Source organism: Girardinichthys multiradiatus, chromosome 1 (genome assembly GCF_021462225.1).
Source record: "Girardinichthys multiradiatus isolate DD_20200921_A chromosome 1, DD_fGirMul_XY1, whole genome shotgun sequence".
In the NCBI taxonomy this organism is placed as follows: Eukaryota; Metazoa; Chordata; class Actinopteri; order Cyprinodontiformes; family Goodeidae; genus Girardinichthys; species Girardinichthys multiradiatus.
The window spans coordinates 46,684,957-46,973,314 of NC_061794.1; the positions used below are offsets into that span (position 1 = coordinate 46,684,957).

A 288,358-nucleotide genomic window follows, 5' to 3' on the forward strand; every position below is an offset into this window, starting at 1 on the left:
ATATGCATATCAGTTGAAGCTTCCAGTTGGTCCTGTACCTCAACATTTTGTCACATTGGCAGTAAATGCTGTGATACCTGATAGTGAGATAATGAGTGCAGATGATCTGCATTGTACTTCACATGTATCTGAAGGACCTGATTTTGATTATGAGGACAGTTGGTACAAAATTACAAATGAGAGAGTGCACCTCTCTGACATGTACTGGAATGATCACACAGCAGCTTTATCTGTGACTTTAACCTCTGAACAGCTGCATTTTTTTCAAGTTTCTGGTTCGGTGCCGCATGTATCATTGGCCAAGTCTGAAAATATGGAATGGATGGATGTGAGGTTTTTTGTTAGACGTTGTCTCCTTGCCACAGATTGGAGGGAGACAGATGTCTCATATGTGTTTGTGTCTCCTTCTCAAAATGCTTTTAAAAGACATTGTCCCACTGTTGTTTCCTGTAATCGTACAGTGCAACTGATTTCACATTCACATCTGTTTTTAGCTACTGCTTCTTCTGCGGATGCAGATCTTGAAGAGCTGCCTGATTCATTGTGGGCTGCTCACAAATATGATGTTGGTCTTATTACAGATTGTGAGCCAGTTGTTGTTACTCCTAAATCAAACTACAGGCCATGTCAGAAACAATACTTATTGAAAAAGGAAGCTTTGGAGGGAATTCGTCCTGTTTTTGATTCCCTCCTTAAAGCTGGGGTAATTGTACCCTGTCCAAATTCACCTGTGAGAACACCGTTGTTCCCTGTGAAAGACATTAGGCCCCCTGGAGAGCCTGACGAATGGAGATTTGTCATGGACCTTCAGGCTGTCAACCAGTCTGTTGTGGCCCGTTCACCATCAGTTCCGAACCCTTCTACGATTCTGTCACAAATTCCCCCAGAAGCTAAATATTTTTCAGTGATAGACCTGGCAAATGCATTTTTTTCTGTCCCTGTACACAAGGACAGTCAGTATTGGTTTGCTTTTGAGTTTGATGGAGAGCCATATTGTTTTATTCGTCTTTGTCAGGGCTACACAGAGAGTCCAACTATTTTTAACACAGCTCTGAAGGACTCTTTGGCTGATTTGACTCTGTCTCCTGGAACTGTCCTTACACAGTATGTTGATGATTTATTATTATTAGCAGGATCAGCGGATCAGTGTAGGAAAGACACCTTAAAACTGCTTCAACATCTTCATAAAAAGGGTCACAAAGTTTCAAAATCTAAAATGCAGTTTGTACAGGAAGAAGTGACATTTCTTGGTCATGTTCTCTCACATAAAAGCAGAAAACTGTCCCCTCAGCACATTGAAGCAGTTCTGAAAATCCCAAAACCTGTCACCAAGAAACAAATGATGTCATTTTTGGGTATGACAGGTTATTGCAGAGCTCACATTCTGAATTACTCTGAGCTGGAAGCGCCTTTGGCCAGTTTAATATATGGGCGGAGCTTGGCAGCTGCAGACAAAATTAAATGGACAGATGAGGCAGAACTGGCTTTCAATGATTTAAAAACAGCCCTGTCTTCTGCGCCTGCATTGATTTTACCAAACTCTGACAAGCCATTGATTCAAATGGTAGATGAAAAGTCTGGTTTCATGTCATCTGTGTTGTTGCAATCCCATGGTGATAAATTGCGACCTGTGGCTTATTATTCCAGTAAGCTTGATCCAGTTGCAGCTGGGCTGCCTGGTTGTTTGCGAGCTATTGCTGCAGCTGAGAAAGCAGTGTTAGCATCACGTGACATTTTTGGATATAATCCACTGACAGTTTTTGTTCCACATTCTGTTTCTATCATCCTCCTGGAACAAAAGACGTCTCATCTATCAGCAGCAAGGTGGTTGAGGTATTCTTCAATATTATTGGACATGCCCAACATTACAATTAAACGTTGTAACACTTTAAACCCAGCCACACTACTGCCTACTGAGGAGGATGGTGAAAGTCATGACTGCACAGCTGTCTTAAATGTTGTTTGTACCCCTCGTCCTGACTTGCAAGACACCCCTTTGACTAACCCTGATCTTATCTTGTATATAGATGGGTCTTCCTCCCGTTCTGCAGTAGGTCTGAACCAAGTAGGGTTTGCAGTGTGCTCTGACTCAGCTGTTTTGAGCTTAGGTCCTTTGTCAGCGCATTACTAAGCTCAAACAGCTGAATTAATTGCTTTGACTGAAGCTTGCAAGTTGGCAAAAGGAAAGACTGTGACTATTTACAGACTCAAGATATTGTTTCGGAGTGGTGCATGATTTCGGGGCCTTGTGGAAACATCGCTCCTTTTTGAAATCAGATGGAAAACCTATCTTGAATGCTAAACAAGTGTCTGATCTTTTGGATGCTATTTTGTTACCCGCACGTTTGGCTGTGGTTAAGTGTGCTGCGCACACAGGACAGTCTGATTATGTTTCTAGGAGTAATGCAGCCGCGGACTCGGCAACAAAAACCGCAGCTTTGAGGCCTTTCTCCTCAGATGAATCTTTTCTTTCTCTGACTGATCCGCAAGCTGTCACTGTTCCTGAAATGCAATCTTTTGCTACTTCACAGGAAAAAGAAAAATGGCGAAGAGCTGGTTGTATCTTTAACAGCAGTTCTGGCTGGCATGTTTCTGATGGTAGACCATGCCTGCCTAAAATTGTTTTTCCCCTGGTTTGCTAAATGGACGCATGGATTGGATCATGTGTCCAAAGGGGGAATGCTGGATATGGTTAAAAAATATTGGTATACAAATGGGTTTTCAGTGGTAGCTGAAAATGATTGTAAAAGATGTTTGATCTGTGCTTCTCACAACCCCTCCAGGGTTCCTGCACAATCACAGGCGGCACATCCACCTCCACGGTTCCCATTTCAGCATTTGATGATGGATTTCATTGAGTTGACACCTGCTGAAGGGAAGAAATATTGTTTGGTGGTCGTGGACATGTTTTCTAAATATGTTGAAGCGTTTCCAACGAAACATGCAGACAGCAGTGCTGTAGCAAAGTCTTTGTTGACAGAGATTCTTCCCCGTTGGGGGATCCAGGAGGTGATTTCCAGTGATAACGGGACACATTTTGTTAACAAAGCTTTGCAAGAAATTAGTAAGCTTCTTGGTTTCCAGTTGAAGACACATTGTGCTTACCACCCACAATCAGGTGGAGCAGTAGAACGAGAAAATGGAACAATAAAAAGTAAGTTAACTAAATGCTGTGAAGAAACAGGTTTGTCCTGGCCAAAAGTTCTCCCTCTGGTTCTTATGTATATGCGAATGAGGAATAGATCCAGAGCTAATTTGAGTCCTTTTGAAATCCTTTTTGGGAGACCTGCAAATACAGGGGGAAGATCGAGTACTAACCTAAGTACACTAACAACTGCTCATTTTGAACATTCCATGTTGGAATATTGTAAGGTTCTGTCACGTTCTCTCTCTCTCTCCCATCAGACGGTGAAAGCTGCCATACCCCCAGTAGCTGACAGACCCCTGCACCAGTTCCAGCCAGGACAGTGGGTGCTGATTAGAGATACCAGGAGACGTCACTGGAGAGACAAGCGGTGGAGAGGTCCGTTTCAAATTCTGCTGGTGACTCACACTGCCGTAAAGGTCCAGGAACGTGACACCTGGGTCCATTTTATGCACTGCAAGGTGTTTATTGGGACACCACCCGAGCAGCATCCTGGTTCTGAACCTCCTACCTAGAGGAGCTTCCAACGACCGCCCACCTGTACCAGACTGGTAACAGGGCAGCTTGAAGCGCAGAAGCCACTCAGGAGAGGCAGCAGGAATTTTTTTTTTTTTTTTTAAGTTGTTTATAATTTGTTTTATTTGAGAAAAAACTGTTTGCTTTCAGTACCAGAAGAAAGGACATTCCACTTCAAGGTCACGATGCAGTTAAATGGAAGATGGTCTGTTCTGATGCTAATGATTGGTATTTCAAGTATTTTTATAACTCTTGTGTTAATTTGGGAAAAGGTACAGCAAAGACATTGTGCGGCTAAACTGAGGAATTGTGCTAATAATACTCATCAGCGGATTCGAAGAGAGATTCATCACTTTTCTGACTACTATGATCATGCTGATAATGTCTGGTGGCAACTGATGCATCAAACCATTAGGAAGATGAGAAATGATAGTTGCTATGTTTGTTGTTTGATTCCACGTGCTATTAATGATCAATCATTTTTGGTACCAGTTCCTATTGATACTGCTTATACTCTAGCTACTTTCTTTCCAGATAACCGGTTGGTGGAGGTCATTTTTCCTTGGGTGAGGAATTATACTGTACGGGAAAGCAGAAATGTTAGTAAATTTTCTAGTGAGACTAATTTAACGTGTGCGTCTACAGGAACTCTTTATAGAATTTGGGGTAATAGAAATCCGATTAAAGATCCAGATATTTGTATTGCTCAGGAGGAAAGCACACCTTATTTCCTTGGAAAGACGGAGGGTTGTAAAACTATTATACCAGTTTCATGTGCCTTGACCCACAGTAATACATCTGGACCATGTCCTATCAGAACTGAACCTTATACTATTTCAGAATCTTTGGCTCCAGATCCTTTTGTGTTAACTCTTAATCTTACAGCCTTACCGAATGGAAGTCAATTGTATGACCAGGCAGGTAAATTAACCAGGGTTCTTGTTACTTTTCCTAGTAGAGATGGGTTCTCGTGTCCTAAGAACATGGTTTGGATGTGTGGAAACAGATCATATCTGTATCTGCCTGCTAATTGGTCTGGAGTATGTTATCTAGCTCACTTACTACCTACAGTCACTACTTATGATTCAATCAGCCCATTATTAGAGAGGAAGACAATGCTCAAACGGCAAAAGAGAGCTAGGATCCCACATTGGAAAGGGATTTTGGGTACAACTTTTCCTAGTTATGGTGCTGCTAACGCCGCCCATAGGATTAATGAGTTGTCAGTTGAGTTAGAAAATCTTACTGCTTTATCTGAGGAAGGTTTCACTGTTCTAACTACGGAGCAGCAGGCTATAAGAACTATTAGTTTGCAAAATAGAATGGCTTTGGATTATCTGTTAGCTGAGAGGGGTGGTGTTTGTCATTTAATTGGGGAACAAAGTTGCACTTTTATTCCTGATGTGTCTAAGAACATGACAAGTATCCATGATAAGTTTGAGGACTTGCTGACGACCCAACGGAAGGAGAATATGAGTTCCTCTTGGAATCCTTGGTCTTGGTTCTTTACTGGTGGATGGACATCTTGGTTAGTAAAGATTGGAGTGATTCTTTTATTTTTGATTTTGATGTTTCTTTCATGTTGTATTATTCCAATGGTTAGGGGAATGGTAATGAGACTGATACATGTTTCCATGTTACATGTTGATAAGGATGTGAACTTAATTTCTGTTTGTCATGATTGTGATGATTCTGCATCTGAGGTGACAGAATGTATGGATACCGATGGATTTTATGTTGCTTAAGATGCTTTAATGATGTGCTAACTCTAAAGTGTTTGGGGAGTTATTACTGATGTTCAGCATTTTAGTGGTATACATAGAGTTTTGATGTTTTTTTGCGTTGTTATTCTTGTTCTTTCAGTTTTGTTTTCCTGGTGATTTGCGAACCTTAGCTCTTCGTGAGGGCCATGACTATACGGCGTTTGATATATATATCTTTTTCTTTTTTGTTTTTTTTCTTTTATTTTGATTCTTTTTCTGGGTGTTGGTTTGCCAGAATTTTTTGTATGATTGTCTTATGATCATAAAGGGGGGAGTGTGATGGAAATTCTTGCAGTAAGCATTCCACAGTGTATGACCTTTGGTTTACCTCACTCCAGTGAACATCTGTGTTAGAGGAGGAAGCTGTAAAAGCCATTATCAGAAGTTTAATGGTTGTTCCTAGGTAACCTTGTCACCTCTGAACCCGAGAAGGGTCTAGGGTCGTAAAACACAGACTCTTTGAAGTTGAGATAACACTGTCATGTTCTGGTATAAATACTGTGTGTAAATGGCGTTCGGAGCTCTGCTCAACTGACTCGCTCGGTGACAGAGTCATTCAAACGCTGAATGCCTTTAAATAAAACTTATAAAGACAAAGTCCGGATTTTTTCTTCTTGTGAGTCAACTTCTCTCCACTTTGATAAGAAAATTCCACAACAATAGAGCTATTTCCAACTAAATATCCAGATGCCTTGACTGTAGCAAAAGCACTGTGTAAAGATATCATTCCCAAATATGGGATTCCAGAGAAAATATATAGTGATAATGGAGCCCATTTTGTAAATCAAATAATAAAGAAAATAGGAATTATGTTTCACATAAATCTGAGAAACCATTGCGCTTACCACCCTCAAAGTGCTGGATTATTGGAAAGGATTAATGGGACTATAAAGAACCGCCTGAAAAAGTGTATTGAAGAGACAGGAAGACCATGGACACAGTGTCTGGATCTAGTAAAACTATATATAAACATTACAAGCACCTCAGGGTTAACACCCTATGAAACATTATGTGGAAGACCATACAGATTACCACAGTTTAAAAATCAGTGGGAGTTAGATGAAGAAGCTAACCTAGTTGATTATATGAGGAGTATGTTAGAAAACCAACAGAAACAAAATCAAACTAATGAGGAATGTTCTATTTCCCAGCAGGAAAACTAACTAGTGGAACCAGGAGACTGGGTGTTAATAAGGAGTGTAGAAAAGAAACATTGGTATTTCACCTAAGTGAGAGGATCCATATCAGGTATTATTAATCACTGCCACGGCAGTAAAAATAGCTGAGAGATCAACCTGGATTCACCTTATACATTGTAAAAAGATCATTTTGGTTGAAAGACCGTCAGGGGAAGTGATTTACAGACTGATAATAGGGTGGACCCAGACATTTAGAGGCTGGAGAGACCCGAAAGTCAGTGAAGAAAATTAACACACTGGAACCACTTAGAGGAGTCAAAATGTCAGCCAAAATGACTTTTAGATGGATGAACAATGCTTTCTGTTGCTGGGTATTTATATTTTTTCTCATATTGATTTTTTTATGTTTCTGGTACTTCTGGGAACCAGTCAAGATAAATAAGAATGTAATAACACCTGCTATGAGTTATACGAAACAAGTAGCGCTAAATCAAGGAAGGCAAGATAACCTATCTATGTGTACTAAACAAACTTCTTATACTTATGGCATTCAAGTGTGCGTGAAATCTAAAACCATAGCTGTGGTGCTGATCCCACTCATTAGCTTGACCAAACGAGGAAGGAAAGGGCAGGATTATAGAAGTTATAAATGGTACTTAACTAATGACAGAAGAGACACCTCATGGTCCATGATGGTAGCTGATGAAGGAGACAATTGGACACCAGAGTGGGGCACCACTGATTATGCTAGTTATTAAAAGAAGTTGTTTAAGCTTCATAAAGCTGATAATGCAATCCAGGTAACAAAGCGAAGAGAGTAAAAATTATGTTAGGAAACTTGCATACAAAGTATCTGTTGGTGGTGTACGATAAACAAAAACGTAGACAGGATCAACTATATTCACTACAATGTTCAAAAACTAGGAAATTGGACACAAAGCAGGTTTGAAGCTGTCCATGACCAATTGGCTTCAACTTCCCTGATAGCATTCCAGAATAGAATTGCTTTGGACATGTTGTTAGCTGAAAAAGGAGAAGTTTGTGCCATTTTTGGAGAGAAATGTTGCACATTTATACCTAATAACACTGCAGATGATGGCAGCCTCACTAAAGCCATAGAAGGTTTGAGATCTCTAAATGGCAAAATGAAGGAGCATTCTGGAGTAGACGCCTCGATGTGGGACTCCTGGCTGGATATGTTTGGGAAGTATAAAATTTTAGTATCATCAGTAATAATTTCCTTTGCAGTGTTTGCTGCAATTTTTGACATTGTGTGGATGTTGTTGTATTCCCTGCTTTTGTTCTCTGTTTAACCGTCTTATCACCACAGCTATTTCTCCTATGGGAGACAGAGTTACCCAACTCTATCTGTTACTTAAACATCAGGATGATGAAGATGATGAGGATGCGACTAACCACTTTTCTGACCTGTACCCAGATCCATCTCCTATATGAATCTGTGATTTAAATGTCAGTAAGTGCCTCTGAGTGTAATTATATTTGTGCTAATGAAAAATGATCTTGCAGTTAAAAATCCAAAAGAAGTGGCTGTTTAAGTGATATGAGAATATCAGCAAATATTAGATAAACAGGGAGGAAATGTTGGAATAATTGTATATAAATGTATCTTATATTTTTTCCTTTTCTTTAACTTGACTATTTGATCTCTATAACCTTTCATGATGTTTGTGTGAGTTAGGATGTGATGAGTTTGTCTGCAGGCAAAGATCAGAGGTGGAGCTGAGAAGGAAGCAGTCACAGTTGAGGAGGTCATAAAGATGAAGGCTGATTGTGTTGAACAGCTGTGGAAGTGTGTTGTTACAAGATAATGGTGTTTATGACCTGTTTACGATGCAGCTGTTTTTCCCATCCTTAGAAAGTAACGTTCTTTGTAACTAGGGGCCCCCGAAAGATAATAAAAAGAGAGGTGCGGACTGATGTTTTTCAGAGCGGTAGGAGATTTGTAACTGGAAGCACATCTCTGTCCGTTCTCCTCGCTGCAAGTAAAATAACTAATTCTTTGTCTTTCTCTTCTTTTTGTGATGTTATAAGTATTTTAGGTTGTTTAAACCTGACACAAAGTCATTGACATCAGTCTAGAAAGGGCTACAAGGCCGTTTGCAAAGCTGTCTGCTTAAGGAGTTTTGGTTTCCTTGTTCTCCTGTCGATGTTCTCTTTTTGCTGTTGTTTCTTGTAACTGTGTACATTCATGCTTTCTTTACCTCTCTGATGGTTATGTCCTTCAGTTGCTGCTGTTTTAGTTTTTTTCATTGTAATTTAGGTTCATTATTGTGCTTAGATGTTCTGTTCTTCCCATGGACTCCCTGCTCATCTGTGTTAATTAGCCTGTACAGTATGTTGATAAATTCTGTCATTTTTGTGTGCTCATTGGACTTTAACAAATCAATATAACCTAATTAACATTTTGCTCAAACAATTCAGAAATCCTCTTATTACGCTGATCTATACAGGATCCAGGAGTTTGATAAATACAAGTTATCAGTATATTTTTTGTAGTTTTCATTGTTAGCCTGATTTAACAAACTGAGCTACCACACCGCCTCTTTTGCACAGTATGTTCTATGAAAACATCTCATAGCCATCAAATTTGTACAATAATACTTTTCCTTCTCTTAAATAAGTCTCTGATACTGCAACAACAGAAGAATTGTCTTCAAACTTTTGCACATAGTCTTTAATCTTAGAAAAGTTGCTATACAGACTGGCTGTTGAAATGTATGAGTGAGAATCCATGCATTCTAATTTTGAGGTCCTCCTCTGAATAATACTCCAGTCCAGTTCAGAGCTGCAGCAGAAATAAGTCTCTGGATCAAAATCATTTCCTATCTCATTGGATTTGTATTCTTTGTTGTGAGAACCTTTGAAGCAAAGTTGTTCGATGCTTTAATGATCTATATTTTTATCCATGAATATAGAAAATAATAGAAAAAAACAAATCAAAGCAGATAAAGTAAAAAACAAACAAAGTTACTTACTCAGAAGAAAAAATACATTCCCCATTGCTACAACAAGTCTCAGTTTCATTTGTATTTCTGCAGTTCTGAGACATGTCTGATTTTAACAACTTTGGCGTGTTCTGGTGGCCCCTTAAGCTTATTTATTATTTTACAGTTTCTCGTCCATGTGTCCTGTATTTTTCTCTCCTTCTTCAGAATTCTTGCTTGCCGAGCAATTCTTCTTAGTCAGATGTTCGTTCACAAATACGTCGGTGCCCTTGAGCTTTCTTGCAGTCTTTAGCAGCTCCACTTTATGTTTTCTATTTGTAAAGTGGATGATTATATTTGTTGTTTTTGACTGTGCGGCACTGTGTGGCATGCTGCTATTGTTGTACAGGGGTTGGACAATGAAACTGAAACACTTGGTTTCAGACCACAATAATTTATTAGTATGGTGTAGGGCCTCCTTTTGCGGCCAATACAGCATCAATTCGTCTTGGGAATGACGTATACAAGTCCTGCACAGTGGTCAGAGGGATTTTAAGCCATTCTTCTTGCAGGATAGTGGCCAGGTCACTACGTGATACTGGTGGAGGAAAACGTTTCCTGACTCGCTCCTCCAAAACACCCCAAAGTGGCTCAATAATATTTAGATCTGGTGACTGTGCAGGCCATGGGAGATGTTCAACTTCATTTTCATATTCATCAAACCAATCTTTCACCAGTCTTGCTGTGTGTATTGGTGCATTGTCATCCTGATACACGGCAACGCCTTCAGGATACAATGTTTGAACCATTGGATGCACATGGTCCTCAAAAATGGTTCGGTAGTCCTTGGCAGTGACGTGTCCATCTAGCACAAGTATTGGGCCAAAGGAATGCCATGATATGGCAGCTCAAACCATCACTGATCCACCCCCATGCTTCACTCTGGGCATGCAGCAGTCTGGGTGGTACGCTTCTTTGGGGCTTCTCCACACCGTAACTCTCCTGGATGTGGGGAAAACAGTAAAGGTGGACTCATCAGAGAACAATACATGTTTCACATTGTCCACAGCCCAAGATTTGCGCTCCTTGCTCCATTGAAACCAACGTTTGGCATTGGCATGAGTGACCAAAGGTTTGGCTATAGCAACCCGGCCGTGTATATTGACCCTGTGGAGCTCCCGACGGACAGTTCTGGTGGAAACAGGAGAGTTGAGGTGCACATTTAATTCTGCCGTGGTTTGGGCAGCCGTGGTTTTATGTTTTTTGGATACAATCCAGGTTAGCACCCGAACATCCCTTTCAGACAGCTTCCTCTTGCGTCCACAGTTAATCCTGTTGGATGTGGTTCGTCCTTCTTGGTGGTATGCTGACATTACCCTGGATACCGTGGCTCTTGATACATCACAAAGACTTGCTGTCTTGGTCACAGATGCACCAGCAAGACGTGCACCAACAATTTGTCCTCTTTTGAACTCTGGTATGTCACCCATTATGTTGTGTGCATTTCAATATTTTGAGCAAAACTGTGCTCTTACCCTGCTAATTGAACCTTCACACTCTGCTCTTACTGGTGCAATGTGCAATCAATGAAGACTGGCTACCAGGCTGGTCCAATTTAGCCATGAAACCTCCCACACTAAAATGACAGGTGTTTCAGTTTCATTGTCCAACCCCTGTACTTTCAATAGGGATTCCTTTCCTTCCAAAGAACTGAATAAATTGTTGCTCAAGCGTCTGCAGTTCACCTGGTGGTACCGGTGTCTAGTCTCCAGGCCGGTTATCACCACATCCTCCATTCTTGTGAATTGTCCTAGCTGCTCCACCCTGTCTTCAAGCTCTGCAATCTTCTTATCTTTCTCTTTTATCACAGCTTTCAGATTATGAACTTCCTCAATCAGTTTCATTAAGTACTTCTGTTGTGTTGTGACTTTAGTCAGCTTACCTGACACAAAATTCAGTGACTTCTTAATTTCTTCCAATTCTTTTGGCATAGATGTTTTTGCCATTGAAGTGGTGGTATAGGCCTCCTGTTGATCAGGCAGGCCTTTGTCAAACACGGACAAAAAGAAATCTTGCTCAAGATGTACAAAATATCAAAAATGATCTTGTGTTTTCAGTAATTACTTCATAGCACATCAAAAAACTATAGGCAAATAATTTGGTGGTGATTTTCTTTATATGATATTTGTTAGTTTGAGATAAGCTGTTTAGTATTAACATCAACCAGCATCAACCAGCATTTTGGTTGTATATAAATGTCCATCTATATTCTCTATGCTTCCACGCTTATTAAAGCAAAATTGTTTCCAGTGACCAGTCTCACTTCAGGCTGACAGATCACCTCCAGATGTCACTCATTAAGTGTCACCAACATCTGATGTGGAATTTCAAAATGAAAGCCCTTAATAATAAGTAATGTTACATTTATTTACCCTAAGTTTCTGTGTTTATTGTAACAAAACAGTTTGTTTCCAGTGATTACTCTCACTTCAGGATGACGAGGACACTTCCAGATTCCACTCATCTAAATTCATCAAGATCTGATGTGGAATTTCAAAATGAAAGCCCGTCAATTTTAGACATTTCCATCTATCTTTTACAAAGTTGCCGAATATATTCATGATATCATGTTTTATTATCCGATCATTTGTGATCTCTTAGCACTTGAAATATGTTTTAAGGATAAGTATATGCAACAGTCACACCTATTACCGTTCAGTATCTAAACAAGAGAAGGAGTAGTTCCAAAAACGGGGCAAACGCCACTCGATTGCTGTCCATCTTGGGTCACCATGAGCGCTCCCGTTATCACTTCCGCGTCAGCGTGGGAGTTGGTACATTTCCTTTCCGTCAGATTTTGTCATTTGTAAAAGTGTTTCATGTGTTGTTAAAGTGTTTTGTGAAATGTAAATTTGTTTTCTGAAATTTAAATATGTTTTCTCAAATGTAAATATATTTCGCTTCTTGTTAAATTGTTTGCTGAAGTGTGAATGTGTCTCAGGCTTTGTTTCAGAGTTTGTAATGTTGGTTTGCACTTCCCAGCCTCCATAGTACTGTAACCCCTGTTGAGCAGCGACGTGTGTTGCTGCGACGCATGCCGAGCTGCGTTGCAACAGTCATTTGCCTGATGAAAATGGCGGGTGGTCCTACACAATCTGGCCTTTGATCCTGAGAGGTAAATTGTAGATGATAGAGGTGGATCTTGTCTGGATCTATGACTACCCAACAGAGCGACGCAGTATGTCAGATTAGGGGGTACTGTGTCTGGGACGTTGGTGACCAACACTGGTGCCCCTCAGGGGACAGTATTATCTCTTTTCCTCTTCGCCCCATACACTGCTGACTTTATATATAGGTCAGCATCTTGTCACATTCAGAAATGCTCGGAGGATAGAGCTGTTGTGGCATGTGTAAAAAGAGAGGATGAAATGGAGTACAGGAATCTAGATGCTTTTACAGTTTGTAGTAGGAGTAATGGTCTCATTCTGAACATCTCTAAGACCAAGGAGATGATTGTGACTTTGAAAGAAACCTCACCATCAGCCTGATATAACTGATGGATGGCCTGCCTAAGCCTCAAGTTCCTGCAGAGGGTCAAAGATGGCTCATCTCTACCCTCTGAGGGGACGATGGAGGAACCAACTCAGCTTCTTCATGTTTCTGATAAGGAGGCCAAAGGGTTCTGGCTTCTGCCTTCATGTCTTATATATACCGATAAGTGGCCCAGATATGTGCTTAAAACTCTGCAACCTTTTAAATATCCCTCTTTTGATTGACTATGTAAAACTAAAACTTTTTTTTTAAGCAATCTGTTTTTAAAATAAAATATCATACAAAAATAAGAAGTTAATTTAAGTTTACTGTTAGGAAACTTAATAATCAGTGACCAACCGCAGCATTTGACCTGCAGAAAGTTGCTAACGTTCCCTGTGATGCTGGTTGATTTGACTGAATATTCAGCCGTTTTGTTTTCTTAGCAAACAGAAACTGGGCTACAAAATGTCAATAACTTCATCAGGATCAGTTCCTGAAACATTTCCTCAAAAACATGTTCTCCTTAATCAATGTTTGCTATCTTTGAATCAACAGTAATGTGTGACTGTTACATTGCAAAGTGTTTGTCTACTGTGCACACCTGTGTATCCTAAGGGATCAGGTTATCAAAGATACACAGAGTAACATCAAGAGATCGTTGTTTCATATTACAGTTCATACTTTCACTATTTCAACAGTTGCACATTTCTTTTTGTTTTGTTTTTCAGCTTCTGCTTTACACTATAGTGCTGTGAATGATGTGTGCCCCTTTACAAGTTCTTTTCTTTTTGCTTTTTTGTCCAATTTAATGTCTCTTGACATCAAACTAATTTAATATCAAAGATAAACTGAGTAACGATGAGTTTGTTTATTATTGTAAAACAGTTATCTAGATTAATATGGTCCGATGTGAAAAATGGATCATAAATCAGTTACGTTCTTAATGTGTTTGGGTTTTGGTTTGCTTTTGTGTCTCTGTTTTCATCATCATGTTCTTAAAAGTTTTTCCATGTTCATTAATTGTTTTAGGTTTAGTTTCTCACTTATTTCTGTGATTCTGTTCCCAAGGTATTCTAGTTTATTCCATTGGTCAGTATTGGTCTTTTCCCCTTGGTTAGAAGGCTCTTTGTGTCTTAACTCAGCTCCCTCTGTGTTAAATAGTCTCTCTCACTCAGTCTTCCTGCTTTCCCTCTGCCTCAGCTGCTTCACATTATCCTCTGATTAACTGACCTTCATTCAATGTCTTCAATTCTCTACTCAGTATGTAATCTTACTGTGTCAGAGCGGGTGAGGTTTTTGCAGGACCAAATCACAGACAAGAGCGAGGAAGCATGGTAAGTTGATGAAGGAAAGATTCTCATCTGCACCCATTTTAACTCACCCAGACCCCAAGACCCAATTCGTTCTAGAAATGGACGCATCTGATACTGAAGTAGGAGCTCTACTGTCCCAAAAGTCGACCAATGATGATAAACTCCATCCCTGTGAATTTTTCTCTAGATGTTTCTCTCTTCTGGAGAAGAATTACGACATTGGTGACCGTGAACTCCTTGCTATAAAGATGGCTCTGGAAGAATGGCTGGAGGGCATCATCTCACCCATCATCATGTTGACTAACAACAAGAACCTTGCCTATCTTAAGTCAGCAAAACACCTCAACCTTCATCAATTCCACTGGTCACTATTCTTTTCCCGTTTCAACTTACGTATTTCCACCCACAGGGTGTGACAGGCAGATGCAGCCACAGCTGTGGATCATCAGGACTAATCAAGAGGAGCCGTCTTAAGCAGCAGGAATCCTGAAGGAGGCTTCAGATTGTTAACTCCAATGAGTGGTAATCAGACCTGCAGACCTGTTCTTTGTGCTTACTTTCCATGACCTTGCATTGTACTCACCTTGCTCTCTTCTCCACAGAGTGGAAGGGAACTCCGAGAACCCGGACCTGGTTCCCTTGCTGCCCATGTTCCTAGCTTGAGTTCTCCTGGGGCCGAAAGCATCTCACTGTGCTTCACTCATCCCAAGTCTCCTTCAGTTTTCCAGAACCCACTCATGTACAGAGGTTACTCACCTCTCCCCCTTGGATCCTCAACCCGTAAAGACTCCTCCCTATCCACCCTCCAACCTCACACCAACCGTATGGAAGGATAACCAGAGAAACCATCACCACCTCACGGCATCCTCACCTCTCAAATCTCTGTTCTGTGGCGTCACTTACCACCTCCCGGCAACTCCACGTCCTCCTCTCAAGTAAGAGTTATCATCAGACATTCCAAGTTACAAACTATAACCAGCCATCTGTACTCACCTACCTCTCTCCCACAGTGTTCCGACCACCTGGACCCAGATTCACTGACAACTTCAGTCTTTTTCCTTGTTCATCAATAAACCTGTTTAACTCTGACCTTGCCTCTGTGATTGTTACTCGCTAGAGTCACCTGGTTCTCCATTACTATGACAATCACAGCTTTTAGAAGACAGCATCACACCTAGCAACGGGGTCAACCACACCTCCTCACTAAGATAGGAATTTCTGTTGTCTTCTCACTCAGAGTCCCTCGCTGCAGCGAACTGAATAACTCCTAAGCTAGGACTCGATCGCAGGAACTTTCCGGCTAAGATAGGAGCTCTCTGAGAGGACTCTGAGGATCTTTGAGAATACAGGCCCAGGTGATCAGCAGATTTATTACAAACATTGACTAAAGTAGAGGTAAATCAAAATAATTGTTTCATTTTTACTGTGTACATGTTTTGTTCAAAATCAGCTTCAGCCTTTTTTGGCCCATTTAAACTAATATTAGAGGTTTTTATGTTAAAAAACCTGATAGATATAAAAGGCCTGAAAACAATTAATCTGCATACTTATTTGAGCATTTCAAAATTATTTATCTAAATAACAATATTAACTCTTTGATTTCTGGTTTTAAAGATTATAACGAAACCTTGTATTGATTCCCTGTCTCAATACTAAGAACAAAAACAAAACTCATGGATGATATTTAGAGATGACTCAGACTTTAAATATTAGCTCAAGAAGTTGAAGATAGATTTTATCATGTTTTCTGGACTTGTGTCAATACTGAACCTCTGTTTTGTGTTTGTAAATGACACACACACCAACACTACATAAAGACTGCATTCCCATCTCTAAGTCATCCTGGTTCCAGACACCCTTGCTGGAACAGACTCTCCAACTGAAAATCCCAACAAGGTAAAGTGGAAATTCTTGTTCTTCTTCATGATGCTTCATCTAGTCTTGGTTGTGTTTATATAATCAGTTTTCCAGATGTAAGAGACGTTATTAGATTTTAGTTCAGGATGTTTAAAGCTCCACATATTATAGTTAACTTTCTATGAACAGTACGAAATATAAACATTTGAAATTTTTATTTCCATAGATGGCTTCTGGTCTTTACTTGACTTTGCTGTTTTGCCTGAGCTGTGGGCTCTGGATTGGATCCAATGTAAGTTTATAATTGTTTGTACCAATCAGGTCTGTATGAAGGAGAGAGGAATCAGTCAGTCATTGGTTCAGATTGTTAGAGTTTTCTTAAAGTTACCTACAGGAACACAGGTAGGAAAATATGTGACCTGCTTATTAAATGTCTTATTAGACGTTTTACTGCTTCACGCACACAAGATTAGGTTTATTTACACCCACTGACCACACTGCCCTATTCAGTTAATGCTGCTCAAAGCTAACACATAAATTTACTGATAACACTGACAAAGGGATGTGCTCTGCCTTCTGACACAAAGCTTAGTATATAAGGAGAAGTGTCGTTTGTTTGGGGTGTTCCACCTTCTTCATCTGCTGAGGAGTAGGATTGGGCCCCAATACCATGTTGTACTATTTTTCTGCTTTAACCACATAGAATATTCCAAGCTTATATACGCAGTTGTAGTATCTCATTTAAAGTTTAAAGGATAAAAGGAATCTCTATGCCTGGAATAAAAGGACTGGAGTCACTGCAGCAGTACGGTTACAAGATGCACGTCTGTGGAGGAGACAGTTAAGGTTTAAAGACAGGCTGAAGCACTTTAGACAGTAATTTCTGTATTTCTTTCTTCTTTTTCAAACTTGTGTAAATAAAATCAAAACAGTTAGTAACTAATTGCTTAAAGTTCATTTAGATGTGTCAGTGTTTACTTTTATGTGATCAAACTTCACACAATTCAGCTTGTTGTACATAAATATCAAGCTACCTGTGCTACCATCTTGCACCCAGTTCTAATACGTTGCCTTTTTTCCATCCTCAGGCAGAATCAGGTGGGTATGTCTTATATTTATGGTGGTGGTCAATGTAAAATAACTGTAAGCATGGTGGAAACTTGAAGTGACTATCTTCTGAGCAGGCAGCATGGCTATCTGAAGAGTTTGAGTATAAATGTTAGTGAGCCAAGGACATTCATTGCAGAGTTTACCTGTTCTCCCTGTGGTTGTGTGGGTTTTCTCCAGTTATGCCTAGTTTCTTCCCACAGTCCAAAAACCTGCATGTGAAGGGTTGTGTGACTGTTTGAATGCTTGTTGTGTCATTTGTTTCTGTGTTGGACCTGTCTGTTAATGCCAATAAAGGCCTTTCCATTGCATATTGAGGAGGATGTAAGTCATTTTTTATTTGATAAAATGTTGAACAACAAAACCCCCAAAAATATTTAGTTTTCATAAATGACTGCATTTTATTGTCTTTTTGGAGAGGCCAGTATCATTTCTTACCAAGAGCAAACCTTATGGTTGATTGAAAATAACTTTCAATCTAAAACACACAAATATGAGCTGTACAGGCTGTGCTGTGTCAAGATGCCCTCTGGTTATCTTGACGGTCAGTTAATTTATGTTTATGAAGGAAAAATGTTGCTTTTTTATCTTGAATCATAATCAGAACTGACCATCACTGCAACTAACCATCAGGTCTGCAGACAGGATCATCCGGGCTGACCTTCTCTCCATCTTGTACAGGTCTAGGGTCAGGAAAGGGCTGCTAGCATCTCTGCAGACCCCACACATCCTGGACACAAATGTTTAGACTTTTACCTTCAGGTCAGCTGTTTGCAAAAACCAGCCGCCACAGAAACAATTTCTTCCCCCAGATCAATATTTGCACTTCGACCTTTGTAAAAACAATGCAGACATAAGTACGTACATATTTACAGAGAAAAAAACATTTTAATTTCACACTAATTGTTTTTATTTATTTATTTATAAAGTGTTTGTACATTGAGAGCAAAGTAGAACTGATATCAAATTCCTTGTTTGTCTGCACAAACTTGGCCGATAAAGCTGATTCTGAATCTTATTTTAAGCTTTTACCTTTTGAGCAAATACACACTAATTTTAGAGGGACACACGTTTTATTTGTTGATGAAAGTATGTTGTTTATCTCTACATCAGCATGATCTCAACTTCCAACATTTATTTTTTTGTTTGGAATGTATGGTTTCAAAAGAGCTAGTCAAGCTAATCTGGATCTATTCTACAGTGCCTTGCGAAAGTATTCAGCCCCCTTGAACTTTTCAACCTCTTGCCACATTTCAGGCTTCAAACATAAAGATATAAAATTCTAATTTTTTGTGAAGAATCAACAACAAGTGGGACACAATCATGAAGTGGAATGAAATTTATTGGATGTGTCAAACTTTTTTAACAAATACAAAACTGAAAAGTGGGGCGTCCAATATTATTCGGCCCCCTTGCATTAATACTTTGTAGCTCCACCCTTTGCTGCAATTACAGCTGCAAGTCTCTTGGAGTTTGTCTCTATCAGTTTTGCACATCGAGAGACTGAAATTCTTGCTCATTCTTCCTTGCGAAACAGCTGGAGCTCAGTGAGGTTGGATGGAGAGTGTTCATGAACATCAGTCTTCAGCTCTTTCCATAGATTCTCGATTGGATTCAGGTCTGGACTTTGACTAGGCCATTCCAACACCTGGATACGTTTATTTATGAACCATTCCATTGTAGATTTGGCTTTATGTTTTGGATCATTGTCTTGTTGGAAGATAAATCTCTGTCCCAGTCTCAGGTCTCTTGCAGACTCCAACAGGTTTTCTTCCAGAATGGTCCTGTATTTGGCACCATCCATCTTCCCATCAATTTTGACCATCTTCTCTGTCCCTGCTGATGAAAAGCAGGCCCAAACCATGATGCTGCCACCACCATGTTTGACAGTGGGGATGGTGTGTTCAGGGTGATGAGCTGTGTTGCTTTTACTCCAAACATATCGTTTTGCATTGTGGCCAAACAGTTTGATTTTGGTTTCATCTGACCAGAGCACCTTCTTCCACATGTTTGGTGTGTCTCCCAGGTGGCTTGTGGCAAACTTTAAACGAGACTTTTTATGGATATCTTTGAGAAATGGTTTTCTTCTTGCCACTCTTCCATAAAGGCCAGATTTGTGCAGTGTACGACTGATTGTTGTCCTATGGACAGATTCTCCCACCTCAGCTGTAGATCTCTGCAGTTCATCCAGAGTGATCATGGGCCTCTTGGCTGCATCTCTGATCAGTCTTCTCCTAGTTCAAGATGAAAGTTTAGAGGGACGGGCGGGTCTTGGTAGATTTGCAGTGGTCTGATACTCCTTCCATTTCAATATGATTGCTTGCACAGTTCTCCTTGGGATGTTTAAAGCTTGGGAAATCTTTTTGTATCCAAATCCGACTTTAAACTTCTCCACAACAGTATCTCAGACCTGCCTGGTGTGTTCCTTGGTCTTCATGATGCTCTCTGCGCTTTGAACAGAACCCTGAGACTATCACAGAGCAGGTGCATTTATACGGAGACTTGATTACACACAGGTGGATTCTATTTATCATCATCAGTCATTTGGGACAACATTGGATCATTCAGAGATCCTCACTGAACTTCTGGAGTCAGTTTGCTGCACTGAAAGTAAAGAGGCAGAATAAAATTGCACGCCCCAATTTTCAGTTTTTTATTTGTTAAAACAATTTGACACATCCAATAAATTTCATTCCACTTCACTATTGTGTCCCACTTGTTGTTGATTCTTCACAAAAAATTAGAATTTTATATCTTTATGTTAGAAGCCTGAAATGTGGCAGGAGGTTGAAAGGTTGAAGGGGGCCGAGTACTTTTGCAAGGCATCTAATCTCAAAAAATCAGAATTAACATGAACAAATAATTGCAGATTTTTTATTTGCAGTCTTTTCAGCTTCTGAAATAGTAAACATTCTCATTTATAGTAAAATTGTTTACATATTTATGCTTTTTCACAGCCCAACAAAAAACAACTCGGAGCACCATCTCCACACAGAGATTGATCACCTGTGATGACGCTGATAGTGTCCTACACCTGCACTGTGGTAAATTAAAAACATCTGAGAAATTGTTTAACAAGTTTGTTTCTACTATCCAGTAAAGGGTGGAAAGTAATGTTTTCTGTTTCCGACCTGTGGAGGTTTTGCCAGGTTATGCTGAACACTGCCACCTAGTGGTTGAAGGTGTTCTGCAGTCTACAATAATCCAAGAGAAACAGCAGTTATCAGTTTTCTGGCTCCTCTCCTGTTATCAAAATACGTTTTATCTAAGAGTTTTATGATATCACATACATTTACATGAAACCATTTACTCTGTAATTACATTAAATTCTGACTGAAGAACAATATAGGTTTGTTAATCTTGTAAGTATTCTTTGCCACATAAAATTCAAATCATTGAGAAGTACCATCACCATAATTAGATAAAATGTCAGTCAGTCCGTCATTTTCTATACCGCTTCTTCCATAGTGGGTTATGGGAAGCTGGTGCCCATCTCCAACAGTCTATGGGCGAGAGGCAGAGTACACCCTGGACAGGTCCCCAGTCCATCGCAGGGCAACACACAAACAACCATGTACTCATTCACACAGCTAAGGGCAATTTAGAGTGACCAATTAACCTAACAGGCATGTCTTTGGACTGTGGGAGGAAGCCGGAGTACCTGGTGAGAACCCACGCATGCATGGGGAGAACATGCAAACTCCATGCAGAAGACCCCCGGCCGGAAGTCAAACCCAGGACCTTCTTGCTTCAAGGCAACAGTGCTACCAACTGCGCCACTGTGTAACCCCTAGATAAAATGTAATAAATGAATTAGTTAATTAATAAATTACTCCATTTACTAATTCATTATTATATCTTGGTTAATTAATAAATTAATTACCCAAGAAACAGGAAGGCCCTTGCTTGAACCGATAACCCTGAATCGGATGGCGGGGTCCACCTTTATCCAGCTGATTCACACTTTGGCACAAACCGGTCCAGTGCACTTTGAAGTTTAATGGCTTGAAGATGGCAACAGAATTACATTATCAGACAATTATTAAAAGACAAGATGATGTGTCCTTGAATACTACAATCAGGACCGGGGACAAGGATCATGCCTGGTTGAACCCGTAACAGCAACAAGACAGACGTTTTGCAGAGAATATAGGTACAGCTCCTGCTTGGGTAACACAAGGACCACATAGTCCTTCGACATGTCCCAGGCACCCCATACTGCCACTGCAGTCCCATGTTCTGAATTGCCTAACACCACCAGAACTTTCACCATCGTGTTACATCCAAAGTGAGATAACATTCACTGGCTAAGCAGCCAAAAAAATATTTAAATGGTTTATATGCAAGTAAAGAATTTGTTAACAACTTTGGGTTCAAAGTTTTGACTGAATTAGTCCCCATTAATTATTTAAAGGGATTTTTCAGCTTTCTGCTCTGAATCAGTTGAATTTCTCTTTGAAATTGCATTGTGTGTAACAGAAAGAGGAGTGATCTCTGTGCAGTCAGTTCTGTATGGACGGGAAGACAGTGAGATCTGCAGTGAGGGCAGACCGGGCAACCAGCTTGTCAACACTAAATGCTCCCAGAATGGCTCGCTGGAAACCCTCAAGACAAGGTACAAGACCTCAGCAGTTTATTTACAAAACACTGCCAAGTCAAAGTCATTTAAAGTTCAAAAATCACACATTTACTGACAACCAAGCTGTTACACTTATTACATATTTGATCATTTTAATCTAATTATTTACTCTACTGTATTTTAAGTCATGTTACCTCACTGACATGTTGTCTATAACCCTGTCCCTACAACATTGTGGTTTTTGTTCTGCTGTGATACTCTAAACTGTTTATTTCTATGCTTTTCGGGGTTGTCTCATTTAAATGAAATACTGTGTTTTTTTTAAATAATAATGCAAATTTATGCCAATAAGGCTCCAGTTTGGCTTGAGGAAAATAATGATTATGTTTTGATTAGAGAAGAGTTGTCCACATTGAGGCCCATGCGACATTTCTGGCCCTTGGCATGATTGTGTGTGGCCCCCAACCTGAATTCAAGAATGGTACAAATTTGGCCCTTCAGCACAGGCATTTAAAACATCCAAACTTTCATCAAAATATCATATTAGTGAATATTATATTGAAAAAAAAATATATATAAATATGGCTGAAAAGGGAAATGTTTAATGTATCTTTCATGGCTGGATAAAAACAAGGGCTGCCGAACCCTACTTAGCCATAAAAATATGTTTTCTATATGGAGATATAGTGTTAGAGGCATAATCTCACTCAAAAGTGAAAAAAGTATACAAAAATAGCTGAAAGTGACTTAAGTCCAGAATTATTTCAACTCACCCGGCGTATGCAAAACTCGCTGTCCAAATCTGATTCTGCTGTTGATCCCCAAAACAAAACTCTGCATTCAGCTTATTATTACTTTCAAACTGGAAAAGTTTGGAAAGACTTTTGAAAAATCAGTGCAAAAAGTAGCCTTTAAAGCTTTTATATTGGAACGTTTTATGGAGAAATGCTGATGTTACTCAGACTGCTGCCCCGTCATCTTTCCCTTGCCACACCCCCCCCCCCCCCCCCCCCCCCCCCGACGTTTGCTATTCACGTATTCAGTTATATCTTTGTAAATACCTGTGTTAATCTGTTCATTTAAACTAATGTTTATACTGTTTTTCTTTGTTTTTATTCTTTATGTTTAATAGCCTCTTTCCCTGCTCTCCCTTATGAGGCCCAGCCTTTTATCAAGCCACAGAAACTGTCCTGTCTGCTTTAATAATGGTTAAATATAGTAAAGCCACGATCTTTGTTAAACTTTGTTAATAATGCTCATGTCAGTGAATCTGTACCAACCCAGTCCCTCCTTAACAAAAAACTATACATAAGCTCTTGTTCTTTTCAGATGTAATGGGAAGAAAGTCTGTGAAATAAATGCCCTCGTGTTTCGTACTTCTGATCCTTGTTATGGCATCTACAAATATGTGGACACCACATATTCGTGTTTCCCTGCAGGTTGGTAGGATTTGTCACAGTAGTCTTATAAAAGCTGCAGATAATTACATTTATTTTTAATGTGATTTCTGTTTGCTCAACAGTTCACACTGTGGCCTGTGAATCCTCGCTGGCAAACCTTCAATGTGGTGAGATCACAGATTCCTCATGTTCCTGTTTATTTCCATGACAAATGCTAAATTGTTCTCTGCATCTTATCAACATGGTTTGACTTTCAGATGACGGGCAGGTCATATCTGTGATTGGGGCTTATTATGGACGAACTGACCCAACCACGTGCTCTTTTCAGCGTCCTTCCTCTCAGGTCCAAAAAACGGACTGCTTGAGGCCCTCAAGCGAAGTTGCTGCCAGGTACTGATTGTATTTCTGCTCTCACCTACGATCTAATGTCTCTCAGATTCCTGCAGCTGTTGTAATTGGTGTTGCATAAATGTGGATCCACAGCTGTAACGGAAAAACCACCTGCTCTGTCAAAGCCAGCAATTCCGTGTTTGGAGATCCTTGTGTTGGAACGTACAAGTACCTGGAGGTGGCCCACATCTGTGAAAGTAAGTATAGGACCTTTTGGAGACATCTCTGGCCATTACATATGACAAAAACTAAAAAGCTTTGGTTAACTGTGACAGATATGAAATTATGCTATTACACTATCTAAACACTGTTGACCACAATGAAAAAAACCAAATCTATATTGATTTATGGATCATTTCTACCACTCAACAAAAACTCACTATTATATCTAGCATCATTTGGCAGAAAATTAAAGGCCACAAAGATTTTTTCCCTGATTTCAGGCTGTTTTATGTCTTAGGTTTTCAACCTACAGTAATATTTAAAAGGAAGTCAAAGTTGTTTTCTATAAAGTAAAAGTTAAGAAATGAAATGTTGCTATATTTGCTCCTAACATTGCATTTCTGTTTATTTCCTAAGCTACACAACTAAACATGCTAAGATTTACAGTTAATGTAAATGTTAACATTTACAGTTAACATGAGGATGATGTGTTAAGAGAGGAATCATTTATATTTATAATAAATGGTACTAACTTTTAACCAGTTTATCTTGTTTTCCTTTCAGAATGTGTTTTATAACTGTGTTTTACCTGTTTATTTTTACTGCTTTTTCTGAGTATCCCTGACATTCTTCATATGAATGAAACTTTTTGTTGCTCTTTTGCAGATCCTGCAATTGGATCAGATGCTTAAAAATCAAGATGACATTCCAGACATGCTAAACAAACGTTTTACATTTAATCCGAATCAAATGTCGATACATTTTCCCTCTGTAAAGTGAGGACCACTTGAAGTTTCCCTCTTACTGTATGTTTTTGGTTTATACTCACCCAGTTCACAGTGTACTGCTCTGTGTTCATATATTTGACCACAGTTTGAAAAGATCATTTACTGCTAATTTTATATGATGAGGGTTTTTTTTTTTTTCATTTCTTTTCTCTATTAATTGTGCTGCAGTTTTCCTTGAGCTACATAAATAAACATGCTATAGCATCTTGCTCAGCCTCATGTGATGTTGTTAAAATACTACAAAGTTTAATCGGACAAACAGAAAATGACATGTTGCCTCCAACGTATTTAAAAAAAATGCTAGCTACTTTTTGTGTCAGATAAAAAAAAAAAAATCTGGTTTAAAGCAGCAGCAGAAACTTTAAATGATGTGAACATATCAATGTAGTTCAACATGTTAAGCCCTGAAATTACAGGTCCTTCTCAAAATATTAGCATATTGCGATAAAGTTCATTATTTTCCATAATGTCATGATGAAAATTTAACATTCATATATTTTAGATTCATTGCACACTTACTGAAATATTTCAGGTCTTTTATTGTCTTAATACAGATGATTTTGGCATACAGCTCATGAAAACCCAAAATTCATATCTCACAAAATTAGCATATTTCATCCGACCAATAAAAGAAAAGTGTTTTTAATACAAAAAACGTCAACCTTCAAATAATCATGTACAGTTATGCACTCAATACTTGGTCGGGAATCCTTTGGCAGAAATGACTGCTTCAATGCAGCGTGGCATGGAGGCAATCAGCCTGTGGCACTGCTGAGGTCTTATGGAGGCCCAGGATGCTTCGATAGCAGCCTTTAGCTCATCCAGAGTGTTGGGTCTTGAGTCTCTCAACGTTCTCTTCACAATATCCCACAGATTCTCTATGGGGTTCAGGTCAGGAGAGTTGGCAGGCCAATTGAGCACAGTGATACCATGGTCAGTAAACCATCTACCAGTGGTTTTGGCACTGTGAGCAGGTGCCAGGTCGTGCTGAAAAATGAAATCTTCATCTCCATAAAGCTTTTCAGCAGATGGAAGCATGAAGTGCTCCAAAATCTCCTGATAGCTAGCTGCATTGACCCTGCCCTTGATAAAACACAGTGGACCAACACCAGCAGCTGACACGGCACCCCAGACCATCACTGACTGTGGATACTTGACACTGGACTTCTGGCATTTTGGCATTTCCTTCTCCCCAGTCTTCCTCCAGACTCTGGCACCTTGATTTCCGAATGACATGCAGAATTTGCTTTCATCCGAAAAAAGTACTTTGGACCACTGAGCAACAGTCCAGTGCTGCTTCTCTGTAGCCCAGGTCTGGGGAATGCGGCACCTGTAGCCCATTTCCTGCACACGCCTGTGCACGGTGGCTCTGGATGTTTCTACTCCAGACTCAGTCCACTGCTTCCGCAGGTCCCCCAAGGTCTGGAATCGGCCCTTCTCCACAATCTTCCTCAGGGTCCGGTCACCTCTTCTCGTTGTGCAGCGTTTTCTGCCACACTTTTTCCTTCCCACAGACTTCCCACTGAGGTGCCTTGATACAGCACTCTGGGAACAGCCTATTTGTTCAGAAATGTCTTTCTGTGTCTTACCCTCTTGCTTGAGGGTGTCAATAGTGGCCTTCTGGACAGCAGTCAGGTCGGCAGTCTTACCCATGATTGGGGTTTTGAGTGATGAACCAGGCTGGGAGTTTTAAAGGCCTCAGGAATCTTTTGCAGGTGTTTAGAGTTAACTCGTTGATTCAGATGATTAGGTTCATAGCTCGTTTAGAGACTCTTTTAATGATATGCTAATTTTGTGAGATAGGAATTTTGGGTTTTCATGAGCTGTATGCCAAAATCATCCATATTAAGACAATAAAAGACCTGAAATATTTCAGTTAGTGTGCAATGAATCTAAAATATATGAATGTTAAATTTTCATCATGACATTATGGAAAATAATGAACTTTATCACAATATGCTAATATTTTGAGAAGGACCTGTACATAACTGAAATAAACCAAGTAGAGCTCCACGGTTATAAAGTCCGCACATTTTTGGTACCTGTATAAAAGTAAAACATGAAAGAACATTTTTCCATTGGAATGACTATTGCAACTGTTACCATGTCAAATTTATTTGGAATTAAGGAAAAAATCTATTTTTTGAGCCTTGCCAAAATCTTTGAAAAAAATAAAATCCGTGACAAACTATGTAAACCAATGTGCAAAAAGAATATTATGACAAACTGTTTTCTGATTAATACAATGAACACCTGACAGCCAGGGAAGTCAGCTGGAAACAAATACAACCCCTCCTTCCACACATCTGTGCATACTGTTCATTGTCCTTATTCTTATCCCTCTAAATGTATTTACATATTGTGGATGTGGAGACCTAAATCAGATTCCTTGTTTGTGGCACAAATTTTGCCAATAAAGTTGATTGTAACTCTTGTTGGAGTCATCCATTTTGGTCGCGCATTTTGGCATGGGCAGGTCAACAGACGTTGCTGCTCTGAAGTCACCCAGGACTGTAAAACCTGCAGGAGATGAAGATTCGTGGCCATTTCCCACATGTCTCACAGGACAACGCATATCTGGAGAGACAAAAACTCGCAGGCGAATTTTTTCTCCACAAGGCCATTCCGGGAAGAGCTTGAAAGCTGGAAATCTGTCTGATACGAGAAGGTCAGAGGATTCAAATACCAATCGAAGATCACACCGACACCCAGTGCAGTTGAAAACCCACAGAGGTTCCATGTCCAAGGAGATGGTTTTCCTCCTTGTTGATTTAGTTGACTAACGGTTCTTCATCTTTTCCCCTCCTGGACGGATGAGAATTTTACAGTTTTTTTTCTTGAGTTGATCACGGACGTGTGATCCCCCCTCCCCTCGTTTTTCTTCAGACCTGATCCTCAACCAGAGAAGAGAAGAAATCAACGTCAAAGTAATTTGGTTATTTTCATATTAAACCAGATAGGTGCATTTAGAGGTCTGGGCAGGATGAGGCAGTTAAGGTGATGTAGGATCACCAGTAGTTAATCTAAGGTATTAACTTGTTTCATTCAACACTGATTGAAGTATTTTATGCTGAGCTGTGTTTTTATTTGCTGCTGAATCGTTAATGTTTGTCTGGCTGATCTGAAATCAGTCAGGAGTTAGAAGTTGGACTTTTAAAAGTTTTTCATTCAAAGCAGCTGCGGTCTGGGCCTCGCCCGACCACTCTTTGTTCCAGTTTTATTACTGGAGATTTTCCACTGAGTTCCCGCCTCAGAGTTTATGACCCTTTGTCAAGATTTGGGGCGATCAGCTGATAGAGGCTAAAGGGGCGTGGCTTCACCGTTTTATCAGCTGATCGCTGCGATGGAGACATCAACACCAGGAGGATTTCTTCCCATTTAACCCAAATTACACATTTTGTTCATAAAATTACTGGTTTGATCTTCATAGACACTAAATGCATATACGTATTTTCCGCACTATAAGGCGCACCGGATTATAAGGCGCATAGAATAGAAGCTACTGCAGTCAAACGTTTGACTGGGGTTGCGTTATGCATCCACTAGATGGAGCTGTGCTAAAGAGAATGTCAACAAAACAGTCAGATAAGTCAGTCAGTCAAACTTTATTAATACACTACAAACCAGCGTTCTGATAACTCCATTCACTCTCATGGTAAGGTCTCCTCTACATAGAATTATATTGAATAGAGCCAACCGCACGTTAGGAATGCATTGGAGTCTATGAAGTTGAAGTTGAAATCAAACGTTAGTTAAAACGTGAAAGGGAACTTTTTCCTGATCCAGTAAACACGTAAAAGAAACAGTTTGATGCACTAAATCAAACGTTAGTACTGATAACCTTTCCTGTTTCTGTCCCCTGACCGTAGTCTGATGACACAGGGGCCGAAGTTACTAGTTTCCTCGGGGTTAACTCCCTCACTCATACGTTGCTGAGTTGAACATGAAGAAACAGCATCAAAACACTGAGTTGTTGACAAGATTCGGGGTTCTTTTTAATGACTTTGCAGCACGTAAAAACACAGGGCTTACAGACTCATACACCGCTGCTCCGGTCGCCGTCTCTACCCACCCCACACACACAATAATACCGACGTCACTCCTTCACTCTTGATTCTCAGCTACGGCAGCACACAGCGCCACCTCTGTCCGGAGGAGTAATGTCAACATCTTCCACACACACACGAAACATACACCCCACACACTGAGCTTCTAATCACATATAGTTCAGGCAATTCCTGCAACAGTACATTCAAACATTATACACACACAAGTGGTGTTGGACTAGGAGTAAGCACAGTACAGGAGTTTACCGCTATTACTTCGGCGACGCACCTGACTACGGTAGCCGTAATGCCGCAAGCGGTGCGGCTTTGTAGTTTACCAGTTGTACTGAAACATTTTGACAGAGCGCCGTGTACAACCAGTATGGATCAACCAATTAACCAATTGATCCATTTACAAGGCGCTCCAGATTACAAGGCGCACTGTCATTTTTTGAAAAAATTTATGGTTTTTAAGTGCGCCTTATAGTGCGGAAAATACGGTATATATTTTTATTTTATTATTATTGTTAGGTAGTCATTGTTATTCCCTTTGTGTAGAACGGTGCTTGTTAGTTAGGTGAAGGTTTTTTTGGACCAGAATAATGGTATATCAGGATTATTTGGCTTCAATAAATCTTCATATATATAATTAAGAGAAGCGTTTGTGTTTATTTCGTGCAAGAGTGATTTATCTGTCAAAACAAGGTCAAAGTTCCCCCACCTTCGGTGAAGCAGTTGAATAAACAGTGACAGTTTGTGGTTTGGTTAATAATTTGTAATTATTAAAGAACTTTGAGCCCATAATCACAACACCAGAGGACATCTCTGATTTCTATTCGTAAGTCATGATTTTTGGTTAAGAAATAAAAAAAATTCAAATTATGATTTAAAATTATAATTCTTGATAAATATTAATTAATCAATAATCATAATCCTTACACTCTGATTCTGAATCAAACTGAAAACAAACAAGTCTTGAATCAGTCTCACACAAACAGCCATGCAGCCTCTTAGCTCTGGAGAATGCGTGGCTGATTACAGATGTCCTACAAAAGAGTAATGTTGCAGTTATTTATGCAAAAACAGCACCTGTCTAACTACTGGGTGCATGTACTGGACAGCACATCAACACACCAGGTCGGCATATGTCAATAGCAATAAGCCATAATCATTAAGGTTGTGAACCAAGATTGTAGCCTTGGTGCTTCGCTATCTAGTACATTATTCAGTCTGTCCTGTGCACACCCATCACTGTGTGGTTTGGCTCAACCACAAAACAGGACAGGTCCAAACTGCAAAGAACAATCAGGTCTGCAAAGGAATATCAGGGTCGAACTTCCCTCTATTCAGGACTTATACAGGTCTCGGGTCAGGAAATAGGAAGCAAACATCTCTGCAGACCCCACACATCCTGGACACAAAGACATTGACCATCAGGTCTACAGAGCGCTATTTGCAAAACCAGCCTCCACAGACACAGTTTCTTCACCCAGGCTATCTCTCTGATGAACCCTTAACAGTCAGATTGTCCAGGACCAGTTTTCACAAAGAATCCTAAGACTAAAAGTAGCCCCTAGTGACATCATTCTAAGAAAAATCCTAGAATTTCTTGAATTTTACGATTTTTCTTAGAATTTCCCCTCAGTAAGATAAAAGTTATTCACAAAGCATCTTAGGCCTTCAGAGACTTCCTAACGTGAGGAGATGTTGGAGTAGTGGAGGACTTTTAGTGAGCTTTAGAGTGTCTAAAGCAGAGAAGATAGAAGAAAGACGGAGAGAAAGGAGAGATATTCTCCTACAATAAACAGTGAATTAATAAAACGCTACTGGCTCCACGGTGTAGGGATCCACCCCCTAAACAGTCGAGTAAATAAGTACATAAACTTCTAGAACAATCATACAATTATTAATATAGAGATAAGATTCAGTTATGGTGTGCAGAAGGACAGGTTAAAGGTCAACCTCTAGTTAGGTAATATTAGAAAGGATAAATAAATAATAGAAACAATAACAAATAATCATGATTAAAAAAGTGAACACAATTACAAACAATATAGTACAGAATTATTTAAATATTTACAGACTGTGAAATGCTTTATCATTCATTTACACAGCACGATAAATGTCATCTTTAAAACAGATCCATACACAGTATATACTGAAATATATATATATATATATATACAGAAATGTAGCCAATCAAATCTCAGCTCCATACATTCCGGTTTAATGTTTTCCTGATTGTTCTGTTCTTGTTAACAGACAGTTGTTTAATAAAGCTTGCAAACAAAAAAGCTGCTGTCACGTGAGTGTTCTGTTGCATTTACTTGTTGCGGGTAATGAGCGTTTCTAAAATAAATCGATACATGTAATAACTTGTCATTGATGAGAGAAAAACACATTATGAAGCATTTGAAGCAAGTTAGGTCATATTTATCTAATTTGTAATATGTATTTTGATCTTCTTGAGTTTTTCATAGCTTTCAGCTCGGCGACAGTTTTTACCACAGTTCCTGAACGCAGCATGACACAACAACGAAGATGGCGTGTTGCAGAGGCTGTTTTTGTTGCCAGTGTTGCTGCAGGGAAGGAGAGACGCGGACGCCGGAGGAACTGGTGAGGAAAGCGGGACTAACAGTGTTGAAGGCGGGGTTCGTGGGTTTATTTTAGGATCTGATCCGGTTCCTCGAAGATCCTCCAGGAATCTTCTCACTGCCCCTTTCTGTTGTGCTCCGCCCTGCTGCTGCTCCGTTTGCATCTTCTGCCAACCTCAGTGGACCAGCTGGTTACTTTTAATGTTACAGTGTAACTTCTCCTCAGAGGGAGTGGTTGCTGTTTCTCTTCCTGTTTATTGGGTTCCAGCCGTAAATAACAGTTTCTTTCTGTTTACCAGCAACTCTTGTTCTTACAGCTGCTGTAAACCCATTTTAATATTTCTGTAAACCTGATGTCTCCCCAAAGTCCAGGTTTCCATTGCTGTTCATCCACTGAAGACATTTAAAACCCCAAGGATCAGCAGGAGGTCATTCTTCTCCATCATTCATGTTTGACAGAATGCTGATTGGAGCCACTCAGGCTCTTGGGCTGAAGGCTGTGTTGTAAATTAGTTCAGTTTTGATCTGGACTTGTTATTTCCAGACTGATTGAACTGGTCTACTTCTTTCTGTGTATTTTCTTTTCCCATTTTTCAGACAATTCTCGGGGAAATCCGAGATGAGGAAGATGAGATTCTGCCCAGGAAAGACTATGAGGTGAGAAACCTTTGGAAAGTTTTGAAAGGACTCTAAAAACCTCTGTGCTAAAGTCAGACCCGAATTCTTTAGATTTTCTTCCAGGTAAAGAAGACATTTGTAGTCATTTGGTTTTGATCAGAAATTCTCCAGAACTTCTAAAAGTCTTCCATAGCATGTGTGTCTCTGCTCTGTTCTCTCAAACCTCCAGTCGGTCGTGGCAGATGGCCGCTCACACTGAGCCTGGTTCTGGTTCTGCTGGAGGTTTCTTCCTGTTAAAAGGGAGTTTTTCCTCTCCACTGTCGCTACATGCATGCTCAGTATGAGGGATTGCTGCAAAGTCAACACCAGTGACTGTCCACTGTCTCTACATGCTCATCCAGGAGGAGTGAATGCTGCAAGTCACTGACTGGATGCAATCTGCTGGGTTTCCTTAGATAGAAAAACTTTTTATCCAATTTGAATAAATAACTGAATCTGACTGAACTGTTCAATGGTTAGGATTAACTGGAACGGATGAACCTGACTTTGTGAAGTGTCTTGAGACAACATGTGTTGTGAATTGGCGCTCTATAAATAAATAAACTGAATAGCTTTTCTATGAAAGTTTGATGGTTTTTCTGATTTACTGTGTAAATATGGGACCCCTTTAACCCAGAGTGGCACAGCTCTACCATCACCTGATTAAAACAGCATTAGATTGCATTTAGAAAGTTTCCCTCCGCATGAAGATTTTAGCGCTGCTGCATTCTTTGTTCTCATCCGCTTTTGTTTTTGCCTGCTTGTCTGAGATGTTTCCTTGCACCCCCCAAAGCCCAGTTATGTGGTAGAGATCACGTCATGCTGCCACAAGATTAATACCACGGGCACCATTTTTGTACTAGGATGATGTCTAAGGTTTCTGTGCCCCCACCATCAGTTTCAGCCTCGCTGTTACGGTATCAGTTAAATGAGAGAATGCAGGTGAAAGACGTTTCGCCTTCAAACAAACCTTTCGGCCTGGTTTTGGAGGGCACGCTCAGAATGAATCATGCTGACAAAACCTGTAGCGATCAAGTAATCACTCTGAGCTGAGGTTCTGTAGCGCAAACTTGTTTCTTTTATTTGCATTGTGACTTGTAAATGCTTTTTCCAACTCTTCCTTCTTTTTCATCAAATAAGATGGTTCTGGGAATGTATCTTTGACAGCTCCCACAGGTGGAGTCTGCTTTCAAACTGCACCTTAAAAACCTCTAATCTTCCTTCAGTCTTTCAGCAAGCAGAACAGTTGAGACTTGGCACGATTTGGAGTTGTGCGCTCTTCTTCACAGGTGGGAGCCTTACTTCCAAAAGAAGTGCAGTGCATGCCAATTTCATTGGGGAAAGACCAAAAACATTGCATAGTATCAGAGTGTGGGTTGGTTTTGCTGCTGGTTGAGGAAATCGGTTTGAATGAAGCCTTAGCAGCAGCCGAGTGCAATGCTCATAACAAACTCTATGTCAATAGCTTCACAGTAGCATACTTGGATCGCTGTTGGCTGGTGTGGGCATGGTGAGCTTTGAGGCTTCGGTGTTTCCTGATGGCCCATCCACACAGGTGCTTGTGGGTCATGTGGAAGAGATTCTATCACTGGTACCACACTAGGACATCATGATGGTAATGAACCAACATGACCTCCCTGTAGAAACGTTGCGCATACTCAGTTGGGGAATTTGCAACATACTCAGTCTGTCAGTTGGTTTCATTGGAAGCAAAATATGCAGAAAGAAGGACAGGGTCGGTCTTTATCACAGAGCTTTAATGAATTAATAACAGATGAATGAGTGAATTTGTGACTTTTCGCTTTACCAGAGTTTGGATTATGACCGCTGCATCAATGAGCCCTATGTGGAGGTTCTGGAGGGTATGGACAATAAGGTGAGGAAACATGAAAAACGTTAGTGTCAGGACAGAGCGTAGATCTGAATACATTTTGGAAAAAAGTTCTATTTTCAATAATATGCTGTTAATTTTCTGAAACCTGTTTTATATAAAATCTTGTTTGATGTGAAAAGTTTTTACATGCATCTTTAATTTGCCCACAGAAAGCCAGAAAGTACGAAGCAGTGCGGTGGGTGATGGTGTTTGTGATCGGGGTCACAGTTGGTCTGGTAGGAAAAGTCACAAATCCTGGATTTCTTTGCTCATCATGTTGCAGCGAGACAGAAAATCTTCCCCCTGTCTCTTTCAGGTTGGACTGTTTGTGGAATTCTTTGTGCATCTCTTTACTAAAATCAAATTCTCCGTGGTTGGTGATTGTATCCTTTAGCATTGCACAACACAGTATTATATAAAGTAGGACACTTCATCAAATGAAACTGGTGGTGTACCTTATCTGAAGACCTCCAGCAATAGAGAAGTGCACAGACAAAGGTTGTCTGTCTTTGTCTCTGCTGGAACTCCTCACTTTCAACATGCTGTTTGTCTTCATTGCCAGCGTGCTTGTCCTTATTGAGGTATGTTTGTCCTCACACTGCAACACTTGGCTCTTTTTAAACACGAGATGTTCCACATTAACAGCATCATCAGGCTGTTAAAGCTGCAACGGCTTTATGGGTCATATCAGCAACATGATGCTGACCATCACTGCTTCACTTGACTTTGGCTTGATGTGTTTTAAGTTGAAATACACTGCTTGAAAAAATAAAGGGAAGACTTAAACAACACAATATAACTCCAAGTAAATCAAACTTCTGTGAAATCAAACTGTCCACTTAGGAAGCAACACTGATTGACAATCAATTTCACATCTTGTTGTTCAAATGAAATAGACAACAGGGGGAAATCTTTGGTGATTATCAAGACTCACTCAATAAAGGAGTGGTTCTGCAGGTGGGGACCACAGACAACTTCTCAGTACCGATGCTTTCTGGCTGATGTTTTGGTCATTTTGAATGTTGGTGGTGCTTTCACACTCGTGGTAGCATGAGACGGACTCTACAACCCACACAAGTGGCTCAGGTAGTGCAGCTCATCCAAGATGGCACATCAATGCCAGCTGTGGCAAGAAGGTTTGCTGTGTCTGTCAGCGTAGTGTCCAGAGCCTGGAGGCGCTACCAGGAGACAGGCCAGTACACCAGGAGACGTGGAGGAGGCTGTAGGAGGACAATAACCCAGCAGCAGAACCGCTACCTCCACCTTTGTGCAAGGAGGAACAGGAGGAGCACTGCCAGAGCCCTGCAAAATGACTTCCATCAGGCCACAAATGTGCATGTGTCTGCACAAACGGTTAGAAACCGACTGGACGCTTGGCATTTGCCAGAGAACACCAGGATTGGCAAATTCGCCACTGGCGCCCTGTGATCTTCACAGATGAAAGCAGGTTCACACTGAGCACATGTGACAGACGTGACAGAGTCTGGAGACACCGTGGAGAACGATCTGCTGCCTCCAACATCATTCAGCATGACCGGTTTGGCAGTGGGTCAGTAATGGTGTGGGGTGACATTTCTTTGGAGGGCCGCGTGGTCCATCCACCAACGTCATGTTGCACCACAGACTGTCCAGGAGTTGGCGGATGCTTTAGTCCAGGTCTGGGAGGAGATCCCTCAGGAGACCATCCGCCGTCTCATCAGGAGGATGTCCAGGCGTTGTAGGGAGGTCATACAGGAACGTGGAGGTCACACACAATACTGAGCCTCATTTTGACTTGTTTTAAGGACATTACATCAAAGTTGGATCAGCCTGTAGTGTGTTTTTCCACTTTAATTTTGTGTGTGACTCCAAATCCAGGCCTCCATTGGTTAATAAATTTTATTTCCATTGATGATTTTTGTGTGATTTATGTTGTCAGCACATTCAACTTTGTACAGAACAAAGTATTCAATGAGAATATTTCATTCATTCAGATCTTGGATGTGTTATTTGAGTGTTCCCTTTATTTTTTTAAGCAGTGTATTTTGGCACGCTGATGTAAAACTGAACGATACACTAACCTTTGCTTTTACGTTGACATGCAGACATGTTGTTGATGCTCCTCTATTTTCCAGCCGGTGGCTGCTGGTTCCGGTATTCCAGAAATCAAAAGTTACCTGAACGGAGTGAAGATCCCAGGAATCGTGCGGCTGCGGACGTTTCTCTGCAAAGCCGCTGGAGTCCTGTTCAGTGTGGCTGGAGGTAAAAAAGGTTTTGGATCAAAACAGCTGATGTGACATTGAAAAGGCTTTCTCAGATTTTCTCATTATGTTTTATTTTATTGAACTTATCCGTTATTGCCCAATTTTGTAATCATATTATGGTTTTGGGTGGAAGTACCATTAGTTTGCATTGATCAGATGATGGTCATTTGTTGCATGCTCTGCTCTGTGGTAGAATGCAGCTGTGAACAGAGCATGGCAAAGCTGGAGGACTTTGATTAAAACTGGTTGTTTTCCTTTTGTGATGATTCACATTTCAGGGATAGAGCCTGTGACATGCTTTTCCCACAAATGCACACATTGAAAGAAAAAATCTTAATATTGAAAGAAATTGGGCAGTAATTAGCAATATAATAGGATTAAAGGCGTGATAAAAGACAATTGTGACACAAAATAAACATATTTCGATGTTAAATTTTGCAAGTCCAAAGTCACCTGGAAATGACATCTAAGAGGAAGTCTCCGGTCATTTATTGTGTGAACATTAATGATAAACGTAGAAGCCAAGTTGCATTAAAAACAGTGTTAATACGGTGAAACGGTGCATTGCTGGTGGTGGCAGCAACACTATGACAGCAGCCGTTAGTCTGCAATACTTTCCTGAAGCAAAGAGGATCAGAGCTTCCTGGATCAGAGCTGGAAAACTGAGGAGGGACAGATGGGCTGGTCCCACCAAGCACAGCCAGTTGTGATTGGAGGACTTCTCAGCAAACTGCTTCTAACAAGAAATATCTGAATTCACCAGAGAAATGATGTCAGAGGTCAGAATATCTGAACGTTGAAGCAGATGCTGTAGCCACGCTGTTCAGAGCATCTGATGGGAAAAGATCTCCAAATAAAAGGTTGTTGCTGCTGCTAAATGGATCAAGGCTCAGCAGTTAAGAACACTTCCTTGTTGCCAAAGTACATTTAGATGTCGGCAGTTATGTTAATAATTAAAAATCCAAAGTCGTTATTATTAAAATAAGATAAATTACACGTGCATATATTTAAATAAATGTTTCTCTAAAGATCCTGATATAAAGTTAAAAATGACACCAGGTGGTGTCTTCAGATCTTGAATCATCTCGTGTCGCTGCTGCTGCTCCATGCTGCTCAGCTTCACCTCTGGTTGTTTCAATCAGTGCTGTATTTACTGTAACCCTGGATTTACACTGTATCTGCTCTGGTCTGTTCTGGTCCGGTCCGCTGCGAAGCCCGTTGGAGCACCTAGAACCAGAGGCAGATCGTTCAATAAAAGCCAGTGATAAATACCGTAGCAGGTCCAAAACAAGTCATTCTGTGAAAGTTAAACCAGTGTTATTTTTAACACCTCACTGGAGACATGTCATGTGCCAGCCTGCTTCAAGTCCTCCACCATCGTCCCTGTTCCCAAGAAGCCAAGGACCACAGGGCTTAATGACTTCAGACCCGTCGCCCTGACCTCTGTGGTGATGAAGTCCTTTGAGCGCCTTGTGCTCTCACACCTAAAAGACATCACCGACCCCCTCCTGGACCCCCTGCAGTTTGCCTACAGAGCCAACAGGTCTGTAGATGATGCAGTCAACCTAGCCCTTCACTTCATCCTCCGGCACCTGGACTCCACAGGAACCTACGCCAGGATCCTGTTTGTGGATTTCAGCTCTGCCTTCAACACCATCGTCCCAGTTCTGCTACAGGAGAAGCTCTTCCAGCTGAGTGTGCCCGACTCCACCTGCAGGTGGATCACTGACTTCCTGTCTGACAGGAAGCAGCGCGTGAGGCTGGGGAAGCACGTCTCTGACTCCCTGACCATCAGCACCGGTTCCCCCCAAGGCTGTGTTCTCTCTCCTCTGCTCTTCTCCCTGTACACCAACAGCTGCACCTCCAGTCACCAGTCTGTCAAGCTTCTGAAGTTTGCGGACGACACCACCCTGATCGGACTCATCTCTGATGGTGACGAGTCCGCGTACAGATGGGAGGTGGACCATCTGTTGGACTGGTGCAGCCAGAACAACCTTGAGCTCAACGCTCTAAAGACAGTGGAGATGGTTGTGGACTTCAGGCAGAACCCAGCCCCACCTGCCCCCATCACCCTCTGTGACTCCACAATTGACACTGTGGAATCTTTCCGCTTCCTGGGAACCATCATCTCCCAGGATCTCAAGTGGGAGCCAAACATCAGCTCCCTCATCAAGAGAGCCCAGCAGAGGATGTTCTTCCTGCGGCAGCTGAAGAAATTCAACCTGCCAAAGACTATGATGGTGCACTTCTACACAGCCATCATTGAGTCCATCCTCACCTCCTCCATCACCATCTGGTACGCCGCTGCTACAGCCAAGGATAAGGGCAGGCTGCAGCGTGTCATTCGGTCTGCTGAGAAGGTGATTGGCTGCAGTCTACAGTCGCTCCAGGAACTGTACACCTCCAGGACCCTGAAGCAGGCAGGGAAGATTCTGGCTGATCCCTCCCACCCTGGTCACAGACTCTTTGAGACTCTCCCCTCTGGCAGGAGGCTGCGGTCCATCCGGACCAAAACCTCACGCCACAAGAACAGTTTTTTCCCATCTGCCACCAGCCTACATTAACGCTCAGCTTGGACTCCTGCTTTACTTGCACAATGATCACCTGCACTGTTGTATTGCTCTTGCATCTTATACTGCTCTAAATTTACTCTCACTCACTTAAAACTGTGCACATATATTTATAGTATATTGTAGATATGTTTATACTGTTTAATTTGTATTGTATTGCACCGACTACGCCAAAACAAATTCCTTGAATGTCCAAAAACGTACTTGGCAATAAAGCTTTTCTGATTCTGATTCTGATTAAACTGCTTTATTTTTTGTTTTATGCATCCAGATATTTTCATGTGTTTTGTTCTACAATGGATGAGTTCACTGAGGGTAGAGAAGCTGTATTTGTTGCTTCATTTGGTGCATTTAATGCTTAATTGCTCGCTTTATAATACCTTAGTTAACCCAGTAACTGATCTAATTGATCTTATGTTAACAACTGCTAATATATACACGTCTACAGTACAGACCAAAAGTTTGGACACACCTTCTCATTCAAAGAGTTTTCTTTATTTTCATGACTATGAATATTGTAGCTTCACACTGAAGGCATCAAAACTATGAATTAACACATGTGGAATTATATACTGAACAAAAAAGTGTGAAACAACTGAAGATATGTCTTATATTCTAGGTTCTTCAAAGTAGCCACCTTTTGCTTTTATTACTGCTCCACACACTCTTGGTATTCTGTTGATGAGCTTCAAGAGGTCGTCACCTGAAATGGTTTTCCAACAGTTTTGAAGGAGTTCCCAGAGATGCTTAGCACTTGTTGGCCCTTTTGCCTTCACTCTGCAGTCCAGCTCACCCCAAACCATCTTGATTGGGTTCAGGTCCGGTGACTGTGGAGGCCAGGTCATCTGGCGCAGCACCCCATCACTCTCCTTCTTGGTCAAATAGCCCTTACACAGCCTGGAGGTGTGTTTGGGGTCATTGTCCTGTTGAAAAATAAATGATGGTCCAACTAAACGTAAACCAGATGGAATAGCATGCCGCTGCAAGATGCTGTGGTAGCCATGCTGGTTCAGTAAGCCTTCAATTATGAATAAATCCCCAACAGTGTCACCAGCAAAGCACCCCCACACCATCACACCTCCTCCTCCATGCTTCACGGTGGGAACCAGGCATGTAGAGTCCATCCGTTCACCTCTTCTGTGCCGCACAAAGACACGGTGGTTGGAACCAAAGATCTCAAACTTGGACTCATCAGACCAAAGCACAGATTTCCACTGGTCTAATGTCCATTCCTTGTGTTCTTTAGCCCAAACAAGTCTCTTCTTCTTGTTGTCTGTCCTCAGCAGTGGTTTCCTAGCAGCTATTTTACCATGAAGGCCTGATTCACATAGTCTCCTCTTAACAGTTGTTCTAGAGATGTATCTGCTGCTAGAACTCTGTGTGGCATTGACCTGTTCTCTAATCTGAACTGCTGTTAACCTGCGATTTCTGAGGCTGGTGACTCGGATTAATTTATCGTCCGCAGCAGAGGTGACTCTTGGTCTTCCTTTCCAGGGGCGGTCCTCATGTGAGCCAGTTTCTTTGTAGCGCTTAATGGTTTTTGCGACTGCACTTGGGGACACTTTCAAAGTTTTCCCAATTGTTCGGACTGACTGACCTTCATTTCTTAAAGTAATGATGGCCACTCGTTTTTCTTTACTTAGCTGCTTTTTTCTTGCCATAATACAAATTCTAACAGTCTATTCAGTAGGACTATCAGCTGTGTACTGTATCCACCTCCTGCACAACACAACTGATGGTCCCAACCTCATTTATAAGGCTTGAAATCCCACTTATTAAACCTGACAGGGCACACCTGTGAAGTGAAAACCATTTCAGGTGACTACCTCTTGAAGCTCATCAACAGAATACCAAGAGTGTGCGGAGCAGTAATCAAAGCAAAAGGTGGCTACTTTGAAGAACCTAGAATATAAGACATATTTTCAGTTGTTTCACACTTTTTTGTTCAGTATATAATTCCACATGTGTTAATTCATAGTTTTGATGCCTTCAGTGGGAAGCTACAATATTCATAGTCATGAAAATAAAGAAAACTCTTCGAATGAGAAGGTGTCCAAACATTTGGTCTGTACTGTATATGTTTTAGGCTGATCTGCAGAAATGCAGATTGCTCTACAGATGAAATCTAGCTCAGTTAATTAATCTACACACTTAATTTAAAGTGATTAAAGGCTGGATTACTTAACATTTTGCTATTGAACTTGTGACATAGAAGGGTCTCTGAATGCCATTACTTTGTCTTTAACTTGCAAAGAACAAGTGCAGAGATTTTGATGTAGAAACACCTCACATTAAAGTCAGTCAGTCATTTTCTACTGCTTATTCCATAGTGGGTCGCGGGGGAGCTGGTGCCTATCTCCAGCAGTCTATGGGCGAGAGGCGGGGTTCACCCTGGACAGGTCCCCAGTCCATCACAGGGCAACACACAAACAACCATGCACACACTCATTCATACACCTAAGGGCAATTTAGAGAGACCAATTCATAGTCATGAAAATAAAGAAAACTCTTTGAATGAGAAGGTGTGTCCAAACTTTTGGTCTGTACTGTATATATAAATATATGTGTGTATTTATTAATACAGCAGGATATAGTCTGTCTTTAGTGAATTATTTTGAAAATCCGGATGTTGTGCTGGTTCTGTTTCCTGGTGGTCCGGTATGATTTATGCAGATTGACTGCGACCGTGCTCCGGCATCCAGCAACAACAGACTCTGGTGGAATTAGATGGTCGTCCTCACGCCGCAGCGTCTGTTGCTCCATCTGATGAAAGCTGACTTTCTTCTCCTGACTCTGCTGTGTCTCTCTGATAGTGACTGAAATATATCTACAGAAACATCAGATTCTCTGCTGCTGTCTGTGTTGCTGCCATTGCAGCAGTCAGTTTACGTGCCGGGGTTCCCCTTCTACGTCACAAAAGAGCCAAAGAGTCACCTGGAAATGCCTTTTTAGTGAAATTTATGAACAACTGTTCATTTTAGTGTCATGAATTTAAAATATTTTATCCATGTTTCCTTTCCATAAATGTAATTAGATTTATCATAAAAAATGTTGTCGCAGGCACTTTAATCTTTAGGAATAAATATTAAACATGATGGACATAAAAAAAGATATCTGTCTTGAAAGTTGCTGTAAATAAGCTCCAGAGATTTTAGTGTTTTCCTCGTATTTTTAGCTACACTAACACCTGAAGAACTTGTGCTCATTGGTGGCTAAGCAGAATAACCATGCTGACTGAGATTAAAATACATTATTGTTGTAGATCAGAAGGTTTCAGAATCAGCGGATAATCCTGTGTTGTTGGTAGTGATGGACTATACATCTGATCAGACTGAATATTAATAAAACCTAACCTTGTAATACTGCAGGATTTCTAAATTTCTCTGATGATTCTACTTGTTTTTGACTGATTTTGTAAGTAACAAATTTTACTGAGGTACAAAGTATGAAGGATGTACTGTGCTGGTCATTGGTCAGGTCCAGTGAGTCGTCGGGAAGCCCGTCTCACTCAGTGTTTGTCCTCTCAGGTCTGTTTGTGGGAAAAGAGGGTCCGATGATACACAGTGGAGCCATAGTGGGAGCTGGCCTTCCTCAGGTACTTTGCTGATACACAATCGACACATTTTCCTCTAAATGTTATTAAAAACATGAGGATCCTTACTACATGGAGTTTGCATGTTCTCCCTCTCTGATATCCTCCCACGGTCCAAACACATACATGTTGCATTAACTGGCAAACCCAGATTACCTGTCAGGGTGTGTGTGGGTATGGTTGTGTCTCTGTGTTGACCTGTGATGAACTGGTGACCTGTATAGGGAGTAGCCCCCTGGACAGTGTCTACTGGAGAGAGGCACCTGGTCCATCTCCAGTTAATTAAATCCTATCTTAGTTTTTAACTGTACTAATTTCCTGTATCTGTCCTCCATCAGTTTCAGAGCATCTCTTTCAAGAGGATAAAATTTGATTTCCCTTATTTCAGGAGTGACAGGTATGACTTGGTCACGATTGTTATTATTATTAGTATTAAACACAGCCGTCTGTTTCCTCTTTCTTGTCAAACACTGTAAAATGTGACTAACTTTGTTGTTAAATCTGCCATCCAGGGACAAGCGAGACTTTGTGTCAGCTGGTGCTGCAGCTGGAGTTGCTGCTGCCTTCGGTGCTCCAATAGGGGGCACTCTTTTCAGTCTGGAGGAGGGCTCTTCGTTCTGGAACCAGGCCCTCACTTGGAAAGTGGTACGTTATCTTTTGCTAAAACTGCAACAAAAGGGGCAAAAATACTTTAACATTTTAATAATATTGAGGCACTCTTCCAACAAACAGTGGGTGAATCAGGTGTGCTCAGCTGAAGGACATCAGCCCTGCAAACCCAGAAGAGGCTGGAGCTTACTGATCAGTTTTCAGATTTATTGTGCAAACTTCATGGAGACCAGTGTTGGTCAACACTTCGATCTCCATGAAGCTTGTAAAGTGAAGCTGAATCGGTGGTCTCCAGCTTCTTCCTTGTTCCTGTGCAGCTTCCTCAGATGTGGAGAGAACCATGGTTTATTGTTGTTGTATGTATGGAAGGTCTTAGCGAGCTCATTCAGGTTGGTGGCGGAGGCTTCAAAAACACACCAATCCATGTAGTCAAAGCAGGCCTGTAACAGACTGCTTCATCTACCTCCTAACAGTCTGAACCACAGGCTGAGTCGTTTTAATGTCCTCCTATAGGTTGGAATGATATGAAGCAGAAAGTCTCACAGCAGCAGATGCTCGCACCAAGCACAGACAACATTGTCCAAAATGCTGAAGGTCACAGAGTGGTGAAAGAAGAGAATAGGGATATATCGCACCTGATATCATCATGGCATTATTTGTCAATATTATTGTCATTGCAGGATATTCTGATATCCTGCAGCCCGTTCTGTTAACATCTAATTCTGGTGAGAATTTCGTGTAAAATCTCTCTTTTTTAATCATCAAAATAGCTGTCAGCCATTATCATGTCAGATCTTTGACTTGTTTTTGCTGTAGTTTCTACATGCGCTGTGCCTGGTTACATGTACAGCAGTAACCGTAGTATTCATCCTGATTTACTGAGGATTGAAGCTGTTCCTCACTCTCAATGTCTAAATTCCTGAATGAATGAGTGTGAAAATCCTTTGGTGGGTTTTACCACTGATGACGAGGCCGAATCTGCAGCTTATTCTGCACGTATGAGCAATCTGCAGAGGTACTAACGGTGCTTTCACAGACTCAGGTGCTTGTGGACGGTAGTGGTGCTGCATCTTTGCCACACAGTGACGAAATAGGCCAGGATGGACATTAGGGACGCAGCTATAAAAGTTTTTTATTCACGTCAAACATCTTCCGTCTCTTTGGAAAGTTTGGACGCTGCCGAGCCCAATTGGTTGCAACAGGATCCAAAGGCTCACGGCTGTTAGTGTGCAAATAAAGAAATGAATCTCAATAATTGCATCGGTGTTTTAAAGTCAGCTACCAAGGTTTGACAAGATTCTGTAAATAGACCTGTTTTTATTAAATATTAATGTAAATCCTGACCTTTCTGGGGTGTTTTTCAAAGCAGGGTATACAGAGAACAAATACAATGGACTGATGAGTTGTAACTCCACCGTGTCAGTTTTGTCAGATAATCGGATCTTCTGCTTTCAGCTCTTCTGCTCGATGTCTGCCACCTTCACGCTCAACTTCTTCCGCTCTGGGATCAACTTCAACAAATGGGGTTCCTTCCAGCTGCCTGGACTCCTCAACTTTGGAGAGTTTAAGGTAATGGGTCCACCACGAGTTTTTTGTTTTCAAAAATCCGTGTCAGGGTTTAATATTTCCTAGTCTACATGTGACTTATTACGCCAAATCTGATTCTGAAACCATCAGATATTTTACTTCTTAGAAATGATCCTAACTGTTAAATAGGCTCTACCAGACCAGTCTAAACTGTTCTATTATCTTTTTAATTGTATCTAATTATACCATTTCTGTGTATTTATACATTAATCTCTCATGCCTGTGTAAAAAGATGTATAAGCTGCAGGTTCTCCACATTAATTCATTAAAAAGCACTAAATATTGTATTTGTCTGCATCTTAAATTAGTAATCCTTTAAGTTTAAATAAATGGTACCATCAGTTTAGACTTGAAAGCTAATCTGTTTTGCAAAGTTTGATTAGTTAAAATGACTTAAATGATTAAGTCCAGCTTTTTTAGTTTTTGTTTTCAGTTTCCTGTTGGTCTTTTCCAGCTGTAAACTGACACGCATAGAAATCATGGCCTTCATTTATTGTTTTCATAAATCTTTAAGTCACAACCTGCTCAGACAGCGGTCCTGACCTGAAGACCTTTTACAAATGACTCTAAATCTTCTCGGTTTACAGGTGCTACATATCATTAAAAGGGTCTCTAAACGAGCTATGAACCTAATCATCTGAATCAACGAGTTAACTCTAAACACCTGCAAAAGATTCCTGAGGCCTTTAAAACTCCCAGCCTGGTTCATCACTCAAAACCCCAATCATGGGTAAGACTGCCGACCTGACTGCTGTCCAGAAGGCCACTATTGACACCCTCAAGCAAGAGGGTAAGACACAGAAAGACATTTCTGTACGAATAGGCTGTTCCCAGAGTGCTGTATCAAGGCACCTCAGTGGGAAGTCTGTGGGAAGGAAAAAGTGTGGCAGAAAACGCTGCACAACGAGAAGAGGTGACCGGACCCTGAGGAAGATTGTGGAGAAGGGCCGATTCCAGACCTTGGGGGACCTGCGGAAGCAGTGGACTGAGTCTGGAGTAGAAACATCCAGAGCCACCGTGCACAGGCGTGTGCAGGAAATGGGCTACAGGTGCCGCATTCCCCAGGTCAAGCCACTTTTGAACCAGAAACAGCGGCAGAAGCGCCTGACCTGGGCTACAGAGAAGCAGCACTGGACTGTTGCTCAGTGGTCCAAAGTACTTTTTTCGGATGAAAGCAAATTCTGCATGTCATTCAGAAATCAAGGTGCCAGAGTCTGGAGGAAGACTGGGGAGAAGGAAATGCCAAAATGCCAGAAGTCCAGTGTCAAGTACCACAGTCAGTGATGGTCTGGGGTGCCGTGTCAGCTGCTGGTGTTGGTCCACTGTGTTTTATCAAGGGCAGGGTCAATGCAGCTAGCTATCAGGAGATTTTGGAGCACTTAATGCTTCCATCTGCTGAAAAGCTTTATGGAGATGAAGATTTCATTTTTCAGCACGACCTGGCACCTGCTCACAGTGCCAAAACCACTGGTAAATGGTTTACTGACCATGGTATCACTGTGCTCAATTGGCCTGCCAACTCTCCTGACCTGAACCCCATAGAGAATCTGTGGGATATTGTGAAGAGAACGTTGAGAGACTCAAGACCCAACACTCTGGATGAGCTAAAGGCCGCTATCGAAGCATCCTGGGCCTCCATAAGACCTCAGCAGTGCCACAGGCTGATTGCCTCCATGCCACGCCGCATTGAAGCAGTCATTTCTGCAAAAGGATTCCCGACCAAGTATTGAGTGCATAACTGTACATGATTATTTGAAGGTTGACGTTTTTTGTATTAAAAACACTTTTCTTTTATTGGTCGGATGAAATATGCTAATTTTGTGAGATAGGAATTTTGGGTTTTCATGAGCTGTATGCCACAATCATCCGTATTAAGACAATAAAAGACCTGAAATATTTCAGTTAGTGTGCAATGAATCTAAAATATATGAATGTTAAATTTTCATCATGACATTATGGAAAATAATGAACTTTATCACAATATGCTAATATTTTGAGAAGGACCTGTATGTGGGACTCTACCAGCGCTTTAATAATGCCAATCATCTTTTCTGGTCAGTGTTCTGATGGGGAAAAGAAATGCCATCTGTGGACAGCGGTGGACCTGGGCTTCTTCGTCCTGATGGGTTTGGTGGGCGGCCTGCTGGGGGCGCTCTTCAACTGTATGAACAAGTGCCTGGCCAAGTATCGAATGAGGCACATTCACCCGAAGGCCAGGTTCATCAGGTGACTGCAGTCTGTCTCAACGTCCATCATACCCAGCAGCTCAATGGTTGCAGTCTAGGTTTGATGACCTTTTGACCTTTTATTTCCAGAGTGCTGGAAAGTCTGCTGGTGTCCATGGTGACAACAGTGGTAATATTTGTAGCCTCCGTTCTGTTGGGTGAATGTCGGGACCTGTCCTCGCCAACAACAAAGAACTCTACAGTAAGTATGACCTGTTTCCATCCTCTGATAACGTGGAGCAGCAGTCCTGTTGGAAGGGATGGACGTTCATGTTCAACTATAGCAGTGGCCAAAGCGCATGAACTTTAGGATTTTATATGAAAATGATTTTCAAAGGTGGATACTTACAGGGGTTGGACAATGAAACTGAAACACCTGTCATTTTAGTTTGGGAAGTTTCATGGCTAAATTGGACCAGTCTGGTAGCCAGTCTTCATTGATTGCACATTGCACCAGTAAGAGCAGAGTGTGAAGGTTCAATTAGCAGGGTAAGAGCAGTTTTGCTCAAAATATTGAAATGCACACAACATTATGGGTGACATACCAGAGTTCAAAAGAGGACAAATTGTTGGTACACATCTTGCTGGCGCATCTGTGACCAAGACAGCAAGTCTTTGTGATGTATCAAGAGCCACGGTATCCAGGGTAATGTCAGCATACCACCAAGAAGGACGAACCACATCCAACAGGATTAACTGTGGACGCAAGAGGAAGCTGTCTGAAAGGGATGTTCGGGTGTTAACCCGGATTGTATCCAAAAAACACAAAACCACGGCTGCCCAAATCACAGCAGAATTAAATGTGCACCTCAACTCTCCTGTTTCCACCAGAACTGTCCGTCGGGAGCTCCACAGGGTCAATATACACGACCGGGCTGCTATAACCAAACCTTTGGTCACTCATGCCAATGCCAAACGTTGGTTTCAATGGTGCAAGGAGCGCAAATCTTGGGCTGTGGACAATGTGAAACATGTATTGTTCTCTGATGAGTCCACCTTTACTGTTTTCCCCACATCCAGGAGATTTACGGTGTGGAGAAGCCCCAAAGAAGCGTACCACCCAGACTGTTGCATGCCCAGAGTGAAGCATGGGGGTGGATCAGTGATGGTTTGGGCTGCCATATCATGGCATTCCCTTGGCCCAATACTTGTGCTAGATGGACGCGTCACTGCCAAGGACTACTGAACCATTCTTGAGGACCATGTGCATCCAATGGTTCAAACATTGTATCCTGAAGGTGGTGCCATGTATCAGGATGACAATGCACCAATACACACAGCAAGACTGGTGAAAGATTGGTTTGATGAACATGAAAGTGAAGTTGAACATCTCCCATGGCCTGCACAGTCACCAGATCTAAATATTATTGAGCCACTTTGGGGTGTTTTGGAGGAGAGAGTCAGGAAACGTTTTCCTCCACCAGTATCACGTAGTGACCTGGCCACTATCCTGCAAGAAGAATGGCTTAAAATCCCTCTGACCACTGTGCAGGACTTGTATATGTCATTCCCAAGACGAATTGACGCTGTATTGGCCGCAAAAGGAGGCCCTACACCATACTAATAAATTATTGTGGTCTAAAACCAGGTGTTTTAGTTTCATTGTCCAACCTCTTGTATTTTCCACCAGCATCTGAACATTGGATACTGCTAACACTGACCGTACCACTAGGTGGCGGTATTGTTCCAATGTGCTTGACAACCATCTCAAAACAGATCCTGGATCAGTTTCTGCAGTTTTCTATCTGTGTACAAATAAATCCACATGATTGACTTTCAGCATAATATTATTTCTGTTAACTTGTTTGCAATGAATTTGGATTAGATCTCAAATCATGGCCTCATTCCACACTTTATATTATAATAATCAAGAATCCTGCTCTGCCTTGCAAGGATATTTCATCTTTTCCTCGCTTTGTAAGCTTTAAACCACAGATTTTACTGTATTATATTAGTATTTAGTGTAAGAGATGAACAGAAACGTACAAGTAATTATGAGGTGGACAGAAAATGGATTTTCTTGCAAATTAAAATTTGAAAAGTGTAAATTTGTATTCAGCTCCCTTTACTCTGATACCCCTAAATAAAATCCAGTGCCACCAGTTGTCTTCAGAAGTCATGTGATCAGTAATCAGAGTCCAGCTGTGTGTAATTTAATCTAGCTGTTCTGTTTCTGGCCTCAGAGGTTTGTTATAGAGAACATTAGAGAACGGCTAGCTTCATGAAGACCAAGGAACACAGCAGACAGGTCAGGGAGAAGGTTGTGGAGACGTTTAAAGCAGAGTTAGGTTCTACAACAATATCCCAAGCTTTGAACATCTCCCAGAAGTCTGATCACTCCATCATCTGAACGTGGAGAAAGGATGGACCAACTGTAGACCTACCAAGACATGGATGTCTCGGAGACTTGGCCAGGAGGGCATTAATCAGAGAAATAGCCAGGAGGCCCATGGTAACTCTGGAGGAACTGCAGAGATCTACAGCTCAGGTGGGAGAATGTTTTGACAGGAGATCTATTAGTTGTGTTCTCCACAAATCTGACTTTTATAGAAGAGTAGCAAGAAGCCATACAAGGTCCCCTCCACAGTTTGCCAGGAGCCATGTAGGCAATAAGATTTAAAACTGGGACTGAGGTTCTCCTTCCTGCAGGACGACCATGAAAATACAGCCAGAGCTACAACAGAATGCTTTAGATCAAAACATATTCATGTTTTAGAATGGCCTAGTTAAAGTTCAGACCTAAATCTAATTAGAAATCAGTGGAAAGACTTGAAAATCAGAGGTAACAGATCTATCAGTGGTCTGATGTGTGAAGCTGATAAAGAGAAACCTCAAAAGACCTCCAGCTGTGATCCAGTGAAAGGTGGTTCTACCACTGAGGATTCTGGGGGGCTGAATACATTCACACACCGTGCTGTTTAGACTTTTGGATGTAAAACTAAATTAGAGAAACATCTTCTTTCTTTCACCTCACACTTATGTTCTACTTTGTGTTTATTATGTTGTAATTACAAAGTGACAATCTGACATCTTTGAGATGCCTGCAGAACACCTGTAGAACCTACAGAATTCCTCTGTGCATGTTTAGCTTCATGTTCTCACAGATGGTTTTTGTTTGCAGCTTTCAGGCAGCGAAGACATAAACTCAACCATCCGCCAGTTTTTCTGCTCCAATAAAACCTACAACGACATGGCGACGTTGTTCTTCAACCCACAGGAGGCTGCCATCCACCAGCTCTTCCACCAGGATGGTGAGCAGTGGCCCTCAGAACCAGCAGGACATTCGTTTTTAAACTTCCTGTCTACAAAACACCAAAGCTGTTGGGATCCGTTTCTTCTGGGACCAATGACTGATAAATGTGATACAGAGGCACAGGAATGATAAAGCCAAACATAGTTCAGTTTACATCAATTTTAATCAGTTTGCATAAATCTGGCTGCACTCACTAATATTTTCATTCACTAAATCATGCTTTACATTTTCTATGTTTTTATTATTTACTGTTTGCATGACTTCACCTTTTTAAAAAAGAAAAACAAATCCATACACCCACTAAAAATACTTTAAAAAAATAGATAGAAATGATTAATTAAATTAAAACTAAACGTAGAATCCCATTTTATTTTTACCGTACATTTGAAATCTGCCTTCGTTAAGCAAAGTGTTGCATGAGTTGTGAAACATAATCAATAGATTCCCTGTAGAGTTGATCTTGCTTAGATAAATCAATTAAGATAAATAGACGATCCATCCCTGCTTCATCCTCACAGGGACCTTCAGCCCGGTGACTCTGTCCATCTTCTTCCTGCTGTACTTCCTGTTGGCCTGTTGGACGTATGGTGTCTCTGTCCCCAGTGGTCTGTTTGTCCCGTCTCTCCTGTGCGGGGCAGCGTTCGGACGTCTGGTCGCAAACATCCTCAAAGTGTGAGAAAAAACGTCTTTTTTACTTTATTATATTATCTCTTTAACACCTAAATATTTTTAGGCTACATTTAAATATATGATGGTGTTATTTTTAGGTTATTTTCCTGAATACTGTAAAACGTGCCGGATAACGACAGTGACATATATTTGTTGAAACTGCTCAGTCATCCTGTAGAAGTCTGCAAAAGCTGATTAAACTGTAAAAGTGTTTGGGAAACAGTTTTATTTTCTCTCTGGGCAGCTTGCACAGCAGGTAGCTGCAAACAGGAGAACCAAACATAGAACAGTAAAAAACAACTAAACATGAACATCAAAAATAATACAATTTATTTAATTGTAAATGTATCACATTATGTCTTAGCTGCTGAATTGACTGCATACCAAAGTGATGATTTACCACATCCCTGAAAATGGCTACAAGTAGAGCAGGCCTCTGAGATAAAAATGGTACGACATACAACAAGAAATGAAAAATAAAATAAAATGTTGCACTTACCTTTACTGTATGACTGGTTGCAAACACTGTAATTTGCCTTGAATTTATCAAAAACTTTAGGCTTAACCTTCTATCAGCTGATCAGTTAAATTATGTCAAGACACTTGATCTACTGGGAAAAATGTTAATGCTGCACAATATATAGTAAATATGTCATCATCACATTATGCAATATTCTTATCATAAAGGTCTGTTTGGAGTGCAGTAATTGTTGGCTAATATACTCCAAGTGTTAACAACTTGTGTTTTTGATGTGAATGTAATATTTAGCCAGTTGGACGGAGTCTCCCGGCAGCAGATGCTCACACCAAACACATAATATTACCCAGAAGGGTAAAGGTCACAGAGTGATGCAAGCACGGATGAGAAGGAGAGGAAAGAAGAAAATAGGCAGATATCACACCTCATAGTCCTGAATATTCACTAATTATTGCTATCGAAATGTTTTTTAATATCATGCAGCCCTAGAAAGTGTCAACATGTGTCTCAAATGAATGAGAAGTGAGCACATCATTGCAATGAGTTATCTTCTCAACAGACTGGTGGCCATTTGATCGTCATTTAGAACGGGAACTACCGCTGGAAGTCTAACTGTATCTGGAAAATAACTTTTAAATAGAAAATGTGACCTCAGCTTTGGGTTTTATAAGATTTAATTTGTGTTTTGCTTGTTGGCAGCAGGTTAAAGTCCAGTATTGTCTCTGTTCCTCAGTAACTTTGCTGGTTCTAACTGGGATTTGTCCTCCTTCAGGAAACTGGGACTGGCCATCTACTCTGGGACCTTTGCTCTCATCGGAGCTGCTGCCTTCCTCGGGGGCGTGGTCAGAATGACCATCAGTCTCACCGTCATCCTCATCGAATCCACCAATGAGATCACATACGGGCTGCCCATCATGATCACTCTAATGGTGCTAATGCTGCTTTGTGTTCTGTCCTTTACTTCCTGCTATCAGCTTATGCGATTGATTCAGTCAGTAGTGAAATTATTTCATTAGACTGTAAAGCACCCATTGATCAACAGATGAAGGTTGTAGATGTGTTGTGAAGGATCAGTTTGGTGTCGATTAGTGATGGAGTCAGAAATCCAGAAGCCGTGCGAGTCCATTGTTGCAGCTTCCATAGGAGGAGGTTTATCAGTTTGCTGGAGCTTAACACAATGCCAAGGTGGAAAGACACCAGCAATGACCTTAGAGGAGCAATGTTGCTGCCCATCATTCTGGGTGTTTGAAATTCATCTCCAAACTCTGTGAAGTCCATTATTCTACAGAGAAAAACATTATTCACAAGTGGAAGACATTTAAAACAGCTGCTAATCTCCCAGGTGTCCCAGCAAGTTCACCCCAAAGTCAGAGCCTGCAATGCTTAAAGAATTGACCGACAAACTCAAGAGGTCCATCTGAGCCTCAGTTAGCGTGTTAAATGTTAAACTGTCATGAAAGGGCAACTAGAAAGCACTAAATAAGCGTGGCTGTCTGGACAGGTCAAAGGAAAAAGCTTTTACTCTCTGAAACAATATGGCTGCAGGACATAGGTTAGCAAAACTGCATCTGATTGAAGGACACGACTTCTGGAATAATGACCTTTGGACAGATTAGACCAAACTGGAGAGGTTTAGCTTTAATGCACAGCACCATGGTTGGAGAAAACCTATCACAGTGTAGCAGCAGAAACACCTCGTACCAGCTGTCAACCACGGTGGCGGAGAACCGATGAGACCCTGGGCTTCTTGCAGTCATCGAGTGGACCATGATCTGAGATAAATGTGAGCCCTGACAGCATAAGCTTGGCCCAAACTGGGTGATCAGCAGCATAGCTACAATAGAATGGGGCAAAGGAAAATTAGTTGTAAAATGGATGCGCGACATAAACAAAGATTTCAGTGGGGTGATAGTTGCTCATGATGAAGTTAAATTGATGTTTGAACTTTAGGTTGCTAAATGGACCGGAGACCTCTTCAACAAGGGCATCTATGACATCCACATCCAGCTGAAAGGAGTCCCTCTGCTGGAGTGGGAGACGGAGGTGGAGATGGACAAGTAAGATCAGATCTTAAGGAATAACATCTCCATGATCTGAGATGTTGGGTGGTCTTTGCATGTGTACAGTTTGGGTTGTTGGGATCAAGTGTAGCAGGTCACAGCTAGAAATGTGTCCCATTTTACTTTCATTCTTAATTAGAGAAGCAGCTAGTTTTAATGTCGCTCGCCTTGTTGTGGCTTAAGATTTTTGGTTTATTATTTGGGGAATATTAACAGGAGCCACAGAAACGGAGCCTCCTTGTATCAACGTCATGTCAGATAGGTTAACTTCCTTATTGGAAATCTTGTTTAAAACCATTTTTACTTAACTAATAAATCACAGAACACAACAAACTGGGCAATCTTTCCGTTTTTCATCATGAATTCTTCTTAGTTGGTATCTCCTCCCTTCATCTCTCCAGACTGACAGCCAGCGACATCATGGAGCCCAACCTGACCTACGTTTATCCCCACACTCGAGTCCAGTCTCTCGTCAGCATCCTCCGGACCACGGTCTATCACGCCTTTCCCGTGGTGACGGAAAACCGGCAGAATGAGCGGGATTTCATGAAGGGCAACATCCTGATCAGCAACAACATTTGCTTCAAGGTACACAGGTTGGGACCTAAAACGGGTCTTAGTTCAGATTTCCCTCATCCTGACAAATAAAACCCAGCAGACTCATCAACTCCAGATGCAGATTATTATTTCCTTATTGTTGTGACCACCTCAGTTACAGTTCAGAGATTTAGGTTTTTATTTGTGCACGTTTGACCAGATGTATTTCATTAATAATGTCTCATTTGCAAATGTATAAATGTACAGTGAAGTGAAAAGTGTTTGCCTCTTACAGATTTTGTCATTTTTTGTCACACTTAAATGTTTCAGATCATCGAACACTTAAATTTTGGATAAAAATAACCTGAGTAAGAAGAAAGAGCAGTTTTAATCTAAGCCGTGGATCTATGGGAAAGTTCAGCACGTTGTTTCTGATGTGGCTGGTGTTAAAGCGCTTTAACATCCCCACTGAGGGATTTTGACTCGTTCTTCTTTGTAGAAATGTTTAATTCAAACACATTAGGGTTTTTTTCCCCGTCTGACCAGCATGGTCTGTTTCTGAAATGCTGTTAGTTTCAGGTCCGATGTAACGGGACACACACCTTCCAAAACGCTCTTTTGTCTCGTTAGTTCACAGAATATTTTCCCCAAAGTCTTGGAGATCATCAAGATATATTTTTGTAAATTTGAGACGGGCCTTCATGTTCTTTTAGGTCAGCAATAGTTTTGGCCATGAAACTTTGGCCCGGGTCCTCTTTTTCCAGAGGAAAATAGGTATCTAAACCGGTTGGTTTGGATACCTTTTTTCCCTTGATGAACAAAATTATTATTTGAAAACGTCTTTTTGTATTTACTCAGGTTAAGATTTATTTGATTGAAACATTTATTTGTGACAAATAAGCAGAAACAAAAAACATCAGACTAGTGCATACCTATGAATATGTATATAAGTTTCATCAATGTTCTGTTGTTTAACACGTACAATAACAGCACTAGTAATCATTGTAAGGAGTTATGATTATTGATTAATTAATATTCATCAAGAATTATCATTTAAAATAATAATTTGAAAAATATTAATTTCTTAACCAAAAATCATGACTTACGAATAGAAATCAGAGATATCCTCTGGTGTTGTGATTATGGGCTCAAAGCTCCTTAATAATTACAAATTATTAACCAAAACCACAAACTGTCACTGTTTATTCAACCGCTTCACTGAAGGTGGAGGAACTTCGACCTTATTTTGACAGATAAATCATTCCTGCACGAAATAAACACAAACGCTTCTCTTAATTATATATATGAAGATTTATTGAAGCCAAATAATCTTGATATATAATTATTCTGGTCCAAAACCTTCACCTAACTAACAAGCACCATTCTACACAAAGGGAATAACAATGACTACCTAACAATGATAATAAAAGAAATAAATATATATATATGCGCATTTAGTGTCTATGAAGATCAAACCAGCAGTTTATGGACTAAATGTGTAATTTGGGTTAAATGGAAAGAAATCCTCCTGGTGCTGATGTCTCCATCGCAGCGATCAGCTGATAAAATGGTGGGGCCACGCCCCTTTAGCCACAACCCGCTGAACGCCCCAAATCTTGACAAAGGGTCATAAACTCTTCAGTGACATCTCTCCCAGTGACATCAGAGCTGCGACGTCTGTTGAGCTGCACATGTCAAAATATGCGACCAAAATGGATGGCCCCAACATCCCCCCTAGGTTCGAAGGGTGTGATTAATTGCAGTCTTTGAAGCTACTGGGTCCATCCATCATAGGAGCTGAGACTCAATGATCCATGATCCGTGAAGAAGCAAAAGAAATAAATAAATAAAAAAACACAAATACTGTCCTTGTGTTCCTCTTGGCAGGAACGGGAGTTCACCATTCAGTTTGTTTCTCAAAGGCCTATGACCAGGCAGGACAAGGTTAGCCTGGGCAGGACTAAACTCTGACTAACTCATACCTGTCTATGTCATTCAATGAGAAAAACACAAAAACAATACATTCACATCATCATCATCACATTCTTTTGGTCATCAGCTCTGGTAACCCTGAGACAAAGTGAAACAATAATAAACAGAAAGAAGGAAAAACAAGATAACCAAATAATAGGGTCGTCCAATTCCAGTCAGGCACGGGAATCAGTCTGTGTCATTGGCAAAGGTAGCGCTATAAACCATGGGTCAATAAATGTGAAGGAGTCAATCCTGGTTTGTAACCAACTATGCAGTGTGTTATCTTAACAAAACCAATGTTTAACATGAGTTTAGGTTTAAACAAAGTAGCTCTTTCAAATGATGATGGGATTTAACATAACTCCTGTCTCTAAACTTTTCAGATTGTAAAAGGGAAAGGAAAAAAATTAATAATAATAATAATGGAACTGTACTACTTAGGCTATCAGCCAGGTGTGTTTGTGGAGGTTGCAAGGTGTCTGCTGTGGTGGACTTTAGAATTTTCTCTACTAAATCCAGCAGAACTCGGCAAGTAGGTATCTGTGCCTCGGTGGGACTGTCTACTGATGAATCAACCTCTCTTAATAAGACTTTGCATGAAATCTCTGGCAGCATGTGTGTCCATTAAATCATTCTTAATCACTTCTGTGAGGGTCTGGAGTGCATGCAGAGGTTAATGGAAAAATAGCGTGCAACCTGCAGTTTAACACTGTGTCCTGGAAGGTAGTTATATTTTTAACAGTTCCTGTTGAAGAAAGTTGTCAGTGGTTAGTGCATGTTAGTGGGAGTTTTGAAACATGCACCTCTTTAAACTGGTCCTACGCACTGGTCTCTCCTTTACTGGACATGGAGACATGCTCTGTTCTTGGGGAGGAGAGTTCAATGTAGAACTTCGTCTGGTTCAGCAAAAGAACAGCAGCTGGGATAACGTTGTCATTTGGTGCTGACTTAATGAAGCTGCATGCCACATTCAGGAGGAATATGTTACCTCCTGCTAATTTTGGAGCTGGTTCGACCCAGTTGGTCTGAAGGTGGAACCAAAGTAATGTAACCCCCCTTCGCTGAAGCGGAGGTTGACCGATTGGCTGGGATGGTTGAAACTGGCAGCAGGTTAACCATCCTTGGATGTAGACCTGAGTGTCGTGAGACGTTGGAGGCCAGTACGCCATCTGTTGGAGGGTGTGGAGTGTGGCTTTGCAGCTCCTCTGGCACCCTACAGGAGAGTAATGGGCGTAAGCTAATTCGACTCCCCTTTGGTCTGTTGGAACAATGCTGAACTCATGGGAGAGCTGTTTGATGCCAATCTGGACACTGGAGGTGCACACTCTGGCTCTCTTAAGGAGAGGGCGGAGCCTGTCTGCTAAGAGGAGTGTGTGGCTGTGTTGTGCCTCAGTTAAAAGGGGATCTTCTTGGCACATGTGGTCATACCGCTCTCTACCAGTTGATAATTTCTCTAGCCAGAAAGCTAGAAGCACTTCTGGTACGAACATGGTTTCCAGGTGTACATCTTCCACCACTTTGGGGTTGTGAGGTTTCACACCTGGGTTCTTTAAAGAGTGAGGAAATGATGCATGAGTGCATCTGGGAGGAGTTTTCTGGGTTGCTGGGTGCAGATGTGTCTCAGAGGTGCCCATGACCGGCTTTGACGAGGGCCTGAGAGGCTCTTTGGGCTCTTCTAAGCTGGTGACCTGATTGGTCACAACAGATCGTTCGCTGCTTGCACCCAGTGGGTTTGGCACCTCCGCCTGGACCCAGAGTTGGTCCTGGTGGCGGTCAATGAGAGGGGCCATCCTGCCCAGCAGGTCCTGACCACCAAGAAAAAGCTCTGTGTTCAATGTGCACATATAGATGGGGTGCACCAGAGTCATGTCTTTGAGTGTGATGTCCATCTGCACCCAGCTGGTGATGCTTACATCACAAGCTTCAGCCTGAAATGGTTTACTGAGGGAGAGCATGGCTCTACTCACCTCCTCAAACAAGACTGAGCCCATCAGGCTGATCTCTGATCCTGTTTTAAAATGGAAACTCAGTTTGACACGTCCTCCTATACTGGTGAGATAGTATAGGTAACCTGTATGTTCATTTTGGTTCAGTTTACCTAAGAACCTTGGAGAAATGGTTTGTGGTGTTTCTCCTGGAGAGGTCCCAAGGGGTTCTTGGAGTTTCCCAGGTTTGTCTCTCCATCTGATCAGGTAGCCTCTGATGGCTGTGGAGACTGGGTCCACGCCTAGTCGTGCTGGCGGGGGTTTTGGATCCGGTTTCACCGTATGGTCAGCTGCCTCTAATGATGGTGGAGGTTGGGCGCATGCCTGGCGCACTGCTTCTGTCAGAATCTTGTGGTCGGCCACCTCCATCTCTCTCCTCGGGTTCCATCCTACATGTTGACTCCAACCTTTACCGTCAGGCTTACCTTTGGGCCTCACATGATGGTCAGGTCATCTGTTCGACCGGAAGTGGTCCAGCAACTTTGACTGTGGTTGATACAAGTACCACCACCCCGGTCCAGCTGACCGAACATAAGTTGTTCCTTTAACCTGTTCTTAACATGGGTTCTGTTTGAAGGCATTTCTCTGCCTTCTAACGCACCACTGTCTTCTCCTGTGTGGACCTGTAAAACTCTAACCTCACCCTGTGATCCATTAGTAGGGCTGGCACGTGTTTCCCACGCCATCTGAGCGTATTTACAGATCTCTTGCATGGTGAGGGTTTTTGTTCTACAGTACATAGTAACATCGTAACGTGCGCTTTCATGAAGATTGTGGAGGAACAGAGATTTAAAAGCATGTTCCACCTCTATGCCAGGAGCATTACCACCTTGGAAGTAAGCGGCTCTCAGGCGCTGGTGATACTCTCTGGGTGCTTCACTTTTATTTTGCTGGATAGCCAAAGCAACAAGTGCTGTGGAGGCCCGGTCCGTGTACACAGAATATTCTTCCCTTAAAGCTTCGCAGAGGGTTGAATAATGGTCTCGGACTGCAAGGGGCAGGCTCTCCATGAAAACATGGACGCTCCTGGATGTTGTCTTCCGGATGAGCTTCAATTTTTCTTGTGCTGATGGGCAGCACAGGTCTAAAAGGCAGCGTTCGACTTCTCTAAGATAATCATCAATGTTTGATTCCTTATTATTAGGGTCAAAATGCTCAATGTCTTGGGCAAGAGACTCAAGTTGGCGTGTGCACTATCCACTCTCACGGATTGGTGCTGGCCCATCTGAGTCATCAACTGAAGGTTCACTCCTGCTGCATCCCCCGTGTGTCAGGGCATCACGCTTCACCCTTGGGGGAGGCACTGGAGGCTGCTCATGGTACAATGGTGGGCCCTGTGCTCCCGGGAATCGAGTCCTGGGCAGCGGTTGAGTGCGGTATGAGAAACCTAAGTCCCCGAGACGGCTCTCATGTCACCTTGGCGGAGATGAGGGATTGCAGAGCTGGGTTCTGCAAGTCAAGTTTGAAGGTTGCTCGCCCCTAAAACCTGAACCATTTACCTCTAGTGAGTCCACCGCCAGGTATTGTTCATGGCTGTCTACTACAGTGGGGTGGGACACCGCACCACTGAATGTAATCTGCCTACTCATACCTGTTCTGGACTCTGTGGATGTGTGGCAAAACCACAAGCTTGGGAAGGTTGTCTCTGGAGAGCAGCTTCTATGTTTTATAGCTCTGAGTGGAAGGTTCTCTCAGGGTGTTGCATGTGTGGCTCACCTTCAGAGGTTTCAACCTGTGAGACAGGATTTATCTCCACACCCCAGTCCTCTGGGGATGGGGGTGTATCCTGGCTACGCTCAGCTACCTCCAACCTTCTGGCTGCTTCCAACCTCTCTTCCACTTCTAACAGTTCACACCTACAGGGGTTGGACAATGAAACTGAAACACCTGGTATTAGACCACAATAATTTATTAGTATGGTGTAGGGCCTCCTTTTGCGGCCAATACAGTGTCAATTCATCTTGAGAATGACATATACAAGTCCTGCACAGTGGTCAGAGGGATTTTAAGCCATTCTTCTTGCATGATAGTGGCCAGGTCACTACGTGATAATGGTGGAGGAAAACATTTCCTGACTCGCTCCTCCAAAACACCCCAAAGTGGCTCAAAAATATTTAGATCTGGTGACTGTGCAGGCCATGGGAGATGTTCACCTTCACTTTCATGTTCATCAAACCAATCTTTCACCAGTCTTGCTGTGTGTATTGGTGCACCGCCTTCAGGATACAATGTTTGAACCATTGGATGCACATGGTCCTCAAGAATGGTTCGGTAGTCCTTGGCAGTGACGCGCCCATCTAGCACAAGTATTGGGCCAAGGGAATGCCATGATATGACAGCCCAAACCATCACTAATCCACTCCCATGCTACACTCTGGGCATGCAACAGTCTGGGTGGTACGCTTCTTTGGGGCTTCTCCACACCGTAACTCTCCCGGATGTGGGGAAAACATTAAAGGTGGACTCATCAGAGAACAATACATGTTTCACATTGTCCACAGCCCAAGATTTGTGCTCCTTGCACCGTTGAAACCGACGTTTGGCATTGGCATGAGTGACCAAAGGTTTGGCTATAGCAGCCCGGCTGTGTATATTGACCCTGTGAAGCTCCCGACGGACAGTTCTGGTGGAAACAGGAGAGTTGAGGTGCACATTTAATTCTGCCGTGATTTGGGCAGCCGTGGTTTTATGTTTTTTGGATACATCCCTTTCAGACAGCTTCCTCTTGCGTCCACAGTAAATCCTGCTGGATGTGGTTCGTCCTTCTTGGTGGTATGCAGACATTACCCTGGATACCGTGGCTCTTGATACATCACAAAGACTTGCTGTCTTGGTCACAGACGTGCACCAACAATTTGTCCTTTTTTGAACTCTGGTATGTCACCCATAATGTTGTGTGCATTTCAATATTTTGAGCAAAACTGTGCTCTTACCCTGCTAATTGAACCTTCACACTCTGCTCTTACTGATGCAATGTGCAATCAATGAAGACTGGCTACCAGGCTGGTCCAATTTAGCCTTGAAACCTCCCACACTAAAATGACAGGTGTTTCAGTTTCATTGTCCAACCCCTGTAGTTGCCTCTGCTGTCTGCAAAGTATTATTCAGCATAAACTGTAGTTTAAAACACTGTTCAACTTCCAACCTGACCCTTCGCTGATATAAAAGAGTGAGCTGTCCTAACACGTCGGCCACCTCTGTATCTTTTGGTGGGTTCTTAATGACTTGGAGCAATTCCTGTATCTTTGCTTCACAATCCTCAATGCTATAATCATTAAGAGCTTTAAGCTCCTCTGATGACAATAAAATCAAAGCTCCTATTGCTTCCTGTGCCTGCATTTCTGTGGGGCCCTCCTGACTCACATCTCCAGCTGCAGTCTGGGATGTTTTCTCCATCTTTGGCCAAAATGCACAACAACAAACAAGGTGTTCAGCTATGAATGACCACTAAAATTACCAGTAGTGACAATTAGCAGTAACACAAACAGACTAAGCTGTCTAGTTTTGAATGATCACTAAAATCAATTAGCAGCAACACAAACAGACTAAGCACTCAGCTAGCTGTGTGATTCATATATATATATCTTACAGGTGTATAGGTTTGCTTAAAATGGGCACAGGTTTGACCGTTCAAACTGTGGCTTACCTAAGTCTATGTATGCTTTAATGGAATTTATCAAGCAAAACACACACAAAAACATTTTTGAAGCAAAACCCACATTTTTAAATAAAATTTTAAAGGTGGGATAAATAAAACTAAAACATTCAATGCTATTCTTAGCTTCAAATGAATATTAGTGATGCATACTATGGGTTATTTACTTTCTTGCAGGACCTACCAAGTTAGACAACTAAAGTTAGTTATGCGAGTCTGGTTAAAACACGCTTCACACACACAAGAAAACCCAGCAAAAATGCATAAATTTCAGAGCAGAAGTGGCAATAAATGATCAATAACTTGATTTTAGCTCAAGCTATGTCCTTTGATCATCGGTGATGGGATCATCTGCCTGTGTTAATAAAACTAATCAAATTAGTTAAATTCTGTGGCAGCAACAGTAATTTTCATTAGAGACCACAAGGTAGCTCTAAACACCTGTCTGCAGCGGAGAAAATCCTGTTGCAACTGCAATTCACTCAATGGCCACCAGACGGAGGTGTTTCTTTCTCCCTGACTGGGAGTGTTAGTTACAGCTGTAGTTACACCAACAGACACTAACAGCATATAGTAGGATGCCTCCTACTGTGCCAGGAATTTTGGTTGCTCTGGCAACAAGCTGACAGCTCTAAGCCAACAGGGGTTGCTTTGACAAGCTGGCAATTTACATTGAATTTCACCATAAACTACACAAAACGTCCACCTTGTGTCTACAAAAGCACCTTAGAAAAACTATTATTACTATTAGGAGTATATTATTACTTCTCTGCAGTAGAATTGAGCCAATATTAGTCAAGAAACATTCTCCAGCTTACAACTGCAAAATTTTACCAAATCTCACAACAGAGTTTCCAGGATATCACAATTGTGTTACTTCGTGCAATAGTGGTATCTGTCATTTCAAGGCCCACCCAGGGACGCCATAATGTAAGGATTATGATTATTGATTAATTAATATTCATCAAGAATTATAATTTTAAATAATAACTTGATGAATATTAATTAATCAATAATCATAATCCTTACATCATATTATTATGGAAAATAAGATTAAAAAAATTATATTTTAGTGAAACTGACCTAAAAACACACATGCATAGTTATATTGTTTTGCTTTTGAATGCCAGGATGTTACCTTAATAAACCTTAGTGATCTGACCTGTCTGCATGTCCAGAAATATAACAGTAACTTAATCTTCTCTGGTAGAAATCCAACATTGTTTCGCGTGCGGCAGAGCAGCGGCGCCGCTGCCATTCGATGAAATCGTACCCGTCCAGCGAGCTGAGGAACGTTTGTGACGAGCAGAACGCCGCAGTGGAACCCGCCGAGGAGGGAGAGGACCTGCTTCAGCAGATGCTGGAGAGAAGGTGGGTAGAAGTTTCAGTGGGAAACAGAAGGGTGTTGCACCAATGCAGCAACATTTCGGTTTTAAACAGGCCTCAAAATCTCAAGTTTAGGCTTTAAATAAACGTATTCAGAAACTGTTGATATTTTTACTTCATTTAAAAAAAATCTTAATTCACATAAGAAACAAAAACTATAATATAAACAGAAATAATTTGAACATAAACTGCACATCAGAACAAAGGAAGAACTTAGTTAAAAATGTCTGTGTGTCACTAAAAATATTGTTTCTGAGAGTTTCTAATCCTACAGAAACGGGTCGTTCCGCCTGACGGACTTCGTTCTGTTGTTACTTTAACTACGATTCAAAATACCACAGTTTTACTTTATCTCAGTAATTACACAAAAACTAATAGCAAAACCTGATTTAATCTTAAATGTAACCCTGCTCCTGTAGTTTCCAGTCCATGACTTCCCAAGTTTTTTGTAACCAGAGATATTCCCAAACTGTTGAATTTGACTTTCTCCTGAGGAGAAAATGCAGCAGCTTTCTTCCAGCCAGCTAACCGGCACTAAGCAGCAACAGGCAGGGGAAGGGCAACACTGAGTCTCTTTAAAATGACTTTAAACTGTAGAAACCATGGGATACCTTGGCATCAGTAACTGCTCATTGCATGAAAAATGAACTTCTAATGAAAGTATTTCAGAACCATGAATACCAAAATGAATTATTTTCCACAACAGAGTGATGTTTGTTTTTCTGAGGTCAATTAAGGAATTTGGAGACTTCTCTGATACATTTTCAATTTTTTTTGGTTGGGAGACCTAAAAATTAGAAAAGATAACCAATTTTTTCCACTATAAAATTTGAATAAGGTCTGTGGTTTAGTTTGACATTTCCGCTGCACTTTTATGACAAATGGTGCAGAAATGGTTGATGGACAAAAACACAGAAGAATAAAAATAACATTTAAACTGTTTGCATCATATAAAATGGGTTTATTCTTCCTATCAATCCAACAGAATCAGTAAAATGCAGGATATTCTTTCTGCTGACGGGGAACCAGCTCTCCTCTGAGTCTGTTTCTGTCTGTGTTCAGGTACGCTCCCTACCCAAACCTTTACCCAGACCAGTCCCCCAGTGAGGAGTGGACCATGGAAGAGCGATTCAGACCGCTCACCTTCCACGGCCTGATTCTACGATCCCAACTGGTCAACCTGCTCATCCGAGGCGTCTGCTACTCCGAGACCCAGTCGGTGAGTCGGATGTTCAGGTGCTTTTGTTTAAAAATATAACTTTAATCACTTTTAATGATAGAAGTCTCCATCTGATGTAGAGTGCCACTCAGCCCAGGCTGTCGTTCGCAGAAATGACTGAAGATTACCCACGTTACCCGGACATCCATGAAGTGGACCTCGCCCTGCTCAATCCCCGGATGATAGTGGTACGATCTGTTCTGCTAGTGAATAACAGCGATGAAAAAAGTTTAATGCAATCTGATTTAGAGCTGAATGATAATCCCTGTGTTGCTAGGATGTTACGCCCTACATGAACACAAGCCCGTACACAGTTTCACCGAACACCCGGATCTCCCAGGTGTTCAACCTGTTCAGAACCATGGGCCTTCGCCACCTTCCAGTGGTCAATGCTGTTGGAGAAGTAAGTTCTCCCCAAACAGTTGGTGCTTTGTTTAGCTGCCGCTGTAGAGGCTTCGTAGACACTATGTTGATGTAGAAACTTGTCTGTTTTGTGTCTGAACAAACTCTTTGTTTATTTCAGATTGTTGGAATAATCACAAGACATAATTTAACCCACGAGTTCCTGGTGGCCAAACTACGACAGCACTACATCACCATTTGACCCGACGTTCTGACACCACTCTTAACCCTTTGTTTTGGTTTGTCTCTTAACTTCATTAAAGCATTCCAGAAACCAACAAGGCACACCCCACAACCACAGAGAAGATGCTTTCAGATTGCAGGAGCCTTTTCTAATAATCATCAGAGGGAGTTCCTCCACTTAGTTTAGGTCCGCACAGTAAGAGCTTTCACAGACTGCAGCCAGAAAATTAGCTTTTTTTAGCTTCGACCACAGAAAACAAACTTTCTTTGCCTAATAGAAACCATCAGCTGTCAGAGCTGTGTCTCTGCAGGTTCTAGTGATCTGCTAAACGTATTAGTGGAAGCATGGAGACAAACATGCATAATACACTTAAAAAAACATCGACAACATTCCTTAACATCTGCATCTAAAAACATAAACCAAACCAATCAGAATGGAGCGAGGCTTCACTCGGTGCAGACATAGCAGCATGGTTGTCATCTGTCACCCACTGAAAGATCTGGGGAAGACCTCGGCACTTCTCTCCAACCAGGGATGAGCATGATGTTCCATTTTCTCCTTTCAGAAGCACTTTATGACCACAAAAGTTGGAATAACCCTGTTTGGATGTAGTTTGGGCATCATGCAGACTATCTAAATGGATTTTAAGAGTTTGATTTGCAAAGAGCTGGCATGTCAGCAAGAGGCAGCAGAGGGATGAAGCGGTTAATCCAAAGTCTCATATCAACTCATTGCAAATTTCAGCTCTTCCATAAATGTGGATGGTCTGCATGTGGACCAACATTGTGTTTAAATCAGACCAGTCTTTTTTGCCTCCTAATGGTTTATTAGTTTCTTATTTTCATTTTGTTTTGTTTTAATGAGTAAGGTTAACTGCTTATCTTTAAGTTATTTACTGACCTACCTTTAACACATCTGCCAGTCAGCTATGATTCATAAGTAAAACAGCTCTGTAGGGGGAAGACTAGTCTGGTAACCATCCATCTAACTGTCTTTCTAAAGTGTCAGCCTCCATTCACGCCTGACACTAAGATTTCTCCAAAGCTAGCTGATCACATACAGACAGCCCTAAATACATCTGTAAACCTTCAGAGGTGACATTTACAGGGGTTGGACAATGAAACTGAAACACCTGGTTTTAGACCACAATAATTTATTAGTATGGTGTAGGGCCTCCTTTTGCGGCCAATACAGCGTCAATTCGTCTTGGGAATGACATATACAAGTCCTGCACAGTGGTCAGAGGGATTTTAAGCCATTCTTCTTGCAAGATAGTGGCCAGGTCACTACGTGATACTAGTGGAGGAAAACGTTTCCTGACTCGCTCCTCCAAAACACCCCAAAGTGGCTCAATAATATTTAGATCTGGTGACTGTGCAGGCCATGGGAGATGTTCAACTTCACTTTCATGTTCATCAAACCAATCTTTCACCAGTCTTGCTGTGTATATTGGTGCATTGTCATCCTGATACACGGCACCGCCTTCAGGATACAATGTTTGAACCATTGGATGCACATGGTCCTCAAGAATGGTTCGGTAGTCCTTGGCAGTGACGCGCCCATCTAGCACAAGTATTGGGCCAAGGGAATGCCATGATATGCCAGCCCAAACCATCACTGATCCACCCCTATGCTTCACTCTGGGCATGCAACAGTCTGGGTGGTACGTTTCTTTGGGGCTTCTGCACACCGTAACTCTCCTGGATGTGGGGAAAACAGTAAAGGTGGACTCATCAGAGAACAATACATGTTTCACATTGTCCACAGCCCAAGATTTGCGCTCCTTGCACCATTGAAACCAATGTTTGGCATTGGCATGAGTGACCAAAGGTTTGGCTATAGCAGCCCGACGGACAGTTCTGGTGAAAACAGGAGAGTTGAGGTGCACATTTAATTCTGCCGTGATTTGGGCAGCTGTGGTTTTATGTTTTTTGGATACAATCCGGGTTAGCACCCGAACATCCCTTTCAGAAAGCTTCCTCTTGCGTCCACAGTTAACCTTGTTGGATGTGGTTCGTCCTTCTTGGTGGTATGCTGACATTACCCTGGATACCGTAGCTCTTGATACATCACAAAGACTTGCTGTCTTGGCCACGGATACACCAGCAATACGTGCACCAACAATTTGTCCTCTTTTGAACTCTGGTATGTCACCCATTATGTTGTGTGCATTTCAATATTTTGAGCAAAACTGTGCTCTTACCCTGCTAATTGAACCTTCACACTCTGCTCTTACTGGTGCAATGTGCAATCAATGAAGACTGGCTACCAGACTGGTCCAATTTAGCCATGAAACCTCCCACACTAAAATGACAGGTGTTTCAGTTTCATTGTCCAACCCCTGTACATCTGCATTGGTTTAGCCGTCTGAATGCAGTCAAACCTGAAACACCAAAGAATCCCCTCTAACGTGACGAGACTCCCTTCTAGCAGCAGATCTGTGACCTGGAGGTTTCACTGCGGCTGGACAATGTGAAATACAGTCATCTGAGGGATTATTTAACAAATAAGATTAGTTTCTGGTAGAAATGCATCATAATTTGGGATAATAGGATCTGCTGTGGGTGAGTTTCCTCTCTGGTGTTTGTTTTGACAAGGGTAAGCTTTTATCAGAATTTATTATCAGCAATTCATCATAAGAACGTTAATTAAATGAACGAACCACAAAAACAAAGATTTTTAATATATTTGACATGACCAAAATATTTTGTCCTGTTTAGTTCGGTTGAATGACTTAATGCGCTGGTGTATTAAAGTAACCTTTTTGATAATAGATGAGCATTATTTCTATGGTAGTGTTTAAGCTTGAAGCTCTTGCTGTAGGCGGTGATGTTTTGCCAAAGAGACTGAAATGTTTCAAACACTTTAGATCATCACGGTTATTGCAATAAAGATCACAAAAGATCTAAGGTCCATATGACCCGCCCTAGTTCTGTTTTTAGGTTGAACCCGATGTGTTAACTGGTTTAAAATGTCCGCTGTTTGTTGCAAAGCAACAGTATGAACTCTGAAGCACCGTGTCACATGTTTGCTCGCATATTAAGGCAGGGCTCTGCGTGCGAGAAAGGTGAGGCTGCCAATGGGCTGTCAGATTTCCATCTCTTACCGTCAAAATCTTTATTGTCTGTGCGCTGACACGTGGCTCTGTTAATTTATTCTGCTTCTGTCACATGACTTCTCTTAAGCTACACACCGTAGCTCATCAATATATTGTAACTGAAAAAACCTTAAATTGTACAATCCAGACCAGCCTCAAACATGTTGATGTAATGTCATCTGCTGATGTCATTAGACACATGAAGTTACAGAGACATCTGCAGACATGTTGATGTCCTGTTTGTTGCTCTGCTTACAGTCCCCACCGTGACGTGGAGATGTGTTTATTTGCATGAAATGTGATCAATCAGGACAGATTTTAATGCTCATGTGATCGATTGGGATTTTATCTGAATCAGCCAGATTAATGCCAGGTCTCTGATTAAAAGAAAGAGGTGTTATTCTATCTTAGGGATATATTTACAAGTTTATTAAAATTAGTGTGAAACAATACCAACAAATAAAAAGTAGGATCTTCTTTGTTTTGAATAGAAAAATAGCAAATCCTTATATTGGTTATGAAAGTCTTGGATCAGATCAGACCAGCGAGAGGTCTGCAAATACAATTTCAGAAAATCTGGAAATATATGTCCAGATATATATCTACAGGTCCTTCTCAAAATATTAGCATATTGTGATAAAGTTAATTATTTTCCATAATGTCGTGATGAAAATTTAACATTCATATATTTTAGATTCATTGCACACTAACTGAAATATTTCAGGTCTTTTATTGTCTTAATACGGATGATTTTGGCATACAGCTCATGAAAACCCAAAATTCCTATCTCACAAAATTAGCATATCATTAAAAGGGTCTCTAAACGAGCTATGAACCTAATCATCTGAATCAACGAGTTAACTCTAAACACCTGCGAAAGATTCCTGAGGCCTTTAAAACTCCCAGCCTGGTTCATCACTCAAAACCCCAATCATGGGTAAGACTGCCGACCTGACTGCTGTCCAGAAGGCCACTATTGACACCCTCAAGCAAGAGGGTAAGACACAGAAAGAAATTTCTGAACGAATAGGCTGTTCCCAGAGTGCTGTATCAAGGCACCTCAGTGGGAAGTCTGTGGGAAGGAAAAAGTGTGGCAGAAAACGCTGCACAACGAGAAGAGGTGACCGGACCCTGAGGAAGATTGTGGAGAAGGGCCAATTCCAGACCTTGGGGGACCTGCAGAAGCAGTGTACTGAGTCTGGAGTAGAAACATCCAGAGCCACCGTGCACAGGCGTGTGCAGGAAATGGGCTACAGGTGCCGCATTCCTCAGGTCAAGCCACTTTTGAACCAGAAAAAGCGGCAGAAGCGCCTGACCTGGGCTACAGAGAAGCAGCACTGGACTGTCGCTCAGTGGTCCAAAGTACTTTTTTCGGATGAAAGCAAATTCTCCATGTCATTCGGAAATCACGGTGCCAGAGTCTGGAGGAAGACTGGGGAGAAGGAAATGCCAAAATGCCAGAAGTCCAGTGTCAAGTACCCACAGTCAGTGATGGTCTGGGGTGCCGTATCAGCTGCTGGTGTTAGTCCACTGTGTTTTATCAAGGGCAAGGTCAATGCAGCTAGCTATCAGGAGATTTTGGAGCACTTCATGCTTCCATCTGCTGAAAAGCTTTATGGAGATGAAGATTTCATTTTTCAGCACGACCTGGCACCTGCTCACAGTGCCAAAACCACTGGTAAATGATTTACTGACCATGGTATCACTGTGCTCAATTGGCCTGCCAACTCTCCTGACCTGAACCCCATAGAGAATCTGTGGGATATTGTGAAGAGAACGTTGAGAGACTCAAGACCCAACACTCTGGATGAGCTAAAGGCCGCTATCGAAGCATCCTGGGCCTCCATAAGACCTCAGCAATGCCACAGGCTGATTGCCTCCATGCCACGCCGCATTGAAGCAGTCATTTCTGCAAAAAGATTCCCGACCAAGATTGAGTGCATAACTGTACATGATTATTTGAAGGTTGACGTTTTTTGTATTAAAAACACTTTTCTTTTATTGGTCGGATGAAATATGCTAATTTTCTGAGATAGGAATTTTGGGTTTTCATGAGCTGTATGCCAAAATCATCCGTATTAAGACAATAAAAGACCTGAAATATTTCAGTTAGTGTGCAATGAATCTAAAATATATTAATGTTAAATTTTCATCAATACATTATGGAAAATAATTAACTTAATCACAATATGCTAATATTTTGAGAAGGACCTGTATACGTCTCTCCTTTCTGGTTCCACCATGATTCGGGTAAAGTGAAAGCATGAGCCTGAAATGTAGGTAGAAATCTGAGCTGCAGAAAGCACGGTGCAATAGTCTTCATCAGTAGTTCTCCTGCAAGCTGAAGGTTCTTCAAAGATTCTCTTTGGACTTTCGCTGCTTTTTCCATCAATCCTTGTCCTGACTATTTCCAGAGGGAATCTCTTTGTTGATGGTAGTTACGTTGCTGAATTCGTTACTTGAAAGATTGTTGGATCCTTCAGGCTTAAGATTGCTTCATAATTTAAGGGATGGCATTATGATGACTGTTTTGTAAAGAAACAATTTCAATCGGTTCAAATTGATTCTCTTTTATTTTGCATTGTGGTTGTGTCACTGTTGCACTTTTCTTTGTCTTTATGTTTTAATTTACTGGGAGGTTGACTGGAAAACATGCACTAAAAGCAAACTGGACGGGTTTGTCAGGTTCTGCAGCGTAACCGGACCTCAGTACACGTTAATTCATTCTGAGCTGCAAATGCTGTGACGTTGCTAACCCCTTCAGCAGCCAGTCAGTCAGTCGGCGTGTTTGCACTAATTTATTGTATAATTCTTTTTATTCTCACTAAAGTCAGTGTTACAGGAGCGAAGAGGATCCTGTCTTTAAGTCTCAGGTGGTGAAAACCACGATTAGATTATGTTTTATGGATTTAAAGCATTGAATATTTAAAAGTTCTAGACTTCACGTTGGATTTTCTGATCTCGCGTTCTGGTACCTTTCACTCTCATTCCAGAACAAAACCAATAAGAACAAACCCAACTGAAATGAAGTGAACATTTCTCTTTTTAATAAGGTCCATTTACGACAGAGTGATGGAATAATTTGTGATTTAAAGGCACCTATCTGTATATGTACCTCGGATATTGTTTTTTTTAAATTTTATTAAAGAATTTTTTTTTATATAAGTTTATTTTGGTTTTTTGTTGCCTAAACTTGTAAAAAAATGTAGTCATGCAGTTTTGTTAATAAATATTCCAGTTATTTCAAAGCCTGTTTATGATCTGGGACCTGCAAAGGCAATTAGTTCACAATTTTTCACTTTAATATATTCCAGCTGGTTTCCTGAAGATTTGTTTGTACAAATGTACACACTCGCACAAAAACTGAAGAAACAAACTGTTTTGTGCCTTCATTATTGCTGAAATAAAGTTTCTTTTTTTGTCCACCATATAAAGTGTTCTTTTTGCTTTTTGTTTTCACAAGACATGGAGGGATTACTAACAACCGATAACCCTCCTGAAGGTAACCAACAGCATCCCCTTGCAGATTTCTTTTGTTTTTTTGGTCCCAGTTAAATGTTTCAGAGCATAAAAACAAATGTTACGTTCAAACAAAGATAACCTGAGTGAGTACAAAAACAGTTTTTAATTCATTAAGGGAAAAATGGATGGTTTCGACATAGGACCAGGTTTCAAACAGCCTGGTCCTATTTAAGAAAAGTGCTCTTCTTGTTAAATCATGAATTAGCTTTTATTTACCACATTTTTTTTAAGAATAACTCAATTCAACTAGCCAAGTCTAGCCTGCCAGACATGTATAATCGAGACATATAGGAACCTAACAACACGAAGTAGGCTTGAAGGTATCAAAATGCAACAGATCATCTAAAGAAATTCAAGATCAGATGAGAAACAATGTGACTGATATGTCAGTCTAGAAAGAGTTGCAAGACATTTCTACAGTTAAGGTCAGAGTTCATTATTCAACAATAAAAGACTGGGCAAATATGGCCTCCACGGGAGACTTCTAGGGCAAAACCACTGCTGACCCTAAAGAACATGAAGGTCCGTCTCTCATTTACCAAACATATCTTGATGATCCCCAAGACTTGTGGGGAAATATTCTGTGGACTGAAGAGATGAAGTCTTCAGTTGAACTTTTAGTGGAAATGTGATGTTCTGGAGTCTGAGTGAACCCTGAGTTCTGTTTTTTACCAGAAAGGAGAATACCCCGCCGTCAGTGCATGAATGCAAGTGTATTTTGGTGATACAGCAAAACAATGATCCAAAGCACATCAGCGAGTCTATCTCTGAATGGCAAAAAAAAACCTAAACTCTTGTACTGGCCTAGTCAAAGTCTGGACTTAAATCTGATTGAGATGTAGTGGCATGATCTTAAATGGGCTGTTCATGCTCCACATGTGGCTGAATTAAAAGTTCCTCCACAGTGATGTAAACTGACTTACTGCCAGGTATCACAAATGTTTCATAGCAGTCGTGGTTACATGACTGTGTTTTGTTTTTACTCAGGTTATCTATGTCTAATGTCAAAATATTTAAGGGGTCAAATACTTTTTACAACACTAAGGCCCTGACCTTCAAAGATCTCAAACAGGGGGCGCTAAATTGCTTTTACCAAAAAAAATGCACGTGTAATAAGTTGGTGTGTTAGGCACGAATGTCAAAGATTGCACGTACAATGGATAACAGGTGCGAAAGAGATACAAACCGCCCTATTTAAATGAGGAATCTGTGTGTGCTACTGGCTGGCTGCTACTGCCCCCAACCGAACTAGAGGAAAAGTAAACAGATCCTCTGCTGTGTTGCTTGAGCGATGCAGGGGTTGTTGCTGCATCATTATAAATGATCCAGATGTAGATTTTGTCCTGTTCCATTCTGCTCCTGATTTACTGGACTGTTACAGTTTGTTAACTTTTGTCATCGCCATTCACAGCAGCAGGTTTGTCATCTCAGCCTCTGCCCTGATGAGATCATGTCCCCTTGTGCAGGGCAAGTTTGAAGTTGTTCTGTGGGCAGGTGCTTTATGTTTGGGGTCCGGATGGACCCATTGAGGCAAAGACTACGTCCTGCTTCACGTTTGATCAGAATGGCTGAGGTGGAAGATAAAACATTGGAGGTGTTACTGGACAGCTGTGGGTCAAAGGAGGATGGGATGTCTGTTTGTCTGTGAGCAGGAGAGGAGGATGCTGAGCTTGTTTCTGAACTGAACCTATTGAAGAATGTGTTCAGTTCATTGGCTCTGTCCAGACCTCCATTGGTCTGATCATCCTTCTGCTTGAAGTCTGTGATCTTCTTCCTCCCTGACCACACATCTCTGATATTGTTTTGCTGGAGCTTGCTCTCCAGCTTCTTCTTGTACACCTCCTTGCCATCTCTTATCTTGACTTTAAGTTGCTTCTATATACTCTTCAATAATTCTCTGTCTCCCTCTCTGAAGGCTATTTTTGTCTTGTTAAGCAGGTCCTTCAGGTCACTGGTGATCCAGGGTTTGTTATTGGGGAAGCATCTCACGGTTCTGGTGGGGATGATGTTATCCATACAGAAGTTTATATAGTCGGTTACACACTCAGTCATGGCATTGATGTCCTCTCCATGTGGCTGGCACAGTGCGTCCCAGTCTGTAGCCTCAAAGCAACCTTGCATGGCTTCTTCAGCTTCCTGTGACCATTTTCTCACAGTCCTCTTTATTACAGGTTGTCTATGAACAAGGGGCTTATATTTCGAGCAGAGAAAAACAAGATTGTGATCTGATTTGGCTAGAGGAGGTCTTGCTGTAGAGATGTATGAGTCCTTGACATTTTCAAAAAACAAATCCAATGTTTTGTTTTCTCTCGTAGAGCAGCTGACAAACTGTAGAAATGTTGGAAGTGTAACAGAGAGTGAAGCATGGATAAAATCACCAGATATTGCCACAAACGCATTGGGGTGTTGTGGCTGTAGCTTAGCAACAACTGAGCTGATGGCATCACATGCAGTGTCGGCAACAGCTAAAGGTGGAACGTAAACTGTTGACAAAATAACACTGATGAACTCTCTGGGTAAATAATATGGAAGAAAACTTGCTGCTAACAGTTTAATATCTGGACTGCAGAGACGACACTTCACAGTAACATGTCCTGGATGACACCATCTGTTGTTCACAAGCACTGCCAGTCTACCTCCTTTACATTTGCCGCTCCTCTTTAAATCTCTGTCTGCTCGTATGGTCAGAAAGCCTGGCAGAGAGACGCTGGAGTTGGGGATATGATCCTGCAGCCATGTCTCAGTGAAACACATAATACTGCATGCCTGGTACTCTGGCTGGGTCCTTTGTAGGGCTTGGAGTTCATCCAACTTGTTTCCCAACGATCTCACATTGCTCATCATAATCGATGGAAGAGATGGTTTGAAATTCCTCCTTCTCTCTCTTCTCTTTGCTCCTGCTCTGCATCCATGGTGCCTCCTTTTCAACTCAATAGGGATTGAGGGTTGTAGTTGAAGTATTATTTGAGCTTTTGAGATATTAATCAGCTGCTCTCAACAACCCAGTTGTCATGGCAATGCATCATGACAAATGTCCAAAAGTATAAAAGTATTAGGAAAAATCCTCCAAGCTGTAGAGCATCCGACACCAGAGAGCACAGTCGTCCAAAAAAAAAAAAAAAAAAATCAACTGTATCCACCACAAGAGGAAGAGTTCCCAAAAAAGAATCAATCAGAATGAAAAGTAACAGAGCTACTCCAACCTGCTGCCACCTTGAGCAGAGCAATTCTAGAACAATTGAATTGATCTTTTAATATTGTTCAAAAACTCACCATGTTTTTTTTTTTTGAGAGTGTGTTCGACGAGTTTGGAGTTTATCATGAACAGCCACAATATTTAGGCCTAAATGTAATATTAGCAGCATAAATATACTTTTAGTTTATGGTAAGAGTTGGCTATTTGTATGTTAATTTTAAAAACATAACATCACATCACTGTCCTGCAAATAATGTAAATTAAACATTTATGTACATACAAATAAATGATCGTTCAATGATCTTAATACATTTTTTTTGCCAAAATTGTAATGATAATCAACGTGTTTGATTGTTTAAATAGTTTTTTGGTGAGACAAAATCATTTTTCACTGTATTAACCCTCCCCTGGCATATGTTCACATTTAAACAACGTAATCAAACTGATCCAGCTCCAGTTCAGTTATGTTCACTTCACCATGATCAGGTTTGTGCTCCAGCAGCAGATGATCTCACTGACAGTGATGGTGGGTTGGAATTATCCAGACACAAGAAAAAAGATAATCCTACATTCTCAGTCACTCAGTAATTTTCTACCGCTTCTTCCATAGTGGGTCGCAGGGGAGCTGGTGCCTCCAGCAGTCTACGGGCGAGAGGCGGGGCACACCCTGGACAGGTTGCCAGTACATCACAGGGCAACACACACACAACCATGCACACACCCATTCATACACCTAAGGGCAATTTAGAGTGACCAATTAACCTAACAGGCATGTCTTTGGACTGTGGGAGGAAGCCAGACTACCCAGTGAGAACCCACACATGCACAGGGAGAACATGCAAACTCCATGCAGAAAGACCCCTGGCCAGGAATTGAACCCAGGACCTTCTTGTTGCAAAGCAACAGTGCTACCAACTGCACCACCGTGCAGCCCTCCTCTATTTTCATCTATTATTTTATATTTTTAGGGGGGGGGGGGGGCAGACTCCTTACAGGTTCTTCCAGGCCAGAATGGATATTTATTCCCTCCAGCGATCCAGAATTTTCTCCAGTTGGGACACAACCTGGAACCCTAAAAAGGAAGGGCCCCAGGTCAGACATCAGAACCTCCTCAATTGACTTCCTTTAGATGTGTTTTTGCATTTTGCTTTCCAAACCACTAAAGCAATTGCTGAGTTTGGGACTTAAACCTCAGTTTCTTTGTTTTTTTTCTGGAGCAACAATTTCCTTCACAATGAAGTAGGATTCATATAGCATGCAGTAGGTTTTTTTGTTGTTTGGTGCTTTTGTGAATTTTTTGTAAAATGTGACAGCGTACATCTCTGATGATCATCCTCCATTCTTACCAGCCTGATATAAACCAGTTTATAGTTTTTCCCTGGTAGTCACATTTAGTCAAACCTATCCACAGTAGCGTGGTGTTCTTAATGCTTAACTACCAGACCCCGGTGCTGTGAAAGTGTTTTTCCACAACTAAGCTTTTCAAGCGGGTGTTTCTAATTCTTTGCATGCTTCAGCCACGTATTAAATCAGAACTGGGGTTGGGTAATACTTGACCTTGACAATGTAAATCCAACTGGTTTGAATTCATTTGACTTGCTAGGATGTCATACAGACAGAAATGCAAATAATTTGCAATGAAACATATATCTTCACAAACTGACAGATCAGGACTGGAAAATTACCAGGAAGTAGAAAGTTGTACTGTCCATCATCATCATTACTTCATCAGGTTTAATTCACTGAATAGATTCCTTTCATGTTCATTAACTGTTACTCGTTATGTTTCTCATAAATGCTTAAAACAATTCATGAATTAATTTTAGTCTTTGATGCCATTATTTTTTATTGAACCAATGGGTAATAATTATGATTATTGTTCTCATTCCCACAGAGCTGCATGTCATCTCAGCACATCCGTTTCATTTTATTTATTAAGTGTAAAAACTGGACAACTGTAAACGACATGGATGAGCAAAATGGTCTACGGGTCAAGCGATCGTGTAAATTTATTTTTCTTTACTGATTTAAAAGAATGATGACTAGCTTCATAGGTGCTGTGCTCATCAACTAATACCATCAGGGTTTATGGCTCGCTCAGTGTCAACGTTTTACATTTATAAACAACTAACAGATTCAATTAGATCAGCTTTTTGCTTAGCAGGAAGTTAAAAGAGACATTCCAACTAAGAATCCTCCTAAAAGCAAACTATGTGGATAACGCCTTGAACAAAACAAGATTTGAAACTAAATGATGCTTGTAAACTAAAAGACCTTGACATATAAGGAAACAACAAGTGGCTCGAACAGAAAGCATAGGGGGAATTACAGAGAATGAATGAAGGGGTTGGAGTGTCGATATGATACTGAGGAGTATGTTGTTCAGGGCTTCAGCTGCTGGTAGAGTCTACAAGCAAATTAAAGATGTTACAGAATGGTAGGCCACAGTGTTTGACTAACCTTGCTGAGGCTTGGACATTCAGGACACCATCTTGGAGCAAGGTCTGGCCTTTGAGAATGGAGTAGAGACTTTTTTTGTCCCAATTTGGAAATATTTCTCTGTGCATGAACACATGGCGCTGACCATATACTGTACATCGCCTTCTGAACAAGAACGAAACACAATCTCCATTCAAATATACAACAGATTTTAGTCTTTGATGCCATTAAAGATACACGTTGTCTTGTAAAAGTATTCATACCCCTTGAACATTTCCACATATTGTCACTATAAAACCACAAACATAAATATACTGAATTTTAATGTAGTTTCATGTGAAAGACCAACACAAAGTGGTATACAATTGTGAAGTAGAAAGAAAATTATGCATGATTTAAAACATTTTTTTAAAATAAAAAACTGAAAAGTGTAGTGTGCAAAAGTATTCAGCTCCCTTTACTCTGAGTGCAACCAATTGCCTTCTGAAGTTGCCTGAGGTTTGCGAATGACTAAATAGAGTCCACCTGTATGTAATCTAATCTCAGTACAAATACAGCTGCTCTGTGACAGCCTCAGAGGTTGCTTAAGAGAATATCGGGGAGCAAACAGCATCATGAAGTCCAAGGAACACACCAGACAGGTCAGGAATAAAGTTGTGGAGAAGTTTAAAGCAGGATTAGGCTATAAAAAGATTTCCCAAGCTTTGAACATCTCACGAAGCTCTGTTCAATCCATCATCTGGAAATAAAGAGTTTGGCACAACTGTAAACCTACCAAGACGAGGCCATCCACCTAAACTTACAGGCCCAACAAGGAGAGCACTGATCAGAAATGCAGCCAAGAGGCCCATGGTGACTCTGGATGAACTGCAGAAATCTACAGCTCAGGTGGGGGAATCTGTCCACAGGACAACTATTAGTCGTTCACTGCACAAATGTGGTCTTTATGGAAGAGTGGCAAGAAGAAAGACATTGTTAAAAGAAAACCATAAGAAGTCTCATTTGCAGTTTGGCAGAAGCCATGTTTGGAACACAGCAAACGTGGAAGAAGGTACTTTGGTCAGACGAGACCACAATTGAACGTTTTGGCCAAAATGCAAAACGCTATGTGTGGCGGAGAACTAACACTGCACATCACTCTGAACACACCATCCTCACTGTAAAATATGGTGGTGGCAGCATCATGTTCTGGGAGTGCTTCTCTTCAGCAGGGACAGGTAAGGTGGTCAGAGTTGATGGTTAATGGGAAGATGGATGGAGCCAAATACAGGGCAATCTTGGAAGAAAACCTGTTGGAGTCTGCAAAAGACTTGAGACTAGGACGGAGGTTCACCTTCCAGCAGGACAACCACCCTAAACATAAAGCCAGGGCTACAATGGAATGGTTTAAAACAAAACATATTAATATGTTAGAATGGCCCAGTTAAACTCCAGACCTAAACCCAATCGAGAATCTGTGGCAAGATCTGAAAACTGCTGTTTACAAACACTCTCCATCTAATCTGACTGAGCTTGATCTGTTTTGTAAAGAAGAATGGGCAAAAATGTTCAGTCACTAGACGTGCAAAGCTGGTAGAGACATACCCTAAATGACTTGCAGCTGTAATTGCAGCAAAAGGTGGTTCCACAAAATTTTGACTCAGGGGGGTGAATACTTTTGCCCAATGACCTTTGCTTAGTTTTTATTTGTAAAAAAAAAAAAATTATGAATAATTTTTGTTCCACTTCACAACTGTTTACCACTTTGTGTTGGTCTTTCACATAAAATTCCAATAGATTATATTTATGGTTGTAATGTGACAATATGTGGAAAAGTTCAAGGGGTATGAATACTTTTACAAGCCACTGTATGTTTAGGGACTGAACAGCGGTTCTGATTACTTGAACTGCTTGGTAAGTCTGTAGCGTGTATTGTAAGGGTTGCTATCTGGGGATTTTGTGGTGCTACTGAGGGGCTCTAATGCTAATGTGGGCGATGATGGTGTTACTTGAAGGGGTGTGGTCCAGAGGAATCATTAAGTTCGAGCAAGTGATTCATAAGTGTACTTGGTACTAGGCCTCCTTGGGTAAAAGGCTAATGATCATGAGGCTAATAATTGTGGGCATCCAATTAGTAGACTTGAAATGTTGTGTCTTAGACACCTTGTAAACCCAGACAAGTGGTGAAAGTGAACTGGGAACATCTGGCAAAGGACCTTATCTGGTAGATGTGCAATTCAGACCTCCTGGAGAGTTTATCTTTCAGAGCATGGAATCTTAGTAGGCTGTTTTCAGGATCTCCATTGCTGACATAGCTTCCAAACGATGTGGCCTGAAGGTCATTGGTGCTAGCTGTGGGTGCAAATGCAGCAACAAAGCTATTTCTGTACGTTCTTGGGCGACGTGGCTGACATGCATCCTCAAAACTGAATGGAGAACTATGGCAACACATGTGGAGTGGGAGACCAGGGTGGTGGTTCCAAGAAAGGTGCCCAAAAGTATATTGCAACTACAGAGGAATCACACTCCCTCTTCCAATGCCTTGGACAGTCTAGGGCATTGGAAGGGAGGCTTTGATACATTTAGGGGGAGCAGTGGGGCTTTCATCCTGGCCATGGAATAGTGTACCAAGTCTTTCCTGTTAGGGAACTAATGAGGTGGTCATCTGGGTTTTCTAGCCAACATGTGTTTTGTGGATCTGGTGAAGATTTAAGACTAGGGGTATAAAGCTACAAAAAAATGACAGCTCGTAATGTACCTCACTTTTAAAGTTATGGTTTGATAACTTTTTGGTGCTTTTATACGTATTTATTTTACTGTACTGAGTACTGAACAAAGAAGGCTATAATACTCTTACAAAAATTTGATTTAATCAGCATGTTCTAGAATCAAAAAGTAGCCTGTGTAGAACCAACTGAAGATTTGGTTACTAGTTGGACCTGACGCCACTATAGAACGGCAACTGTTGCTAAGCACAGCCGTTGGAAAGACGACTGGTCTGCTTGTCTTCCATTAGACAGACTCATCTGGGGCTGGTTGAATGCAACAAGCAGCTGGATTTGGACTTTAGCCAAATTTTCTCAGAACCAGTAATGTTTAAATTCTACTTCTCATCTTTGGAAGATTAGTTGTAGCTATTGATTAGTCCCACACCAATCAATAGCTACAACTCTTTTGAATATTTAATCCTTAGTTTTCCTCATCCAAATGGCAAAGCACTAAAACCACTTCTGTTTGTTGTTTTGTACCGTCCACCAGGCCCTTACTCTCAATTTTTAGATCAGATTTCAGACCTTTTATCAGATTTAGTGTTAAATACAGATAAAGTTATTATAGTGGGGGATTTTAACATTTATGTTGACACTGAAAGTGATAGCCTAAATATAGTGTTTAATGCTATCTTAGACTCAATTGGCTTTGCTCAAAACATTAACAAACCTACCCACCTTTGTCTTCATTCTCTGGACCTTGTGCTGACATATGGCATTGAGTGTAAAGACATAACAATATTTTCTCATAACCCTGTCCTGTCTGACCATTTCTTAATAACCTTTGAGTTTAATTTAACGGAGTACTCCACACCTGAAAGAAAATTTCATTATAGTAGATCATTATCAGGCGATGCTGTAACAGCCTTTAAAGAATCTGTTCCACTTTTAGTTTCCTCATTATCAATGAAAAGCACAGTGGAGGGCAATAATTCTGTTTCTGCCCCTTCACAAATTGATTCTTTTATTCATAGTGTTTCTTCATCATTGCGTGATGCATTAGACAATGCAGCGCCCTTGAAAAAGAAGGTAATCATTCATAGGCGGCAGGCTCCTTGGTTTAATTCAGAGCTGCATACTTTAAAGCACAATGTTAGAAAATTGGAGAGAAGATTACGCTCTACACACCTAGAGGATTCCTATTTAATCTGGAAAAATAGCCTACTGTTGTATAAAAAGACACTTCGCCAAGCCAGAACAGTTTATTTCCCATCATTAATAGAAGAGAACAAGAATAATCCTAGGTTTGTCTTTAGTACAGTTGCTAAACTTACAGAGACATCCATTCCCTTAGCTCTTAGCAGTCATGAATTTATGGGATTCCTCTTAAATAAAATTGATTCTATTAAAAAGAAAATCTTTGACATACTCCCACAGATGATTACTTCATCTTCAGCAAGTGAGACAACTTTGGAAATAACTGCAGAACCTGATTTGTGTTAAGAAACCTTCGCTTGATCGAGATGACTTGAAAAATTACAGACCTATATCCAATCTTCCATTCTTATCTAAAATTCTTGAGAAAATTGTTGCTAATCAAATGTGTGAGCATTTACACAGCAATGACTTGTTTGAAGAGTTTCAGTCAGGCTTCAGAGCTCATCATAGCACTGAAACAGCTCTGCAGAATGTCACTAATGATATTCTTATGGCCTCAGATAATGGACTTGTCTGTTCTGGTTCTGTTAGATCTCAGTGCTGCATTTGATCCAGTCGACCATAATATTCTCTTAAAAAGGCTGAAATATGCTGTAGGGGAACAGCTCTACGCTGGTCTAAATCTTATCTGTCTGACAGATTCCAGTTTGTTCATGTAAATGATAAATCATCTTTAAACTACAGGGTTAATTGTGGAGTACCACAGGGTTCAGTACTTGGGCCAATTCTCTTTACTATATATATGCTTCCAATAGGTAAAATTATCAGGCAGCGTAGGATACATTTTCACTGTTACGCTGATGATACTCAGCTTTACTTATCCATAAATCCTGATGAACCCAACCAGTTAGATAGACTACAAGCATGTCTGGAAGATATAAAAACTTGGATGACTTTTAATTTTTTGCTTCTAAATTCAGACAAGACAGAAGTTGTCATCTTTGGACCGGAGTTTTTAAAAAAGAAACTGCTTAGTCAATCACTTAACCTGGATGGCATTAAATTGACCTCCGGTAATAAAGTAAAAAACCTTGGTGTTACTTTTGACCAGGACATGTCATTTAAATCCCATATTAAACAGGTTTCTAGGATTTCCTTCTTTCACCTCTGGAACATTGCCAAAATTAGAAATATCCTGTCCAGGAGAGATGCTGAAAAACTAGTCTATGCATTTGTTACTTCAAGGCTGGACTATTGTAATTCATTACTATCAGCTGATTCAAAATGCTGCAACAAGAGTTCTGTTGAAAATTAAAAAGAGAGATCATATTTCTCCTATTTTAGCTTCCCTTCATTGGCTCCCTGTTAAATCCAGAATAGAACTTAAAATTCTCCTCCTCACATTTAAAGCCCTTAATGATCTAGCTCCATCATACATCAGAGATCTGATTGGTCCATATGTTCCTAACAGAGCACTTCGTTCTCAGACTGCAGGTTTACTGGTGGTTCCTAGAGTCTCTAGAAGTAGAATGGGAGGCAGATCCTTTAGTTATCAGGCTCCTCTCCTGTGGAACCAGCTCCTGGTTTTGGTCCGTGAGGCAGACACCCTGTCTACTTTTAAGGCTAGGCTTAAAACTTTCCTTTTTGATAAAGCTTATAGTTAGAGTGGCTTAGTTTATCAGGGAGAGAGCCTTCCTCCCTCCCTGTTGGATGGAGTAAGTGGGAGTCAGGTTTAGCCTAATCCGGCTCAGTTATGGTTGAGGTGCAAACCCACCCTCCATTTCTGCTACCTGTATGACCCCTTCTCTTTTCCAGTGGTTATAATCAGTCTGACAGAGAGAGGTATCCCAATCATTGTGGTTTTTAGTATAACATCAGTGGGACCCTTTGTGGGGTTCCTTGAGACGACATTGTTGTAAATAAGCGCCGTTTAACTAAATAATCTGAACAGAAACTATCTGTGTAGTTATGCTGCTATAGGCTTAGGCTGCTGGAGGACATAATGACCACTTTCACCCTCTTCGCTACATTCTCACACTACTCTCCAATTTTGCAATATTTGCTGTTATTTCAGCTTTTAACTTTTGTCGAAGCCGTCTTTACTTCCCCAGGTCCGTTGATTTGGGCACAGGTTTCAAAAGAGTGAAATAAACACAAAGTACAATCAGCTTATGTTCGCCTCTGCGGAGAGTGAGAGATAGGCCCCAGCCAAACACCTGCAAGCCCAACTCTGCTCTCTCTCTGCTTCCAGCTCGTTTTATTCAGTCTCAAGGGTGTGTTCAACATATACATATATCATGTCACTCATGTATAACATAACAGTTCCTTAGGTCCAAATAAGGAGTGCTTCTGGTTATTTTCTTCTAGCAAGCTTGTCCTCCCCTATCTTCTTCACCCCCATCCGGTAATCCCTTGTCCTTCACCAATTTATGACCTCCATCTTCACTCCCTATGCTTCACTCCCCTCTCCTCTATCTACACATTCCAGTTACACACATAGATAGTTTATATTCTACACCACTCACACTGAGCCTGGTTCTGCTGGAGGTTTCTTCCTGTTAAAAGGGAGTTTTTCCTCTCCGCTGTCGCTACATGCATGCTCAGTATGAGGGATTGCTGCAAAGTCAACGCCAGTGACTGTCCACTGTCTCTACATGCTCATCCAGGAGGAGTGAATGCTGCAAGTCACTGACTGGATGCAATCTGCTGGGTTTCCTTAGATAGAAAAACTTTTTATCCAATTTGAATAAAAAGCTAACTCTGACTGAACTGTTCAATGATTAGGATTAATTGGAATGTATGAACCTGACTGTTGTGAAGAGCCTTGAGACGACATGTATTGTGAAATGGCGCTATATAAATAAAACTGAATTGAATTGAATTGAACTGAATTGGAAGTGAGTAATTAAGTGGTTAGGAGCTACCTATCTCATCGTTGTTGAAATGTGCTGGCATCAAGCTTTGGTTCAGAAATGGTGAGGTTAGTTGACTCCTGTTGCACCTTAACTAAATCTATAGTTGTTAATTGAGGTATCATTCTAGTGATTGGTCATTTTCCATCACCATGTCTCTGATTTTTTTTTTATCTTTGTGTTTTCTTCTGCATCTAAAGTCAGATATAGGCATGTGTGACTTGTTAATTAGATTATGTAAATAAAACTGGTTTGAATCCTTTTGACTTGCCAATTTATCAGGGAAACACTTATCGTCAAGAATGCAAATAGCTTTTCCTGTAGCTGCTTGTCTGCAGTCCCAAACTGACAGATCAGAGTAGTGAACTGAGAAGAATGGAGAAGGTTGCACCATGCATCATCATTGCTGCTTCAGGCAAGTTTGATTATAAAAGTATTTTTTTATTTGTAGTTTATTGATAAAGTACAATTTATATATACCTGCAACAGTTTGTTTTAAATAGCGTCTGGATACAATACAGAAGTCAGTGATCGTTTCCAATTATGTCTTCTGTTCTGTTGTTCTGATGACTGTTTTTGTGTTACTGCAGCGCTCCACATCATCACTGCGCGTCAGTTCCATTTTATTTATGACCATAAAAACTGGACAGATGCTAAGAGCTACTGCAGAGAAAAATTTACGGACCTGGCAACTGTTAACAACATGGAAGACGTAGCAATCCTGGAAACGTTGGCAAATTTGACAAAAATGGTCTACACCGCTTACAGCTATGTAACTGCCTTTTTCTTCTCTTTGTTCAAAGGTTTTGTAGTTTTAGATACTGGGTAGTCTTTGCCTGATACGTCTAAATATCAAGTCAATTCCTCAAAGAAAAAAAGTACTGCCTTAGAATATAATTTCATATTTAAAAACTTGACAAAATTGTTTTTTGACTGAAATTGTTGAAAAATATATACTTCAGTTCAGACAGACCATCAACAGTTAACAGATGAATGAAATGAACAATTAGAACAAAAGATCCCAAATAGGGGGCACTAAATTGCTTGTGCGTGTGATCTACAAAAAATGCGTGCGCAATAGATGATGGGTGCAAAAGAGGTGCAGACCGCCCTATTTACATGAGATTTTATGTATGGACGGTTGGGAGAGCACAGCGCCTGTATAAGAACAATGAAATTCAAAGTCATGGAGTTGGAGGTAATAATGAAACTGATGACAGTATTAACAAAAATAATAATAAGAAATATTATAATGCAAAACATTTGAAAAGATGAAAATAATAAAAGTTAAAGTTAAAAGATAAAATGTCATTCATAAAACCCAGAAAAGCTGACTTTGTATGGGAAGAAACTTGTGCCATCAGAAACTGAATTTGAATTGCTTAGACTGAATCTTATGAGGGACCAAAAATGACAAAATGAAAAATAGATATATAAATAAATAAATACACATATAAATGTATTTATTTATCTATTTATTCATTTATTTTCTTCACTAAGTTGCGGAGTGGGGCAGTCAGGTCAGTGTATCCTGGAATAAATGACCTGCTGTATCCGGTGAGTACCAAGAAGGAAAGCATGTCCTTCACCCGCACCGGTTTAGGATGAGAAAGGACAGCAGATTGATGTGAAGGGGACATTCCTGTCCCGGGCTGAGAGATTACCCTGCCTAAGAAATCCACCTGTTTCCGGCAAATTTGTAGTTTGGCTTTGTAGACCTTGTACCCAGCTTTTGCTAGGTGTGAGAGCACCACAGCCGTGGCCTCCAAGCATTCAGAAACAGTTGGTGTCGCCAAAAGAAAGTCATCCACATATTGAATCAATGTGGTGTTCGGTGGGAGGGGACAGTCTTGGAGGGATTCCTTAAGGACCTGATTAAATATTCCTGGTGACAGAGCAAAACCCTGTGGCAAACGAGTGTAGCGGTACCTGTTTGAGCTTTATGTGAATGCAAAAATATCTCTGCATTCCTCAGCTAGAGGCAGGCAGAAGAAAGCGTTGGCCAGATCGATGCAGGTGAATCATGCATGTTCGGGGTTTAGATTGGTAAGAGCAACATAAGGATTGGGCACTGGAACTGTAGGAGTGGAAAGTGCTGCATTTACAGCTCTCAAGTCATGGGCCATTCTCCATTTCCCAGCGCCCTTCTTTTCTTCTGGTAAGATGGGTATGTTCCGAGAAGAGCCGTCAGCTGGTTCCAGCAACCCAGCGTTCCACAGGCCTTCTATGGTGTCAGAAATTCCACTTTCGGCTGCTGGTTTGTGAGGGTACTGGGATTTCCAAATGGGTCAGTCAGTGTTAAGCTGGAAAGTGATGGGAGAACACTGAATGAGTCCCACGTCCGTGGGGCCCTGTGCCCAAAGTGAAGATGGCATGCTCTGAACTACAGCTGCAGCCATTGGATGATCTGTTTTTTCTCTGCCATGATGTCTTTCAAGTTGCACATGTTCCAAGGTGCCAACGCCTGTGGACATGTTAGTAATGCGGTAGGTGTTACATGAGAGGGAATAAGATAGATTGGGTGTGGATAAAGAATGCCAGTCAGTGAGAGCTAGGGAGCGTTTTAACACTCCTCCCAGCTCGCGGGCTTCGTGAGCAGGCTGGAGCGCTAGTGAAACATGGGGTACACCATCAGACCACATTTTAAACCAGTAGTCCTGTTCTGTAGACAGCTGCACGGAGGCTACGACACCTTCAGGGGCTACATAAATGTCTGCGGTAGCGATCTCCCAGGAAGTCCCCTCCAGCTCCTCAGCAAAGCTTTCCTGATAACACTCACAGTTATTCCTGTCATAGAAGAGGGTGACATGTGGCGGGTCAGGGGGAGAGACGTAGGGCGCCAGGGTCGAGATCCAGGATTTCCACCGAAGGAAGGACGAGAGGATGCCTCCGCCCGCTGTGGTTTCTGGATGCAGGAGGACCCAATATATGTCGGCCATAGGGTCAGCCAGGGGTTGTATGAGATACTGTCCATGAGAGAGGCGGGAATTGTTGCCACAGGCTAGTTGAGTTCCATTGGGCAGATGCACAGACAGTCCATCAGGTCCACATAAAAGGGTGGCACCCATTTTAATCAACATGTCTCTGCCCAATAAGTTGACAGGGGTGTCCGCTGACACCAAATAGCTGTGGTTCAAAGTCTGTCCCCCTATCTCGGTTTTTAGGGGTGTGGTGTAAGGTAGGACCTGTTTAGCCCCAGAAAACCCCATGACAGTGGTAGTCCTTGTGGAGAGGGTGGTAGGAGGGGCTCGTTGAATAGTTGAGCATGTGGCCCCAGTGTCCACCAAAAAAGGAAGAGTTTGTCCATACACTGTCACGGACAGTAAGGGGTCCTCAGTCCCTCTGTCCGGGGGGTTCTGTGGGGGCCCTCAGTAGTGCTCTGGCCCAAAGCTAGGTTCATCCCAGGCTGGCAGCTGAAGTGAAGGTTGCTGCTGTTGACCTCCACGTGGTGGACCACCCCGTCCTCGATACGGGCGCCGCCCTGGGCCTCCTCTGGGTCCATACCCACGCTCATATGCCTCAAGGTTGTATGGACACAGTAGTAGCAAGCATCAGCACCCCCCCATCAGCACCCCCCCATCGCCTTGGTGGTCCTCCACGGAATCCACGGCACCTTGGCCCGCCTCTGCCCCTGAACCGGCCTGGTTGGGCATGATAAGGACCAGAGGTTGCAGACCTCGGTGCAATCGTGTCCTGATGGCCAGGAAAGGGAGGAGTCTGGGGGCCCTGAGAAACCGCACCTTCATACATTATTTTGGGAGTTTTGTTGTCTTTCTTTTTTTCTCCTGCTTTCTGCTTTGCTTCGGCTAACTGCATTTTTAGCAATTGGGTCTGCAGGGTCTTAAGTTCCTCCTCATCTTTCTTATGGTCCTCTCTTATTTTGGACAGGTGGTGAATCAGATGGTGATCCCAAGTTCCAGTGTCCGCTCCTAGCATGTCAGGATTGTCGTCCATACTGGCCTTCACCTGTTGGGGTAGTCCTTTAAGGACAGCATTTCTGAACCAGTCTCGCTGTGCCCCCTCATTAGCTGGGTTAGTTCCTGTCTGAGTTTGCCACATGGATTTACACTGGTCCAGGTATTCCCTGGGGTTCATTTTAGGGTCCCATTCAAACTTAGGGATGGTGCGTCCCCTGGTTATAGGGTATGCTGTTCTCAATGCATCACCTAGCCAGTGGACATGCTGGGTGAAGAGGTCAGAATCCAGGGCTCTTGAGGTGTAAGCAGCATTCTCAATCTCTCTACATGTATGGTGTGGCATGCACCGTGCTGCCACTGCTCTATAATCTCCCAATGCTAGCGTGGTGCCTGCCGTCAGGGTGTCTAAAGTCTGGAGCCAGACTGCTGCTCCTTCAGTTATGGGGGGCAGTTTGTCACAGAGAGCTGTAATGTCGCCCAGAGAGAAAGGTTTATACCTACAGGGGGCTCCAGAGCCTTGTTGCTGTAAAAGGAGATAATTGGTTTTTGGGGCATAACTAAAGCCTTCTGGTTTAGCTGCAGCTTTGCGGGGTAAATGTTCCATTAACTGTCCAACTGTGTGACTGCGTATTGGGGATCCATCCTCAGGATGGTTTTGCTGCGGATCTGCTCTGTCCATTTTCCTGTGGCATGCTGTGCCTACTTACCTGCACCTCTACAGCTGGGGTAGAGGTGTAACAAGGTGTGGGTGTGAGAAAAGAATTGGGACACAAAACCCTATCTGGCCTCCAGGATCCACTTAGCATTAAAGCCACTGAACCTTCCGGATCAGTACCTGCTCCTTGTAAGCCAGAGCCTGGGCCGGGTGCCCCGAATGGTTACCGTGCCCCAACCTCTGAAAGTAGAGAGGCCGGCTGGGAGAACGGCTGTGGAGGCGAGTAGAAGGGGTTTGTTTTACTCATGCCTCGTTGTTGCTGTTCTTGTCTTTCTCTTACCTCTCTGTCCTGAAATGCTCTCTTTTCTGCATCATAGAAGGAACCTGCAGCTACTGACATGGATGAGCTGGAACATCCGCTGAAAGATCCACCTTTATCAGCAGGAATGTCCAAGCCCTGCAGTACAAATGTTCCATTTTCTACTTCCAATATGGGGTACAATCCACCAGGGGGCGGTGTGGGCGCACCAGTGAGGGAGCTGCATGGGGAGGAGTCTATATATGGGGGCGGTTCCTCTGGGCTCGTCCCCTGAGCTGATTTTTTCCGCTGCATTGTGTGAATTCCTCCTTGGTAAATCAAAAGAATGTCTGCCCAGAAACGCTCTTCTTTTTCCAATTTATCTACGTTTGTCCGGTACTTACCTTTGGACCAAACAGTAGCTTCATTCAACTTACTTTGTGCTTCCTGTCTGTTTGTCTTCGCTGTGTTCAGTTTCTTTCTAAACCAATCACCTAAATTCCACTTGTCAGTCAAATTAATTCCATCCGCCTTCATTGGTTCTCTTACCTGTGTTTCGATCTTATTTTTAATTTTATCAGCTTCGTCCTTAGCTCTCGTTTGGAGAACTAGTGCTTGCATGTTAGTTAGTTGTGTGTTTAAATCTAACCATCCTGGTTTTTCAAAAGATTCGTCTTCCATGTTGTTTAAAATCCTGTGAAATAAATGTGCAATCAACTCTTCACAATATGCATATAAAATCTGCTTATCACTGTATTGTCCTTTGTTAACAACACAGTGCTTTTATTCAATCCGCAATGGTGGGCCTGGCTGCCACCCAGACACACACACACACAGTCAGTCAGTCAGCGTTCCTCACAGTCAATCCCGCTTAATATCAACAAAAACACTTAACATTCACATTTATTCTATAATCCACACCACTGATAGTTATGTCTAGTACTTTGTGTTTTATTTTACCCCAAATAATCATCCAGCATCAGTCGCAAACACACACATTCCAGCTCGTATTTTCTCAATACAACACAACAGTCTGTGACAGACAGTCGCACACAGGAAATATGCACAAATATGCAGAAACAATCCACTTCAAGCCACTTCACCCTATATTCAATAAATGCATTTCATTTTCTCTCAAATAATCAAAAATCCAACCGCATTTTTAAGTCAGAATGTGTGTTCAAAGATTTAAATTCGACTGCACTCCCAGTCAGTTGTGTAATTCCTCCATGTGACCACTAGATGGGACTCTAACCTTATAGAAGAGCCTCTAACTCTTTTCTGTGAGGACGTTTAACCTCTCAGTTTTTAAACTTTATAGCTTGCCAAACTATAGGACTTGAACCTAGCTTTTCTTATTAATTCGTCAATTAATAAGTTAAGACGCCTCTCTCAGCAAATAAGGACTTTAACCTTGAAGGACTGTAACCTTTTATCAGCTTTAAATAAACTTTAAAGCTGCATATTTTTGCCGACCCTGTCAGCAAATGTTATCTGACTCCATTTTAACACGTCCAGTTAACGCACACTCTTACAGTTTTGCAGAGTAAAATGACATTCAGAACCAACTGAGACCTGGTTAATTTAGCCTATATATAAATTCAATCAGAGAGTTTAATAAAATAGGCTCTGACTCAACTTTTGTAGAAAATCAACGGGCGCCCTGGTCTCAGAAGTTTCCGTCTGTCACACTCTCCTTTTGTCCATGTCGGGGGTCACCAAATTGTTGAAGTACCTCTTTAAAGAGGCCTTCTGCGTGTTCGTTTATTCACCATAACCTGGAGGAATTACACACATTATAATAAATCACACGGAGACAGCTGTATGTTATTCAAAATACCTGGACCAGGGAAGCTCTCATGTGATCAGGCCACACACCGAGACGACTGCTGAGTTTCCTTAAATAATAATAAAGAATAATAAACTGAATCTGACTGTTTGATAGTTAGGATTAATTGGAATGTATGAACCTGTCTTGGAATCTGTATGATTAGACTGAATTGACTTCGTAATGTGTCTTGAGACGACGTGTTGTGAATTGGCGCTATATAAATGAAACTGAACTGAATTGAATTGAATCCCACTACACCAACCAAATGGTTGGGATGCCCTTACCTCCCAGTGTAATTATGCAGAACAAGGAGTCAAGACTAATGCAGGGTAGAAAGTTTAATGAAGTTCAACATGAAGCCTTAATATTCATGTTTGATGACACAAATCAATTATTTTTACAGCGAGCTTGGATTGGATTATTTGATGACGAGAACAGCTGGAGGTGGTCCATATCTAACACCAGTTTCTACAAAGATGGCGAAATGGAGTTTAGAAGCTGGGCCACTAATCAACCGAATGAATACGCGACGTTTGAGTATTGCGTGAGAACGGATGCATCTGGAAAGTGGCACGACTTCGACTGTAAAATGTCCTTTAAAGTAATCTGCTCTGATGTGGAGGGTGAGGTCTCTAACTAATGCAAAACGACTAAATGTCTACAGTGCTACTTATTTGCTTCAAACGGCTTTATTTATACATTTTGCTAAAGCTGGCTTTATTGGGAGGACTGCATGGTGGCCCAGTTGGTAGCACTGTTGCCTTACAGCAAGAGGGTCCTTGGTTCAAATAATGCCCTGGGGTCTTTCTGCATGGAGTTAGCATGTTCTCCCCTTGCATGTTAGGGCTTTCTCTGGGTACTTCGTCTTCCTCCCATTGTTCAAAAACATATCCGGTCAACTGCTCTCCCTAAACAGCCCTTTGGCATGACTGTGTGCGTGTATGGTTGTTTGTCCTGTGTGTCTCTGTGTTGCCCTGTGATAGACTGGTGATCTGTACTGTCGCCCAATGAAAACAGGCACCAGCCCCCACAGATGTGCGCAATAGATGGATGAATGGAAGGATTGAGGACTTCATTTGATTCAAAAATGCGCTGACAGAGTTGGATTGAATGCTAGGCTTTACTGGATTTCACAGTATTCAACTATTGTCTGTTTTCAGGTCAGAATGTGACTTTTGTATACATCAACATTAATTTGAATTGGACTGCAGCTCAGGACTACTGCAGGGAACACCACACAGACCTGGCCAGCGTCAGAAACAAAATGGAGAATGACAGGATCAGTAAGCTGATTCCTGTGGGACAATTTGCCTGGATTGGTCTTTCCAGAAGCACTTGGAAGTGGGTGGATGGAAGGAAACCTTCACTGAACTACTGGTCAAACAATGAGCCAAATGGAGCTGCAGAAAATTGTGGAGTAGGATACTTTGGCTCAGGCAATTCTGGAAGATGGGAGGACTGGCAATGTGCCCACAAGATAGCATTTGTTTGCTTTAGTGGTAAGCTATGCTGCATTATGTTTTAGGTTTCGCTGTTACTGTTTATTACAGTAAACATAAGTTAGCTCCCATTTATCTTAAATCATCCAGTAATTTGGTGACCAGCACAACAATACTAACATATCTGCTGATAATATGTCTTGTCTTGTTTTATTAATGGGAAAATTGTGTGAAATGCCGCCATCTTCCTTGTTAATAGATTTCTGTGAGACCTCACTTGCCAAAACGCTGCTGGACGTGTTACTGGATGACTAGTATAGTTTTGAACAACACCTAAAATCTAAACTGAACAACAGATAATTTATAACTGCATAAAACATATAATCACATAACCATAATAAATAGAGAAGCAAACAAATGTATCGTACCCTTGGTGGCTCATTGAAATAATACTTCGAATCTCCTGAAAGGTGAGTCCCCGACCATCTAATATAAACCTACATGCCTTCAGCGTTGGATCATGGAAAGAAATTAAATGTTGTTTATTTTACAAACATATTAATATAGAATGGGCAGAGTATTCATTCTCTTATGATACTCACGTTCCAAACTCAATGTTTCACCTTAATCAGTATCACAGATGTCTTCAAGCATTGGCCATTCAGCCTGTTCATATAGAACAATCATGCTACTTTGTAGTTCGTTATGGTTGTGTGCACCACACTGAACAAAGACCAGAAAAAGCAAAGGCCAGGGCTGTCTGAGGAACTCAGAAAGAACATTAAAGGATACTAGACCATCTCCAACTAGCTTTATGTTCCTGAGACCCAAGCTGCCAATTTTATTAACATGTACAATGGGCCTGAGGCCCATCTCCCCGAATGTGGACATAAGAGTAAATGCAAACACAGGTTGATCAGATTGATAGAGAGGATGGAAACTAAAAGTCAAGAAAACCATCCAGAACCATTCAAGATGAAGCTCAAGGTGACATCCATTACATAACAACAAACAATCAGGACTTCATTGAAGAAGACCCAGACGGGCTCCACTACTGACAGAAAAACACAAACAAGTCATTGTCACCAACATGCATGTTGATTGGCTTCAACGTTTCTGGGAGACAATGTTTTGTACTGCTAAGACAAACTGGAGCTTTTTTAACCAATGACATCAGCTCAATGTTCAAAAATGAAGCCTTCAAAGAAACGACTACCATAGCTGTGAAACATGGATAAAGCTTAATTTTTTTAGGGTTACTGCTCTACATCTGGCATACAAAACCTTGAACCATGAACATACTGCCCACGGTCTGAAAACCCAGCCTCAGTTGCTGCTCATGGGTCCTCCAGCAGAATAATGACCCCCAGCATACAATTGAAGATGTTCAAGAATGACTTAGAAATAAACATTCACCCATTTATGCTTTTAATCCATAAGCCCAAAAATATCTGAAAACTGCTCTTTAATTTTAAGCCTTCTTAAGCAGTTTGGTAACTGAGAATCAGCCAAACGACCTGCTGGAAAACCCATTGTGAAGCAGAGAGATCATTTGTTGGCATTGATTATTGCAAAATGGGGGTTCGAACCCTCGCTCTGTCTGTCTCAGACATTGTGTCGTTGGGCAAGACACTTCACCCTCCTTGCCTGCTGATGGTGGTCAGATGGCTCGGTGGTGCCAGTTGTATGGCAATCTCACTTCTATCAGTCTGCCCCACAGCAGCTGTGGCTACAATGTAGCTCACCACCACCGTCAGTGTGTGAATGTGTGGACGACTGATTGTGGTGTAAAGCGCTTTGGGGTCCTCAGGCTTGATGAAGTGCTATACAAGTACAGGCCATTTTCTATTTTAGTAAATGCTATTTTGATTTGTTCATTCATAAAAATATTTAAATGAATTAATAATCAGTTTAAAGTCTGATTTGTGTTAAATAGGACATAACATAAAAAGGATACCATTCAGTTTTGGTTTAAAGTTTTTTCAAAAAAAGTTGTGTATTTTGTTTTGGAGAGGTACCACTAAATGTCTCTGTGTGGCTCTGTAAAAGGTATCAGTCTGATATATTCAGAGGATTAACAGTGAAACAGCCATTTAAATTGAACTACAACCTATGAAACTGAGCCTGTTTGTGTCTCCAAAGATTCGAGGCACGTGGTGAAACTGAAGCTGGTGAGAAGCTCCGCTGTGAATCTGAATGACACCACTGTGCAAGAAGACATCCTGAAGCAGGTAAATCCTGTTGGATTTTCAACATTGTCTCCAGCTTATTTACCACTGACATGAGTGAGAAGGCATATCGTTTTCTCACTCTTCTCATCAGGAAATGATTTCTGGGTTTTGCTTACGACCTGCAAAGTCGACATTACAAAAGTTGACTTGTACTATTGCACAATTACTGATGACTCCACAACTGTTTAGGACCTCGGCTTCTTGCAAATCAACTTGTTTAGATACTAATCACTGGTCTGAATGTGGAACAATTACATCGAAACTGGTCACAGCCTCTGAGTGTTTTTTATCCATTCAGTGTAACTGACGTAACAAGGCCTGACTGCAGGGCAAAATTCATGATGTTTTCATCCACACACTGATGTAGGACTGTACCATTTGGATTTATGCAAAAAACACAGCATTCAGAGTATAATTCATGGAGTGGCTGCACACGTCCCTCACTGCTTCAACCTTCTTCTAGTTTTCTTCTGAATTTATATGTTATGACCAAGTTAACTTAACTCTGAAGTACTGAGTATTTATTTTCTTAAATCTGGACTCAATGCGAATAAAACGGAGTATGTGATGCATTTGAGTTTGGAGAAGCATCCTGCAGGATGTTGCTGCATGTGAGATTTTAAAAACGTCTGAGTGCTCTTTTTAAATATTTGTCTCTCAGCTGATGCAGAAGCTGCTCGACCAGGAAGGAAAAGAAAACTTCAAGCTGAGCTGGAAGAAACAATCAGATGGAAATGTCTTCTATACAGAGAAGAAGAAAGATGAGATTTAAAATGAGAACAATTGGCTTTGTAAGACATTTTCTCCATTTTTGTTCTCTTTTTTGTTATCTAACTTCTGACTATATTAAAGAACAATGACATTTGTACCATTAGTGATGTTATACTTTTAGGAATAAATTCAAGTATTGTTGTAACAGCTTAACTAAGGTGGTTCATTCAGAAGACACATTTAACAAAATGTCAAAATGCTTCTTTATAATAAATCTCCAGATGAAGGGTCGGAGTGCATATACACCCGATCAATAAAATGCTCTGATCCAAATCAAATTGTTGTTCTGTTCCTACTTTTTAAGCACACTGAGAAAAGCTCAGACTGCTGTGTCTGAGTCGCACATTTAAATTTAAACATCTCTATCAATTAAACAGGCATGTCCAATGCCATCCACAAAGGGATGCCATGCTCATATTGTTGTCTGCATAAATAAAAACAAGAAATGAATGATTTCATCGGCTTTAAAGAATAAATTGTGGCTAAATGTGGCCTTAAAGATCCTGATTATTTATAATCTTTCATCATCGTTGCTCTGTGGAAACAGAGAGTCATTCACACTGTATGAGCAAAACAGTTATTCCTATTCACGACTGCATCAGTGTTTGAAAGCTCAGTGCATACTTAGATGACTAGTCGAAGGTTATGTTTAGATACACAGACACAAATGTGTTGCTCCTTCTGTATCTGATTTCTGGACTGGATCCTCAAATGAGAGACTTCATGCAGGAGCCTGAACTCAATGCAATCAAATCCAACAGATGGGAAAAATGGCAGTTTTTGTATCAGATCACAGTAGTTCTCTCTTAAGCTACAAGAACAAAAGTTGTGAAACATTAAAATATTTACATTTATTATTTTAATTAACCCACCTGGATCCCTTACATTTTTTGTGTGCTTTGTTGAATTTAGCTTTTGGCTGTTCTAATGCAAAATACAAACAATTTGGTCAAACAGTTCTTTGGGATGAACTCTGCTTTTCCATTTTTTATATTTTCTGAAAATCTTTCATAGGCCTTTAATGCAAAGTACAGAAATGTGTAGTTTTTTTTGTGTGTTGTTAACTCTCATTTATATTCAATGTAGTATTTGTAATAGTTACAATTACAATTTTATTTCTATTTTTATTGTTGTTTTCGTTTCCTGGTGTTGACATCCCATCAAAAGGCCAGTCTGTATTGTTTTCCTATCTGTCATTTAATATAACTGGGATAATTTTTATATATGGGATAGGTAAATCTAAATTCTCTTGGGCATTTTCCACATCTTAATCACTAAAACTGACATTTATGGGGTTCAAAATTCTGAAAATTCCTGCTATTTATGGCGAGGACTGAATTTTTAAACACCATTAAAAAAAAACATGAAAACAATATGTTGATGGGTAATATTTTATGACAATCTCTACATGAGCCTTTTTGTATCAAAAACAGAGACAGAAAATAAGAGCCAAAATGGATGCGTACAGATAAATGGTTGGAATGCATTTGTCACTTGTTCTTAAATTTGAAAAACCATTTAAAAAGTATGTATCCACTGTAATTTAGTTAGGAAGAATAAAGTCAGTCAGGCATCTTCTACCGCTTATTCCATAGTGGGTCACGGGTGCCTATCTCCAGCAGTCTATGGGTGAGAGGCGGGGGCCACCCTGGACAGGTTGCCAGTCCATCGCAGGGCAACACACAAACAACCACGCACACACTCATTCAAACACCTAACGGCAATTTAGAGAGACCAATTAACCTAACAGGGATGTCTTTGGACTGTGGGAGGAAGCCGGAGTACCCAGTGAGAACCCACGCATGCACGGGGAGAACATGCAAACTCCATGCAGAAAAACCCCCGGCCGGGATTTGAACCTAGGACCTTCTTGCTTTTCTGTTTAAATGTTTATGGAGTAAAACAAGAGTCTTCAGGTTAGTCTTCAGGCAGAGAGGAAGAGAGAGAGAGAGCAGGAAGGATTATCCATTTATGTAAATATAGAGAAATTAGAAATTTTACTAATATTTCAGCCAATAACAAACAGTTTACAATTACACCCTATACCAGCCTGTCAGACGTTTTGTGTTTTTCCATTACTGACAGCCTCAGAGTCATGAAGTCCCTATAAATGCAGTCAAACCCAGGGCAGTCTGTGTTATATAACAAAGGAGCAGGAGTAGTGAAAAGTTGTGGTCTGGCTGAAGAACAGGCAATACACTCTGTCATATTATTGCTTTTAGCAGTAAATGTAATCCATTCTAACCAGGTGTTTTTGGCAGAAAATCCAGTTTCAACGTGTAACATTAATTCAGGTGATGAGACATTTAAGTAAGTGGTCAATGCTTGAGGAGTTGTGGTCGGGTTAAGAGAAGTGCAAGACCGGAAAACCAGGTTAGGTCCATTTGGACCCGTTACTTCCACCATAGGTGCATTGAGAGTGTGTTCCTGAGCCTTCAGTCTGGTATGAGAAGATGGGGGGCTGGAGCTTGGACCTGGCCGTGAATCAGAAGGATCTGAGGAGCTGTGCCGCTGTGCAGATGTGGTGCAGATGAGCTGTCTTCCACCTACAGTGACTGCTGTTGCTGCAAACCTGTAGATGTAGCTGGAGGTCTGGAGGTCACTGCTGCAGAGGTGGAGCTGTCAGGCTGCTGTTAGTTTCCGATGGGTCGGTAGAGTCCAGATCATGGTCCACCACAGCCGCCAGAGTCGTCAAAGCTCGTAGATCAGGGTATAGAGAGTGAGAAACGAGAGAAGAATTAACAGAAGTGTCAGACTTTACAGCTGGATTATAAGAGGGTGGGGTTATTTTGTGTATGTTTGCATCAGTATTAGGACCTAAGTTGGTGAGAACAGGTACAGAGATAGAGCTTTTATTTTTATGTCTTTACTGTCATCCTGATTCCCTGGCATCAATTTAGAGGTTTTTTTCTTTTGGCGTCGCTCAGCTTCCTCTTTCCAACATTTTAAGCATGCTTTATATTTTTTCATAGCCTGGTAATCTTTTTGATCTATTTTCTTTTGTCCCTCTAATTTTTACTCCTTTTCTTTTATAGCTTCTTCAACCCTCTATAAAACTGTAAGACTGTATGAACCCCCTGCAGGAAAGTTAAATTCTTTAACCCATTTATTTATGCACTCAGTACTTTATGGATCATATTTTTTTACCTTAAAATCAAACGTTTCTCCCTGGGGAGGAGGAGGAATCCCTTTGAACTGAACCGCTGTCCCATACTGACAGCTTTGCCTCACCGCTTACTTTCTGGTAATGGGGGGATATTCCTTTAAAACCTGCAGACGTCTCCACAAGAGTTTAGAGCTTTCTGGCTCCCTAAATCGCCTTCCCCTAAGTTACTGATTAGGGGAGCCTCACTCAACCATACAGGGAGGGGTCTCTACTGGTGAATTACTGTACAACCGCGCGCAGCGTGGCATCAACCGTGCCAGCGAGGTCTGTACACCTCACTCCTGTTCCAAGGTGGGAAAAATCCTAGATTTGTTCCCAGTAGAAAACTGTTAGTTTTAACCTTTTAGTTAAAATTTAAGAAGTAATTATTATTAAGCCTTTTCTTATTTTCTCTATTTCTGCTTTTTTTTTATTTTTATATATATATTTTGCAATTTAATTTATAGGCCTTTGGTTATAATTTGTTTTTGTTTTCTTTACCTAATACAACCTAATAATAATAATTATTAAATTGTGCTGATTCAGGATCTTACCATCTCTGGGAAAAATCAGGTTCTTTCTGGATTCCAGTGCTGAGTCTCCCAAGAACCTCGACGCAGAAGTCCTCCGTCCCTGTAACACTAAGCGGGGTAAAGGCAAGGAATCTCTTCCAAGGCTGGCGCCTGGCACTTCTTCGTTGATGTCCCCAGAGTAAATGAGTCAAGGAATCCTGTTCATGACGCCAAATTGTTGTAGAAAAATTTGTATCCAGAGACTGATGATTGTCACTCAGAATCAGCTTTATTATAATCTTGCAAGAGCGAAGGATTTTTACAGCATTGGAGATGCGCTCAGTAGTGCTGCCAAATCATTCTGACCAGACAAAGCAAAGGTTCTCCTTGAAGCTACAACAGTTTTCAAGGTAACTCTCATGAGACCCAGAGAGAGGGTCTCACACTTAGACATAATCTTAACAGTGTGGCATACATATTATCTCACACAGCCGCAAGCAGAAGGCTGAGAAACCATTACCCTAAGACTAAATAAGAGAAAAACACTGAGGGGTTCTAATACTTTTGTCAGTTCTTGTAGAGTATCAAGGAGCAAATCAAGCAAGGCACTAAAATGTTCTATAACACGGGAATGAGTATTGGCATTATTTTCCTTTGTTATTTATTGTAATAAAAATAATGAGGCGATTGTAAATAACTTAGCCATCAACCAGTCAGTTATGAGAACAGTACAGGTCCTTTTTTTCATGTCCTGTTCTGCACTTCAGGCATACCATATAGAGACATAGGTAAAATCATCAGGCAGCATGGGATACATTTTCATTGTTATGATGATGATACTCAGCTTTATTTATCTGGATGAGCCCAACCAGTTACATAGACTACAGGCATGTCTTAAAGACAAAAACTTAGATTATTTTATATGTTTTGCTTCTAAATTCACACAAGACAGAAGTTGTCGTCTTTGAGTTTGAAATACTCACATATAAAGCCCTTAATGATCTAGCTCCATCATACATCAGAGATCTGATTGGTCCATATGTTCCTAACAGAGCACTTTGTTCTCAGACTGCAGGTTTACTGGTGGTTCCTAGAGTCTCTAGAAGTAGAATGGGAGGCAGATCCTTTAGTTATCAGGCTCCTCTCCTGTGGAACCAGCTCCCAGTTTTAGTCCGTGAGGCAGACACCCTGTCTACTTTTAAGGCTAGGCTTAAAACTTTCCTTTTTGATAAAGCTTATAGTTAGAGTGGCTTAGTTTATCCTGAGGTATCTCTGTAGTTATGCTGCTAAAGGCTTAGGCTGCTACACCTGGCCTGACTCTGTCTACCAGTGACACCTACCTGGAGGGGAGCTTCTGCTGCCAACAACTTAATGCTCACCTTCTACAGATGATCCACTTGACCCTGTCTTTTAGGGTTTAATCCTGTCTCTTCTAGACATAGCTACTGGCTGAGCTTCTGCTGTGACTATCTTTATTTGCTCTTTTTCATCCTCTAGACTTGAAAACTGGCTCAGAGTTCATCTGTTTAGCTGTCTTTCTCTCCTAGATAAAGCCACTAAAGAAGCTAGTACTGCCTTTAACGTTTTACTTTGCTTTCCTATAGAAAGGACTCCTGGATCATTGCTTCTGTGTTCTCTTTGTGTCTCTGCTCTGTTCTCTGAAACCCCCAGTCGGTCGTGGCAGATGGCTGCTCACACTGAGCCTGGTTCTGGTTCTGCTGGAGGTTTCTTCCTATTAAAAGGGAATTTTCCTCTCCACTGTCGCTACATGCATGTTCAGTATGAGGGATTGCTGCAAAGTCAATGAAAGCGCCGGGGCTGCTGCTGTATTCCGATCCACCGGAAGTAACAAAAATCATACTGTGAACCAGATGAATGATAAAACTCAGTCAGTCATTTTCTACCGTTTATTCCATAGTGGGTTACGGGAAGCTGGTGCCCATCTCCAACAGTCTATGGGCGAGAGGCAGAGTACACCCTGGACAGGCTGCCAGTCCATCGCAGGGCAACACACAAACAACCACACTCATTCATACACCTAAGGGCAATTTAAAGAGACCAGTTAACCTAACAGGCATGTCTTTGGACTGTGGGGGTAGCTGGAGTACCCAGTGAGAACCCACGCATGCACGGGGAGAACATGGAAACTCCATGCAGAAAGACCCCCGGCCGGAAGTCAAACCCGGACCTTCTTGCTGCAAGGCAACAGCGCTGCCAAATGCGCCACCGTGCAGCCCGAATGATAAAACTAAAGTGGTAAAAATGGAGGCGCTAAAATCAGGGCAGTGAATGAAAACAGGCAACGTTGAATTTGATAACCTAAATATTTACAACATTAATTTTTACCATGTTATCATTTTAATGACTTTAAAATTTACGGATTTAAATTTTCACAAAGTTGAAATTAATTACATGTTGGTTTTTACGGTACTCAATTTTACCATGTTTAGTATTTCACACCTTCATTTCAATCCATTTTTGTCACTTTGACCCCTCACAGATCTGTTTTTAAACCACCCTTAAATAGAGAGGCTTGTTAACCTAAACTGAGCAGATAGTCTGCTACCACTTAGATAGCTGAGTTTTCTCAACACAAACAAAGCTAACATCGTGAAATAAACAGTATTAAGATTATTTCATCCTAAACTAATTTTCTCTGCCCAAACACCACCTCTTACGTGAACCATTCTGAAGAAAGACCTTGTGGTGGGCAGAACCACGGACTGGCAGCTATTCTCAGTAGCAGCGGGGATTCGGGCTGCACCAGCGTGCAAAACTGCGTTTCCGATACCTTCTCCAGGTCTCGGGGAAAACCGCTTCACCCGACGTCATAGACGGGTTCTCTGGTGGGAACTCTGTGGTTGCTTCTCTTTAGGCTTCAGAAAGAAAAGGTTAAGACACACTTGTCTTAATTACTCTTTTGGTATGAATGCTGGACTAACTGAGCAGCAGATCATACTTAACTTTGTAGTTAGTTGTTTTCTGTTTTCCATCAGCCGGTATTCGACCGTCAGATCGTGGTCACTTTGGATCCAAGGATTCTTCAAAGTAGTAGTCTTATACTCGCCAGCGAGTTTATAGACCTTCAGCTGATGCGGATAGAGGATGAGCAGAAGTGGTGAAAGTGTTTTTGTCCAGGGATTCCTGCTCTGATTCCCGCCTTGTTGTACAGTTCAATCCATGTTTGAATCCTTGGTTGGAGGCCCAACAAATTCAAATAAACCTGCATTTGTGTGTTTTTTCATCTTCATTACTGTTTGGATCCTCTTTTAAAACTGTCATGCAGAGATGAAGATAGAAAGGAGGAAAGAATAATTCTCCATTTATGTAAATAGATAAATACAGTAAATGAGAAGTTATTCAGAACTTTATCAAAAAACTGGGAGTTTTTGCCGATTAGTCTGAAAATAACTAAGAGTTTAAATTACCTTGTCTTTGTATATAGTTTTGGACGTGTGTGGATTCAAGAAAAGCTGCATTAAATTGAAAACTATACATCCAATTATAGTTTTTTTTAATTATTTTTTTATTGTTGTATTAACAAATAATTAAAAAAAATGAGACACTGTTTGTTGTATATTTCAGCTCTAAACAGTAGCTCGGAGTAGATTAAGATAAATAAACTGATTAACTCTAAATGGGTTAAACACAACCCAGACCCTGACATTTATTATAATCCCTATATGTACGACTTTAATCTCAGAACTCTTTAAATCCTCGCAACTCTATTCTGTTTCTAACTGACCTGTACAAGTAGTCTGCTTGTGTTTGATAATATTGTATTTGACAACAGACTAGAGTGGAGATGCAACTGTGAAGCCATCTACAAGAAGAGACAGAGCAGACTGTACTTCTTGAGGAAGCTTAGGTTCTTTGGTGTTTGCAGCAAGATGCTGCATATCTTCTATAAGTCTGTTGTGGAAAGTGTGATCTCTTCTACCATCATCAGAACCAGGGACTTAAAAAAGCTCAACAGGCTGATAAAGAAGGCTGGTTCTGTTCTGGGGACTCCTCTGGAACCTCTGGAGATCATTGTGGAAAGACGGATTCTTCATAAAATGAAGAACATTATGGAGAACCCTGAGCATCCTCTTCATGAGACTGTCCTACAACAACAGAGTGTCTTCAGTCAGAGGCTTCTTCAGATCTGCTGTAAGACGGAGCGCTACAGGAGATCCTTCCTGCCCACAGCCATCAGCATCTACAACGACTCTTTGAGGAAACCTACATAATATGAGCTATAACAACATTTAATTTCCCTTTTGGATTAATAAAGTATTTTTGAATTTGAATTGAATTGATGCAGACTTTAGTTGACTTTAAACAGTAACTACACCATTGAAAGACAGTAAAAACATCATGCGACCACCAGGGGGCAGCTTTGTTCAAACAGTATGTTTGATCCGCATTTTTTCGGTTTCAGGAACCATGAAAACAATTTCTCCTAGAACAGAAATGGATATATACATTTGTTTGATGACCTGTAACATTTGATAACTGATCAGATATTTACCTGAATTTCTGAATCATTCTAAGAAACTATATTTTCAGTCATAGGTAAAGATGCTGCACCCTAAAGAGTTGATGAATCCTCAGGAGTCAAATAAGTCATTTGGGATTTAAAATGTGTTTGAGCTGGCTAGATATCAGTGGAGGCATTGTTAGAAACACATGTCGTCTAAAATGCAAATAGTTAGTTCAAGATTTTGCATTTTCAGGTTAAAAGTAAGAAGCTGGATTTCTGCAGTCACAGACTGGGGACCGGCGAACAAGTAGAAATGAAGAACGTCCTTTGGTACATCACTGCTGCATCAGGCAAGTGCATCAGTTTTTAATCTTCTGGTTTTTTATTATATCTAATAAATCTTTAAAATGGAAATGTAAACATCTGCTTGACAAGCTGAGCTACTATTTCACAAATATAACAGTTTTATTTCTCTCATTTAAAACAGTTAACGTGATATTACCATGTCTATCCCTGCAGCTCTGTGCGCCGTCTCCTCACTCACTGTACGTCAGTACCATTTCATTTATGACCCAAAAAACTGGACCGAAGCTCAGAGTTACTGCAGAGATCACTACACAGACTTGGTCACCGTGAACAACACAGATGTCATGACCACCCTGAACAAAATGGTCGATCTGAAAAAAACAACAAATGTAAAGTCACTTTTTCTCTCTGTTTCTCTGAAAATACCTAAAGCTTATAAATGTTGGGGGTTTCTTTAAGTATCCTGTCTTTCTTGTTGATATTCTTGCTATTTATTAGCTCTACATCACATTATAACATTTGTTATACATAAACATGTGTCTTTTTATCGCTTAAAGGTTCTGTCAGACAAACCAGAAGCAACTACATTATTTTGCCTAAAGCATTGGGTCGCTTGCCTTTATACAGATCCTACATGATTTCCCATTCTTGATAGACAGGCTTTAATTTGATGTTAGTCTGATCTTTGTAGCTATAAGAGCTTTAACCATTCTGGGAGGGCTTTCCACTACATTTAGGAGTGTTTTTATGTGAGTTTCAGGCAATTCTTCCAGAAGAGCATTTGAGAGGTCAGACACTGAAGTTGGACAAGAAGGTCTGGCTATCAATATCTGCTTTAAACCTAATGTTTTTAGGTCAGCGTTCTGTGCAAGCAAGTTATTTAACACTAAACATAGGTTCCTCCATTAGATTACCAGACAGCAATGGCAAGGCAAGCTTATTTGTGTAGTTCATTTCAGCAACAAGACCATTTAAAGTGCTATACATGATTATAGCATAAGTAAAGAAAACACATAAGAAAGTACATTGCTGTGGCATAGTAAAAGAAAGTAAAAACAAATTGGACCACAGACTGTAATTAATGATGTTTCACTTAGTTTAAATACAACAGTCAAAGCAACTCTAAACACATAGGTTTTTAACCTTGATTTAAAAGAACTCAAGGGTTTTGAATTGGGAACTAGTGGTTGTGCCATTTTAACCCTCTTCAACAACCAGGCGTTTCTTGTTTTGCCCTTTAAACTATTTTTGTACAGTCAAAAATGCAAAGTAACACTGTATAACTGCCAGATGATAAAAATTTAAGCTGTAAAGTGAAAAGGGACAGAAGCAATTCTACAGCCATAAAATCTAAATAAATCCACCCCTTACACTGTAGTAGTGTTAAATCCCACCTTCTTCGGATCACATTTGTCTGTCTTTTTCTCAGCTTTTCAGATTTATTTACATCATGTTTGCAATGTTAATGACTCCTTGGACCCCATACCTGCAGATTCGTCGCCACTCTCCGGATTACTAATGGAAATTTATTCACCCTGCATTAAAGGTGCAAAATACAGACTGACTAGAGCTAAAACCATTGGATGATGGTAAAAATTGAACTCTAGATATAAAAACTTATAAAAAATTCAAATGCAGAGTCTTTCTATATAGCCTGACAATCCTATTTATTACTGTTGAATATTTTCAGATTTTAGACCTGGCCATTCAAAATTTCTTTACAAATGAAAATTTGAAAAGTGTTTCCACTTCTATAAAGCTGGTTTGAGTAAAACTATGGAGATCCATCATGTGCTGCAGTTACAGCTGTGAGTCTTTACGGGGTATTTCTCTACCAGCTTTGGACATGTAGTCACTGACATTTTTTGCCATTCCTATTTATAAAACAGCTCAAGCTCAGCAGATTGGATGGAGATCAACTCTGAACCTACATTTATCAAACCTCATCAATTGGATTTAAGTCTGGATTTGGACAGGACCATTCTAACATAAATATGCATTGATCTATGCATTGATTTGCATGTCAGTCAAAAAGTTACATTTTGGTCTCATCTGACCAGAACGCCTTCTTCTACATTGCCCCTTTTCCACTGAATCGATTTGGCTAGCCCGGAACGGCTCCGCACGGCTCTGCATGTTATGTGTTGCATTTCCATAGACCCGCTTTCGCTCCACTGAAGAGAACAGCTCCTGGAGGCACGGCTTTAAAGCGATGTATGGTGAAAACCTTGGCTGGCCATTTGATCAGCTACATCAGCAAACACCTTTTCATTCCTTGTTGCCCCATCCAGCTGCCGCTGAATATTGCAGTCTCCTTTGGTCGCCAGAAAAGCTTGCACCTTGTTGACTTTTCTGGATAACTGTGCGGACTCCATCATATGTTTCTCTTACTTGCTTGAATGCACGTTTGAAAATGGCGGTTGTTTTTTTACACTGGTTGACTCTTACGGCTGGCCGTGCCAGTGGCGTGCACAGACATTTTGGGGGGCAGGTGCTCAAGTGGAAAAAAAGGGCACCTTTTGCGGCACATGGAGCTGTCAGTTGCCTTTGTAGTGTGAGATTTATTACAGGCATAACATGAACATAATTTATATGTATTACTAAGCACCCCCAAAACAAACTGTCCTGTGGGTTGAAAGAAATGACCACCCAGGAAAAAAAAAACTCAAAACAAGAATGCATTTGACAAAATTCTTAAGATTAATAAAGCAACAAACTGATCATAGACTGATTTAAAGTTAGATTACTGATTCACAACCTGAACTTCCTGAGTCAAATTTGAAACTTACGTTATCCTTCTTTTTTTTTTTTTTTACACACTGAGCACAGCGTGTTTGTCTTGACTATATCATTCTGTACTTTTATCACAAAATGTCTTCTGCACCAAATAACCTTATGTTGTAGCAAAGCAGGTTACACTGCCGAATTTACAAGGTAGGTCACACTAAATGAGTTATCTTCAGAAATGTGAGTAACCAGTGACCATTCTACAGCGTAAATCAACTATACCCAGAAAATGAGTTATAAAATCTTTATAGTCAAAATTAAACCAACATCAGAGAATATGATCATAAGAATCATCTATACTTCTGCATGTAGCCAGTGTGATATATGACAGAAATTATTCTTAGAGAATAAAAATTAATGAGATTACAAGTCCTGAGAACTGATGTCTGCTAAAATGAGCCAGTGGAAAAGGGGCACGTTAACTGTGCCCCTACATGGCTTTTGTTCAACTGCAAACAGGACTTCTTATGGCTTTCTTCTTGCCACTCTTCCATAAAGACTAGATTTGTGGAGAGCACAACTAATAGTTGTCAAAAACTCGTTGTCTTACACTTATTCGGGACCGGATCGCAGGGGCACCAGTCTAAGCAGAGACACCATGACTTCCCTCTCCCCAGACACCTCCTCCAGCTCCTGTGGGGGAAGCCGAGAGACATAGTTTCTCCGCCACATCCTAGGCCATTCCCAGGGAATCCTCCCAGTGGGACATGATGGTGAAATGCCCCCTGGTCGATGCCCCCTGGATGCCCGAGGCAGGCGTCCAGGGGGCATCTGCAACAGATGTAGAAGCGGTGAGACTGCATGAAGCTTGTCCCAAACATTTCTGTCCTTTTCTTGAGAGGAAAGGCAAGCAGATGGCAGTGCTGTTATGGCAAAACAGAGTAATGAACAGTTGTTTCCGTTCAATTTAGTCAATCATTTTTATATCGCTTCTTCCATAGTGGGTCGCGGGGAAGCTGGTGCCTATCTCCAGCAGTCTATGGGGGCAATTTATCCTATGTTGCCTGATAATTTTACCTTTTGGAAGCATATACAGGTCCTTCTCAAAATATTAGCATATTGTGATAAAGTTCATTATTTTCCATAATGTCATGATGAAAATTTAACATTCATATATTTTAGATTCATTGCACACTAACTGAAATATTTCAGGTCTTTTATTGTCTTAATACGGATGATTTTGGCATACAGCTCATGAATACCCAAAATTCCTATCTCACAAAATTAGCATATCATTAAAAGGGTCTCTAAACGAGCTATGAACCTAATCATCTGAATCAACGAGTTAACTCTAAACACCTGCAAAAGATTCCTGAGGCCTTTAAAACTCCCAGCCTGGTTCATCACTCAAAACCCCAATCATGGGTAAGACTGCTGACCTGACTGCTATCCAGAAGGCCACTATTGACACCCTCAAGCAAGAGAGTAAGACACAGAAAGAAATTTCTGAACGAATACGCTGTTCCCAGAGTGCTGTATCAAGGCACCTCAGTGGGAAGTCTGTGGGAAGGAAAAAGTGTGGCAGAAAACGATGCACAACGAGAAGAGGTGACCGGACCCTGAGGAAGATTGTGGAGAAGGGCCGATTCCAGACCTCGGGGGACCTGCGGAAGCAGTGGACTGAGTCTGGAGTAGAAACATCCAGAGCCACCGTGCACAGGCGTGTGCAGGAAATGGGCTACAGGTGCCGCATTCCCCAGGTCAAGCCACTTTTGAACCAGAAACAGCGGCAGAAGCGCCTGACCTGGGCTACAGAGAAGCAGCACTGGACTGTTTCTCAGTGGTACAAAGTACTTTTTTCGGATGAAAGCAAATTCTGCATGTCATTCGGAAATCAAGGTGCCAGAGTCTGGAGGAAGACTGGGGAGAAGGAAATGCCAAAATGCCAGACGTCCAGTGTCAAGTACCCACAGTCAGTGATGGTCTGGGGTGCCGTGTCAGCTGCTGGTGTTGGTCCACTGTGTTTTATCAAGGGCAGGGTCAATGCAGCTAGCTATCAGGAGATTTTGGAGCACTTCATGCTTCCATCTGCTGAAAAGCTTTATGGAGATGAAGATTTCATTTTTCAGCACGACCTGGCACCTGCTCACAGTGCCAAAACCACTGGTAAATGGTTTTCTGACCATGGTATCACTGTGCTCAATTGGCCTGCCAACTCTCCTGACCTGAACCCCATAGAGAATCTGTGGGATATTGTGAAGAGAACGTTGAGAGACTCAAGACCCAACACTCTGGATGAGCTAAAGGCCGCTATCGAAGCATCCTGGGCCTCCATAAGACCTCAGCAGGGCCACAGGCTGATTGCCTCCATGCCACGCCGCATTGAAGCAGTCATTTCTGCAAAAGGATTCCCGACCAAGTATTGAGTGCATAACTGTACATGATTATTTGAAGGTTGACGTTTTTTGTATTAAAAACACTTTTCTTTTATTGGTCGGATGAAATATGCTAATTTTGTGAGATAGGAATTTTGGGTTTTCATGAGCTGTATGCCAAAATCATCTGTATTAAGACAATAAAAGACCTGAAATATTTCAGTTAGTGTGCAATGAATCTAAAATATATGAATGTTAAATTTTCATCATTACATTATGGAAAATAATGAACTTTATCACAATATGCTAATTTTTTGAGAAGGACCTGTATATAGTAAAGAGAACTGGCCCAAGTACTGAACACTGTGGTACTCCACAATTAACCCTGGAGTTTAAAGATGATTTATCATTTACATGAACAAACTGGAATCTGTCAGACAAATAAGATTTAAACCAGCCTAGCGCTGTTCCCCTGATCCCTACAGCATATTCCAGCCTTTCTAAGAGAATATTTTGGTCGACTGTATCAAATGCAGCACTGAGATCTAACAGAACCAGAACAGACACAAGTCCATTATCTGAGGCCATAAGAATAAAATTAGTGACTTTCAGCAGAGCTGTTTCAGTGCTATGAAACTATTTTCTCAAGAATTTTAGAAAAGAATGGAAGATTGGATATAGGTCTGTAATTTTTCAAGTAATCTCGATCAAGCGAAGGTTTCTTAAGTAAAGGTTTAATTACAGCTAACTTAAAAGCCTGTGGTTCTGATCCATTTACTAAGGATAGATTAATCATATCTAAAATGGGGCTGGTAATCAGAGGGAACACTTCCTTAAATAATTTGGTTGGGATTGGGTCTAACATACAAGTTGAAGGTTTAGATGAAGCTAATATTTCTGATAACTCAGGAAGCTTCACAGGATCAAAACAGTCCAAATACAGATCAGGTTCTACAGTTATTTCCAATGTTGTCTCACTTACTGAGAATGACGTAATCATGTTCAGGAGTATGCCAATGATTTTGTTTTCAGTAGAATCAATTTTATTTAAAAAGAATCTCATAAAGTCATAAAGAGAGCTAAAGAAATGGATACCTCAACAGATCTGTGACTGTGAATGTTTAGCAACTGTACTAAAGAGAAACCAAGGATAATTCTTAATCTCTTCTACGATTATGAGAAATAAGCAGTTCTGGCTTGGCAAAGTGTATTTTTATAATTCCAGTAGGCTATTTTTCCAGATTAAGTAGGAATCCTCTAGGTGTGTAGAGCGCCATTTTCTCTCCAATTTTCTAACATTGTGTCTTAAAGTACTCAGCTCTGAATTAAACCAGGGAGCCAGCCTCCTATAAACAATTAACATCTTTTTCAAGGGAGCTGCATTGTCTAATGCACCACACAATGATGAAGTAACACTATGAACAAGAGAATCAATTTGTGAAGGGAAAGAAACAAAACAATTGCCTACCACTCCTTTACACTTAACGCCATATATCAGCACAAGGTCCAGAAAATGAAGACAAAAGTGGGTAGGTTTGCTAATGTTTTGAGCAAGGCAGAGCTCAGCAAGTTTCAGTTCTATCACCTTTTGCACAACAAGTTTCTTTAGTTCCTTTTTAAGCAGTTGTTTTGAATACAAAATTGAAAAATGATTTGCTATTTGGGCTAAATCGTCTTTTCGGCAAAGCTACAAAAGTTCAAGATAAGGGCATTTCAAGAACTGGTCAAAGTTAAATTTGGCCATGCTTTTACTGAATATAAAGAGCTGCAGTTACACATTCAGACCTGTAAATCCCACAATCCACTAAGGGAGGTTTACATGAAAACCCAGTCTTAAGAATTTTTTTAATTTCTAAATTTAAAAAATGTAAAATTTAAGATTTTAATAAAAACTTAAAATCTAAAAGATTTCCTGCAAAAAATATTACATTTTATATTCTGGTACTAGGAGTTATTCACCACATACCTACTAAACACTTTATGTTCACTTTCAGCTGCCACAAACAGATAGGTAGCAGGAAATCCCAGAGTGCCGGGCTGAGATAAGGCAAAGTCCCAGTCCAACTGTCCGGTTAGCTTAGCTTACTAGCCAGACAAGCCTGTAAGCGGAGCTCTGCTGCTCCGTAAATTACGAAAAACATTTTTTAAATGTAGGCTCATTCTGCATGAACTGACTACACAAATGAAGTTTTGGGGTCAACTTTCTCGCTTAAAAACATATTAAAACTACTTTTTGTGACAAATTAATTTATAAAAACAATAAACGTTTACACTAACATCCGCCATTACTGTAGCTTGTGGTGCAATGCCTCACTACACAAAGCACCACCCTTTAACAAATATCTTGGAAATCTGAAAAGCTCTACCTTAGACCACGTCCTATTACCCGTGAAAGTAAAACCCCAGGAAAGTGAAATTACTCGGGTAAATCTGTATCGAAACAAGCCCTGGGCTTTCGAGAGCCTTGGGCTTTCTACAAGCAATGAAAAAAGGTTTAATGTGTCTGAAAAGATTCAAATCTAGCTTTGATCAGTTTGTTTAACATGATTTTGGGAAGGTTTCTCTCTAAAACAGGGAAAATTTTAAGTATAACAATAAAATTGTTAAAGTCAACCAAACAGCCATTCATGTAGAGACTTAACTGTATCTGCTCAAACTTAAATCTTTAAAAAATCCTACAAAATTAGCATACCTTTATCTATGGGTACACCAAATGCGTTCATAGAAATTCCCAGTGAAGCTGCCATAGGAGATTCTGTCATGTTTGAGGGAAGAAATATTTGTTTTCCACAAGAAAAAAAAGGTTCAAACTGCTCAAAACTACACACACTGAGAGCCAGTGATCATTTAAAGCATGTCGTTGAATATGATAAAACTAGTCCCATTTCCAACAGGCCTGGATTGGTTTGTACTTCGACGTGGTCAGCTGGAAGTGGATGTTGGCAGATAAAGATTTTTACCAAAATGATAATCCGAACTTTTCGAACTGGATGTCTGGAGAGCCAAACACCCTGTGGTACACACCAGGTTGTGGACTGATGTACAGTACTGGACAATGGGTTGATGTCTACTGTGATGGACTCTATAAACCAGTCTGCTCCAATGTGACAGGTAAGATTTTGGTTTAATTTTGTATTTCTGCTTCTTATTTAGAGAAGTAGAAGTATTTTTTTCTATTTTGTCCCATTAAATGTTCAACAGTGCTTTGCTAGGACAGTAGTTCAATCATTCTGTAAAATAAGAGCCAGGCATCCAGTTTTATAAAGGTTGGTAAATTTTAACCAATAAATCACAGGTATCATGATTTGGGTATTTTGAAATGATTTTAAACCAGACGAAACCAGTGAACTTCAGCAAATCTGGCAAAAGTCTAACAAAGACATAATTTTGAAAATAATGACTTTATGGGCTCAATAGGCAACTATCAGCAAATACAAAAAATGATATAATCTCTGCACAGGGCATAAATACTGTCTTCAAAGGTAAGTCCAGTCTATCTTTTATTGTTTTCAGGACAGAACGTTGCATTTGTCTTCATCAACACTCCAATGAGCTGGACGGATTCTCAGAGGTACTGCAGAGAACACCTTACAGACCTGGCCATTCCCAGAAACCTGTCAGAGAATGAGAAGATAAGAGCAGTAATACCTGGAGGTGTGTACAGCTGGATCGGCCTTTACAGAGACACCTGGAAGTGGTCGGATGGATCTATGTATGTTTTTAATCGCTGGATATCAGGCCAACCTGATGCCGGGGAAGAAAAATGCACAGGTGCAATGTTTGGTTACTCTGGTTACTGGGGGGCCTGGCCATGTTATACAAGGCAACCATTCATCTGCCATTATGGTGAGTTATTATTTTGTCTGATTTCGATGCATATTTAAAGATTTGTTTATTTGCAGACAAATGTTAAATCACAACAAACAAAAAACAACTAAAACTATCCTAGACCATAAAAAATCAGTCAGAATGTGGAAGGTCTCTGCAGAGTCTTGGATAGGTGGTCTTCCTAGTCATTGTGGGCTCACCATTACGTGATACAGCGTGTGAGGTCTCCTACTGGTTTGATTGTGCATAAAACGTCCCTATTGAGGTTGGTGTGGTTCATTTTGGTGGTGGTGGCATATGGAGGTGCTGGAAGGGCCATGGAGGATCATGATGGCGTCCTACAATATTCAGCAATAATAACTTAGTTAAATGTTTTCCTGATTTTGTCCAGGCATGGTCAGAAGGTTAAGTTCCAGGAGGTGACACTGACATCCATACGGGAATCTGGTAGCTAATAAAATGTTATGAATGTTTGTTTTAAAGACTCTGTGCCTTTCACAAAGCAAGTGGTGAAAGTGAAGTTAGTGGGAAACTCTGCTCTGGATCTGAATGACCCTGCTGTCCTGGGAAACCTACAGGCTGAGGTAAATTACACCAGGAAATATCCTACTGATTTATTTAAATGTACCCAGAAGGTTGAGACTTTGTAGATCAGATAATAATCCTCATTTTATATTTTAAACCTTTAGCATTTAACTCAAGTGTCTTTTTAAAACTGGGTAAATTTAGAAGTAGCTCAGTGGAATCTTCAAATTGACCTTTTCCCACATCCAGCTTAAACCAGTCCAGTAATATGCACCAAACCCAGCATCAGCTTGTTTTGTGTTTCAGCTCAAAGAGAAGGTGAAGGAGCAGGGTGTTGCTGCAGAAATCAAACTGAGCTGGAAGAAACAACTGGATGGAAAGATCTTCTACAAGGAGAAGAAGGACCAAAAGTGACAAGAAGACATCCTGCTGAGAAGGCTTGGTTATTATTAAATTTTCTAAAATTAAACACATGCTAAACGTATTCTTACCCTGTGTTGGTGTAGACCACAACAATAGTTTTATCGCAGCTTTAGTAACACTGAAGGACTTTAAGTTGCTTCAACACATTGTGGACCAAAAGATTGATGTCAAACGTTTCTTTGGTGGTCAAGCATCAGGTTAAAATCCTTGGAAGCAGCAGTTGGAATATTATTCAAACTTCATCCATTGTGTTTCAATTAGTGTGCAGCTGAGTTTACAGTTTGTTTGCTTCATTTTTTTTGTTAAATTTCTGTAACCCTATAAAATGTATTCATATCTGCCCTCTGTTTCAGTAACGTAGAAAGACACAATGACAAAGCAAACAACACTCCAGCATCGCTGTCTTGATCCACAGGTGTTTGTATTTCCTTTCTCATCGCTTCTGGGTTTCTTATTGTCATTTAGGACTTGCCGTATCCAGTTGTTTATTATTATCATTAGGGTTTTGCCAACTAATTCATTCCTTTGTGTTTTGTTGTACTTATTTCTTGCATTCTTTCCTCTGTGCATTTTGGTTTATTCTCCTATGTTAGATTTAAGTTTTTCCCTTTTGGTTTGCAGATCTCTGTGTTAATTGGTCTCCCTCCCTCAGCTTCGCTGATTTCATTCTGCCACAGCTGTTCCACATCTCCTCTGATTAGCTCACCTGGTTTCTGTGTCATTTTCCACCCCTGCCTCAGTAGTTAAGCTCCTTTGTTTGTTCACTGCTGGATTCTCCTGCTAGGCTTCTGCTGGTTCCTTGTCTTGTTCCCTTTGTGTCATCATTGTAAGTCTCAGATTTTATTATTATTATTATTATTATTATAAAAAAGCTATTAACTTCACCTTTCTGCCTCTGGTTCTGTGTGCATTTGGGTCCAACTGAAAGCCAAACATGACAGTTACCTTATTTAGCAGACACAGTTTGGGTTAAAATGTTAGAAATGAATCATGTTGAATTCACTGTCATGTAGTTTCAAATTGTTTGTTGAATAAAATTGGCCTAAATTACTTCTGTGTGACATTTCTGCTTGAATGTATGAAGAATAAATCAAGGACAATGAGTTTCACAGTGTTTGATGAGACGATGAAATAAAAAGGTTTTATTTTACGTGAACAAATTAATTTCATTCAGTTTCCTACATAAACATATTTTGAGCTTTACAAAAATAGGCTAGACAGCAAAATCTTTTAATCAGTTTACATTAGAGATTTTTTGAAGTAATTAAGATGAAGTTTGGTGTCTCATTCTAAAGTAGAGTTTGGATCTGTTTTCTATAGATGACTCTGGTGTCTTGAGTAAAATCTCCTTCCAGATATTACAGTGCTGCAGCCTTCAGCTCATATCCCATCTCACCCGAATCAGTTTCAGAAATGTTGGGAGCTGTCAACTGTTCATTTTCAGGAATTTCGGGGTTATTAGTCAGAGATTTTCTGGTTAAGAAGTTAAAGGGAGGCCCAGGAGCCCACATGGTTCTAATCTATTAGTGATTTCATGTGTATGCAGAATTTAAACTAAAATGACTCCAGTTTACCATAAATCTGGACCTGATCCGACATAAAGAGTTTAGTCACAGTAACATAGAATAAAAGATAAAATCAGACTTTAAATCAGGTCTATTTTTCATTCCAGTGGGCCTAACTGCATTAATCTTCACCATGAAAATCTGTAGACTGGTTTGGAGGCATTACAGGCCCTTTTTATCACAGCTGGGAAAATAAGTAATTAACCTGTCAACAGGTTTTCTCACTAAATTAATTTCTAATGAAATTTTCCTTAGATGTATGAATGAGTGTGCATGGTTGTTTGTCCTGTATGTCTTTGTGTTGCCCTGCGATGGACTGGCGACCTTTCCAGGGTGGACCCCGCCTCTCGCCCATAGAATCTTAATCAGAATCAGCTTTATTGCCAAGTTCGCACATACAAACATACAAACAAGGAATTTGACTCCGGTACACTTTGCTCTTTGGTTTTGTTTTTGCATTACAGAATATACAAATTTACAATGTACAACATACACATATATAATAAAAGGTGCATTTGCAACATCTGTATGCTGTTGTTTTGAACTCTATTAAATGTTCAACAGAGAAACAGTCTGGGGGAAGAAACTGTCTCTGTGGCGGCTGGTTTTAGTAAACAGTGCTCTGTAGCGGCGGCCTGAAGGTAAAGCTCTGAACAGTTTATGTGCAGGGTGTGTGGGGTCTGCAGAGATTTTATCAGCTCTTTTTCTGACCCTAGACCTGTATAAGTCCTGGATGGAGGGAAGGTCAGTCCTGATTATTTGTTGCAGTCTGCACCTGTCCTGTTTTGTGGATGAGCCAAACCACACTGAGATGGATGAAGACAGGACAGATTGAATGATGGCAGTGTAGAAAATGACCAACAGCTCCTGTGGAAGGTTGAACTTCTTGAGTTGCCTCAGGAAGTACAGTCTCTGCTGGGCCTTCTTTCGAACAGTGTCTATGTGTGAAGACCATCTCAGGTCCTCAGAGATGGTGGTTCCTAAGAACCTGAAGTGGTCCACGGCCGATACAGTGTTGTTGAGGATGGTGAGGGGGGTGTATGGGGGTGGTGTTCTCCGAAAGTCCACCACCATTTCCACAGTCTTGAGTGGGTTCAGTTCAAGGTAGTTCTGACCGCACCAGTGTACCAGCCGATCCACCTGCTGTCTGTATGCAGACTCATCACCGTCCTGGATCAGTCCAATGACAGTGGTGTCATCTGCAAACTTCAGGAGTTTCATGGACGAGTCCGATGAGGTGCAGTCATTTGTGTACAGGGAGAAGAGGAGTGGGGATAGAACACATCCCTGGGGGGCACCAGTACTTATTGATCTGGATCGGGAGAAGATGCTCCCCAGTCTCACCTGCTGCTGTCGGTCCGTCAGGAAGCTGTTGATCCACTGACAGGTGGAGGCTGGGACGTTGAACTGGGTGAGCTTCTGGTGGAGGATGTCTGGTATGATGGTGTTGAAGGTGGAGCTGAAGTCTACAAACAGGATCATGGCGTATGTCCCTGGGTGGTCGAGGTGTTGCAGGATGAAGTGTAGACCTAAGTTAACAGCATCATCTGCCGACCTGTTTGCTCGGTAAGCAAACCGCAGGGGGTCCAGCAGGGGGCCTGTGACGTCTTTCAGGTGCTTCAACACCAGCCGCTCAAAGGACTTCATGACCACAGACATCAGGACTACAGGCCTGTAGTCATTTAATCCTAGGATGGTGGGTTTCTTGGGAACCGGGATGATGGTGGATCGTTTGAAGCAGGAGGGGACCTCACATTTCTCCAGTGATTTTTTGAAGATCCTTGTGAAGATCGGAGCGAGTTGATGTGCGCAGGCTTTCAGGCATGATGGGGAGACGTTATCAGGTCCTCCAGCTTTCTTTGTTTTCATGCGCTGAAAGAGCCTGTTTACCTCTTCCTCGGATATCTTTAGTGCAGGCAGAGGATCTGAAGGTAGGGGGTTGGTTACTTTATGGGAGGAATTTGTTCCTGAATGGGATGTGTAGGAGATGGTTTGAGGTGTGAATGGCTTCTTGTCATGTCTGCAGTAGAAGCCATTCAGACGGTTGGCCAGGAGACGACTCTGTTCAGGATGGGTGGAGGGGCTCCTATAGGCAGTCAGGTTTCTCAGACCAGTCCATACAGCTGAAGTGTCACCAGTAGAAAGGTTGTTCTTAAGCTTCTCACTGTAGCTTCTCTTAGCTGCTTTGATCTCCTTTGTAAGTTTGTTCCTGGCCTGCCTGTACCGCTCCCAATCTCCACTGCTGTGAGCTTCTTCCTTTTCCCTGCGCAGATTCCTGAGGTGTGGAGTAAACCATGGCTTGTTATTCCCAAAGGTGCAGAAGGTCTTGGTCTGCACACACATGTCCTCACAAAAACTGATGTATGATGTCACCACATCAGTTAGTTGGTTTAAGTCAGTGGCTGAAGTTTCAAAAACAGTCCAGTCTGTGCATCCAAAGCAGGCCTGTAGCATCTGCTTTGATTCCTCAGTCCACTTCTTAACAGTGTGAACCTTGGGTTTGGAAGCTCTTAGTCTCTGTCTGTAGGTTGGGATGAGGTGGATTAGATAATGATCCAAAAAACCCAGTGCAGCCCTGGTAACAGCATGATATGAGTTCTTTAAAGCTGTGTAACAATGGTCCAGTGTGTTTTTGTCTCTGGTGGGACACTTAATATGCTGTCTGTATTTGGGGAGTTCATTGGAGAGGTTTGCTCTGTTAAAATCTCCTAGTATTATGATGAAGGAGTCTGTGTGTTTTTTCTCCACGTCTGTAATCAGCTCAGCAAGATGTTTTTCAGCAGCAGAAGTTCAGCCTTGCGGTGGAAAATATGAGGCAATTATTATAAACGAGGAAAATTCTCTCGGTGAATAAAACGGTTTACAGATTATGGAAAATGACTCCAGATCAGGGCTACATGTTTTTCCAGCACTTTTACGTCTCTGCACTGTACCTTCATTTAGATAAAAGCAGATTCCGCCTCCTCGCCTCTTCCCCGATAGCTCCGCGCTGCGATCCGCTCTGAGCAGCTGGAAGTCCGGCATCAGCAGTGCTCGGTCCGGGATGTTTTCACTCAGCCATGTCTCGGTGAAGCAGAGAACCGCTGATCCGTGGAGGTCCGTGTTTTTACCGGTGAGAAGAAGCAGCTCGTCCATCTTGTTGTTTAGAGAGCGAACATTTGCCAGGTGGATTGAAGGCAGTGGTGTGCAAAGTCCTCTTTTGCGGAGCTTTACCAGCGTGCCAGCACGGTTTTCCCTCCGACGCTTTCGCCGCAGTATCCCTTATAGTGCTGCTGCTCCGCTTGCCAGGAACTCAGTGAACCTCGGATCGATAAAAGATGGTGAAAAAATCCCAAGAGAGGAAGGACTCTCTGATGTTGAGAAGTTCCTCTCTACTGAATGAGACCACAGGATTGTGGCCCGACACCACAGAACTGTGGCTCGAAAAACATAAAAACACACAAAATACAAAAACAAAGAGAGAGCGAAGCTCCGATGCTGCCATCGTTGGCGCCTGACCAAGATGGCGCCGGAGATAGCCATCAGCTTCCCCACGACCCACTATGGAATAAGCGGTAGAAAATGACTGACTGACTGAAATTCTCACCTTTTTCACACGTTTTACCTTTAGATTCCTACCAAGAATCTCTCAGCATATTTCTCCATTCATCCTTCTTTTAAGAAGATGAAGTCTGCTAGCAATGTAGGCTAAAAGAACACCTCCACTCTATGATGGTTTCAGTTCTGGACACGATGGTGTTTTTGGGGTGATGTTCACTGGAATTCCTCCTCCAAACATGCTGTGTGGAATGACATCCAAAGAGAATAACTTTGGTCTCAATTGATCAAAAAATATTCTGCCAGTATTTCATTGGTTTGTCCAAATGTTCTGCAGCAAACCTTAAACAAGCTTCAACATTCCTTTTCTTCTGCGGTGACAGTGCATGGAGTCCATGGTGTTTGAATGCATTACTCACAGTTTTCATTCCAGGTCTTTCTGAGCGGTTCTTTGCTCTTTGGATTATTATTTAGACTCTTCTGTCATCTTGTGAGGAACACCTGCTGATTTGTAATGAAGTTATGGTCTTTGCACCCCAACATACTGAAGTTTAGAAATACACCTGAAACTAATGTCATCAGTATGAATTGCAATAATAAGGTTACGAAGGTCTTGTGGGGCGTATTGCTTTAAGACACCTTGAGATGCTCCTTGTGTGATGCCTTGCTAATAAGAAATGCAGATTTTCTTGACTTTTTTCATTTGTATTTCCCATGTTATTCACTTTTTTACATATAGCTTATTTTTGAATCTGAAGTGAATTTCTTAATTTCAATAAACTCTTTAAAAATATGTTTACCAAAAAAAGAAACATTGACATGTGCAGTGTTTATTTTCACAGGTGTATTTATCATGAAGTGGAATTTGGACCAATTGAAGACAACGACAAGGGAACCATGAGGTGAGCGATATAGTTTCTTTAATAATAATTAAAGACTTAGAAACCGACTTAAGACATGATCATGGAGACAAAGGGCATTGAGCAGGCAGCAAACAGGGCAGTTAACAACAGGAACCAGTGGAGAATAAACAAAACCAAGGAGTATAAATACAGAGCTATGTTGAGAAATGGACCAATGAACACAGGAAGTTAATCAGAAGGGAATGAGAAGCAGCTGGTGGAAGAGGAACACAAGGGAACTGAGGACAAGTGACTAATTAACTCAGATGGACATAAGAGTGCAGGGAGGTAACAGGAAACATCTCAATGAGCAAATAAACAATGAGAATAAGTAAAGAAAATTAACAGGGGGAACCAGATCTATAAAAAAAGTATAAACTAACACATCTAACTCATGAATCCAGGAAAGTAATAAAAAGCCTAAACACCACTATAAACCTGAATGAACTGAAATAAAGCAAGTGAAGATTGTAGCAGAGCAAAGAAGGTAAACAGAACAAACTCAAAACCCAAAACATAGGCAGATTATGACAATATGTGGTCATAGGCGCTCTGTTGCGCGCTGCAGCAAGAGTATTATGTTACTATAAATGAGTCAACTCCTACTAATTATTTAAATTTTCACATTCCTCGAATTACTGGGCGAGGAGGAGGAGTAGCAACCATCTTTCAGTCGGATTTATTGATTAGTCCCAGACCAATCAATAGCTACAACTCTTTTGAATATTTAATCCTTAGTTTTCCTCATCCAAATGGCAAAGCAATAAAACCTCGTCTGTTTGTTGTTTTGTACCATCCACCAGGCCCTTACTCTCAATTTTTAGATCAGTTTTCAGACCTTTTATCTGATTTAGTGTTAAATACAGATAAAGTTATTATAGTGGGGGATTTTAACATTCATGTTGACACTTAAAGTAATAGCCTAAATATAGCATTTAATGCTATCTTAGACTCAATTGGCTTTGCTCAAAACATTAACAAACCTACCCACCTTTGTCTTCATTCTCTGGACCTTGTGCTGACATATGGCATTGAGTGTAAAGACATAACAATATTCTCTCATAACCCTGTCCTGTCTGACCATTTCTTAATAACCTTTGAGTTTAATTTAACCGAGTACTCCACACCTGAAAGAACATTTCATTATAGTAGATCATTATCAGGCGATGCTGTAACAACCTTTAAAGAATCTCTTCCACTTTTAATTTCCTCATTATCACTGAAAAGCACAATGGAGGGCAATAATTCTGTTTCTGCCCCTTCACAAATTGATTCTTTTGTTCATAGTGTTTCTTCATCATTGAGTGATGCATTAGACAATGCAGCCCCCTTGAAAAAGAAGGTAATCATTAATAGGAGGCTAGCTCCTTGGTTTAATTCAGAGCTGCGTACTTAAAGCACAATGTTAGTAAATTGGAGAGAAAATGGCGCTCTACACACCTAGAGGATTCCTACTTAATCTGGAAAAATAGCCTACTGTTGTATAAAAAGACATTTCGCCAAGCCAGAACAGCTTATTTCTCATCATTAATAGAAGAGAACAAGAATAATCCTAGGTTTCTCTTTAGTACAGTTGCTAAACTTACACAGAGTCATAGCTCTGTTGAGCCATCCATTCCCTTAGCTCTTAGCAGTCATGACTTTATGGGATTCTTCTTAAATAAAATTGATTCTATTAAAAAGAAAATCTTTGACATACATACAGATGATTACTTCATCCTCAGCAAGTGAGACAACATTCGAAATAACTGCAGAGCCTGATTTGTGTTTGGACTGTTTTGATCCTGTGAAGCTTCCTGAGTTATCAGAAATATTAGCTTCATCTAAACCTTCAACTTGTATGTTAGACCCAATCCCAACCAAATTATTTAAGGAAGTGTTCCCTCTGATTACCAGCCCCATTTTAGATATGATTAATCTATCTTTAGTAAATGGATATGTACCACAAGCTTTTAAGTTAGCTGTAATTAAACCTTTACTTAAGAAACCTTCACTTGATCGAGATGACTTGAAAAATTACAGACCTAAATCCAATCTTCCATTCTTATCTAAAATTCTTGAGAAAATAGTTGCTAATCAAATGTGTGAACATTTACACAGCAATGACCTGTTTGAAGAGTTTCAGTCAGGTTTCAGAGCTCATCATAGCACTGAAACAGCTCTGCTGAAGGTCACTAATGATATTCTTATGGCCTCAGATAATGGACTTGTGTCTGTTCTGGTTGTGTTAGATCTCAGTGCTGCATTTGATCCAGTCGACCATAATATTCTCTTAAAAAGGCTGGAATATGCTGTAGGGATCAGGGGAACAGTGCTATGCTGGTTTAAATCTTATCTGTCTGACAGATTCCAGTTTATTAATGTAATTGATAAATCATCTTTAAACTCCAGGGTTAATTGTGGAGTACCACAGGGTTCAGTACTTGGGCCAATTCTCTTTACTATATATATGCTTCCAATAGGTCAAATTATTAGGCAGCATGGGATAAATTTTCACTGTTACGCTGATGATACTCAACTTTACTTATCCATAAATCCTGATGAGCCCAACCAGTTAGATAGACTACAAGCATGTCTTGAAGATATAATAACTTGGATGACTTAAAAGTTTTTGCTTCTAAATTCAGACAAGACAGAAGTTGTCGTCTTTGGACCGGAGTCTTTAAAAAAGAAACTGCTTAGTCAATAACTTAACCTGGATGGCATTAAATTGACCTCCAGTAATAAAGTAAAAAACCTTGGCGTTATTTTTGACCAGGACATGTCATTTAAATCCCATATTAAACAGGTTTCTAGGATTTCCTTCTTTCATCTCCAGAACATTGCCAGAATTAGAAATATCCTATCCAGGAGTGACGCTGAAAAACTAGTCCATGAATTTGTTACTTCAAGGCTGGACTATTGTAATTCTTTACTATCAGGATGTCCACAAAATGCAGTTAAAAGCCTTCAGCTGATTCAAAATGCTGCAGCAAGAGTTCTGATGAAAATTAAAAAGAGAGATCATATTTCTCCTATTTTAGCTTCCCTTCATTGGCTCCCTGTTAAATCCAGAATAGAATTTAAAATTCTCCTCCTCACATATAAAGCCCTTAATGATCTAGCTCCATCATACATCAGAGATCTGATTGGTCCATATGTTCCTAACAGAGCACTTCGTTCTCAGACTGCAGGTTTACTGGTGGTTCCTAGAGTCTCTAGAAGTAGAATGGGAGGCAGATCCTTTAGTTATCAGGCTCCTCTCCTGTGGAACCAGCTCCCAGTTTTAGTCCGTGAGGCAGACACCCTGTCTACTTTTAAGGCTAGGCTTAAAACTTTCCTTTTTGATAAAGCTTATAGTTAGAGTGGCTTAGGTTATCCTGAGCTATCTTCCTGAGCCTTCCTCCCTCCCTGTTGGTTGGAGTAAGGGGGAGTCGGGTTTAGCCTAAACTGGCTCAGTTATGGTTGAGGTGCAAACACACCCTCCATTTCTGCTACCTGTATGACCCCTTCTCTTTTCCGGTGGTTGTGATCAGTCTGACAGAGAGAGGTATTCCAATCCTTGTGGTTTTTAGTATAACAATGACCATCAGTGGGACCCTTTGTGAGGTGCCTTGAGACGACATTGTTGTAAATAAGCGCCGTTTAACTAAATAATCTGAACTGAAACTATCTGTGTAGTTATGCTGCTATAGGCTTAGGCTGCTGGAGGACATAACGACCACTTTCACCCTCTTCGCTACATTCTCACACTACTCTCCAATTTTGCATTGTTTGTTGTTATTTCAGCTTTTAACTTTGTTCTCTCTTTTCTCTTCCTAGAAGCTACACCTGGCCTGGCTCTGTGTCTACCTGTTACACCTTTCTGGAGAGGGGAATCGTCCGAGCTTCTGCTGGCAACAACTTAATGCTCACCCTCTACCGATGATCCACATAGCCCTGTCTTTTAGTGTTTAACCCTTTCTCTCTCCTAGACATGGCGATTGACTGAGCTTAACTGTAACAAACTCTATGTGCTCTCTTTCAGATTCTAACCTTGAAAACTGGCTCAGAGTTTATCTGTTCTTTCTTTCTAGGTGAAACGACTAAAGGAGCTACATCCATTAACATTTACTTTTCCTTCCCATAGAAAGTACTTCTGGATCAGTGCTTCTGTGTTCTTTTTGTGTCTCTACTCTGTTCTCTCAAACCTCCAGTCGGTCGTGGCAGATGGCCGCTCATACTGAGCGTGGTTCTGGTTCTGCTGGAGGTTTCTTCCTGTTAAAAGGGAGTTTTTCCTCTCCACTGTCGCTACATGCATGCTCAGTATGAGGGATTGCTGCAAAGTCAACGCCAGTGACTGTCCACTGTCTCTACATGCTCATCCAGGAGGAGGGAATGCTGCAAGTCACTGACTGGATGCAATCTGCTGGGTTACCTTAGATAGAAAAACTTTTTATCCAATCTGAATAAATCTGACTGCACTGTTCAATGATTAGGATTAATTGGAATGTATGAACCTGACTGTTGTGAAGTGCCTTGAGACGACATGTGTTGTGAATTGGTGCTATATAAATAAACTGAATTGAAAATTTAACTGTACAGATTCAGCTACATAAAAACACATTTTAATGCCAGCAAATCAACTAGAACACCATAGAAGAACAACCACACAGTAGATGGGTGTAGACATTTCTTGTGAGTTTTCATGCTGCGAAAGAGACCCTATGAGGATCTGGTTTTAGCACATTTCTGCTGTTTTTTCTTTCCACTGCATACCATACAGCAGTGATACAATTAACCAAGAGGTCAATAATCAGCAATATTTACACCTGTCTGTCCCTGGTGCCCCTTGATTTAGAAGGGTCTCCATTTTTAAGAGCAACATTTTTGCAGGAACGTGAACTCTGTTTTCTAGAAATATCTACTGAGCTTTTGAAGTGATGCTAACAGACATTTGTGGTCTTACAACCAAACAAAATAACATTCAAGCACACTGAAAACGCTTTCTGTTTACATGTTGCTGCCTGTATAGTTTTTACTCCTTTAGTCTGGATCTATCTCTGAACTTTCAAATAAAACGATGTTTTCTTCCCCACTGGCACCATTTGCAATAACCAAACAGAACTATGCAGTCTTTTTCTGAAGCTGTAAACACATGAGACGGAACTGAGACTGTGGGGAGAGTAGTCATCTTGCAATACAAAGTTGTGGGTTCGAGACCAGCTACCTCCTGCCGCATGTCAATGTGCCCTTGGGCAAGGCACTTGACCTCATGTTGTCCACCAATATGCATGTTGGTACATGAATGTGTGTGCATTAGTGAGTGTGATTGGGTAAATGTGGCTCTAGTGTAATGTGCTTTGAGTGTTCAGTATAAATAGAAAAGGCATATAAATTCAGTCCATTTATCATTTCTTTTATGAATGCAAATTACAGTTGATCAATAGTTAGGTAGACCTCAACATCAGCAGGTATATGCAGTGATGTACAGTATGGTCAGTTTAAATAGCCCTTGGCAGATTGCTCCACGTTGTTCCTGAGAAGTTGCATCTCAAATAAGCCCTTTATGCAAAGAAGTGACCCAAAATGCTCTAATAAATAACCCAGGCCACCTAAGACCAAGGAGTATGCACTTAAATCTTGCTGTGGTTACGTCTGACTTGCCTAGGGTGGGGCGCACCCTGGACAGGTTTCCAATCCATCACAGAGCAACACAGACATACGCAGGACAAACAACCATGCACACACTCATTCATGCCTAAGGGCAATTTAGAGAAACCAGTCAACCTAACAGTTATGTTTTTGGACTGTGGGGGGAAGCCGGAGTACCCAGAGAGAACCCACACATGCAGGGGATAACATGCAATCTTCGTGCAGAAAGATCCCCGGCTGGGAACTGAACACAGGACATTCTTGCTGCAAGGCAGCAGTGCTACCAACTGCACCATCGTGCAGCCATGCTTATATTCATTTAAATCCAATAATTTAAAACACCTCAACTGATATTGACCTATGGGTTTTATGTTACTATGCAAAACATTCAATCATTTCAAAACAAAATCAAGCTTTGGGTCCCGCCAAACTCAAAGCTTTGGGCTACCGCCCCTCTAATGTCTGACCCAACCCAGTTGGACAATGTCTGGTGGTGAAGCCTCTGGAGTCAAATAAGTAATTTGTAATTTAAAACCTGTTTTATTTGGCATCAGTCAGAATAAACACTTGTCGTCTCAAAAGCAAATCACTTAAGTGGTTGATTTTAAACGTTCGTGTTTAAAGTCAGAAGGTGACTATCTGCAGTCACAAACTGAATAACAGAGAACTTAGGAGGATGGAAAAAGTTCTTCTGTACCTCATAAGTGCAACAGGTGAGTGGATTTAATTCTCTTGTTCTAATATATACAATCAAAGTTTTCTATGACAGCTTTAATGTTTCACATAACTGAGTTACTTTGAGCGTTTTGGAAACAGTTTAGCATTCAGATTTAATTTGAAGGATTCAAGAATTCAAGGATATTTATTGTCATACCAACTCACATTGACATGTTAAGGTACGAAATTCAGACTCAGGTCCAGGTTAAGAAGCTTAATACTTCAGTAAACAGTTAAAAAGTTACTTAAACTTTGCTCTTCTGATAAAAAAAATACATCAAGATCATATCAGAATATTTAGTCTAGTTTTTATCTTCCTGTTTGTGCTCCTGCAGCTCTTTGTAGCGTCTCCTCTGTCACTGTACGTCAGTACCACTTCATTTATGACCCAAAGAACTGGACTGAAGCCCAGAGGTACTGCAGGGAACGGTACACGGACCTGGTCACTGTGGACAGTTTGAACATGGTGACAATGCTGAACCACATGGCAGACTTGAGCAGAATGGGCTCAACAGCAGATGTAAATTCTCCTTTTTTCTCACTTTTCTTTGAAAATATTCAGTCGGTTATGAAAATAATCTGAAGTATCTGTTTTCACCTTTTCTATTTTTGATGCTGCTTTCATTGAAACCCCATTTCAAACTACAACACATCAAACTGATTAACACTTAGGAAACATTTCCTGAACTTTATTCCAACCGTTTGAAAATAATGTCAAAGTTCAGATTTGTCTGTATGATGTTTGTAATTCAAATGACTCCAAATCCTGACCAGCAGGACACAAGTTTGCTGCTGAACAGTATAAACACTTGATAAATAATGCAAATTTCCTCACTTTGCATTTTCTCTGTAACACAAAGATCGGCACCTTGAGAACCAGGATTTAACAAATTATAGTTCACTGCTGCTCTGCCTGATCACCCAAGATCACACTTACGTCCATACATAGATTCACTCTCTCCTATCACATACGAGTAAAAGCAAAAGACACACATTATTTCTACCATCTCGTTCATCATTCCAGCTGATCTATTTTCCTGCTCAGAGTTTCTCTTTGATTCTGTTCTGATAATTTCACGTTCTTCACATGTTTTAGATTAATTAATTTGTTTTTGACCTGTTTTCTTAACAACCTCTTGGTCAAGTCAATATCAACCGGGTTCATAATAATAAAAACAATAAAATGTTTCCAGATGAAGTAAAAAAATCATCAGAAACAGACCCTCAATGATTTAAAATGCTATAATCTAAACCAACATGTTTTTTCAGACTTGAGTCCTGACTTGGATCTGATAGTCTGTGGAGGGAGCTACAGATTAGGGTGATTGCAAGGAGGAGGGTATAGATCATTGTTGACATGCTAGTTTTTTCATTACATTCATAACATTGTTTCTAAAATGATGTTGTATTCAGATTCCTGTTTAATTTAAATCAAAAACAAGCTTTTTGGTTCAATTATGTTTAAAAAAAATCTGGGGTATGAATATTTCTGGGCTTAACTGTACACCAAAACTTGAAGACAGAAATACCAAATTTATAACTGGATTATATTAGCAGTGCAGTTATGGTCATCCATACCGTCTCCTGAAGGACTCAGATAGTCCTGCCTCCATGGTGTTTATTATTCAGTTTATCTCTATAGCGCCAATTCACAGCACGTCGTCTCAAGGCACTTTACAAAGTTAATTTAATCGAATCAGGCTGATTTCAAGTAAGGTACATACATTCAAGTTGATCCTAGTTATAAAACAATGCAGTCATATTCAGTTTATTATTCAAATTGGTTAAAAGGTTTTCAACCAAGATCCCAGTAAAAAAGGAAATTCAAGATTAGAGATCCCTGTTAGGCCTGACTGCACATAATGATTTCATAGGGACAGATGCAGGCAGAATTTATGCAGACAGACGGGATTCAACCAGGATTTAATGGTGGGACAGCATGTCGCTGTTACCACGGCAAGCAGGTATAGGTGGCACCAGACAGTGCGAACTGACAGATAAAGATGTTTAAAAACTTGAAGATCAGGCACCACAGGGTTAGATGTGACTTTAAGTTCTTCTGTTCAACAGGCCTGGATTGGTTTGTACTTTGATGTGATCAGCTGGAAGTGGTCACTGCCAGATGAAGATTTCTACTCAAATGATCAAAACATCAGAAACTGGGCATATGCAGAGCCAACCAGCCCCTGGTTCACTGCAGAATGTGTTCATATGTATGACAATGGACTCTGGAACGATGCTCCGTGTGACTGGCATTATGGATTTATCTGTGCCAACATCAGTGGTAAGGATTACTAATAATTCCAGACTTCATAACAGAAAGGTTTGAATTAAAATTTGAACCCTTTTTGGGGGGAAAATTCAGATGTACTTTTTTTCTGGAGTTTTTAGGGAACATCTTCTCTGGACAGCTGCCAGGCATGTTGCAGCTACTCAGAACCGGGTGTGTAAAACAACACAAGGGCTCACTCTGTGCTGCAGCTCTCTAAAACTGAGCATCAGAGAATGTTTTCCTCCCTGATCATTCTTCTCGCTGTTCTTGGTGGAAAGATGAACTGGTTCTAATCCAGTTTTTTTTATCACCGTTCCAGCAGGTTTAAACAGTTTATTTTTGACAGTTGTTACGAGTTTAGACCAAGAGGTATTTTTTGTAGCCATTTCTGACTTCTGTATATCAATACATCTGCCACACCTACATGGCATGTTTTTTGGTATTTTGAAGAATGGCTAACAGGAATTGGCATCTGTGTCACTTTGACACTTTGATCAACCAAAATTTGGTAAATTAATTATGAAATAATTATATTTTCAGAAGACGAGCACGCCTAGGGCTGCACAATTTATTGCACATTTATCGCTATTACAATATCAGCATCACGAAGAACAGCTGTGACTGCAATAAATATTAGCTAATTAAAGTACCACATATTATGTCAGTGATATATTCTGTGATGTTTGTTTTTTTGAATGGATCAGAATCTAAATGTTAAAACAGAAATCTGATCAACTTTTTGCTGTCAGCAAATAATTTCAAATTCAGCCTCTCTGATGGCATGGAGGGGCGTCACTACATATAGCAAGCCTAACCTGCAGATGAATGGAGGCCCTGGTAATGCTGAACAATAAATGAAGACAATGTCTGTGTTTGCAATTTGATTGCAGTTTTAGATATTTAAAACTCAAACGTTAAAAAATCTCAGTTTTGAGGTTTGACGTTTCATTTTGAAATATAACTTGAAAACCCTGTACATGTAGTCTCAGTGAATGATTGCGTGGTTCTGGTTTTTAGGACAGACTGTGAAATTTGTCTTTATCAACACAATAATGAACTGGACTAATGCTCAGAGGTACTGCAGACAACACTACACAGACCTGGCCAGTGTCCGAAACCTGCAGGAGAATGAGCAGATTAGGACGATGAAGCCTGGTGTGATTGCCTGGATCGGTCTTTATAGAGACACCTGGAAGTGGTCAAATGGAAATCTGTACTTATTTTACTACTGGGCATCGGGACAACCTAATGGTGAGACGGAGAAATGTACCTCTGCAGACTTCAGCCTCTCTGGCCGGTGGAACGACTGGTCGTGTTCTTTGAAGAAGGCATTTATCTGCTACCTTGGTGAGATATGATCAGTGCTCTGATTGGACTGAAGAACTAAATAAGGGCAACAAACTTCAGCTGGTGTCATCAACGTCCACCAGAAATGATCATGCATGTGATGAAATGTTTATTGGTTTTATTTTAAAGATGCTGTGCCTTTCACGAAGCAAGCAGTGAAGCTGCAGCTAGTGGGAAACTCTGCTCTAGATCTGAATGACCCTGATGTCCTGGAGAAGCTGCTGGAGGAGGTGAATAGTACTCAGCTACACCAAAATGTTCCTACAGATGAATAAAATCTCCTTTCTGACAGCCTCAAACACAGAGCTTCAAACCGGTTTCAGATGTTTCTGTGCCAGTTATCTTCAGGATATGAACTGATTCGTGTGTTTCAGCTCAAACAGAAGGTGGAGGACCAGGGAGTGAGAGCAGACATCAAACTGAGCTGGAAGAAATGTCCCAATGGAAAGACTTTCTGCAAGGAGAAGCAGAAGGACCAAAATTAACCCAATGTTTCTCGAGATCAGAAATAATCTGTTTCATACCAATTCTTATACTAATTATAATATTTGTTATATATTTACTGAAATTAATGTGTGAGTAGAACTGAAGCAGCAGCAGAAGTTAAAGGGAATTTGTTTTATTTTATTTTATTCTGTTTTGTCTTGGTTTGCTCCTCTGGTTGGTCTTTGACTCTGATTGAAGTTCAGGAAAGCATTTACATTAATATGTTCACCAGAACATCTGAAGACCTGGCATAGAGGTCATAGTTCCTGAATTCTGTCCTGAATGGTTGTTAAACATGAGTTGTTCTTGGGTGACTTTTCAGTGATTCCAGATTTTATTTGACTAATGATCCGATTGTTTTTCCTACAGCCTGTAGGAGGGATTATACACAGTTAGTGGATTCATGTTGTTTTATTATAGATTTATGATGTTTTATTACTGACATCTGTTAGTTTGCAATGAATGTCCACTAATATTAATTTGCTTCTGCTGAAAAAAAAAGGAATTAACAAATGATGGGAGATCTAGAGATGAATTTTATAAAAATACTAAAACTGATTTAATATTTGGATCATTTTTCTTTCTTCTTTAACAATACAATAAGACTAGATTTTAGATAGAGTGTACATTATGTTAGTTACATGTTAGTTTTTATTCTAAAATATAGTTTGTATGATTTAAAACATGTCTGTGTTTACTGTACAAAATCAACATTTCTTGGAAAATGATGGTATTTAGACCTCACTTCATCACAGGTTTCTATTCAAAGTTTCAGCTGAGATTAAATTTGATTCACTTTATAAAAGAATAAAATTACTTGATAGAAACAAATCAGGTTTCTGTGAAATGCTGATTTTATTTTTCTTTGACTTCAATGATGTGAAATATCTCCCAGTGATGATGTCATCGAGCTTGACATCCTGGTGGAAGTGACATCACCGGTTGGACACGGTCCCGTCAGGTTTTCTTCTCAGGCCCAGTCACCTGCTGTTGGCACAGATTAAATAAGTCGTCCTGCTGCAGTTTTCATCTCTGACAGAATCTTGAAAACAAAAGAACTGACGCCTGGTTCTGCAGCAGAGCTTTAAAGAGGACATACCCTTTAAAGAGGAAAACCCTTAAATACATTTTGTTGTGTACTTGGAGTCTGTAAATGTGCAGAAACGTTTAATTTATTCCCACGTAGATATGTTTATATTCTGTTTAGGTCATATTTTTCATTCATGACATATTTGAACTATTATGTCACAGTTTTTGCTGCAGAACAACTAAATAATCATGGATTTCCGTCTAACAATTTCACAAATCCATCATTTTTATTTCTCACTGTGATTTTGTGGTCCAAACTCAAGTATGCCGAAGCTGTAAGTGGATAAGACTAAATGTTCGGTTGCTGGGTGTAATAACCCACACCATTCAGTACACGGTCCCCCAGCAACAGATCCTCTTCAAAGTGTAAACTACACTCCTTAATGTAGTTACTTGGTATGGATGGAGAGGGTATAAATAAAGTAATAACATATCTTTACAATGTATTCATTCGAAGGTGCAATTCTGCGGGTTCGTCGTCTTCATTCTCCTCTTGCTCTGGATCCGACTCTGGCTCGAACATGTCAGGCTGGATGGACCCGTCTTCCATTGTTGACATCTTTTAATCAATTTGAGAATAAAAACTTCTGCCATGCCATTTGTATCTGTTATCAAACTACAAAAATGGCCAAACGAGGTGGGGTGGAGCGCTCTTTGACCTCTAGGGGGTGGGGTGTGAAGTGCCTTAGTAGCATTTAAAGAGACGGCACCAAAACGAGTTGCTCTCAGATGCTCCTCAGAACAGGTAAAAGAGGAGCCTGTGGAGCTACAAGAACAAGGAGTTCAGACCAAAGCATTGAGGTTCTGCTTTATATAGACCACAACTGGATGATTTGAATGGGAAAAGGAAGGATGTAAGAACCAATACTTAAGGAAGGGTTGGTTCTTTTCCTGTCATTGATACTGACCCAGTGAGTCTCATGGTCATTACATTGCACATAAATGTTGGTCTTCAGGAACCCTTTTGAACCTGCCCTCTTCAACAGCAGTTCCTAACTGAGCACACAGTGACCTTTGTCTTCTTTTCATATTTAACTTGACAAATATCTTGGTTTGAAACACATCCCTAATTTGAATATTAATTCTAAGTTTGGTCATTAAAAACAAATGTCTTTATACTCCTTAAATATTTTTAGTTTAACTGTATTTTAGTTTAGCTGTTAATGGAGTCTAACGTAACTAGAGTGGGTTAGAGTGGGGATTGAAAATGTGTTACAATGTCCTGCCACAGTTTCCTGCTGCTTTTATCTCCTCTCCAAACTTTTTTGACCTAAACGTTTTAGTTGGCAGATTTTTTGTTTGTTTGTCTGGAATGACATCTCTAGATTAATTAAACAGAATATTTGCTGGGTGTGTTAGAGCTTTCTGTTGTTGGCATTTCTACTGCCTGTTGATGGACCTCTTAAGCCCCAAGGGGTTTTCATGAAGTTTGTGTTCAAAATAACTCTCAGCAATTTCAAACTATATTTAAATAATCTTGGAATCAAATTAAAGATAACACTTAGGAGATTCCATTCGAAGTTTAAATATCACAGTAGCTGCTTTACCTCTAGAGATAATGAAGATGGAACACAGAAAGAAATTAAGATTTTTTCCCTTGTCAGACGTTTTTCTGCATTGTACACTATATAAATCTCTTAGAAATATCATGAATAAGGCTACACACTTTTCAAGACCCTAAATCCACTTGCAGACATTATCTGTGCAAAGAGTCATGCAGCTGAGGTAAACTAAAGCAAAGTTACAGAGCTTTTAGTAAAGACATACCTAAGTGTTTTGCCCATTGGCACAGTATGGGACATGTTGGCACCATTTACAAAAAAATTGTGTTTTTAATTGCAAAACTTAATAAACTATTGTTTACATTTCTAAAATTGTTTGTTTTAACATATACATTTTTTTAATTACCGACATTTATTTTCCACTTTAGGTAAAACACTGAGAAACTGCTCTCTTTCAGGTCCAGGCACTTTTGCGTTCACTCATTATTATTTTGTTGGAAGTGAAATAAGGGTGTCAGTTTGGTTTTTTTGATTTGTATGAATTAAAGAAAAAAACAGAAATGGCCTTAATTTGCTTGAAAAAATCTGTGTATGGTTTGTTCTTTGGTTTTTCCATTTCAAAATGTTCATTCCAAAAATAAAAAAGGCTGCAGTTTTCTCATTTTAATGGTTAAAAGAAAGACATGTTTTATATTTTGTTAGTTCACCATTTAGGACATTTTGGCAGAGCCAGATACTGGTAATGGCTGCATCGGTTAAAGAACTTGTGTGAAATTCTGTTCACCTGAAATAAAGTGTTTCCCTGGTCCCACAGCACCGATGTTGCACTATGGGCACGCTGCATGGATTTCACCACAGAGTTCTTTAGGTTTAGGTATGAGTTCTGTGAGGTTAGGGTTGGTGGATAGCAGACTGGTGAGAAGAATCGGCTTGTGTGAGGCTTTGTTTAACAGAGCACTTTTACCTGAGTGGTGTTTATATTGTTGTTTATTATCTAATTTTAAAGAATTGTACTTTACTCCACCTAAACATCCGACCTTTAGCTAACAAGTGTGGACAAGTCCTAAATATGTCAGTGTATTTATTAAATTGTACTAAAGAAAAGTCGGCCAAATTATGTAACTGGCTTAAATCGTTTTATCGTTTCTGAATGTGATGTATGACTGAAGTGCAGGAGATTATTTCTGCCTTGCTTTGCTGTGTCAGTGGCTGGAGAGGACATGAAGTATTGCTGTTTAGTTTCCATATTCAGAAAAGTTCCTGTCCTATTTTCTTATTGTTTGGTAAATTGTGGTACTTTTTAATCGAACTTTTTTCCCAGGAAATCAGGCATCGTTTTCACTGTCATTTAATTCAATTCAGTTTATTTATATAGCGCCAATTCACAACACATGTCATCTCAAGGCACTTCACAAAAGTCAGGTTCATACATTCCAATTAATCCTAACCATTGAACAGTGCAGTCAGATTCAGTTATTTATTCAAATTGGATAAAAAGTTTTTCTATCTAAGGATTTACTTCTTCCTGCCATGCAGTTGAGCTATATTTTAACTGGATCGGCTGCAAAACCCGACATGTCAATCTAATTCTTGTCAGTTTGATTATATGTTGTCCTGTTTTAATTAAGTTGTTATATACTTTTACTGATCTACTTTAACTGGTTCACACCTCAAACTAAAGCTATGCAAAGCAAATTTATTTCTGAGGAAAAACTATGACTGTGAGTACCACACATTTAATACACAGACTTTTCTGAAACAAGGACGCAAACCCTGCAGGCATCTTTTAGGACAGTAATATCATTGATCTTTTTCAGTGTTTGCATTTAAAGTAATTTGATTATAAAGTAAAAAAAAATAATAATAATTCAGTTTATGTATAAAGCCCTTATTCTGAATAAACGTCCACTCAAGGCAGTCTATGAGACAAACTGGTCCAAAACTTATACAGTTATATTCAATTAGAAATTCAACTAAAATCAGTACAGTAGTTTATCAAATTACACTCCAATCGAATAGTCCTAATCAATTAGCAACAGGCCATATAGGAGTGACAGATCCAGGAAGAAAACCCAGACATCTCTCTCTACCCCCTCAATGTTCTCCAGCTCCACCCTCCGAGGTGTTCACAGGTCAGAAGGGGTTAGGAGCCAGCTCTTGGGTCTCTTCCCAGTTGGACATGCCCTAAAATCCTCAAGTTGAGGCATCTGAGAGGCCCCCAGGTCAGATTCCCCAACCACCTCAACTGACTCCTTCCAATGGGGAGGAGTAGCAGCTCTGCTTCCAGCTCCTCTGCATGATGGAGCTTCTCACCATTTCTCTAATGCTGAGTCCGGCCAGCCTGTTTCATACAGACAGGTTGTAGAGGAGACAAGCAATAAATCAAAAGCTTCACATTTTTGGATAATCTCCGTCTTCACCACAAAACACCAAAGCTCAAAGATGAGGTTCCAATTCCTCCATACATCTCCTGCATAGGGGGAGTCCTTGTAAAAGCAAATTTCAATCTTCGATAAATTCCCAAGGGAGAGAAGTGGTTTGTTGATCCATTCTAATATGTATGAACATGCAGAGTTTTTTCAACTCAGCACAAGTAAATTTATGAACCACTTTGCTATTAAACACAATGTTCACTATGGACGTCCCATACCTAACACAGAAGTCCTATAACAAAACCCCGCTTAGATTACGATTGGTGAGGTTGTCCCTACCAGTGGGTTCCCAATGGAAAGGAATTGCTTCTGTTTGACAGGGAAAAAGACCCCAACAGAACCAGAATCAGGCTCAGGCTGAGTAACTATTTGGCATGACTGGGCCAGGGGTACTTTGTATGAAGAGAAAATAGAGAGTTGTCAACAGTGGAAAGGAACAACTCCCATTTAACAGGAAAAACCATAACCAGGACAGAAAGCAGACATCGAAATAAACTCAAAAGCACAGGTCCGAAAGTACTTTTTTATGGTAAAGAAAACAAAGGTAAATACAGGTAATAACAGGAATAGCTCTGTCAGTAACCTCTGCTACACAGACAGATAGTACTGTCTGTCTCATATAGTTTCTATAGATGATATTTGATAGTAAAAGCTGTACAAATAAAGTCACCAAAGGCAATTTTTGTTAAGACTCAACATCTTTAGCAGGAGCAGGAGAGAAGACTAAAGTCTTTTCCACTTGTTTTAAGTCTTTCTCACTGTAGAATAATTACTTGTATTGGCCTTAATTTCTCTCTCAGGTTGATGACCAGCAAGCTGTCTTAGGAATTGCTGATATTTTTCTCCTTTCTCCTTTGGCTTTGTGTTAGTTCACACATCTATACTTAAGAGCAGCTGACAGCCAAAACTCCTGCTTTTTATTCAAGTGATCACACTGATGATGATCAGTTAGTCAAAACATTTGATCAGTAGCTTCTGGCACCACTTTTGCTCCTAATTCTTATAGAGGTGTTTCACAGACTTTATGGGTGAAAATAAAAAAAACAGTAAACTTGTTTCTCATTTAATGCATCATACATATTGTTCTAATGACAGTCCATTCTGATTCAGGAGGTTTAGTGTCTGGGGATATCTGGTTCTACATGGCAAGCTAAAAACCATGTACCAGATTCTGACATAGGTGTCCTTATCGTCTAGATGAGCACTTTGTGCAGGGTGCTGGAAACTGCATCCTTTAGGAGCTGTTGGGGTGAAACTAGTGGGGATCTAGCATTGGAAATAAGCTTGTGATGTGTGGTTTAACAAAGTGCTTCTAATGTTTCATTACATTGGCTGATCCTGTTTTCAGTCCTATTAATGTCCGCTGAGTTGATGATGAAGGCCGACAGGTCTGATAGTGGATGAGGACCAGGGCTTCTACTTATTTAAATTGACCTTTTAAATTGGCAAACATTAGTTGAGTCTGTCTGGAAGAGAAACACTGCCACCCACAGCCCTCATTGTGGTTGTTGAAGCCTGTTTGTGCTTTGATTTGCTGCTGCACAGGTCTGAGTATTGCTTTTGTTGCAGCAGTGCCTCTGTAATTTATTTTCACGGAAGCACTTTGGTATCGTGACTCTTTCTAAATTTCAGACCCTGATGGGGGTAGAGCGAAATTGTCCGCTATCTTTTTTTAGATTTGTTTTTTAGGCACTAGTGGCCTTTGTTTTGTCATTTTTGGAAGTAAAAGGTATTTGCCTATAGGCAGACCGGAAATGGGGTGAAAAGAGGGGGAAAGACATGCAGCATCTGTAATGGTTTGCGAGATAGAACTCCAGAATGCAGACGAGCAGACAGCGTGATGGTAAGTGAAAAAAAACAATTTAATAAAAAACAAAAATTCACTCTAAAAAGAGGCAGGAACAAAACAACGAACGGGCAGGCAGAACAGGCAAAAAACAGACTTGGCCACGCTGGTCGAGACAGGAGTGGTGTGATTACAGGACAAGAGCAATATTTGAATAATGTTTCCGCCATGAACAACTGAACAGGAGTGTATATATGGAGAGTAAACCAGGTGGAGCTAGGAGACAGATTAAGTTGGAGCAGGTGAACCGGATAAAGATAATTAACAGACAGGACAGAACAAAACGTGGCTGGAGCAAGAACAGAGACTCTTAAATACAAACAAAAACTAAAGCATGATCAGAACCAAAAACTAAACTTGACAAAACATGAACAAGACTAAAACATGACCAGAAAAATAATAAACAGAAGCATGATTCAAAAACTGTGAGAGAAATATAAGAAAAACCCAGAAACCAAAAAACCCCATAACAACATAGGTCGGTATGGCCGGGAGTTGAACCAGGAAACAGTCGTGTCAAGGGCTGAAGCCTCTATAGATGGGTAGCGCGCTCCCTTTTTGCACAAGTCCCGCACCCGTCTTTTATCTTTTTGGTGCATTACAGGCCTTGGTAGAATTTTTTTCAAGGTAACATGTCCAGTAAAGGTCTTTGCTATAATAACAACTTATTTACACTTGGCATTTTAGCTTATTACTGCTTGTGATCCGGGTGTATGTTTAACTGATCTATTATGTCTCAGCAGTTGGTACAGACTGGGCCATTCTGGGCTAATCTTGACTAACTGGGCCATTCTGTCACCGGAACCCTTCCATTGTAGCTCTAGCTGTATGTTTAGGGTGGTTTTTCTACTGGCAGGTAAAACTCTCCCCCAGTCTCAGGTCTTTTGCAGCCTCTAACAGGTTTTCCTTCAGAGTTTTTGCCCCTCCAGATGATTCACATGTAACGACACCAGGTCATTCCTCTACAGTAGTAAGTGCTATGTAACTTCCCCCATTTTCACTGTGTAACGAGGGGAAGGACCAACTGGTGGTGGCAATGCACAACTTCAGGTTTTTGCCAACCACCAATAAACCCAAAAAGAAGAAGAGCCACGTCAAGAAGATGAGACCTGCGAGGAGGAGATGCAGAGGATCACAGTGTAGAGGAACACCATATAAACATATCAGATAAACAACATCCAAAGTACGTTTAATGGTGGTTTCCTGATAAGGCAATGTTTAAAATAACTTCTGTGTTCACATAGGAGATCATTTTTGGTAGTTCAGCAACAACTACAAGTCACGAGCATCAAACTAACGTTACCCGGCGTCTACAGACAGCCGCTCCACATTTGTCTTCATTTAATACATGTTGTCGCACATAAATGTATTTCTCTAATGATGTAAGAGCAGTGAAACTAGCCAATCAGCCTGCAAGCGGATTGTTGCTCTGATGGTTAGGTGAAATGTAACTGGATTATGCTACCCTGTCAAGAAGATGAAAAGTTTTGTTCAAACACTGAGAACTTTCTAGGTATTCCATGTAAATAAACTTTACTTACTAACAGTTTGAGTACTCAATTTACAGCTACAATCTGTTTACCATGACTTTTTGAGGTGATAAGATGGGAATTCATAACATTGTGTAAGTAGTATTTGGAGTATTATGACTGATATGGTTGAGAAAGAAAAGGCAGGGAGACAGGATACACGACTTCTTTTGAAAAAGAAGCAAGTCAGGCTCAAATCAAATACAGTTCCGCTCTGGTATCAGCAGCCCTGATGGCTCCCATCATGGGACCAGTTAGGAGAGGGAATGTCAGACACAAGCCAGCCAACCATCACCAGGTAAGAGTATCTACAGAAACAGTCATACCCAGTTCAGTAGTTACCTTCAGATTTCCATCATCTTGAGATGTTGTTTGCTGCTAATGTGTGTTGTTTTTGATACATTTTTGGTTGTGTTTTTATTTTGAAAATATTCATATTTTTGGTTTAATGTAGTTCTATTGACACAAACCAGTGTCTCAGTCTGCCCACCTTGCTGTAGACAGGATTTTACAAGCCTTTTATAGTTCCTTCACACGCTGAGAATGTAATTCACAGAGGACACAAGGAGATAAACTGTCCTTGAGCATCAGAAATCTAATCCTAGAGAGATGAGAGAGATCTTCTCTTGGGTAAGCAAACCTCCGTATCAGGAAGGCCCTGCATCTCAGGCGTCTCTAAGTGTGCCATGCTGAGCCGGCAAGAGTAGATCTGGTATGGACTGGACATTTTATGGACAACAAGCTAAAGTAAAGAGAGAGCTGAGCCGAAACGTGAAGCTCTTTACCGGTCAGTCTACGTCCCTACCCTCACCTATGGGCATGAACTTAGAGTCATAACCGAAAAAACGAGATCCCGGAAACAAGTGGCTGAAATGAGCTTCCTCCGCAGGGTGGCCGGGCACTCCCTTAGAGATAGGGTGAGGAGTTCGGCCATCTGGGAGGAGCTCGGAGTACAGCTGCTGGGGGGACTATGTCTCTCAGCTGGCCAGGGAACGCCCTGGGCTCCCCCAGAACTGGAGGAGGTTTCTGTGGCGAGGGAAGTGTGAGCGTCTCTACTCTAATAAACAGTTGTTGCTGCATGTGTTTGAAATTTATTGTTTTACCTATTCCTTTACCTTTTGTTAAATTCATCGTGCTCCCTCTCACTTAATCTTTGTTTCTTAGTCACAGTTTGCAACCTCTAGTGTGTTTTTTGTAGAGTTGATTTTGATCAAAATAGATAAACTTGTAAATAGTAATTTTAAATTAGTAAATAGTAAAATTACCGGTCGGTCTACGTTCCTACCCTCATCTATGGCCATGGACTTTGGCTCATGACCGAAAGAACGAGATCCCGGATACAAGCGGCTGAAATGAGCTTCCTCCATAGGGTGGCCGGGCACTCCCTTAGAGATAGGGTGAGGAGCTCGGCCATCCGGGGAAGAGCTCGAAGTAGAGCTGCTGCTCCTCCACATCAAGAGGAGCCAGTTGAGGTGGGTCGGGCATCTATACCGGATGCCTCCTGGACGCCTTCCTCGGGAGGTGTTCCAGGCACGTCCCACCGGGAAGAGGCCCAGGGGACGGCCCAGGACACGCTGGAGGGACTATGTCTCTCGGCTGGCCTGGAAACAGCTTGAACTCCCCAGACATCACCTAATTAATTATGACAATTGTTATTATTAATTGATCATTCTTAACCAAAACCACACTAAATGCCACTTTGTTATCAACTGTTTTACCAAAAGGTGGGGAACACTAATCTTAGTTGACAGACAAATGACAAACACTGTCTCTTGTGAAAATGTATTAAACCACTTGAATTAAATATATTAAAAGTCCACTATTACAGCTCACTATCATTCTGGTCCAACAACCTTCACCTAATTAAGCATACGCTATTCTACGTAAAATAGTAAATGAAATATCAAAAATGAAAATGCGTTCCGAGGGTAGATGGAGATCAAACCAACAGTTTATGGACAAAATGTTATTAAAATAACAATTTGGATTGACTCGGAAACTGGAGCGGAATTAAAAAAGGGTGAGGCCTTCTGTGGTTCATTGATGTGTCTTGATAGCAGCTGTCACCTGTTATATGGTAGAACCAGGTCAGCTCAGACGCAGTAAAGCACCTAGCAGCCAGACTCTTAGCCACTAACAGCTGATGGCGGGCTAGTCTCTTGTTGAAGAAAAATTAGATTTTCTAGTCTCTGAACAAAGGGTCATAAAACCCAACAGTACTAAACATCACTCAGAACAGTTCGGCATTCACTTCAAGCATATATATCACAAGCAACCAGTTGATAGATTGGATTAACTAGTGATGATCCCAGGTCACCTTAACTTATATACCTCACCATTCCCAGACTAGTAACAAAAACGGATTTACTTGGTGGTAAATCCTCTGGGAAAAGTTGTGCAGGGAAGTGGGCTTCCTTCTAGGAAGGGATGAAGTTGTGAGTGGCAAGTGTCACATATCCGCAAACACTCTAAACCATCACCTTCTCGTCCTTCGTCCAAAACTGGGAAAATATGATGAACCGTTGCAGTCGACTGAAACAACAAGGAGGAAATCCGTCTCCTTGGGAAACCTCTGTGGGTTTTCACATTCACCTGAATAATGGCTTCGATCGGGATAAGAATCTTCTGATCTTTGCAGAGACAGATTTCATGCTTTGTCAAGCTCTTCCGAGAATAGCCAGTAGGGAGACCAATAAACCTGCCTGCAAGCTTCTATTTCTCCAGAGATCGCCTCCAAAGGAGTTTACACATTTATAGTAACATAATCCTCGTAATCCCAGGTTTCTGTGAGATAAAATAATTCAATCTGATTGTCACAAATCAAGTCATTAACTAACAAAGTCTTTGAAGAGAGAGATCTTATGTTCAATAAGCCACATTTAATTGTTTTATTTTAACTCGTCTTGACTCCTACAATGCGCTTTCTACTGGGGTTAGTTATGTCTTCAGCTTGTTCTAAAGGCTACTGATTGTAGTTTAACTGAAACATGCAGCCTTAGCCCATCTCACCAATTTGCTTCAGCTTTATCTTCCTTTGTGGGCCCATCGATTCACCGACCAGCTGCTTATACTTATGCTACAAACTAGGGTGAAACTCAGAGATCAGGTTTTTTCAGTGGTGGTTCCGAAACGTTGGAGCAACTTGGCTTTAAATGTAAACACATCTTTTCCAAATAGCCTTTTGCTCAGTCAGATGATATGTTCCTTTTAATGGCATATTGTTATGAATATAAATAAACTGCACCTGTAAATGTTACAAAAAGCCATCGTCCGGTTGTGTTTGCAACCCCGAAGAAGCTTGTTAAAGTCAGTGTTAACTCTGCAGTAGAAGGAGGAAGCTGACAGACAGTAGCTGTGTGTTCAGGACAAACAGTTATGGATGAAATCTGATATTTGGATGTCAGATGATCTGTTGTAATGATGCACACACCTGTGTTATTGTGAAGATCAGCTTGTCTAAGGTAAACAGAGATTTTGTCAGATAACTTGATACATCTGATAACTTTAGGATGGTACATTTTCTGCAGCTGAAAATTACACCACAGTAATCAGCCGGCTGCAAATATATCAGGCTTCTGCTGTTAATATCAAATGAAACCTGCTGATTATATTAATACTGTTATTTACCTGTTTGGTTAGTTTTATTGCTAAACATTTTTAAGTGGCTGCAGCAAGAAGGTCCTGGGTTCGACTCCCAGCTGGGATCTTTCTGCGTGGAGTTTGCATGTTCTCCCCGTGCATGCGTGTCCTCAGGCTTCCTTCCACAGTCCAAAGACATGACTATTAGGTTAATTAGTCTCTCTAAATTGCCCTTAGGTGTGTGCATGGTTGTTTGTGTGTTGCCCTGCGATGGACTGACCAGGGACTGTCCAGGGTGTACTCTGCCTCCCACCTATAGACTGGTGGAAATAGGCACCAACTTCCCGTGACCCACTATGGAGGAAGCGGTATAGAAAATGACTGATTGACCGGCCTTTTTAAGTTTCAAATAAACCGCTTAAAGCAGTGACCTTCACTCCCTGATCCCCTGCATGTTTTAGATCTCTGGTTTCCCTGGTATTTCACATCTAAATCTAATGAAGGTCTCGTTACCTCTGCAGAAACTGGTGACAGGCTGAATCAGCTGTGTCAAAGCAACTAAAACAAGGCAGTCCAACTCCAGTGCTGGAGAGCTACCATTCAATTCAATTCAATTCAGTTTTATTTATATAGCGCCAATTCACAACACATGTCGTCTCAAGGTTCTTCACAACAGTCAGGTTCATACATTCTAATTAATCCTAACAATTGAACAGTGCAGTCGGAGTTAGCTTTTTATTCAAATTGGATAAAACGTTTTTCTATCTAAGGAAACCCAGCAGATTGCATCCAGTCAGTGACTTGCAGCACTCCCTCCTCCCGGATGAGCATGTAGAGACAGTGGACAGTCACTGGCGTTGACTTTGCAGCAATCCCTCATACTGAGCATGCATGTAGCGACAGCGGAGAGGAAAAACTCCCTTTTAACAGGAAGAAACCTCCAGCAGAACCAGGTTCAGTGTGAGCGGCCATCTGCCACGACCGACTGGGGGTTTGAGAGAACAGAGCAGAGACACAAAAAGAACAGAGAGGCATTGATCCAGAAGTATTTTCTATGGGAAGGAAAAGTAAATGTTAATGGATGTAGCTCCTTTAGTCGTTTCACCTAGAAAGAAAGAACAGATCAACTCTGAGCCAGTTTTCAAGGTTAGAGTCTGAAAGAGAGCACATAGAGTTAGTCACAGTAGAAGCTCAGTCAATTTCCATGTCTAGGAGAGAGAAAGGGTTAAACACTAAAAGACAGGGCTATGTGGATCATCGGTAGATGGTGAGCATTAAGTTGTTGCCAGCAGAAGCTCGGACGATTCCCCTCTCCAGAAAGGTGTCACAGGCAGACACAGAGCCAGGCCAGGTGTAGCTTCTAGGAAGAGAAAAGAGAGAACAAAGTTAAAAGCTGAAATAACAGCAAATAATGCAAAATTGGAGAGTAGTGTGAGAATGTAGTGAAGAGGGTGAAAGTGGTCGTTATGTCCTCCAGCAGCCTAAGCCTATAGCAGCATAACTACACAGATAGATTCAGTTCAGATTGTTTAGTTAAACGGCGCTTATTTACAACAATGTCGTCTCAAGGCACCTCACAAAGGGTCCCACTGATGGTCATTGTCATTGCTAAAAACCACAAGGATTAGGATACGTCTCTCTGTCAGACTGATTATAACCATTGGAAAAGAGAAGGGGTCATACAGGTAGCAGAAATGGAGGGTGTGTTTGCACCTCAACCATAACTGAGCCGGTTTAGGCTAAACCTGACTCCCCCTTACTCCAACCAACAGGGAGGGAAGAAGACGGAGGTAAAAAATAAGGAAGATAGCTCAGGATAAACTAAGCCACTCTAACTATAAGTTTTATCAAAAAGGAAAGTTTTAAGCCTAGCCTTAAAAGTAGACAGGGTGTCCGCCTCACGGACTAAAGCTGGGAGCCGGTTCCACAGGAGAGGAGCCTGATAACTAAAGGATCTGCCTCCCATTCTACTTCTAGAGACTCTAGGAACCACCAGTAAACCTGCAGTCTGAGAACGAAGTGCTCTGTTAGGAACATATGGACCAATCAGATCTCTGATGTATGATGGAGCTAGATCATTAAGGGCTTTATATGTGAGGAGGAGAATTTTAAATTATATTCTGGATTTAACAGGGAGCCAATGAAGGGAAGCTAAAATAGGAGAAATATGATCTCTCTTTTTAATTTTCATCAGAACTCTTGCTGCAGCATTTTGAATCAGCTGAAGGCTTTTAACTGCATTTTGTGGACATCCTGATAGTAACAAATTACAATAGTCCAGCCTTGAAGTAACAAATGCATGGACTACTTTTTCAGCATCTCTCCTGGACAGGATATTTCTAATTTTGGCAATGTTCCGGAGATGAAAGAAGGAAATCCTAGAAACCTGTTGAATATGGGATTTAAATGACATGTCCTGGTCAAAAATAACACCAAAGTTTTTTACTTTATTATCGGAGGTCAATTTAATGCCATCCAGGTTAAGTGATTGACTAAGCAGTTTCTTTTTTAAAGACTCCGGTCCAAAGACGACAACTTCTGTATTGTCTGAATTTAGAAGCAAAAAATTTAACGTCATCCAAGTTTTTATATCTTCAAGACATGCTTGTAGTCTATCTAACTGGTTGGGCTCATCAGGATTTATGGATAAGTAAAGCTGAGTATCATCAGCGTAACAGTGAAAATTTATCCCATGCTGCCTAATAATTTGACCTATTGGAAGCATATATATAGTAAAGAGAATTGGCCCAGGTACTGAGCCCTGTGGTACTCCACAATTAACCCTGGAGTTTAAAGATGATTTATCATTTACATGAACAAACTGGAATCTGTCAGACAGATAAGATTTAAACCAGCCTAGCGCTGTTTCCCTGATCCTTACAGCATATTCCAGCCTTTCTAAGATAATTTTGTGATCGACTGTATCAAATGCAGCACTGAGATCTAACAGAACCAGAACAGACACAAGTCCATTATCTGAGGCCATAAGAATATCATTAGTGACTTTCAGCAGAGCTGTTTCAGTGCTATGATGAGCTCTGAAGCCTGACTGAAACTCTTCAAACAGGTCATTGCTGTATAAATGTTCACACATTTGATTAGCAACAATTTTCTCAAGAATTTTAGATAAGAATGGAAGATTGGATATAGGTCTGTAATTTTTCAGGTCATCTCGATCAAGCGAAGGTTTCTTAAGTAAAGGTTTAATTACAGCTAACTTAAAAGCCTGTGGTACATATCCATTTACAAAAGATAGATTAATCATATCTAAAATGGGGCTTGTAATCAGAGGGAACACTTCCTTAAATAATTTGGTTGGGATTGGGTCTAACATACAAGTTGAAGGTTTAGATGAAGCTAATATTTCTGACATCTCAGGAAGCCCCACAGGATCAAAACAGTCCAAACACAAATCAGGCTCTGCAGTTATTTCCAATGTCGTCTCACTTGCCGAGGATGAAGCAATCATCTTCGGGAGTATGTCAAAGATTTTCTTTTTAATAGAATCAATTTTATTTAAGAAGAATCCCATAAAGTCATGGCTGCTAAGAGCTAAGGGAATGGATGGCTCAACAGAGCTATGACTCTGTGTAAATTTAGCAACTGTACTAAAGAGAAACCTAGGATTATTCTTGTTCTCTTCTATTAATGATGAGAAATAAGCTGTTCTAGCTTGGCGAAGTGTCTTTTTATACAACAGTAGGCTATTTTTCCAGATTAAGTAGGAATCCTCTAGGTGTGTAGAGCGCCATTTTCTCGCCAATTTTCTAACATTGTGCTTTAAAGTACGCAGCTCTGAATTAAACCAGGGAGCCGGCCTCCTATTAATGATTACCTTCTTTTTCAAGGGGGCTGCATTTTCTAATGCATCACACAATGATGAAGAAACACTATGAACAACAGAATCAACTTGTGAAGGGGAAGAAACAAAATTATTGCCCTCCACTGTGCTTTTCTGTGATAATGAGGAAATCAAAAGTGGAACAGATTCTTTAAAGGTTGTTACAGCATTGTCTGATAATGATCTACTATAATGAAATTTTCTTTCAGTTGTGGAGTACTTGGTTAAATTAAACTCAAAGGTTATTAAGAAATGGTCAGACAGGACAGGGTTATGAGATAATATTGTTATGTCTTTACACTCAATGCCATATGTCAGCACAAGGTCCAGAGAATGAAGACAAAGGTGGGTATGTTTGTTAATGTTTTGATCAAAGCCAATTGAGTCTAAGATAGCATTAAACGCTATATTTAGGCTATCACTTTCAGCGTCTACATGAATGTTAAAATCCCCCACTATAATAACTTTATCTGTATTTAACACTAAATCAGATAAAAGGTCTGAAAACTGATCTAAAAATTGACAATAAGGGCCTGGTGGACAGTACAAAACAACAAACAGAAGTGGTTTTAGTGCTTTGCAATTTGATGAGGAAAACTAAGGATTAAATATTCAAAAGAGTTGTAGCTATTGATTGGTCTGGGGCTAATCAATAAATCCAACTAATGGACTCAGCATAAACATCAGTCTCCTCATTCTTTTTTCTGCTGTTATTTCCTGCTTTACTCTGATGGTTTTTACCTGTTTAATGTATGACACCTTGGTAACTTAAAATAAAATGATTGGCCTATTTTTCTTATTTTAGATGTGTGTTTGATTGAATCTGATAATGCTGGGATCCTTATTTCAGTGAAGTTATTAAATGATCTTTAAATAACTTTGAATAAGCTTGGGATGTATGATGTGTCATTTCTGTGAATCTCAAACATCAGGAGGACCTGAGATCCACCCTTAAACCCATGGAAACATAATAACTACTGCATGTAAGATGAACCATTGTGTATCTGATGACTGTGTGCCAGTGTTGCACACCTCTGTTGTTAAAAGGATGAAGTTATCAAAGATCAACAGAACAGACAGATCAGATGATCTTTCTAAATAGCAGTTAAACACATTTGGGTTTCTGGAACTAGGACCAAAACCTGCAGTCATCTGTCTGGACAGTAGGACACTCATTTACTCTCCATGGTGTCAGTTTAAATGTTGTGAAATAAAATAACAGATACTACAATAGATAGGTAAGCCTTGTTGTGCGGGGCTAACATCTGATAGTTAAACGTCTCATAAATAGGCCACAGAGAAAGTTATTAGTAAGATTCTTTATTGAGTTATCTTCCTGTTTCTAGATGTTACTAGATCTCTAGATGTACTGATATCAGAACCAAGTCTGGGTGAAACAGTAATCTATCATAGACCCACTGTCTGTAAGCAGGTAGCAGCAGAGTTAGTCTCACAGTAAAACTGTTCAGAAGCAAGGTCATTGCTGATGTCTTTTCACCCTGGCATTGTGTTTCACTTGTTTTCTCCATATCAGTAAAATATATTTTATGAATGTTTTTTAGGTAATATCTGATGAAGTTTAAGATAATATGGAATGAATAAAGTTAGTATCACTGATACAATTTCTCCCTCCAACTAAATTTGTCTTTGAATTTTTCTAACAGAAATGTTTATGAGTCAATTTGTCAACTCACCTTATATACCATCTTTATTTAGAAAGCCAAACAAATCAAGGTTTACAAGGTGCTGTGATATTGAAACAGAAGAAAAACATACATTGTTGTTTTTTAGAGGTGCTCACACTGATGATGATCAGATGATGAATATATTTGATCAGCAGGACTGGCTGTTACTTTCCCTCTAAATTTCTGTAGAAGCAGGAAGAATTGATTTAATTTTACTGTCCTATTTCTTATTTATTTCTTCTTTTAGATGCATTATGCATTGCTCCCATTAATAAGAGTCACATTTTAAGTTTACTGGAAATTGTATGGTGCAAGGGCCCTGGAACCAGGCAGTGCCTTACTTCTGCCCTCTGGTGGCAGCTCTAGGCATATCAGCTCCATTCAAATCAAATACATATCCATCACTGATCTTCATGCAAGGTTTTTTATCATCAATGCATGTATTTTGAGAAGGTTCTAGGATGTTTTAACATCCAGATTTTAGGAATAAAATTAAACATGTAATAATTTTTAAACAGATGTTTTCATCTAGTTTAATATTTTTATTATTTAGTATTATTAGTAGTAATAGTACTAGTACTCTAGTACTAGTGTGTGCATGGTTATTTGTCCTGTGTCTCCGTGTTGCCCTGTGACCTACCCAGGGTGTTCTCCATGCAGGTGCAGTTCACTCTTTTGCACCTCTGAAGCTTTGTCTTTTACTACTCAACTTGATATTTTTAAGGTACAAAAAAGGATTTGTCTGCCACAGGATGTTTTGAAATGAGCATCCATCAATTTGTACCTAACTTTTATACCTGCTTTTGTAATTGATGATTTAAGATTTAAGGTGATTCTCTATATACTACCCAAAAGCTGCTGTAGGGAAATGTGCTTTTGTGTCCCATCACGTGGTCGCTCAGAGTTAATTTGGTTCGAGCAGTGGGAGTTCTTGCATGAAAGCCACTATGTGTGAGCACTTCCTTCAAGCTCATCATTCAGGGTAAAACATTTTTCTTTTATCCCCCTTCTGATGCCAACCTGGGCAATGGCCCATTTCGCTCATGTCAAAAACTGACACAGACAAGTTGTCATAATCTTATGAAAGAGTCATTTGGCCAAAACTGGGATCAAAAGCACAATCAATTAAACTAGAAACAATACTATAAATTAAACAGAAATAATATGCAATGAAATTAAATATGTAAGATGTGCACATTTTTATGATGATTAATCCTCACAATTGTTCAAAACATTTAACTACCAAGGGACTAAACTAAGGGAATGTATGGTTCAGAAATGTATGGGTGCAAACTGGGGTGAAATGACCCGGATCCCGGTTTCCCACCTCCTGCCTGTTGACTCCCAGACTCCATCTCCATGAGACACTCAGCTGGATTAAACATGAACATAGGTGAGTTTCTCAGTTCTACATAAGTGCAATGAACTTTGTCCAAAGACACATCAGCATAAAAAGAGGCTGCAGACAGAACCTACCTCAGCCCTGTTCTTTCTCCTGAAACACTGAACCCAATAAGCCCAAATTCTTTCAAGATGTTTGTATAGAAAACATGACGTATCTCCACCATGCTTAATTTTTCCAAAGTCGTCACAATCTATAAAGCATAAAGGCTAGTACTTTATACTTTTTTACATAATTTCAAAGACTGGGTCAGAACCTTTTCTTGCATCTTTTGCACATATTTGCATTATCTTGCAGTTTCCTCGGAAATGATTCAGCGGTGGTGTAACGTTAGAGCTTAAACATGACAGCTGATATCTTTGTTTTTCTAACATGTTCATGGTATGAAGCTGGAGCATTAATTTCCTGATGTTTTCCTTGTTCACACGCAGAGCAACAGGCTGAAGGTATATAAAGACTCTGCTGCCATCATTAGACATGATCCTGTTGCAGATAAAGCTATTTGGACTGACTCAACAGCTGAGAATCCAAACAAGGTAAAGCTGGACCTCTTTCTCATCTTGATGCTTCATTCGGGCTTGATTTTATTCTTTTTAATTTTAACTTCTTATTAAACACTTTTCTAATGTTTCCCCCCAACAGATGGCTTCAGGTCTTGTCTTCATTTTGCTTCTCTGTCTGAGTTGCGGACTCTGGGTTGGAGCCGACGTGAGTTTAGAGTTTTTTCCTTCAAACATAAAGTCCACAGCTGAGCGACACTTGTAACAGGAGCAGGGCCTGATGGTTCTGAAAATGTTTTGGACAGAACAGGTCTGCAGGTGTTGAAGCAGGTCTGTTTGAGACATACAGATCCATTCTGAAGAAGGAAAACCGCTGGCCTGTTAAACCCTCAGTTTAATGTTGCTTCTCTACCTATCTCCTGATGTTAACCAGTGTTTGACATTTAGTTATGGTTGAAGTAAATAAACATAAATATGAATTTTTCAAACAAGATAAATATCGGTTTTTAATTTGAATCATAAAAGCTGCTTTAAAAAAAAGAACAGACACTGCTCCACTAATCTACAGTTTAAAAGGGAAAAAACTTGGATGTTTTTATAAATTTCATTCTAATGTTTTATTTTTTCCATCTGCAGGCAAGGTGTGGTGTCACGACCCAAGGTAGGTGTTTTTACATTCATGTCATTTTATCAGAATTTTTGCTGGACAAGAACAATTTCAAATAATTAAAAGAAATATATACAAATAAATAGATCTACAAACTGAACTGTGTTTGGTTTGATTTTGATCAAACTAAAGAATCAACTAAGGAAATAAAATCAGAAAAAGTCAAAGAAAGACCAACACCTGAACCAAAAACCTTCAAGTTAAAATGGACTTCTCTGCTCACCTGCCAAAGTTAAGAATCAGTTCTTCCTTCCCCGGCCTTTATTACACTGAAAAGTTTTTTACTTCCTTTGCCATTCCCTTCCAAAGTGTTTTAGAAAAAAGGTGTTTAAAATAGTCCCAGACCTGAAGGAATGATCTGATTTGGACCCAGTTTGGTCCACACGAAGACCAGCGAGGACCAGTGACTTTAATTCCCAAGAAGCCAGAATATCAAGAAGTGCCACCAGAGGGCGTCAGTGGTGCAATGTGGAGCTTTATTGATATAATGGAAAACTTCAACTTTGTCTTCTTCTTCTTTGTAAAAGCACTATATACATACATATTTACTTTAAAGAAATCATTTTAATTTTCCACCAAATGTACATATTTAGATTTAAATGTATGTTCATTGAGAGCAAATTCCATGTTTGTGTGCACATACTTGGCCTATTGAGCTGATTCTGGTTCTGATTCTGAAGGTAGACACATTAAAAACCATTACCAGCACTCAGTGGAGTTTAATCAGGGTCACATCTGCGTTTCTTTTTTTATTGACGCTTTAAATTTTCTGAGCCTATTTTGCACTTTTCTAGGAAAATCTAGAAGTGGTTGCCCCTCTGGATGGGACCAGTATGGCCAGCGCTGCTTCTGGTTCTTTAACTCTGAAAGGGACTGGGCTACTGCTGAGGTACACTGACAACTGTTTGGAGACTGAATTAGGAGATCAATTATGTTTCTATTAGATGATTGTTTCAAATAGCAGCTTAATTGATTTGTTAATTATATTTTTAAATGCTGTTTTATTTAGTCATTCTTTTACCTGTTTAAATCATTTTTAATTAAAAAAATAATGTTTAGATGAGTAGATTTGTTGTATTATTATGCATGTATTTAAATTGATTAATGTAGCAGATTAATATATTTTCCACCTTCAGTCAATTAATTAAACCCATCAACAGTAGAAGATGGTACAGAAGACCATTTCTGCAACTACTATAATAAACAATTTCTCCTACAATTATGACTTAACCACAGAGTCTGTGTGGAAGCCCAATTTGCACATATATCTTATTATATATTCTATTATTATGACTTAGCTGTTTATGCATTAAAACATAGATCATAGTTATGAGATACTAAGAGATAAATTATAATATACACAGCTTTTTATTATTGTTCTTACAGTGGCACTGTTACAGTTCTGGGTTTCCCAAAGAAAGTATTTACTTAAGAAATTAATAAAAGTTCTTCTTGTAGTCAATTTTAAATGAATTTAATATTTTTTTTTACTTAACTAGAGTAAAAAAAAACTCAGCGGGACAGGATTTATATGGAGGCCCATAACTGCAACTGATAATAATGATAACAACAACAGATCATATATCTCATAATGATTAGGATTTAACTATTTTAGCCAGTTGGTCCTGTAGGATTAAATGCTAATTAGGATCATTATTAAATCTTGTTCAAACCCAAGCCCAAAGACCTTTTTAAGTTCTGTCTATCTCTGTTGCATTTATTCATTTTCCATCTTCTTTCATTCACACATTGACCCTTTCTTTTCAGCGTACCTGCATCTCGCTTCGTGCAAACCTGGCCTCCTTCCAATCCCACCATGAGTATGTTTACCTCAAGAATCTGGTGAACAGGAAGAAAGGATCTTATGTTAGAACCTGGTTGGGAGGCACTGATGCAGCGAAGGTGAGTTTTATTAAAAACATGGTTCTGTTGCCTGCTGTTCTGCTCTATAAAAGAACTTTTGGAAAACATATTCTTTCAGGACGGTGTGTGGCTGTGGACTGACGGGTCAAAGTTCAACTACGTCTCTTGGGGCAGAGGAGAACCGAACAACCATCGTGGACGAGAGGACTGCATGGAGATCAACCTGAAAGGTACATATTGTCAAACTGCTCTGTAAGATTTTGGTTTCACATTGTAGCGGTATTATGGAATCAAGAGTTTGAAACATTCTTTCTGGGGTGCCAGCCAGGTCTCTCTCCTGACATATTTATTATTCAATCCAAAATCCCACACAAGGGAAAAAAAGCAGAGACATGCTCATCACCCAACAACCACAATTTAATTGTCCACAGCAAAAAATAACAAAAATTAATAATAGTCTATACAGTAAGAATTAACTCAGTTCAGTCAATTTCAGTTCAATCAAAAATATGCCGGTCCAGACTTTAGCTCTCGCCAGGTCAATCCATCCAAAACACTAATAGAAGAAAAAACTCCATTTCGTGTTTTTTATACACGCACAAAGAAGCAAAACAAACACTGTCCTCAGCGGCACATAAAGTTAGGTGACCTGTATCAGCATCTTTAAGCTGACAGGTTGTTTTCTCATTCACGGTACCGGCGTTTTGAAACACTCGATCCAAATGGTGAGCTTCTGATGTGAGCCAGACGAACTCTCAGGTAACCCAAGATCTGCTTCTGTTGTCTCATGAACTGTCAATGCCACACACTCCACTGCCATGCATCAGTTCTCCTAGAGGCGTTCCCACACACTCCACTGCCATGCATCAGTTCTCCCAGAGCCGTTCCCACACACTCCACTGCCACGCATCAGTTCTCCTAGAGGCGTTCCCACACACTCCACTGCCACGCATCAGTTCTCCCAGAGGCGTTCCCACACACTCCACTGCCACGCATCAGTTCTTCTAGAGGCGTTCCCACACACTCCACTGCCACGCATCAGTTCTTCTAGAGGCGTTCCCACACACTCCACTGCCACGCATCAGTTCTCCTAGAGGCGTTCCCACACACTCCACTGCCACGCATCAGTTCTCCTAGAGGCGTTCCCACACACTCCACTGCTACGCATCAGTCCTCCTAGAGGCGTTCCCACACACTCCACTGCCACGCATCAGTTCTCCTAGAGGCGTTCCCACACACTCCACTGCCACGCATCAGTTCTCCTAGAGGCGTTCCCACACACTCCACTGCCACGCATCAGTTCTCCTAGAGGCGTTCCCACACACTCCACTGCCACGCATCAGTTCTCCTAGAGGCGTTCCCACACACTCCACTGCCACGCATCAGTTCTCCTAGAGGCGTTCCCACACACTCCACTGCCACGCATCAGTTCTCCTAGAGGCGTTCCCACACACTCCACTGCCACGCATCAGTTCTCCTAGAGGCGTTCCCACACACTCCACTGCCACGCATCAGTTCTCCTAGAGGCGTTCCAACCGGAAAACAACGTTTTTTGCACCGGAGGACGAACGTCATAAAAAAAAAAGAAATGGGCGTGGAGGTGAACAAAATGTGTGTCCAATCAGGCCGCCACAACATAAAGAGAGATTAAAAAGATGTCGCTATGAAGCACATATTGTATCTGTTGTTAAATAATTACAATTATTTGAATGATTCTAATAGTACTTTTCTCCATGAGACCTGCTGGGTCAGTATCCCAGACAGATTCTGCTCTCGTTGATAAATCCGTCACATAAAACAGAGCAGCAGAATGTTTTTTTCTTTGTTAATATTATTTATGATTTCTTTACAGGTTCAACTCAACACCTGAACGATGAAAAGTGCTCCAGAAGGAATTATTTCATCTGTGCCAAAAAGGTCTAACGCTTCTCTTCTTTCCTGAGAAATCCGACATGGCCATGTGACCTTCTCACTGGTGATGTCACTTCCTCCAGGATGTCAGGCCTCGATGGCATTGCTGCTGGAAGACACAAGGATAAAATCTCATTTAAAATACATTCAAATTAATAAAGAATAACCCTCCCGGCTGTTTTTATTGTTTATTTCTTTAAATAGAACAATGTCCAGGGTTGATGAAGAGCAGGCGTAACTAACTGCTGTCGGTTAGATTTCCCGGGCTCCATTAGATGCATAACCTTTACTAATTGCCATCTTATAAGCAACTGAATGGTTAAATGAGGACTAATCAAAGTTTGAATTGAATGCAGGCCTAACTGGATTCTAAGTGGATCTGAACTGAGCCTCTTCAATTCATCCTATGAGCTGGAGCCTCATAAATAAAACTAATTAGATTAGAACATAGTGGCGGTAAATAAAAACAGACCCAAATCTCAGCTGCAACTTGAAATGAAAAGCACATCAGTTGTAATTTAGCAACATACAAATATTATGTTCATCCGTTGTTATTTTCAGGAAAACTATTAGTTACCGTTAAGCCCAAAACTATTCATACCTCTAGTGGATTTGCTTTTAAACTGACAAACCTGTTTCTACGGACTGGAAGTAATATCACTGTTTTGGAGCGGTCCAGTCAAAGTCCTGACTCGGATCTGATAGAGAATCTGTGGACGAAGCTAAAGATTAGGGTGATGGCAGGGAGGCCTTACAACCATGAACGCTTTGGAGCTCATCACCAAAATAAATTATTGAGTCCTTTATGCCATGACTTCTATTCCTTTTTCATTGTTTTATTATCTTCTGGCAGATACCCGTCCATTTCTCAACTTCTCAGTTGAATAAAAATACTTAACATCTAAATTTAGTAAAGGTATAAAATCTGTGGCCTTAATCGGACATTCTAGGTGTATCTATCTTAAAAAAACTCAATGTATTGTATTTATTTGGTACTGGTGGTACTCAGCAAACCGAATCTGCCTATTTTTGAGCGTAACTCACCTGCCTGTGTTCCTGTACCTGGTCAAATTGTAATTATGTTTTCACTTAAATCTTTCTTATCTACTCCACTACGCTCTGCATTTGGGTCCTGCCTTAACACACCCAGTAATGTGTTTTATCAGATTTTGTCAGATTTTTCTTGTGGCATTAATAAAGAGTTACTGAAGCTTGTATTTTAGATAAATCCCACCTGACTAGAAAACTCTCAGAGCTCTATACTCTTGAAACCAGATGTTTACATACACTGTGGAAGAAGACAGTACTTCCTTACTGTCTCACATGAAATCCTACAGAACCTTTTTTGTTTTGGTCAGTTAGGATTATAATATTTAGGTAACAGAGACTGACTTTTGTTCTTTTCTTTCTTCAACTTCCAAAGTTTACATAACATTTTTTGTGTTTGGTAAAATTGTGCCTCAAGCTGTATGACTTGGGTCAAATGTTTTGGGTTTCCTTTCACAAGCTTCTCAACATAGTTTGCTGGAATTGGGGCCCATTCCTCCTGACAGAACTGGTAGAAATGGGTCAGGTTTGTAGGTCACCTTGCTCACACGCACCTTTTCATCTCTGCCTACAGATGTTTATTTGGCTGAGATCAGGACTTTGTGATGGCCACCCTAAAACATTTACTTTAGTGTCCTTAAACCACAGTATAAATCATTTTGTGTTATATATTGGGACATTGTGCATTTGGAAGACCCATTTATGTCAAACCTTCAACTTCCTGGCTGATAGGTTGATGTTTCCACATAATATTCTTTTCTCAGGATAACATATATTTCATGAAGTGTACCAGTCCCTCCTGCAGCAAAACAGCCCCACAGCATCATGTTTTCATCACTGTATTTCACAGTTGGGACGGTGTTCCGAGGCTCCATGCAGACAGCTTCTCTGACCTGGTATTTTCTATGGTATTTTCTATTCGTTTCGTAGTTTAAACATGATTGCACAGTATATGTGTATCAGTAGTTGTGTTTTTCACTGTGAGGGGACTGACATGTCAGTAGTTCATACCTCTATATCGCCCTGACCTGTACAATCAAGAAATCTCTTCAACAGAACTTGTTTGACAACATGAAGTAGACTAAATAGTCCCAAAAAAGCAAGACATCAAGTCCATAACTACGGAATTTCAAGAAAAGGTGAGAAACAAAGTCACGGAAATCTGTTGGTCTGGTGTGTTACAAAGTGTTATAAAGCCATTTCTAAGGTTCTGGTACTCCAAAGAACCACAGTAAGAACCATTATCCACACACGGACAAAAATAGAACAGTAGAGAACCTTCCCAGGAGTGGCCGACCTACCAAAATTACTTCAAGAGCTCATCAATGACTCGTCAAGGTGGTCATAGAAGAGCCCAAACCATTTCTAAATCTCTGCAGGCCTCCATGCCTCAGTTAAGTTCAGAAAATCATAATTTAACAATAAGAAATAGAGACTGGTGAAAAATGGCCTCCATAGTAGAGTTCCAAGGCCAGAACCACAGCTGACCCCAAAAGAACACAAATGCCCATCTCACATTAACCAAACAATGTCTAAGAAAGATATTCTATGGACTGATGAGAGAAAGTGGACTTTTCTGTAAAATCTGGGTCCATTTAAATATGGTGTAAAACTAACAGTTTACAGAAAGCTGAAGGTCTAAAAGGAGAATTGTCAACCATCAGCTAATGACTTTACCCTCAGGCACACTTGGGTTATGAAGTAGGACAATTGTCCAAGGCACACCACAAGTCCACCTCTGAAAAGCTCAAGAAATGAAGGTTATGAAGTGGCATAGTCAAAGTACACACTTAAACCCAAATGAAATACTTTGTCATGCCCTTAAACGGGCCATTCAGGATGGAAAATCCTGAAACAGGCTGAATTAAAATAACTGTGGATAAGTATACATCCACAGTGATGAAAAAAACACTGGATAGCAGCTGTTTATGCCAAGCATGGAACAACCAGCTATTACATTTATGGACTATTTACTTGTTCACATAGAACCTGGTTGGTTTGGAGATTTCTTTCGAAAAAGAAAAAATAAATACTTAAGTGACTTTGAAGCATCTTGAGGGAAATTAGTCATGTGTAAAATAGTATGTAAATAACAGTGGTTTAAATAGTATGAAGTTTCATGTAAATAGTTTGCATTGTTCGTTTGCATGTCCATGACAACTGTAACTTAAGTACAACAATAAACAGCCGTAGATCTTCAGTCACAGACTGGAGGATCAAAAGAAAACACACAGGGATGATGGAAACGCTTGACTTCATCACAGCTGCAGCATGTAAGTGCTTTATTTATTTATATATATCTATATATATATACATTCTCCTTATTGATTTTCCTTATAACCAACCACCATAACAGTAAGCATTGGCATTAACATTGTGCAATCATTTTTCTATGTACCTTTTTTTTATCTTTACAGATATAAATACAAAAAAAGGAACAAACAGCAAGAACATTACGACTGCACAAAGTTGCCCATACACAAAAATGAAAGTACAGGAGGAGGTCATCTGTCCAAATGTACTTATTGAAATAATCAATAAAGGGCTGCCAAGTTGAGTAGAAAAGCTTTATGTTATCCCTTAATGAATATTTTATTTTCTCTAGTTGTAAGTGGTGCATAACATCTCTTAATAGAGCTGAATGAGTTGGAGGAGGTTTGTTTTTCAAATGTAACAATATGAGGCGTCTTGCCAATGTCACAAAGCTCAAAACATTAACTTGTTTATTACTTAAATCAGTAATTCTAGAAAACAATGCTTTTATCGGGTCTGGAGAGACGTGCTTTCAAAACCTTCAATGTGTCAAATATTTTAGTCCAATAAGTGGCAATTTTGGCGCACGACCAAAACATATGTTACAATGAGCAGAAGCCTGACCACAATGATCACATGTTGAGCTTACCCCAGAAAACATCTTGGACATCTTTAATTTAGACAAGTGTAGCCTGTGCAAAACTTTAAATTGTATGAGTCCATGTCTATAGCAGACAGAAGCGGAATGAACCCACTTCTGCATTTTGGTCCAGTATTCCTCAGTCATGAAAATTCCTAGTTCACTGCACCAAGCATCTTACGTGTTCCAATGTGGTTGAACAGTCTAATTGTGAAAATGTATTGTAAATCCTGGAAATAGTGCCTCTCTTCAGAGGGTTTGATAGGAACAGATCATCAGAATCAGTTCTTTGTGGTTGATTGGGAAAAGATGGAAACGTTTCTCAGATAAAGTTCCGTGTTTGCAAATATTTAAAGAAATCCTTGTTCTCTATGTTAAACTTTTGTTGGAGCTGTTGAAACATAGGAAAAGTATTTTCAATAAACAAGTCTTTAATTGTGTGTGCCCTTTCAGATGATAATACTGAAAAAAATTTGCATATGCTTGATTAAGGGTTAATGCCGATAAAATTGAACAATGATCCCAATGAAAATGTTTTCTGATCTGAGACCAAAGTTTAAGCGAATTAGATACTACAGGATTTTTGCATTTATATTTTCCTAGTTCTGAGTTTGAGTAAACCAAAGACTTCAGCGTGTTAGGAATGAATGTTTTACTTTCCATCTGTTCCCAATCTGGTCTATGTGCTCGACTCCAAAATGACGTATATTGTATATTACAGGACCAGTAAGCCAGTCGAAAACAGGGTAATCCTGTTCCCTCCATAATTTTAAGTTTTTTTTTAGTCCTGGTGCCTTTTTATTCCAAATAAATTGGGAGATTAGGGAATCTAGTTTCTCGAAAAATGTTTTAGTTATTAAGGTAGGGATACATTGAAACAAAAATAGAAATGTTGGTAAAATGGCCATCCTGACAATATTTATTCCTCCAGCAAGTGAGATAAATAAAGATTAGACCATTTTGCAAAATTATTTTCTGTTTGTTGGAACAAAGTAGTGAAATTATGCTTGAAAATGCCAGAAATCTCTTGGGTCACATTTATACCAAGATATCTAAAACTGTTTGAAATGGTAAAAGGAAAAGGAATCAAAATGTTTTTGTTTTGCTGTGCTATGGCATTAATTGGAAACAGTATGCTTTTACTGGGGTTAACTTTATATCCTGAGACTTTACCAAATTCAGTCAGTACAGTCATAAACGTTGGCAATGATGTTGTAGATTCAGAGATATAAAACAGCAAATCGTCTGCGTAGAGAGACACTTTGTTTTCCACACTACCTCTTATTATTCCTTTATAATCATTTAGAGAGCGCGATAAGATGGCCAAGGGTTCAATAGCAAGCGCAAATGACAATGGGGACTAAGCACACCCTTGTCTTGTAGAGCAGTAGATAAAAAAAAAGCGCTAGAGTGTATGTGGTTTGTCTGAACTGAAGCTTGGGGCATAGCGTAAAGTAGCTTAACAAGAGATATGTAGTTAGGGCCAAGTCCAAACTTCAACAGGGGCGAGAAGAGAAAATCCCACTCGATCCTGTCGAAGGGCTTTTCAGCATCTAGTGAGAGGAGTATTTCAGACTAGTCATTCATATCACCAGTGTAAATAATATTATAAAGCCTTCTAATATTAAAAAATAATTGGTCCTGGGACCCAACTGTTGGAAGAACCAACTCTAACCTTATTGCCAAAATCTCTGCAAATATTTCATTATCTACATTCAAAAGGCTGTTTGGTCTGTATGACAATGTGCAAGACTTATAGATGGGATTTGGAGATTATCAAAAAACTAATTGGATCATTTTTAGTCTCCGAAGAGTAAAGTTTTGTGTAACAGTCCCAAGATATATTATTATTTTCCTTTGGGTCCGTAGTTGTCTGTCCTGCCCTAATTCTTATATTTCTGTAATCAATTGTGCCTCAGCAGCTCCTTTAATTTGTCATGCTAACAGTCTGCCTGTCCCTTCTCTGTGTTCATAATACTTGTGCCTAAAGTGTGTCAATAATTTTGTTGTGTCATTTGTATATAGTAGATTAAGTTCAGCTTGTAGGGAGACCTTTCTGACTTCCAGTCTATTTCTCTGTGATTTATTTTTGATTCCCTTTCCCTTTGTTGCTTATTCCTTTGACTATTTAATGACATAATCTGACCCCTCAAATATGGATGTATGATGTATAAAATCTGCTTTTGCTTCCTCTTGTGGAGAGGAGATATTACTGTGGATATCTTTGTGCATAGTGTCGATCTGTTTACGTAAACCATCCAAACTATTCTTGTACGATTTAAATCCTGTACGGAGTTCGTCGCATAATATTTCCACAGATAAGGGGGCCTCCGTTGTCATCCCGGCACTAGCAGTAGCTTCAGATTTAGCATTAGCTGCTTCACCTCATTCTCCGGTTGGGTTGGGATCAATGTCTGTTGTCTTTTGTGTATATTTTTTGCCTGTCTTAGTTTCCATTTTGACTTTAGCACCGGCGTGTATAACTTTGAATGAAAAGGTCTGAAAATGGAAAATAAGTCAATAATATGCAGAGCTGCACATGCACATTCCATGCTACCAGAAGCGGAAGTCCCTTGGGTGTTTTATTTTTAAGTTGTTTCATCTCTTTTTATGTTTAAAAATAAAAAATCTTTAAAATATTCTGGGTTATATTTATATATATATATATACATATATATATATATATATATATATATAATAGTGTGAGAGGTTTCATGGCTAAATTGGACCAGCCTGGTAGCCAGTCTTCATTGATTGCACATTGCACCAGTAAGAGCAGAATGTGAAGGTTCAATTAGCAGGGTAAGAGCACAGTTTTGCTCAAAATATTGAAATGCACACAACATTATGGGCGACATACCAGAGGTCAAAAGAGGACAAATTGTTGGTGCACGTGTTGCTGGTGCATCTGTGACTGAGACAGCAAGTCTTTGTGATGTATCAAGAGCCACGGTATCCAGGGTAATGTCAGCATACCACCAAGAAGGACGAACCACATCCAACAGGATTAACTGTGGATGCAAGAGGAAGCTGTCTGAAAGGGATGTTCGGGTGCAAACCCGGATTGTATCCAAAAAACATAAAACCACGGCTGCCCAAATCACGGCAGAATTAAATGTGCACCTCAACTCTCCTGTTTCCACCAGAACTGTCCGTCTGGAGCTCCACAGGGTCAATATACACGGCCGGACTGCTATAGACAAACCTTTGGTCACTCATGCCAATGCCAAACATCAGTTTCAATGGTGGAAGGAGCACAAATCTTGGGCTGTGGACAATGTGAAACATGTATTGTTCTCTGATGAGTCCACCTTTACTGTTTTCCCCACATCCGGGAGAGTTACGCTGTGGAGAAGCCCCAAAGAAGCGTACCACCCAGACTGTTGCATGCCCAGAGTGAAGCATGGGGGTGGATCAGTGATGGTTTGGGCTGCCATATCATGGCATTCCCTTGGCTCAATACTTGTGCTAGATGGGCGCGTCACTGCCAAGGACTACCGAACCATTCTTGAGGACCATGTGCATCCAATGGTTCAAACATTGTATCCTGAAGGCGGTGCTGTGTATCAGGATGACAATGCACCAATACACACAGCAAGACTGGTGAAAGATTGGTTTGATGAACATGAAAATGAAGTTGAACATCTCCCATGGCCTGCACAGTCACCAGATCTAAATATTATTGAGCCACTTTGGGGTGTTTTGGAGGAGCGAGTCAGGAAACGTTTTCCTCCTCCAGTATCAGGTAGTGACCTGGCCACTATCCTGCAAGAAGAATGCCTTAAAATCCCTCTGACCACTGTGCAGGACTTGTATATGTCATTCCCAAGATGAATTGACGCTGTATTGGCCGCAAAAGGAGGCCCTGAACCATACTAATAAATTATTGTGGTCTAAAACCAGGTGTTTCAGTTTCATTGTCCAACCCCTGTATACACCCTTCGCATGTATTGACGGCTCTAAAAAACATCCATTGATCAATCAAGCCTACAGGTTTTCTACAGGATGTAGGTCTGGGGACTCACATGATCATGAATGATGGTTGACTTTGTTTGTGGTGAGGCATCTGTGTGGATATCACCACGTGTTTTGGATCATTATTAATCTGAAAGAGCAAAAAACGATAGTCTTCTGGCACAGGCCACCAGATGTATTTTTTTTATATGTTCTGATATTTATGACAAGGGAAACCAGCCCACAGCGTAACAATCTGCTTTTCCATGTACTCATCTTTAGTTTCACAGGAGATCCACTTGGAGTGCTTGTTGCTCATCTGACCACAGTACAGTCAAAGTCTGAGGGGAGCGTCATGTTTAAACTTCATGTTTATGTTGCAGATCTAATGATTGTTATGGGGATTTGGTGACCTGGTTTTCTAACTAACTATTTTATTCTCTGTGTGTTGAAACAGATTGATTTAGGATTTTCATCCAAGTTCGAAAGGTTTCAAAGCTTATTGATCTGCCTGTAGATATGTAGAGCTGTTTTCTTGTAGCCATTTCCTGAATTATGAAGATCAACACTTTTCTGCCTGACTAAGGAAAACTGACTAACAGATAAAGAGATAATCACCATGGAAACAAAAGGTTATGGAGTATGAATTAAAACTTACCAGAAACTCTCATCCACTTTCAGAAGTAAAGGATGCTTGTTTTAAATTTATTTCTACTTATTTTTCTTATACATCAATCTGTGTATAAGTGTGCGTGTGTTTATATGTGTGTGTGTGTGTGTGTGTGTGTGTGGTGTGTGTGTGTGTGTGTGTGTGTGTGTGTGTGTGGGGGTGGGTGTGTCTGTGTGTGTGTGTACGTTGTTATAGTAGTTAAGATTGCTATTGCTGGCAATGATGGGTCCATCCACAAATTGGACCTTAGAGATTAAGAATAGGATTTCATAAAAGCATGCATGTTTGCTAACATTGCACTTTAAAACTCATAGGCCCATGTGAGACAAGTTGTTTTAATATTTTAGCTTTTTGTAAATATAAACAGTACTCCTGTATTTGAAAATTATGAAGTTATAGTACATCTTTTTAGGAACAACATGGAAGCATCTGCAAGGGGACTATTTAAACCAACCATGCACCAATATGGACTTGCTGGTGTGTGCACCCACCTATCTATGGGCTGTAAATTACATGAGTAAAATAAACTTTGTGGATAGGGAACCAAAACTGGCTCCAACCCAGGGGCCCACAACCCTCTAAATGTGGCTCAGCTAATCAAATAAAAATTAAATGAGTGTCTTCATGCATTTGTGTTGCAGTGCTGTGCTCTTCTCTCCCTGAACGTCAGTTTCATTTTGTCAACGAGCTGAAGAACTGGACTGAAGCTCAGAGTTTCTGCAGAGAAACGTATGCAGACCTGGTGACCATACGCAGCATGGAGGACGTGACGGCTCTGAACAACATGGTCGATTTAAACACAGTGGTCAACATGAACATGGATTCCAAAAATGTAAATTCTGTTGTTTGTCTAAAACGTTTCTGAGATCCTTTTTAAATGTGCATCACAACATTTTAAAATGCAGATTTGTACTCCTCAGTTCACTCCTGTTCTTTGTGACCACAGCTACAAGTTGTGCTGCTGCCCAGAGCTTTTACATGGAGAAAATGTTTTATGCAATTAAATATTTTGCTAAAGGTTTAAAATTGTCCTGCTTTCACTTTGCCATGTCATGAGAACAGGAGGGTTTGACAGCACTCAGATGTGAACTGTTGTTTGCAGCGATCCTGGATTGGTTTGTTTGATGACGTGCACAGCTGGAGGTGGTCCATCTCTGACACAAACTTCTACAAAGACGGTGAAGCTCAGTTCAGGAACTGGGGAGGTGGTGAACCAAACAACTTCCTGGGTTCAGAGCGCTGCGGAGAGATGTGGGATAATGGATTATGGAATGATAATTACTGTGAAGGATCCAATAAAGTAATCTGCTCTGATGTACAAGGTGAGGATTAAAGATCAAATTAAACAGTTTATGCTCTGAACCTTTACCTCTCTGCATCTCAGCCTCCATGATTCCTACATTTATGTCTTTATAAACGTGACCCTGTGTGATGGCATTTAATGACCATAACTCACTTGTATTCAATCAATGAAACCCATTCATTTCAAGATGAACTCTTGACCTTTCCACTGAGTTTTAACAATTGTATTCTTAAAAGGAAGAGGAGATTGCTAATCATTTTATGATTCATATTTACTGAAAGAATAAACAGAAAATCTTTGGGGATTTGGGGTTTAGTTCCTCTTTAAAGTGCCTGTGATACACTTTTCCCACAAATGCAGAATTTGAAAGAAAACAATAATAATGAAAATAATAATAACAATACATTTTGTTTAAGTCGCCTTTAAGGGCACTCAAGGTCACTTTACAAAGTAAAAAGCAATAAAAACAAAAAATAAGAAGAAAAAAAAATCAGAAAGCAAAATAAAAAGGACCATGGTGCTTGATCAGGGTAAAAATGCTTGTTTGAACAGATGAGGCGTTCCAGAGGCTAAAGGCCGTAAATCCCATGGTGGTCAGACGAGCAGGAGGCACCATGAGGCTGATAGAAGATGCTGACCTAAGAGACTGTGAGGGAGTGTTAATGTGGAGGAGGTCAGACAGATATGAAGGAGCGAGGTGATTGATGGCTTTAGATGCAAAGTAAAGCAACATTTTGAATTCCAGACAGTATCTGATTGGGAGCAACTGGAGCTGTTGAGGTACAGCTGAAATGTGACTGGTGGGTGATGATCTGGAGATGACCCGGGCAACAGCGTTCTGGACCAGCTGGAGTTTGAGTGGATTATGAGGGAGACCAAAGAGAAGAGAAAATCCAAACTTCAGTTTCTACAAAAAATTTGAAAATTGATTAAATGAGACCAGTAGTCCAGGCGAGATGTGAGCAGAGTGTGGACCAGGATTGCAGAAGTGGCAGGAGTGAGGGACGGACGGAGGTGACTAATATAACCTAGGTGAAGGTAGGCCGAGCAGGTGATGTTGTTGATGTGGTTTAGATAGAGTGCTGTCAAATATGACACCCAGATTCTTAACTTGAATGGATGGAGAGACAGATTAGTTGTTGATGGTGAGGGTGGAAGTGGAAGGATTTGGGAGGATGGATTTGGTCCCAATGACAACAATTTCTGTTTTCTCACCGTTGAGTTCGAGTTTGAGAGAGTTAGAACCAGGCTTTGATTTCCTGTAAACAGTCACAAAGGGAAGTAGGTGAGGAGGTAGAGGATGGTTTGGTGGAGAGATAGAGCTGGGTATCATCAGCATAACAATGAAAAGTTATGCTGAGTTTACAGAGGAAATGACCAAGAAGGAGGAGGTAAATTATGAATAAGATTGGGTCAAGGACAGAGCCCTGGGAAACACCAAAGGAGAGTGGAGATAGCTGTGATCTGGCAGATTTCAACTGAATGAACTGTGAGCGGTCAGTGAGGTAAGATTTAAACCAATCCCGAGGTGCGTCTGATATTCCAACACATTGTAAACAATCAAGTAGGACGATGTGGGAGACTATGTTAAAAGCTGCACTGAGGTCGAGTAGAATGCGAATGCTTAATCGTCCAGAGTCTGCTGTCATGAGGAGGTCATTGGAGATTCTTAGGAGGGCGGTTTCTGTGCTGTGGTGAAAACCAGATTGGATCTGTTCATATAGGTTATAGTTATTGTTTGAGAGATGGACACATACCTGTGATGCAACTGCTTTTTCCAATACAACTTCCAATTCTGAAGTTGTTGGATTCCAAACCAGGTCTTTTGAGGTGTTACTGTAGGTGATTTGAGAGATGGTGGAACAGGGAGAGGGGCATCATCCGAACTTCTGCTGGCAACAACTTAATGCTCACCCTCTACCGATGATCCACATGGCCCTGTCTTTCAGTGTTTAACCCTTTCTCTCTCCTAGACATAGCTACTGACTGAGCTTCTACTGTGACTAACTCTATGTGCTCTCTTTCAGACTCTAACCTTGAAAACTGGCTCAGAGTTTATCTGTTCTTTCTTTCTAGATGAAACGACTAAAGGAGCTACATCCATTAACATTTACTTTTCCTTCCCATAGAAAGTACTCCTGGATCAGTGCTTCTTTGTTCTCTTTGTGTCTCTGCTCTGTTCTCTCAAACCTCCAGTTGGTCATGACAGATGGCCGCTCACACTGAGCCTGGTTCTGGTTCTGCTGGAGGTTTCTTCCTGTTAAAAGGGAGTTTTTCCTCTCCACTGTCGCTACATGCATGCTCAGTATGAGGGATTGCTGCAAAGTCAACGCCAGTGACTGTCCACTGTCTCTACATGCTCATCCAGGAGGAGTGAATGCTGCAAGTCACTGACTGGATGCAATCTGCTGGGTTTCCTTAGATAGAAAAACTTTTTATCCAATTTGAATAAATAACTGAATCTGACTGAACTGTTCAATGGTTACGATTAATTGGAATGTATGAACTTGACTTTTGTGAAGTGCCTTGAGACGACATGTGTTGTGAATTGGCGCTATATAAATAAACTGAATTGAATTGAATTCTAGTGGTGAGGAGGAGTGTATGATGGCAGTGATCAGAGGCAAGAAAGACGGCAGGTAGGTTTTAACCAGAGAAGTAGGCAAAGGGGCCGGGTAGGTGGTTTAGATTTGAAGATCAGATCCGAAATATCACTAGCAGAAGGAAGTTGGAAGGTTGATATTAGTTGAATGAGGGGCTGAGGAGTACAGGAGGAGGTGAACTGCAGAAGGTCTAAGGGGTCAACTGATTTTTGCTATTTTCTCAGTGAAAATGTTAGACTTCAATTGCACAGATCAGAGATCTTAATATTGAGCAAATTGGGCAGTTTTTGACATCATATTAGGATTAAAGACGTGATAAAAGACAATTGTGACACAAAATAGACATATTTTGTTATGAAAGTCCAAAGTTGCCCGGACATTATGTGAAAGGGGAAGTCTCCGGTTATTCATTGTGTGAGCATCAATGATGAACGGTTCAGGTAGAAACCACTTTGTGTTAAAAACAGCTTTAATATGGAGAAATGGTGCAATGCTGGTGGTGGCAGCAACACTCCGACAGCAGCCGTTAGTCTTCATTACTTTCCTGCAGCGAAGAGGATCATAACTTCCTGGGTCAGATCTGGAAACCTGAGGAGGAACAAATGGGCTGGTCCCACCAAGCATAGCCAGTTGTGATTGGAGGACTTCTCAGCAAACTTCTTCGAACAAGAAACCTCTGAATTCACCTGAAAAATGATGTCAGAAATCAGGATATCTGACAGATGAACGAAAACGTTGGAGCAGAGTCTAAAGCCACGCTGTTCAGACCATCTGACAGGAAAAGATTGCCAAAGAAAGTTTGTTGTTGCTGTTGCTAAACAGATCGAGGCTCAGCAGGTAAGAACACTTCCTTGTCACAAACATACATTTAGATATCAGCAGGTATTGTTAATAATTTAAAAAATCTAAAATTATTATTAAAATAAGATAAATTACAAGTGCAGAGAAAATATTTAAATAAATATTTCTATAAAGATTCTGACTTAAAGTTTAAAAAACTTGTTCTACAGTGGGTGAGTTCACTGAATGCTGCCATCTGGTGAAAGCTGACTTTCTTCTCCTGACTCTGCTGCGTCTCTCTGATAGTGACTGAAATATATTTACAGAAACATCAGATTATTCGCTGCTGTCTGTGTTGCTGCCATTGCACCAGTCAGTTTACGTGCCGGGTTCCCCTTCTACGTCATAAAACAGCGTAAATGAGTAATCTGGAAATGTCCTTTTAGTGACATTTATAACCAAATATCTCAACAACTATTAATTTCAGCAGCAGGCATTTAATTTTGAAATATTTTATTGATGTTTGCTTTCCATAAATGTAATTAGATTTATCATAAAAATTCAATGTCACCAGCATTTGGAAGAACAGACCATCTAGGAATAAAATTCCAATTCTGTATTAGTGCTCCCAAGTGGTCAGATAAATATTAGTTATCAGACAGCCGTTGGAGGCTTTAGTTTCTCTTTCTCCATTTCATGTTTTCAGGTGAGTAAAAGCTTCTGCAGAGCATTAAGTCATATTATTATTGGGTCATTGCTGTTACATTTGGGTCACAGCTGTCTTGATTCTGTTGCAGTGGTGCACATGTGCTGTTAACATGAGGTGATCACTACATCAAAATGTAGAGGATGGCAATGCTGGAGCATTGTCTTTCTATGTCATCATGTTTTCCAAAGCTCTAGAAATGAAAGGTTAACACACAATAGTGGGACAGAGAACTTGGTGTCCTGTTTAGATCTTTGTGCCTTCATTTCTGGGTTCGTTAGTTAGTTTTCCTCAGGTCCTCAGTTTATCTCAGCTCCCAGCTGTGTATTGACTGTACCCTGTTGGTTCCCATGTCTCTGATCAACTCACCAGTATCTATAAACCTTGTAGTTTCAGTCTGCATGCCACCTGTTGATTCTCAGCATTTGGGTGCAATCAAAACTTCAACATAACAGGCATTTAGTTATGAACCTTTCTGTGATTCATGAAGAATTATTCAACTGAAAGGAAATAAAACAGTTAGGGTTCATAATCTATTATTTTCTCTGCTGCACAGCAGATGGGCTTCATGTAACCAACTTGAAATTTCATGAAAACATCCATTATTAACAGAAACTAGATTAATGTTTAGAGAAATATGCTTTATTCTTTCTAAGTTAAGAGTTCAGTTTGTCTAAATATAAAACCTGACCTGGTCAGCTGAAATGAGCAAAAGAGCAGATTCTTTGGAGTTGTAAGGTCAAAGTTCCCCTACAGTTTCACATGTGGCACCATAGAGATGGATTGGAGGGTAAGATTAACTTTATCTGTATAATTTCAGGGCAGAATGTTTCATTTATCTTCATCAACCAAAGCATGACTTGGACTAAGGCTCAGAGCTTCTGCAGAGAGCATCACACAGACCTGCCCAGTGTGAGAACCTTGACGGAGAATGAGCAGATAAAAGGGCTGATGCAGTCGCTAGATGTGGTTCAGGTCTGGATTGGTCTTTACAGATTGTCCTGGATGTGGGTGGATGGAAGTAACTTCAACTTTTATTACTGGAAAACCTCAGAACCTAATGGATCAGAGGAGAACTGTGCAGCAACAGCATTGGAAGAGGGTGGAAAATGGGAGGACTGTCATTGTTCCTTCAAAATGCCTTTTTTTTGCTATGATGGTGAGCCTTGATTCAGCTGCTCTTTAGGTTCTTTCAGCAAAATCATTTTGGGTCATTTTTCTTCCTCTATTCATAAAGTTTGTTGTTTTTAGCAAAATACAAAAGTTCTTGTAACTGAAAACTGGAAAATTGTTGGATATCCAAGGGATGTCAAACGAAGCAGTACAGTATAACTTTTCTCTTCTGTAATATGTCAGATGATATATTATAAGTAGAAAGATGCTACTTAGTCAGTCAGTCATTTTCTACCGCTTCTTCCATAGTGGGTCGCTGGGAAGCTGGTGCCTATCTCCAGCAGTCTATGGGTGAGGGGCGGGGTACACCCTGGACAGGTCACCAGTCCATCGCAGGGCAGAGATACCACTTAGTCAATGATTATGTTTTTGAGCTCAGGCAGAAACGGCTCAAAAGAAACATCAGAAATCAGATTTCTTCAATTCTTAAATGTTATATAGAGACTTGGAGATGTACTTTTAATGTTTACCATTTTTATTAATCTCTTAAAGGTGGAAACACAACTGCTGTCAACAGAAAATAATAGGATTATATAGTTGGGCTTTACTTCTTTAAATATAGCCTAAAAATGTAACAGATTGAAGCATAAATTAGATTTAAAAACATGGTCTGAGTAGTCATGCCTGGGGCACACCATGACTAAATCGGTTATGTGAGGACACCCGATCAAACAAAAATGACTTTAACCATTGAGTGCTTTCTTAATGCCATGTTGACACTTTTGTACTCTATTGTGCTAAATATAATTTTGGTAATATGCAGTTGCTTTGTATATTGCTTAAACCGAAACTTGAACTACAGCCACAAATCGAGTAACTGGTGACACCAGTTTGCTTCTCAAAGTTCCAGTTTCAAAGCAAGTGGTGAAGGTAAAGCTGGTGAAGACCTCCTCTCTGGATCTGAATAACCCTACTGTGCTGGAAGACCTGCTGGAGCAGGTAACTCATGTTAGTCTTTCATATCCACTGATTTATGTGATCCTTTTCCTCCTTAACATTGATTAAAAACTGGCTTCACCGTGGACAGAGACACTGTTGTTCTAACAGTTTTCAGTTCATGATCTTGGTGGTTCCTGAACATACAAACCAACTTCCTTCCATCTGAGAAGGAAAGAAAGAAAGTGTGTTTCCCTGGCAAATGGAGATGTTTATATGGGGTCATTTGAACTGATGATCTTTAAATCTGCAGTTGTTCAGAAATCTCTCCAAAGGAATTTCCCCACCTGTGTGAATCTAGAGTTTTCCTTCCTAGCTCATCGTTGTGCTCCTCGGATTTTATCATAGTTCTGAGTATTGGTCAATTCACTGATTGCTGTCAAACTTTTTTTTTTTAATGCTTGTTAAGAGGAACTTGAAGCTGCAATCAGTCATGATCACAAACAAGAAGATAACAGCTCCTGGGCTTCAGCACCTTCAGTGCTGCCTATAGGAAGATTTTGATGTGTGAATGCATATTTGTGATCCTGTGGGATTTTGAGAAAATCCACAATGAATTCAAACTTGTTCACCTAATTTTTGTGTGTATGAATCACTGCATGTTGCTTTTTGTAGGATAATTTAGGGACAAAACGGGTTGAGATAAACATGACAAAACAGAGCTTCATAATACTTTTGGGGAAGATTTTGACCTGATTGTCTGGAATTAAAATGTTGTGTCTCTCAGTTTGAACAGAAGCTAAAAGACAACAGAGTGGATGGAGACTTCAAGCTGAGCTGGAGGAAACAGTCCGATGGAAAGATCTTCGACAAGGATGGATTATGAGCTTCAAACAAGAAGACTCATCTCCTCTAAATACCTTTGTCTCCTTTGTTCTTAGAAGTGTAGTTTTACAAGCGATACATTTGTATTATTTGTGATGTAATTATCATAATATGTATTTTATGATATCAGACAGCAGAGGTAGGAGGTCCTTCTGGTTGAGTGTATCAATAAAACACGGGTGACCCAAACAGAACGGTGTTGTTTTTCATTCTTTAGAGACTGAAGCCCATTAAGTTAACCTAGTGAGTATTTCTGGGCTACAAAGGCAGATGAAGGAAATCTAACATATTTAGACATTTTTAGGCTTAAATTTGACAGAATTAGATCAAAAAGTAACGTAATAATTTTGGTTAATTAGGTTTATAATGTTAAATAATAATAATAAAAAAGGTAGATATCAGACAAATATACACTGCTCACAAAATTAAAGGGAACACTAAAATAACACATCCTAGATCTCAATTAATTAAATATTCTAGTTGAAAAACTTGGAACAAAGTGGAATTGATTGAAAGAAAATAACACAAATTATCAATATAAATCAAAATTATTACAACATGGAGATCTGTATTTGGATTCATACTTAATATGAAAGTGGAAAATAACATGACAGCCTGATTTAGCGTCAGTGAATATGAGTCTAAATGAGGCTTAGTAGTGTGGCCTCCGTGTGCCTGTACAACCTCTCAATGCCTAGGCATGCTCCTGATGAGATCTGGGATCTCTCCCCAGACCTGGATTAGAGCATCAGTTAGCTCCTGAACAGTCTGTGGTGCAACGTGGTGTTGGTGGATTGACCGAAACATGATGTCCAAGATTTGCTCAATTGGGTTCAGGTCTGGGGAACAGGCAGGCCAGTTCGGAACATCAATGCCCTCATCATGCAGGAACTCCTGACACACTTCAGCTACATGAGGCCTATCCAAAGAAGTACCTCCCGACACCATGACTGACCCAACACCACACCGGTCATGCTGGAGGATGTTGCAGGCAGCAGATCTCTCTCCACGGTGTCTCCAGACTCTGTCACATCTGTCACATATGCTCAGTGTGAACCTGCTTTCACCTGTGAAGAGCACAGGGCGCCAGTGGTGAATCTGCCAATTTTGGTGTTCGCTAGCAAACGCCTGCATGGTGTTGGGCTGTAAGCACAAGCTCTATATGTGGACGCCGGGCCCTCATACTATCCTCGTGGAGTCCGTTTCTGACAGTTTGAGTGGAAACATGCACATTAGTGGCCTGCTGGGGGTCATTTTGTAGGGCCCTAGAAGTGGATCTCCTGTTACTCCTTGCACAAAGAACGAAGTAGCAGTCCTGCAGCTGGGTTGTAGCCCTCCTACAGCCTCCTCCATGTCTTCTGGTGTACTGGCCTGTCTCCTGGTACCTATTCCATGCACTGAAATAGCGACTGTGTTTTTGCTGTGTTTCTGTGTACAGAAACACAGCAAATCCGCTTGCCACCACTCACATTGATGTGGGCTGTAAAAGACACCTCATGATGCCTCTATGCTTGACAGCACTGACAAAATGAAAAAGTGACTAAAAGTTCAACCAGAAAGGACGAGAACAGAGAAATGATCTGTGGTCACCACCTGCAGAATCACTCTTTTATAGGGGTTGTCTTGCTAATTGCCTCTCATTTCCACCAGTTGTAACTTCCATTTGCACAGCAGCAGGTGAAATTGATTCACAATAAGTGTTACTACCGTACTGGTGACATTGATTCCACACAGGTGTGACTGATTTGGAATTACATTGTTTTGTTTAGGTTATTTTTTTGAGAAGCGTATGTGTGGAGACACATCAAGGGAAAGAGGACACAACTGTTTTCAGAAATCTGCTCAGAAAGTATTTCACAATGTTGTAATGAGTTTCGTCCTTGCTGTCAGTGAAAGAAAAGCTCAAACAAAGCAGATTTCATCACAATTGAATGTTTTTGGTTAAATTTGAAACAGTTTGAGGAGGATGTTTTTCCTCCTTTCTGACACTGAAGCACCTTGCAAATAGTACGTAAATAAAAGCATGACTTTTATTTACATACTAATCCATTCAAAAAACCTCAAAGTATTGCTTTGAAGTTTTTTGAATGGATTAGGTATTTTAAACCCAAATACAAATAGTTTGCATTATCCTTTTGCATGTCCGTGACAAAAGTGATATAAATACAATGAACAGCTGCAGATCTGTAGTCCAGACTGAAGAGGCTGAAGGAAAACAACCGCGGGATGATGGAAATTTGTCAGTTCATCACAGCAGCATCATGTAAGTTTCATATTTAACGCATCTCGTGACTTCATTTTCTGCTTTTCTCCAATGTGCTGTCATGATGGGATGCCTTGTAACATTCCCCATTAAAATATGCAGCTGAAACCAAGTAATTAAACATACTGTAAAAACTTTGTTTCTCCACGCCAGGCATTCAATCAGACAAATTATTTCTATTTGTTAAATACCAGAATAATGAGACATTTTTGTTAATTACTGTCTTTAAATGCAGAAGTACATTTTATTAATATAGGAGACTCGATGCAGTCAGCCGGGTTTCCTTAGACTGAAAACCTTTAAATTTGAATAATAAACAGACCTTGACTGCATTGATTTATAAACAGGATCCATATAACTAGGCTGAATTGACTTAGTATCTTTGTGTGTAAATTGGATGTTTTGTCTTCAGGCAACATTCATTGTGAATCAGCAGTAAACTAATCAGCTGATTTAAACTGTATGATTTGACTCAACTGTTTTGGGTTTCTTTCCACAAGCTGCTCACAATAGTTTGACAGAATTTTGGCCCGTTCCTCCTGACAGAACTGGTAGAATTGGGTTCGGTTTGTAGACCGCATTGCTCACACACACACCTTTTCAGCTCTGCTGTAAGGATTTATGATTATTGATTATAAATATTCACTAAACTTATTAATTAAAATTATAATTCAGAAATAATAAATTCTAACCAAAAATAATTTGTTACAAATAGAGAAACACTCTGGTGTTGGGAGTATTGGGCTAACATCACTTAATAATTACAATTAGTTTATTAATAATTATTAACCCAACCCATGCTAAATGTCACCATGTTTTCAACTGTTTTACCGAATGGTGTGGAACGCTAACATTAATTGACAGATAATCACTCTTACACAAAATAAAGACAAACTGTCTCTTTTTCTATGTGAAAATTTATTAAACCAATAGTTCCCTCTTACAATCACTATTCAGGCCAAAAAACCTTTCACCTAACTAAAGCATGCACTATACTAAAGAAAACGGGTGGATTAATAACCAAAAATAAGGATGCAAACTGAGTATAGATGGAGATCAAACCAGAAGCTTATGGACTGAGTGGGAATGGATCAAAGCTTTGGATTGACTTGGAATATAGAACAAAATTAATGAACAGTTTTCATTGTTCCCTGTCGGTTCCTCCTGTAAACTTCCATGTTAACTGCCCTTGTTAACTTCCCGAGTTCCTCCTAGTGGTTTGTTGTCTGTTTGACTCCTGAGCCTGGTCCCTTGGATTACCTGCCTGTAAGTCTGCTGTGCATTTTTCATATTAAACTATATCTACTCACCATGCGGCCTCCTCGCCATGTTCTGCGCTCTGGTACTACCTCCAAAACCCCGACTTTGACACTACCGTTCTGTCAGCTGACGGCTGCTAGTCGAGTCGCATCACCGAACAAGAAAAATCTTCACTGTAAAGAGCTTATAAACTGGGAGACATGGAGTGTGGACCAATGAGAGAGGGAGGCGGGTAATCGGAAGAATAATGAACAGGTGTAGAACAGGCTGCGGGGAGACTGAGGGGAATGTGTCTGATTAACTAATGAGCAGAGGAAAGGCAGGGAGATGAAGAACTGAGCTGTAAAAGAAACTAGACTAAACCTGGGGAAACTATGACCAAAAAGGAAAGTAAACCAACACATGAACACAAGAATCTAGAAAGTAATAAACTAACAAAAAACCCAAAATGGCAGATCCTGACAGGTAGAACCAGGGTAACTTAGACACCATACAGTGCTGAGCAGCTGGGTTCTGAGCCCATTTACACAGCTGTTGGCAAACTGATCTGAGAGAAAGGGTCATAAACATCCAAGTGGGAACCAGTGTGAGAACGAATGCCAATAAACCGCTGAGACAATGGGATAGTTTGGAGGTTTGCAGGCACAGACCATAGCCTCACCCCCCTTTAAAGTCCAACAGTATTAGAACAGCAATCAAAACAGTTCAATAAAATATTTTATGCACATACAAGTTAACACATTAGATTCAATGTGCCGGTCCTAGATCACCTTAATTTCCTACACTTTACCCTCTCCAGACTAGAGAGAAAATGATTAAATTAATAACAAAAAGAACAAATTTACTTTATGTCGGCTTCTCTCTCGTCACTGGAGTCAGCATGAAGGAAAGGCGATGGGGTAGTAGGCCTCCTTCTAGGAAAGTATGGAGTTGTGACTGTTTGCTCGTCATCTGTGAACGGTCAGTTTCTCTTTGTCAGAAAACCGGGAAAATTATGATGAACCGTTGGCAGTTCACTGAAGAAACAACGAGGAAGATTAATCTCCTGTGGGGTCTTCTAACTTTACCTGGGTAGCCGTGCTACAAACAGGTCTTTGATCGATAAATCTTCTGATCTTTTCATTATCAGCATGCGCCTCAGCTTTGTCAAGCTCTTCATGGAAATGGCCAGTGTAGAGAAGGGAAATAAACCCGACCCCGAGCTTCTGCTACTCCAGAAATGGCCTCCTTGCGTAGCTACCGGTAGGGCACTGTGGCTGGAAATGATGGCTAGCGATAGCTTCAGCTGATATTTACTAGCTCTGGTGACGTCAGAGCTGCAATGCATGCTGGGAGTTTTTGTAACAGTTTGTTGACCTCACAAAATGGACAATGGCCCAACACTGCCCATAGATTTTCTTTGGTTCTGAAATCAGAACTTTGAGATGGCCTCTAGAAAAACTTTGACTTTAAGTTCCCTAAGCCACTTTTTAACTAATTTTGAAGCATGGTTTCCGTCATTGTCCCTAACTATCTGCCATCTATTTTGTGAAGTGCACCAATCTATCCTGCAACAAAACGCCTCACAGCATGATGCTGCCACCTCAGTACTAACCAGTTAGTAAGATGCTCTTGGCCTCATGAGCTACCTCCTTTCCCTTTAAATGTATCATTCAACATTAAGGCCAAATGTTATAATTTTCTTCTCTGAAAATTGCGATTATTGTCCCTGAGTGCATTTGAAAACTGTGATCTGTCAATTTATGTTGGTTTTGGAGTAATGGCTTCTTCCTCTCTGAGTGGCCTTTCAGCCCATGTTAATGCAGGACTTGTTTCTCTGGGGATAATGAAGTTCTCCAACCAGCTTGAGCCGGCATCTTCAAAATGCCTTTTTGCTTTTGTTCTGGGGCTGAGAAGCACATTTTACACCAAAGCATGTCCATCTGTGGAACCCAGAGCCTCCTATCAGAACAGTATGATGGCTGGACATTCCCATGCTGTTTGTCCGTGTGCATAGTCGTTTGAACAGAAGAATGTGGCACCTTCAACCATTTGGAAATTGTAGTCAAGGATAAACCAGGCTCGGAAGGTCCACAATCCTTTCTGATGTCTTGGCTGATTTCTCTTGATTTTTCTATGAAGTCACGCAAAGAACCAGAGTGTTTGAAGGAGTACCTTGAAATACACTCACAAGTGTATTTGGATTTACTCAGAAGTTATGAATTATGAATTAGATACAACGCCAGATCATTATCTGGGATGTTGCAGATTTTCTAAAGGTGTGGCATCTTCAGTGTATGAAACTTTCAAAATTTAACCATAGACATTTCTCCTTTTTCAGACATTCAGCAAATAATAATTTTGTTCATCTAACCTCACCTAAAACAGGAAACATTTAGTCTGATCTTCAGACAGGGACCATATATATGTATCTGCATAATTAAGATCTTCATTCGTTGTGTTGCAGTGCTGTGTGCCGCCTCTTCTCTCCCTGAACGTCAGTTTCATTTTGTCAACGAGCTGAAGAACTGGACTGAAGCTCAGAGTTTCTGCAGAGAAACGTATGCAGACCTGGTGACCATACGCAGCATGGAGGACGTGACGGCTCTGAACAACATGGTCGATTTAAACACAGTGGTCAACATGAACATGGATTCCAAAAATGTAAATTCTGTTGTTTGTCTAAAACGTTTCTGAGATCCTTTTTAAATGTGCATCACAACATTTTAAAATGCAGATTTGTACTCCTCAGTTCACTCCTGTTCTTTCAGCTACAAGTTGTGCTGCTGCCCAGAGCTTTTACATGGAGAAAATGTTTTATGCGATTAAATATTTTGCTAAAGGTTTAAAATTGTCCTGCTTTCCCTTTGCCATGTCATGAGAACAGGAGGGTTTGACAGCACTCAGATGTGAACTGTTGTTTGCAGCGATCCTGGATTGGTTTGTTTGATGACGTGCACAGCTGGAGGTGGTCCATCTCTGACACAAACTTCTACAAAGACGGTGAAGCTCAGTTCAGGAACTGGGGAGGTGGTGAACCAAACAACTTCCAGGGTTCCGAGCGCTGTGGAGGGATGTGGGATAATGGATTATGGAATGATAATTACTGTGAAGGAACCAATAAAGTAATCTGCTCTGATGTACAAGGTGAGGATTAAAGATCAAACTAAACAGTTTATGCTCTGAACCTTTACCTCTCTGCATCTCAGCCTCCATGATTCCTACATTTATTCCTTAATAAATGTGATGCAGGAGCGATATCTTCCTTTGAATGTACCCTGTTGGTTCCCATGTCTCTGATCAACTCACCAGTATCTATAAACCTTGTAGTTTCAGTCTGCATGCCACCTGTTGATTCTCAGCATTTGGGTGCAATCAAAACTTCAACATAACAGGCATTTAGTTATGAACCTTTCTGTGATTCATGAAGAATTATTCAACTGAAAGGAAATAAAACAGTTAGGGTTCATAATCTATTATTTTCTCTGCTGCACAGCAGATGGGCTTCATGTAACCAACTTGAAATTTCATGAAAACATCCATTATTAACAGAAACTAGATTAATGTTTAGAGAAATATGCTTTATTCTTTCTAAGTTAAGAGTTCAGTTTGTCTAAATATAAAACCTGACCTGGTCAGCTGAAATGAGCAAAAGAGCAGATTCTTTGGAGTTGTAAGGTCAAAGTTCCCCTACAGTTTCACATGTGGCACCATAGAGATGGATTGGAGGGTAAGATTAACTTTATCTGTATAATTTCAGGGCAGAATGTTTCATTTATCTTCATCAACCAAAGCATGACTTGGACTAAGGCTCAGAGCTTCTGCAGAGAGCATCACACAGACCTGCCCAGTGTGAGAACCTTGACGGAAAATGAGCAGATAAAAGGGCTGATGCAGTCGCTAGATGTGGTTCAGGTCTGGATTGGTCTTTACAGATTGTCCTGGATGTGGGTGGATGGAAGTAACTTCAACTTTTATTACTGGAAAACCTCAGAACCTAATGGATCAGAGGAGAACTGTGCAGCAACAGCATTGGAAGAGGGTGGAAAATGGGAGGACTGTCATTGTTCCTTCAAAATGCCTTTTTTTTGCTATGATGGTGAGCCTTGATTCAGCTGCTCTTTAGGTTCTTTCAGCAAAATCATTTTGGGTCATTTTTTCTTCCTCTATTCATAAAGTTTGTTGTTTTTAGCAAAATACAAAAGTTCTTGTAACTGAAAACTGGAAAATTGTTGGATATCCAAGGGATGTCAAACGAAGCAGTACAGTATAACTTTTCTCTTCTGTAATATGTCAGATAATATATTATAAGTAGAAAGATGCTACTTAGTCAGTCAGTCATTTTCTACCGCTTCTTCCATAGTGGGTCGCTGGGAAGCTGGTGCCTATCTCCAGCAGTCTATGGGTGAGGGGCGGGGTACATCCTGGACAGGTCACCAGTCCATCGCAAGGCAGAGATACCACTTAGTCAATGATTATGTTTTTGAGCTCAGGCAGAAACGGTTCCAAAAACCCACGCTCCATCATACATCAGACATCTGATTATTCCACGTGTTGGTTCTAGATGTTCTAAAAGTAGAAAGGGAGGCAGATCCTTCAATTGTCAGGTTCTTCTCAGTGCATCAGTGTTTATTGTGTGTCTTCTCAGTCTTCCTAAACCTCCAGTTGGTAGCTCACATTCAGCCAAGTTCTGGTTCTGTTCTCCTATCCACTGACTCTACATGCATGCTCAGAATAAGGGACCGCCCAGTGAGACATTTGTTACCAGTCTGCACTTTTGTCTCATATGCAAGAACTGGGGACATATTGGGGGCATTTCATTAATCTTCTGAAGATGAAAACCCCCATACTGTAAATGATGAACAATTAATTGGTAAAAGAAAAATGTGCTTTTAGAGGAATATATAACTGAGCTGTTAGTATCTTTTACCAGTGCTGTTTCTGTAATGTGAGCTTTACACTTTGAGTTTAAGCATCTTGGTCTCTTGCTCAGTAATGATGGCATAATAGACCAAGAGAGGGAAAGATGGATAAATGTTTATCTGCAGGTGTAGGATCGCTGCTCCGGTGTGCTGCGAGGAAATTTATTTTATAAACACACTTTTCTTATTACGTTCTTAAACTGTAAAATTTTAAAAACAAATCGAATAACTTGTGACACCAGTTTGCTTCTCAAAGTTCCAGTTTCAAAGCAAGTGGTGAAGGTGAAGCTGGTGAAGACCTCCTCTGTGGATCTGAATGACCCTGCTGTGCTGGAAGACCTGCTGAAGAAGGTAACTCATCTTAGTCTTACAAGTCCACTGATTTATGCCATCCTTCTTCTTCACCTTTGTTCATATTAATCCCATTCTTACAGATCCTGTTTAAACTAGAACCCCTGGAGGCCTGGGATGTTTTACAGATATGAACATTGTGATACTTTTGTGCTTTTAATAATTTATCTGAACTTTTTTTTTTAGGTCGGAATGATCATACTATTGCAATGATTTAAAATGCCAATAATTGGGATCAAAAGTTGAATTTATTTTATACATGGTCAAAACTATACATATAAGACTAAAATGTACATACATCCTTATTAATATCTGGATTAATAGCAAGTTGGACCTCATCCAACAAGCTTCTGGTATCATTCCGGCTCAATATTTACACACCTTTTTAAAGATTGGTGGGATTCGTCATTGGTTCATCTTCTGCCATCCGCCCATTTTTAAACCATAGTTTCTAATTTTTTCAACAGGGTTGAGGTCAGAGTTCAGGCCAACTTTTAACCTTCAAGCTGTTGATTTGAGGTGAAATGGAAAATTTGGAGGTTGTTCTCTTTTATCTTTGGTCTATCTACTTCGAGTGATGTTTGCATTTATACCGTATATATTAAGTGGCTTCCTGTCACCAACCGAGCTTTGAACAAGCTTCAGTTCTAAGCTTTGGTTGAGGCCGTTCCAGAAACTTTAAATCATGTAGATGTTGGTTTGTGGCAGATTTGAAGAGTTATGCCTTATTCATTATTATTCCGCCCACTTTGTACAACTCACCGGTACAACTGCAGTAAAACAGCCCCCAGCATAATGCTGCTATCACTATGCTAGATAGTTGACACTGTCTGCCACAGCAGATACTTCTAGAGAGGGGTCATGAAAAGCTTTTGTCATGATGGTTCCTGGGTTGTTCCTGAACTGGTTTTAACCATTTTCCTTTCATTTGATGGAGACAGTTTGAGTCTTTTTCCAGACCTCTGGCAAAGTGGTGATACATCTGAATAAGTAGTATTTATGTACAATTTCCAGTTTGTAGACTGACAATGGTCTGTTTACATAGAATGGTTTGAACTGAAATTTTCCCAACTGTTGTGGATTTACAAATCTTCAGTGAGTTTATTGGACTTTATCTTAGTTCTGAATATTGCAGTCAAATCAATTAGTATCATGCAATTCAAAAAAACACCACCTACACACATGTTTAATAACCAGAAGGAAGGAGGTATTAGTCTTGTTCAGTTGATAGATATTACAGAAGTTTTAGAGTTCCTGATTCAAATATTTAGGAGAAAGAATGGATAAATGTGTCTTTGCAAACCTGAGAAAATCCACAATAAATGCAAACTTGCGTATCTTGTTTAAGAAATCAGTGCAGTTTTATGTTGTAAAATCAACCCGCTCAGGAAAACAAAAAGCAAAAACAGTTCAAATCAATTATTAAAGCCCAAACTGAGTGGAAGGTTAAATAGTTTGCAACCTGAAACAGGGCTTCCAGGACCAGGGAAAGGTTTTGTCCAACTTGGAGAAAATAGTTTTGTTTTTTGTGTCCCAGTTTGGACAGAAGCTGAAGGACAACAGCGTGGATGGAGACGTAAAGCTGAGTTGGAGGGACCAATCAGAGGGAGAGATCTTCCACAAGGACAAATAATGAGCTTCAAACAAAAAATATATTTTTTGTTCTTTGTTCTATATGAAGCTGTTTTACTGTTTTCTAATAGTCTCTGTTTTCTAATAGTACTCTTAACAGAGGCAAAGAGAACATCTGTTATTTTTACAATTTTAAGGATCCCTTTAAATGAGAAACTAACTGCATTGGGAGAAGGTCTGTGTAGCTGAATGTATCAATAAAACACATAGAGCTGGTATTTTGACGATTTAATTATTAATATTGTTGATGTTATCCTTTTGTCTTGATTGAACCCGTGCTCGTAATTATATCAAACTCACGTTTTTTCCACCAACTAAAGTCCTAAAACCTTCAGGATTGTGACCACAGACCCAAAACAACCTGAACATGGTTGCTTTAAAACATCCTACTCTTCGGGACAATTTTAATTTATTTTGAAAAAACTGAAACATTTTTCTTGAAACTTCCATTTAGTTCATATTTTATTTGCTTATTTAATTTGACTTGAATGTTTTAATTATTGATGTTGTTAATGTTTTTTTGGTCTTTATTGTAAATTACTTCTTGGATCTGAATGAAACAACCTGTATAAATAAAGCTTAAATTAAAAAATCTATATATTTCTGCAGTTATATTATTTATTTTATAATTATTTATTTTATATTTTATAACTATATATATATATATATATATATATATACAGGGGTTGGACAATGAAACTGAAACACCTGTCATTTTAGTGTGAGAGGTTTCATGGCTAAATTGGACCAGTCTGGTAGCCAGTCTTCATTGATTGCACATTGCACCAGTAAGAGCAGAGTGTGAAGGTTCAATTAGCAGGGTAAGAGCACAGTTTTATTCAAAATATTGAAATGCACACAACATTATGGGTGACATACCAGAGTTCAAAAGAGGACAAATTGTTGGTGCACGTCTTGCTGGCGCATCTGTGACCAAGACAGCAAGTCTTTGTGATGTATCAAGAGCCACGGTATCCAGGGTAATGTCAGCATACCACCAAGAAGGACGAACCACATCCAACAGGATTAACTGTGGACGCAAGAGGAAGCTGTCTGAAAGGGATGTTCGGGTGATAACCCGGATTGTATCCAAAAAACACAAAACCACGGCTGCCCAAAACATGGCAGAATTAAATGTGCACCTCAACTCTCCTGTTTCCACCAGAACTGTCCGTCAGGAGCTCCACAGGGTCAATATACACGGCCGACCTGCTATAGCCAAACCTTTGGTCACTCATGCCAATGCCAAACGTTGGTTTCAATGGTGCAAGGAGCGCAAATCTTGGGCTGTGGACAATGTGAAACATGTATTGTTCTCTGATGAGTCCACCTTTACTGTTTTCCCCACATCCAGGAGAGTTACGGTGTGGAGAAGCCCCAAAGAAGCGTACCACCCAGACTGTTGCATGCCCAGAGTGAAGCATGGGGGTGGATCAGTGATGGTTTGGGCTGCCATATCATGGCATTCCCTTGGCCCAATACTTGTGCTAGATGGGCGCATCACTGCCAAGGACTACCGAACCATTCTTGAGGACCATGTGCATCCAATGGTTCAAACATTGTATCCTGAAGGCGGTGCCGTGTATCAGGATGACAATGCACCAATACACACAGCAAGACTGGTGAAAGATTGGTTTGATGAACATGAAAGTGAAGTTGAACATCTCCCATGGCCTGCACAGTCACCAGATCTAAATATTATTGAGCCACTTTGGGGTGTTTTGGAGGAGCGAGTCAGGAAACGTTTTCCTCCACCAGTATCACGTAGTGACCTGGCCACTATCCTGCAAGAAGAATGGCTTGAAATACCTCTGACCACTGTGCAGGACTTGTATATGAGAATCAGAATCAGAATCAGAATCAGAAAAGCTTTATTGCCAAGTACGTTTTTGGACATACAAGGAATTTGTTTTGGCGTAGTCGATGCAATACAATACAAATTAAACAGTATAAACATATCTACAATATAATATAAATATATGTGCACAGTTTTAAGTGAGTGAGAGTAAATATAGAGCAGTATAAGATGCAAGAGCAATACAACAGTGCAGGTGATCATTGTGCAAGACGAATTGATGCTGTATTGGCCGCAAAAGGAGGCCCTACACCATACTAATAAATTATTGTGGTCTGAAACCAAGTGTTTCAGTTTCATTGTCCAAACCCTGTATATATATATATATATATATATAATTTGTATAGTTAGTAAATAATCATTATTTTAACACCAAATTATAAATAGAAATCATAAATATTTTAGAGCTAGCATGTTATTGTTGATATGAAATCACTTTAGTTTTTCATGAAGGTTTGAATGTTTTTATGACAGATTTGAAGACACTGATGCATGTTTTACCAGCTGTGACAAACCTTCAGGCAAATTATTCATTTGGGAGACAGGATGCAAATGAACCCTCTTTGAATTGTTCAGAATTTTCTTGGTTGTATCAGGTTTAAACATGTAAAGGCTTATATGCAAACAGTTTGCATTCTCTTTTTGCATGTGCGTGACCACAGAGAGATAAGTAAATTCAGCAGCTGCAGATCTGCAGTCATGATCTGAAGGAACTAAGTAGAAAGAACCAGGATGGAGCTTCTTCACTACTTCACAGCTGTATCAGGCAAGTTTTAGACTTCAATCATATATCAGAGCCTCTGGGGAACATTTCATAGATCATTTTAAAGTGACTGATGCAGGTTTGGAGGTATTCATCAATGCAATCATTACTCTAACAGTTGTGTAACGTCCACAAGCCCAACAGACCTAAACGTTTTCTTTTTCTATTTTAAACCAAGATAATCAACAGATTTTCCACCGAAAACCACAGATAGATAAACCTGTCTGCACTTTGAACCTCTGACATTGTTTAAATTATCCTACTCTGTTTCACTTTTCTTACAACCTGAGTGTGCTGTTTTCAATATTTTTAGGGGATTTGCTCTTATCTTATAAATCTATTCTTATTGTTTAGTCTTTATGTCTTTTTTTAATATATTTTACATTTGTGTGAATCTGCTTGCTTCCATTTGCCTTTTACTTTGTTGCTGGCACCCCTGATTGCCCCCACTGAAGGGCAATAAATTATATTTTTATTCCATTCTAATTTTACAAACCTAAATAAATTAAATGCATGAAAAGACATTCTCCAAAACACACAATGTGGTGTACAGTTAATTAATATAATAATTTAACAACTGAAAGGTTCTCACCTGCATCTGTGCTTACATAATAGAAACAGAAAAGAAGAATCCCTTTTTAATGGAGGACATTACCGATGAATGACACATTATTAAATTTATATCTGTTATATTATGATACCTGTTCATTTTTCTGCACTGGAAGACAGAGTTTTAGTTATACAATAAAGAAAAGAACATATTCAGTCACAAATGTTATTGTAAATGTTATTTTGCATTTTAAATTGACCAAAAAATAAATAAACAAATAAGTAAATAAAACATAATAAAAAACAATCTACAATGCAGAGTATTGTTGGATCTTTTTCATGTAGATGAATCTAAAAACAAATAGAAATAGATAAATCATTTTTCTTTAAAGGTCCATTTATGTCACTTTCTACATTAACAGCTTCTGTTAAAATCATTTAGTAAATCTGACATGAAAGCAATGTATCATTCATATTTAAGTATTTTAAAATATAACTTTTATACTGTCAGTCTAAACATTTTTTAGGCTTAATTTTTATTTTATTTCACATTCTTTAGGTCTCTGAATGTTTGAAATCATCACACACAGTTTTAACCATAAAACATTAGAATAAGGACCAGCGTCATAAACATGAAATGTTTTATGTATGTGAACATGCTGCCTAAAGTTTAAATACACATTTTTTAGACTTTATGGTGCTTGAATTTGACTGAAGTAAAGAAAGGATGCAGGTTCAGCTCCGGGGTTTTCTCCTTCGACCCTTCCAAACAAGCCATGCATGTTCTGTGTTTTTCTAACTGCCCTGTCGTGAATTTTACCATTTATCGTGCTTACAGAGGCCTGTCGAGTCTGATATGGAGCTCCTGTTGTGTTCTTGTAAAGGCACGAAGCCGTACTTCAGAGGAACATTGGGGTGAACTTGCTGTGACATCCAGCTGAATTAAAAGTTTCTTCTAATCTTGAATATTTTTTCTCTTTCCATAATGATAGACATAGAATTTGTTAGGATTTGCTTTGTCCAGATTGACTGGCAGCAGCAGCTGGTTCTTTGAGGTTAATCCTGATGTCTTTTCTTCTTGGCATCGAGGTAACACATAAACGTTTGCTCCACAAACTTTGAAAGAGAGAGCTCACAATCATGATGATCAGTTGATCATCTAGCTGCTATTTTCCTTCTCAAATCCTCTGGAAGCAGTAAGGGTGTACTTAGTATTTCATATAACTGAACTGGCAGTTATGGAAACTTTCTTTTTTATGTGAGGATGTTCCAAAACAAACCGATACGACTGAACTGATCATTTTAAACTCTATTTTTTTCCTGTTTATTAACTGAGCTGTCCAGAAGGACTGAAACAAACATTCATGTCGCCTTCATTCAATCACTGTCTTCCTGCGTTTGTGTTGCAGTGCTGTGCACCGCCTCCTCTCTCACTGAGTTTCATTTTGTCAATGAGCTGAAGAACTGGACTGAAGCTCAGATGTACTGCAGAGAACAGTACACCGACCTGGTGACCCTGAGCAGCATGGAGAATGTGACGACCCTGGTCAACATGGTTGATCTGAACACAATGGTCTATGACAAAATACAACATGTAAATGAACCCTTTTGTTGTCTGTGGCTGCTTCAAATCAGAGTCGTAGATTTTATTCATATATTACACTTTAAAACCCTAAACCTCAAGATTTTCCACTGTATTGTTTGTGGTGATGGCAAGCAGTTATTCAACATTATATAATTTAAGATTTAGCTTTACTGGTGTTTCTAAACCTCTGACATTACACTGTGAACAAGAACAAGATCCACATTTCAGATGAAAACTTAAGGAGGACCCACAGAGTAAACCTTGGTGTCAGCTGAGTATAAAATAAATGTCTTATGTAAATCGGCTGTCAGCCATGTTCCCACTGTGCAATATTCAGTCAATTACTGTTTCTGCACAGGTTTTGAGGCAACAGTTGAGAAGATTTGGTACATGTCTTTTCTTCTAATATTTTGTTGACAAGGTTTGACAAAATTAAAATCAGGTTTTTAACTCCCTCTATATCAGTAGTCTAATTGAAAATCTCAGGAGCAACTGTCCCCTTAAAAACTACATTATGTAGACCTTTAGTAAAGCCCACCTACATTTGTATATTTATGTATGTTACAGGCAGAAAAAGTAATTTTGCATTCTAGAAGACCAGAGCTGTTTGCCTTTTATAGGCGTCTGCTGAAAGCTGGTAGTGGAAGAAAATAAGAACTGACCTGCAAGGTTTACAAAAACGGGTCAAGGTTGTCCCAGAAGTCTTGGTGAGGCCTGCCTAAAATTTTAGCAAATAATTTTCCTAATAAAATATTTTTTTTCTCAATTGTGCACAAAATCACTTTTCAAAATACGAACATTTTGATTTGTGAAGAAGTTAATAAACTAAAATAAATGAACTCTGTAAAAAAGAACCATTTAGAAGGTGGCACATTAAAACTCAAAGTTTTATTCACATAAAATTACAAATTGCTGAAGTATATTTGCATAATCTACATGTAATAATTTTAGAATATCATACATTTAACTTTAATCAATGCTTTTTATCTCTGAAGGAATCAGTTGGAGGGAGCATATAAAACAAATATCAACACTACATTAATTTATGTTAATAAGCGTCATTCAATCAGTATCATTTCTTTATAAATCACATTACTTTTAATTGAAGATATGAATTATTTTATGTCCAGTGCAAAACCTTTTTCCCAGCTCTGTAAAACATTGATTTTCACATTGATTTAAAACCTTACAGTGTTTATTGGTCGTTAAGCGGCTTTGGAGGACTTACAGTCATCCGGTTCATCAGTGGAAAAGGAAGGATGTGTTCTAGCACTCTGGTGTGATTTGTTGTTTGCAGCTGGCCTGGATCGGACTCGTTAATGACCCGAATGGCTGGAGGTGGTCGATGTCTGACCAAATCTTTTTAAGAACACCGGTGACACTGAGTTCAGAAACTGGAAAGTAGGAGAACCAAATTACCAGAACTCAGAATACTGTGTAAGGATCTATGATGATGGACTGTGGAACGACATTTCCTGTGAAAACCACGAAAAGTCTGTGTGCGCTGAAGTGAATGGTGAGCACAGTATCTGAACATGTACAGTAAGCTCTTTATGTTCTGGACTTTTTTCACTATTCCTGCAATATTCTTAGTTTCATTCTTGTAAGGATCTGGTTTCAGCTTCAGATTCTAGGAAATTCATGTTATCCTGGTTCTGATTTCAGGACAGGATGTAACGTTTGTCCTCATTACGAGCTTTATGACCTGGACTGCTGCTCAGACCTACTGCAGACAGCATCACAGAGACATGTCAGAGAATGATAGGATAAAGCAGGTGATGCCACCGGGTCAGTACGCCTGGATCGGTGTGTACAAAAGCCCCTGGGGCTGGGTGGATGGAAGTAACTTCTTATTTACCTTTTGGAAATCGGGAGAACCTTGACCCATTCTTGTTTGCACAATCTCTGCAGACCTCCAGAGTCCAGTCTGTCCTTTCTGATGCTCTCTTCTTGTCAGCGCAGGTTTTCTACAGTATTTGGGGCTAGGTAATGGGGGGATGACAGAAGAAATTGATTTTCTGTCTGCTCAACCATTTCTACTTTGCCCATATGTTTTGGACCAATATCTGAAGAAAGAGACATTGTCAACCCATTTCCAGTTTTATTCTAGCAGAAACCAACATATATATTTTAATATCCTGAACTCATGACGTCATGCACTTTGACAAGGTTCCCAGGGCATATGGAGGACAAAAGGGCCCACAGCATCACAGATCTTCCACCATCCTTCCCAGGAGCTGCTTACATCAGACATACCTGGAGTAATTGTTGCTCCAAAGCTCAATTTGAACCCTTTTTATTGAAATAATACACGTCTAATTAAAGTAACAGAGGAGTTTAATAAACGACACATATTTACATGTGTTGTGGATGGACATGCCTCCCAAACAGCCATTTTTCTTGAAGATAACCTTTAATGGTTCTTATGGAGACCCGTTGACCCAAAGATGCCACTACTTGCTAAACATCTCTAACAGCGAGATCTAGAGATGTTTCCACCTACCCAATCATCCCAATTTTCACGTGGCTCTGTATATGACAACAGCTTTCAGAAGGTCCTGAAATTCTGTTTGGGTTTTGGTTTTGGTATGCGACCCAAATATTATTAGTTGCTCCCATCTAACCACCTCTTTAAAACTCCCCCTGGTTGCGGAAAACATGTAGTAGACAACAGATGCAACTCAAGAACCAGGATGTAGAAACTCACTGGTAAAGCCAGTAAACACTTAATAAATCATTTGTTGTATTAGTGCTATAATGCAAACTCCCAAATATTCTGTGTTACTCATCAGATAAACAGGAGAACATTTAAGTTCCAGTTTCAAAGCATGTGGTGAAGCTGAGGCTGGAGAAACACTCCTCTCTGGATCTGAATGATGTCGCTGCGCTGAAGGACCTGCTGACACGGGTACATTTATTTTACTACATGATTCCTCTAACTGTTTCACCGTAGTGTATCGTGTGTAGATCTGAACTGTGTCCCGCTGCAGAACCTTTATTCACAATCACAGTTTACTCAGTTTGTACAGAGACTTCACACTGGAAACATCATCATTAATCTATGACTGTAGACAGAAGGTTTGTTTAAATCCTCCTTGACCCGTAGCCATCCTCAAGCTTCTGGTATGGTTCTGGTATGAATATTTGACCACTCTGTTTGGTGGACATGGTAGACCTCACTAAATTTGATTGGTTTCCTGCCACAGACCCAGCTTTTAAGCACAGTCCAAACAGGATTGATGTCAGTGCTGCAGGAAAGCCATTCAGGCTTCAAGTTAGCCTGATATATCCATTATAAAATCAGTTCTAATGTGTGACTGGGATCATGACCTGTCGCACTGCCAGCCATACAGCCCCACAGCATAATACTACCACCACCATGCCTGACATTTGGTACACAGTTTGAAAGCCTCACCTTGACCCGACAGCTCAGTCTTTTGATCATCTGACGTTGAGGGCGGTTCTTTTCAGCGGGTGAAAACTTCTTACAGGAACTCAGCATCATTTCTGTGTCTCAGTTTGAGCAGAAACTGAAGGATGACAAAGTGGAAGGAGACATCAGACTGAGCTGGAGGGAACAATCAGATGGAACGATCTTCGTTAAGGATGGATGACAATGACCTTTAACCTGGAAGAATGTTCTCTTTAATGGATTTTCCTCTAATTCATCCTTTTGTTGGCTGTTTTGCTCTTTTCTGCCAAACGGTAAAAAATGAGTCAGTTTCCGACTGTTTAACCGATCTGACTCTCTCCCACATGAGAACTACACCACACTGACGATACATTTAGACTAGAAATAAACTATAAAAACAATTGTTAACTGTTAAACAAAATTCTGTTCTCACCGAAGAAAAGATGCAAACCCTTCAGCTTGTTCTCTAGATGTTTAACACCATGTTTCTGAACTGATCAGCTTTCCCTGCAGAGGAGTGAGTGTCGTTTTTCCCCAGAGGTTTGGTTTGAGTTCGGTTAATCTTTGTGTTCTTGTGTGTTCTGCTCATTTATTCTGAATCGATGTCAAACTGCAGGAGCTGCAGGTGAAATTCTTTCAGGTCTGTAAAAGTAAATCTCTATAACTAAAGTTAGCCTCTTGTACTCAGCATTAAATGTGTGTGCTTGTGTCATTGCTATGGTTGAGGGGAATAAACTTGTGACTAAATATAATTTCTGGCTTTCTGGTTGTTTCTGTTTTTGCTGTTTTTTCCCACACTATGTACTTAACCATTACATATCAGTTGTTTTCTTTAAGCAAGCATGTATTTCAATAAATAATGACATTAAACAATAGAAATTCTCTGATGCCTAATTTCATATTTGCATATTATGTTCTAAAGTTTTTTATATTACATTGACTGCACCTGTAATCTCAGTTGGGCCAAGTTGAAGTAGTTAGATTGTGACCCCTGATCAAATCCAAGACTTCCCACTGCTAGATCTTCTACAATAGAAACTTAAAACTGCATTTCTATACTCATGGAAAATAATTTCCTTTTGGATTTTAAAGCAGTAATGAAATGTTGTACTGATGGATTCAAACTCATGCATGGTTTGTATGAGCATCCCAGTATATATACCCTTTGCATGTGCATCATCAAAGTAAGATCAGTCATTTTCAGATAAGGAGTTTCCTCATCAGGCAACATCTTTATGGCCTTCATGTTGTTAAGTTCAGTTTTCTTGTGATACTCTGGAGCAGAAACAACTAAAGACACAGTTGGCAATTTAGACTATTTTATTACTAAGGAAAAAGGTTTTTTATCTTCTGAGTCGAAGGAAGAAAGGAAGTAATTTAAGGCTGGAGTTTTCAGGACCAGACAAGAGCGTGGAAGCCACATGGTGAGTAGAAACGTTTAACAGTAGAACTGACAGCTTACAAGGAGTAGCAGGACACGGAACATAGGTAAAGTACTGGCATGGAGTGGGCAAGCAAACTGTAGCAATGGACATGGAGCAGATTGTCAACAGTAGGAACCAGTGGCGAGCAATGAAAACCAGTAAATATAAATACAGAAGTGGTGTGGGAAATGACCAATGAACCAGAAGGGCTAATCAGGTAAAATAGGGAGGCGCTGAGGGTAGAGGAATGCCAAGCAACTGAAGGAGGGAGGCTAATTAACTCAGATGAGTGTGAACACAGAGAAATCCAGGGAAGTAACATAAATGTCTCAACACAAGAACCATGAACCTAATCTAACAGACAAGAAACCCAAAACACAAACACCTGAACACGGAAGGAAGGAAGGAAGACGTGTTGCTGAAATTATCAGATCATTGTGAAACAGTGAAACTAAAATAAATTCCTGCAAATTGTTTAAGTATCTAAAACTAAACCTGAAAAATCCAAAATCTGATTCCAGTAACTTTGATGAGTTAAACCATTTGTATCTTCATTGTTTACACATTTGTAGTCCAAGATCTTAGTTTTGGAGTTTGAAAGATTTTAGAAACATTTTAATTCATGTGGCCACCTCCTAGTGGGACTGTCCCTCTGAGAGCCTGAAAGTCCACCTGTCAGTTGAATCAAAGGAGATCGCTGTGCTAACAAATAAAACGTTTACCAAAACCACAAAGGAAAGTTCAGTAAAGATCTGCTTAAAGCATCCAGAGTTTGATTCATTTTATTTCACAACAGTAAAAAAAACAACAACAATGGATTGAACACCATCCACCCATTGTGCTCTCAACCAAGATCCGGTCCAGGAGATGAAAACAGACATTCCTCGCCCAACCAACAATCTTCAGGCGGTCCTGAGAGATCCCAGTGCCTCCCAAGGCCAGAAGGAAGACATTCAGTAGACAAGGGGTCTTTGAACCTTCCACAACGGCTCTTAACAACTTTGTCTTAAATGATAAAGAAAGAGCTAATATTTTAAATGTAGATGTAATAACAAATGTAGGTGCATTGAATGCATTGAATTTCCACAGCTGAACGACACTAAAACTATCAAAAATATTTTTTAGACCTTTTTAGGTCAAAAACTGTTTTTGTTTTTACATCATTTTCACAAATATCAACATCCCATAGAATAAAATGTCTCCATCCTTTTTATGAAAAATCTTTTTCTTATTTCAAAACCTAGAAAAAGAAATAAAATGGTGACTCTTTCAAAATGACATCAGATGTCCTAAAGTAGATGTCATGTTGCATTTGCGGCTCTAATGGAGCTTTATTTAGCTGGACTGAGGGCAAAAATGGCTCTTTGTATTGAAAGTGTTGCAGACCCTGTAGAGGTTTTAGCGCTGCCCTGGTTTGTCCACCAGAGGGGAGCACAGCTTTACAGATTGCAGACATTTTCAGGTAAGAGGTTTCAGTTTTGATCTGGAGATTTTTGAATTTATTTTTTAATGCTGATCATAACTTATCAGCGTGTTAAGGAAGCGGAGGAAACTGGTGATTGGTTGAAGAACAACCAGATGCACCTAATCAGATTTAGCTCCTCACCCATCCACTCCCAACTTTGTTTTCCTTCAGATTCTCTCATCTGCTAATGTTCTAAATGTCTCCTTTAAAAATAGTTTCCACCTCAACGATGAGAAAAAGTCTCTTTGTAGTGGAAGTTTATTCACTTCATTGCTCAGTATTAGTTTACAGCTCATTACACTCTGGCACACTGTTAGACTTTTTATTGTTGTTTTGAATTATATTTTAATTAATTGTGGATTTATGTTAATTACCCTTGTCCTACAATTGCCACATTAAGGATTTCTGCTGTTTGTGTGCTTCAAATCTATACTATAGTGCCTTGTAAGTGTTCATACCCCTAGAACTTTTCTACGTTGTGTCACATTACATCCATAAACTACGATGCTCGGGATTTTATGTGAAGAGGAAGGAAATTACTGCATGATTTTTTAATGGTTTTCCAAATAAATGTCTGAAAACTATGACACAGATTTAATGTAAGACTCCTAAATAAAATCAAGGGCCATAACATGCGTTAAGAAGTCCCTTGTCCCTGCTGAAGAAAAGCATCCCCCGAGGATGACTGCCATCACCATGTTTCACTGTGAGGATGTTGTGTTCAGGCTAGTGTGAAGTGTTTGTTTTCTGGCACACGTGTCCTTTTGCATATGATCCAAAATGTTCAGTATTGGTCTCATCAGACCAGAACATGTTCTTCCACATGTTTGATGTGCCACCCATACTGACTTGTGGCAAACTGCAAACGGGTTGTCATATGTCTAAGGATGTTAGGTTAGTAATTTTGGTTTCCAGTTATGAGCTGTCCTTGTATCTTTTGTTAGTATTTAATTCATTTTTGCTCCAATGTTCAGTTAGTTTCCATGATTACAGTGTTTTCACCATGCCACTTGTATTATTTGTCTCCCAGCTATGCTTCTTAGTTGCCATGGCGCATTTCCTCCTTTAACTGGACTACACCCACTTTCATTTGACTTGACTGGTTTCCATACCAGTTCTCACCTCCCCAGCATTTAAATACTCCTTTGTTAATTCAGTTCCTCTTCCTCCCATTCTCAAGTCCATTGTCAGGTCAGTTCCTGTTGGCTCCTCTTATGTTCTTCGCCTGGAGTTTTGTTACCTTGGTGTTTTGTCACATGCTCAGGTACGTTTGCTGGCTTTTACGTCACCGTTAACATGATCCTGCCTGTGTCTTGTCTCCATTAGCATCTACCAAAAAAGCAGTACAAAGGCTTTCTTCTTGCCACTCTTCTATAAAGGCCAGAAATGTCTAATATTCATCCTGCTCCCACAGCTCTGTAGATCTCTGCAGCTCCTCCAGAGGTAACATGGGCATTTAGGCTGTTTTCTAATTAATGCTATTCTCATCCAGCCGGTCTGGTGGCCATGTTCTGCTAGATTTACAGTGATGCCATTCTCTTCCTGTTTTCAGATGATTGATGGATGGACCTCTGAGACCTTCACAGAACAGTTCTGTTTATACTGAGTTTAAATACAGATGGACTCTTTTTACTAATCAGGTGACTTCTGGCAGGCAGTTCTTTTCATTGGATTTTATTCGGTAAATGGACTGCACTTGTATTTTGCTTTATCAAGTCTGAAGATACCCAAAGCACTTTACACTACAATCAGTCATCCACCCATCCACACGCTGACAGTAGGCTACATTGTAGCTACAGCCGCCTAGGCCAGACTGAGAGAACTGAGGCTGCCATCCAATCAGCGCCAGTGGCCCCTGGTTACAGGAAGAACCTCAACCGCCTGAGCCACCGTCAGGGGTATCACACTCAAGTGAGCTAAAAATAAATGCATGCCACAATTTTTAGAGTTTATTTGTAAAAACATTTCAAACCACCAACAGTTTTCTTAAATTAATTAGAGAATCGGGGAAAATATAAATTAGGATAAACAGGCTTACAGGTGAGACATTAACTGAGATGATATTTCTTTATCTACCATCCCACCTTCAGTAGCGAAGCCATCAGTGTACCCACAGTGTCATATCCACGGTGGTTGTGTGCAGGCTGGGTGCAGTCTGTATTTTATGTGCTGTGTTTCTCTCCTTCCACTCAGGGTGTGACTGGCAGGTGCTTCTGTGCAGCTGTTGCTCATCAGGGAGCAATCAACCTGGGCTTTAAGAGGAGTGGAGAACCAGAGGGAGGCGTCAGCTCATTGTCTCACATAGTGTGGTAAACAGCTAGACCTCTGTTGCTCTGCAGTTATTTCAACTGTTCTCCTGACCTTTTGTGTTTTCTCCTCTGCCTCTTAGGAAGATGTTTTTTACTGGAGATTCTATGGATTTTTTGTGCCTCTGGTTAATTCAAGGAAATTCAAGCCTCGACGTCTCGGCTGTGAGTCTCCACTCTGCCTCCTTCCTGGATCCAGGTTTCTAGAGTTTTGGTTCACCTGCTTCTGCGAACCTTTCACCTGCCTGTCCACCCTCCCACGATGAATACCCCCTTTTATGGAAAGTATTGAAAAGAGAGAAACACTGAGTCTGAAGAACCTGAAAACACACAGTTCACCTCGGCTGTATATCTGCTGTATGTTTTGCGTTGGATGTCGACTGTAAGTGCACAGAGCTGTTTCCCACACAGCAGCTTTGCAGCCCACACGCCGACCTGGGTTCAGAGGTGCAGAAATGAAGGACCGACTTTGGCTGATCCAATAGCTTGAAGGGCTGGGAGGATGCCTCGGCCTCCACAGTCAGAGGCATGTTAGAGCTACACGTTACATATTCCTAAAACTGAAAGCATGGAGGATTAGTTAATGAACCAGCTACAGGCAACAGGAGAACTTTAAGCTGTAAAAGGTTTTATTTGACGTTTATTCTCTGGTGCTTCTTGGCCATGGTTCTGTTTTGATAGATCTACTTTATGTGTTTACGTTCTTCAAACTTTGAAACTGAATCACAGATCAAGGATACAGACACTTCCATATGTATAGTTGCTGGAGGGAGAATCTCGGTTGTGAATCTCCTTTTCTGCTTGCTCCCTGCAGACCAACCCACATATTATAATATATAAACACCCCTATGTTCATACTGTATAAATCATGGCATCACATCCAGTCACACACCTCATCCTCCCACTAATCGCTCCAACTAATTATACTTTCTGTAATTCTGCTGATATGAATATGTGAGGGGGTGGACAAGAGAGCAGCTGAGTTTCTCACTGCAGAAACTAACAATGACATTAAAACAATACTCCAGCTTCTCCGAGCTTCTAGAAATCTGAGCCAATTGTCCACATTTAAATGCTGCACCAAATTCTGAGCAAAATGGCAGCACTTTAAGAGGCAGTAAATCACATAACCTCTGTGCGTTCAGGTCAAGCGATCTGCATGTGATTGCTGTGGGCGTGAAAAGCCTGAAGGTGGCTTTAAATAGACTAAAAAAAGAGATAAAATCATAACTTTAAATTTGAAGCCAGAGTGTTTTTCCCTGCAATAAAAAAAACATTGACCCGTTCATCTTTATGAAATGTACTTTCATTATAGATACACACCCAAGTAGCAAAACTGACCTGGCCCGGTTCTGGCCCATACAATGCAGTTTACACTCGGCCCACGTACCCCAAATAAAGATGGCTCTATGGGCAGAAAATAGTGGTGGCCCTGTTCTGGTCCAGAACAGTTTCAGTACTGCCACCAAATGTATACCCTAACCAAGCCATGTAATAATGACATGGGTCATATTCAGCTGAGATTAAACATGCCTCAACAACAGTGATACCATGTTATAGGAAACATTTGTTTTGAATCAGATCTCTTTCAATATTAGATGAAAAAGGTAAACTCTGCAATCAATTTAGCAAATATCGAGGCTGGATCACATTCAATATCAAATGTAACAGAATAAAATAGTACGAGTAATAATAAAAAAACATTTGAAAGGGTACAAACCTGTGGTTCATCTGCCTGCCAGATGGGCGTAACATAAACTCATCTGGCACGAACAAATCTGGACCACATGGGCCAAACCACTATCAGCCCAAATGTGGCATGCTGGCATACAGACAGTGCCATCATTACCGGACCTGGCCCACACCTTTTTGTGCCACCAGTGCTGACCTGAGGCCGGACCTGGCTCAGACCTGTCTGTAGTAACAGAATATGCTGTGTTATGTTTATTTAATCCGCCCAAGATAGTGAAACTGATTTGGTGACTTTTGCAGAGGTTAGCAGGAACAGGAAACTCTTCCCTTCCATAATCCTGCAAGCAGTTTCTGACCATCGGAGCCATTTTATTGACACGTATGTGGGCTGGCCTGGGTCAGTGCATGACTCTACGGTGCTCCGCCACAGCCCACTGTACAGTTTATCCTCCTCCAGGGTATTTTATCCTTGCTGATGGAGGGTACCCATGCCTCCAATATCCACTCCCCCTCATCACTCCCTAGAAGAGGACAAGACAAGGTGTGGGAGCCCAGCGCTTTAACAGCCATCATTCCAAAAACACGCTCTATAATAGAGTCCGGTTGATTTTCTGAAATGTAAATTTGTTTCGGTACTTGTAAAAGTGTTTTGCACCTCCCGGCCACCGTATAGCATCTACCGTGGAGTGCAGTACATTTTATTTCTGGAGGTATACTTTTTCCTTTTTCGGAAGTAAACTTCACAGTATCAGAAAACTGAATCTTGTTTAAGGCTGAATGTTTAATTTTTTACTTCTTCTCTGCAGAGTGAGTAGGTGGAAGTCAGTGCTGAACAGAGAGTGAGGAGGAGAGAAGGGTTATGAGAAAAAACATCTAAAGATAGTTGAGAGAAAATCAAAATTACACTGCAGCGAGAAAAAGCATTGCAGCTGTTTTCCTTTCTTAACTCACTTTTATTTAAATATAAATTTAATGAATTAATATTGCTATTCATGCTAAAACACCTGTTTGTGTCTGGTTTCAAAAAGTATGCAAATCAACATTTTACTTCAATGCTAACAAAAAGAAAATATAAATTTAAAATTATCTGTATTAAATTAGAAATACAAAAGTTATCACCACCCGAAGTTTAACAGTAAGCAACAGAGAATCTGCTAAATCTAATAATAAGATAAAGCTTGTGCAGCATTCTGTCCATATTACCTTGTTAAATGCACAACTCAATGTGCCGCCGAATCGTGTTATTGTTCAAACATTTTGTAGATTTGGGGGATTTTTGCTCAGCAGAGCAAAAGTTGTACTGCAGGTTGTTCACTGAAACTGAGAAAATCACAGAATGAAGATTAAGAACATTTCTAACACTGACTTTGAAGTGAAGTGAAACATCTAGTTAGGACATTTTTCTTGCGAATAAATTCACTACTTACTCATTTTACACTATGGAAGCTACTAAGGATCTATTTCTTGTGTTAGGATAGCTTTGCTATATATAATAATCAAAATTATAATAATTTATAAAACAAATGATAAAATCAGTTCATGTGAAAGATTATTTTCTGGACTGGCATTTTCTTTGTGACTGATCTAACTCTGTGTGTTGTTTGGTCCTGGTCTTTTCTAATATCTGTTAGTGTTTAAATACATTTTTTCATCATTAGATGTTATGCTGCTGCGGTCAGAAACTTTGCAACTTGACAGCTGAGTAAAGAAATGAATCTTTTACTGCAACAGTTACACTCATACGGAAAAACGCTGCAGTTTTCTAACATTTTTCCCTCGCTTACCGTCCCGAATTTACTATAATGCTTTTAACACATCCTTTTTAAAGGAGGGAGTTGTTAGTACTGGAAATGAAAGTATCTCAGACCAGTGGACATCTCAGACATGGAGACTCATTTCTGTGACGTTAGAGTAGATAATGAGATTTATTTCTTTATTAATTTTGCCTGTCACATAAAAACCAAAGATCTCAAGAAGAAAAAAAGCATAACATCCTCCTCAAATCTATATATGTAAATAAATGAACATTTTCCCATAATAATTTGTTATAATTAATACATTTTAATAAGTTTTTATTGTTATTTTAAGACTACCTAAAACAGACTTATCATTGAGATTGTTTGCCCCAAAACTGAAACACATTTAAAGCATCTCAAGTTTTCATTAAACAGAAATGATACTTTCATTACTTTAAGCACAAACTATTCTTAATTTGTAATTATCAGGCACATCTGAAACCTTAGAAATGAAGAAATTAAGAGAATCAGGAAGGAGAAGATGGGTCTGGCTTTGTGAGGGAAACAGGATTAGGAAGAAGGGATGAAAACAGAAGTGAGGGAAGGGGGATCTGCTGCTGGTGCAGTTTCAGGAGGCTGATGAAGAGCCTCCTGAGGTAGGAAACAAACAGTGAGGTCTTACTCTTATGTTGTTTTCAGACCACTTCACTATTCTGATTCTGATTAAACAACTTTGCTCTCTAGAAGACTTTTAATGAAAAATACGTGAGGAGTAACAGTTCAATAAAGGAAATCAGTCATTTATCTGTTTAAGATAAATTATCGGCTGGTTTTATGATCAGATCTGGCTGATGATTAGAGTAGAGACAGTGTTCATCATTGGTCATCAGCTGATCTTACAGTTCCAGTTCAGTTAACAGAGAAAATAAAAAAACTTCTGTTAGATGTGGAGATTAGTGTGCAAATTCATCTAGAATCAAGTTTTCAATTTTGGTTAGTTTCTAAATTAAGCATAATGACTTGCTCTCTTTTGCCTGTGTTATCTCCCTGCAGTAGACAAGTCTCAGATTAGTTGGTTCGGGTCATGGGGTCAGTTAAATAAAAGCAAATTTTTATCATCTTGATGCAAACAATATTTTATTAAATTTTAAATGAGCATTTCTGCTTTAGGCACATATATATATATTCTCAGTTTTACAAGTAATTTGCTCTCATGCCCTATAATGTGAATTTTATCCTTACCCTGACTCTTTCCACTAACCATAAACACAAACTACAATGACAGTTTAATTAATAGATTATTTCCATCTTATGTGAAGGTTTTTTTCTCTGCTGCTTATATTTTACATAGGACAGTTACTCTAATTGGAGACACTTTGCGTGTCCTTTTCTAGCTACTAGTTTCACATGGGAAGATCATTGGTGGCGCGCTGCCTCCAACCTCCATTTTCTGTGTAAATAACCTTCTCAAAGATAAGAATTAGCTTATCTGCCAAATTTGTGCGTACAATATGTAAATATGTATATAGACAGTGTTTTTACAAAACAGGAAGACACGATTGAATCTGGGCAATCTGACTGACAACGGTTGAAAGATACATAACATATATTTGCAGTAGAAACTGGTATTGTTTTATGGCGGCTTCCAATGTTTTAACAGAGCCTTGTGAAATGTCCCGAACTATCCCTTTAACGCAGTGTCCCGATCAGCAGCAGCAGCTCAGGCAGAGTGGAGCATCCTGTCAGGAGCAGAGGATCTTTGCAGCAGTCTGCGGCCACAGCTCCCAGCAGCGGATGATGGTGACAGATGGAGGTTGTGTGTGATTGGGATTATTTTTGTTTCCCAGCAGCGGATAGAAACCGAGCAGCAGCCAGAGGTGAGTTCTCCTCAGACCGAACCCTAAGCGCTTCTTCACGGTCAACGTCCGTGGGTTATCTGCGTGATGGTCCGCGCACGTCAGAAAATACCAACTTAGTCCTCTGTGGGTTTTATTTCTTTACTGACGAGCTTTAAATTTACCGGTTCCGGTTTTTTGAACGAGCCTGGTTTCTCTGCCTTAATTAGCGCTGACGGTTAATTGGTCTCTTTCTCTCCCTTACACACACACACACACACACACGCTGCAGAAATAGAGTCAAACCTTTAAATTCAAGCCATCCCCCCATCAACAGACCTGGGATCCGTCTCGGACTCTGCAGTGTTGATTATTTCTGGGATGATGTTTGAGGGCCTCTTGGAGCCTTGTGCGAGTTTAGTGAGGTCCCCACACAGTGGAGGAAAGCCCGAGATATTCAGCATTTGTCTGCCAAGCATTTATCACCACATATGTGATTCCGGTTTATACCATTTAGTCTGCAGATCAGCGCAGGGCTGTAGGCTACCAACCTCTGATTATTAACATTATGTCAGAATGATGCACAAGCGTCATTTTTAATGGTTTAACTGTTTGCCGTGTGTACAGCTTCAGTAAATGTAAGAATGTAAAGTTGATAAAGTTGCTGACAGAGAAAAAAAAAACTATGATTGAGAAAAAAATTCCTAAAAAAGGGAAAAACTAAGCAATGAGTGATAAAGGCATGCAAAGCAAATGATGAGGAAAAATAATGTGGTAAAAGACATAGAAAACAGAGACAGGAAGGTACTGTGGATTAGTTCTCAGCAGTCAGTACCTTACCCACAGTAGGCTGAGGGTGTGTTGGAGTGGATTTTACCAGAATGTTGTACCAGTACAACTACATCAGCTGTGAGGGTTCACACTCTTCCATGAGACCTTTGATCAGTTTGTTGCTGTTTTGCCGGCAGATCTTTTTGTCACATCACTTCAGTGCTTTTCGGGATTGAGATCTTCATGTCAGTACCGGCAAACAATTTAATCTGCTGCAGAAACCAACTAATCCATTAAATTGAAGATAGTAATATGAATAGTATCTACACATACACTCAGCAGCCATTTTATTTTATACCATCAGAACTGCCTTAATTCTTCGCTGCACCAACAAGGTTTTGGTCCATATGACATGAATAGCATCACACAGTTGCTGCGGATTTGCTGCCTGCATATTCCTTATGCAAATCTCCTGTTCCACTACATTACAGAGGTGCTCTGTTAGACTCCCCCAGTCATTACACCGGCAGCAGCAACCTGAATCGCTGGTACAAGGCAGGATGGGTCCAATCTTTCGTATTGTGTACACCAGATTTTGACCTTACTTTCCTGTTCTTATCGGACAGGAGATGCACCCAGTGTGGCCGTCTGCTGCTGTAGTCCATCGGTTTGTTGTGACATTGTATTTCGCATACCTTAGGTTGTAACATGTTCATTTAAACTACTGTTGCTGTTGTCCTCTTACTCCATCGAGGTATTTTTGTCTGCACAACTCCAGCTACAGTAAATGGATATTTCTGTTCTTCGTGAACTATGCAAGAAAATGCCAATAGATCAATAGTTCCAAAAATACTCAGACCGGCCTGTCCAGCACTGACAATCATTTAACTTAAATCCCCTTTCGCCCCTTTTCTGATGCTCGAGTTGAACTTAAGCAAGTTGTCTTCACTTTGTCTAGGTGTCTAAACTCATTGAGTTACTTCGATGTGATTGACTCATTCACAATTTGGAATTCAGTTTTGTTGCTGGTCTGTTTCAGTAAGTTTACAGACATCCAGGCTTTGGTATCCTACAGAAAGTTGATGAAGCAGACTGAACATTTTCGTGATCTAGATGTGTTTATTATTATTTGCACATAAACAAAATTAGAGAAAATCATCACAAATTATTTGGATTATATGTATAAAAAAAGAATAGTGGTCCAAGTAAACAGCCTTGATTGACTGATGCTGTGAGAGAATTATCAATGTTATTAATGTTATTAATTAATAGGTTATTAATGGATAACAGTTCTCTATCAGATAAGTAAAATTTAAGGAAGAAGAGAGCTATACCAATTTTAGAAAGGTAAGCAGACTTGCAGTTGAGGAGGATGATTTGACAAATAATGTAAAATTGAACAAAATTGATGAAAATGTCCTAAAAGTTCTGCCCTTGGTATAAACAAACAGAATAAGTACTTAAGTCTTGGCTCTATATTATATAATACCATATATTCATAACTTTAGTGTTTCCAAAGAAAGTCCTAAAACCAAAAGATCCATTCGTACAAAGGCAGCGAGAGCTCAAAATAAAATGTTCATTATCCAACTCATTTGTTTGGAAATAACATCTTCATACAACTGAAGACCAACCCTGCTCCTCATTCATCATTTCCTGGCATACAGCATGCTCAGCCTCAGCGTCAGTCCTGCAGAAGCCCACAGGCTCCTAGGTTTTCCCTCCTGCTTTTGTACATTTCTCAGTCAAGCTGCAGCGTCCACAAAACGCTAGTGGCTTCTGTCACTAGGAGGTTTGTGTTCCAGAGGGGACACAAGGGGCCAGGTTCGTATCCCACAGATTACCACTCTGGGTCCCTGAGCAAGACCCTTAGCCCCAGAATGCTCCCCGGCCGCACAATGGCAGCCCACTGCTCCCTATAAGGGATGGGTTAAATGCAAAGGACAAATTTTGTTGTAATGTACATGTGCAATGACCAACATGATTATTATTATTATAAAAAAATGCAATTTATATCGACACTTGTTATTGTGTCATTTTCAAATGTCTTGCCAAGCCCTATTATTGGGTGGGCTATATTAGGCAACAAGTAAATATTTTGTTAAAGTTGATGTTAGAGGGAGGAAAAATAGGAAACGAACGATTTGAGGAAGCTTGATCAGGGGCAAGTTGTGAAGGCTTGAGAACTGTGTCAGAGTATCTCCAAACCTGTACCCCTTTTGGCCGTTCCTGGTCTGCAGTGGTCAGTATCCGTCCAAAGTGGTCCAAGGAAGGAACAGAGAAGAGCCAGTGAAACATAAATCTCATTGAAAGCAAAGGGTCTCCAAGAAACACACCAATGTAGCTCAGATTGCTACAGATGTCAATGCTGGTTCTGGACCAGCTGTGGCTCAGCAGGAAGAGTAGTCCAATCAGAGGCTTCCCCAACCACGTGTTGACGCACCCTTGGCCAAGGCACTTTACCCAAGTTGCCTCCTGATCTCTGTATCTGTATATGCACCCGGGAGCATTGAGAGTGCAGCTGAGTGAATGTGGCTGTAGTGTAAAAGAACTTTGAGTCGTCGGTATGATCAGAACAGTGTTTTGTACTGGTCCAGTCTATTTACCCTTCTTTCAGGAAGGTATCAGAGTACACAGTTCATCACAGTTTGTTGGGTATGGGGATGCATGGCTGCGGAACATTCAGGGCGCCCATGCTGGTCATAATATTATGCTTTATTGATGTATATTACTAGCAGGCAGAGTTTGAATGCATTTCCCACTAATTGCATATTGTACATTGATATTGCAATGATTACAATTGAATGTTTTGTGCAGCTCTGGCCTCTTCAAGTCTTTTCAATGGCTCACAGGGGCATCAATCCATATAAGGTTTATTTAGTTTTTTGATAAAATATATCAATATTTTCTTAAAGTTTACAGAAGGTGTAGACCTGAATTCCTCTAGTGTTATAAGGATAATGTTGCTGCTTGTGCAGTAAACCAGTTTTACTGTGCAACAGTTCATGTTCCTCTCTGCCACCACAACGCCTCCCTCCTTTCCCTTCACTGTTCCAACACTTCTACACATCCATCCATCCATCTGGACTCAACACCTCCTCATCTTCTTTTACGGCAACGTAGCAGAGGAAGAAAACCAACCCCCAACCCCCCCGTACTCCCCTCATGTTTCGTCTCTGATAATAACCGAGACGTCGTCCGTTCACACGCTCGTGAGGACGGCAGGGATCATCAGCCCTGCTGCAGCGGATTGTTCGGCTGTCAGACGCTGAGGAATGATAATTAGAAAGCGATTGACTCGGCAGAAGGAGGTAGAAGAGAAGGAGAGAAGGAGCCTGGCCTGCAGCAGTGGCCTGAAGAGAGGAATACATGAAGAGGAAGAGGGAATATGAAGGGGGCATTGAACTGATCTCCATCTGATCACAAAGAAGAGAGGAAAACCGTGGAGTGGAAGCAGCTGTTTTTTTATTTCTGGAGGAGATGATGGTGACAGCAGAAGCAGCGAAGGAGGGGAAAGTAGAATGAGCTTGGATCAATAATCCTCCTCCACCTTCATCCCTCCATCACCTCTGCAGGAGCTGCTGAAACCTGTGAGACTCTATCTCCTGATTGAGTTTTATTTTTCTTTAGTAATTCTGTTGGCTGTTTCTAAATGCTGCATCGTGTCTTTGTGTGAGCGCTTACATGTGTGTCATCTAACTGTTGGCTATATAGGCCGCTGTGTGCAGAACGTGCATGTGCTGCCTGTGATAACCGCTTCACATGCATGTGTCGGTGCAGATGGAGGGAGGTTGTGTGTAAATGACGCGTGGGTTGTATGAGCAACTGCGTTGGTTTGGCAGATAACGTGACCGTAAAAACCGGGCAGTTAAAATAGTGGCGCTGCTGTTAAATTAGAGCCAGATTGTATAAAGGATCATGAGAAGAATGCAGCTGATAACCCACCTACACACCTAATACTGGCTGCTGCAGTGTGGGATGCAGATTCATTTTAGTTTAAAATTAGAAAAATTAGGATAAAATGTTGTTTCTTGGACCCCTACAGAGAGCATTACAGAGAATTTCGTGGTTTTAAAATGCAGTAATTTTAAAGTAATCTTAAATTATTGTTAAACATCCCAACAGAATCAGATTCAGAAATAAGAAAAACATATATATAATAACATATAATAATATATAACCAACAGAGATGTTTTACAGTAACAGCTCTATGTTATGTTCAAAATGGACTTCAGTTAATCTAGTTAAAAAATTATGAAAACCACGACTGGTGACATAAATCACAAAAGCCCGTCTCACATTGGCCAAAAAACATTTTGATGATTCCCAAAACGTTTGGGAAACATTCTGTGGGCCAACAAGACAACAGTTGAGCCTTTTGGAAGCCGTGGTTCCTGTTGCATCTGGTGTAAAACTAACAGGAAAACATCATCAAACCTTCTGCCAAACATGGTGGTGGTTGTGTGACCGTCCTCAGGACCTCGAGGACTCGCTGTAATTGTTGGAACCATGAACTCTGCTCTGTAGCAGAAAACCGTGAAGGAAACTGTCTGACCCTCAGTTAAGTTTAAATGAACTTTATGCACCACGACAAAGATCCACAGAACACCAGCAGGTCCTTCTCAAAATGGATAAAAACATAGATAATAAAATGATGTTCATGGAGTGGTCTAGTCAAAGTGTTGGGATTTGACCTTAAGTAGGTTGTTCATGTATAAACACACTAATCTTTCTGAATTGAATCAATTCAGCAAAGCAGAGTGGGTCAGATTTCTTCCACAAGGATGTAAAATGACTCATTACAAGTTATCACAAACACATGATGATGGTTGTTGCTGCCAAGGGTGAAACAACCAGTTATTCAACCATTTATTATGGTTTAGGGGGATCACTTATTTAATAGGATAACTTTTTTCTCTTAGTAAATGAAATCAGCATCTGTAAATGGCATTTTGTATTTACTCAAGCTATCTTAATATTTGTTTGATGGTCTGAAACACTTCAGAGGGAATAACCTTTTCTCACTTCTGTTGGTGGACCGGTTGGTGGACTTTCACTGTCCTTGAGGCCAAGGGCTTAGGGAGGAAAATTTGGGTTAAATTGTAATCTATATATAGTATAGCAAATGAACAAAGACACAACACAAATTCCAACTCACAAGCTGTTAATAAAGAGTTAATTTATTGTACATCCAGAATATTATTTCAACTAAAACCAAACATGCACCATTAGTTTATCAATCCACCAGATGCCTAAAGTTTTATGGCCATATTTTGAGTTATAAAACCTACTTTAATCTGAGGGGCAGTCAAAACTTTAATGAAACGTGTTTTTCAGTTCCATTTTTGAGAGGCATAACAGGCACTGTCCAGGATTTAGGAAAACAACTTGACCTTCCAAGCTTACATGCTTCCCTTGTTTTGGAGATCCTGTGGGTCCCTGAGGCCATAATTCTTTTTGACTCGAATTCTGGTTTTAAAAAGAAATTGTGAGAAGACCTGTAGACAAGCAGTCCTTGTTGCAGGTTAAAGGTCAAATCCGGGGATGACAGGCCTTGCTACAGTAAGAATCATCTTTTGTTTTTCACAAATAGGTCAAAGCTTGTTTAATGATTTTGTTTTGACTGCACAATAACCCAGTACTAGTTTTACCCCTGAAGGTGTGCTGTGGCATCCAGTGACATGTGATAAGATCTGGGGTTAGTTGGCAGTAGCGGATGTGGAGGTGAACCTATAAGGTTTTATAAACAGGGCACCTAAAAATGAGCTCAGAATCATACTTTGAGACTTAAGCACATACTGGACACTTTGCATAAAAGCATGCATGCAAATATCAATTTCAACTATGTGACATAAGATATCTTAAATTACCTAATCAAAGGATACCAAAGTAATGTGCTCCCTAACACCAATAAACAACCACAGCTACAGCTCAGAATGCTTTCTTTGATAAAGTGGGAAAACACAGGGATGGGTGAGATGTACAGCATACAGAATATGACCTGCAGAGCTCCATGTACATGTCCTCTTGAAGTAGATCATAATGACCAGAGATAACAACCCTCTACACCAAGCAACTTGTGGCCATCCAGAAAATATTTCACCTTCGCTCTGACAGTGGGAAAACACTGGGTTGATGTAGAACCAGCTCCTTGGGTGACCAGAAGGGAACGATATTGAGTTTCTATTGAGCTAAACTCAACGCTAGTGTTTGCATGCTGCCTTAAACCACTAAAATTATTTCAAGAGTTCGGAAATAAGACAACTATACATTGCTTCATGTTGGAAATTAGTTTTTACAAAGAGCCTTGGGTACCATGACTGTACATCACTTGTGGCAGCAGAATCTTTAGGTATTGCCTCCCAAAATGCATTGATGAGCCCTGGCTTCCCAAGACCCTGTTACTGGTTCTCCACAAGTCTTTCCTTGGATCACTTTAAATAGATACAGACCAGGAACACCCAACAGGAGTGCCTTTTTGGAGATGCTCTGATCCAGTCATCTAGCCATTACATTGTGCCTCATTGGTGTAAACTAACTGAGCCCAGGTCCGGTCCTCAAGAGCTACTGTCCTGCAACTTTTAGATGCACCCCTTCTCCAACAGGCATGGATCAAATGAATAGCTCGTTCTCAGGCCTCTGAACTGAATGCCTGAATAGTGATGAGGGAATGCAGCTATTTCATTCAGGTGTGATAGAGAAGGGATGCATGAAAAGTAGCAGGATGTTAAACTTTAGGCACTCACCTCCATATTAAAGACTTATGGAAATGAAAAAGGATTACTTCACCAGAAGAAGTCCGATGCTGACATCATGAGACAAACTTCCCTTTGACAAGAAATGATGTGGCATTTTAATATCGCGAGATCTCATGCTACAAGATCTCCTTACACCTCTAGTTCTGGCAAACAAGTTTCTTCCTGTATTGCCTACCACAAGGCAGTTGTGAGGCACCAGCTGAAGATGAAGAAGAAGCCCATTGTCCCACAATGAGCCTTGGTAAAACATGGCGGTGTTTGAAATGTCAGGTTGTTTCTCTATGCCGAGACCTGCAACATACATTTTCTGGTTTATTCTGTTATTCAGTTATTTCCAAAAGAGGAAGGTTTTTCCCACTGAATAACTGTTGAGAACTTAAAGGTTATTTTCATCACTAGATTTCCCAGTTAATGATTATGGTATTGCAGTAAAAGATTTATTTTAATGCTTTCTAAACAGAAGATACAGTAAGTCCCTGCAGGCTTTTCAGACCTTATCAGCCTGGAGAGGAGACTGTCTCTGCTTCTGAGAACATACAAACACACGAGCCTCTTTTCCATGGGCTCCATTTGCCGTGCTCCATTCCACTCAGCCCTTTTCAGCATCGTTTCCATTACTGGCTTTTCCTAGTACCTGCTCAGTAGCTGGTCCTGTTGGGACTGAGCAGTGCCAACATGTGACATGAACAGACTGATGGCTGTCCTAGGTTTCGTGCTGAGTACAGTGGAGTTGTGCGTTGCTGGAAAGTGAATGGAAAAGAGCCATTAGAGATGTGTGAAGCACTGATGATTTATCCTGCCTGTGTCCTAATGAAGCCTCCAGGCCTGTTGGGCCCAAACAACCTTTCTTTAAGCTACACGTCAGCAGGGACTACATTTCAAAGTTAGTTTGAATTGTTGTGTGTGCAGATTCTCAGTCATCTGGATCTTGGAAACTACAAATTGCTTAAATTGAAGGCAACCAGACCTTCGCTCAGTTTTTCTATCGAGGAGTCTTTGTCAGTTCTGGAGGCTCGCAGTTAAGCAACCTGGAGCTGCTGTTTTTAAGCACATGAAGGCCCATCTTTCTAGGAGCATTTCAAGTCATATGCAAAAGACAATCCACCCGTCCCTCCCTCGATTTGTTAGTCTCTTGTTTGGTGTGAGTTGTTTCACCTGAAACCTAATAAATGGTAAATGGACTGAGTTTTCATTGCACTTTTCTAGTCAACAAAGATGGCTTCCTTTACCACTCTTTCAAACCATCAGCCCTCTCTGTTTCAAATCTGAACCTTTAGACTCCAGACAGGTTTGACTAAATTCTTCATCTACCAGAAAGAAAATGGAATGTGTGTATTCGATATTAAAGTGATCTTTGGAAAAGAGAATACAAACTGTCAGTCATTTTCTACCCCTTATTCCATAGTGGGTCGTGGGGAGCTGGTGCCTTTCTCCAGCAGTCTATGGGCAACAGGCGGGGTACACCCTGGACAGGTTGCCAGTCCATCGCAGGGCAACACACAAACAACACACTCATTCACACACCTAAGGGCAATTTAGAGTGACCAATTAACCTAACAGGCATGTCTTTGGACTGTGAGAGGAAGCTAGAGTACCAGGTGAGAACCCACGCATCCATGGGGAGAACATGCAAACTACATGCAGAAAGACCCTCAGCTGGGAATTGAACCCAGGACCTTCTTGCTGCAAGGCAACAGTGCTACCACCTGCACCACCGTGCAGCCCAAACAGACAAGTTTGACTAAATTCTTCATCTACCAGAAAGAAAACGGAATCTGAGTATTCGATATTAAAGTGATCTTTGGAAAAGAGAATACAAACTGTCTAATTTGTAATTACTATAATACGGGAGTTACTCAACCACTTTTTTATGTCGTGTCAAAATTAAAGAGTATGTCCTGGGTATAGCTGTACATCAATCAAGTTTTAGAAAGATCATTGGGATAATATAAGTGGTCCCTGTGTGAATCTTTTTCTCTGCCAGCTACATACAGTATGACTGAATTTAAGCATTTGATAAAAAAAAGACAGGGTAATTTTAAGGGGACATATTATGCGAAATCCACTTTTGTAGCCCTTAAATACATTTTGTTGTGTACTTGGAGTTCAGAAAGTTGAATTTAGTCTCTCCAGGTGCTGGGTAGATATTTTTATATTCTGTTTGGGTTATATTTTTCAAATCATTCGGTTTTTCTGTCCTCTATTACATTTTTTGATTTGTTACGTCACACCATTTGCTCCAGAGGAACTAAACAAGGTAATGGACTTCCGGATAACCAATTATGCGTATCCGCCATTTTTATTTTTCGCTGGAATTTTGTATCCCAAGCTGAACTATGCCAAAACTGCAAGAGGATAAGTCCAAATGTTCGGTTACACAATTCACAACACCGTCCCCCAGCATCATAACCTCTTCGAAGTGCCTGGTCTTTATTTTAGACATTAATTTATTGTGTTGATATGACGTCTGGTCATTGTTCTGATAGCAGTAGCATCGGTTCTTCTGCTGATGTGAGGGACAGAACCGTACTGTGTGTTTTAATTATAATTACATAAACAGTTTAGCATTGTTTTTGCTGTTTTTGTTTTGTTCCTGCACTGCTAGATAATTGTATCTTTGTTATCAAACTACAAAAATGCCCAAACAGGATGAAGTGTGTTCTGCCTCCAGTCATGGATAAAAACATGTATGCAACATGGACTATGAACTGTACACAAAGATGCTGGTAGGAACCTCTCTGCACCTTTAAATGAACCTTCTTCTACCTCAGCCCAGGAAGGAGGAGTCACAGCTGGAATCCCGTGATGTCATGCAGCCACTGAAACAAAAACACTGCTGGCCGAACTTCGTTCTTTTCCACGGCTCCCAGAATGTCGGTTTGTTCATTTAAATATGTCTAACTTGGAGTTGAATTATTTTTGTTAATAAATTCTTATAGTTTAAGAAGTTGTTAATTTATTCCATATGTGTACAGAGTTATGCTGTTCAGTAATGCCAGCGCTCGATTCCCTCTTTCCTCTATTGTCCTAATACCATTGCCATATTGGGCTGATATTGCTAGGACAATACTGGAAAGACCAAATGGTTATTTAATAAAATATTAAGTAATATAAGCACCCTGATTGCAAAATAACTGGAGTGCTCTTTGACCTGGAGGGGGGCGGGGTATGAAGTGCCTCAGTAGCATTTTAAAGAGACATCACCAAAACGAGTTGCTCTCGGACGCACCTCAGATCAGGTAAAAGAGGAGCCTGTGGAGCTACAAGAATAAGGAGTTCAGACCAAAGCATTGCTGTTCCACTTTATATACACCACAAATGAATGATTTAAGTGTGACAAGGAAGGATATAAAAGTATGATATGTCCCCTTGCTTTGTGGTCAATGGTGTGAAAGGTCCCCTTTTTTAATCCAGGACCACAGCACCCATACATCCATTTTTATCCAGACAAACTTTTACTTTTTAAGGAACATAAATAATGTGGATTCTGTCAAACTAATTACTTCTTCAGCAATAACAATGTATGTAAATTAAGTCACAAAAGCATATTATATATCAAACACTTAGCAACTTTTTATTAAAAATATAAATCAACATCACTGATGCCCTTTATGCCTTGGCTTTGTTTATATCTTAATATCTCTGGATAAGATTTTAACATTGTTTTGTTATTTTCTTTTAAAATGCATCAATTCAAGACTTGATAACTGAGGCAATGAATCAACCACTCAAACATCAGTAAAGATCAAAAGCTGCTGAGTCTTAAAAACTAAACAGTGACATAAAACCAACGTTTACTTCTGTGTGTCTCCTACATGGTGTCTTTGAAATAGGCCACTCTAACATTATGCAGATAAAAAGACAGGGAGGGCGAGAGACCCTGGCATGACGAGCTGAGAGAGGGAGGGATGGTGGTCAGTTAGTGAGTCATGAATAATTGACTGTGCTTAATGGGAAAAGATATAAAAGCTTAAAACGATTTGGCTGCTTTGCAATAGAGACCAGCAGGTTCTGTGCGGTGTGTGTGTGTGTGTGAGTGTGTGTGTGGATTGTAATGGTGCCGCATCTTCAGTTAAAATTCTTCTTCTAAACCAGCTGATCTGGTCGTGATTATCTACGAGTTTCTGAAGGGTTGATGTCAGTAAGTTTCCTTAAAGGAAAAACATTTTTTGTGTAATAATTTCCCTGTGTGTCATGAAGGGATTTTCCATCAAACCGGATCCAGTTGTAAAACATGGCTGGTTCTGGACCTGATTCTTCACTGGTTTTAGAGCAGTTGAGCAAAGAAGTATGGGTTTCCCTCAGAAGGAGTCCGGGGAATGCAGGGCCTTGTCCTGACTTTTTGTTTTTTGACATTTTATGACCACAAACTTCATCACAAAAAGTGTATAATCATGAAGTAGAAGGAAGATAAAACATGGTTTGTAAACTGATCAACTGGTAAAAATCTGAAAGCTGTGGCTTCCATTCATAATCAACGCCCCGGACTTTGTAAAACTACCTTTATCACACTAGTTTAAGCTCAGAATGGATACAAATGTCTGTGAACATTATTCTTTATTTGTATGAATTTCCAATTAGGGTTAGGTCTGTACTTTGACTGGGCCACTCTAATACATGAAAATACTGTGATGTACACAAATGACTGCCCCTCACCGGACTCGTCCATGAAACTCCTTAAGTTTGCAGATGACACCACCGTCATTGGACTGCTCCAAGACGGTGATGAGTCTGCATACAGACAGCAGGTGGATCGGCTGGTACACTGGTGCAGTCAGAACTACCTTGAACTCAACCCACTCAAGACTGTGGAAATGGGGGTGGACTTTAGGAGAACACCACCCCGATACACCCCCCCCCCCCCCCCCCACCATCTTCAACAACACCGTGTCAGCTGTGGACCACTTCAGGTTCTTAGGAACACATAGACACTGTTCGAAAGAAGGCCCAGCAGAGACTGAACTTCCTGAGGCCACTCAAGAAGTTCATCCTTCCACAGGAGCTGCTGGTCATCTTCTCCACTGCCATCATTCAGTCTATCCTGTCTTCATCCATCTCAGTGTTGTTTGGCTCATCCACAAAACAGGACAGGTCCAGACTGCAACAAATAATCAGGACTGCAGAGAGAATCATCAGGGCTGACCTTCCCTCCATCCAGGAGTTATACAGGTCAATGGTCAAGAAAAGAGCTGCCAAAATCTCTGCAGACCCCACACACCCTGCACATAAACTGTTCAGAGTTTTACCTTCAGGTTGCCACTACAGAGCACTGTTCACTAAAACCAGCCGCCACAAAGACAGTTTCTTCCCACAGGCTGTTTCTCTGATGAACATTTAATAGAGTACCAAACAACTGCATACTGAAGTTGCAAATGCACCTTTGTATATATGTATATTTAAAGACATAAAGATATATGCATAAATATATTTAAAACCGCCACCTTAACGTGGTGGAGGGGTTTGAGTGCTCAAATGATCCTAGAGGCTATGTTGTCTGGGGCCTAAATGCCCCTGGTAGGGTCTCCCATGGCTCTAGGTGATGGGTCAGACAATGAGTGGTTCAAGAATCCTTCATGAGGACCAAAATATTGAGTCACGTGATGTCGCCCGGTACGGCGGAGCAGGGGTCCCACCCTGGAGCCAGGCCTGGGGTCGGAACTCGTCGGAGAGCGCCTGGTGGCCGGGTTGCTCCTCGCGGGACCCGGCCAGGCCAAGCCCAAATGAGAGACGCGAGGCCATCCCCCAGTGGGCCCACCACCTGCAGGGGGAACCGTGAGGGACCGGTACAAAGAGGATTGGGTGGCAGACGAAGGTGGAGACCTCAGTGGCCCGATCCCCGGATGCTTAGGCTGGCTCTAGGGTCGTGGAATGTCACCTCGCTGGGGGGGAAGGAGCCTGAGCTTGTGCGGGAGGTCGAGAGATATCGACTAGAAATAGTCGGGCTCGCCTCCAAGCACAGCGTGGGCTCTGGAACCCATCTCCTTGAGAGGGGCTGGACTCTCTTCTACTCTGGAGTGGCCCACGGGGAGAGGCGGCAGGTTGGTGTGGGTTTGCTTGTTGTCCCCCAGCTCAGCCATCTCGTGTTGGGGTTTACCCCAGTGGATGAGAGGGTCGTATCCCTGTGCCTTCGGGTTGGGGAGAGGTCTCTGACTATCATTTCAGCCTACGGGCCGAGTGGTAGTGCAGAATACCCGGCCTTCTTGGCGTCCCTGTCGGGGGTGCTGGATAGTGCTCCTCCCGGGAACTCCATTATTCTGCTGGGGGACTTCAACACCCACGTTGGGAATGACAGTGACACCTGGAGAGGCGTGATCGGGAGGAATGGTCTCCCCGATCTGAATCCGAGTGGTGTTTTGTTATTGGACTTATGTGCTAGTCACGGATTGTCCATAACGAACACCATGTCCAAACATAAGGGTGTCCATCAGTGCCTGGCGGAGCCCTCGGCCAGGGATGTATTCAACTCCCACCTCCGGGAGAGCTTCGACCAGATCCCGGGGGATGTTGGAGACATAGAGTCCGAGTGGACCATGTTCTCCACATCTATTGTCGATGCTGCTGCCCGTAGCTGCGGCCGTAAGGTCTACGGTGCCTGTCGCGGCAGCAATCCCAGAACCCGGTGGTGGACACCAGCAGTAAGGGATGCTGTCAAGCTGAAGAGGGAGTCCCATCGGCTGTGGTTTGCTTGTGGAACTCCTAAGGCGGCTGACGGGTACTGTGAGGCCAAGCGTGCTGCGGCCCGGGCTGTGGCAGAAGCAAAAACTCGGGCCTGGGAGGAGTTCGGTGAGGCCATGGAGAAGGACTACCGGTAGGCCTCGAAGCGATTCTGGCAAACCGTCCGGCACCTCGGGAGGGGGAAGCAGTGCTTCACCAACACTGTTTATAGTGGGGGTGGGAGACTGCTGACCTCGACTGAGGACATTATCGAGCGGTGGAAGGAGTACTTCGAGGATCTCCTCAATCCTGCCATCACGCATTCCGTGGTGGAAACAGAGGCTGGGGACTCGGGGTTGGACTCTTTCATCACCCGGGCTGAAGTCACCGAGGTGGTTAAAAAGCTCAGCGGTGGCAAGGCTTCGGGGTTGGATGAGATCCGCCCTGAGTACCTCAAGTCTCTGGATGTTGTAGGGCTGTCATGGTTGAAACGCCTCTTCAACATGGCGTGGCGGTCGGGGACAGTGCCTCTGGACTGGCAGATTGGGGTGGTAGTCCTCCTTCATAAGAAGGGGGACCGGAGGGTGTGTTCCAACTACAAGGGGATCACACTCCTCAGCCTCCCTGGTAAGGGCTATGCCAGGGTATTGGAGAGGAGAGTCCGACCGATAGTCGAACCTCGGCTTCAGGAGGAGCAGTGTGGTTTTCGTCCCGGCCGTGGAACACTGGACCAGCTCTATACCCTCTACAGGGTGCTCGAGGGTTCATGGGAGTTTGCCCAACCGGTTCACATGTGTTTTGTGGACCTGGAGAAGGCATTCGACTGTGTCCCTCGTGATGCCCTGTGGGGGATGCTCCAGGAGTATGGAATCGGTGGCCCTTTATTAGGGGCCATCCGGTCCCTGTACGAGCGGAGCAGGAGTTTGGTCTGCATTGCCGGCACTAAGTCGGACCTGTTCCCGGTGCATGTTGGACTCCGGCAGGGCTGCCCTTTGTCACCGGTCCTGTTCATAACTTTTATGGACAGGATTTCTGGACGCAGCCAAGGGCCGGAGGGGGTCTGGTTTGGGGACCAGTGGATTTCGTCTCTTCTTTTTGCAGATGACGTGGTCCTGCTGGCCCCCTCTAGCCAAGACCTACAGCATGCGCTGTGGCGGTTCGCAGCCGAGTGTGAAGCGGCTGGGATGAGGATCAGCTCCTCCAAGTCCGAGGTCATGGTACTCGACCGGAAAAGAGTGGCTTGTCCTCTTCAGGTTGGAGGGGATTTCATGCCTCAAGTGGAGGAGTTCAAGTATCTCGGGGTCTTGTTCACGAGTGAGGGAAGAATGGAGCGGGAGATCGGTGCAGCTGCCACAGTAATGGGGGCGCTGTGCCGGTCCGTTGTGGTGAAGAGAGAGCTGAGCCAAAAAGCAAAGCTCTCAATTTACCGGTCGGTCTACGTTTCTACCCTCACCTATGGCCATGAACTTTGGGTCATGACCGAAAGAACGAGATCCCGGATACAAGCGGCTGAAATGAGCTTCCTCCGTAGGGTGGCCGGGAGGGGCTCGGAGTAGAGCCGCTGCTCCTCCACATCGAGAGGAGCCAGTTGAGGTGGCTCAGGCATCTATACCGGATGCCTCCTGGACGCCTTCCTCGGGAAGTGTTCCAGGCACGTCCCACCGGGAGGAGGCCCAGGGGACGGCCCAGGACACGCTGGAGGGACTATGTCTCTCGGCTGGCCTGGGAACGCCTTGGGCTCCCCCTGGAGGAGGTGTCTGGAGAGAGGGACGTCTGGGCGTCTCTGCTGAGTCTGCTGCCCCCGCAACCCGGTCCCGGATGAGCGGAAGACGATGAGTACGAGTACGAGTATATTTAAAAACCCAGAGAGCAAAGTGTACCGGAGTCAAATTCCTTGTTTGTATGTACAAACTTGGCAATAAAGCTGATTCTGATTCTGATGTAAACCATTCCTTTGTAGCTCTGGCTGTACGATTGCTTCATCCATTTTCACAATAACTCCAAGCAGCTTCCTTGTCCCTAAAGAAAATCATCCCCACAGCATGATGCCACCAGTACCATGTGTAACAGCATTAAATTTGGTGGACTCTACTTAATAGGGGTGTAACTGTACACATATTCGTACCGAAAAAGTTCGACACAAACCTGTCGGTTCGGTTTTCATGTGTATGAATACAGCGCTGTTTTTCTACCTGAACATTACACCCTTACCATTTTAACAATATTTGTGAACTTCAACAGATTTTAAATGTGCAGCATAAATATATTTGACATTCGACACTGTTGAAATGATGCACATGAAACAAGCTGGAAGGTTTGAAGGAAACAAGGAGAAAGATGGGGAGGCGTGTAGAGATGGAAAGTGATGGAGTGTAGGAGGAGATGCTGATTTTATGTGAGGATTTTTATTTTTACTGAAGGCTGAAATGGTGCATGTGACCAGAAAGAACAGAGGGCTGGAGATGAGAAAGGAGAACAGCAGAAGAGAAAAGATCAGTTGGTGAGAACAGAGAAGAAAAAATGAAAGAGGTTAAAGAAACCGGTGTTTGGTGCAGAAGCTACTTTAGGAAAGCATCATGGGTCTAATTTCCTGTTGATTCTGCTTCTCATCTGCCTTTTCTTTCTTCTTCCTTCATATGTGACTGCAGGAAAAGGAAGGTGGAAGCACCATTTGAAGGGATGATCCCAGATGCCACATCATATCCATGGAAAAGATCATGATCTGAGATTATAAGTGAGCTTCTGGATATCCCGTCCAGCTCCATACTGACTGCAGGATGGACCAAACTCAGTCTTTCTCCTCCGTCTACATCAGAAGATGATTTTTGACTGATGCCCTTTGCAGTCTATGTTTTGTTGTTTTTTTTTATTTGACTTCACTCAGAGCTGTTGGAGCATTGGAGCAGTGTTCCTGGTCTCAGGATTTCATTATGAGGCTCTGCAGGGAAGCCGGTGATTAGGTGACTTGTTTCAGCGCTGCACACTTAGTGTTGCACACTGTGCTCCCTCTGCAGGATGAAAAAGGAGCTGTGGACCTTCTGTAGGCAGATGATACAGTTCCCCGACGCAGAGGGACAGATAGATCCTCTGGCCCTTCCAGTCTGGCTGCTGGAAGCTAATGTTCTGGATGGAGATAAGTGAGAGGATACGGCAGATTTACTGACCAACGGGAACACAAACAAACCGCTGAGGAACAATCTGTGTCTGTCAGATCCACTCTGGTGGGAACACCTGGGCCAGGGAATGCTTGTCCTCTCCATAAAACGCCCTGATTTGAGCACACAGGAAGGAGATCCATCTTGATTTTTAAATCAGAACTCAAAGAGGGAAAAGTCCTCTCCCCCCCACTCACCTCAGGTGGGGGGGAGGGTGAAGGTACTTCCTGTCTGAAGGTGTAGGCCTCAGGGCCTCAGGGTGTAGTTTTAGCTTGTAGATTAGGGCTTGCTTTTATTTAGCTCCACTCAGTGTCAGTCAGCTGGCATCTAGCCAGCACCATCCAGGCTCTTTACTTTAAACCAGTTAACTGTGGTGTTTCTGCAGCCTTTAGCCTGAGGTCATGGATGCCAATCAGGGTCCAGGTCAAGGCAATCCTGAAAGCCCTAACCGGGCCGTGGAGTATCTCCTGGAACTGAACAACATCATCGAGAGCCAGCAGAAGCTTCTTGAAACCCAGCGTCGCCGAATCGAGGAACTGGAGGTCCAACTGGACCGCCTCAGCCAAGAGAACAAAGACTTGCGTTTGGACCGGCAACCTGTTGCTCCGCCTCCCCCGGCTCCTCCTCTCGAGCCTCCCCTTCCGCCTCCTCCTCCGCCTCCAACTCACAGCACAGCAACCAAGAACCATCACCACCACAACAGCCAGGCTCCCCCTCAGCCACCCACCTCCATCCCCCTCCACCACAGCCACCAGTCTCACCACCACCACCAGCAGCAGCACCACCACCATTCCTACAACAGCACCACCACCACCGCCACTCCCATCCCTCCTCTGGCCTCTGCAAACCCAGTCTCCATCTCCATACCGACCCAGATCCCAGCTCCAAGCTCCCCCACCAGCCCGGCTCCACCCCCGCCCCCTCCTCCAATCCCACCCAGGGATCAGCCACGGGCCCACAGCCGGCTGACCCGAGCGCCCTCCACCAGTACCGGGACGAACACAAACTTTGTGGAGAAGGAGAAGGAGCGTCTGGAACGTCTGCACAGAGCAAATGCTGCCAATAACCACCACGCCCACACCCTGCACCTCCAAAAACCGTGAGTGTTTCCGTGTTTTTACCAAAACCAGAGAGGGCACGAGGAGATGGCAAACCAGACGTCCTGACCTGAGCTGAGTCTGAGTTAGCTTCTTTAGCTAAATCACTCTCCTTTAGTTTTCAGATCCAGTTGAAATTATTGTTTAAAGTTGATATTCCTGCACCGCCAGTGAAGCAGCCCTTCTTTAAATTGTCGAAATCGTCTGGTTTCTGGATCTTATGCTCATCTTTGATCGCTACAAACTTTGCAGCTTCTCACAGGTTTTGTGCAAGCATAGAGATGCTGTAAACTTACTTTTTGTTTTTCTTTGCTTGATCATTGCTGGCCAAAAACATGCAAGCAGCACCAGTTGTTTTGAAGAAAACACACTGGAAATACATTGCATAACTTTTTTAATGGCTGTAGGCGATGAGCTATATGACCTAGAACATCCCAGTGAGGCTGTTGCGTGCACATGACTGAGAAGTATTCAGTGTACTGGTTAAAATTTACAAACCGTGGTGGATCATGTGGTGTGGAAGTCCACCAGATTGGTTCTGAAGCTAAACTGGGACTACTTCTCGTTAAGCACTGGTTCCTTCAGTTTCCATTGGTGATCCAAATGTGTGTAGTAACGCGGAGAAGATAGACAACATGTCATCTCTGAATCACAGACTCTCCTTAAAATTCAGTCAGCTCTGCTTTGTGTATCAACCCCTCCCATGACCTCCCACATGATAGATAAGCTGAAGCAAAAATGGAGATTAAACACTTTTTATATTTAATAAGTTTTTAATAAGTTTATAGTTTTTAGGTGTGCATTGCACAGAGTATCCTTACCTTTCTGACGTTTTGTTCTTTCAAAGAAGCACAAGTATAACAACCTGATATTAGCTGGTCGGTTAGTTGGGCTATCTACTCTGCTAGAGCCTGCAGTCAGCTGATTTAACATAGATGTTCTGTGTAAAAAGTAATAGGAGTGATTGGCTGTCTTTATTTTCAACAGTCAAATTTTTTGGTGTATGCAAAGAGAGTAGGAGCATTACTTCAGCTACCTGACAGGCAGTGTGCAGCATCAGTTGTATGTTTGGAGGTGGGCAGACTCTCCGTGCAGCTGGAGAAAACGCCAGTTTTGGGTTAATGTTCCTGATATCTTGGCTAATTTCTTTTTATTTTTCCATGATGTCACACAAGGAAGCAGTATTTGAGGTGTTGCCTTAAAGGACATCCCCAGGTGTGCCTCCAGAAGCTTCCAAAGGGCAACATCATCTGGGCTTTTCCAAAATTTCTAAAATAATGAGATTTAGTGTCCAACAGTAAGGTTCTGTGTCTTTTTACACAGCGTATGTAAATACCTGGTTTCAGCTGTAGGTTTGTTCTCCTGAATACATCTTCATCAGCTGAGAACTCTCTGTCCTCACTGTGGTCTGAGGCAGACGACTTTCTGCTGAGAGGTGTTCTGGGTTTACTGGTAACGCCGACTGGTGGCTCCTGGGAAGCACTGGTCACGGCAGCCTCTGTTGCTACGCAACAGTGGAAAGCCAGTTTGAAGGACAGTGCTCTCACCAGCAGCTGAAATGGTTTTAACCTCGGTGGGAGCTCACGCTGCGTCTGCGTCGCTGCAGACGCGAGCAGAAAAAGAAGGTCCAGCAGAAATGAAGGAAACGCAGAATTGACTCATGGAGATGGATTTAATGATGCTTTGTCTTATTGGCTCTTGTGCATGCAGATTGAACACAGAGGGACTCAGGTTGTGACTCAGATCTTTTAGATTTGAGTCGTGTAACATTCAGGCGCAGCTGAAATCATGAGGAATAAACTGAGGTGCACCTCACACATGATGTCACAGCTTCTGGAAATGTGTGTACTGAACGTTCGGAGCATGATCAGCGTCTCTGCGTCTTGATCCATTAAAACCCAAAGCACACTGGGGCTTATTATGATGTAACAGCATGGTTCATTCATCTTTCTGAGGGATCTTAGCCAGGACATGATGCAGCAACATGTGACATGACTGCACACACCTTTACCTTTCAGCCCCAGTGGAGGCAAGAAACCTGGGAGCTTCTCCGACATGTAATCAGCTCTGGAGGCGCAAACTTCAGACTTCAGCATCACTGTTCCAGTCCCTCTCTCCCTGTTAACCCACCAGAACTAAATGACACCAAGCTCACACAACAAACACATTTACATTGCCATGCAAAACTATTCAAACCCTTTAAACGTTTTCACATTGCGTCACATAATAACCATAAACCTCAGGCTTTTTATTAGGATTTTATGTGATTGACCAACAGAAAGCTGGTGTTTTCTGTTATCGCCACATTGTGCAACAGGAATATTGGGTATTTTGTTTGAAAACATTTAAGTATCCAAATCCTCAGACTGGTCAGTGCTGATCAGTAAACTGGGACTTGATTGTCTTTTAAAGCATGATGCATTCAAACACGAACTGGAATAAAATGACCCCTCTGCACCTGAACTTCTACTGGAATAGAACCTTTGTTTTGCTATGACATCAAGCCAGACTCTAAGGAGATCAGAAGCAGCATCTGAACATGTTCATCCTATTGATCCAGGAGGGAAAGACCAATGGAGGATGGAGTTATGGTCACGAGCACAAGAGTGATATAATTCCTGTTGTGTGGGTGTAGAGGAGGCAGATCAACAAGATTCAAATTAAGAAAGGAGATGGAAAATAACCTTTGATACAAATCTGACTGTCCTGTTGAAAAGAAACATCTGGATAATCAACAAAAAGCTTCCAAAAATCACTGTAAATGTTTTTAATGTCCCTCAGGTTCCTCTGTGCTTCCACAGAAACCCAGAACTGGACTCCGTTTTGGAGATCCAACATGACCCCCATCCTCTGACCTTCTCTGTGTAAACAGATGCTGACAACTCGTCCTCGCTGTGCTGATGATGCTAACAAGGGTGAAGACAAGCTCAGTCAGCAGCGCTGCTGGGCCAGGTGTGTGTGTGGTTTCACCTCATGCCTCCAGTGCCCCGCAAAGTCGGACCGGGCTCGACTCTGCAGAGTTACGTCTCTGTACCTTTTCAGGTCTATCTCAATAAATTCCGTTCAAAATGTTAGAATAGTCACATAAATGCAGAAAGCATTTGGCCCAGCAGTTCATTAAAGCTTTGCTGAGATGGAAATATTTTTTCCAGTAGCTGCAGAGATGACTACATGCTATGAAGCCAAAACAGAATGACTTGAACACATTTCAATGATTCATTTATCCCGTTACTGCAACATTCACCAATTTTATTGCGTGTTGTAGCTTTTTTCTAATATCATGTACCCCTAATGCATGCTGTACAATAAGTCCAGTCGAGAAATATATATTCCGCAGACCTCAATCATAGAACACCTGTAGGATGAATTAGAGAGGTGACGGAGTTGAGCCTTCTTGTCCAACATCAGTGTCTGACCTCACAGTAGTTCTTCTGGAAGAATGGTCAAAAAATACTGAATCTTGTTAAACTTTTCCCAGAAGAGTTAAAGGTGTTGCAGCTGTAAAGGATGGGCGGACATCTGATAGATGATGGAGTAAGAATGTGACATCCCTCCAGTGGATGATGTGTGGGTGAAGACACACTTTTGGCAGTGGAGTGCATAAACATGCTGTGAAAAAGGATTTTCTGCTTTTATTAAATGTTTCGATTATTAAACACATTTTAATTTCAGATTAAGAAAACTTGATTAAATACAAAAAGCAGTTTTTAAATAATTCTTCCATTTGTTAAGGGAAACAAAACCTCTCCAAACCTACCTGACCCTGTGATAAAGTAATTACCCCCTACACCTAATAACTGGTTGTTCTGCCATTGGCAGCAACAGCTGTGAAAACTGGTAACTGGTTTCCATCACTGGGGAGTTGTTGACCCACTCTGCTTTGCAGAATTGTTTAAATTCAGCCACAATAGAGCCTTTTCCAGCGTGAATGGCATGTGCGTCTTAATCCAATTCTAAGTCCAGACTTTAATTAGGCCACCCCAAAACCTCCATTTTGTTTTTCTAAGCCAATCAGAGGTGAACGTGGTGGTGAGTTTCAGATTGTTCTCCTGCTGTCACAAACTAATGGGCAGACATTCTCCTTCAGGGGTTTCTGGTAGAGAGCAGAATGCATGGTTCCATCAGCTACAGGAAGTTGTCCAGGTTCTGAAGCAGTTACTCTGCTCCGGACACAACCGTGTTTGACTTTCTATGATTTTTTATTTTGTGAAATGCTGTTAGTTTTACACCAGATGTAACGGGACATACACTGTCCAAATCGTCCACTTTTGTCTCACCGGTCCACAGAATATTCGTCCAATGGTCTTGGGGATCATCAAGGTGTTTTTGGTCAAATGTGAGATGGGTCTGTGTGCCACAAGACCAAAATGAAAGTAAAGTGGTTTAAAGATCAGAACATTGAAATTCTGGACCTGTGGTAAGAAAACTTGCAGGATCTGAACCCTGTGGAGAACGGGTCAGTTCTGAAAAAGCCTGTGGAGAAACAGAACCTGACGAGCTGTGGTCAGATCCAAGCACTAAGAAGACAAGAACGTGTGACCATCAGCCTGGACATGGTCCAGAAGTTCATAACTAGCTGGTCAGAGAGAAATGCAGAAAGTTATGAAGATGGAGGATCAACGCTGCCAACATCCAGTCTTTAATAATAAAAGCTTTGGAGCCTATTAGATGTTTTTCCTCTTTGGGTTACCATGACAAGATTACTCTGATAAATGCTGCTGTCAGAAAACAACTCATGACAATTTTCAGGCGGTCGTGTTAAAGGTTTGTTTGCTCTTTTGTTTCTCTTCACTTTAACTTTTTTTCCACACCTTCTAACGCTCTGAACCTTTTTAAATTATGTTTTTATGGTTGGAAATGAATCGTAATTGTTCTCCATCGTTTCTTTAATCACCTGCAGTTGAGTTAAATTCAGCAGGTCCAATCATTTTACCTCCTGACAACACTTGTCCCCTCCGGCTCTCTGTACTCAGCCTGCAACTCTGTCTAATTAGAGCAGAATTAGATGGTATCTCTCCTGTTGATCAACGGTCTGATCCTTCAACATCTGACCTGCTTGTTAACACACACACACACACTGTCTGAGTCAGCGTCACTTTAACCCCCCCAACGTCACAGCGTCTGCCTGTTATATTTGGCAACATGGAAGCGAGATATTCAGTGCGCTGCTGGTGGAGCCGGGATGAAGGGGGTGCTGTGTCGTTATGGCAACAGCTCCTCCTCCGGAGGAGGAGAGTGAAAGTGCTTTATGGTTTGATGACAGCGGGCACACTGGCCTCCAAACACACGCAGACATTTATGGTTTCACTCTAATCCGGGGTGACGTCACTTCGTGCTGAGCGGTCAGGTGTCCTTATTTAATCTGCAGCTGCTGGAATCTGGATTGGGTCACCTCTAACATCTGCACCAAACCAGCTGCAGACGTCACTGTCCATCTAACTCACTGTGATTTCAAATGATGACAATAAAACAGATCCAGATGGATTTGTTTAGGGGCTAGCTTATAATTACAGGGCAAGGTTGGTGATCTATGAATTCTTCCAACTTTATTTCTTGCTTTAGATATATCATTTTTATTAGCATGATGTAGTTATTTATAGATAAATTCCATTAATTATCACTGTTACTTCATGCATTTATTTAAACAATTACCTATTTGAAAACAATATAAATACATTTAATATTTAATCAAGATGAGGCTAAATATGTACAGGTCAAAGTTTAGAATATCATGAGAAAGTTTTTGGGGGTTTTTTTGTCACTCTTTTCAGAAAGTGAAACTTATGTCGTATAGATTCATCACACATAGAGTGAAAGATTCCAAGCCTTTATTTCTTGTTATTGTGATGATTGTGGCTTAAAGAGAATAAAAATCAAAATTCTGTCTGAGAAAGTTTACCCTAATTAACTCAAAACACCTGCAAAGGTTTCCTGAGCCTCTAGATGGTCTCTCAGTTTGGGTCACTGAGTTATGGACCTCCACAAGGAGCGGAAGCCAAAGAAGGTATTTGCTAAAGAAGCTGGTTGTTCACAGTGCTGTACCCAAGGATATTCATAGAAAGTTGAATGAAACGAACAAGGAAAACAACTCACCAGCAACAAAAAACCCCCAACTAAGTATTAAGTACACAGATATGTACATACATTCAGAAGCCTGTTTAAAATACAATGCCTGGCCAAAACAAAAGTCGCCTCTCTAATATTTGATTGGACCGCCTTTAGCTTTGATTACTGCAGGCATTCACTGTGGCATTGTTTCTATAAGCTTCTGCAATGTCACAAGATTTATTTCCACCCAGTGTTGCATTCATTTTTCACCAAAATCTTGCATTGATGATAGAGTCTGACCGCTGTGCAAAGCCTTCTCCAGCACATCCCGAAGATTCTCAATGGGGTTAAGGTCTGGACTCTGGTGGCCAATCCATGTGTGAGAATGATGTCTCATGCTCCCTGAACCACTCTTTCACAATTCGAACCCATTAAATCCTGGCATTGTCATCTTGGAATAGGCCCGTACCATCAGGGAAGAAAAACTCCATTGATGGAATAACCTGGTCATTCAGTATATTCAAGTAGTCAGCTGACCTCATTCTTTGAACACATACTGTTGCTGAACCCAGACCTGACCACCTGCAGCAACCCCAGATCATAGCACTGCCCCCAGTACAGTAGGTACTAGGCATGATGGGTGCATCACTTCACCTGCCTCTCTTCTTACCCTGATGCACCCAGGGTCAATCTGGACTCATCAGACCATATGACCTTCTTTCATTGCTCCAGAGTACAATCTTTATGCTCCCAAGCAAATTGAGGCATTTTTTTCCAGTTAGCCTCACTGATTAGTGGTTTTCTTAAGGCTACACAACTGTTCAGTCCCAATCCCTTGAGTTCCTTCGGATTGTGTGTGTGGAAATGCTCTTAATTTCACAATTAAATAGCCTGGAGTTCTACTGTTGTTTTTCTTTGATTTGATTTCACCAAACGTTTAAGTGATCGTCCATCACGATCATTCAGGATGTTTTTCCAGCTACATTTCTTCCTTGAAGATAATGGGTCCCCGCTATCCTTCCAGCTTTTAATAATGCGTTGGACACTTCTTAACCCAATTTGGTAGTTTCTGCTATTTCCTTAGATGTTTTCTCTGCTTGATGCATGTCAATGATTTGACTTCTGAAACAGACTGACATCTTTTCCACGACCTCAGGATGTGTCTTTCAACATGATTGTTTAAGAAATCAGAAGCAACTCATTGCACCAGTTGGGGATAAATAACTCGTTGCCAGCTGAAACATAATCACCCATGCAGTAATTATCCAATGAGAGGCTCGTACCTATTTGCTTAGTTAAATCCAGGTGGTGGCTATTTTTTGGCCTGGCAGTGTATTGTTTATTGATCTTATGTAACATTTTAATTTTCTTAGACAGAATTTGGGGGTTTCATTCTCTGTAATCATAAAAATAACAAGGCTGGAAATAGTTCAATCTGTTTGTAATAAATCTATATAATAAGCAAGTTTTACAACCTGAATTGAGGGACAAAAAGTATTAAGATTCTTCATGATATTCAAATTTTTTAAATGTACCCGTAGTACCAGTTTTTAGAGGTGTAACAGAAAAACTAATAAAGGATGGATGGATGGATGGAATATATAATAAAAGCACTTGAAAATGATCAATGTTGCTATTTAGTAATTTGATTGTGCTGACATTTGAGAATACGAGAACTTAAAATGACTTAAAGTTATTTTGATATTTAGACGATCCAGCGTAACAGATGTACTTGAATGTACCATAAAAACCATGATAACCAAGCTGCTCTCTCGACAAGCTGGCAGATGCTGGGTATCCACTGCCAATTCATCCAGTTTGTTGGGAAGGGTTCTCACATTTCCCACGATGACGGACAGGATCATGGGTCTTTACCTTCTCTGCAGATCCTATGTCTCTTCCTCCTCACTTCTCGGTTAATATTGGGTCACTCGGTGGGATGTGGGACAGCCAAGCTACCGCAGGCTAACAGCTAATCCCTGGTGTAAACAATGGCACCGTGGCCACTCCGCACACAAGCACCATTACAAAGTTGTCCACAAGAGGCTCAGCTCCATTGTGTGTATAAACAAGATGGAAAAAAACAGGAACAGCAACACACGTATAAAATCTAAAAAGAGAATAATTCAGGACTGAGTAGGAGCTGCTTATATAGTCCGCCTGCTTGTGTGGCTCCGGACGTACAGTACCTTCAGCTGCTGTTACAGTTACGTACGTTGACATAAAGTTCTGGTTTGGTCCACCTTTCTTTCTCCAATGTCGTTGCTGGAAAAACCTTAATGTTCCCAAATATCAGAGTTTAGTGATAGCTGGATTGCTCTGGTGTCCCTTTTTAAAGTTTCCCTACAGAACGTTGCATTGTGCACTTGGTTCCACAACTCTGTATTTGTTCCGTACTCTTGCAAACCGAACCGACAGGGCTGTACCTGATATTTTCAGCACCAATATATGTACTGCTGCACCCATACTATATTTGCATCAAAATTAGTCAGTGCGTTGACAGAGTGATAAAAAATTAAAAAGGTTTAAATCATTTGAATGCAACGATGGATTTTTGTTTTACATTTTAAACAGTGTCCTGCAGATTGGATTAATTTTTACTGGAGGAATACGTAATAAAATAAAAAGTATTTCTAAATGAAAACGTATGACCATTTTTAAAAACATATTGTGTACATAAATGGGTTTCGAAAGAATAAAAGATGTTGCCTGGTCAACATTTGTTTTGTAAGTCTACTGAATATTTTCGCTGAAGTTTTTAGGATTATCAAGATGTTTTAGGTAAATTTTGATTTTTAGCAGCTGGCCATTTTTGCCCAGTTCACTTTCCAATTGTTGAATCATGATCTTTGACCTTAACTAAGGCAGTGAGACCTGCAGTGGGTTAGATGTTGTTCTGTGGTCTTCTGTAACCTCCTGGATGAGTCATTAGTTGCGTTTCTATTACAAATGGAGCGCAAACCGATATTCTGCTAATGTCGAAAAAACACAATTTTGCAATTGCAATGTTTCCATTAAATAAGAAATGCAAATAAAATCATGCGATAACATCATCCTCCTACTACTTCCTGTCATCTTCTTTGTCTTTTGCACCAGTAGTAACATAGCGTTGTTGATCTTGTGACTCGTGTGATGCGGAAAAAGTGTTTCCATTGCAGTTTTGCAAAATACACCAATTTCAATACAGCCAAAAAACATCTAATCCTCGCGCCAAAACATTTTAACAAAAAACTGGAGTTTTTTTACACTGGTGTGTTTCCATTAAGCCATTTTGTTTTTGTAATTGCAATTTGCTCAATTTCATGATCAATGGAAATGCAGCTATTGATGAGCTTTTGGAGTAGTTTGGGTAGTTTTGGCCTCTCCTGGGAAGGTTTTTCACTGTTCCATGTTTTCTCCATGTTTGGATAATGGTTCTCACTGGTTCTCTGGAGTCCCAAAGCTGGATAGATGTCAATGAAGTGGTTTCTTATCTGTTCCTGGATTTCTTACTACTTCATGTTGTCAGTCTGGGTCTGTTTAAGTAATTTCCTGATGTTAATGGTCTGGCTGTAATCAGGCCTGGATGCGGCTACTGAAATTGAGCTCAGCTTTACAAAAAGACTTAATCACAGTAAATTCATGAATAAACAAGGGCCAGGTTGGGTTGGACAACTTGTCTCTTCCTTAATAATTACATTACATTTTGTATTTACTCTGGCTATTTTTGTCTGATATTAAAGTTTGTTTCAAATCAGAAACATTTAAGTGCAACCGAAAAGCAAAATCAGAAGAAATTTGTAATAATCAATAAATATTTATATTTTATGTATGTGAGGCACATAATAATTCTTTCAATAAAAATTATAAAAATATTACAGCAAAATATCAGAATAGATCCATGTGAAATTATGATAGCGTTCCTATCATTGTTTACCCATGCTTCATGTTCAGATGTGTTATTTGGTAAATGTTTTAGCTACATAAATTCAGATTAATCAGTGAGTGAAGTCCAGTTGTACCTGCAGATTTGTGGAAGCGCATCCCCAGGACCCAGATGGCTCAGAGGATCATTTGGCAGCCTGCTGATGTAGAGATGTGAGTTTTATTTTAGTTCCCATAGAACAACAGATTCAGATGCAATGAGGCAGATGTTCTTGTTGAATTTGGTGAGTCGACAGAAATCTTTAATATTTTAGTCTGAGTTTGTTTTCTGAAGCTTCAGCGTTCCAGAATCGTTCTCCTAAGTCATGATGGTTCCAGAGAGCATCTGATTTCTGAAAGGAATATCTCAGTCAGAACCTTTTATGCTACAAATTGGATGTCAGTGAAATGTACTGCTGTGATGAGAAAGAAAAGGGATCAGGTGTTTAGGGATGTGGCCACACTGAAGCCTTCAATGAAACGTAGGGTTCTTGAAGGTGCTGGGAACCCTGGTGAGTGGTTAAATGTAATGTTCCTAAAACCTTGAAGGTCTTGAAACTTTTATTTGGTGATCTGGTGTTTCTGTGGCTGTGTAAATCGCCTATTGGTAACACACACATGCTTGTATGCACTGTTTCCTTGTCAATCGATGGGTTTCCTAATAACACGCGTCCGTGTCATTTTTCTTCCTCTGCTCTTGGTCTCCTCAGTTTGTTCTGTTCGTCTTTGCTTATTAAACCCAAGTTAACAGGTGTTAATGTGTCCAATCCATACAAAATACTTGAGACTTGACTTGGACTCGTGGTCCAAGACTCGAGTCTTAGTACCAGTTTTTAATCTCAGGTAATGAAGGTTGAAAGGAAGCAGGTATGTGAGCTCCAGACTGCAGCTGCTGCATGTTTTACTGTGAAAGAATGAACTAGATCATTGGCCAGTGATGTTGGTGGATTATTATGGGATGTTAATGGCTCATAACAACCAGTTCATGTTAGCTGTATCTGTATAATAATGACCACATGAACGTCTCTCCAACTGAATGCTGTATTAAATGACTCTGTATCATTTCAGAACAAAATAAACGTAACTCACCTCGAACATTTTCTACCTGCTTAATTAGCTGCAATGCTACAAGGACACTTCCTGCTGAAAATATCAAAATAAAAGCACTTCCTGTTCAGTTCATTCACAAGTTAAACCTCTCCAGCTCGGAGTGGGAAGAAAACCCTCTAAACCAGATTAAGTGCACCATCTAACGAAGGGGAGGACAAAATGAAGACAGGGAGAAACAGCTGTTAATTTAGACATCACAAAGAAAGAAAAGCAAAAATTCAACGGTAATCAGATTTAATCTATTATTTTTCTTAACGCATAAACACCTATTTATATTTCTTAAGGTGTAAATCTTGTATTTTGTAAGTTTAAAAAATAATACAAATCCGCATTCAGCTGTTGTAAATTGTAAAGTAAATAATACATAATTGAAAGATAACTGGCAATAAGCATTAACATAATTATTATATGTTCATGTAATAATTAAGGCCTAAAGACAAACACAGGTTTGGATTCCTAACCTACAATGAAGCAGGGTTAGAGATGACCTCTTTGTTTTAAATTTGATGAGAAAATGTTATTTTCAGTCCTTAGAGATCGGAACTGACTTGGACTTGCCCCTCAAAGACTTGAGACATGAGACATGACTTGGAAAAAATTACGTCTCTGATAAAGACATGGGATACACACCGCAGAGGGAGCTAAATGGACAGATGCAGATTACATTTACTCCAAAATATTTTCAAATAAAGTAAAATAACTGAAGTAGAAAAACTGAAATCACTTCCTGATCCAGACAACATTTTCTTGCAAGTTGAGAAGTTGAGAGGAGCTTTAAGGTTACCTGCCAAGCCCTGGTAACGGTCTGTGGAGCTGAAATGGAAAGTGGGGGTGTTACATCCCCTGGCTGGTCTAGGGGATACACGGGACGAACATACATCTAGATAGTGAATGAGGAGTCCAGAAGGCATTTAAGATGTTTATTTATACCATATTGTAAACTTTCTACTGTACAGACTGGTATATAGCTTCAGGGAGAGCTCATCAGCATAACTAACAAAACAACCCTAAAAGAAAAGAAAAAATCAGACTTACCTATTTTCAAAGGAAACAAAATATACAAACCTACCAAAATAACCTACCTAACAACCACATAAACAGGAAACAAACTGAGATTAAAGAAAAGGCAGCTCTCCCCTACAAAGATAGTCGACCAAAGATTACATTAAAACAAACGAGAGGCATTTTAATCCTGTGCAAACAAAGAGGGTACTTGCCAATTAAATGGCCAAAAGACCCAGAGGTGGAGCTTCACAGGCCTTAAATAGGGCACTGCTCAGGATGATTGGTTGAAAATCCAGGAAACAGCACCTAATCCAGGAGGCGGAGTCTATAAAAAACATAAGCATTACTTCCTATAAAAACTTCCACTTTGGGGGATGTAACGGGGGGGGTAGTTGGGTCCATTATAACCTCCTGGTTTTGTGACGCTCTACCAATTTGAGTCCACATCACTCAGGATTTAGTGGTTGATTTGCATATTGCTGAACTGGTTTCTAAATGGCCTTAAAGGAATAAATGTTTGTATATATCTACCCCATCATTTCCAGAAAGGTACATTAAAATAATTACAAACTGGTTATTTTCCAGGTGAGGAAATTCGGTTTTATCTGAAGTCACATGTCAGATGTTTACTGCAGCTGTGATTCAGGTGAGGAACCAATGAGAACAATGAAGCCAGGCAGAGTTTGCAGATCAGGCCAGCTTCTGTGTTGGAAAATGTCTGCTGCTTCACATCTCTGTCTGATGACATCTGAGGTAATAAATCTGCTGCATAACCCCAGAGGACTGTGGCAGTGCATGATGGGAAAGGAGCTGCTGGCGGTCCCGAGCAGCATGGTTCATTGTAGGCGGCGATAATCCAGTGTGCTTCAGAAATGACTGATCCAGAGAGATTTTCTGCTCCTCCTCCCTGCTATCCCTTTCCAGAACATGGGCTGTTCTGCAGCGTGGAGGGCGACAGACAGAGCAGGAGTGATGTGGGAGTGCGAAGTGTCAGTGATCAGCTGCAGAACATTCTGCTCCCTTTTCTGGACTGCATCTACTGGCATGCATTTCTCACTTTACAATAACTGAACATCTGATGGTGTTTTTAAATCTCTCCAACGCAGCTTGACAGCAGAGATGTTCTTTTTGGTCTCAGTTGAACTGCTTTGGCCCGGATGGAGCTGCGTTAGGAGCTTCATGTCTAAATCTAACGTAACATGAGCTTCAACCCTTACTTGGCTGAAACTGCAGATGCAATAAAAAGTGCGATAAATTACCTCTGATTGATACAACTTAATTTTTATTGGTTATTACTGACTTCTTGTATTGATGTAGATATCTATCAAGTGATCGATAGTGGGCCCATGTAAAGCAGAAATGGATTAAAAGAATCATTGACTTTGGACAGAGATGGTTTTTTTCCATCATATGCTGCCGTTAAGATTTTTAACTTGTTAAAATTTTAGATTTTATTCCTTCAACAAATTAAATTTTATGAATGTATTAATTTTCAGCGCAATCATTTAGATTCTGTTGTCAGGAAAAACTGGGATGTGCTCACATTTAGTAGGCTGGAGACAACAGAAAGGAGAGCAGGAACTATGGTGAAATAACTGCATCACAACTTTAGATCAGAAAAAAAGAAATTACTGTATTTGTAGTAAAAATATGTTCTCCAAGATCTCTCAGCTGGACATGTCCAAAAAAAGGGTTTCTTTTCTATACAACGATGCAGCATTCTCCTCTTCTCTCTCAGGCAGATCCTAACCACCCTACAGAGGAAGCTCATTTGAGCTGTTTGGGCCCACAGTCTTAATATTTCACTCATGATCTATAGCTCATGATCATGAATGAGTGTCGGAATAAAGATGGACCATAAAGTGAGGGCTTTCCACTCATCTCCTTTACAATGATCCCCTGGACAACAACTTGATCCATCTGTCCATCTTCTGCTCCATCCTGCCATTACCTGTCAACAGACCTCGTAGATACTGGACCTTCTTTACTTGTGGTTGAGATTTTTGTCTTACCTGATGTAGGCCCAGCTGGTTATGGACTAGGACTGATGTAGAGATGTCTTGGGTTTATCATAATGTACGATGTACATCGTGATATTTAATATTCCTACTTCGCCTCTAAAATAATCTTCAACACTCTAATGCAGCAGGGAGTGGTGGGTTCGACTCCAACCCTTCCTCCACTAGCAGCTGTTTTTCCACATGATCTGACAGTTGAAGGGATTTTTAACCAGTTCAGTTCCAAAACAAAGCCTGGTGGAGATGAGCTGCAATCTCTCGTCCATGCTGACCTCAGGCTGAAAATCCCATTTGTTTAACGCCTCTTCCTGTCCTGTCTGATTCAGAGTTGCTTTACAATAAACAGCTCTAAAACAGTAAAAGGGGTTTTAGCCAAACCTGTAGCTATTCACCTCCAGTTTTTAATTCATTTTATATCAATGGTTCTGCCAGATTAGAGGGAACATCTCACCCAGGCTGCCGACCACCTCCACTGTTCAGTTCATACAGTAGTTTAGCTCACTCTCTGATATTATGTAATTTAGAAACATATGTTTCTATGTGTGCGTATTTGTATGTTTGTGGAGGGCGAAGTGTGTAGCTTCAGGAGTGCCGCAGGCTTCTTATTTGGAGCTGCACTGTACAGATTGCTATGCACCTGTCTGTGTGTGTGCGTTCTGTTTGTTTTGTGTGTGTGTGTGTGTGTGTGTGTGTGTGTGCGCACGTGTATACTCCCTGCAGTGTAAGTAAGAGTGTGTAGGTAGAGGGGAAAGTAGGCTAGCTGATATGAATAGAGGGGTGATGAATTAGCACTCAGAGGCGAGCCGCAGGATGAAAACCCATGGGTCCAGCTCACCGGGTGCAGAGCCGACTCAAAGCACAAAACTATGAGGTGGTGAGGTTGCTGCGAGGTGTACAACCAAGGGAACGAGGGAGAGAGAAGAGTTGTGCTGACTTTAGTTTCCTTTTGTGAAGCACAAAGGCCTAACAAGCACACTGGGTGTTTGGAGGGTCAACTCTACTTGCAGTCATACAAAATTTGGACATTTTAAATCATGGATATTTTAAATGAACTTAAACAATACTGAGAAATTAAAATAATATAAGCACAAATGATGTGAAGCAACTGATTAAATGATTGTTAATCTCCATTTTAAAGGAGGGTTTCTCTATGTACTCCACAAACATTTAGTGTGGATCTCCTGACAGTTAAACTGAGAGTGAACACATGGTGAGAAACCATACCATACCATCTTTATTTATGAAGCATTATAATTGAAACTAGGGTTCGCAAAGTGCTGTACTTACAGGTCCTTCTCAAAATATTAGCATATTGTGATAAAGTTCATTATTTTCCATAATGTCATGATGAAAATTTAACATTCATATATTTTAGATTCATTGCACACTAAGTGAAATATTTCAATATTTCAGGTCTTTTATTGTCTTAATACGGATGATTGTGGCATACAGCTCATGAAAACCCAAAATTCCTATCTCACAAAATTAGCATATTTCATCCGACCAATAAAAGAAAAGTGTTTTTAATACAAAAAACGTCAACCTTCAAATAATCATGTACAGTTATGCACTCAATACTTGGTCGGGAATCCTTTTGCAGAAATGACTGCTTCAATGCGGCGTGGCATGGAGGCAATCAGCCTGTGGCACTGCTGAGGTCTTATGGAGGCCCAGGATGCTTCGATAGCGGCCTTTAACTCATCCAGAGTGTTGGGTCTTGAGTCTCTCAACGTTCTCTTCACAATATCCCACATATTCTCTATGGGGTTCAGGTCAGGAGAGTTGGCAGGCCAATTGAGCACAGTGATACCATGGTCAGTAAACCATTTACCAGTGGTTTTGGCACTGTGAGCAGGTGCCAGGTCGTGCTGAAAAATGAAATCTTCATCTCCATAAAGCTTTTCAGGAGATGGAAGCATGAAGTGCTCCAAAATCTCCTGATAGCTAGCTGCATTAACCCTGCCCTTGATAAAACACAGTGGACCAACACCAGCAGCTGACACGACACCCCAGACCATCACTGACTGTGGGTACTTGACACTGGACCTCTGGCATTTTGGCATTTCCTTCTCCCCAGTCTTCCTCCAGACTCTGGCACCTTGATTTCCGAATGACATGCAGAATTTGCTTTCATCCGAAAAAAGTACTTTGGACCACTGAGCAACAGTCCAGTGCTGCTTCTCTGTAGCCCAGGTCAGGCGCTTCTGCCGCTGTTTCTGGTTCAAAAGTGGCTTGACCTGGGGAATGCGGCACCTGTAGCCCATTTCCTGCACACGCCTGTGCATGGTGGCTCTGGATGTTTCTACTCCAGACTCAGTCCACTGCTTCCACAGGTCCCCCAAGGTCTGGAATCGGCCCTTCTCCACAATCTTCCTCAGGGTCCGGTCACCTCCTCGTTGTGCAGCGTTTTCTGCCACACTTTTTCCTTCCCACAGACTTCCCACTGAGGTGCCTTGATACAGCACTCTGGGAACAGCCTATTCATTCAGAAATTTCTTTCTGTGTCTTACCCTCTTGCTTGAGGGTGTCAATAGTGGCCTTCTGGATAGCAGTCAGGTCGGCAGTCTTACCCATGATTGGGGTTTTGAGTGATGAACCAGGCTGGGAGTTTTAAAGGCCCCAGGAATCTTTTGCAGGTGTTTAGAGTTAACTCGTTGATTCAGATGATTAGGTTCATAGCTCGTTTAGAGACCCTTTTAATGATATGCTAATTTTGTGAGATAGGAATTTTGGGTTTTCATGAGCTGTATGCCAAAATCATCTGTATTAAGACAATAAAAGACCTGAAATATTTCCGTGAAAATAATGAACTTTATCACAATATGCTAATATTTTGAGAAGGACCTGTATACAAATGAGATAAAACAAAAGAAAAACATGTCATGATTTGTGGGTGTTTTTGGGTTCTTCTTATTATTATTATTGTTGATAGGTTTTGAATCATGCTTCTGTTATTTTCCTGGTCATGCTCAAGTTTTTGTCTTCTAGTTCATGTTTTGTCAAGTTACGTTTTTTGGATCTGGTTATGCTTTAGTTTCATGGTTTACTAGTTGTGTTTAAGTTTGTATTCAAGAGTCTCTGTTTTGCTTCAGCCACGTTTTGTTCTCTCCTGTCTTCAATCATCTTCATTCGGTTTACCTGCACCTAGCATTCAGTCTCCTCATTTCACCTTGTTCTTGCTCCATATATACAACTCTGTTCTGTTTATTCCTCGCGGAAACATTTTGGATCACTTTCTCTGTTCATGTCTTGTCCTCTGATCGTGCCAAGCATGTCTTGCCAGCCTGACCATGTCTGTTTTTCCTTCACCGTCTGTAGTAAGTTTGTTAATGAAATCATTTCACTTACCGTCATGCTGCCTGCTCGTCTGCATTCCGGGGTTCTCTGCTACACAAACCTTGACAAAACAACTAAAATAGACATGTTTAAAAAACTTTAAAATAGAGCCAACCTCTTATGATGTGCAAAACACTTTAGCAAATATACTCAAAGAGTAACGAGGCTTGTCTAACATGCAAAGGCAGATCATTTACATCTTTGGAGCATCTGCAGCTATAGCGTGTTCACCTCTAAGTTTATGTTTTGTTTTTGGGGTATTAAAGAGCTTCTGGTTAGCAGACCTTAGGAAGCGGGCAGGTATATGTAGTTGTAGAAATTCAGAGAGGTAGGTGGGGGCGGTCAATTAAGAGATTTAAAAGCAAATAAAAGAACTTTAAAACTGATCCTGAAATACTCAGCTAGCCAATAAAATGAAATTAAAATGGGGTAATGTACTCAAACTTTCTTGTTCCATTTAAAAGCTGTGCTTCATCATTTTGCACAACATTCAAGCGCCTAATAGATGCAATGCTAACCCCAAAATAAAGTGCGCTACAGTAATCCAGCCTGGATGTAACAAATGCATGGATTGCTGATTCAAAAAGCTGTTTTGATAGAATGGGCTTATTTGGGCTTATAACTCCCTCAAATGGAAGAAGCTACATCTCACAACAGCATTGATCTGGCTTTCAAGTTTTAGATGTTTATCCATATTAAATCCCAGATTTATGATGATCAGCCTAACATACTGAGCCAAATTCCCAAGATCTATGGTAGGGGCCATAGATGTACCACCAAAAACCATCACTTCTGTGTTTTGCTCGTTCAAGTATAGAAGGTTTAAAGCCATCTAGACCTTTAATTTATCCAGACATTTAAACTGGAGTCTAGTGAGTGACACTTGGCCTTTTTAAGAGGGAGATAAATCGGGGAGTAATCTGCGTAACAGTGAAAAAGAAACCCCCTGTTTCCTGAAAATACAGATGAGGATTAGCAGATATAGAGTAAAAAGAAAGGGATCTAACACCAAGCCCTGTGGCACCTCATATTGAAGAGAAGCACCAGATGATACAAACTTGCTAAGTTTGACAGAGAAAGTTCACTCTGCCAAATAAGATCTGAACTACTGAAATGCACTATTTTTAACACCTACCAACTGTTCTAAACAACAAACTAAAATTGTATGATCCAATGTGCCAAATGCAGCAGTGAGATCAAGAAGCACAATAATAACACAGTCACCTGAGCCAGTTGCCAAAAGCACATCATTAAAAACTCTTGAATGGGCAGATTCAGTACTGTGACAAATCTCTAAAATAGCATGTTCTTTTAAAAATGCCATTAATTGCTTATAAACTACCTTTTAAAACATTTTTGACATGAAAGGAAGTTCTGAGCTAGGCCTTTAATTTTCGAGCGTATAAGGATCAAGAGCAGTTTTTTTACATAAAGGCTGAATTACTGACAGTTTAAGAATTTTAGGAACAACACCAGAGGACAAGCTACGATTTATGACTGTGTTCAACTGGTGCTATAGTGAGAAAGATCTCTTCAAAAAACCAAGGAGTTAGAGCATCATATGAAGATCCTGTGGGCTTTAAGCAAGCAACCACCTCTTGTAGCGAAAGCAAAGAAGCTGGCTCAAACTTGTCAAAGACATCAGAGCAGATGGAGGGGACAGAAGGGTCTTGAACAGAGTGGGAAGTCTGAGCTTTCACAGATGATACTTTGTCGATAAAGAAGTAAAGGAATTTTTCATAAGTTTCCCAAGGGGGCTCGACACAGACAGTCTGAGGAGCACCAAGGACCAGCTCAATAGTTTTAAATAAAACATGGGGTCTGTGACAATTTGCTTGAGTAATAGCAGAAAAGTGCTTTCCTAGCATCCTTAACAGTCTTCTGATAGGAACTCTAGTTGTGTTTTGAAATTTCATATGACACCTGAAGTTTATTCTTATTCCATTTACATTTGGCTCTCCTACACTTCATCCAGGGTTCAGATTTGCCTTTTACCTGCCTGATCCTCAATGGGGCCACAGAATCTAGAGCAGTTTGGTAGGTTGAATCAAACCATGAGCTGAGCTTGTTAGAGTAATAGACTCAGGAAGGCTGCAGTTCTGGTTAAAAACGACAGAGACCAGCAGTGGAAGGGTTAAAAACACAACAACATCTAGTAACAGCATAAGGATTAACTTTGAAACAAGGGAGGGAAACTTCAAACAAGACTGGCTTGTGATCCGACCAAACTACATCACATTTTCTCCGATTGATCCTCCTGGTTGTTTGGGAAACTGGAGAATAAAAAACTAAGACCTATCAGGAGGATCCATGTGTGAAGTTGCTTCCCTTCCAAGGGAGTGTGCTTCTTCCAAGTTCTGCTTAGAAACACTGCTTGGACTGGGATCGGGCGTTCTCGCCTATCAGTCCAAGAACAGTTAGGTGAAGATCTGTGGATCTTAGGGGAGTTTCCCATTAAAAATATTCCTTCCTTACAGAACTTACATACGGATTCATTTTTCAATAAAAGTCTTTGCAGCCTATGAAATATTTCAGCGGTTCTACGAAACACCTTAATATCATCTTTCAAAATGGTGCAGCTGGGAATGCCTGGGAATCCCCCAGAATGAGTTGGGGGATTCCCAGGCATTCCCACCCCCACAACAGCCAGGGACATCCCTCCTGTCTGGGTTTTCCTCCCGGATTTCTGGATGGATGGATGGATGGATGGATGGATGGATGGATGGATGGATGGATGGATGTTTTTTTTTAATTTTTCATATGCTTTTGGAGCAATTTGTGCCCCTTCTGCATTTTTGTTGCTATTGACTCTTAAGTTACAAGATATTTTTAATGGCTTTAAAATTTGACCTCAATCAGAATTGCTGCTAATTTTGGACACTCTCAGGCTTGAATAAGCCCCTCCCTTATTTTGTTTATAGTAGCAAAAGGGGAAAATCTTTATTTTGCTACTTTCATTACTATACTGGTTTTTAAAGGGTTAAAATTGACAGATAGATATGTTTGGTGAGGACTGAGTTATTGGTGCCAGTCATAAAATAAATGATAAAAACATTATGTTTATTCACAATATTTCTGACAATCTTTAGAAGAGCAGTTGTTTTTGGGTCAAAGGCACACAGGTGGAGTAATTTATTGTTAAAAAAATAAGCTTTGTACAAAATTGAAACTGAATCAGTCCCCCCCACACACACACAAATACAACACTGAACCCAATGGCTAAAACTGCTATTTAAAGAGTTAAGAATTAAGAAAACAATATTTGCTATGTTGTGATACATCTCAATACTTCGCACTTTTTTGGAGCACAAAATAATGAAACATGCAAGAAAACCTCAAAACGGAGGCCAGACAAGTGTTGCATCTCTAGTAGACAAGCTAGGGCTTTCTGAGAAATGTCCAGTCAGCTGAGAAGGAAAGTTCAAAGTGTTCCCCTTTTTAAACTGCAGGAGCAGAATGCCAGAAACGTCTTTTTGGTTTTGAAAACATGGTTTTTATTGAATTGCAGAATAATTTATTCCTAAATTCTCTAACTCTACAGTCTTATGTAAGTAGGAGAGCAGAGGCTGCATCCATACAGAGTTTACACTGTATAATTACAACAGAAAGGCTGGTGAAGCTGCAGGGGCATCAAACCTGAGGGAATCACCTCGATCTTGATGAGCAGCAGAGCCAAAGTTAAGCTGAGGTCATCGTGGTCAGTTTTGTCACAGTAAAAACAGAAGATCAGTGGGAGACATCGTATTTTTTGTGAGTGTGTCAACACTTTCACCTTTTAGAAACAGTAAATCAACTGTGAGCAGAAGCTGGGGTGGATCTATTTAAAACACCGAAACGCAGCCCCTGTTACCGTGACAACACTTTTCTTCATTTACAACGTTGCCCTTGACAACACTGTTGGCACGGCCTCGTTTCTGGAGCTGCACAAACTGCTGCGGTGATTTCTGTTTCGGATCTCACCATCTCTTGGGTCTGACTGTAGTTTTGTTAATTTGACGATGATTCTGTAGTTTGACGGTTAAAGCTCAGGATGCATCACCGTTTCAGTTAAACCAGCGGGTCACAAACAGGAACACCAGCTGGAAACAGTCTGGCTAACCTTTAGACAAAAATAGCAGCAAACATTCACTTAACGAATCTTTTATTCAGCGAGTCTTCTGTTAGAACTCAGACTCACATTAAACATGAGGCAACTCCCCAAACATCATGTTTTTTAATATGTGGTGATTTCTTTTTGTGAAACCAAGCAAGTCATATGGGAAAAAAAGTATTTTTCCTTTAATAACTCCTTGTGAAAGATGGGCAGCAACTAGTTACATTTACTTGAGTAACATTTTGAAAAAGTTTACTTTTAGGAGTAGTGGTAGTAGGGCAATGGTGCATCCATCAGCAAATTGGACCTTGTGTGTGTGTGTGTGTGTGTGTGTGTATATATATATATATATATATATATATATATATATACACACATTGACTTGTAAAAGTATTCATACCCCTTGAACTTTTCCACATTTCTGCACATTACAACCACAAACATAAATATATTTTATTGGAATTTTATGTGAAAGACCAACACAAAGTGGTATAAAATTGTGAAGTGGAACAAGAACATATACATGTTATCTTTTTTTTTTTTTTTACAAATAAAAAACCAAAAATGATAATGAACAAAATGTATTGATGTCGTTTGAAGAATTGGTTAATAAATTCAACAATTCTAGAAACCATTTCTTCAAATATTTACAACTGAGAAATTTTAGAAGACAACAATATCAAACATTATCTATTCCTACATGTTCTACCATGGAAAAAATTATGGATATGGACTGCAGGGGAAAGGGAGTCATATCTAAATTCTATAAATGCCTGGTGGATGGTTGTACTGAAACATCTATAACAAAGCTGGAGGCTTGGAGAGGGGATTTTGAAACTGATATTTCATTAGACAAATGGCAGGAAGCATGTAGGAAAGCACAGACAGAAACTACTAATACACGTCGGAAATTGCTACAGTATAACTGGCCGATGAGAACGTATATAACTCCCAAAAAGCTAAACAGGTATAATAATGTGATTCCAGACACATATATCAAATGCAAGGTGGAAAAAGGTACTCTCTTCCATTGTGTTTGGCAATGTACAGAAATACAAATGTTTTGGCTGGAAGTGACAAATCATATTCAGAATATTCTCAGCGTCCAAATTCCATTCACCCCAAAATGTATTATTTTTGGCCCTTATTCAGAAGCATTAAAATTTAAGAAAAGTCAAAATATATATTATTAGCGAAAAGATTGATAGCACTTTGTTGGAAAGATAGTAAACGGCCTAATATAGGGAGATGGCTTTCAGAATTGTCTACAACACTCCCCTTAGAAAAAATTACTTAAACATAAACAAAATAAATTCTATAAAATTTGGGACCTATTTATTAAATATATTGCAACAACGGATCTAACAAACGTAGTGGAAGAAACTGTACAAAACATTTAAATTTTTGTTTGTTTTTGACTCTGTGGCCCTAAGGGAATTAAGAAAAAAGGAAAAAAAAACAAAATTAAGGAAAATGTGTGTCAAATCTAGGAATACAATCTTAAATGTAAATTAGATTAGATCCCCAAATGTGAATATATAAATACAAACCATGTTCTTTGTATTAAACATGTTTTATTTGTATGTAATAAATGTTTTTAAAAAGAAGAAATCAATAAAAATAGTGTTGGTAAAAAAAAAACGAAAATGGCATTGTGCATAAGTATTGAGCCCTCCTGAGTCAAAACTTTGTGGAACCACATTCTGCTGTAATTACAGCTGCAAGTCATTTAGGGTTTGTCTCTACCAGCTTTACACATCTAGCAAAACAGCTCAACTCAGTCAGATTAGATGGAGAGTGTTTGTAAACAGCAGTTTTCAGATCTTGCCACAGATTCTCTATTGGGTTTAGGTCTGGACTTTAACTGGGCCATTCTAACACATTAATATGTTTTGTTTTAGACCATTCCATTGTAGCCCTGGCTTTATGTTTAGGGTGGTTGTCCTGCTGGAAGGTGAACCTCCGCCCCAGTCTCAAGTCTTTTTCAGACTCCAACAGGTTTTCTTCCAAGATTGTCCTGTATTTGGTTCCATCTATCTTCCCATCAACTATGACCACCTTCCCTGTCCCTGCTGAACATGATGCTGCCACCACCATATTTGACAGTGGAGATGGTGTGTTCAGAGTGATGTGCAGTGTTAGTTCTCCCCCACTAATAGCATTTTGCATTTTGGCCAAAAAGTTCAATTTTTGTCTCGTCTGACCAAAGTACCTTGTCTCCAACATGGCTTCTGGCAAACTGCAAACGGGACTTCTTATGGTTTTCTTTTAACAATGTCTTTCTTCTTGCCACTCTTCCATAAAGACTACATTTGTGCAGTGAACGACTAATAGTTGTCCTGTGGACAGATTCCCCCACCTGAGCTATGGATCTCTGCAGTTCTTCCATAGTCACCATGGACCTCTTGGCTGAATCTCTGATCAGTGCTCTCCTTGTTCGGCTTCATGATTTTGTTTGCTCCCCAATATTCTCTTAAGCAACCTCTGAGGCTGACACAGAGCAGCTGTATTTGTATTGAGATGAGATTACACACAGGTGGACTCTATTTAGTCATTAGCAAACCTCAGGCAATTGGTTGCACTCAGAGTAAAGGGTGCTGAATACCTTTGCACACCACACTTTTCAGTTTCATATTTGTAAAAAAACATTTTAATCATTTATAATTTTCCTTCCACTTCACAATTGTATACCACTTTGTGTACATATATATATATATACATACACACAAAGTGGTCTGTATATATATATATATATATATATATATATATGTGTGTGTGTGTGTGTGTGTGTGTGTGTGTTATTATAGGCACACAATGAATGAAATAGCATTTTTCAGGTAGTATGGGCTTGTCACTGTACAGTGTAGGGTAGTTCTGTATTGAAATATATATTTGGAGATATCTCTGCCGCCTGAATTTGTTTTTTGATGCTACTTACAAATTTTTTATTTTAATCTTTAAAATACCTGAATTTGTACATTATTTATTTATTTTTTTTCCCTCTGATTACTTTATTTCATAAATAAATTATGTATTGAAATAATAATATAAGTAATAATATATTGAAGTAATGCTTCTCTTAATTAAGTGCAATTTTTGGTTACTCCACCCACCTCTGCCCATTGCGCCTGCCTTAGAAACAACAGCTGCCATTGAGCTTCTGCAGTATCTGCCAATGAGTCTCTTACATCACTGTGGACCACTCTTCTTTGCACATTTAGTTTTAATTCAGACACATTGGAGCATTTTCCAGCATGAGCAGCCTGTTTAAGGACATTCCATAACATCTCAATCAGATCTAAGTCTGGTCTTTGATTAGGCCATTCCAAAACATTAAGTTTCACTGTTTTCTCATGAGTCAACATTTCAATCCTTAAAAGGTCTTAAAATTCTCATTTGAGCTGGTACAGTAAAATTTCTATCCACCCAGCGCAGCATCCATCACCTCAGACACCCACTGACAGGATCACAGGATCAGCAAGATGTTACATTCAGCAGTTTGTGAATATCAGTTGTCCACCCATCAGTGTCACATCAGTCCTACAGTTGTACAGCGTGACTGTAAAAGTACAGCCATGCAGCAGACCAGCAAACTGTTGCTTCAAATAGGATGAAACGGGACAAGAAACAACTCTGCCAGATAATCAACTGTAATAATGTGCACCATGCTGAGTGAGTAACTGTTACATCTAAATAAAAAGAGGATTACAGACAAATAAAAAGTTACAATAAGCTCCAGGCTGTTTTTTATTCTAGGTTTTGTGTTTATCAATGACAGAGAGTCTTTTAGATAAATTTCTTCTAACCTTGAATTTTGGGTTTTATTAGCTGCAGGTCTGAGAATTCTGAAGTTTGACCGGGTTAGGGTTGTGATCGATGTAGGGAGAATAAACTTTGTGTTTATGGGCCCATCAGTGTTCACTGGAACTTTTTAGAAGTTTGGAAATACTCTGTCTTTTTCCAATGCCCCCCATTATTAGATGCTTCTAGTATAATAATTACTATTAGGGATGGGTACTTTTCACATTTGAACCGATACGGTACCTATGCCCGATATCTGGGAGTCGGTATCGGTACTTAGTGGTACCAGTTTTCGGTACTTTTGTGTGTGTTTATGTAGTACTAAATGTTAATTTGTTTAATGATAAAATCTCTAAATGTTTCAATTTAACATATTTATTTCTCAATATATAAACTTTAATGAATATATCAAAACAACACCCAGCTGTTTGCATTGTAACATCTCAGTTGTTTCAAACATTTCTTCTCCCGTGTTGCTGCAGACGATGAGTTGCTAACGGATGCAGGCGTGATAACGGTGCCAAATGCAGGAGTTGTAGCTGTAAAATGAAAATTGTGCATTCTTTAGCCTTGAGAAAAATCTGGTGCTTAACCAGGTGCTTCCTCAGATTAGAAGTATTCCCGACGTTGGCCTTGCGCTTCGCATCACAAATTTTGCAGCAACTGTAATCTGCATGGAGCCATACTTTCAAACGCTTTCTATCAGCCATGCTTTGTTGACGGTACCAGCGGCTACTGATGTCATTACGCTCTTGTGCATCCAATGCTGTGTTCATGTCCGGCATGGAAAATCGCCCACTCTTCCACTCACTTAGTGTCACGATGATGCATTTAGGTATCAAAACATGATAACGTTTGATTTTACGTGAATAGGTGCTTGATAGTAATTCGGGCGGTATCTATAAAAGTACCGAATTCAGTACCCATCCCTATTTATTAGGTATGTTCCTGAAGCCTTCCTGAAACTTAGCAAATACTTTCGTGGCAGTTCCATAATGTTTATCAGGTACTTACCTTCAATTTCACTGGAACTTACCAGGTGATTTCTTGGAACTTTCCTGTAAATTACTTTGTAGATTACTGGAGTTTACTTGGTACTTTGCTGGAATTTTCCTGGGAACTTACCAGGTGTGTTCATTGACATTTCCTGTAAATTTAATTTTCTTTCCTGTAACTTTTATACAATTTGCAAGGTAACATTTGGAAATTAATTGAATTTATGAAAAATACTTTCACAGGACCTCAACAACCAGGAACTTTGATTAAATGTTTCTAGGAATTTACAGATCTGCATTATATAGTACTAACTAAAGTTGAGTTGGTATCTAACTATTGATTTCAAAATTGAGGCTACACATAGACAATGGATGGATGGATGGATGGATGGATGGATGGATGGATGGATGGATGATGGATGGATGGATGGATGGATGGATGGATGGATGGATGGATGGATGGATGGATTTTCTTTGGTACAAAACATAATGTCTAGTGATTACAAACAGCTGCTGATAATACTTTGATTGCGCTGTAAGACTGGTGTTGTAACTCAGTCATTGCACAGGTGAAATGACAAAATAGTACAAAATAGATTTACAGACATCAAAGTTAAGCAAACAGATGAATGGTTTTATGTGAAGACTTTTTGGCCCACATGCAGACCGGTGATTGTTGTGTAAATTTATTTAAGGAGCAGGCACATTTAGAACAGCCACCATGTTGGAGGTACCTTGAGTGCTACAGGCAGTGTTACTGGAGCGTCCAACATTTGTTAAAGCAGGGATCAATGGCCAGCAGACATAGGGGATTTCTCTGTGATGCATGTATTCTGCAGCTTTGCCACAGTTTGATAGGAGTTACATTGCGGGCTTGGAGAAGGTTGGATGGTCATATACTGCAACTGACTTAAATTTCAGCTTTAGTCTCTACTACCTATTGTGGGCTAATATCATCTGTGTTCCTAATTTGTTACTGATGGACTACTGTTTTATAATATCATAGTGAAAACCTTGGTAAATACAAGTCTTACACGTAAAGGATTAAAAACAATTTAATGAACATAACATATCAAACTAGATCCTTTTCATATAATCAACCTTCATCTGGAGAATCGAAATATATTTTGTAATCCCAACACCACCTGATGACACAGCCTGTGTGGCCCACAGACAAATACATGAGCAATCTGACCATTTTGTGCTTTGCCAAATTTTCACTCGTCTGGTTGTAAGCGTGTCTCTACCGCCAACCCTACCCAGCACATAAACCTTTTAAGAATAAATCGGGTTGAAACTGCTGAACATGAGCAGTATTTGATGAGGAAAGCTAATGAGCGCTCCAGGTCTCAGTGATCTGAGTTAGTGATTCTGCTGTAAAAAAAAAAACTTTTATCTGTGCATCATCCTCCCACTCCTGACTCACTGTACGGTATACATGTACTGCTGTGATGCTAACTGCTAGTGCTAATGGCCGAGAATGACTGTGTGCTACCATAAGCTAACACTTTGTTAAGCTAACACTTGTGATTGTATGTTAATGCTGAATGTTAGTGATGCATTGCTGTGACAAAGTTCTCCTTACAGATTCTTTCTGTTTTTGCCTTTTTCATAAATGTTTCAGATCATCAAACTAATTTAGTAACATGGTAGAGGTAGTGTGATGGTCTGGGCTGTGATGACAACTTGCCATAACAGGTGGTTCATGCTCATAAACCCTTCAGTGTGGCTGAATTAAGGAATTTAAATTCCTCAACTGTGGTATAAATTCCTCATTTCCGGTTACCGTTCAACCTTGATGGCAGTTGTTTTGTTTACTCAGGTTGTCTTTGTCTGATATTAAAACTAGTTTGATGATCTGCAACATGTAAGTGTGACATAAAAGCAAAAATAGGAGAAATCTATAAGGTAGCAAATGCTTTTTCATGGCACTGCATGAGTATTTAAAGACTCTATACTACCTGTTATTGATATTGCGTGCTAAGGTAATGCTAACATGGTAAGATATAGTGTGCTAACTGTTAGCTAAGACTGTTTTATTGTAGCTAACTATGTGCTAATGCTATGCGGCTGTTATTCTGTGTGCTAAGCAAATGCTAATAGATGAAAGTGTGCTTTTTGCTTGTGTGCTGTTGCTGACAGCGTGCTAACCATGCTAATGGTGTTTGTTTATGTGTGCCTGTCTGTTCTTGTTCTTGTTGTCCACCTTTCTCTGTTTCTCTCTTGACTTTATTTTTCTCTCTTTTTTCTCCCTCTCTACCTTTCTCTCTCTCTTTCTATCCCTCTCTGTCAGGTCTTATTCCTCCTCCTCCACCTGTTCTACTACCACCACCTCTTGTCGTACCTCCAACAACCCTACTAGCATCACCACTCCTTCCTCCACCTCCTCCTCCTCCTCCTCCTCTCTCTACTCCTCCAGCTTACCTCCTAACAGCCACGCCACCTACCATCAGTACTGCTGTCCCGCGCGCCTCCGCCTGCCCAAGCCTCCCTGCGCCCTGCCCCCCGCCAAGCACCACGAGCAGGCAAGGTAAGGGCCAGAGTCCCTCCAACTCCCTCCTCCTTCCCCTAGACCTTCCTCCACCTCACCCTGCCTCACCCGCTCCTTCTCGTTCTGCCTCCACCCACCGCGCTACCCTGGGCGGCTTCTCCAGACCACATTCAGGGGCAGAGGGAAAAGTCAGCTCATTTAGAGGAAATTTAACATTTTAACCAATTGTTAAAATATGTCCACATATTCTCTGTGTTGCAACGATAAAGACCAGTATAGAAAATAATTCCTTTTAATGATCATATGTTCGAATCTTTCTAATTGTTCGTCTTTTCAGACAGATTTAAAAGTGGCCTGCTGCTTTTGACATCTGATATAATCATGCTGCCATTCTGATACCATTTGTATTTTATTTAAATTTGTTTATTTACACAAAATCTTATTTTTTATTACTTTTTTGTTTTTGTTTTTCAATTTTTAATGTTTATTTAAAATAAAATTCAACTTTTTATTTTTCCTGTATATTATCATTATTATTTTAAGTTATGTTTTTAAGTTAAATTGCCCAATATTATTCTACATCTGGACAGCATCTTATTTTTGGAGTAGCTTTATTCTAGGTGGATTTTAAAGGTTTTGTAGGTTTGATTTTGGTAGATTAATTTACTTCTCAGCACCTTCTGCACCAGATAAAAATACTTTAATATCAAATATTTTTAGTTTTCTTTGGCTTGGTCTTTTTACCTGTATTAAAGATTAAGGCCAAACACTTTAGGGGATGTCCCAAAAGAGACCTCAGGATAAAGTTGACTTTTAAGTCAGTTTATCTTGTGAAAAAAAATTAAATGTTTGTTTAAATGTTGCAGTAAAATGTGGACAAATTCGCTCTAAATGAATCCTCACTTTGATCCTCGCTTGCTCCTTCCCCAACCTTCCCTAAGTGCTATAATAACCTGTAGTATTATTAATAATGATGATAATCTGCATGAGCCCTGACTCAGACTCACAAACACACACACAGCACAGGGTTAAAGTTGAAGCAGCCTCTCTAGCCGCTTATTTTCTCCTCATCCACCTTTTTTTCCAGAAATACCATCGTCTCTCTCTCTCTCTCCTCACCCGCCGTCATCTCTTCCACATCCTCCATGCTGCCCTGAAACAATGCATCATAAAACGGACCATTAAAAGAGTTTATTAGTCATCTGCTGCATCTCTGATACATCTCTAAAGGCATCATAACCTAAACGAGACTAAAACACTCAACTACTGTATTATGAACTTATTATGCCAAAAAACAAAAAATAAAGAAAAACTACAGATTGAAACACAAAAAGCTTTAAATACTTACACTTTCTAATTTGATCAGTCTGGACACACCGTAATATAATTTAGTCATCTTTCTTTTAAACTATTGTTCTGATCATTTACAAAGCAGCAGTTGCACCTTGACATTTTCCAGTTCTCAGAGCTATATATTAATATTGGTACACACAAACTGCACACAGACATTCAAAGTTATTTTACTTCATGGTTTGAACATCAACTTATAAATTCACAATTTTTTTCAGTTTTTGGGGGATTTTTTACCAAATGGTGGCTCCTGTAAAACAAGTTAATCTTCTGTCATGATTGCAGGATGTTTCTGGATCATGAACTGCCAGTCATGCTTAATTTTTGCGGCGGTGGCGCAGGTTTAAAGCACGCGGCCCATGTACAGAGGCTACAGTCCTCGACCCAGGTGTCACGGGTTTGAGTCTGGCCCGTTGACCTTTGCTACATGTGTTCCCCTATCTCTCTCGACCCCATTTCTTGTTGCTCAACTTACAAAACGCCACTAGTGCCACAAATTGTAAAAAATAAAAAAATAAATGTGTTCATAACTGGATAAATGTGTAAGCTTTTGTTTCCATCCCAATGTTTGGTTTTCTCTCTCCTACAATGAAAAATCTGCAGTTTGATTGGGATTTGTGGCATTCAAAAAAATGCTAATATACAATATTGTGATTTTTGTAAAAGTCCATAGTTTTATCACTTTCGTCACTCTACAGTGGAGGTATTTTTACTGTGACGTTTTATTTAAAAGCTACAATTGAATGGTCTACTGTCATTTCTTCTCCACAAACTACTGTAGACACTGAAAAAAACAGTTTGTGGTTCAAATCTTTGCCGGTGCCTCTGCCTGCCTGAGGAGAAGAGCGTTGCTGTTGCCCAGAAAAGGCGGGAGTAACCGTAGCAACTAGGGACTTGGCATTTTCTGAGCGCTTTTTAAGATTAATATAACATCAGGCATCAGGTTCCACATTCTTTACACAGCTAACAGAAGTCAGATGATTTATTTTGTGTTCTCAGGCAGATGGACAAAAATATCTGTTTAACTTAAAACTTTATTTCAATAATCATAAATTGTTAATAAAAATACCTTTATTTGTAAAGCTTTTTTAAACAACATGCTGAACAGTTATATAGGATAAAGAAAATGTTAAAACAGAATTAGGGTGTTTAAAACAATTAAAACAAGGAAATGCCAAAGGAAGCAGTTAAACAACGAGCATAAGATTATGAAGCATAAGTTAAGGTGAACACTTCAGCTTAGTTTTAAAAACCTCCACAGAACATGCCTGCCTGATAACTTGAGGGAGATTGTTCCTCAAAAATGGGCCACAGAAGGAGAGAGCGCGCCCCCCGACAGTTTTTCATCTAGCAGCAGGACAAATTAAAAGGCCAGAGGTCTGAGATCAGAGAGCACAGGATGGGACATATAGATGCTAAACATCAGACATGTAGGAAGGTGCCAAACCATTTAGAGCCTTGTAGGTAAGCAGCAAGACCTTAAAATCTGCTCCAAGAGAAGATAATACTGGAGTCCTGTGCTCATTTTTGCCAATTTTGGTTAAACTGCGAGCAGCCGCATTCTGAACCATCTGCAGACTTCAAAAATATTTCCTCAGTAACCCAGAAAAGAGAACATTGCTGTAATCAATACATGAAAACACAAACACGTGGATAAGAACCTCTTTCAAAAGATTAAACCTGTCTGATTTTAGAGGTGTTCTGCAGGTGATGAAAGCCAGTCCTAGCTACATCTTTTACCTGAGACTCAAAGGAGAGCACTGGGTCAACCCAACGCCAAGGTTCCTTACCTTGACTCTACATTTTATCACATAGTCGTCTATTTTCAGAGGGAACTTTTGGGACAAGTAGTGAAGTTTTTGGGGTCCAATGACAGTCAAATCTGACTTATCAGCATTAGGAGGAAGCAGGAAATGATTAGACAACCAGCCTCTGATTGCAGACAGACAGGCTTCAATTTATGACAAGTCAGCACAGTTTTTAATGGTCCCAGTGTCCCAGTGTTATTAAGTGTCTTTAAGCTGCTGTTTATCAGTTTCCATGAACCATGTTCATCATCTGGATCTGAGCAAACAGTACCAATCATCTCTAACTCACTGAAAGTTAACCATCCACTGATGTTCAGCTGCTCAAACATAAAAACTGACAACATGTTTGATTTTTCCTGCACATTCTCTGCATGATTCCTATCATAATCAGAAACGTTTTACATCTCTGGGGTTTCCTCCAACATATCTGTTTAACCCAAAGAACCAGCTACACATATTTGGGTTTACATGCAATGAATTTGCTCGGGTAACATTTGGAAAGCATCTGTATGGAAACGTGGGCACCATGTATGGAGGTAAATTTGTCTCACTATTATTCAATCAAACAAAAAACTAATCTCAATCAAAAAAATAAATTGTGGTCAAAACCTTTGGAATATTTAATAAAATATTTTATGGAACTTTTATGGAATTTGGGGAGAAAAAACATTTGTTTGAAAAAACGTTTTTTTGATTAAAATGACTCATTTTTTCTCACGAAGAGAAAAAAGTTATTTGCAAAACAAACTTTTATTTGCGCATGTCAAAAATCTTTGGTTACGACTCTCGCTCTTTTGGTTTTGACGTTCTCTGTTGAACTCAAAGAATTTTGAGTGCTGGGAACATGAAAAAAAATTATGAAATATTAATTCTGTTTATAGTATAGATAACTCTCTAATATAATCTGAAGAGATTGTGTTGTCGCCTCTCATGGTTTTGGAGAAAAACATTCCTGAAAGTGGGACAAATGCATATAATGGTTGAGCATTTTGAGGTACTTTGACAAGGTATTTCTCCAAAACTGTACAGTAAAATATTAAATATTTATTATTTTACATAAAACATGAATGTGAAAGTTGTAAAAATGTCAGTCAGTCATTTTCTACCGCTTATTCCATAGTGAGTCACAGGGAAGCTGGTGCCTATCCCCAGCAGTCTATGGGCAAGAGGTGGGGTCACCCTGGACAGGTCGCAGGGCAACACACAAACAACCAAGCACACACTCATTCATACACCTAAGGGCAATTTAGAGAGACCAATTAACCTAACAGGCATGTCTTTGGACTGTGGGAGGAAGCTGGAGTACCCGGTGAGAACCCACGCATGCACGGGGAGAACATGCAAACTCCATGCAGAAAAACCCTGTAATGGAAATTATTTTAAGTGTTCCAAAGTGTGTGACCTTTGGGTTACCTCACTTCTGTGAACATCTGTGTTAGGGAGTAAGCTGTGAAAGCCATTATCAGACGTTTAATGGTTCAGACCCATCTTTAGGACAATGTCAGGAAGGGCAGTTAGGCCTGTTCCTAGATAACCTTGTCACCTTTGAACTCAAGAAGGGTTTGGGTCATAAAACACAGACTCTTTGCAGTTGAGATAACACTGTCATGTTCTGGTATAAATACTGTGTGTAAATGTTGATCGGGGCTCTGCTCAACTGACTTGCTTGGTGACAGAGTCATTCAAACGCTGAATGCCTTTGAATAAAACTTATAAAGACAAAGTCCGGATTTTCTCTTGTTATGAGTCAACTTCTACCCACTTTGTTAAGAAAATTCCACAACAACCCCAGCCTGGGAATCAAACCCAGGACCTTCTTGCTGCAAGGCAACAGTGCTACCAACTGTGCCACCGTGCAGTTTTCTGTTTTTCTCTTATTTTCTCAACCGTTGCCAGGATCGGGTCCTTTCTGCTCCATTACCGTAATGCACCTTGTATGCGCGACGCTAATCTTTAAGAAAGAGCTGGTGTCGGCCGGCTTGACCGCGTATTTCTGACTGTCGGCTCACTTAACCTCAGTTTTCTTCTGTACAGTTGATGTCTCCTCATTGAAGCAACGCGGCAAGCCCTACAGTTCGAGCAGAAGTTTAGAGGTTGGGGGGATCAGAATCTGCTGCTTTAGTCAGCGCTAACCAATAGGGAAACGTCTTACAGCCTTCGTCTTTAGGCCCCACCCAGGATGTTCATGTTCCCAACACTCAAAATTCGTTGAGTTCAACCAAAAACAGAGAGCGTCAAAACCAGAAGAGCGAGACTCGTAACCAAAGATTTTTGACATGAGCAAATAAAAGTTTATGTTTTGCAAATAACTTGAGTTATAAATAAATGAGTCATTTTAATCAAAAAAAGTTTTATCAAACAATTTTTTTTCTCCCCAAAATAAAATATTCCATTAAAAAAAAATCGTTACAACTCTGAAAGTTTTGATCACAACTTAATATTTTTTGATTGAGATTAGTTTTTTGTTTGATTGAATAATATTGAGACAAATTTACCTCCATAACCATCAGGCATTTTAAAGTCACACATTACAGATGCAGAGAGAGTCCTCATCTTTAAAGTGTGAAAGAGCAGCGAGAGTGTGTTCTTGAGGGGATGCGTCACCAGCAGAGGAGGTTGTTCTTGATAAATACGCAGAGCGGAGGGATTCACCGCGCTGCTGTCACACAGAGGGCCGATGTGACCCTTTTGCTCTCAGATTTAAACAGCCTTCAGAGTCATATTTCTGCAAATTTTACCATTAATAGTGAACCCCTGTTGCTCAGCTCACAGCAGTTTCCTTACTATAACTAGTCTTCACTAGTTCATAGCTTTTTATGAATTTGGGATGTGGTGCATGTTGTGTCCACATCTAACAAATCTAATATTTCATAATATTCTGGCTAATTACAGTTTAAACAGTTTTTTTCATATATATAGTCTATAGATAATATAGAGTAACTGCAGTGTTCGTTTTGCATTAGAGGGAAATATAAGATCCTGGCTTGTAAACCTCAAGAAAACATGAACTTTTACTCTGCAATTGAACCTTTGACAGAAAATAACCAAACTTTTTTTTAATTGCTTTGCTTTTACTGAAACCAGCTCAGCAAATAACAAACAGACAAGATTTCATGGAATTATGAAATAAAACTTGTATGGCAGGACCACACAGTTCTGACGGATCCATGTGAGGCAATGAAAACATCCTCAGACAGAATGTAATCACTGTTATCGTGACTTACACCATCTGTTCATTCCAAGATTTCTCTTGTATGTTGTGGCTCTGGACGGGTTAATTCTCTTCATGGAGATCTGAATGATCATTGGATCTTTTCTGTCCACTCCCTGTAGGTTTCTATTTATTTGCACACTTACAGTCTGGTCTGGGGCTGCTCAGCAGCTTCAGCAAAGCCGCAATTACTTATTTTGTCACAATAAAAATAATAACTATGACTAATACGATTCTAATAATTTGATACATGAAGTTTATTGACTGTCCGTCTCTTTGTGACTGAAAATATGCTAAAATTCTGCCAAGGGAAGAAAAAGTGTAGTGGCCTTTTTTCAGCCAGCTGACTGGCAGTGCTCAGAAACATGTGGAGGAGCTGCAGTGCTGTGTTACTCTGTGCTCCACACAGACCTGAAAAGTATAGACTTTCCAGCAGGAAAATGTTTTCCTGAAGGTGAGGGAAAAGTACAGAGCTGTGGTTGTTCTCTATCATTCTCAGCTCTGCATTGTTGGGACATTCAGGTTGATTATCAGGATTGTCTCCCTCTGGACTAAACCTACAGTAGACTTTTCACCTTACAGAAGTCTGTTGCAGAATTACCTGAAAAAACTTGATGAAAGAGAAAAGTTTTTCACTGTTAAGAAATAATCCACTTCTTTCACAACAGTGGAAAGGTTCAGGGGAATTCCCCCTCCTTCCAGCTCGCAGCAACAGGGGGGGAGGGGGGAGGGGGCTCCTGGGTGTTTTAAACTAATTTATTCTTCTACATACATAATAACATCCTACAAAAACTAAGCATTCACAGCTGCAAGGAAAAGGTGATTAAATAGAAGTTATTGTTCAATGGGTAAAACATCAGAAAGTTCATTATTTCAGTAATTCCATTAAACATTAAAGTAATATTTAGATAAATTTATGACTCACAGAAAACCAAAATAAACGTTTGGCTTCTTACTGTAAATGAGGCAGACTTTACAATCCAATTAAGTGCTGCAGCTGAAACCAGATATTTATCTACATTGTACAAAAATGAAAATTGTTAGACATTTCAGACATTAGATTACACTCTAAACGTTTCTTGTTTTAGGTCATTTGGAACTACCAAAATATTTTTGTGTGTTAAATGCAAGAATAAGGACCATGACGTTTTTTTAATTAAATTTTTTAACTGTTACTTCTTCAATTTCAAAAGTTTGCATTAGTTTGACTAAACTTTTTGGAAAAGCCCAGGTGAAGATGTCATGGACTCCTGTACCAACACGGGCTGAGAGACACTCAGAGAGGAAGAAGCCATTAATCTAAAACGTCACATAAACAGCTGAATTAAGACTCTCAGGGACAAAGACTTTGATATATGGAGACCTGAGCTGTGACCTGATGAAACTAAAATTGCAGTGTTTGGTCATAATGACCGTAGTTATCATTTGGAGATAAAAAGGGGGAGGCTTTACTGTGAAGTAAGGAGGTGGCAGTATCATGTTGTGGGGGGATTAGAGCACTTCACAAATTAGAGGGCATCATGAGGAAAAGCATTATGTGGAAATATTGAAGATCCCAAGACATCAGCCAGGAAGTTAAAGGCTGCGCACAAATGGGCCTTCCAAATGGACAGTGACCTAAGTATACACCAGCAAGTTGGTCTAAACTTGACCCAGTCTCACCAGTTTTGTCAAGAGGAATGGGTCAAAATTCCAGAAAATGATTGTGAGAAAAGTGTAAGAGAAACCCAGAAAATTGGACGTCAGTGATACAGTTTAAATGCAAATCTACCACAAACTATGTAAACGTCTGAATTGCGATGATTAAAAAACTATTTTCTGAAAAATTAAGACTAATTTAATGTTAGTGATTACAAAAATTCAGTCTCTTTATGCAGTGTATGTAAGTACCTGGTTTTAACTTCATGTTGTTGCTGGTGCTCCTTTCTCTGTCACACTTTTTCCTTCCAGTTAACTTTCCATTAAACCACTCGGGTACAGCACTCTGAACAGCCAGCTTCTTTAGCAATGACCTTTTGTGGAGGGTCTCTCATACTGTTGGACAATTTTCAAGTCAGCAGCTTTCTCCATGAACATTTAGGCCAGAACATGACCATAACAGAACATTTCTGTTTTTTTTTTTTATTTGGTCTAATGCAACATTAAATGTTTCAGAGAAAATGAACTTTTGTTTTTAATTACCCAGAATCATCAAAATGAACAGAAATAAACAAAACTAAATAAATAAAACTTCAAATGAAACAAATATATCTAATGTTTGCATTTTACTTTGAACTGTTCAACTTTTTAAAATATACGGATTTATAGCGATGTATCTGTAGTTCATAATCAAACAGGACAACTGAAACACAGCCTCTTTTTAAACTAATTAGAACTTTAACTTTTTCTTTGAGCCTCACAGTTGGTTCGACTATCAACTTAATTCAAGACCCTTTTTAGACCTTGCAGAGACAGCTTGAAGTGAAAAGCTAAGGTCTAAAGCTTGATCAGTTTCATGAGATGATCAGCCTAAAGCAGCACTAATTGAACATCATACTGGTTTTAGTCCGTTTTAAGGGACGTCTTTAGAAAATATTAGGCCATAAGCTTTTAAAAAGACATTTGGCTAAGATGACAAAACTTAATTCTGGACTCTTTATCTCTCTTCTCCTGTTTCAAACTTCAGATCTTCTCACACAGCTGATTTACAATCTGTTAAAGTCATTAGATTATTTAAATGAGACAAGGGAAGTTAAAACTGCTGAGTGCTATCAAAGTGATGGATTACAGCCATGTTTAAAAATCACAGCTGCAGCGGTTGTGGACTAATTTGCACTTTTAGGCAATACATTTGCATTAATGTGTATTAATGGTCCCAAAATAGCTCGGCTTTCCCTTCGCCTCCCTCCATCGTCATACATTCATCCTTTCTTTTCTGTCTTTCTCCTTCAGTTGAAACTTTCAGGGTCAGATCTGAGTTTCTTCACTTCTGGCTCTGTTACAGTTTCTATTCTACAGATTCATTTTGGCCCCCAGGCGATGAGGGGCCACTGCTTCACCTCTGTCTTCAGTCACAGATGAGCACACAGAGACATCTGGTGGCTGACTGCAGTACTACAAGTCCAACTTGAAACGATTGTGCTCTGCCTTCCCCTTTTTAAATTTGCTCTTTTTACTCTGTCCTGCTCTATCTTCCACTTTCCCTCTCTGTTTGTCTGCTGGTCTGTCTCTCAGAGAGGAGGAAGATGATGACATCGCCCATCAGTTCTGTTGCCCCGCCTCCGAGTGCAGTAGCCCCTCCTCTAGGTAACCAGGGGCGACCAGGAGACCCTTCCCTGCCCTGCTCCCCCTGGGTAAATCGAGGGATGATTATGAATCCCCATCCTCCATCCATCATGGTATTATCCCTATCTTCTTTGAGCTTCAGTCACCGAACAACAAGGCAACTTTTGAGCACGAAAAATATCTTTGAAGTTTGAAAAAAAGGACAATATCTGGGGATACCTAAATATTTTTTCAATTTAAAGCTTGTTTGGCCAGAAAAACCTGAAGCTAAAAGACATAATACAGCAAATGATGAGGTCAGCTTTGCAACCCTGCTGCTAATCTGATTTAGATCTTTAAAACCTGAAGATGCGTTTCCATGAAGATAATCCTACTGCACTACGACGAGAACGACAAACTTTACTTTGCAGCTTCAAAGCAGCAGGACCTATTCTTACCATGGTGGTCCGGCTCTCCCTGAACGCTGGAGCTCAGACTTGCTTCAGCTGCAGCTCCCTGCTGAATATCTGCTGGTCTGAGCAGGATGAGGCCCCAGACACTCTCAAAACAAACTCAGACCTTGTCTACTTCTCCGTTTCCCAGTCTGGGACCTGAACCATTTCTCCTCCCTGTCCGAGCATGAAGCCATGACCCCACAGTGCCCAGACCCTGATGGAGACAGAGTTCTGCGACGATCTTAGGGCAACGTGCAACCGACGTTGCTCTGATAGTACTAACTCTCTCTGTGCACGGCTCTGGTCTGCTGTACAGCCAACCTTCCATAAAAGAATTACAAACTCTGAGGTATGATGGACTTGAGTCCTGTTGGTGAGTGAACAGTCTGAGCACCTCTGCCAGGTAACCATCCATCATTAAGGTCGTTTGGTAATCCAACCTGCTCAGCAGCAGGGTAGTGGTGACCAGATTCATGATGTCGATCATCTGCTCCTTCATTACACTACCTGGGTTCTCCTTAGAACTGCATCCTATTTTAGAAATTCACTGTAAACAGCAGCTCAGCAAACCTTATGTCCTATGTTTGACGGTTTTTAGCAATTGAAGGTCTATGTTGTTGTAGACAAGGAAACAAGAACAGATTTGGTTTGGAGGAATATAAATTTACTACATACTTCCAAGATTTTGGGTTTTTAAGAGTAAGTCAAAGGACAGTCCAGAATTGGTTGACCCAGCCATGATGTGGAGCTGATTTCTAGTCAATTTCATGTCCAAGCTGAAGCAGAAGAGTTTTGGAGATACTGAACAAAGAAACATAAAGCCTTGAAGTGCTTCCCCCTGTTTGCAGTGTTAGGGGGAGCCTAACGTGTACAGTGCACACACACACACACACACAAAGCAGCTGCAGCCATCCCCTCAGTCACATCTGGATCAGAGTGTTTACATGCACAGATGTTCTTGAATCAAAAGGAATCATCGCATTTAGGACAATACTGTCATTAAATAACGTAGCAACAGAAGGAAATCCTTTTAAAAACCAAGCTGAAATTTACAGTTCAGACTGAGATGTGCAGACCAAGGTCAGAGAGGTCATTTGTCAGCTCAGATTCACCCACCGGATTTCCGACTCTGATGAACATACAGTCATGATCAAAAGAAAGTACACCTTTCTCCACTTACAGGGTCATACCTATTAGGACATAATTAAGGTATCTGTTCATTAATAGATTATAAAATGATTTAAAGCTAACTTCAAGTTTATAAACATACAATTTGATACTGTTGACATGATGAAATGTTGACATTTGATACCGTTATCATTAGTATCCTGGTGCTGCTTGCCAAGTGCACTAGATGAACTGATCATCAGTGTGCAGCCCAGGAACATACAGGTCTATGTTCAAACAATGCCAAAGTGGAAAGACTTCAGCAACTACCTTAGAGGAGCAACTGCTACTACCCAAGAATCTGGGGGTTTGGGCCGTAGTAGTTCGTCAGTTATTTCTAAGCTTTCTGAAGTCCATCATTCTACAAACAGACAAATTATTCAGAACATAATCCCAGAAGTGGAGTCGCCACCAAGCAGGACCATGCAGTGCTCAGAGAAATGACAAAAAACAAGAGCTTCATCTCAGACTCTATGGGCCTCAGTTAGCAGGTTAGAGGTTAAAGTTCAAGACAATTAGAAGAAAACTGAACAAATACAGGTCCTTCTCAAAATATTAGCATATTGTGATAAAGTTCATTATTTTCCATAATGTCATGATGAAAATTTAACAATCATATATTTTAGATTCATTGCACACTAACTGAAATATTTCAGGTCTTTTATTGTCTTAATACGGATGATTTTGGCATACAGCTCATGAAAACCCAAAATTCCTATCTCACAAAATTAGCATATTTCATCCGACCAATAAAAGAAAAGTGTTTTTAATACAAAAAACGTCAACCTTCAAATAATCATGTACAGTTATGCACTCAATACTTGGTCGGGAATCCTTTTGCAGAAATGACTGCTTCAATGCGGCGTGGCATGGAGGCAATCAGCCTGTGGCACTGCTGAGGTCTTATGGAGGCCCTGGATGCTTCGATAGCAGCCTTTAGCTCATCCAGAGTGTTGGGTCTTGAGTCTCTCAACGTTCTCTTCACAATATCCCACAGATTCTCTATGGGGTTCAGGTCAGGAGAGTTGGCAGGCCAATTGAGCACAGTGATACAATGGTCAGTAAACCATCTACCAGTGGTTTTGGCACTGTGAGCAGGTGCCAGGTCGTGCTGAAAAATGAAATCTTGATCTCCATAAGCATGAAGTGCTCCAAAATCTCCTGATAGCTAGCTGCATTGACCCTGCCCTTGATAAAACACAGTGGACCAACACCAGCAGCTGACACGGCACCCCAGACCATCACTGACTGTGGGTACTTGACACTGGACTTCTGGCATTTTGGCATTTCCTTCTCAGAATCAGAATCAGAATCAGAAAAGCTTTATTGCCAAGTACGTTTTTGGACATACAAGGAATTTGTTTTGGCGTAGTCGGTGCAATACAGTACAAATTAAACAGTATAAACATATCTACAATATAATATAAATATATGTGCACAGTTTTAAGTGAGTGAGAGTAAATATAGAGCAGTATAAGATGCAAGAGCAATACAACAGTGCAGGTGATCATTGTGCAAGTAAAGCAGGAGTCCAAGCTGAGCGTTAATGTAACGCATAGTTACAGGTTACAGGTGTCCTGTCAGCAAAAAAAGGGGGGGTGTGGGGGAAAGGGAGAATGTCAGGGTGGTTTCCGGGCTTTGTTAACCAGGCTGGTGGCAGATGGGAAAAAACTGTTCTTGTGGCGTGAGGTTTTGGTCCGGATGGACCGCAGCCTCCTGCCAGAGGGGAGAGTCTCAAAGAGTCTGTGACCGGGGTGGGAGGGATCAGCCAGAATCTTCCCTGCCCGCTTCAGGGTCCTGGAGGTGTACAGTTCCTGGAGCGACAGTAGACTGCAGCCAATCACCTTCTCAGCAGACCGAATGACACGCTGCAGCCTGCCCTTATCCTTGGCTGTAGCAGCGGCGTACCAGATGGTGATGGAGGAGGTGAGGATGGACTCAATGATGGCTGTGTAGAAGTGCACCATCATAGTCTTTGGCAGGTTGAATTTCTTCAGCTGCCGCAGGAAGAACATCCTCTGCTGGGCTTTCTTGATGAGGGAGCTGATGTTTGGCTCCCACTTGAGATCCTGGGAGATGATGGTTCCCAGGAAGCGGAAAGATTCCACAGTGTCAATTGTGGAGTCACAGAGGGTGATGGGGGCAGGTGGGGCTGGGTTCTGCCTGAAGTCCACAACCATCTCCACTGTCTTTAGAGCGTTGAGCTCAAGGTTGTTCTGGCTGCACCAGTCCAACAGATGGTCCACCTCCCATCTGTACGCAGACTCATCACCATCAGAGATGAGTCCGATCAGGGTGGTGTCGTCCGCAAACTTCAGAAGCTTGACAGACTGGTGACTGGAGGTGCAGCTGTTGGTGTACAGGGAGAAGAGCAGAGGAGAGAGAACACAGCCTTGGGGGGAACCGGTGCTGATGGTCAGGGAGTCAGAGACGTGCTTCCCCAGCCTCACGCGCTGCTTCCTGTCAGACAGGAAGTCAGTGATCCACCTGCAGGTGGAGTCGGGCACACTCAGCTGGAAGAGCTTCTCCTGTAGCAGAACTGGGACGATGGTGTTGAAGGCAGAGCTGAAATCCACAAACAGGATCCTGGCGTAGGTTCCTGTGGAGTCCAGGTGCCGGAGGATGAAGTGAAGGGCTAGGTTGACTGCATCATCTACAGACCTGTTGGCTCTGTAGGCAAACTGCAGGGGGTCCAGGAGGGGGTCGGTGATGTCTTTTAGGTGTGAGAGCACAAGGCGCTCAAAGGACTTCATCACCACAGAGGTCAGGGCGACGGGTCTGAAGTCATTAAGCCCTGTGGTCCTTGGCTTCTTGGGAACAGGGACGATGGTGGAGGACTTGAAGCAGGCTGGCACATGACATGTCTCCAGGGAGGTGTTAAAAATGTCTGTGAAGACTGGAGACAGCTGATCAGCGCAGTGCTTCAGGCTGGCTGGTGAGACAGAATCCGGACCAGCAGCTTTCTGGGGGTTCTGTCTCCTGAAGAGTTTGTTGACGTCCCTCTCCTGGATGGAAAGAGCCGTCCTCGGCGTGGGTAGGGGGCTGGTGGGGGGGAACTTCAGGGTGGGGGTTGGAGGTGCCAAGGCCCCTCTTGAGGTTGGGGAGGTGGGGGTGGTGGATTGTGGCTGCAGCTGTTGGGGGGCGTCGTGGGAGATGGTTGCAGGACTGTCCCTTTGTCTTTCAAAGCGGCAGTAGAACTCGTTCAGGTCGTTGGCGAGGCGTCGGTCGTTGATGGAGTGGGGGGCTTTCGGCTTGTAGTTGGTGATTTGCTTGAGCCCTTTCCAGACAGACGCAGAGTCGTTGGCTGAGAACTGGTTTTGGAGCTTCTCAGAGTACAGTCGTTTGGCCTCTTTCACTGCCTTGCCAAACTTGTACTTTGCCTCTCTGTATATGTCTTTGTTCCCACTCCTGAAGGCCTTTTCCTTATCCAGTCTTAACCTTCTGAGTTTAGCTGTGAACCAGGGTTTGTCGTTGTTGTAACTCACCCTGGTGCATGATGGTACACAGCTGTCCTCACAGAAGCTGATGTAGGAAGTCACAGCCTCTGTGTACTCGTCCAGACTGTTGGTAGTAGTCCTGAACACATCCCAGTCTGTACAGCCTAAACACGCCTGGAGATTCTCCACAGCCTCACTGCTCCACTTCCTTGTCGTCCTCACAACAGGTTTGCAGAGCTTTAGTTTCTGCCTGTATGCAGGAATCAGGTGGACCATGATGTGGTCGGATTGGCCCAGTGCAGCACGTGGGACGGCGTGATAAGCGTCTCCCCAGTCTTCCTCCAGACTCTGGCACCTTGATTTCCAAATGACATGCAGAATTTGCTTTCATCCAAAAAAAGTACTTTGGACCACTGAGCAACAGTCCAGTGCTGATTCTCTGTAGCCCAGGTCAGGCGCTTCTGCCGCTGTTTCTGGTTCAAAAGTGGCTTGACCTGGGGAATGCGGCACCTGTAGCCCATTTCCTGCACACGCCTGTGCACGGTGGCTCTGGATGTTTCTACTCCAGACTCAGTCCACTGCTTCCGCAGGTCCCCCAAGGTCTGGAATCGGCCCTTCTCCACAATCTTCCTCAGGGTCCGGTCACCTCTTCTTGTTGTGCAGCGTTTTCTGCCACACTTTTTCCTTCCCACAGACTTTCCACTGAGGTGCCTTGATACAGCACTCTGGGAACAGCCTATTCGTTCAGAAATTTCTTTCTGTGTCTTACCCTCTTGCTTGAGGGTGTCAATAGTGGCCTTCTGGACAGCAGTCAGGTCGGCAGTCTTACCCATGATTGGGGTTTTGAGTGATGAACCAGGCTGGGAGTTTTAAAGGCCTCAGGAATCTTTTGCAGGTGTTTAGAGTTAACTTGTTGATTCAGAGGATTAGGTTCATAGCTCGTTTAGAGACCCTTTTAATGATATGCTAATTTTGTGAGATAGGAATTTTGGGTTTTCATGAGCTGTATGCCAAAATCATCCGTATTAAGACAATAAAAGACCTGAAATATTTCAGTTAGTGTGCAATGAATCTAAAATATATGAATGTTAAATTTTTATCATGACATTATGGAAAATAATGAACTTTATCCCAATATGCTAATATTTTGAGAAGGACCTGTATGGCTTTTTGGAGGTGTTGAAGGTTTGCAAAGCTGGCTCAAAATGAATCACAAGACCTCTGAAGCAATCTCTTTGGGACAGATGTGACCATAGTGGAGATAATACATAATACACAGCTACTTCCACCTAAAATCAGAAGTTAATTTGAATGAAAGAAGCAGTTTTCAAACCTTGAAGGCACCACTGTGAAGTCCAAATATTTCCAGGATCTCCTGTAGTCTTACAAAGAGTCATACCAGCTCAAATCTTCTATGACCATTACATTTAATTTACTGGGAGATTTGGTTGACTTTGAACATGTCAGAGAGAAAGCGTCCAGGAATGTGAATCTCGGTCTGCATGCTGAATAGAGAAAAATACATTTTATGTGACAGTATTGCCATGACTGCTGTGCACACAAACACACTCTGAATGTGAGGAAGCTGATAAGAGATTATGATGAAGGGAGCAACAGAAGAGCCTTTGGTCTTTCCCCATCCTATAAATTCATCTTTTCATAAAAACAATTGTCTGTCTTCTTTTTGTACAACTGTTCCAGCCATTACTCTGATTCAGTGCAAAGTGTATTTAATTCAGGTAGAAAAAATTGAATTATACAAAGTCAAGTGTGCACGGATTCAATGAAAAACAAGCCTTTTTGGGCACTTTCAGAAGCAAGACACTTCCAATACATAATAATCATTTCTTTTTAACTTATGCATATCAGCTTTATTTCATAGAAGTATTTTTAGTTGGTCTTTATTAGCTTTGACTTCCAACTGTACAGAAGTATATTTGAGTATGTTGTCCTCCAAGTTTATCAAAATCAATAGAATAATTATAGCATAATTTTTTTTAAGAGCAACAAACCTAAATAATTTTTATTTTAATCGGCTAATTATTCAATTCAAGCAATCATGAGCACTAATATTTTCATCTTTATGCATCTAAGCATCAATCAAGTGGCTTAAACGGATCTGATATCATTGCATTATTTTAATTTTATTTATGTAACATTTATTTAACCAGGCAGGTTAGATTAATTCTTATTTACAACTGTAATTTCCTGCCTTTTGTCAGGTAAGGTAAAAGACTGATTTAAAAATCACATATTAAATGTATAGATGATAAATCTGATGGTAAATCTACTGTATATTTTGAAGTTGAAAAAGATTTTATGTTATTGTCCTCTTATATAACTTAAAATCCATCAAACATTTTTGGTTAGTGCAGATTTTTAGCTTAAAATCCTTGACTGTCGATGACTTGCTTTGTACACAAAAACATTTTGAGTATTTGTACCATTTTCTTTTGCTAGAGCCACTGAAATAAGGATGACTAAATATTAAGTGTTACAGTTGTTTTACATTAGTAATTTTGTCTTCTATTAGCATTTAGCATTGTTGGCTAGTTAAATTTGTTCTTGTTAATTGTGGCTTTTTTTAGTTTATATTATATTTTGAAAAAAACATATTGTTAAATACCGTTTCATAGGTTGTAGACGTAATAAATATTCACACTCAACTTCCCACAGTATCAGGACCATTAGCCTAGCATTTCCTACTTTGAGGTACTTTTGCTGCTATGTATTAGCATTTATCATTGTTAGTAAGTTCACAGTTTTCTACTCATTAAAACAATTTTTATAACATATTTTACATTGGGGGATATTCTGATAAGTTATTTAGTTTTTTCAAATATTTGTGTTGATATTGATATGTTTTATTTTAAGGCAATAATATATACATTTTCTGGCATTAGCATCAGATCAATTAGCCCATCGTTTCCTGCTTTCTGCTACCTTTGCTGTTAATTATTAGCATTTAGCCTTGTTAGCAAGTTAACATTGTTTTTCCTGTTAATTAGTTGTGGCATACAGTGTTGTATATACATACATGTGAAGTAGCAACATGTGTGCTTATCCTATATTTATGAATCAAATGTTTGTAGTTAGTATTAGAAGTCTAGTTAACCTAGCATGTCTTGCTTTAAGTTTACTATTGCCGCTATCAGCATTTAGTATTATTTTAATCATTAACTTTTATGGCATACCTTTGATTTAATTTTTGTGATGATAAAATGTTAGTGTTTTGTGCAATAATGAGCTTAATGTCTCCAGTTAGCATCAATTTGCTTTCTACTTTAGCTACTCCTGTTGCAGTCTATTAGCATTTAGCATTGTTTGCAAACTATTCTTTCTCATTGTTAATTATTTATGATAGTGGTTAAGGAATAATGTAATCTCATCTTTTGTACAAGATAGTTTATTTTAAAACCATCACATTTTATTGTCCTGATGTAATCAGACCAGGGTGAAGTCAGCCCCGCTAACAGCTATGCAAGGGCCCGGGACGGCACAGTCTTTCAGTCTTGTTCTAGCGCATTGTTTATAGTATATATTACATTATGGAATTTTATGGTATTTAACTTATTTATCTTGTTGAGAATGTTTGCTGTTAGCAAAAGAACCATAGCTGAGCATACCCTTATTTGATTCACATTTAGCAGTGTTAGCAAATTAGCATATTTTCTGTTGTTTTTTAGTAGCAAACATAACATGAAAGAATAATTTCACATCATGTTAATATAGAAGACAAGGCTGTTATTTGTGAAAGTAGCATTGTGTTATTTGTGAAAGTACCAACATAGAGTTTTCCTGCAGTGAAAAGTGAAATGTTTGCAGTCAGAATTATGTTTAAGCATTGTTTGCAAGTAAAAATTGTTTTGCTGTTGTTGTTTGTGATATGCTAACATTATGTTAGTTTGAAAGATAGATCATTACCTAAATATTAGTAATGGTATTAACACTTCTGCTTTTTCTGTGGTCATGAGTGAAACGTTAAAATCAGGATCAGGACTTTTGGCCTCAAATTTTTATGCTTTGTGCCCCTTTTTTGACACCTTTTTTTCCTTTAAATTACAATAGCTTTTTTATTAATTATTTTTGGGAATACTTTAAATAAACCAATATTTTTACTTTATTTTAACATAGACAAGTTCCTTTCATTGAGCAATATTTGGTTGAAAACAAAACTAGCCTAGGTCGAAATTGTCCGTAGACATCCAAAATTGGTCTCAAATTTTGTAAAATAAAGTTTTTTAGTTGTTTTTAGACGCTGGTCCGGAGTTATGCTCGGTTTTCAGTGCAATAACATGTAACTTCAAAACTGGAAACAATGGACTAGTATTACTGATCTCTGTAGCAATTATATGACTGCTTCCCTGCTCGCAGGACAAATTCATCATTTTACATTTTCACAGGTGTACGCATTATGAATTATGGCATAATGACATTTTGTAGATAAGTGTGATGTTTTTTTTTTCAGCCTTCATAATATGATTGCATCTCTGCAGCAAAAGTTGGTTTTTTTACAGCTCGTCTCAGCCTACTATATATTTGTTTTCTTAATTTGGCGTAAAAAGAGGCAAAACTCCTCTTCTGAATACATGGAAATTCAAATAAAGAAAACTCAACACTGACAATTCAAGGAGGTTACCAAACCACACACAAGGCTTCATGTAATAACTGAGAAATCTTTTTTCTCAAAAAAATCACTCATGTTTCATTTAAGAAATTGTGGATTTAGAAGTGAGAAATGGTCCACAAAATGATGTCTGTTGTTGGCTAAATCTACTTCACTCTACTTAGATGTGGTTGGGGTTAGCAGTGTTAGCACATGGGCTAACCAAACCTTTTAACGACTTTGTTTAGGCTATGTTTTGATGAGACCCATTGGCTAAAACAGACAAGGACTAGCCAACCTTACATAGCCATAACAACGATGTCGTCAATGGATGTCCAATGTTTGGAGAGATAGCACCACGTATTTCTGCAGGTTTTTAAATCATGGCCGCACATTGCAGGTGGTTAGTGGACATTGCCACTGGATATTCTGACTAATACAGAGAGTACTGTACAAGCGGTGTATTTTACTATTTAACCCTCTGTTAGGGAGAAAGGCAATGAACAACCTGGAATGTACAAAGTTCAAGATACAAGACAGTCAAATCATTAAATGGACATTTCTGTCCAGACTAAACCAGCAGCACTTGAAGTGTTGGGCCTCTAGAAAGGACCTGGCAGTCAGGTTTTATGAAATGTGTGGAAGAGTCTATGGCTCCTTTTCCACTACTCCCTACTCAGTTCAGTACAGCTCTACAAGCTTTTTTGGCTTTTCCATTAGTAACAGTTACCTGGAACCGTAACTATTTTTACCTGCTTGCTTGCAGTTCTAACCTAGCCGACCCATGCTGAAAACGCGAAGACTCACACTCACTGATTTGGTAAGAGGCGGCGTCACTAGTCATTGCATATTTTATTATGTAATATCTTCAACCATTAAATTGTTGTATGCTGGGCCTATTGTGTATATCACTACTATAGCAAGCTAGCACAAGATAGCAATAGCTTACCCTCACACGTCCTCCAGCTTGTACCCTTTAATTTCACTCCATGGCTTCCCTCTTTCCTGTACTGATCCAGATTGCTTCGCCTTGCTGGCTGTAGCACCTGTCAAGGCTGTTGTTGTGTTCGTGTAACTGCAAATCACACGTTACCTTTATCGGACTGTGGGTCCACTGTGCTATGGACGATCCCGCCCACATTGCAATGGTACTCAATTGTAATGGACAACAAACAAAACCGTGTAGAGCTGACCCGATTTGAGTCGAGTACATACAAATGGAAAAGGGGCACAAGTACTCTGTGGCCTTGTTAAATGAGTGGGCGTAGAATAGAGCAGGATATTGATAGGTGGACCATAATACCCGTATGTCGAGGAGAAGAGAAATCTGAGCTGTAAAGAAAAACTTTAATTTTACTAATAAAGACATGTCCAGTCTTTCCTGGTGATGGTTGATGAAGAATGAGATCACCAACAGCTGGTGGCTGGACTCACCTTAAAGGATAGGGGGAGAGGCTCAGAGTAAAATCTCTGAGTTTTGAATGCCTTCATAGGGAAGCGTTTCAACATGCCACACAGGAAGGGGGCCTTGGGGCAGACCAGAACCTGTTGGAGGTTACTTCCCAGGTTGTCTTAGGAATGACTAGGACTCACTCGCGCTCCATTATTAGCTGGAGGTGGTCAACTGGGAGAGTGAGGTGGGTGGTTGGGTGGATGGATGCATGGATGGATGGATGATTTTTATCTATAATACTGCATTCTGGATCTACAGTGGTGTTATTGTATGCAAGGTGGTTTCCATTTTGTCATTGACTGTTTTGAAGGAAAAACTGACTTAAAGTACAACTTTTGTGCTAATCAGTCCTCTTGTTTCAACAAAAAACTATTTGAAAGGACTGGACAGATCATAAATGTGTGTTCATAGAAAAGAAAATATGGAAAATAATCATGAATCTGAAACCACATCTAAAAGTCTTATAACCCTAAAATCAGAGGTTCAGTTGAGGGTTTATCTCCATAAATGATTACATTTACTTAATTTAATCTCATTCTGATCTTACCATGTATACAAATTTGCTGCACCAACTTAAAGGCTCTCCTGTTAGCTCTCCTTCCTCTCTGTTCAAATGCTTCCTCTTCTTCTTCGTCTCCTCTTACTCCTTACAGGTGTTTTCTTTTTATTTCCAACCACAAACGATTTTCTTCTTGATTATCTCTATTTCTGTGTGTCCTATGATGTAAATATAGAGATCATCCATTCTTTAGTCTGTTGACTTTATTCTTATGTAAATTATTTAAAAAAAGAGATGATAATGGATGAAATATAATATATTATAACTGAAAACACAGAGAATGAACGTAATGATGAAGGTGACGATTGTTTCTGTGATGATGATGATGTCACATCAATAACTGCTCCAATGTTCAAAGATGAGGATGCTAATGGTGGTGAATGGTGAATAAGATTAAAAGCAAATTCTAAAGAAATCCTCTGTGAAGTCTGTGTTATTGTAAAGGTATTGTTGATCAGGGTTTGGATTAGTTAGACAGATAATATTTATAAACACATATTGCATCCATGCTACATCATGACCATAATGATGTTTTTGTACACATATGTCCAATCATGAGGTCCACTAAATCTCAGCAGTTTAATTCCTACTGGGCCCCTTACCGCGCAGGACTGCCTCTAGGTTTTGCAAATTGATGCTAAGTTTAAAGGCTTCCACAGAGTCAGGCGTACTTGATTCGGATGTCTTCATGTAGGCTACTCGAGGTGGACTTAATACGGGTTCAAAGCCGATGTGCACATCGGTGTCACACAGTACACTGCTTGGCAGGAAAAAGGCTTTACATCAAACTCTTTTATATGTGACACTGAGCTGAGGATTGATAGTTTTCAATTTTAATTTGATAGAAGTCTGGAAAACTACAGTTTTAAATTAGTGTCAACACCACTGCCTTCCCCACAAATTGGCTCTTCCTCCTTGTCTGATGACGCTATGGCAGAAAGTGTGGAAAATGTGGGGATTTGTCACGAGATATGTTGGAAATTGGGGCGCTCAACAATGAAATCTCAAACCTTCGCAGACGATACACGAAAAGTCCGCACCGCTTTCTGTACACACACAGTACGCCCGACTCTGTGAGAGCCTTAAAGGTATGCAAAAAATAAAACGGGCTATGCTAATATGAAAATACGATTTCCATATTTCATTTCCATTTCATAAAGTAAGGCTGCAGTGAAGCTTGTCTCTTTTTTGATAATTTTATTATTTTTGAGCAAGACTGCAACAAGGTCTTATGATTTTTGTTTTTAAAAATAAATTAATCAGTTATAGCAAAATGAGTAATTTTATTTTACTGGTGGTACTTAATTTCACAATCCTGGTTGGTGTGTATCCACAGAAAACTGGTCCAAAAAACTTAGATACTGAATGATTAAACTAAATTAAAAGCCAAAACCAACTATTATAAGCAAATGACCATGTTTTCATGCATCAAGACCTTGTTTTTGTCATGAAAACAGGTAAACTATCCTGTCATCTGGAGAAAACCACTGAAAAATATTTACAATGTGGACGTCTGCCTCGGTAGGTGTCAGTTGTAAAATGGCTTCAAGTTGCCCTTTAACATACTGTTGAATCTGAAGTCAGCATTAGTTTTTTGTTGGTCGATGAGCTGTGGAGCAAAGACTTATTAAACCCCAACAAGTCTATAGAAAACATTTGGTAGTCAAATGTCAGGGATAACCTAAAAGATGACGGAAAACTAAAAATTTGGGTCTGGGAATTAATAAATGTAAAAACATAGGTAAATTGTCACAGTTCTTTTGTGGCTGTTGGTGGAAGGTGAAACGCTAGGAAAGGTTATCTGGCCATTTCAAATGTCACAATATTTCCTGAGTTTAATAATATTATTGTCATTATGTTATTGTCAAGTTTAATGTTTGAATGCAGAAAATAGATAGGAGCCAACAGGGGCCAGTGTCCCTGTAGAACTGGTCCTGGCCCCTGTTATGGCCCCTGTACCAAAGACATATTGCTAAATCAATTTCTTATGATGGAATGTGCTGGCACAGAAACCGTAACTGGTTGGTCTTTTGGACTAATTACATTTTTTACCTTTACAGTTTTACTTTGACAATGAATCGAAAATGAAGGTGTTGCATTTTTACCCTTCAGCCTTATTGAGGTAGGATCACAGTTGTCATCTGCTAGTTCAGGGCTCTGCAACCTGCAGCTCCAGAGCTGCAAGTGGCTCACTTAATATATTAAACAATGAAATATTGCCCTGTTTTTTTTTTTTTTTTTTTGTTTCATTCTTTTGTTTTATGTCCCCATGAAGAAAAACTGGCCCCACCCTGGCCCACCTGGTAAATCAGGTCTAGAACCCCCGCAGGTGCAGATTTTCATTTACGTTGTCAACATTCATTAACAAGCATAAAAAATACCAACATATTCTGATGTTTGTTGCAAGAAAGGTAAAATTGCATGAATGACAAGAACTCCAACAAAACCATCTATTTATCTGCAACACCCAATGCATTCATTGGCTTCTTGAAGAAGTATCCCATTTTTTAGGGAGTATCAAAACCACTGCTCTTTACAAATTAGTTTGAAGAGCCAAATGGATTTTAAAAATCCAGGGAAAACCTAGGGTAACCCAATACAAGAATCGGCCTTAAAATGTACAGTGATATCTAACAGCTGCAGCAGATCTTGTGAGCTCTAGATATTGTGTAGTAGGAAAGAAGAAAGGATGGTTAAAAAGACATAAGAAAGCAAAAGAGGTGGAAAGAAGGAACAGTAAAGTCTGGTAAAAAGGATGGAAAGGAGAAAGGTAAAAAAAACTAAATGATGAATGGAAGCAAAGAAAGAGATAAAGGAAGGATGCAGTCCTTGAATTTGGACACAGCCCTGGTCTGAGTCTTAGTACCAGTTTTTTATCTTAGGTTGAAAGAAAGCCAGTATGTGAGCTCCAGACTGCAGCTGCTGCATGTTTTACTGTGGAAGGATGAGCTCGATTATTAGCCAGTGATGTTAGTGGATTATTATGGGATGTTAATGGCTCATAATAACCTGTTCATGTTAGCTGTAGCTTCATAATAATGACCACATGAACATCTCTCCAACTGATCGCTGTATTAAATGGATTCTTTCAGAACAAAATAAATTTAACTTAGCAAGCTGCAACATTAGAAGGAGACGTCCTGCTGGAAATGTCAAAATAAAAGCACTTCCTGTTCCATTCAATAGGAACCATCATTTCATGACTTTTTACACTTCACCTTGGTTATTATGTTGTAATTAAGTTGTAATTCATACCTTAAATTTTAACATCTTTACTATTCTAACTGAGAACAAAGGTTTTAAATGTGGATTTAGAAAATTGTTTCTCAATATTATTAAACGTTCTGCAGCTTAGAGTGAGGAGAAGAAAACCCTCCAAACCAAGTTTAATGCAACATCTGATGAAGGAGAGGACAAAATGTAGACAGGGATAAACAGTTGTTAACTTAGTCATTACAAAGGCCAAAAAAAAAAACTCAACGGTAGCAAGTTTTAATTTCTTTCTATTTTTCTTAGAGCATAAATGCCTATTTATATTTATATTTATATTTCTAAGGTAAAGATTACATTTGATCAACTTTCAAAACAATATACATCAACAGTTTTTTTGGGATGGTAAAAAGATTAAAATAATAGTTGTTAATAAATATTAAAAACATACCTATGTTATAATGTACTGTTTACAAACAGTACAGGTTTGTCGTCCTAACATACGGCATTGCAGAGTTACCTTGGTGTTGTGGATTTGATGAGTTTCTTAAGAGACTTGAGTCTGACTTGGGCTGAAAGGTTTCAGACCTGACTTGTGAACATCTCTGTGCCCTGCTTTGTGAAAACTATCAAAAAAGCCTTAGTTTTAAATTGATTTTCCTAGCTTACAAGCATCTCAAACGTAAAGCATATCATTACATAACAGGTTTGTGCTGCTGCTCAATCTGAAGGTCACTTCTTATGAGGTTAATAATTTTGGCCGTGGCAGCTTTTTGTTTGTGATGAAATATTTTATTTTCTGTGTGCAAAGTAAAATAATTTAAGTGTCCAAAATAAACATTGGATGTTTTAAAAAACCTGTGTTAAAAATTATTTGCTCTATTTAACAGCAGTTGCCGAGCAGGCGAGAGATTATTCAATTAAAGTCTTAGTGAGTGGTAAGAAGGATGTGACAGGAGGTGCAGGGCTAACAGCCAGAGGAGGTCAAGATGGTGCTGGGATATTCTCAAAGAGACGGATCGAACTCATTCACTGACGAACTCATTTAGCAGAATGTACATCAGAACTTGTTTCACCCACTCACTGGATTTATTTGGATTTTCAACCAATGGACTGGACTTCCTTTATGTTCTAATGGAGGTTGTGAAGCATGCTGAAGATGAAGCAGGAAGTACTCAACAAAGGGAGTGGCATCAGTATCAGAGGGTCAGTCTTTACCTGAACACCTGCTCTTTACATGCCTGACTCTACTGACTTTCCTACATTCAGAGACCATTTCTGCTTCCTGACTCACCTCAACAAGAAAGGCCCAAAGACTTCCTGATAACCACATTAGTTAGTGACAGTGACGAGCTGAGGGGGGAAATAGGTCTTTTACACTAGACGGACTAATGGGACTAATGGGGCTTTTCCCACCACCTAGTGCTTCTGGATGCACTTTACTTATTGTCTGTTAAATAGGAGGATATTAAGGGCTTTTACCTGCTAACAAAGCAGCCAATCTTAGCTAATGAGGAGAATGGATGATCTGGAAATGTCTTCTCTCTGTCAGCTAGCATACGGCCAACTCTCACAGAGATTAAAGATCACTCACTAACACGGCTTCACACGTTAGTATAAGTATATTTTCTGTTTTAAAATGTCTTTAAGTTGTTTTTATATTTACTTATATTTTAACAACCAGAAAACGCCTGCAAAGTCCTTCTTGTCTGCCCTTTAATTCATTTTAGCATCAGAGATCCATACATCCATGAATTAAGTTTGCAAACGTGAACTTTTCTTTAGGTTTATTAAGTGTCAACCATCCTTTTCCCATTACTACATTATTAAGAAGAAACAACACAGACTTGGCAACATTTAGTTGGACACTGGTGCTTTATAACAGCTACACACAAGACAGCTAATATCAAATAGTTAATTTGATGAAACAGATAATTAGTTGTGACTGACTGACATAGGATTGATCTGTATCATACATGTTTAAAGAGAAAGGCCAAATAAATGTCTCTACTGTGGCTCCAAGAAAATATCATGAATAGAATTGTAAACATTTGGGTATGTGTTATTAGGCTCGTTTTTGTAAACATTTACCACAAGTGCGGGAACTTGAAGCAAAAAGTCAAAGCTGTCAAAGTCTGGAGAACAAATCACTATTTTATTTAATCTGAGAGAGGTAGAAGTGAAGACGTAATCTGGGACAGAACAAGCAGAATAATTTCAAACACTTTTATTTACAACACAAACAAAGCTAAATATTAATAAGAATTATATTAACACAAGTGTTCGCTTAAAGAGGGTCTAACCCATGATTTTCAAGCGACTAAGCTGAAGTTCACTGCAGCTCATAATTAGTAACAAAAGAATTAATAATTTTATCCAAAAGGTAGGTTTTAAACTCTGCACACAGCTGCAGCAGGAACCATTTAGGATCATTATCTCAGCATGGAGACTTAATTATGTCATTACCTGAAGATATTTTCTGAAGGTGCTTCATCTCATTTGAAGTCACTGTAATTACAGTTAATCTGTTCAAGCAGGGAGGCAGTTTGTCCTTTCTAAATACTCTAAAGCATGTTTTTTTTTCCTTGGTTGAAAATATCATAAATATATGATGCATTATTTAAACATTAAACTTTTGTAAGTAAATGACTAATACTTCAGGTTAAGGATATATATATCTTGGTAAGTTTTTCTTATTAACGATATTGATGTTGATGATAAATGTTCTGCAGGGGTTTCCATTGACGTCTGTCTCAGTTTCCGTTCTTTCACCAAAATCTGAACCGTTAAATCAACTTTAGGGCTCCAAAATAAGCAGGTTTGGTTTCTGAGTTACCTGAATATTTCAGTTTGCTTTCCTCCCACTTTCGTTAGTCTCTTTGACTCATGCCTACCTGTGTGACTGACGAGCCGACTGAACCTCACAGCATGTTTTCAGCAGATAACACAGTTTACATTTGGAGACTGGCAGGTCTCTGACTGAGAAATGCTTTTACTTTTTACTGCACTTTAAAGCAACTGCTGGAAAAGCACCCAGTCAACTGAGCCTTCCTGTTTTAGAGGATCAGCACTGCTTTTTTTTATTGCCCCTCCAAGGACACGCAGCAGGAAAATGAAACTTTGTGCTCCTCAATCATCACCTCCAACTAAACCATGCAAACCATTTGATTTAAAAAGCGCAAAATGCATCCACCACTTCCTAAAACAAGGCATCATCCATTGTGATCAGTCTGCTTCCACTTGGAAAGTCGGCATATTATTTTAATGATTAATAAACTGTGGAAATGGTGTCCCTCAGCATGGCTGAGTTTATCTATGAAAGACTGAGAGGAAGCTCATGTTGGAAACAGTGAAGGTCCTCAGACAGTCTAAATGAAGAAAAACAGGCGTGTGTCATTAAAATCTGATGAGAAGCCTTCAGGCATCTTTTGCCATTACATGGCAACTCCTCAGACTGAAGCGAAAAAATAAGGTACATAGAAAAATAGCCGGGATGTTTGTCTTTCAATACGTCTGCGATCTGTGCCCTTTGTTTTGTCTGCACCCATCTGGGACCTGGTTGCCTCTAAGCAGGTAGGCACACCCTCGGGCTCACCTTTGACACCAGAGAACGTAACCTTTAAGCTTTGAGTGGGTTTTTATTTCAACTAACTTAATGGAATTGTATTAGGACTCTTTTGCAAAAAGAAAATTAAATTAGCAGAAAGCAATGGACATGGTTTGCAACATTTCTGCTTCTGTAATATTTTTATTGATGTATTAAAAATAAAAACGATTAGGCATACAAAAGTCTTAAATAAACGAAAACGTAGTTTCCATACAGAAAAACCATTGGACCACATTCTGTCATGCCAATACCAACAAGCTTCAATGATTTTACTGAGATTTATGTGACAGACCAGCACGAAGTAGTGCATCATTGAATGTTGGAAGGTAAATGATAAATTTTCAAAAATCTGAATAGTGTGGTGGGTATTTGTATTAATTCCCTTCACTGAGCTGCAGAGGTACCAGAGTGAGGGAGGCAGAATCTGTTGACAGTATTATTAGTCATTCTCTTCATGAATGTGGTCTTTGTAGATGAGTAGCAGGAAGCCACATGTAGGAGACACATCTAACATGGAGAAGAAGGTGCTCTGCTCAGATGAGACCACAACTAAACTTCTGGGAAACACAATGGGGGCTGCATCATGCTGTGGGGATGCTATTCTTCAGCAGGGACAGGGAATCCTGGTTTCAAGTCGATGGGAAGATGGATGTAGCTAAATACCTGAGGTTTTACCTAAGGCTGGGTCAGAGGTCACCTTCCAGCAGGACAACAATACTAAACATACAGCCAGAGCTACAATGGATGGTGTTAGCAAATTCATGGCTTAGAGTGGCCGAGTCAAAGTTGAGACCTAGATCCATGATGGTCTGTCCAATAAAATCAAAACACTGAAATATGGGAGTTACATCACATAACATAGAAAGGGGTATGAATGCAATATATCTGTTGGTTCCAGTAGATTTCACAGTGCAGCCGGAATAAACAAAATGAAGATAAGATGGGATAGAAATGAAAAGAGTCAAGGAAAAAGCTGGAGCATTTGGGTGACATGGAAAAGGAAGTGGAGGACAAAAGGTTGGAGCAGAGGAAGGAAGGAAATATGTAAGGGGAGAAAATATTGAGGAAAGAAGGAGATAAAGTGTGATGTTCTGAATGTTCTGCCAAACCTGAATGGGTTGCAGCATTTACTGAGTGCATTCTCATCACCAAGGCTTACCGGCAAAAAGCCCAACCACACCTGTCACTGTGGATGTTCACATGCATGTGAGCTAATTCCCTCGCTGCACACATCCATCCTCAGCATCCATGATGCACACAGCAACCTGAAACCTTCAGCAAATCCCATTACTGTGCCTTCAAAGGTGTGATGCTCGCAAAAATGTGGCTGCAGTCTGAGGAAGGTGTATGCAGATGAGGTTAACAGGAAACAGGAGTCTGTGTTGAGCAGAAAGCTGTGGGATGTGTATGCATGCATGCTGCTGGGATGAATGGCTGAGTGCGCACCAATGTGAGTGACAGGCGGAGTGTGCGCACTGGAGACACGTGGAGGAGAGGCTGTCATGCATCTCCATGGAGGATCCACCCAGAGCGAAAGGAAAGGAGAACAGGGGTTAGACTGAGAGAAAGGCAGAGAGGAAGATGAAGAGGGGGGGTGATGCAGGAGGAGGAGGAGCCGGGGGAGTGGCTGGGTGAGAGAGCCAGACAAAGCATAACAGGAGGTTATATAGAGAGAAAGAGAGGGAGGAAAGGAGACTCGGAGAAGGCAGAGGAAGGAGGAGACAGTGAGGTGTGTGTGAAAGTGTTTTATTCTATCCGCTGTAAATTAATAGAAGGCGTCTCCATTGTCTTCAGAACGATAAGAAGCTCTGCTCTGCGTGTGCAGGTGTGTATGAGTCCACAACTGCATCATGCATGCCATACCTGGACGCCGGTGTGTGAACGCTGCATCAGAGCATCATGTTAGTCAGGATGAATCAGAGCGGTGTGTGCGTGTGTGTGTGTTCTACGATTTAACTGGACTAACTGGATAGATGTATGTGGTATCTATGTTTCATGGAAGAATCCTGTTTTACGTTCAGCATCTCAGAACAAAGACTTGGTTATAGGTTAGGGTATGTCCTGCTTCATTTCTTTGCTATTGTTGTGAGGACCCATCTGTGTTTTTTGATGGTTTTGATTTTGTGGACAGTGAAGGCATTTTGGCCGGATCCGGATCAGAACCGGTGTTAGAGGTCAACTCCCAGTTTATGTTGAGGTTTCGTTGACCAGGACAATGAACTCCTCTGCTGAGACGGTGCAGTGAAAATATATTTGCCACCTCACAGAAATCTCTCTTTTTGTCAGAATTGTGTCAATGCTTATCAAACCAATGATAATATGAGGCAAACATAACCTGAGCAAATACAATGAAGTTTTTATATGATGATTTTATTTATTAAGGGACAAAATCCATCCAAACCAAACTGGGACTATGTGGAAAACGTAATCACACCCATAACCTAACGATAGTTGTTCACCCTTGTCAGCAATGACCAGTGTTGGGCATGTTACTTTAAAATAGTTACTAGTTACTTCTCCCAAAAAGTAACTGAGTTAGTAACTATGGTGTTACTTTTTTTAAGTTTTAATATGTCTACAAATTGAATTTTGTTTTTCTAAGGTTTCACAAGCTAGTTGCATAAAGTGGAATTACGTAGACCGAACTTTTAATACGTCACGTTCTTGCCTTTTACCTCAAGGAGAATAAAGTAGTGTCTGTACTTCCACTTTATAAAAACGCAGTCTTTCCCTCCAGACCCATTACTGAAAAAAGTAACGCCGTTAGTAACGGCATTTATTTTAACGCTGTTATTCCCATATTTGGCAATGACTGTCATTAACCAGTTGTGGTAACTAATAAGTATTTTACATCCCTGTGGAGAATGTTTGGCACACTCTTTGTAAAATTGGTTTATTTCAACCACATTTTGAGTTTTTTTCAGGTGTGATAGGTCTGTTTTAGGTACACATTGCATTATTTTGTTTGGAATTAAGTCTGAACTTTGACTAGGCTACTCTAAACCCTTAATTTTGGTTCTTCTAGCAGTTCAGCAGATCATTGTCCTGCTTCATAACCCCTGAGCCTAAGGTCATGAACTAATAGTCCGACATTTTCCTAGCAGAGAGTAGATTTTGTGGTTTCTAAAGTTAAGGCAAGATGTCAAAGTTGTGAAGAAGCAAAGCAGCCCCACACCATCACACTTTCACCACCATGTTTGACTGCTTGTATGCTGTTGTTTTTCTGAAATGCTGTGATAGTTTTGGACCACGTGTAACAGGTCCCGCACTATCCAGAAAGGTCCACTTTTGTCTCATAAGTCCATAGAATATTTTCCCAGGATATTTCTTGGTAAATATATGTTCTTTTGGATCTGCAATGGTTATGGCCATGGAACTTTCCAGTAGAAGCCATTTTGCCCTGTCTGTTCTTCCTATTGTCATGAACTCTGCCCTTAAGTGAGGCAATGAGTCCTGCAGACATCAATTTGTTTTTTGTGACCTCATGGCTGAGTGGTTGATGAGCTGTAGGAGTAATTTTGAGAAGGTACCTCAGAAGGTTCTCTCCTGTTCCAGGTATTCTCCATTTGTGGAGCCTTAGAAAGGCTTTGTAACCCATTCCAGACTGATAGATTTCAGCAACATTGTTTCCTTTTTATTCTTGAGTTTCTTTAGATCGAGGCATAATGTGCCGCCTATTGTGATATTTTTGCCTAATTCATGTTGTCAGACAGGTTCTATTTAAGACGTTTCTTGTTTCTACAGGTCCAACAGCAGTCAGGTGGTGGTATGACCTACAAAGTTGAACTCTGGTTTCCAAAAATTGTGGTTCATTAAAATTAAGTAAGAATTTATCCAGGAGGATCATATTTTTTCATAAGTTGATTTAAGTAGCTTTCTTTCCTCAAATGAAAGATTTCAAATGGTTTCGGGCTTTCTTTGCCTTTGAGCACATCCTCTTCTCTCTTTGTTTAATACACAATCCCTCTCTACCCTTCCACCTTATTACTTGTAATGTCATTTATCACCTCATTTATTTTGATGTCGTTGTATGTGTGGACTACTTGGGTTGTTGCTGACATCTGCTGAGAATTTTAATGTTTTACCTTTGTAGAAGGTGCTTCATATGTACTTTGTTTCTGCTCCAGGAAATTCACAGAGTAAAGTCTGAGGGTGTTAAAACCCCTGCATTTATCTGAAAGGAGGATCTCTCTGTAAAATGAAATGTTATTCAATTTGGAATTAAATCTCGTTTTTCTGGTTAAAACCTGCTCCAACACAGCTGTTTTAAATGACTAAATTGCCTGCCTGGCATATCCTTCAGCTCAGCAGAAAGCCTGTGAATGAACCATCAATCAGAGTCCGGTGTGTTGATGCAAGCAAACATCTAAAACATGCAGAGTGGAGACAATGGTCTGAAGAAAGTCATTTTTAAACTGGATGAAGGCAGAGAACTGAACTGGTCCAAAGGAGGAGTAATTTTCAACAAGCCTTCAGCATGTAAAAAGTGTCTTCTTCGTCCTGTGGGGCATTAAGAGAAAAAGCTGTTATGTAGTTTATGGTTTATGAATTCAAGTTGCGAATTGTTTATTTTTCATCCTTGGTCTTCTGCTTGGACTGCATTTTGTCACTGTTATTGCTCCTTCCTGTTTGTCCACCACGTCTTACATCCCCTTTTGGTCTCTCCCTTTTGGTTTGGATGATTTTCATCTGTGTTGTTTGTGCCAGTTTGTTATAGTCCCTTGGTTATATGGCGCATCTCGTGTCCTGCACCTCAGACCTTACCACAGGCAGGTATCAAAAGCACATTCCTTTATTAATTTTATTCGTGTATTTATTATCTTTGTGACCTGACAAAGAACCGGCATCGTTGTAGACTAGGCACTTTTTGTGTATTCGTCAAAGGAATGTGGAGCAAAGTTGGTACTGAAACCATCTGTTATTCGTGTTTCTGAAAGCATGATGAACAGGAGATGTTGCTCCTGGTCAGGTTGGATATTCTGGTTTGTTTGGTAAAGTTCTTCACAAAATGACCTGGAAGTGTCTATGTGAGCATCAAGATAAAAGGTAGTAATAGGTGAAGGTAGAAAGGAATTTTAACTGGACCTTTGGTTCCTATATTTGGCCCAAATAAAATGTCAAAGAATTTGTATTCCATGCGCAGCGAGTGGCGCAGTGGTAGAGCCTGACCCATTTACAAAGGCTCTGGTTCAGTTCTTGTCCCCGGCGACCTGTACTGCATGTCTCTTCACCCCACTTCCTGTCTGCCTTCTTTCAAATAGCAAAAAAAAAGGGGGTACAGGAGAAACCACACCATTATTTATGAAGAAGGGAAGTCATTTCTTCCTACAATACTTAAAGAGACATTAATGCTTCCCTCAACATCCGGTAACGAGGGGTATTAAAAATCCTCCACTTCAAAAGATCTATGCGTGGTGAAGCTACCAACATCGCTCTGCTCACTCTCCATGTCTCAATACGTCAACTTAAGCTATCTGCCATTTTCTCTTGTGCTCCTGACCACACCCCCGCTTAACCCCTCCCCTCATCCTCAGGGTCTCTTGGCACCGCCCATGTTGGTGGCGTTTTTAAAATTTCTCTGTGGTGGGGTTATGCATTTACATGGGGTTTGGCGTTGTTGATTCACAGCAGGAGGTCGCTGGTTTCTGGGTTGGAAGAAATCTAGAAATGTGCTGTGAATTGTGTTTAGACTGAAGCTGATTCCCAGGTTTAGACGAGAATATGGGCTAGGATTACTGTGCAGATGTGATAATTTGTTTGCCAACACTCTTCTCAGAAGTAATGAGTGCTTACCCTCCTCTTCCTCCTTATCAAGCAGCTCCACGTGAAGCAGCAGTGGCTGAATAAATTTGCAACTCGTTTTAAATCAAACACGCTCCACTTCTTTCTTCTTCTGCCACGGAGGAGGCTTGAGTTGGGTTGAGCTGAAGCTGCTGGGAGCAGACCAGTAAAACCAGCCAGAAACAAACAGAGGTTCAATCTGTTCCAGCATGCAGCATTTTTACAACATGTTTTCCCCATGCATGCACAATTAGAGCTTGATACAAAGACGTGGAAACCAGGGCAGTCTCCAAAGCTGCATCTCTTAACAGCTAATCTACCCATGTGTATCGATACAAATTGGTTAATCTTAACCTCCCATTGGTTGTTCTCCCCACAGGCAAGGCAGCAAGGTCTGTAGTACCCTCTGCTTCCTGTCTGTAATGCCAACATGACATCAGCACCTTAAATATTCTATCATTTTCATACCACCTGCATCCCTACTGGCTGATGCCTTCTGGGCCATTATTTGTTTGCACCAACAGATTTTCCCTGAACTTGTTAACAACTATCCATGGGTGAATATTCCCAATGAAGGTAGCTGAATGTCGATTGGTGACACTAATAGATTTCATCAAAGTTTCTTTTTTTGCAAAGTTTGGTTGCCAACATGATCATCTCCTTTTAGATGAGTTTGTGATTTCAGCTTTCATTTATTTCCGGTGAAACCACCAAAATTATGCCACTATCAGAGATTTTATCAGAGACGTTTTTGGCTTGTTGTTTCTCACATTATTTACAGATCTTCTCTCTGAATCTGTAACTCAATCAGCGACAAGGCCGTGCTGATTTACATTATTGCGTTCTGGATCACTGCTGAGAATGCCTGTAATTTGCCTTGCAAGTCCTACTGAGAAACACAATGACCAACTATTGATTTGGGTCCAGATTCATAGCAAAACTACTCAGATGCTTCAGCAAAAATCAATCCAAGTGGTATGAAGAGCTGTCTTGAAAACTGCTGATTTTTTAAGACAATATTTGCTTTCTTTTTCCTTGTTTTCATTCATTTAGCAGCTGCCTACAGCAGCAGAACTGATTAAATATTCATAAATTGACCTAATTGTTCAGAAACTTTGCTAAAACAACAAAAACACTACTCGGGTTTTTACAAACATGAATGTTAACCACGATTATCCAGCATCTGCTGTTTTTCTCTATCTCCTACATGTTGCATTGATGCTCCGAGAAACAGGAAAAAGCAGTTTTTTGTGTGCATTAGCTTTGTCAACATGCTTCCTATAAAGATTCATTAATTTAGGTTTGATGGAGGATCTTGGTGAAAGAGAAGCTGCAGCCCAAAATAAAAAGCTAGTCCCATCAGGGCCTTGGAGAAGTGAAGTGAAGTGTTAAGGCACTCCGATGCACTAATGCTTAATTATTTAGCGAGCAACCATCCGGCGAGTTTGCTAGCCTCGGCTGCTAGAAGGACAGCAGCACGAAAGCAGAAGCAAAGGAAAGCTTGGATTTAAAAAACAAAACTACAGTGATGCTTGTCATGTTTTTTACATAAGGTTTGTTCAGGTCTTTGTCTCATGCTTGATTTTGTAGAAACTATTGCATGTCCTGTCAGAGTTGACAGGTATTTTAGTGATTAGGTTCAGGTGATGGAGTTCAGTTATTGATGGAGGTCAGGTACTGATGAAGCCAGGTACTGATGGAGGTCAGGTACTGATGGGGGTCAGGTACTGATGGAGTTCAATTATTGATGGAGTTCAGTTATTGATGGAGGTCAGGTACTGATGGAGCTCAGATACTGATGGAGCTCAGGTACTGTTGGAGTTAAGTTATTGATGGAGGTCAGGTACGGATGGAGGTCAGATAATGATGGAGTTCAGTTATTGACAGAGGTCAGGTACTGATGGAGCTCAGGTACTGATGGAGGTCAGATACTGATGGAGTTCAGGTACTGATGGAGGTCAGATACTGATGGAGCTCAGGTACTGATGGAGGTCAGATACGGATGGAGCTCAAGTACGGATGGTGGTCAGGTACTGATGGAGTTCAATTATTGATGGAGTTCAGTTATTGATGGAGGTCAGGTACTGATGGAGCTCAGATACTGATGGAGCTCAGGTACTGATGGAGGTCAGATACTGATGGAGTTAAGTTATTGATGGAGGTCAGGTACGGATGGAGGTCAGGTACTGATGGAGCTCAGGTACTGATGGAGGTCAGATACTGATGGAGTTCAGGTACTGATGGAGGTCAGATAATGATGGAGTTCAGTTATTGATGGAGGTCAGGTACTGATGGAGCTCAGGTACTGATGGAGGTCAGATACTGATGGAGCTCAGGTACTAATGGAGGTCAGATAATGATGGAGCTCAGGTACTGATGGAGCTCAGGTACTGATGGAGGTCAGATACTGATGGAGCGCAGGTACTGATGGAGCTCAGGTACTGATGGAGGTCAGATACTGATGGAGTTCAGGTACTGATGGAGGTCAGATACTGATGGAGTTCAGGTACTGATGGAGGTCAGATAATGATGGAGTTCAGTTATTGATGGAGGTCAGGTACTGATGGAGCTCAGGTACGGATGGAGGTCGGGTACGGATGGAGTTCAGTTATTGATGGAGCTCAGGTACTGATGGAGCTCAGGTACTGATGAAGGTCAGATACTGATGGAGTTCAGTTATTGATGAAGGTCAGGTACTGATGGAGCTCAGGTACTGATGGAGGTCAGATACTGATGGAGCTCAGGTACTGATGGAGGTCAGATACTGATGGAGTTCAGTTATTGACGGAGGTCAGGTACTGATGGAGCTCAGGTACTGATGGAGGTCAGATACTGATGGAGTTCAGTTATTGATGAAGGTCAGGTACTGATGGAGCTCAGGTACTGATGGACGTCAGATACTGATGGAGTTCAGTTATTGACGGAGGTCAGGTACTGATGGAGTTAAGGTACTGACGGAGGTCAGATAATGATGGAGTTCAGTTATTGATGGAGGTCAGGTACTGATGGATCTCAGGTACGAATGGAGGTTGGGTACGGATGGAGGTCAGATACTGATGGAGTTCAGGTACTGATGGAGCTCAGATACTGATGGAGCTCAGGTACTGTTGGAGTTAAGTTATTGATGGAGGTCAGGTACGGATGGAGGTCAGGTACTGATGGAGGTCAGATACTGATGGAGTTCAGGTACTGATGGACGTCAGATAATGATGGAGTTCAGTTATTGATGGAGGTCAGGTACTGATGGAGCTCAGGTACTGATGGAGGGCAGATACTGATGGAGTTCAGGTACTGATGGAGGTCAGGTACGGATGGAGGTCCGTTATTGATGGAGATCAGGTACTGATGGAGGTCGGGTACGGATGGAGTTCAGTTATTGATGGAGCTCAGGTACTGATGGAGCTCAGGTACTGATGAAGGTCAAGTACTGATGGAGTTCAGTTATTGACGGAGGTCAGGTACTGATGGAGCTCAGGTACTGATGGAGGTCAGACACTGAAGGAGGTCAGATACTGATGGAGTTCAGTTATTGATGGAGTTCAGTTACTGATGGAGGTCAGATACTGATGGAGCTCAAGTACTGATGGAGTTCAGTTATTGACGAAGGTCAGGTACTGATGGAGGTCAGATACTGATGGAGTTCAGGTACTGATGGAGGTCAGGTACAGATGGAGGTCCGTTATTGATGGAGATCAGGTACTGATGGAGGTCAGATACTGATGGAGCTCAGGTACTGATGGAGGTCAAGTACTGATGGAGCTCAGGTACTGATGGAGCTCAGGTACTGATGGAGGTCAAGTACTGATGGAGTTCAGTTATTGACGAAAGTCACGTACTGATGGAGGTCAGATACTGATGGAGTTCAGGTACTGATGGAGGTCAGATAATGACTGAGTTCAGTTATTGATGGAGGTCAGGTACTGATGGAGCTCAGGTACTGATGGAGGTCAGACACTGATGGAGGTCAGATACTGATGGAGTTCAGTTATTGATGGAGTTCAGTTACTGATGGAGGTCAGATACTGATGGAGCTCAGGTACTGATGGAGGTCAAGTACTGATGGAGCTCAGGTACTGATGGAGCTCAGGTACTGATGGAGGTCAAGTACTGATGGAGTTCAGTTATTGACGAAGGTCAGGTACTGATGGAGGTCAGATACTGATGGAGTTCAGGTACTGATGGAGGTCAGGTATGGATGGAGGTCCGTTATTGATGGAGATCAGGTACTGATGGAGGTCAAGTACTGATGGAGTTCAGTTATTGACGAAGGTCAGGTACTGATGGAGGTCAGATACTGATGGAGTTCAGTTATTGATGGAGTTCAGTTACTGATGGAGGTCAGATACTGATGGAGCTCAGGTACTGATGGAGGTCAAGTACTGATGGAGCTCAGGTACTGATGGAGCTCAGGTACTGATGGAGGTCAAGTACTGATGGAGTTCGGTTATTGACGAAGGTCAGGTACTGATGGAGGTCAGATACTGATGGAGTTCAGGTACTGATGGAGGTCAGATAATGACTGAGTTCAGTTATTGATGGAGGTCAGATAATGATGGAGCTTAGTTATTGACGAAGGTCAGGTACTGATGGAGGTCAGATAATGATGGAGTTCAGTTATTGATGGAGGTCAGGTACTGATGGGGCTCAGGTACAGATGGAGGTCAGGTGTTGATGGACTAGAGGTTGACCTTTAACCTGTCCTGCTGCTGAAACTATTTAATTTCCTCCTAGGGGGATGATAAAGTTAATCTTATCTCTATATTAATAATTGTATGATTGTTCTAGAAGTTTATGAGCTCATTTACTTCACTGTTTAGCGGTGGATCCCAACACCATGGAGCCGGTAGGGTTATTGTAGCTCCACAGGTTCCTCTTTTACCTGTTCTTAGGTGTGTCTGAGAGTAACTCATTTTGGTGCCGTCTCTTGAAATGCTGTTGAGCCCCTTTACAGCCTGTCCACTTTAATCCCTTCTGACATTTTTGTGGTCTGATAACAGAGATACTATTATCTAGCCCCGCAGAAACACGACAAAATGGCAAAAACAATGCAAAACTGTTTATGTAATAATATTCAAACACGCAGTATGGTTCTGTCCTCGAGTAGCTAAAAGCAGCACACAGCACTAACATAAGCAGAAGGTATGATGCTACTGCTACCAGAACAATGGCCAAGACATCATATCAACACAATAGATTCATGTCTAAGTTCTCATAAAGCCTAAGGTGCTTTGAGAATAACTTTTATCGTATTGAGAGAAAATTGACGTCGCTTGGAACTACCTTGAGTGTTAGTATTCTTTGTGAATACGGGTCCTGGTGCACAAGCAGTTAAGATATTCCAAGCATCGGACCAAATGCGGATATTAATCTCCCTTGACTTCTTTTTGCATAAACATGGTTCAGCTTTTCCCTCACAGTGAAGCTTACCACTTTCAGCCAGATTTTGTACCATCTAAAACCCAGTAGAACCAAAAACATATCGTCTCTGTTGATGCAAAGAAATTTGGATAAACCCTTTGAATCTCCGTCACATTTCAGACAGGTATTTATTCTGCGTGTTTGGAGGTCTCTATGAGCTTAATGACGTTAATCTGAAACACCTGCAAACCAGGTGAACATATCTACTAAGACTTTTGAGTTTAAAACTCTGAGATGTTTTTCAGTTGCAGCTATAAAGTTACAACATTCTGGAAATTACTTTGGTCTTATGCTAAAAACTATTGTTGATTAGCTGTTTACATAATCAACCAGCTATGATTCATTTAATGGTTTTTCATGAGCAGGATTGAACTGGACCTTTTGTACTTTCAATTTCTAAGATTAAATACTGTTCTGTTAGTCAAAGGGGGGTTGAACTGAATTGTGGCTCAGTGGGAAGAGTAGTTGTCTCGTAATCTGAAAGTTGTGGGTTTGATTCCACCTTTCCACCACATGTTGATGTGTCCCTGGTCAAGGCACTGAACCCCAGCTTGCATCAGGGTTTGTGAGTGTGATTGGGTGAATGTGACTCTAGTTCAAAGTGTCTTGACTGGTCCGTATGACTAGGAAAACGCTGGATGATTCTGTCCATTTACAAAGTATCACCAGCTGGGGCGTTGATATTTGTGGTAAACGAGTCTATGAAATGTGGGATTATTTTTTACCCACAAATGGATCAAATGTACTAAAATTAAAGGTTGGATTGCTCAGATTTTTAAATGTTAGATTTTACTGCTTATTCTACAGCGTTGCAGTCATCCCTCGCAGCGTTGCCAGAATGTATGGAAGGTGCCATATAACCCAGTAGATCAATCTCAACTCTCTGGTTTTTCCTGTGAGAGAAGGTTTCCAACTGCCCGCTGTGTGACGGCGTCCGGGTCGCTACTTTGAACTGAGTCATTATGTCAAGGTCAGTTTTTATTTCCTGTAGCCAGAAACAGTGACGTGAATGTTAATAACTCGGGCCTCAACATGAGGCAGCGCTGTAACAGTCTGAGCGAAGAATGCTGAGCTCTGTAGTCCTGACGCTGCAATGTTGGCTCTCTCTCTCTCTCTCTCACACACACACACACACACACACACACACACACACACCATCAAACCTCTGATATAAAGCCTGAAACTGCACAACTGTCTGCTGTCTGGGAAATTATAGGCGAAAGAGACGGATCTAATATCAGAGAGTAATCAAAGGACGACAGCTGAGTCAGGGAATCAAATACAGAGAGATGAACTGATGCTACAAAAAATCCACTTTAAGGCCTGAAAAATACTAGGAATCTAATGAATCCTTACCCTTCTGTTGGGTATTTAAAGGTAAAGATGACACATTGAAATAGGCTGCTTTAATTAGTCCTCACAAACAACTTTGGTACTGATCTTTTGCCAGTTTGATAAAAAATCACTTGGGATGATGTGGATGACATTGAGCCATGAACAAGTCTGAACATGGATCAGGAAATAATATCAGAATCCTCAACTGCTGGATATGAAATATTTCCACATTTAAAAAGTACCTTTTCTACATATGTTTTAGGTTGTTGCCTTAAACTGGGCTCATCTTGTTGAGATTTTATGTCTCCTCCTCTTCCTCAGTATGGTAATAAATACACAAACCTCATGAAAAAGAGTCCGATGTTTGGAGGTGAACACATGAAGGTGGAACAGAGTCACATTGAGTTTGCTTGGGATGGAAATGATGAGGAGAAGATGAGAAGAAAAAAGGGGTAAAACCCAGAAGAACAAGAACAACATGAATGAGCTGCAAATGGGGGCGAGACGAGTCTCCTGTCCCTTCAGATCCTCCCGGTTTTTACACGAAGGAGGTAATTACAGAGGATGACAGAGGGAGGGACGGATGTGGAAGGAGAGATGTATAAATATAGCTGCTCGGGTGGGAATACCAGCGAGGGGGATTATCGGAGAGGCGTAAGTGAAAAAAACTTTGAAATTAGATGGTTTTAGGAAAATATAAAGGTTAGAGGTCAAGAAATGAAAATGCATGAAGACCCCCAGAAATGTATGGAAAACAAAAACAGGGGGGAATATAGAAGAAAAGAGGGTGGAAGATGGAAAAGTTGAGAAATCTAAACAAATTACTTTATGTCTCTGAGACATTAAACATAAGACAATAAACTAGAAAAATTAGGCACATTCTGTTTGAGAAATATAGTGTGGCTAATCCCATGTGATTAATTATCATAATGTGTTTTTTTCTTCCTAAATAGAAGACTAGAAAACTGTCTTAATTCTAAATATTTCTTATCATTTAAAATGACATACTACTGTTTTGCATTTCATATACAATATTCTATTCTGTTCAGCTATGTGGCAGCCTACTTCATGCAGGTCAACACCTATGCTAGAAATCCCAGCAGTAAAGGCAACATTCAAACAGTTTTCTGGATTTATTTTTGCTTTGTCACCATTAAACTCCAACTATACTGAAAACATCATCAATGAGAGGAAATGGTGAATGCTGGGAAGGAGAAAGGAGAACAATGCTGACTGTGCGGATGTTTAGAAAGTATCAGGCGTAGTAAAGTTGAAATTATATTTGTGTGTGTTTAGGGAACAGTGACTTGGTTCTAGTTCAAATGAAATTCAGAGAAAGCTGTAATTTACCAGAATGGTTTCTGTTTCATAGATGTTCATCAAA

General features: G+C 40.5%; 8 protein-coding genes and 2 long non-coding RNA genes across 11 annotated transcripts; all 10 read left to right on the forward strand.

Moving 5' to 3' along the window:
* Positions 1-14,305: 14,305 nt before the first annotated feature.
* Positions 14,306-15,411, forward strand: LOC124876521. Its single transcript, XR_007040319.1, has 5 exons — positions 14,306-14,376; positions 14,543-14,683; positions 14,765-14,877; positions 14,958-15,290; positions 15,366-15,411. It is a non-coding gene; the product is annotated as an uncharacterized LOC124876521 (long non-coding RNA).
* Positions 15,412-16,202: 791 nt separating this feature from the next.
* LOC124869598 (L-rhamnose-binding lectin SML-like) lies at positions 16,203-153,353 on the forward strand. The gene is made up of 13 exons (XM_047367549.1): positions 16,203-16,251; positions 16,439-16,504; positions 17,301-17,310; positions 20,277-20,363; positions 21,799-21,934; positions 23,228-23,337; positions 23,421-23,465; positions 23,556-23,688; positions 23,782-23,885; positions 150,201-150,295; positions 151,174-151,308; positions 151,388-151,499; positions 153,122-153,353. The coding sequence occupies exons 2-13, from the start codon at positions 16,439-16,441 to the stop codon at positions 153,190-153,192; spliced, it is 1,104 nt and encodes a 367-aa protein (XP_047223505.1). The 5' UTR covers positions 16,203-16,251; the 3' UTR covers positions 153,193-153,353.
* clcn6 (chloride channel 6) lies at positions 30,910-65,017 on the forward strand. Its single transcript, XM_047367541.1, has 23 exons — positions 30,910-31,300; positions 31,876-31,935; positions 33,746-33,811; positions 33,979-34,044; positions 34,125-34,191; positions 34,283-34,389; positions 35,923-36,049; positions 42,149-42,216; positions 42,552-42,610; positions 42,726-42,858; positions 44,278-44,391; positions 46,469-46,635; positions 46,725-46,836; positions 49,756-49,885; positions 50,406-50,559; positions 51,807-51,963; positions 52,985-53,091; positions 53,496-53,682; positions 62,456-62,616; positions 63,694-63,850; positions 63,931-64,038; positions 64,128-64,253; positions 64,374-65,017. Exons 1-23 carry the CDS (start codon positions 31,226-31,228, stop codon positions 64,452-64,454), a joined length of 2,589 nt encoding a protein of 862 aa, XP_047223497.1. The 5' UTR covers positions 30,910-31,225; the 3' UTR covers positions 64,455-65,017.
* LOC124869616 (lymphocyte antigen 75-like) lies at positions 84,048-94,867 on the forward strand. The gene is made up of 5 exons (XM_047367572.1): positions 84,048-84,219; positions 90,552-90,771; positions 91,309-91,647; positions 93,730-93,818; positions 94,480-94,867. The coding sequence occupies exons 1-5, from the start codon at positions 84,151-84,153 to the stop codon at positions 94,588-94,590; spliced, it is 828 nt and encodes a 275-aa protein (XP_047223528.1). The 5' UTR covers positions 84,048-84,150; the 3' UTR covers positions 94,591-94,867.
* On the forward strand, positions 103,019-113,931 carry LOC124869608 (putative C-type lectin domain family 20 member A). Its single transcript, XM_047367561.1, has 5 exons — positions 103,019-103,406; positions 111,014-111,230; positions 111,633-111,965; positions 112,431-112,531; positions 112,779-113,931. The coding sequence occupies exons 1-5, from the start codon at positions 103,215-103,217 to the stop codon at positions 112,884-112,886; spliced, it is 951 nt and encodes a 316-aa protein (XP_047223517.1). The 5' UTR covers positions 103,019-103,214; the 3' UTR covers positions 112,887-113,931.
* Positions 128,524-129,339, forward strand: LOC124869630 (L-selectin-like). Its single transcript, XM_047367597.1, has 3 exons — positions 128,524-128,848; positions 128,978-129,078; positions 129,223-129,339. Exons 1-3 carry the CDS (start codon positions 128,554-128,556, stop codon positions 129,331-129,333), a joined length of 507 nt encoding a protein of 168 aa, XP_047223553.1. The 5' UTR covers positions 128,524-128,553; the 3' UTR covers positions 129,334-129,339.
* A 3,113-nt stretch (positions 153,354-156,466) lies between the features above and the next one.
* On the forward strand, positions 156,467-163,008 carry LOC124869110 (L-selectin-like; the record flags this gene model as incomplete). Its single annotated transcript, XM_047366851.1, has 3 exons — positions 156,467-156,500; positions 162,386-162,576; positions 162,847-163,008. Coding segments are annotated over exons 1-3 (387 nt in total), but the record flags the coding sequence as incomplete, so codon positions are not given.
* Positions 163,009-171,902: 8,894 nt separating this feature from the next.
* Positions 171,903-181,073, forward strand: LOC124869623 (C-type lectin mannose-binding isoform-like). Its single transcript, XM_047367584.1, has 5 exons — positions 171,903-172,333; positions 176,040-176,236; positions 176,500-176,719; positions 178,751-178,845; positions 180,383-181,073. Exons 1-5 carry the CDS (start codon positions 172,297-172,299, stop codon positions 180,476-180,478), a joined length of 645 nt encoding a protein of 214 aa, XP_047223540.1. The 5' UTR covers positions 171,903-172,296; the 3' UTR covers positions 180,479-181,073.
* A 12,686-nt stretch (positions 181,074-193,759) lies between these two features.
* LOC124875066 lies at positions 193,760-195,379 on the forward strand. The gene is made up of 2 exons (XR_007039961.1): positions 193,760-193,839; positions 193,920-195,379. It is a non-coding gene; the product is annotated as an uncharacterized LOC124875066 (long non-coding RNA).
* Positions 195,380-199,013: 3,634 nt separating this feature from the next.
* LOC124875484 (pollen-specific leucine-rich repeat extensin-like protein 2) lies at positions 199,014-258,202 on the forward strand. Of its 2 annotated transcripts, none has more exons than XM_047377699.1 (4): positions 199,014-199,141; positions 215,931-217,536; positions 246,137-246,373; positions 255,917-258,202. In XM_047377699.1, the coding sequence occupies exons 2-4, from the start codon at positions 216,839-216,841 to the stop codon at positions 255,990-255,992; spliced, it is 1,011 nt and encodes a 336-aa protein (XP_047233655.1). In that variant the 5' UTR covers positions 199,014-199,141; positions 215,931-216,838; the 3' UTR covers positions 255,993-258,202. The 2 variants fall into 2 exon arrangements, with proteins under 2 accessions (XP_047233655.1, XP_047233646.1); XM_047377690.1 differs by lacking the exon at positions 199,014-199,141 and adding an exon at positions 203,051-203,460.
* The last annotated feature ends 30,156 nt before the right edge of the window (positions 258,203-288,358 follow it).

What these genes read in the sequence shown, in the direction of transcription:
- LOC124869598 (XM_047367549.1), top strand. Translation starts at nt 16,439, where the DNA reads ATGGCTTCTGGTCTTTACTTGACTTTGCTGTTTTGCCTGAGCTGTGGG. An exon ending in GGGACTGGGCTACTGCTGAG is followed by an intron (nt 150,296 to 151,173) that starts GTACACTGACAA and finishes CTTTCTTTTCAG; the next exon opens with CGTACCTGCATCTCGCTTCG. An exon ending in GAGGCACTGATGCAGCGAAG is followed by an intron (nt 151,309 to 151,387) that starts GTGAGTTTTATT and finishes ATATTCTTTCAG; the next exon opens with GACGGTGTGTGGCTGTGGAC.
- clcn6 (XM_047367541.1), top strand. Translation starts at nt 31,226, where the DNA reads ATGGCGTGTTGCAGAGGCTGTTTTTGTTGCCAGTGTTGCTGCAGGGAA. An exon ending in CCATCATGATCACTCTAATG is followed by an intron (nt 51,964 to 52,984) that starts GTGCTAATGCTG and finishes TTTGAACTTTAG; the next exon opens with GTTGCTAAATGGACCGGAGA. An exon ending in ACGGAGGTGGAGATGGACAA is followed by an intron (nt 53,092 to 53,495) that starts GTAAGATCAGAT and finishes TCATCTCTCCAG; the next exon opens with ACTGACAGCCAGCGACATCA.
- LOC124869616 (XM_047367572.1), top strand. Translation starts at nt 84,151, where the DNA reads ATGGAAGACGTAGCAATCCTGGAAACGTTGGCAAATTTGACAAAAATG. An exon ending in TCTACACCGCTTACAGCTAT is followed by an intron (nt 84,220 to 90,551) that starts GTAACTGCCTTT and finishes TTATTTTTACAG; the next exon opens with CGAGCTTGGATTGGATTATT. An exon ending in AAGAAGACATCCTGAAGCAG is followed by an intron (nt 93,819 to 94,479) that starts GTAAATCCTGTT and finishes TTTGTCTCTCAG; the next exon opens with CTGATGCAGAAGCTGCTCGA.
- LOC124869608 (XM_047367561.1), top strand. Translation starts at nt 103,215, where the DNA reads ATGTCTATCCCTGCAGCTCTGTGCGCCGTCTCCTCACTCACTGTACGT. An exon ending in ATCTGAAAAAAACAACAAAT is followed by an intron (nt 103,407 to 111,013) that starts GTAAAGTCACTT and finishes CATTTCCAACAG; the next exon opens with GCCTGGATTGGTTTGTACTT. An exon ending in TGGGAAACCTACAGGCTGAG is followed by an intron (nt 112,532 to 112,778) that starts GTAAATTACACC and finishes TTTGTGTTTCAG; the next exon opens with CTCAAAGAGAAGGTGAAGGA.
- LOC124869630 (XM_047367597.1), top strand. Translation starts at nt 128,554, where the DNA reads ATGAACTGGACTAATGCTCAGAGGTACTGCAGACAACACTACACAGAC. An exon ending in GGCATTTATCTGCTACCTTG is followed by an intron (nt 128,849 to 128,977) that starts GTGAGATATGAT and finishes TTTATTTTAAAG; the next exon opens with ATGCTGTGCCTTTCACGAAG. An exon ending in TGGAGAAGCTGCTGGAGGAG is followed by an intron (nt 129,079 to 129,222) that starts GTGAATAGTACT and finishes CGTGTGTTTCAG; the next exon opens with CTCAAACAGAAGGTGGAGGA.
- LOC124869623 (XM_047367584.1), top strand. Translation starts at nt 172,297, where the DNA reads ATGATGGAAATTTGTCAGTTCATCACAGCAGCATCAT. An exon ending in GTTCATCACAGCAGCATCAT is followed by an intron (nt 172,334 to 176,039) that starts GTAAGTTTCATA and finishes GTTGTGTTGCAG; the next exon opens with TGCTGTGTGCCGCCTCTTCT. An exon ending in TGAACATGGATTCCAAAAAT is followed by an intron (nt 176,237 to 176,499) that starts GTAAATTCTGTT and finishes TGTTGTTTGCAG; the next exon opens with CGATCCTGGATTGGTTTGTT.
- LOC124875484 (XM_047377699.1), top strand. Translation starts at nt 216,839, where the DNA reads ATGGATGCCAATCAGGGTCCAGGTCAAGGCAATCCTGAAAGCCCTAAC. An exon ending in ACCCTGCACCTCCAAAAACC is followed by an intron (nt 217,537 to 246,136) that starts GTGAGTGTTTCC and finishes CCTCTCTGTCAG; the next exon opens with GTCTTATTCCTCCTCCTCCA. An exon ending in AAGCACCACGAGCAGGCAAG is followed by an intron (nt 246,374 to 255,916) that starts GTAAGGGCCAGA and finishes TCTGTCTCTCAG; the next exon opens with AGAGGAGGAAGATGATGACA.